Here is a 243,793-nt window from a genome sequence, read left to right as displayed (position 1 = left end):
CTGATGATAACCACTTGCTAAATCAAGTGTAGTGAAGTAGAGGCTCTTACCAAGTTTGTCCAGTAAGTCAGTAATATTAGGAAGTGGATAACGGTCGTCAACAGTCACGTCATTAAGCCTTCGATAATCAACTACCATACGCCATTTAACTAATCCGGAAGCATCGCGCTTCTTCGGAACTAAATGAACTGGAGCATTCCACGGGGAATGTGATTCTCGTATTACATTGTCTTGAAGTAATTTTTCGACTTGTCTATTAATTTCATCTGCTTGCGCAGGAGCCTGTCTATACGGTCTAACAAAAATCGGGTCTTCGTTTTTGGTATTAATTTTATGTTTAACTTCGTTTGTAAAACTTAATGGGATTTGTTCGCAATAAAATATGTCCCTATATTCGTGACATAGGGCGAATATCTTATTACGCTCTATTTCGCTAGTGTGGTCAAGTCTCAGCTTTGATAAATTATTTTTGAGTAATTCGTCATCTTCGTTGTCGTTGTGTTTGTCGTTATGTACAAAGTTACAATCGGAAGGGTCTGATGTTTGAAGAGGTTCGTTAATTTTCAGAGTCATGGGTGATTCTACGCTATTCTGGATTATTGTTGTCGCATAGCCATTATTACAGTTAACTAGTGCTGAGGGCATTCTTACTCCGGGTTTAAATTCTTTAAAGTCGATTACTGCAACACCTGAGTGAAGGTCGGTAGGAATTTTTACCTTCTGTTCACATCGGGGTGGCAAGTGGATAATATAATCTAAGTTATTATTAATGATGGGGATGTCTGTGTTCCTGGTTCTCAGTAGCAAATGTTTCAGGTCAATTATTGCGTCTATTTTTTTTAGTAGGTCATTACCAATAAGTCCGTCATAGCGTTCGTCTACGTCATACAAATGAAATTTGTGGTCGTCAGGGGTATTTAACGTTGGAAAAAGCGGAATTTCTATAACTTCGTCATGTTGACTGGATGCATGGGTGCTTATAACTTTAAAGGGTTCATATTTTATAAAATTCGGAAAATATTGATAGGCAATTCGGGGGCTGATGAATGATCGCGTGCTCCCAGTATCAATCATAAATTTGGAATTAATTTCAGGAATATAAATGTGTGGCAATTTCAGATTTGGATCGCAATTTAATTCTATGATTTCTCCTTTGTAGAGGCTTCCGTTTGAAAATTTTCTTCATCAGACGGAGGCACATTAATGTCTTCAGTATCGTCAGTGGGTATATAAATATCATTCTCATCGTATTCGTAATTCGTATAGTCGTAAGGATTATAGTCATAGTAATAATTGTCATATAGTAAATTGTCATTATGTATGTCAGTTTCATTCAGTCTAAAACCTTGCTGAGTTATTTGCGGTCGAGGGGGTGCCGTCCTCATGGAAACGTCAGTAGACTCAAAGCGGTTATTTTGAGGAGGTCCTTGACCGAAATGCTGTGGCTTCATACCAAAAGTTTGAGGGGGCCTATAACCAAGTTGTGGGTTTTGATTAAATGTAGGCCTATAACCAAATTGTGGATTTTGATTTAATGTTGGTCTATAACCAAATTGTGGATTTTGATTTAATGTTGGTCTATAACCAAATTGTGGATTTTGATGGAATGAAGGCCTATACCCGAACTGTGGGTTTTTATTAAACGGTGGCTTATAACCAAATTGTGGATTTTTATTAAACGGTTGTTGGGGTGTGAATTTAAAACCAAATTTTTGAGGTACATTTGGTGTCCCAAAATTAAATCTTTGTTGAGGATTTTGTAAAAATTGGGGCACCGTTGTATTATTATGGGTACGATTGCGCGACTGATATTGTTCGTGAAAATTAACTTCTTCTAACACAACTTCTAGAGCCTGTTCTAATGTATTAGGCGATTTTAGTCTAACAATTCGCACCATGTTTTCGGGCAAATTATACAAGAAAACGTTCAGGGCTGTATGATTATAAATCGCAATTTTCGCGCGTTTAATTATGTAAAACGTAAATATTCTGCTCTTCATGCCCTCTAAATTTATTAATTATATATTCACATTTTCGAAAGAATAAATTCAAAATTCTTTTGTCTCCACCAAAAAGAGGAATAAGCTTTAACATATCACTCGGAATTGTTATTACGTTTACGCTTTCCATGTTAAATAAGTACAGAGTAATTAAAGTTCTGAAGTCTTTAACCAATTACAATAATTTCGAATTATAAAAATCACACACACAAAAATCAATTAAAAACACGATATAATAAAAAGTCTTAAAATATAGCACAATAAAAAAAATATATAAGTTATTAATTACTATAAAAATTAAAACTTGAAATAAGGTATAAAATCACATATAAAATATAAAAATCATTAATTGAATTACGATCGATTTTGAGATCAATTAAATCAATTAATATTAATATTTCTTTATGCAAAAATCATTTAATTTTCTAATTTAAAACTTTTAATTAAGTTACACTCTATAGTTAATTAGTCTGTGCAGAGTTTTATGCAAGACAATTCTTAGAATTAAATACGATATTTCTTACGTATAACTAACTAATTACTGATTTAATAGAATTTCATATTAAAACCAGATCCGTTATAATGCGAGACGTTCAATCCCAAAATAACAGTTAAAAATAGTTAAAAGTCAAAATTACACTCTCGTGAAAAGGATATAGGAATATATCAGAAAGGATGGCAAAAAGTTTTACTCACCAACCGATCGTCGATCCCATGTCCTCGTCGTGGTCGTTTAACAAATTTATTATTCGGTTCTTTCAGGATAGCACGGCCTTTATAGCAATGTTCTAGGGCTAATTTTGAAGACCTCTAGACATGCAGACCTTATATGGCTATCCTACCGGCTGCGCCAGTTAAACTTTGCGGGAGCGATTTGACTTTTTTAAAAAAATAAAATAAAATTAAAATTAAACTTATTTAATTATTACTTAACTATAACAAGTGGACGATTTGGAGTCACAAATGTTAATGCCAGAATTACATGCAATGATACAATCGATACCTTATTGCGAAATAAATGTTTTTCAATAACTGCAACGCTTATGCTAAATTGCAAGAACTCTCCGGTGGTCTTGCTGAGGCCAGCGGAAGGCTATTGCTCAACCTAATACAGAGGGTTGGGGTGGATGCGTAACTAGGTCGATTTGTGTAATAATGTCCTATAATATTTATTTATTTATTTATTTACAATCTGCACGCGAGCAATGTCGCAGGCATAAATTAGTAGGTAAGTATCTATATAAAATTCTCGTGGTACAGTGTTAGTTACACTCAGAAACGCCTGGACCGATTTTTATGAAATTTTATGTGGATATTCTATAGATCTGAGATAAATGACTGCAAGACCTGTTGAATCAGCTAGAGCATCTATAAAATAGCAGTATAAGTTCTTTCAAGGTTACCTGGATGATATTGCTTTTAGCAATTAGCCTTTACACTCACCATATTTCTTCATTTATTCTATATGTTCTTCAAACGGGTTTGTCGAGTGTTTTATATAAAATATATAGGAAATTCAATAAAACATCAAAAAAACTTTACATTGTTTTTATTTTAATATATGGAATAATCATTAACCCCATGTATATGACGTCCTATCACCAAATCGCGTTGTTTCCTACACACTATCTGTCTCGTTCTAGCTAGAGCACTGGCGTATCTCTCTCTCGCTCGCACACTATTACAATCCATCATTTTTATCACGATTTACAATCTAATTGAATTTGTTAGTTTGTATCTAAATATGGCAATAATTTTAAACTAAACACTATTTACGTATTATATTATATTATTTTTCTTACATAAAGCTGCACATTTATTAAATGACGAACAAAATTCGATCCAATTTTGTTTTGATTAAACAAAAATATACATAAAGTATAGACAAAAATATTATATATACCTACATATTAATTATTATGTCACCAAAGTCTAGCTAAACCAAGAGACAGACATTCAAACATTGAGCGTTTACCAACCAGCACTAATATTATTAACATTCCACCAAGATTTACTGTTTTACAACTAAAAGTTGTTTCTAAGCGAAATAATTTAAGCACTCATACGGTTTGAGACGAACGTCGTTTCAGAACCGACTATCTATAAGTTTCTAAACGATATTTTACATTTGGATCACAATTCACAATACATAATAATTAACCTTTGCTAGCTCTGACATTAAAAAAAAAAACTCAATTTGGCAGTATATCATCTTAATAGCCTTTAATATTTGTTATCTGTTACACTTTTCAAAATGGCGCCAAACGACGTCCGTCCAAAAACGTCAACACACACGCGTAATACATTCTACGGCGAAATACGAAAAAAAAATAAACAAAATTTTGCATATTTATATTATATTTGGATTTAACTTTAACTAAATTCTATATACACAATAATCGAATATTGAAAACATAATAAATACAAAAGCATCGAACGCAAAACGTTTTTACAAGCGCAACTATTAAATAAGGAAGGAGGATTTTCAAAATTTACATATAATTATATACTTACAAGCGAGAAAACAATATTGTTCACAAACTCGCTTCCGTTCAGGAATCAAAATGTTATTAATCTAGCACATTGCCCTACGCAAAAATTATTTATACCGAGCCATGTTTAAATTGACCGACATTTGTATTACATTGTAAATGTCGCAGGCATATTGTGTAATTACGCCGTTTATAAACGGACCGCGCCGTTTATAAACTGCGTCGTCCATTTGAACACACTGGAAATTTTATAGTATGACGAGAATTCGTAATTATAATTTTTCGTAGTTAGGTTAGATTAGTTTTATTTTAAAACTACTAATAATGTGTCGGCTCGAAATTGGCTTATTGGCACTTATAGTAGAGCCAATTTAATAGGCAACATTTGACGTCTATCAATTTTATCTTCATAGGGTGGTAACCTGCTTAAAAACATCGATTAAAGTGAATTAATCGATACGGACTTGAAACATTTGTCAATCGAACTTGAAACACATGTCAATAATTTATGATAATTTTTATTCCCAAGTAATCAATGCATTCGATTCTAGATGTCAGATTTCGATTTTTAGAGTAACGTCTCTGGTATTTAAAAAGAAAAAAGGTTTATTGACACAAAATTGTAGCGACGTCAGTTCTTTAAATCAGAAATTGTTCATTATGTTTAGAATGGTTTATCAGTAAAATCAAGTCCTAAAATTACTTCTATCGGTCATTATTATTATAAATATGTAATCGTAATTGAAAAAAGTTAAACAAATGTGCAGTTCTAACAAAACGAAATATCATGTTATTCTATGTCGTGGTTACTAGGTTACGTTGTTGAATTTTGTTGAACTGTCAAATGTTGCCTATTAAAATGGCTCTACAATAGTACATTTGGAATAAGTGAATTCTCTACGAAATGTTAAGTGTGTTTAAACGAACCATGTCGTTTATAAACGTTATTATAATCGTAAAGACGTCGTTCATAAGCGTAATTGTATAATTTGCCTACGACATATTTAGCGAGTGACATGAGTTTAAACTATCGATGATCGATATAGGACGAATCTTATTACACAAGATTATAACTTTTAAATACATAAATTAAACTCTCTCAATATTGATCATCGAATATTTAAACATTTAACCCACTCTCAGCTTTAGCTTACGGTCACAACGATCGACCAAATTAAAAATAAAAATTACGCGTAAGCCAAGCTTATTTAAAAATGCATGTAATACAATATGTGTCAATAGATACAAGGCTCTATCACATGGCTCTACGTACAACGAAATAACACCAGCCATAATACGCGTAGAACTTATAATTACATAACACTGGACATCGGAATCGTTTTCTCAATATCGATTGGACCATTCATAAATCGATTCTCTACATTACTGGCAGCATCAGATTTGAGTGCGTAATCGATAAAATCGATACCAAAAATCGATTCTATTCGAATAAACTGTGTTCGAACGAGAAAGCTAAGATGCGACTGACTTAACTTAAGGAAAGAATGCTATTCAACATTTTGTATAAACTTAGGCATTACTTAACAATATAACTTATAGTATGTATATTGCGTGGGTATTTTACATAGTCAATAATTAGAAATTAAAACTAATTTTAGGTCTTTAGTTAAGGTCGTGAACATTTATATCCGTGTAAATTAGTCATTTTAATAGCCAGCTGCGATTCACTGGAAAATTGTCATTAAAACACGATTTTCTGATTATATTTTCTTCTAGATATGATTGTATGAGTATTTACTTCTTCAAGTATTTGTCACATGACGTCACCCAGTAGATCGCAGCTTTACAAAACGTCTTAAACAAAAACTATACGAAAAAAAATGTGTGCGTGTACTAGTGTACACACGTAAGAAGTGAAACTTCTTTATGACCTTATTTTACAAAAAATAATTTACTATATGCAACTTTACAAAAATACGTCGAATAACGCGTGGTAGGGATAAGAAAAAGATGGCGCGTAACGGAAAAATGTCACGCGTAACGAAAAAATGTTGCACTTAATTTTTTTCCAACTCCGATAAAGAAGTTTCACTTCAAATACCTTTTTTCATGTTCTTTAGATTATATTTAAAGTAGTTTCAGCACAGCTTGTGTAAACACCTGTATTATATTGCACATGTTTTCAAAAAGCTTCACAGCGTGTAAAATTCAAGTTATTTTTATTCATTACAATTTGCCAAAGTTTCAAGTGCGTCACAAAAACATAATTAATTAGTGAAAATAACAGTCTGTTAATTAACAATTATAATAAGAATGGGATAATTTATTATAGGGTTAATTATAAAAGGAAGCATTTGAAATAGGGAAGTATATTTTAGTCTTCGTATTACGTCACCCAACATGAGTTTTCACGTTGAGGTGACATGAGTTGTATAACTCATGTGCCATGAGCCAAGCTCATAATATTAACTCATACGCACCGACGTTTTAGGTTACACTATTTTTGGAAGCTTGTTAATAATAAAATGACTTGTAAATAATTTGATATATTAAGTATATAATTTTTTTTATATGGCGTTTACGTAATTTACGGATTCAACGATTACATTAATTAATATTATTTATACTTTTAAATACGTTTAGAATTAATCTCTTGGTACGGGTTACAACTATTTAAAGATATTCAGTTGGTGTTATAGTTAATCATAGAAAACAATAGAAAACGACGGGGCAGTCGACTAGTTTAATTTTAGTCTTTCAAATAATTATCCATCAAAATAAACTTCGTCACAATCACGAAAACATCATCAATTAGAAAATATTCTAAATCGCAATTTGCAAAATATTCAATTCGCTAATCTCTATAATATTCAACAATTGCTAATTATCAAAAATTTGTCTTAAAGAGATAATTTTTTTAATTGTGTTTATAACTTTGAGCGTTCAGTTTTCGAATGGCAAATTAATTTTTAAAAATTGAAACGTTCTAATCGCGATGATATTATCAAAAGAATTGTCTATAATTCATTCTCTATGATTCGTTCACTCTACGATTTCTAGCGTTTAAAAAACTTTCACTAACTTTTTAATTTATTAGTACCTAGAAGCTATTTTCGACAAAATAGCAAGCCTAGTGAGACGCCAACATTTCAAAATGGCGTCATTATTTACTGAAGGCAATTTTCAAACCAACGTACTATACTTATTCGTACTCGTACGAAAAATTCACCAATTTCAACGATATTTTGTATGTATCTATAGTTTTATTTAAACTAAGTACAATAAATAATATTTTCAAATAAATAAGGATTCTTATGGAGTAAGGAGGTTTTAAAAATACCCACAATTTACTTAATCTCTGGTTAACTTAAGCTGATAAACAAATGCAGATTTACTACAAAAATGGTCCTGTTGTTTAGGAAAAGAAATAAATTGGAAGCACAGTGTCGTCAATAATCAATTGATTTTAAATAGATAATTAATTTGTGTTAGCTTACAAGTGATGGAATTTTATTAACTAGTAGTTCTTAATTATATTGTAAGCGGTGTCATTATATTTGGCAAATCAGCCTTACAACACAACCATCTCTAAACAAAATGGCTGACCAAACATTTTTGTAGTAAACCTGTTACAATTTAAATATGGCCAACGACGGTATTGAAGTTCGACTGTATTTCGAAGTGAAACTTCTTTAGGCGCGTTGAGAGTAAAATTTCAAGGTCGCGTTATGGAAATACGGTCACGTCATGGAGTAAGGCGACGATTTTATTATCTTTGAATCTTGCCAAAGAAGTTTCACTTCTGACACGTTTGCTCGTCACACACGCTCTTTTTTTACATAGCAACATTACATTTTAAAAAAACAACAAGCAACGTTCGCTCAATGTATGTATATGGCAGTACTGAAACGTTTTGACGTTTCTCACGTCAATGTCAACGTCAAACCATCGCCGCCATGTTGGAATCAATTTGACATACAGAACTGTCACTTATACCACTTATACATTAAATTTCAATGAATAAATATTGTATTGAGCTGTTAGAGTAACACAAAACGAAACCATTCGGGCACAACGTTACAATTACAATTATTCAACGAAACGGCTATAGCACGGGAAGAGAATCGTCAACGAAATTGACGTCAAAACATTATTATTGCCATAAAACATTCGCAGCGATGTGGAACGTCGAGTTCGAGGCGCGCGTGACTTTGACTCCGGCGATCGTAAGCGTATATCATTAATTAGGGAATCCGATCGAATATCGCAAAAATCGTTCTACCGTCGATCCTTTTAGCGATAACAAGAACCGTACAGTCTCTGAACCAACCGACCGACACACGTGACAGTGTAACAAACGAAAAAACAAGTGACGTACGAATCGACATCGAAACAAGCGACGCACGAATCGACATCGAAACAAGCGACGACCGAATCGACTTCGAAACGCGCGACGCACGAAACGAACCGACAAACATTTGTACTGTCAACACTCTCACCTATCCACCGTGACGTCACGCGGTCGGTCCCGCGGCGGTATATAAGCGGCGGCGTGGTGGGGCGCGGCTCAGTCTTGCGGCAGCAGGCGCGCGAGGCGGTCGAGCCGCGCCAGCCGCGCGAGCCGCCACAGCGCGGCGCACACGCGCGCCCACACCGCGCGGAGCGCGCGCGAGCGACGGAACAGGAAGCGCCACGCGAGCAGCGCCAGCGTCACCTGCACCAGCGTGTGCACTATGTGCAGCCTGGAAGGAGTTCATCAGTATATATGAAAAGCAAGACGAAATAGAGCAGAAAGAAAAGAAAAAAAAATGTGTGCGTGTACTAGTGAACACACGTAAGAAGAGAAACTTCTTTATGACCTTATTTTTCAAAAAATAATTTACTTTGTGCAACTTTACAGAAATACGTCGAATCACGCGTGGTAGGGATAAGAAAAAGATGGCGCGTAACGGAAAAATGTCACGCGTAACGAAAAAATTGTTACACTAAATTTTTTTCCAACCCCGATAAAGAAGTTTCACTTCAATAATGTTACGTTTTGTATAAATAAAGTAATTATGTAACTACCCATTTTATTAACATAATTTTGCAAACAAATTGAAGAATCGATTAAATAAATAAAAAAGAATATTCGTATTTTAATTAACTACCCACACACATTTTCACACTACTAGTTACTACGCACATATTATATCTCTCTCCATTCACACGCACTCTCACACATAGCTACTTCCAAACACACACACCTCTCCAATACGCACACACGTACACTATACTACCCACTCCCCCCTCCCCATACTTACCTTCTCAAAACACGCCTACTCTTCGGCAACGTCTCGGGACTTTCTTTAAACAAGAAGCACCGTATTCCCAGAACGTAGGACTCGATATACTTGTCCCAATCTATGGCACTGACATCGAAGTCGAACGCACTCACACACCCCTCCCTTATACACACACGAATACGCTCACCCAAACACACTTCCCCCCCTTTCTCCCCTATTTCCCCGCCTTTTTTCCCATACCTACCTTCTCAAAACACGCCTACTCTTCGGCAACGTCTCGGGACTTTCTTTAAACAAGAAGCACCGTATCCCGAGCACGTAGGACTCGATATACTTGTCCCAATCTATGGCGCTGACATCGAAGTCGAACGATTCTCGATCGCGCGGTGCGAGCGAAGCGCATAACTCCCGCACGTTGCCGTCCGCGAACGCCCATTGGCGGGTCGTGAAGTATTCGAGACAGGCTGAGGCTTTTTCCAGCTTGTTTTGCACGCGAATCATGCTGAAATTGGGGAATTAATCATAAGATAGATGACAAGAATGTGTACAGATTCAACGCACACAGAAATATTTCAATTTGATTACAAATTATTACAATATACAATTTTTTATTCTATTATTATTGTGTCATTAAGGAAGGTGGACCCCAAAATACAGGCTGTCCTTGTTTGGGGTCCAAATGTTTGTACCTAACCCACAAATTGTTCAATTAATGATTTTTATTATTTTATTACATATTTATTTATTCATGTAGAAGTATAAGGCTACTAAAACAATTTGTACATGCCAAGTTACTGGGCAACCTGTATTTAGGAGAAACAGCTTGCCTCTAAGATAAATTTACAATATGCCTCGTAACTAGTACTTAATTATAAATTAAAATTGGTTACATGGTAAAAATAATGTGTATAAATACAGGGTGACTGGTAATTCGACGTGATCCTTCAAAGGGGTTATACAACTCAATAACCATCCATTTTTGACCCCTGATTAACCGGACTTAATTTGTTGCAAATGACCTCTAGTATAAGTTATAACCCCTTTGAAGGATCACGTCGAATTACCAGTCATCCTGTATATATATGTGCAGTGTATTTGTATGTGTTGTGTACATATATGTCTGTGTGTCTGTGTCTGTGTATCTGTGTCTGTGTCTGTGTCTGTGTATCTGTGTCAGTGCGCACACTCACGTGGGCTTCCTGCCGGCGGCGGTGGCGAGCGCGTCGAGCGCGGCGGCGGGCGCGCGGTGCTGCAGCAGCGACAGTACCGAGTGCTTCAGCCGGTTGTGTGTCTGTGTGTCTGTGTCTGTGTATCTGTGTCAGTGCGCACACTCACGTGGGCTTCCTGCCGGCGGCGGTGGCGAGCGCGTCGAGCGCGGCGGCGGGCGCGCGGTGCTGCAGCAGCGACAGTACCGAGTGCTTCAGCCGGTTGTGTGTCTGTGTGTCTGTGTCTGTGTATCTGTGTCAGTGCGCACACTCACGTGGGCTTCCTGCCGGCGGCGGTGGCGAGCGCGTCGAGCGCGGCGGCGGGCGCGCGGTGCTGCAGCAGCGACAGTACCGAGTGCTTCAGCCGGTTGTGTGTCTGTGTGTCTGTGTCTGTGTATCTGTGTCAGTGCGCACACTCACGTGGGCTTCCTGCCGGCGGCGGTGGCGAGCGCGTCGAGCGCGGCGGCGGGCGCGCGGTGCTGCAGCAGCGACAGTACCGAGTGCTTCAGCCGGTTGTGTGTCTGTGTGTCTGTGTCTGTGTATCTGTGTCAGTGCGCACACTCACGTGGGCTTCCTGCCGGCGGCGGTGGCGAGCGCGTCGAGCGCGGCGGCGGGCGCGCGGTGCTGCAGCAGCGACAGTACCGAGTGCTTCAGCCGGTTGTGTGTCTGTGTGTCTGTGTCTGTGTATCTGTGTCAGTGCGCACACTCACGTGGGCTTCCTGCCGGCGGCGGTGGCGAGCGCGTCGAGCGCGGCGGCGGGCGCGCGGTGCTGCAGCAGCGACAGTACCGAGTGCTTCAGCCGGTTGTGTGTCTGTGTGTCTGTGTCTGTGTATCTGTGTCAGTGCGCACACTCACGTGGGCTTCCTGCCGGCGGCGGTGGCGAGCGCGTCGAGCGCGGCGGCGGGCGCGCGGTGCTGCAGCAGCGACAGTACCGAGTGCTTCAGCCGGTTGTGTGTCTGTGTGTCTGTGTCTGTGTATCTGTGTCAGTGCGCACACTCACGTGGGCTTCCTGCCGGCGGCGGTGGCGAGCGCGTCGAGCGCGGCGGCGGGCGCGCGGTGCTGCAGCAGCGACAGTACCGAGTGCTTCAGCCGGTTGTGTGTCTGTGTGTCTGTGTCTGTGTATCTGTGTCAGTGCGCACACTCACGTGGGCTTCCTGCCGGCGGCGGTGGCGAGCGCGTCGAGCGCGGCGGCGGGCGCGCGGTGCTGCAGCAGCGACAGTACCGAGTGCTTCAGCTGGTTGTGTGTCTGTGTGTCTGTGTCTGTGTATCTGTGTCAGTGCGCACACTCACGTGGGCTTCCTGCCGGCGGCGGTGGCGAGCGCGTCGAGCGCGGCGGCGGGCGCGCGGTGCTGCAGCAGCGACAGTACCGAGTGCTTCAGCCGGTTGTGTGTCTGTGTGTCTGTGTCTGTGTATCTGTGTCAGTGCGCACACTCACGTGGGCTTCCTGCCGGCGGCGGTGGCGAGCGCGTCGAGCGCGGCGGCGGGCGCGCGGTGCTGCAGCAGCGACAGTACCGAGTGCTTCAGCTGGTTGTGTGTCTGTGTGTCTGTGTCTGTGTATCTGTGTCAGTGCGCACACTCACGTGGGCTTCCTGCCGGCGGCGGTGGCGAGCGCGTCGAGCGCGGCGGCGGGCGCGCGGTGCTGCAGCAGCGACAGTACCGAGTGCTTCAGCCGGTTGTGTGTCTGTGTGTCTGTGTCTGTGTATCTGTGTCAGTGCGCACACTCACGTGGGCTTCCTGCCGGCGGCGGTGGCGAGCGCGTCGAGCGCGGCGGCGGGCGCGCGGTGCTGCAGCAGCGACAGTACCGAGTGCTTCAGCCGGTTGTGTGTCTGTGTGTCTGTGTCTGTGTATCTGTGTCAGTGCGCACACTCACGTGGGCTTCCTGCCGGCGGCGGTGGCGAGCGCGTCGAGCGCGGCGGCGGGCGCGCGGTGCTGCAGCAGCGACAGTACCGAGTGCTTCAGCCGGTTGTGTGTCTGTGTGTCTGTGTCTGTGTATCTGTGTCAGTGCGCACACTCACGTGGGCTTCCTGCCGGCGGCGGTGGCGAGCGCGTCGAGCGCGGCGGCGGGCGCGCGGTGCTGCAGCAGCGACAGTACCGAGTGCTTCAGCCGGTTGTGTGTCTGTGTGTCTGTGTCTGTGTATCTGTGTCAGTGCGCACACTCACGTGGGCTTCCTGCCGGCGGCGGTGGCGAGCGCGTCGAGCGCGGCGGCGGGCGCGCGGTGCTGCAGCAGCGACAGTACCGAGTGCTTCAGCCGGTTGTGTGTCTGTGTGTCTGTGTCTGTGTATCTGTGTCAGTGCGCACACTCACGTGGGCTTCCTGCCGGCGGCGGTGGCGAGCGCGTCGAGCGCGGCGGCGGGCGCGCGGTGCTGCAGCAGCGACAGTACCGAGTGCTTCAGCCGGTTGTGTGTCTGTGTGTCTGTGTCTGTGTATCTGTGTCAGTGCGCACACTCACGTGGGCTTCCTGCCGGCGGCGGTGGCGAGCGCGTCGAGCGCGGCGGCGGGCGCGCGGTGCTGCAGCAGCGACAGTACCGAGTGCTTCAGCCGGTTGTGTGTCTGTGTGTCTGTGTCTGTGTATCTGTGTCAGTGCGCACACTCACGTGGGCTTCCTGCCGGCGGCGGTGGCGAGCGCGTCGAGCGCGGCGGCGGGCGCGCGGTGCTGCAGCAGCGACAGTACCGAGTGCTTCAGCCGGTTGTGTGTCTGTGTGTCTGTGTCTGTGTATCTGTGTCAGTGCGCACACTCACGTGGGCTTCCTGCCGGCGGCGGTGGCGAGCGCGTCGAGCGCGGCGGCGGGCGCGCGGTGCTGCAGCAGCGACAGTACCGAGTGCTTCAGCTGGTTGTGTGTCTGTGTGTCTGTGTCTGTGTATCTGTGTCAGTGCGCACACTCACGTGGGCTTCCTGCCGGCGGCGGTGGCGAGCGCGTCGAGCGCGGCGGCGGGCGCGCGGTGCTGCAGCAGCGATAGTACTGAGTGCTTCAGCCGGTTGCTTGTTATGTCGCCGTCCGGGTACCAGAATAGGTCGCCTACACGTTAAATAATAAATAAATATTATAGGACATTATTACACAAATCGACCTAGTCCCACAGTAAGCTCAATTAAGGCTTGTGTTGTGGGTACTAGGCGACGATAAATATAACATTTAATAAATACGTATATAGATAATAACACCCAGACCCAAGAACAAATAATTGAGTTCATCACACAAATACAGGGTGTCCAGTGGCAGATTTCAATGTTTGAGGGCTTGTAAAAAAAGAAGTATTATTTCTAAACAAAATATTTTTATTAAAGTCAAAAGAAGACGAGTGCGCATTTTATCTCCTGAAAATTACATTTTCCAAATGCCGCCCTTCTACTCTCACACACTCCTCAATCTATTCCGCATGTTGAGAAAAACTTGTTTGCAAAGGGAACTGGGAATGCTGTTTATTTCAGCCCGGATATTTTCCTTCAGTTGTCTTATGGTTGTTGGATTTGATTGGTAAACCACAGTTTTTAGATAGCCCTACAAGAAAAAGTCACATGGACTTAGGTCTGGTGACCTGGGTGGCCACGGGATGGTGCCGTTTCGGGATATATGCTTTTCAGGAAATAACTGCCGCACTGAATTCATTGACACATTAGCAGTATGAGCCGTAGCAAATCTTGAATAATCTGAATTTAGTATGGATGGAGCTTAACCTTTTTTCACATAATGACCTGAAAAACGATTTAGGAATTCCCAATATCGACGAACATGTGCGAAGTGATAAACGAGGATTTTCAATTACAGAATTCATAACAAGTTTAATGTTTTCTATCGTGGATACTGATGGTGCTGGTCCCGACCTAGGGTTATTAATGACTGAACCTGTAGCCCTAAACCTTGCTAGCCACGACTGTATCAAATTTATCGAAGGTCCATCTCTTAAACGATGAATTTGATAATGGTTATTAAACCGATGGCGTGTTTTTGCCAGTGAAATCACCCGAAAAGTATGCCTCAATAGCATAAGCGCGATGCTCTCCGCTCCACTGCTCCATGGCGACTAAAAAATCCGCAGAACTCACGCGCTGAATGACACCCCCCGCGTCCCCCTCGCACGTCGCGTTTTAAAACTAGAAGCGTTCAAACATTGAAATCTGCTGCTGGACACCCTGTATTTGCCCTGAACGGAGATCGAACCCGGGACCGTCGGCTCAGTAGGCATTTCATTTACCACTGCGCCAACCACGTCGTCTAAATGATGTCATTGTAGAATTAATCCATTGAAAATTGAAATGTTACATTTTTTAGGCCTAACCTTGCGTTTTTTAGAGTAATTGTCAGTTGTAGACAATTTAATTTGCAACAAATAATGTTAACAATATTTTTTTATCAAATATATAGTTTGAGATATATCGTAAAAACCATATCAAACGCTATTTTCAAGAAATATATAGTTTGAGATATATCGTAAAAACCATATCAAACGCTATTTTCAAGATGGCGGCTGTGGGACAAGGGTGGCGACCCCACAAACTTGGTGATAGCTTCACACTAATACACATCAAAAAATAAAATTGCGTCCTATAAAAAATGCAACCCCAAATGTAACTTTTCAATGGACTAAATGGAATTTAGCTATTCAAACATAGACTTTGATTTTAACTTTCACTTCAATTTAACTTTTACCAGAAATGGTAGCGTGGTGGTTAAAAACACGTTGCAATCTTTAATTTTTACCCAGATTTAACTTTTACATCATCAGCGGGTCCCGTGTCATCCGGGTACCAGATGAAGAGATCGCCTATCGGTTAAACAAATCATTGTAGGATGGTGTTCAACTTTAACTTTGATTTTGGCTTTAATTTTGACTTTAACTTTTACCAGAAATGGTAGCGTGGCGGTTAAAAACACTTTATATCAACTTTAAATTTGATTTATACCCAGATTTTTACTTTTACATCATCTGCTAGTCCCTTGCCCGTCAGGGTACCAGAAATGGTAGCTTGGCCGTTAAAACGAGTCATAGATGGGTTGCATTCGACAATATCGGCTTCGACTTGAACTTTGACTTTAATTTAAACTTTCACTTTGACTTTGGCTTAAACATAAAATCAAACTTTGACTTCATCTTTTCGTTATATTACTACCATGGCTACGAACATGCATAAAAGGATGCAATTTTTTGCGTGGTCAAAAGAAAATAAAATTTTTGCACGTAATTGATAGGTTTTTTAAGATCAAACTGAGTTTTTTAAATGATTTGTATTTCCAGGTTCACGTATCACTTATCAGTTATCAGATTAAGACTTTTAGCGTTATATGTTATAAATTATTATTTATAAATCGATGGAATTACTTTTATTAAAAATATTTTACCATTAAAAAACTAAAACCGTAACAGAAGCTAGGTTTTTGCTCAACCCAGGCAAACTACTGCAATAAAACAAAAAAAAAACAAAAATCACTCACTGAAGGGATGTTTTCTCATATATTTGAAGCAGGTCCGTACAAAATGACTCCACGTGATCGGATTCTGTTGGCCCGTGCAACAGTTGTAAACTACTACGCCTTCACCGCTGGAAAATACATGAAAATAAATATAGGTTATTTTTATGACCAAAATACTGTTTGAAATGATATATTATTTCAAAAATAATATGTACAATAAAGCTACATGTCAAAAATCAAAACGAGGCCGGGTTGAATAAGTAATATATTGACCACAATAAGAATATACTTTGATTCTACATCACAAAGGCTTAAATAAAGTGAGGGTACTTGAGTCGAACACTAAATGAATCGTCTGAACATATTTTTTACACTTGAATGGGCTAAGAAAGTTTTCAGCGTGCTCACAGTCCAAATAAATGGATAATTTGATAGACACATGCTATTGAACCCATATCCCCCCCCTACCCCCACTCACCGCTTCAAATGCGTCCGCCACGCGCACACAATCATCAGATTGATCACAGTGTCCACCGGCACGAGGTCCGCGACACGCGACCCCGAGCCGAGCATGGTGCGGAACAGCCCTTTGCCCACGGCGGCGATGATGCCGTTGGGGCCGTTCCAGTTGTCCACCCAGCCCTTGACGGGCTCCTTGAGGGAGGATAGCACTGGAAACAATGTTTAGAATACTGTTAATAATATAACAAATAAAAAGACGTGTGTCACTCGGGGACTGCCGCGGTAAAGCTATTGCATGCTATGCCTTTAAGCCACACCTCCGCGCCCGTCCCCGTGGGGAGCGTGAGGTTTTTTCGTTACGGAATTTCTCGATTCGGTCCCCGCGCTCAAGGCCCGCGATAGAAGCTATGCAATAGCTTAATTAATAATTTATTCATTTATTCAAGCAATCAGGACTCATTTTTTGTAAGTAAAAATTATAAATAAATTAAAAATTATTTTAGTAAAAATAATACAATATGACTACAGCTAGGAATCCACTCCATGACTACAATACTATCAATGAAGCAGACAGTTTACATTAATTGTGTATAAATATATATATTTATATTTTAACGGAGTTTAAACGCGATTTATTCATTACTAGCAGTGCTTCGCGGATTCATCCGCGTGGCTTCGCTGCTGTTGGTCTTAGCGTAATAATATATAGCCTATAGCCTTCCTCGATAAATGGGCTATCTAACACCGAAAATTTTTTTCAAATCGGACCAGTAGTTCTCGAGATTAGCGCGTTCAAACAAACAAACAAACTTTGTAGTGATTTAGTAGTGTTATTTGGGTTAAAATAGTGTTTATTTATGCATTTTTACATGACTTATCCGTTAATAAAGTATTTGTAGTCAATATGTACCGTTGTTTAATTTAATTTCCCGACAAAAACAAAATGTTACAGACTTTTAAGTTTTGACTTTATATGTATTTACGCAAACTAATAAATGTACATACAATGTAAATTTAATCAAAGACTACTAAAATACATATTATTATATTTAACTACCAAGATTATCATTTTATTTGGTTTTGATGATATTCTAAACTTTAAGTTTACTTTAACTTGACTTTAACTTTACATTTTAATTTTTACTCTTACTCTTAATATATCTTTCACTTTACACTTTAACCTCACAACTTATCCCTCCACTTACACTTTACACTTACACTTACACTTTACACTTACTACTCACCAATAGACGGCCTCACGATCGCCACAGGCAGGTTACCGCACTCGCGTATCAACATGTCTTCCGCTAACGCTTTCGTGAACGTGTATGTGTTCGGTCTGTCACCTGGAAGTGTAGAAGAAAATTGTTTTATTTTTATTGCATATTTTTTTTTTATTTCATTTTTTCCTTGCGTCATGCAGGTATAAGTCTTTTAATGAAATTAATTTAGATTGAATGTTGAAGGAGCATGCGCATGCCCCTTCAACGGTAATTTCTTTTTCGTACAATTAATCCATACTAATATTATAAATGCGAAACTAACTCTGTCTGTCTGTCTGTTACTCAATCACGCCTTAACTACTGAACCAATTTGCATGAAATTTGGTATAGAGATATTTTGATACCCGAGAAAGGACATAGGCCACTTTTTATTGCGAAATATGTGCCATGGGCGAAGCCGGGGCGGACCGCTAGTATAAATAATACGTATTTATTTATTTATTTATTTAAGTAACACCACATCATACATTATATAAAGTTTTATAAAAATACATATTGAACATATTATCTATAATATATGACAATTACGGTGTACATAAATTGAGCTATGACAAAACTTTTACACTAACATCTAAAACATGGTTTAAAAAAAAGTCACATGAAACATGATGCGTTGTTTTAAAATATTGAAGCAGATTAAAAATAATAGTAAGATAAAAAAAAAGATAAAATAAGACACTATTTCTTAATACTGTGGGTAGATACGTAAATAATTGAAAACAATTCTTTTAAATTGGGATAGCTGGCTACCGAATACATCAAGGCCCGTGATGGTACTGTTAAGTTTGTTGTATTCCTTAAGAATTCGAATGAGAGGAGCCTGTGCACCCAAATTAGTTTTGACAAGAGGAATATGGAAGATTCTGTTTATTCGTGTCCTTGGAAATGAATGAGGTACTTGAATATCTTCGATTATGTAAAGATATCATGTTGAATTTGTTAAGACGCTGTTCGTATGGCTGTCTATGAGAGAAACCACTACTTATAAACGCTAGGTGCCTTGTAAAGGTTCTTTGAATACTCTCAATGCGTTGTGAGTGAACTGTATAAAATGGATTCCATATAAGGCTACCATATTCGAGATGACTGCGCACTAAGGCGTTATACAAAATTGTTTTAGTTTTTACACCAAAGCAACCCGTGTTTCGCTTGAGAAATCCTAACATCTGGGCAGCTTTAGTGACTGATTTGTTTATTTGAGAAATAAATGTTAACTTTTTATCGATGGTCAAACCGAGATCGCGAATTTCGCTAACTTCTTTTAAAGGTGCGCCGTCAAGCTCGTACATGGCAGCAAGTGGTTTTTTCTTCCTGGTATACCTTATATGAAAACACTTAGATGCATTGAGAGACATTTACAAGACACCACTCTTTAATTTTATTGAGATCGTTTTGAACAAGAATGGTGTCAGAAGGTGAGTTTACAGTTCGTCGTCGTCGTCAGTATCGTTCACGAATATGAGAAAAAGCAGGGGTCCTAGGTGAGAGCCCTGAGAGACACCGGTTTGCGCAACGTATGATGATACAAAATTTGTATATGTATACAAAATTTCAGCTCAATTAACCGATTGAAGTGAATCAAAGTTACTTGCTACATTTCAATTTAGTCATCGAGTACAGACAAAAATGCTCATAAAATAAAAACTACTGGGCCTATCCGCAAAAAAATTAAAAATTTTATGGGACCAATTCGACACCATCCCGCATCGAACAAAAAAAGAATCACGTAAATCGGTTCAGAAACCTCGGAGTAATCGGTGTACATACATTAAAAAAAATATATATACCGGCCGAATTGATAACCTCCTCCTTTTTTTGAAGTCGGTTAAAAACTCTAATCGCACGGTGAGCTTAATTTTCATAAAAAGCTCTAATCGCACGGAAAGCTTAATTTTCACAAAAAGCTCTAATCGCACGGAAAGCTTAATATTCACAAAAAGCTCTATTCGCACGGAGAGCTTAATTTTCACAAAAAGCTCTAATCACACGGAAAGCTTAATTTTCACAAGAAGCTCTAATCACACAGAGCTTAATTTTCACAAGAAGCTCTAATCACACGGAGAGCTTAATTTTCATTAAAAGCTCTAATCGCACGGAGAACTTAATTTTCACAAAAAAGCTCTAATCGCACGGAAAGCTTAATATTCACAAAAAGCTCTAATCGCAAGGAGAGCTTAATTTTCGCAAAAAGCTCTAATCGCACGGAGAGCTTAATTTTCATAAAAAGATCTATTCGCACGGAAAGATTAATTTTCACAAAAAGCTCTAATCGCACGGAGAGCTTAATTTTCACAAAAAGCTCTAATCGCAAGGAGAGCTTAATTTTCATTAAAGGCTCTAATGGCACGGAGAGCTTAATTTTCATTAAAGGCTCTAATCGCACGGAGAGCTTAATTTTCATTAAAGGCTCTAATGGCACGGAGAGCTTAATTTTCATTAAAGGCTCTAATCGCACGGAGAGCTTAATTTTCACAAAAAAGCTCTAATCGCACGGAAAGCTTAATATTCACAAAAAGCTCTAATCGCACGGAGAGCTTAATTTTCGCAAAAAGCTCTAATCGCACGGAGAGCTTAATTTTCATAAAAAGATCTATTCGCACGGAAAGCTTAATTTTCACAAAAAGCTCTAATCGCACGGAGAGCTTAATTTTCACAAAAAGCTCTAATCGCATGGAGAGCTTAATTTTCACAAAAAGCTCAATTCGCACGGAAAGCTAAATTTTCACAAAAAAGCTCTAATCGCACGGAGAGCTTAATTTTCACAAAAAACTAATCGCACGGAAAGCTTAATTTTCACAAAAAGCTCTAATTGCACGGAGAGCTTAATTTTCACAAAAAGCTCTAATCGCATGGAGAGCTTAATTTTCACTAAAAGCTCAATTCGCACGGAGAGCTTAATTTTCACAAAAAGCTCTCATCGCACGGAGAGCTTAATTTTCACAAAAAGCTCTAATCGCATGGAGAGCTTAATTTTCACAAGAAGCTCTAATCACACAGAGCTTAATTTTCACAAGAAGCTCTAATCGCACGGAGAGCTTAATTTTCACATAAAGCTCTAATCGCACGGAGAGCTTAATTTTCACAAAAAGCTCTAATCGCACGGAGAGCTTAATTTTAACAAAAATCTCTAATCGCACGGAGAGCTTAATTTTCATTAAAGGCTCTAATCGCACGGAGAGCTTAATTTTCATAAAAAGCTCTAATCGCACGGAAAGCTTAATATTCACTAATAAAAATAACTGCGTTAAAAACAACCGACTTCAAAAACGGAAAAGTAAGAAATAAAAAAGATTTGACATTATTATTTACTACATATTATTTATATGTGCTATTTATTAAAAAGGTTTGATGTCGGTGCACGGGCTTAATACTAAGTGCTTAATGTTCGGCACCAACTTTATTTAATAAATAGCACATCCATACTAATATGTATTATAAATGCGAAAGTAACTCTGTCTGTCTGTCTGTTACTCAATCACGCCTTAACTACTGAACCAATTTGCATGAAATTTGGTATAGAGATATTTTGATACCTGAGAAAGGACATAAGCCACTTTTTATTGCGAAATATGTACCACAGGCGAAGCCGGGGCGGACCGCTAGTTTTAATATAAGTAATCGGTGGTAAGGATAAAAAAATAAGTAATGACGATTCGAAAGTGCTTCTAAAAGAAGCCCAATTGAGTAAATAAATGTTTGAGTTTGAGTTTCTGTAGCTGTTTCTATAGGTATCTGTATTAGTTTCTATACCTGTATCAGTCAATATCTGTGTCTATTTGCGTCTCATACTGTTTATTGTGTTTCTCTGTAACATCTGTGTGTGTATGTGTGTGTGTGTGTATGTGTGTATGTATGTCTGTGACTCACCAACAAGATCCGGCGTGATCCTATCAACAAGCTCATCGGGTAACGTCTGTACCAACGTGACCACGTGTTCCGGGTGAGCGGGGGGAGGGTACACCATCTCCTCGACGGACTCCTTTTCGCAGTTGCAGTATGCTGTCGATACGTGGACTAACGCCTGTGGGGAGGAATGAGAGGGTATACATTTTTTTTTTTTTTTTTTTTTTTTTTATGTCAGAGCAAGCAAAGGGGCAGGTGGGCCACCTGATGGTAAGTGATCACCACCGCCCATAAACACTTGCAACACTAAGTGTTGCAGGTGCTTTGCCGGCCTTTTAAGGACAAATAAGCTCTTTTCTTGAAGGCCCCAATGTCGTAGTTGTTCGGAAACACCGCAGGTGGCAAATTGTTCCACAGTTTCACCGTACGCGGAAGGAAGTTGCGGGTGAAGCGGACAGTGGTGGAGCGCCAACCATCCAGATGGTGCGGATGGAACAGATTTTTACGGCGTGTGGTCCGGTGGTGGAACTGTGCGGCTGGTAGTAGATGGAACAATTCCTCAGAGCACTCCCCATAGTAGATTCTGTACAGTATACAGAGAGACGCAACGTCTCTTCGCACTGACAGAGGATCGAGCCTATCGGAAAGCCTACGGTCATCGACAATTCGAGCTGCTCGACGTTGGATGCGGTCAAGAGGAAGGAGTTGGTACTGTGGAGCTCCGGCCCAGAGATGAGAACAGTACTCCATATGCGGTCGCACCTGAGCCTTGTACAGCTGAAGTCGGTGGGCCGGCTTGAAGTACTGTCTCGATCTACTGAGCACACCAAGCTTTTTCGAGGCTAATTTAGCCTTCGCTTCCAAATGACTGCGGAATTGAACGTCACTCGAGATTTCAACTCCGAGGATTCCGATTTTCGGCGATATACTAAGGGGAGTACTCTTAAACCGAGGTTCTACGACAAATGGGGTCTTTTTAGCGGTGAACGCGCAAACCTGTGTCTTTTGGGGATTGAACTCGACAAGATTAAGTTCGCCCCAATCCGAGACTTCTTGAAGAGAAGACTCGACTTCAGACACAAGTTTGTTTCGGCTCTCATTAAGGCTTTCCTTTGAAGTGTTTGCACGGCCGGGATAAAGAGCATCCCCCGTACTGTCGTCCGCATAGCAATGAATGTTGCTGATTTGTAACAAATCATTGATATGCAGAAGAAACAGTGTAGGAGATAGCACGCAGCCTTGTGGGACACCAGCATTCACATGAAGAGGCTTAGAGCAAGAACCGTCGATAACGACCTTAATGCTCCTCTCTTCCAGGAAGCTGGCAACCCAATCGCATAACTTCGCAGGAAGTCCGAAAGATGGTAATTTCGCTAGAAGTGCCCTGTGCCAGACCCGATCGAAGGCTTTCGCTACATCCAAACTTACAGCCAATGCCTCCCCTTTACTCTCAACCGCCTCCGCCCATCTGTGAGTGAGGTACACCAAAAGATCACCAGTCGAGCGACCACTACGGAAACCGTATTGCCGGTCGCTTAACAGCTGGTTCTCCTCCAGGTACCTCATGAGCTGGCAGTTAATAATGGATTCCATTATTTTGGAGAGTAAAGAAGTGATGGCGATCGGTCTGTAGTTAGACGGATTTGAGCGATCGCCTTTTTTAGGGATTGGGTGGACAAGAGCAGTCTTCCACGAATTCGGAACAATGCCTTTGGCGTAAGAGAGCCGAAAAAGACGCGTTACAACCGGTGCCAACTCAGGAGCACATGTCCTAAGCACAATAGGGGAGACTCCATCCGGCCCTGTCGACTTATGGATGTCAAGGGAAAAGAGAGCATTTCGAACGGCACGTTGTGTGAAACGTATATCCGCCATTGAATGGTTGCACCGCGGGATGGTCGGCGGTGTCTTTCCCCTGTCATCAAGAGTCGAGTTCCTAGCAAAGAGAGCGCCCAAGAGTTCGGCTTTCTCTTTAGCGGAATGGGCCAGAGAGTCTTCGTCCTTGTGCAAAGGTGGAAAGGATGAACGACAGAAGTTACCTTGGATGGCCTTGGCGAGGGACCAAAACGCCCGTGTTCCCGAAGGAAGTCGCGTTAGTCTATCGCCAAGTGCACCAATGCACATAAATAAATAAATAAATATTATAGGTCATTATTACACAAATCGACCTAGTCCCACAGTAAGCTCAATTAAGGCTTGTGTTATGGGTACTAGGCGACGATAAATATAATATTTAATAAATACATATTGTATAGATAATAACACCCAGACCCAAGAACAAATAATTGAGTTCATCACACAAATAATTTGCCCTGACCGGGGATCGAACCCGGGACCGTCGGCTCAGTAGGCAGTTACTTTACCTGTTACTACTGCGCCAACCGCGTCGTCGAATAAAGAAACGAACGTCAAAATAACGAGATCCTTGATAACAACGGTAAATTAAAATCTTATAATAATCCCTACTAATATACTAATATTATAAATGCGAAAGTAACTCTGTCTGTCTGTCTGTCTGTTACGCTTTCCCGGTTAAACCTCTCAACCGATTTTGATGAAATTTGGCATAGACAATCTTTAGACCCTGAGAAAGAACATAGGCTACCTTTTATCAAAACACCACGCGGGCGAAGCCGCAGGCGGAAGCTAGTTAAACATATATGTAACATATGTTAAGCTCAAAGACCGATAGTTTTTTTCTCTATGAGTCTAAGGGCCGGAGCAGATATGAGGAGCGCAGCGCATTCAAAATCAAATATGGAACAACAATTTATTCCCGAGGAGCATCGAAGTATCACATGAAATAGGTAGCACGCTGCGCTTTTGAATATTATTTTAATGAGGACAATGTCTATAATAATTTGACAATGAAAAATGCGCTCCGCCATATCTTCGCCGGCCCTTAGACTCGATTTTGACCCACTTTAAACGGATAGATTTAATTCAAACTTTGTACACTTATCAAGGATCGGTGACTATACAATAATTTTAGGAGGTTTAAGCGTATTTTTTAAACAGTTAAACTATTAATTAATATTTAGTTTTTATATAGCATTCAAATGATTTATGACAAATGAGAAAATTTTCCCTGACATGACAAAAGACTCAATTTCAGATCCTGCCCCATTATATAAATATTTTTAAGCTATTGCATAGCTTCTATCGCGGGCCTTGAGCGCGGGGACCGAATCCAGAAATTCCGTAACGAAAAACCTCACGCTCCCCACGGGGACGGGCGCGGAAGTGTGGCTTGAAGGCATAGCATGCAATAGCTTTACCGCGGCAGTCTCCGAGTGACACACGTCCTTTTGACGTGACAACGTCTTATAATTCGATAGAGCCGGCTGCACGCACGAAAAAACATGACTCATGCGGCGTTACCTCGCTCTGAGGCGTTCCATGTAAGGCTTGAAGTGCAAGCGAGAGCGCGGAACGAGCGACAAAGAAGCACAATCGGACGTTGTCACGTTCAACTATCGTCAGTAAACCGACTTTACAGACAACCAATTTTTTTTGTTTGTTTGTTCGTTTGTTTCCCCGACTCACCTCCAGCGCCAGCATGCGGTGGCACAGCTGCACGAGCTGCTGCGTGCCGAGCATGTTGATGGTGACCGACAGTTTTAGCTTCTCGTCGAACTTCACTGTGGCTGCCGAGTGGAATACTACGGACACCTGCAAATTATGAATCACACAGTTTTTTTTTTATTTTTTATTTTATTTATTAGACACACCAATAATGACTCAATTAATACAATTTACAGAAGTACATTAATAATTATTTCATAAACTGAATTGGCCATAAAGCAGGCGTATATGTTATAGGCAAACTCCGAAGCTCCGGCGCTCCTAGGTTGGACTGGTCAATCCTCAGGTCAGACTGAATGACTTAGTCAAAGCCCAAACAAATGTAAATTTTCGGCCTTTGACTAAACAATTTTCGTCAAATCTGGGAGAGACTAATTTGGTCAGGCAAACGTCAAAACACAATTTTATTAAATCGGGGTTTGACGAGTCAAACTCCGATATAGGTATGAAGTGTCTTGTCTTCGTATATTTGGAAGCATTTTATCATTTAAGCAGCTTTCAAGTCTTAAGAACCGCTTAACTCTGCCAGTTCTGACACCTGATTGGTCAGCTTACGTGATTTTCACTTTTATATTTGAGATGCTTTGAGAGAATGCCGTGTGGCATTAGGCCCGCCTTTTGTACGATGTGCAATAAATAAATAAATGCTTTGGAATATACGGAGGTTAGTTTTTATAAGATTAAGTATAAAAAAATAACATTTTTAAAATTTTGATGTTTATTGTTTTAATAATTTCTTAAGTAATTGAACGACATTTAACGGTCTAGTCTCGTTGATGAAAAATGCGTCGACGACCCATTCCTAGTCGGAACACCGCGGTCCGCGAGAGACATTATGAACCTGTTTAAACATGTTCAGATCAACGTTTGACCGAGAATTGTAGTCGCTTCTAGGATTGACTAGGCCAAAACCGAAACAGAATAATTTACTTTCGACGTTTGACTGAAAAGTTAGGAGCTCCTGGGTTTGACTAATAATACTTTAGGCAAAGGGCGAAATTGAAATGTATTTCGGGGATTGCCTGATGGCTTTGGCCAAACCTAGGATAAACCAGTCCTTCCGCGAAGAGACTGTGTATCGGACTTTGACTATAACATATACAACAATTATAAAAAAAGGTCTTAAAATTTTACACAGTTTCTAAATTTGATTTTAATTTTAGTTTCTAAATTTGATTTTAATTTCAAGTAACCCGTACTTAGGTTGCTTGGTATAAATCGCTTTAAGGTCGCGGTGATAAGGCCGCTTTTTTGGCTCAATTAATTGTTTATTTTCGATTTTTATGTAACTTTTTGCATGATGTTAAAAAAAAGTGTAGCTATTAATTATTATTGTTCACATTCAAAATAATTATTTGCGATATCCAGTAATATTTTAAGAATAAATAAAAAAAAACTGAACTTTCTGTCATGGGAAAATAGATTTTTTAACTGTAACGAACGACCAAAACCACTTTTGTGTAATTTTAACAGTCAAAAGTGCTCTCGACCGATTAGGGTCCGTTCACACAGACCGGCTCGGAGAGGAGAGCAGATTCTTATCACGATTAAAACAGAGTTTTTAGTATTTGTAGTAAGGTTTTTTTTTTGCGTGTGCACTGCTTTTGGCATTAAAAATAATTGAACGCGCTTGGTGTAAAATAATAAGAGGAGCTGACCGGCTCCGATCGCGTACTTTTTCTCGTTCGCGGAGCCGTTCGGCTCTGATTGCATGCGCATCCGCTTTCAGATAGCTTCCTGTCGGTCTATGTGAAATAGTATTAATAATAGTTAATATAATTAATAATAGTTGGCGGCTCCGCTCTGACCAATTCCAAGCGTATACGATCCGGTATGTGTCTGTGTGAAAAGAAAAATGCGCGCCGATGCTCTCCGAGCCGGTCTGTGTGAACGGACCCTTAGGAGTTTTGGCTGTAACATATATTGAACTAGCTTCCGCCCACGACTTTGTACGTGCATCCCCGTTTTTCCCCGTTCCCGCAATTTCGGGAAATCCTTTCTTAGCGGATGCCTACGTCCTAACATCTACCTGCATGCCAAATTTCAGCCCGATACGTCCAGTGGTTTGGGCTGTGCGTTGATAGATCACTATATCAGGCACCTTTGAGTTTAATATATACAGGGTGTCCCTCTATTGGTATACTAAGCGCGAAGGATCTTGTAGTTTTGCATACACTGATCACGTAAAAAATACTTTAACAACAAAATTACGTCAAAAATTTTTTGCTTAACTTTTCCTGAAAATCCATGTTTTCTTCTCTAGCTTCGCGCAGCCGGCATATACCGCTTCTCTAATGTGAGCATTTTGTCTATGAAACATAATCTTAAACGATAGCTCACGTGCTGGTGGCAAAGTTGGGCGGGTTGCTTGTTATGGGTTTACACATAGAGTTTTAAGGTTTCATCTATTTGAAAAAAAATGCATCTGGAATTTTATAAGTATTTTTTACGTACTCAGAGTATGCAAAACTATAACCTCCTTTGAGCTTAGTATACCAACAGTGGGACACCCTGTATAGATGTTGTTTACAAATATTTTTAAGTTACATACCTCCCGACACAACATATCCTGGTCAGCATTACTGATTCCTAGTTGTGGCTCAGTGATATCACCAACGATTGGCACTATTTTGTTCAGCTCGTGCGGTCGGTCTCTTCTTAACGTTTCGAATAACTGTAACATAAATACGATTGTTTTATTGAAGTGAAACTTCTTTATCGGGGTTGGACAAAAATTTAGTGTAACATTTTTGCGTTACGCCGTACCTACGCGTGACATTTATGCGTTACGCCGTACGCGTGACATTTTTGCGTTACGCCGTACGCGTGACATTTATGCGTTACGCCGTACGCGTGACATTTTTGCGTTACGCCATACTCGTGACATTTTTAAGGTCATAAAGAAGTTTCACTTCTTACGTGTGTACTCTAGTACACGCATACATTTTTTTTGTAGTTTTATAGCAAATGATTTATAAATCAAAAGAACAATGATTAATATGTGTCTAGCCTCTTCACCCGGGATATAAATGTCATATTATAATCCGTAAAGATGTTGTTCTTAAATGGCAGAAAATCATTGAGGTACATATTATTACTAGAGAGGGCACCACGAACAAAATCTGTGCGACAAGCGCGGCGGCGCGGGAAGGCTTGTGAGTCATACACTTTGTAGATATATTCTGCCTCTTATTACTTATAAATTAAAACCAATCAATGTAACAAATAAATATTGTTTATCTTATTAAAAAAATATGAATAAACTTATCAATTAAAACCAATCAATGTAACAAAAAAAATTGAGTTTGAGACGATTGACTCTAACTCGTGATAAAAAAGTGTAGTAGCGATATCCCCTCTAGTACGTAGTACATATAACTCAATGCAGAAAATATAAAAAAAACTATTAAGTTGTTTTCAAGTTACATTGTAACAAACAAACACAAAATATTTCTCTTTTTAATATACTGATATTATAGAGAAGATATATCAGTATATTATAAAGAGAAATATTTTTTTGTATAGATTTCGACAGAGAAGTGACATTCTAGAGCTAATTTTGAACGACTTGCCTAGGCAAATAATTAACAATTGTGCCACAACTTACCGGTGACTGTGTGAGTTCGCTGAGCCGTGACGTAACATCTTGCCCCTTCTTCGGCCGCATCAGTAGGTATATGTTTTTGATTTTTGGACAACTTCGTAGTAATTTTTCTACTAATACCTGAAAAATGTTAAAACAACCATTAAATAACACATAAGTATGTATTTGTTCCTTAAACTTATCTTTCTACGATAGATTGTAAGGACGCATTCAAATATCTGTCAAAAATAAGTATTTTTTTCGATTAGTGTTACGAGAAAACGATACAAGATAATTTAGTAGCTCGATATTGAATCGTCATAAGTAATATGTATTAATAATTATTATAGAAATAAAAAGCCACTGGGCACTGACTCAGAAAGCAGTAGCTGTGGCAGTAGCCTGCATCTTGTGTAATTTATTAGTAAATAAACAAAAACGGCGCGGCAACGTTAAGTCAGCCGCTTGTCGTGCGGCGTGGCAATGTCGCGTCAACCGCTAGTTATGCGTTCATCGTTCGGAGCGGCACCTTCGCATCATGCGTAGCGGCAATGCCGCGTCATGCGTTTATCGTGCAAAACGATAACGCGGCGTCAGACGCTCGTCGTGGGGCCTAGCACCGTCGCGTATTATGCAAACAATAGGCCTTAGAATTTATAACAAAAACTCACTTTTCCCATAAACCCCGTGCCGCCAGTAACAAAAATCGATTTCTCCGCGTAAAAATCGGCAACCGGAACGTAGTCTCGCTGGAAGTGTAGACATGACGCCATCTTATGTATCTTCTCGTGTACGTATCAGTCGACGCTGGGTGGCATGTACGGTGCGTGTGCGTTCGGCGTACGTGTTGAATGCGTTGCGTCAATTTATTTCATGGTTAGGATCTCCCATCTGTAACAAGGGAAATAATAATTGAATAAGTTTCTTATGTACAATTGGAATGTTTCTTATATAAAAATAACCGCTTTTAACTAAATTATTTATTACTAGCGGTCCGCCCCGGCTTCGCCCGTGGTACATATTTCGCAATAAAAGGTAGCCTATGTTCTTTCTGAGGGTCTAAAGATTATCGGTGCCAAATTTCATCAAAATCGGTCCAGTAGTTTATGAGCCTATTCATTACAATCAATCAAACAAACAAACAAAGTTTTCCTCTTTATAATATTAGTGTAGATATGGATACACATACCAAAATAATAATTTTTTACAATTTTTGTCTGTCTTTCTGATGTTCCACCTAATCTCTGGAACGGCTGAACCGAATTTGATGGGACGTAATAGAAGCCGGATATTGAATCATCAAAATACATGATTAAAAGGTAGGTACCATCGCGACCGGTTCAAGCTGATTCTACTCTAATTATTATTGTTTTGTCCGATCCTTGAAAAGTGTACAAAGTAAAATCGAATTTAAAGGAATCTGTGAAGATAATATAGGCGTGTTCAAATTTAATCAGAATTTGTTTATCATTTAGATGACATCACTGCACTTAAAAAACATGATATACAATACAATAATCGATAAAAATATTAATCATCATACTTCAATGTTGCATTACGACAATATAAATAACTAGCGGTCCGCCCCGGCTTCGCCCGTGGTACATATTTCGCAATAAAAGGTAGCCTATGTTCTTTCTCAGGGTCTAAAGATAATCTGGAAATATTTTTTCAAATCGGACCCAATCGTTCCTGAGAATAGCGCGTTCAAGCAAACAAACTGCTTCAATATTAGTATAGAGAAATTCTATCAACTAAGATTTCAATTTAGATTTTAATTTTCTATGACTAATTTATGAGTCAAACGGATATCAATGTATTGATTAATTTTAATTTTAAATAATTTAGATAATATTTTACAATATTATCTATGTAAGTATGATTATGCAGATATTTGGGAAAACATAAAAAATTCAACGAATCGTAATAATTGTATTGTTTATCTAGTTACGTGAAACTTCTTTATCGGGGTTGGAAAAAAATTTAGTGTAACATTTTTTCGTTACGCGTTACATTTTTCCGTTACGCGACATCTTTTTCTTATCCCTACCACGCGTGATTCCACGTATTTCTGTAAAGCTGCATATAGTAAATTATTGTTTTAAAAATAAGGTCATAAAGAAGTTTCACTTCTTACGTGTGTACACTAGTACAAGCACACATTTTTTGTTTAACAATGTTTGTTTTTCTTAAACACCTATACGGCTAGACAGGTTTGAATGAATTGCAATAAATTACAAAGATAATTAAATTAAATTAATAACACGCTTCACATTATGAAAGAATTGTATTCTCACTGTAATAAGACGGTAAGTAATTATTATTACACACTAGCGGTCCGCCCCGGCTTCGCCCGTGGTACCTACATGTTTAAACTATCCTATCTCTCAAGTTGGATCGAACTGCACATGGTGTGCCAATTTTGTTTTAGGAATCCATTGAGGACAAACATTGTGACACGAGATTTATATATTATATGTATACTAGCGGTCCGCCCCGGCTTCGCCCGTGGTACATATGAAAAATAGATGTTGGCCGATTCTCAGACTTACCCGATATGCACAGAAAATTTCATGAGAATCGGTCCACCCGTTTCGGAGGAGTATGCGGATTGCGGACTAACAATGTGACACGAGAATTTTATATATAAGATTAAGATTTACATAAGTTTCTTTCTTTCTTTCTTTCTTTCTATACTAGCTGCTCCGCGCGGTTTCACCCCCGTGGCTCCACTCCTGATGGTCGTAGCGTGATGATATATAGCCTATAACCTTCCTCGATAAATGGGCTATCTAACACCGAAAGAATTTTTCAAATCGAATCAGTAGTTCCCGAGATTAGCGCGTTCAAACAAACAAACTCTTCAGCTTTATAATATTAGTATAGATTAAGTATTTTCGCCAAAAACCGATAAAATAATCGTGGGTTTTTAAACGTTTATCGATATTTTATAATACTTTATCGATTGATGCGATATCTTGGCCTAATTATGAACGTATGCAATATAACAATGTATTAGTCAGTTCTTTAAAGAAACGAATCTTCAATGGCGGCGCTTATCATTCCCTCTCGCTCACACACGGCCGTACGGTATGCAAAAAAAAATGGAAAAATAAAATCACTAAAATGTATTTGATTTTCCCTATAATAGTTTTTATCATAAATTTACAATGACAATTATTCATTTGCGAAAGTAAATAATATTTTCTTGGAATTTGACAAAATATGTTCTTTGGGAAAAGTTGTTCAGTTTTATGGGCTTATTACAAGTATTATGGGGATTTTATTACATTCTGTATACGTAAATATGATAATTCATATAAATACACAAATACAATAACAAAAAAGTTTGTCAACAAACAATTTGAAATAATTAATAAAATAATTATCAATTTACGTTATTTTTATTTTCTTTTTTGCTGATCCTACCATCTGTCAAAGTCAGCTTTGGCCGCCATTGAAGATTCGTTTCTTTATTGAACTAGCTAATATATCAAAATTCAATTTATTAAACTGATAGGTAATAAACCGTATTATAATAAACTAAACTTTCACGTTGTCTAAATTTAAAATTATATACAGTGAAACCTGGTTAAGTGAGACATCAAGGGACCTGCAATTTCGTTTCACTTATAGAGGTATTCCACTTACCCAGTGTCTCAGATATACAGGTATAAATAAATATCTGTCTCATTTACAGAGGGTTCCATTATTAGAGGTGAGAATACAGGTTATTTCAGTTATACAGGTGCGATCATTAAATAAAATAATTTGTGGGTGAAATAAGAATGAGTAAACAAACAATGTTATCTCTATGGTTATCTCAGTTACAGAGGTTTATGCATATAAAATTTACTCTCTGACTCAGTTATAGAGGTAACTATGATGATAAATCGAAAGAACAAATCCCAGATATAGAGGTTTACCTCGTCCCACTAACAGAGGTAATTCAGTGTCAAAGTGTTGGGACCTCAGCATGAGTTCCAGTTATGGAGGTTTCTCACTTATCCAGGTCCCACTTAACCAAGTTTCACTGTACTAACCCCTTTGTTCCCGCTTTAGGCATGGGAACTGGAATTTCTTTAGGGAAACTCAATATTACTTGTATAAAGATTTTATTTTCAACACCAACGCCCCATTTGTACAAAGGTTTCTTTGTGAGTAAAAAAATACATTCTACCCGGCCAATAAATAATAAATAAAAATGACAATCAATGTCGGTGCGCGCGCGATTGCTATTATAAATTAACAGGCGTAGACATAATCCTCCCCCCGGTGAAAAGCGTAGATTTTCAAGCTTGAAGGTATTCAGAAGTGGGTAGAGGACACAGTCGAACCAAAGGTCTTCGAACGCAGTCTCTTGTAGTTTCGACGTCCGCAACTCGACCAACGCCGTCTGTTCCATAGAATAATCGAACGATACGCCCCATGCGCCAACAAAGTGGTGGAGAATTATCCTCTTGAAGAAGTACGAGGTCTCCGACGTTTATTTTTGATTTGTCAATCTTCCATTTGGTTCGTAGTTGCATTTCTGAGATATACTCTTTCTGCCATCTCTTCCAGAAGTGTTGGCGAATTTGTTCAAGTCTGCCATATCTATCCAGGGAGCTCTCTTTAGCGTTATCCAACGAAGGAGCCGGCAGTGCATTCAATGGTCTTCCGATTAAGAAGTGCCCTGGGGACAAGGAAAGGAAGTCATTGGGGGAAGATGACATGGGACACAGAGGACGGCTATTGAGAATGGCCTCCACTTGAGCAAACAATGTCGAAAGTTCCTCAAATGTGAGATGAGTATTGCCCATGACTCGCTTTATATGAAATTTAGCGGACTTAACCCCGGCCTCCCATATTCCACCAAAGTGAGGAGCGTAAGCGGGGATAAAAGAAAATTGTATTCCCTCCTGAGCAGCAAACTCAGAGAGAGGTTCCTGATTAGCCTTTAGAAAACTATTCAATTCTTTCACGGCAGCTACAAAATTTTTACCGTTGTCGGAAAACATTTCGGTTGGCTTCCCACGGCGTGCCACAAATCTGCGAAGTGTCATAATATAAGCATCTTTTGTCAAATCAGACACGACCTCTAAGTGAATGCATTTGAAACGCAGACACACAAACAAACATAAGTAGCACTTAATTACTCTAGCACCGCGTCCTTTACGATTTAGAATGAAGAAAGGGCCCGCATAGTCCACTCCAACAGACTTGAAGGGAAAGTCAACGTTGACGCGATTTGAAGGTAAGTCAGCCATTTTTGGATTATAGGTCTGACCACGAAGACGAGTGCAGGTAACGCAGTTTTTGAAAAGAATAATTTAATTATTCAATTAATAAAATGCCGGTAAGTTTATTATTTTTATTTTGTTTTTAGAGTTGGGTAAAATCGTAGAATGTAAGTGAAAGTTATTTGAAGTTTTGTAAATTTAGAATATTTTTTAAAATCAAAATTAATTTCAGATTCGACGGCTGTATGGACCTTGACTTCAGGTAAGTCTTCTTCGTGTTTTTTGTTAAGTTGAGCCCATAAGCGCATCGAGATGCATCGCTAAACGAATGCAATTCGATGATTTTTGGTGAATCACAAAGAACTCTGCGAGAAATATCGAATTTTGAAAGAAATTTTAGATTATCTACACTGTCCAACCAGTCATTTTTGATATCCTGCGACACAGGTTCATCCCACTCAACACCCTTGAGCCACAATTTTTGGAGCAACATCTTTGGATGAATAATCACGGGCTCAAAAGACCCAAAGGATCGAAGATTCGAAATGAACTTGAGAGGATATGTCTCTTTGTGATTTTGTCACTATGAAGTGGAATTTCGATTGGAAAATTGAAGGCATCCTTCGATGGATCCCAACAAAGTCCGAGAGTGCTCGACGACTCACTGATTGTCAAATGTTCTGTAATTACTTTCGTGTAAATTTTGAAATAAGTTTTTTGAATTAGTTTTGTACTTTCGTAGAGGAAAACAAGCTGAATTTAGAGCGTTTGAAACTGAATTTTGAATGTATTTAAGTTGATCTTCATCATCACAGCCGGTGATTAGATCATCGACATAAAAGTCGTGCTGAATAATATTTTGATCATTTCGACCCCACATTCCTCTCCAACCTGCCAAAGACATCTCGTGCTCAAGTAACTGGCACTTGCGGTACCGTAAGTGACAGTACTCAGTCGCAGAGTTTTCAGAGGCTGAGACTCATCTTCTCTCCATAATATGAGCTGCAAATTTTGATCTGAACTCTCAACTTGGACCTGACGGTACATTTTGGCAATGTCACCGGTCAAAAGGAATTTGTGGTGCCGAGCTCTCACTAAAATGGAGAAAAGAGAGTCTTGAATATTTGGGCCCACCATGAGGATGTCATTAACAGAGAAGCCTGAGGTTGTGGGGGCTGAGCCATCGAACACTACTCGGAGTTTGGTAGATTCACTATTTTCCTTTATGACAGCATGATGACACAAAAAATATGATGGATTTGGAATAGGAGTAGGTGATTCAGATAGATGGCCCATATCAGCGTATTCACGAATGAATTCAATGTATTTTGATTTTAGTTCTTTTTTTCGTCTAAATCTTTTCTCAAGATTTAGGAATCGTTTTTTAGCTTGAGAATATGAATCGCCGAGGCAGTCAGGTGAGTCCTTTAGGGGTAACTTCACACAGAATCTGCCGCTTTCTAAGCGAGTGGTGGTATTTAGAAAGTGTTTTTCGCATGTTATGTCATTTTGACTTCGAACAGTTTTTTGGGGTAGCTCTTCAAGCTCCCAGAATTTTGTGAGCATTTTGTGAATTTCTTTAGAAGTAGGGTTTGTATTTATGGCATGATTGCAATGAATTTCGTTACTACGAGAATAATTATTGATTGGGCCAGCTATTATCCAGCCGAATTTAGAATTTTGCAATTTAGGATTATTAGGACCTAAAGAAAGCTGTTCGCTTTCTAGAATGTCCCAGAAGATATCTGCTCCAATTAAAACTTCAATCGGAGCTGGCTTGTAGAACTCAGGGTCCGCCAAAGTTAAAGAATTAGGTATTTTGAGACTTTGAATATTAACTGGCGTCTTAGGTAAGCGGCCCGTCAATTCGTTGAGAACAAGACATGAAAGAGTAACGCTATAGTTGCTACTTAGAGATTTTAATTGAGTGAGACAGCTTTCGTGCACTGTATTAGAAGAATTATTGCCAATGCCAATGACATTCATTGCCTGCAATGGGCAAGTTCTTAATGACATTCTTCGTTGCAGGGATTTAGTGACAAATGAAGACTGGCTGCCACAATCCAAGAGAGCACGAACCTTTTCTACTTGCTTATTAATAGGGTTAAAAACTTCTATCAATGCTGTAGATAGGAGAACATGTTTGGACATTTGTCTAGAAAATGCTGCTACAGATTCGCTTGGTTCAACTTGCTCGTCTGTGCTGAAGTTGGCAGTGACGTCATCATTAGAATTATGGAGAAGAGTGTTGTGTTTTTGCTGGCATTGTCGACATGAACCCATGCGGCAGTCACTGACAGGATGCCCTTGTCTGAGGCAATTTCGACATAATTTATATTTATTTACATACGACAGCCTATCTTGAATGTTTTTAGACTTAAATGTAGGACAGTCATAAATTCTGTGATTTTCGTTACAAATTATGCAAAGATAAACGTTTAATTTATTATGATTAGATGTAGAAAATGAATTAGTATTTCTATTTGTATTAAATTTATTATTTTTTTGTGAATTTAGTTGTGAGGGACGTGACGTGAATTGTGATTTAGAATTATTTTGGGATTCATTATTAGTGCCAATCTTATTGCGATTTAAAGATTCTAGCACATCTGCACGGTTGATTAAAAATCGTTGAAATTGTTGCAAAGTTGGAATGTCATCAATAGTATTTCGATACTCTTCCCATTTAACTAGAGTACATTTGTCCAATTTAGAAGTCAAATTAAATATAATAAGTACATCCCAATAGTCAGTAGGCTGACCCAGGCTAGACAAGGCGCGAAGATTTTTTGTAACATGATCGACTAAAAAACGTAGTGACTTGTCTGACTCACGAGTTAAAGATTGAATATTAAGTAAAGAATCTAAGTGATGATCAACAAGAAGCCTTTTGTTATTATATCTGTCGCAAAGTAGCGTCCAGGCTGCCTGGTAGTTTGCTGTTGACACTTCGAGATTAGAGACAATCCGTGCCGCATCACCCTCAAGGTAAGAAATTAAATAATGAAATTTATGTATATCAGTAATATTTTTGTTTTTATGAACTAAATTTGAAAATGTGTCGCGGAACTCTAGCCAACGGAAGTATGAACCATCAAACTTTGAGATTTCGATTCGTGGTAATTTAACATTTGAGTCTTGATGGAAAGAGTCTTCATTGCCCATCGATTTCCTACGATTTTCGTTGTCATTAAATAAATTATCATATTGTTTAATCATTATTTTAGCAGAAGCAATACCTTGGACGAAATCGTTCTCAATGTCGTCTCTTTCATCAATCTCAGAATCTATATTTTCAGAATTAAGAACCTCAATCTCAGTCTGCAACACATCAAACTTTGTTGACAATGCTTCAAATTTGCTAAGTTTCAATTTAAATTCAGCCATTAATAGTTCGTCCATTGAAGTGGACTCACTAATTCTGTCCAAATAATTTTTAAATTTTGTAATTTGGCCCTTAATAGCAGACCTTTTTGAATATAAATCTCTTAATAACTTTAGATTAGGTTCCGTAGACATTTTGTAAAATAGTTTAATTGAATATTGTTATGAAATTAAAATTTAATTGTATGTAATTATTTTGAAATTATGTAATTATTTTTCGATTAATTAATTATTTAAATGCACGTCAACAAGCTTGATAAGATTATGGAAGAAATAAAATGCTTATCTCACGCTCCTCGCCTGGTGGAACCTGCCGCTGGTAGCCGGGCTGCTGCTCAGACGCAGCTGCTTCGCAGAAGATCGTGCAAGCGATATTTAGTCGCCTGAGAAGACGGCTCCTGAAATTATTCGGCGAAGTCGTGTTTATAAGCGAGAAGGGGCTATAATATTATATTCGAGATTGTTGTTAACAAAAAATGAATTTAATTTGGAACAAATGACGACGATTACGATTTACATGCCAATCCCGCAAGGGAATCTGGCGTGAAGAAATGATGATAGGTATTGATAAACCAATATTACTATAATTTGAATTGTTTAACACAAATGGAAGCGAAATTATAGGTAATTTTTGGATAATTATGAACGTGAATTTTATGTTATAAGGTTAGGTATAGGAATGTGTTAAGGATTTGCACTTAACTTGGTACTATGAGCTGCACTCCGGCACGACACTTTAGCTGTATCGTTGTTCAGACAAGCAGGTTATCCTTTTCGACAGGAATCAGTCCCAAATTGAAGTCGTCAATTCCAGAAACAATGTTGCGTAGATGTGTAGATATTTTGTAATAAACTCGTATTTTGCGGTGAAATCCGTTTTGGTCCTGTCACGGTCGCCAAATTGTTCCCGCTTTAGGCATGGGAACTGGAATTTCTTTAGGGAAACTCAATATTACTTGTATAAAGATTTTATTTTCAACACCAACGCCCCATTTGTACAAAGGTTTCTTTGTGAGTAAAAAAATACATTCTACCCGGCCAATAAATAATAAATAAAAATGACAATCAATGTCGGTGCGCGCGCGATTGCTATTATAAATTAACAGGCGTAGACACCCTTCCTCATTAAATCACTCTATCTATTAAAAAAACCGCATCAAAATCCGTTGCATAGTTTTAAAGATTTAAGCATACAAAGGGACATAGGGACAGAGAAAGCGACTTTGTTTTATACTATGTAGTGAAGCTGAAGAGTTTGTTTGAACGCATTAATCTCAGGAACTTTTGGACCGATTTCAAAAATTCCTTCACCGTTGGGTATGTCCGTGATCCCTGGGTGCTATAAGCTAGATATGTACCACGAGCGAAGCCGTTCGGACCGCAAGTATATAATACAACGTCTTGTATTGAGCTTATAGCTCTTTCAACCAAATGTACTAATTTTTAATGTCTGGAAGTACGAAATGATTTAGTAGGTACCTAAACCTATTAAAATTTATAATAATATATAATATTTTCGTGTAAAATTTTAATATTTTATGAGCATTTAATTTAATTTATATTTTCCTCCTGTAAGGGTACAAGAATTAATAAGGTTACAAATTACAATATGATAATATTAAGTAATAATATGTGGTACTATTATGTATAACTAAACTTTTTGTTTGCATGTTTGTCCTTTCATTAACCTCTACTCTCCTTATTTTCAGTTAAAAAAGTAACCTACAAATATGAATCTTATATATATGTCGGAGTATTGATTTATTCAGTTGGTATTAACGCCATCTATTGGTAAAGTTGTGAGTATTTTTAATATTGACGCAGTAAGACTTGAAGTTTTAACGAATGAATTTATGACAATGACAAGTGACAATGACATTTTCCTTGAGTCAGTAGTTTGGTAGGTTGGGGGGTGTCAGTTCGACCGACACTTGCCGCCCGACAGCCAACCGCGCCAGTTGTGCGCACTGATTCTTTTTATTATTTACGATCATGGCGGACGTTGAAATTAATCGCGAGGAATCTCCGAAAGCAGCGGTGGGATCTGACCATCATTCCTCCAGTGTACTTAACCGACACCCTGCTACTACGAGCGAGACATATTTCCGAGAATCGGCGAACCAATCCGCCGAATCAAACTGCGACGAACAACCTACGCCACGAGGTACCGAAAACCGTAACGTGCCTAATAATAGTGCTTTTCCTAATGTGCCTCCTGAGATGTGGGCTTCGTTTTTCCGTGGAATGGCGGAGACTTTTCACAATGACGAAAACCAAACTTCAAACTCCAAACCACCTGTGAAGAAGATGAAACCCACTGAAGTGTACATTCCGTCGTTCGATCCTGACGATTGCGAGTTTACGGCGGCGCAATGGTGTGCCGAAATCGACCACCACCGGACACAGAACTCATGGACGGATTATGAAACGAGAAATGCTGCTTTTACGCATCTACGCGGCCGAGCACGCAAGTGGGCGTCCAAATCATATCCTTTGTGCAATACGTGGGATGAAGCGAAGGAGCGGTTAGCAAGACAATTTGCCTCCATCAAGCGTTTCCACGACCTTTTCCGGGACATGGTGCAATACACGAGTGACCGCGCCGCTAGCTACGTGGAATACTCCACCAACAAGCTGGCGATGATCGATCGACTGGAGACAGCGTGGAGCGAGGCGAACAAGATCGAAGTCGTCATAGCAGGTATCTCTGACAATCAGGTACGATCAGATTTATTAAAAAATACCCCCACGGACTTTGTAACATTAGATAGACACCTTGCTACCTACCCTCAAATTAATAAAAATAATAAACGACCTTCAACTTCAAGCTCTTTTTGTAGTGACTTTAAGCGGCGTAAACTTGAAACAAATAACCATGTTATGTGCCACAATTGCGGTAAAATGGGGCACTATAAGCGAAATTGTAAATTCCGTCCGCATACTAAGGTTTCACATTCACTGGCGGAAACGTCTCAATTAAAACGTTCCCCGTCTGCCGATAAAAATGTTCAGTGTACTTATTGTCGCAAATTGGGGCACACAGAGCAGGTGTGTTTCTCTAAACAACGGGATGAAAAATTTAAAAAAAGTAATGATACAAAGTCCGTTAATGTGTGTGCGCAGTCAGAATCGCCGCTTGTTAAAATTATTGTTGGCGGATTTCAATTACAAGCCCTCGTAGATAGTGGATCTGACTGCTCGCTCATTCGTAAACCTATCGCTGACGTTATGACCGGTGTACGAGATTTTGTATTTACGCGTTTAACTGGTATTGGCTCCACTTCCACTCATTCTTTTTCCCGTATTACTTTGCCTATAGAAATTGATGATGTTCACTTAGAGGTCGATTTTGTGGTGGTAGACTCTCAGGCTTTACCTCATGACGTCATTGTAGGGCGGGATGTTTTTACGCGACCCGGGGTAAACTTAATTATTAATAATCGTGGCGTTCATGTTTCTCGCGATGTTCGTGCGGATGTTTGTGCTTTGCAAAGTGCCGATATAGAAGCGATCGATACCGACCTTACAGACATCCAAGATATTGCTCGTTTACGTTCTATTATTGAAAATTTTAATGAGAACTTCGTAAAGGGGAACTCTCAGACGGTCGTTACGACAGGTGAGATGGAGATTAGATTAAAAGATCCGAACAAAATAGTGCAGCGTCATCCTTATCGCCTGGCCCCCGCGGAACGCAAGGCCATGAAAGACATAATAGTTGATCTCCTATCTAAAAACATTATCCGCGAAAGTACGTCACCATTTTCGAGCCCGGCGATCCTCGTGAAGAAGAAGGATGGCTCTGACAGGTTGTGTATTGATTTTCGTGAGTTGAATTCGAATACCGTACGCGATAATTACCCGTTGCCGTTGATTTCAGAACAGCTTGATACCTTAGGACAGTCTTCTTTATTCACCACCCTGGACATGGCATCTGGCTTCTACCAGATCCCGATTTCTGAGAGGTCCAATTCCATCGAGAAAACAGCGTTTGTGACACCCGATGGCTCTTACGAGTTCCTGAAGATGCCGTTTGGGTTGTGTAACGCCCCCGCCGTCTACCAAAGAGCAATCAATAAAGCCCTGGGTAAGTTAAGAGACGTCATAGCCACGGTCTACATGGATGACGTCCTCATATTTTCAAAAAATAAAGAGGACGCTTTTGAACACCTCCAACAGGTATTACGCGAACTAGCTGGTGCGGGGTTCTCGTTCAACTGGAACAAATGCAAATTCCTTAAGACCGCTGTAGAGTACCTAGGTTACGTTATCTCCAATGGGACAGTTAGGCCAAACCCCAAAAAGGTTCAAGCTCTTGCCTACACTCCTTTACCTAATAACGTGAAGGAGTTGCGACAATTTAACGGACTCGCAGGGTATTTTAGGAAATTCGTTCCAAATTTTTCATCGGTTATGGCGCCCCTTTACCGTCTCACACAGAAGGACGCTAAATGGGAATGGCAAGATGAACACACCAGAGCTCGCGAAGTAGTTATGAAACATCTGACATCGGCCCCACTGTTAACAATTTTTGATCCCAATCGTGAAATTGAGCTCCATACGGATGCCAGTTCGCTCGGCTATGGCGCAGTACTCATGCAGAAGCACGACTCTCATCTTAAGGTTGTTGAGTACTATAGCCAGAGAACAACAGAAGTGGAGAGCCGCTACCATAGCTACGAGTTGGAGACTTTAGCGGTTTTCAAAGCTTTGAAACACTTTAGACACTACCTCTTAGGTAGGCGATTTAAGGTGGTTACGGACTGTAATAGCTTAAAAGCGTCCCGTCAAAAAAAAGACTTGACGCCCCGAGTACACAGGTGGTGGGCGTTCATGCAGGGGTTCGATTTTGAGGTAGAATATAGGAAGGGTGAAAGGATACCTCACGCAGACTTCCTCAGTAGGAACCCTGTCACACCAAGTACTGTCACCACGTGTACGTCTCAAGTCAATGTAGTGCAGGTTCGAAACGATTGGCTGCAAGCAGAGCAGCGGTTAGACCCGGATATTAATAAAATTATTCAGGCGATTGAAGGTGACACCCTAGAATCTAGTTTGAGATCATCGTACGTATTTAAAAATAATTTGTTGTATAAAAAATTTCAAGTAGATAAGAAAACTATAACCCGCGCTATTGTTCCAAAAAATTACCGATGGCAGGTAATTCAGCGTTTTCACGATGATCTCAAACATCTAGGATGGGAAAAGACCCTTACCAAAATTCGAGAACATTTTTGGTTTCCGAATATGGCGACTTGCGTTAGGACTTATGTCGACAGGTGTCTCCCCTGCAAGGTAAACAAAAAACCATCAGGGGCTAGGCAATCAACCCTACACCCCATTGATAAAATTCCAGAGCCGATACATACGTTACATATCGACACCAGTGGGAAGCTAACCGGCACGCGGAACGCTAAAGAATATGTGGTCGTGATCGTTGACGCATTTACAAAATATTGTCATCTCACCCCCGTGAGAGACTTGACTTCCAAATCGGCGTGTAACGCCCTCCGCTCCTTCGTATCGCTGTTTGGGACTCCGCGAAGGATAATTGCGGACCAAGGTACTTCGTTCACCGGGAAGGAATTCCAGGATCTATGCCAAGAGTGGTCAATTGAATTCCACGAGATTGCGAGTGGTCTCAGTCGCGCCAACGGGCAGGTCGAAAGATTCATGTCCGTTCTCACGAACTGTTTCACAATAGCCGAAAATCACGAACATAGATCGTGGAAGTCCGCCCTAGGTGAGATCCAATTAGCCCTAAACTGTACAGTATCCAAAAGTACGGGTAAAAGTCCACTACAAATGCTAATGGGTTGTAACAAAAGTCCACCGAGAATCAACGCGCTAGTTAATGAGTATGAACAGCTGGACCTGTTCGAAATCAGACGTGACGCCAAGGCCAGGATGGACGAGAAGGCTCTTGACGACAAAGCTCGTTACGACAAAGGTAAGGCCAGAGTATATCCATTTGCTATGGGTGACATCGTCATTGTGGAGAAAAACCCGAGAGTAATTACGAAGCTAAGCGAAAAGTTTTCTAGTCCCTGTAAGGTTATTGAGATTTGCGATAATCATAGGTATAGAGTGGAGCCAATATCTGGGGGACGTGCGCAATATGTGTGTCATGAAAAGCTGAGGAAATATCCTATGAGTTTACCAGAAATGTCTAATCAACTTGATAATTTGTAATAAGAGTGAGTTTTATTTTTCTAATCAGCTTTAAAAATTATAATTAAATATTGAGTTATGTTAAAATGATTATACGCCAAAGTAAACGGCATTTTGTTGAAATATACGCATTGCATTAATTATGCCGACGGTTGAGATATGATGATGTTTCCTTTATTTATGTTGTTGATGTTTTGGTTAATAGAAATGTTTACAGTTTATTTTGTTTATCGATGCTAATAAATGATTGTATCTCTAGACGCTTGTTTCTTTTTCCTTTCCTAAAAGGAGTCGATGGCGTAAATTTAGCATTGGAAGCTCCGCGCTTCATGCGAAGGTTTAGCGTTGGAAGCTCCGCGCTTCACGCGTAAGTTAAACATTGGAAGCTCCGCGCTTCATGTGTTATCTCTACATTGGAAGCTCCGCGCTTCATGTGTTGGCTCTACATTGGAAGCTCCGCGCTTCATGTGTTATCTCTACATTGGAAGCTTCGCGCTTCGTGTGTTGGTTCTATCTACATTGGAAGCTCCGCGCTTCGTGTGTTTGCTCTATCTACATTGGAAGCTTCGCGCTTCATGTGTTGGCTCTATCTACATTGGAAGCTTCGCGCTTCATGTGTTGGCTCTATCTACATTGGAAGCTTCGCGCTTCATGTGTTGGCTCTATCTACATTGGAAGCTTCGCGCTTCATGTGTTGGCTCTATCTACATTGGAAGCTTCGCGCTTCATGTGTTGGCTCTATGTACATTGGAAGCTTCGTGCTTCGTGTGTTGACTTTACATTGGAAGCTTCGTGCTTCATGTGTTTGCTCTAACTACATTGGAAGCTTCGCGCTTCATGTGTTTGCTCTAACTACATTGGAAGCTTCGCGCTTCATGTGTTTGCTCTATCTACATTGGAAGCTTTGCGCTTCATGTGTTGACTCTACATGGGAAGCTCCGCGCTTCATGTGTTGAATCTACATGGGAAGCTTCGCGCTTTGTGTAGGTTCTACGTTACTAACTTTGACGCAAAGTTGTGATCAGAGCTAAATAGGCTTAGAAATCGCGCGAGAACGCGCTTATTGTCAGAATGGCCGTGTCGGAGTATTGATTTATTCAGTTGGTATTAACGCCATCTATTGGTAAAGTTGTGAGTATTTTTAATATTGACGCAGTAAGACTTGAAGTTTTAACGAATGAATTTATGACAATGACAAGTGACAATGACATTTTCCTTGAGTCAGTAGTTTGGTAGGTTGGGGGGTGTCAGTTCGACCGACACTTGCCGCCCGACAGCCAACCGCGCCAGTTGTGCGCACTGATTCTTTTTATTATTTACGATCATGGCGGACGTTGAAATTAATCGCGAGGAATCTCCGAAATATATATAAATGAATCGCAAAATGTGTTGGTAAGCGCATAACTCGAGAACGGCTGAACCGATTTCAATAATTCTTTTTTTATTATATTGCTTGAAGTACGAGGATGGTTTTTATGTAGAGAAAACGTAAATATGTACCACGGGCGAAGCCGGGGCGGACCGCTAGTTATCCTATAAAAATTGTTAAGTACAGTAATTATTGATATTTTCCACGTCGTTTTTTGTATAACAAAAATATACTAACTGAAAAAATATCTTTTGTCACACAGGCGGAATCATGATGATTACTATAACTGGTGAACTGTGTACTGAATTTAATTTTTAACCAAGATATTCAACACAATAAACTTCGAAACAATAAAATATTTTTTATTATATAAATACTAGAGGTCCGCCCCGGCTTCGCCCGTGGTACATATTTCGCAATAAAAGGTAGCCTATGTCCTTTCTCGGGTATCAAAATATCTCCACACCAAATTTCATGCAAATTGGTTCAGTAGTTTAGGCGTGATTGAGTAACAGACAGACAGACAGAGTTACTTTCGCATTTATAATATTAGTATGGATAATTGAAGCTACATAAATATACTAAATTTTAAATTAATGATTAATATTTACTAAGCTATATCATACGAGTTACGACCGCCTCCTTGGTACAGTGGTTGACGCGTGAGCGTAACACCGAGCGGTCCTGGGTTCGATTCCCGGTGGAGACGAAGAAAAAAATGTCTCGGTCTGGCAGGACACAGAAGGCTGATCATCTACTTGTCCCTAAAGAAAATCGATCAGTGAAACAGATGCATATGCCCCTTACCCCACTAGGGGACATGGGACTTCACTTTCACTTTTAAGTTACAAATAGCATGAGAAGTTGTTGAACGATACATGCTATGTTGTTTTACAATATACTTGTAAAACACCAGCAACCTCGCAGGACAAGATAGCTAACATCATAAGTAACGGCATTTGTTCTACGACTTTTGATAATTTGTTAGATTTTATTTTTATACAAAAATAAATATTCATTTAATTTTCCGTTTGAATATAATAAACTCTACGCGCATCCCAAAAATTACGTAAACAAGAAGTGAACGAGAGGGGGAAGGGGGCGTCGCGTCGTCCATCCGATAATGAATAGAACCACAGTATTACAATAATAGAACATAGACTTATAAATATGTTAGGAGAGTACAATAAGAGCTTAAAAAATCATTTAAAAATAATTTATTGCCTTATGCCAATAGTTGTAGAACAAATGTCGTTACTTATGATGTTAGCTATCTTGTCCTGCGAGGTTGCTGGTGTTTTACAAGTAACCCTGTATAAAAAATTCGTACTCACGAGTAATTTAGGTAATATCCAAAATAATTATTATTTAATATTGATATAGTTCCCTCAATATTGTCAACTACACTTCAAAGAAAGGCACATCGAACTATTTTATGGACATTTTGATATCTTTCGATAAAAATTGATTAGGCGTTGATATTGGTTGACATTTGCTTACATAACCTATATCTGGGTTAATTTGTTTTTTATTTGGAAGAAGTTTGAGGTGGTATGGTTTTGGCATTTATTTCTTGAAAATTGGGATGTATGAAATGTAAATTTTTTTAGTTATAAAACTTAAAAGATTTCTAGCAATATTTTTTGTTTTAAGATTTTAAATGGAGATAAATAATAATGAAGTGTTTTGTTATGTTTAAATTAAGTATTTTTATTGTGCTTTGAATTATATTATTTGTGGATATTGTTTATTTATTTATGGTTATTGCTACCGTGCGTTGTTTGCGAATATAATATAAAAAATGAAATAATACAGTATCAACAAAAATATCTATGCGCTAAGCCTAAACTTGAAATCTTATTAAAAATTCTCTCTTAAAATCTTATTATGTTTCTGTGTTTTATGTTTTGGTTAACCGGGAACCCATCCAAAAGACGACCGCGCGCAAAGCTGCTTAACCTCAGAATCTCTGAAATTGGATAGTACCTATTAAAATAACGCAATCCCATCCCACATGTGCTATAATCCCATATTGTCATATTACTTATATTAGGATATGACATTGTTTCATCCCACTTTATATTAGACTGTGTCTACTGTTTTAACCGACTTCCAAAATAATAAAGTGTAAATATAATTATTTTGCCAAAAAGCTAAACCACTCCCAAATGATTACAACTGGACAAAATTGAAACGGGACTATTGAAAGACACTAGCTTTCAATTTTGAAGTATCATCAAAATCGATTTACTCAACTATAAGCTTCTTGCACTCAACCGAAAGTTTTGAGTTAACCCGAAAAAAGTAGGTACAGGCGAATTGAAAACCTCCTTCCTTTTTTTTTGAAGTTGATTGAACTGAAAAGTCGCAATATCATTAGATCTCATAAAATTATCGTATTGTCACCGATCCTTGATAAGTGTACAAAGTTTGTATTAAATTGCCGTAAATCGAGTCCAAGGGAGCTGGTTACTTTACATACAAACATACAGGTGAAGCTAATAGATGCAAAGATTACTTAAAAGTTACCTGTTAATAGTGCTATTTTTATTATATAAAACTAGCTGTGCCCCGCGCGGCGGTTTTAACCGCGTTGCTCCGCTCCTGTTGGTCAGGACTCAGGCCTTAGCGTGATGATATATAGCCTATATATAGCCTTCCTCGATAAATGGGCTATCTAACAGTGAAATAGGTAATTTTTCAATTCGGACCTGAGATTAGCTCAAACAAACAAACAAACTCTACAGCTTTATAATATTAAAATTTAAAAGTAATAGATTTATAAAAAGCGTGTTAATAAAAAGAGATTTCATTTCGTCATGTACCTAAGCGTGTAATTATAATGTACTGTTTTTGTGAGTATAAATAAACATGCATCCTTACAAAATTTTTGTTATGTTACAGTAGGAAAAAATTGGAAGAAAGCTGAATATTTACCGAGCTAAATTATATATATATATATGTTACGGCTAAAGGTAGGTGAGAACATAAACTTAAGATTAGCCGGCTAAACTTAAGTGTAACCGCAGGCCCGTGGCTAAAAATGTCAGGGTGGGTAGATTTGGTTACTATAATACATGTAAGGAACAGGGCGAGTGTTTTCTGGCACTTCGCCGGCTGCTGCCGCAGCACGCTCGCTGCGCTCGCTCGGCTCGTGCGGGTCTTAAGAGTTCTAACCTAACCTAACCTAGCCACCAGCTTTCTGCCCTGAGTCGGGGTGGGTAGATTTGGTTACTATAATACATGTAAGGAACAGGGCGAGTGTTTTCTGGCACTGTGCGGGCCCCTCAAGCCCTCCACCGGCCCGGCGCTAACCAAATCTACCCACCCGGACATTTTTAGCCACGGGCCTGCGGTTACACTTAAGTTTAGCCGGCTAAAGATAGAACAAACTAACATTAACACCTCGTTGAAAATAAACCTAAGTTTAGCCGGCTAATCTTAAGTTTATGTTCTCACCTACCTTTAGCCGTGACATATATAGTATAAAACAAAGTCGCTTTTCTGTCCCTATGTCTATATGTATGCTTAAGTCTTTAAAACTACGCAACGGTTTTTGATGCAGCGGTTTTTTGTAATAAATAGAGTGATTCAAGAAGAAGGTTTTAGTATATAATTTATTAGGTTTTAGACAAAGCGGGCGAAGCCGCGGGCGGTAAGCTAGTCTTTAATAATAATAATATCTAGTAGGTAACGCTTAAAAGTGTTTATTTGAACGTGCTAATCTCAGGAACTACAGCCTACAGGAGCCGTATTATGACCTCTTATTTCCTGACAGTAAACAGTTTAGGCCGTGAATTGAACTGACTGGCAAATTTATATTTGTTTATATAAATTTATCTGTAAAATTTATTTCTTTTAAGAGCAATTGTCAAGGTTAAAATTTTTAACTAATCGCGAGCGAAACCGCAGCCTCTAATTTATTAATTTTACAAATTATGTGAATGCGTAGGTATAACAAAAAGAAACGACTAAAAAATCGTTGTTTTATATGAAAAACAGCTATAAATTTGTTTTTTACCACCAATCATAATGTTACATATATAATCATATTACATATATTCTCTTTTTTATTGTTTTTTTTTCTTTGTTTCGCATTTAAACGAATAAAAAAAACAATTAGTATCACTTTGTCTATTATTAATAGTTACATCGTTTTATTTTTATTTCTTTTTTGTCAGTTTTTAATTTGTAGATCTATTAATAAATTGTCTGTTTAAATTTTTTAGTGTTCCGTGGGTAAATAAAAAAATTCATACATTATAAACACAATAATGTTCCTTTTTTTATCTAATACTAGCATACCGCCCGCGGCTTCGCCCGTTTTGTCTAAAACCTTATAAATTATTACTAAAACCTTCCTCTTGAATCACTCTATCTATTAAAAAAACCGCATCAAAATCAGTTGCGTAGTTTTAAAGATTTAAGCATACATAGGGACAGAGAAAGCGACTTTGTTTTATATGTACCATATGTAGCGACTAGCGAAGGATTCTTATGATCATTAGATTAAAAATAGCTATTTTTTTAGATATTATATCTATTTTTTACCTTATTCAGTACAAGAAATGTAATTTATTACCTATTGTAATGCATCACCGCCTTATGTTTTTGGTTTAATTTTTTCTTCCGGGTTGTTAACTTGTCTGTGATTATATGGTTCCTACGTCATGAATTAATTAACTCTGTTTGTCTGTTTGTATTATATTTGTCGGGAACACATATGTGTTTCAGCCGAAATAGAAATGAAGTTACATAGCTAAAAATAAGCAAATAATAAAAATAAATTGCAAATTAATGTAACTAAGTACAATTATTAAAAAATCGTAATTAATAATGTTATTAATTTTTATCATGTCGCATAATTAGTAACTATTACCTACTTATATTTTATCGTCTCAAAAAAAACAAGCAATTTTCATGTACGATTTAATATTTTTTATTATAGGTTTAGAAATTAATTTCTTCCGGGACTTTTTATCAAAACTTATGATATTTGACTGTCCAAAAATTCATAGTGCAGAATTAAATCTTTTCATTTATTTAATAATAGCCGAAATCAAATATGGAGTCCCTCAGGGCTCTGTCTTAGGACCGTTGCTTTTTTTGGTGTATATCAATGATATCAGTAGCGCTGGATTGTCTGGGAACATATCACTGTATGCTGATGACACTTGTCTCTTCTACTTCGGGGATTCAGCAGTCAACTTAACTAAAGTTGCTCAAAATGATCTTAATCTATTAAATAGCTGGTTTAAATTAAATTTATTGACAATTAATGTAAAAAAGACCTCTTATGTCATCTATGCAGCCAAAAATAAAAAAATATCTTATTTTCCACCTCTTACAATAGACTCGCAACCTTTAAACAGATCTAATGAAGAAAAATATCTTGGCCTAATCTTGGATAATAAATTAACATTTAAATCACACATAAACCATGTGAGATCTAAATTAATACCACTTACAGGAGCTTTAAGAAATGCGGCTAAATATATACCATTTAAATTACGTTATAGTATCTATAACACGCTTGTTAAACCACATCTAGATTATCTTATCCCAGTTTGGGGGCAATCGGCGCCTACTAATTTAAAAAAACTACAAATTACGCAAAACAAACTAATAAAAATCCTTTTTAACTTTAATTTTTTAACGCCAACTAAGGATCTATACTTCCGTACCAAATTGTTTGATTTAAATAAATTATATTATAAATATCACACATGCATACTGATTAAAAATATTCTATCTAATAATATAAAAACACAAATAACACTAAACAAAAAATCCCACAAATACCACACGCGAAAGAGTGATAACCTTGAATTACCATTTATAAGAACTCTATACGGTAAGAGAAACTTAAGATTTGAGGGAGCACAATTGTACAATAGCTTACCTAAAGCAATTAAAGAATCCTCGTCAATTACTATTTTTAAAAATAAATTAAAGACATACTTAACTAATTTCGATAGCTGATTGTGTTATACTAACTGCAAAATTGTTATTTCTCATATTTGTAAAAGATCATGTTGTATTGTTCTTGTTTATGAGATTAATAAAGTTCTTTAAACCGAATAACTAGCTTTCCGCCCGTGGCTTCGCCCGCTTTATCTATAACCTAATAAATTATATATTATGCTAAAACCTTCCTCGAGAATCACTCTATCTATAAAATAAACCGCATCAAAATCTGTTGCGTAGTTTTAAAGATTTAAGCATACAAAGGGATATAGGGACAGAGAAAGATACTTTGTGTACTATGTAGTGATTTATTAATTCTTTACTTTTGTTCAAGCATGGAAAGTAGAAAGATAAATCTAATATCTAATATATATTATAAAGGCGAAAGTTTGTACGGATGTATGGATGTAATGATGTATGGATGTTTGTTACTCTTTCACGTAAAAACTACTGAACCGATTACAATGAAATTTAGCACACATATAGAGGGTAACTTGGATTAACACATAGGATAGGTTTTATCCCGGAAATCCCACGAGAACGGGAACTATGCGGGTTTTCCTTTGAAAACGCGGGCGAAGCCGCGGGCGGAAATCTAGTATTAAATATATAAATGAATAAATCGAGGTAAAAATAACGTATACTATTTATAACTAGCCGAATTTCCCGGCTGCACTCGGGTGAAGAAAAAATAATATAGCCTATTTTACTGTGTAAAATAACGTTTTCAATGGCAAAAGAATTGAAAAAATTGGTTCTGCAGTTTACTCAAATATTTTGTGTTTATAATATATGCCAATGCTTAAATATTTAGAGTATTTTTATCTGTTTCTTCACTACATCACTACATAGTATAAAACAAAGTCGCTTTTTCTGTCCCTATGTCCCTTTGTATGCTTTAATCTTTAAAACTACGCAACGGATTTTGATGCGGTTTTTCTTAAAAGATAAAGTGATTCAAGAGGAGGGTTTTAGTATAATAATTAATATAATTTATTAGGTTTTAGACAAAGCGGGCGGAGCCGCGGGCGGAAAGCCTGTACTATATAATTTATATACCTAACTTAGTTTTTGCTTGCTTGGTTTAATTATAATTTTATAAATATATTAAAAAAAAACGACAAACACTACTTAAAGCAATGTAATTCACGTAACAATACGCAAAAATAACAAAAAAAAATAAATCACAAATATTTATACAACAAAAAATGTGCATAAAATTTAAAATATATTCATAAAACTTACCAAAAAATTTGAAAAAATGGGGATAAAAAACGTAAATGTAACACAAAAAAAAACGGTTTCAAATAATATTCAATGCAATAACAAATAATTCTTTGTTACAACCATAGATAAAACTAAGGTTTTTCGTTAATGTTCTCTCTACTATAAATCAAAAACTACTGCGCTTGTAACAGCGTAGTAGTCTATTTATTATTACTGAAGGAATACATTTTTAGGGTACCGTAGAAACAAGTTTACGCTACAGAGCCAAGAAACAGCGACTACTATACATATAACAATTTATCAAAAAAAATTAGTAAACCTAGAGCAACAAAAAAAATTGCCATTATTTAAGTACTAGCTGCGTCCTGCGGTTTTACCCGCATTGCTCAGCTCCTGCTGGTCTTAGCGTGATGATAGCCCATACCTGTAGCCTTCCTCGATAAATGGGCTATCTAGCACCGAAAGAATTTTTCAAATCGGACCAGTAGTTCCTGAGATTAGCTTATTAGCTATACATTAACATACATTGTTCTTAATACAATGATATTTAATGATAGATTATGTCATTAATCACCATTAATAGATAATTGAGTCCATTATTTATACAAATTTCCTTTGTTTTATGCAACTTTGTATTATTTTATGTAATAATCATAATTAACCGACATCAAAATAATAGGAAGATCTTTGTTCCTGTATAGTATACCTACAGGGTGTCCCACTATTGGTATACTAAGCGCGAAGGGACTTGTAGTTATGCATACACTGATCACGTTAAAAATACTTAAAGAACAAAATTACATTAGAAATAGAAATAGAAATAGAAAGTGTTTTATTTGCCACCATGTAACTCTTAGTAATTAATACACAAAACAGAAAAAAAAAGATAGTAATAATATAATAGATAGTAAAGTAGACATTAAAAATTGTTTGCTTAATTTTTCCTGAAAATTAATTTTTTTAAATTTTGCGTAGGTACTCAGCGTATGCAAAACTATAACCTCCTTTGAGCTTAGTGTACCAACGGTGGGACACCCTGTATAAGGACATTTTAATTATCGATTGGCGGGCGGGCTAAACTTAAAAAGTACTGAAGGCTGCAAGGATTTACTTCAAATTTTGCATGAATATTACGAACAGATCGGTTTAACATACAGGCTATCTGGCTATGCGGGTAATACCGCGGGGCACAGCTAGCACAATAGGTAATTATAATCCTTTTAATTAGTTTTCTCCTCTCTAGCATGTACTATTATTATCCTAAAATTACTTCAGTCATATTGTCGTCAAGAAAGTTTTAAGAAAACATATACAACAGTTTTATGTTACGTGATATTAATATTATTTAGCATATAACGTAATGCCTAGTAACAGATAAACCCAAGCAATGCGATTACCAGGTCACCTACTAGGTATTCAGGAACGACCTAGACTTTTATATGTCGCAGTAATATTGTTAAAACTGGCAGATTAGATATAATAAGTCGAGATATTGCAAAGTATGAAAAACTGCAATTTGTAACATCACTACATAGTATAAATCAATGTCGCATTCCGTTGTCTTTGTGTTCACTTTAAAATTATGCAGCAGATTTTTAGCGTGTTATTCAAATTAAGGTTAGCACCACGCCGGCGAAACCGCGGGCGGAAATCTAGTAACAATATAAAACTAAATATGCGTATCTGCGTGTCTATCTATCGCTTAATAGCTCTGAAACGCATTATCCGTTTAAGTTGTAGCTTTTTGAAGTGGGAAGTCGATTTGTCGATTGATTTTTAATTAAAACAAAGCCTCTAGAATATTCAACTATATAATCAGTTGCAGGCTCTCAGTAACTATTTATATTGATTTTATTTTTAACGTAAAATGTTGTGTGGTTTTATGAAACCACGGTAAAAGTGAAACTTTCCGAACACTGCTTTATACCTACTCGGCAGCCGACCGTCACGCGACATGCGCTACACAGACCAAAAAGTTTGAGACGATGTAATAAAAGTTTCACTTTAATAAATAACATTTACCGATTCTGCTCATTAGATGCAACATTACGGAATAGAGCTTAAAATAACTATTTATTATCTAAAAATTTTCAGGAATAAAATAAGAAACGAAAATATAATATGTAGAAGGCACTAACCTTTTGTTGGTTGCTGACTTTTAATCGGTAAGTTTTTAAGTAAATTCTTAACACATATTTAACTTAAATTTATGTTTCCTCTGAAATATTATGAATGTTGAATACATAATATTACAGTGTGTTATAAAAAGGGTCAAGTAATATAATAATTTATTTGATTTATATATACAGGGTTACAGGTTAAGTCGACCTATTCCTGTTAAGAGCGTGTAGTAGGGGTCAAAACAAACTGATTTGATCATATAATACCATATCCAAAAGTTAGCCGTTGAAGAGTTATTGCAATTTTAATTTTTTTCTTGAAAATGCCACTTTATCTTCGCATTTAGCGTTTAATTTTTTATTTTACTTATTTGGTCTGGGTTTTTTTTTGAGTTTTTATGTAAAGGTTGAGTTAAACAATAATTCTCAGCAATAAAAATCCATATCGCTGCAAACAATACAAAGAAATGGCTTTTAAACTAAAAATAATAACATTAAAGTAATTAAGTTAACTCGTTTTAAACAAAAATATTGAAAAAAATCTCTATGAAAATGTGTCTGCAGATGTTTTTAAAAACATGTGCATATTCTAAGCTATGTAAAAAGGTATGATAATCTCAGGTTGCATTCGTAGATTCCAAGAAATCGGGGATAAACATGGGACAGTGTTCGTAAAGTACAACATCAGAATAAATTTTGTCATAATTTATTTTTCTTAAAAACTTTACAGTTCCTGCTCAACATGTCTTCCTCTATTGCGAACACATATTCGAAACCTTTTCCGCAGAGAACTCTTGACTACCCCAGTTGTTAATTGGTTCCTCATCTTATTGGCTGCATCGATAATTTTTTGTCGTAAAATATCAACAGATGGAATCGGGTTCGGCTCATTGTACACCAGACTCTTCATATGCCCCCATACGTAAAAGTCCATGGGGGTTAGGTCTGGACTTCTAGCCGGCCATGGTATGGACTATGGGCCCACCTCTTCCGATCCATCTGTTTGGATGATGTCTAACCATTCTCTAACACTTCTGTAATGTGCAGGGCAGCCATCATGTTGGAACCACATGTCTCTTAACAAAGTCAGGGGTATGTCTTCAAGTAGGTAAGGATTTATACCTCGTTTTTGTAGTTTAAAAAATATGGGTATATTAAATAATTTTTACTTATTAACTTTTAACTTACTGTGCTCCGCGGTTTCACCCGCATTTACCTATATATATAGAAAAAAGATATTTGTAGGAAAGTATACGAACGTAACGTATTTTCTATTAGAACTTGAGTGTAGGTATTTTTCCATATCTATGTAATTCAATGATCCCTGCTACCACCTGCTACCTTGTACAAAAACTTTTTTGTATGTTCTTGGTTTCAATGACGTCAGTATTTAATCATATAAGAAATTTAATAACAAAAACTTTTAGAATATTCCACCTATAACTTACGCACATGGCATTATCTATTTTTTTTTCACGAAAATCTTCACATATTTATTGTTTTTTGTAGTTCGGATTAGCATAATGAATATTATAAGTTGATGACGTTTTTGATATTTTAATAATTCTAAGCGTGAATTGTTAATTTTTCATTTTAAGACCAGGCACTCTAAAATAATTTCTGGCACTGAGAGACCGGTTAGACCGCTACGGTGCTAGACTCTTACACAGCCGTAATAAAGTTGAATATCGCGTGCGCTCTCGAAACTAAATCTCGTAAGTCTCAATTCTTATTTCGTTTATAACTAAAGTAATAATTGATCTAGAGAAAAAATATCTTGGGATTGGATAGTAAACTATATTTTCTTACTGTTAACATTTATTTTAGACATAAAGTCCCAAGTAAATCTTAAAAAAAATGTAATTATCCTTAAAAAAGGCATAATTTTTGAATAAAAAATGAATCGAGCGAAAACGTTACAATTATGTAACTGTCTTGTACATGGAAAGAAAAAGACCCAATAAATCATATACTAAAGTTCCATTTTGATTGTATGTGTGACTGTTTCAGAATATTAATGCAAATTCACATAAAATTTAGGGAGCGTCCTCCTCCTCCTCCGGGCTGACAGCCTACACAAAATTATTTTTAATGGAATGCCGGTACGGTTTAATACTTACCAATCTACATATAATTTTTGGTCTGTATTCTGTAAGTAGGTACTTCATTTTAATGTTATAAAGTACTTATTATATTCTATTAACTATATTCGATTATAGAAAGATCGAGATACATATTTTGTATGTTTATAACGAATAACCTCAAAAATACTTTTTTGAAAGTTCTTTTACTGAATTTTATATTTTTGGTTTAATGGCATTCAAATGCTTTATAAATATAAATTTATAAAGAATAGAATAAATTCGATCGCTCTGGCGGGTCACGAGTGGCTGAATTGGTCAGGCATCCGCCCCGGTTTGGCGCGAAAGGAAGCGGGTTCGAGTCCCGCCTCGTGATCGAATTTTTTCTATTCTTTATAAAATAGTTCTTTTACTTGTAAACCTGAATTATTTCCGAATAATATAGGCTACCTATATTTTTAGGTCTATAGACATTTTATGATTTAAATGATTCCTAATCGGTGAAAGTCACTTGCAAATATACATTACGTACTGTATATAAACATACAAACATATTAGTGAAGAGAAGCGTTTTAAAATGAACTTTATCTATTTAAAAATAAGGTTTATTTCGGTTTGAAGTGAACTGTGAAAGCAGAAAAGTTTAGGTAAATAATTCTTATAATATAAAATTTGATTGTTTGTCTGTTTGCTATAGATTTATTATAACTTTTTCAAACAACATAATAAGCTAAATTATCATAAAGTGAAACAAACTACACTATGAATTAAAAGCCTCTGACATAGAATATAAAATTTCATAAAAATTGGTCAATCCGTTTCCGGGGTGTATTGAAACTAACACATGTGAAACAAGAATTTTATATGTAAGAAAGATTATGTAATAGCCATAGAAAACATACGTAAGTCATTAAGAAAATACCTCTAAAATTGCTGTGTCTATTACAATAAGACAGTTACGTAAAGTGTAGGTCAATGCAACCACAGATACATTATTATTACAGATACTAGATGTGACTAGCTTTTATTTTTCAACTAGCTTTCCAAACTAACTAACAAACAACTAACAACTAAAACATAATAAATTATATACTAAAACCTCTTGAATCACTGTTAAAAAAAACCGCATCAAAATCCGTTGCGTAGTTTTAAAGATTTAAGCATACATAGGGACCATCGAGATAATAAGGGACGGACATAGGGACAGAGAAAGCGATTTTGTTTTATACTATGTAGTGATATTAAAGTTAAAATAAATACGCATCTATCTATCCTATGTAAAATACAGTTCAAAATACATGCCACCAATAATGTGCAAAGTAATGAATCGATTTTTACACAGTTATATTAGCTTCACCTGTATGTTTGTATGTAACACAGTAACCGTCTCCATTATGACTCGAATTTGACCCACTTTAAAGGGACAGATTTATTTCAAACTTATCAAGAATCGTTGATAATACAATAATTTTATGTAAGCGTGCTTTTTAGTTTTTTAATTATTATCAAGTCTCGTCTAAAAACTTAAAAAGTCGTTGTAACCAAAGTTATTTAACTTTTATAAACAACAACATTACATTTTAGAATTTAGACTATTAGAGGAATCAAAACAATCATTATAATACCGATTATATTACGGACTAGCGGTCCGCCCCGGCTTCGCCCGTGGTACATATTTCACAATAAAAGGTAGCCTATGTTCTTTCTCAGGGTCTAAAGATTATCTGTGCCAAATTTCATCAAAATCGGTCCAGTAGTTTATGCGTGAAAACCATACATACATACAAACCTCTTTATAATATTAGTATAGATAGTATAGATTATATTATGTTATCTATTTGTGGGTAGGTTTGAATTAGAAGTTTCAAAACATCATCATCAGATTTTTTTTATCTAAAATTTGTAGGTAGGTTTAAAAAATATGTTACCTAAATGTAAAATAGCAAGTGGAACTAGTGGAGTGCGTGTTTATTTTGAAATATTAAAGTTTACAATGCAGTTCTATCAAAAAAAGTATCATTATTATAAGCTGGCTTCAAAAACATGTCTGCAAGTCGAATTGTGTTCCGTAAGTTTCATTAAATGTAAACATAGTTAAATATTTGTAAAAAAAGAATGCATAATAATTATTACAAAAAGTACTTTTGAAATAAAATGTTTTTACTTTTAAAATCGTAAAAGTTCAAGGATATAAATTGGCTCCAGAAATCCGCTTACCGCAATATTTATTTCCTTTTTTCATATAGGTATGTTAAGTACGTAACATTTTACGTAAATAAGTTATTTAAAAAGACAACAAAATTAATATGTTTTCAATTCGTTTAGTTCGCTGTTTATTTTATAAACGTTTTAATTGAAATAAGCCCTTTTCCCTAAAGTCTAAACCATATAGGCACGGTATAGTATAGGACATCTAGCTATCTATGGTCAGTGACCTATGAGTCAGTGAGCAAAACAGTGTCAGAGAAAGTGCTAACAATTTCACTGAATATCGAAACTTTTCTTACGGTAAGAACTAGGGATGTAACGATACCGATACCGATACCGATATATCGGCCGATATATCGGCAAGCCGATATATCGGTATCGCCGATAATAAATCAACCGATACCGATATTTTTTTATTAAATTCTTTCTTTTATGTTTTTGCATTGTATTCATTCATATTGTTTTATTCATGCATTTTATTTGCTTACTAGGAGTGTTCCAATCACAAATTTGTTTATGTAAAGGAAAGAAATAAATAATTTTGAATTTTTTTAATTTTTAACGTGATAACGTTTTTAAAATCGTTTTAGTCGGGTGACATGTTCATAAACTTGTGTCACACCAAAACCTCACGAGCGCGATCGCAGGTATAACGAGAGAGAGACGGACCGATCTCCCGTTTCATCTCGAGCGCTGCCACTGCATTATGTTATCACGTAAACATCTCGATCGTAAACCTACTTTACAAACAACCAATTTTTTTGATATCAAATAATTCAAAAATCCGCGCCCAATGAACGATGCGGGAGGCCGCCCGCGCGTGCGCACTTTGTTTTCTGAAAAAACTCTACCAATTATAGTAAACTTTTATTAGGTACTGATTGTATGTGTATTACTTAAAGTTTAACTGACTTCGTAAAATAATAATACTAAAATAAATGGTTTTGTTGTTTATTGATTTGGCATTTTTATTTAAAAGAATACGATTAACAGTTGTCTCTGTTAAATGTTGGTAACTTTTTATGCATAATTCACTATTTATTTTTCTACCAAGCCATCGATATCGGTATCGGTATCGGTATCGCCGATACATTACTACAAATATCGGTATCGGTATCGTATCGGCAAAATCATGTATCGTTACATCCCTAGTAAGAACCTTACTGTGTTATTAGATTCGCTCACAGACATACATGATACATGTCCGTGACTCTTGATACATGTCCGTGGATTCGCTTCATACTATGCGTTGATTCATGCTATCCTATCCTATTCCTACTTCCTATTATCTTATCCTTCCTATATTAATACTAGTGGTCCGCCCCGGCTTCGCCCGTGGTACCTACATGTTTAAACTATCCTATCTCTCAAGTTGGATCGAAATGCACATGGTGTGCGAATTTTTATTATAATCGGTTAAGTGGTTTATGAGTTCATTGAGGACAAACATTGTGACACGAGATTTAAATATATTAAGATTATAAATGCGAAAGTTTGTGAGGATGGATGTGTATGTGTAGGTGTGTATGTTTGTTACTCTTTCACGCAAAAACTACTGAACCGATTACAATGAATTTTAGCACACTTATAGAGGGTAACTTGGATTAACACATAGGATAGGTTTTATCCCGGAAATCCCACGGGAACGGGAAGTATGCGGGTTTATCTTTGAAAATGCGGGCGAAGCCGCGGGCGGAAAGCTAGTATTATAATATTTTCTATGTCAGTAGTTCCTGAGATTAGCGAGTTAAAAACAAACTCTTCAGCTTTATATAGATTATTTTATTTTAATTTAATTATCGTTGGAAGATTATTTGTGTCTAGTTAGTTACTGATATAACCTTAGATATAACTACTATAAAAAATGTGTGCGTGTACTAGTGTACACACGTAAGAAGTGAAACTTCTTTATGACCTTATTTTTCAAAAAATAATTCAATATAATCAAAATATCTCCATACCAAATTTCATGCAAATTGGTTCAGTAGTTAAGGCGTGATTGAGTAACAGACAGACAGACAGAGTTACTTTCGCATTTATAATATTAGTATGGATTAAACATAATAATTATACTGTATAGTCTATTTGTCAGATTTGTCAGGATGGATGGATGCTTGTTAACTCTTTCACGCAAATACTACTGAACCAATTACAATGCAATTTGGTATGTAGGTAGCTGAAGACCCAGAATAAGACATTAGGCTAGTTTTTATCCCGGAAATATCACAGGAACGGGAACTTAGCGGGTTTTCTTAGAAAACGCAGGCGAAGCCGCGGGCGCGAATCTAGTAGAAGCTTAGCGTAGAAGCTATTGAGCGCGGCGACCGAGTGTAAAAATTCCGTAACGAAAAAACCTAACACCCCCCACTCCAACCGGCACAGCGATGCGATGGATGCGATAGTCCTCGAGTGCCACGCGTATTTTTTTCAAAGGTTTTTTGCTTAGTTCTTATAAGTGGGATATTCTTTCTTTTTTATAGGTTATCTAGACAATTAAACGAACCGAACATAGGTATGTTTTGCTTTCATGACGTCAATAGATAATTGTTACACATAATTTTTTATGTAAAAGATGTTCTTTTTTCTTAAATTATTACAAAAAGTGCTAACAAATTATACGTTTTTTCTCATCTCATATATTATGGAAACTAGCGGTCCGCCCCGGCTTCGCCCGTGGTACCTACATGTTTAAACTATCCTATCTCTCAAGTTGGATCGAACTGCACATGGTGTGCGAATTTAATTATAATCGGTTAAGTGGTTTAGGAGTCCATTGAGGACAAACATTGTGACACGAGATTTACATATATTAAGATTAAGAAGATAACCGTTCCGGAGAATTGCAGACATATTATAATTCAATTTTAAACTCTGTAGTTGTTAAAAATAATGTATTTTAAACTATTTATGTTAGTCATTTTTTTTTGTTAATTTTTCGCTAAGGTTTGATGACCTTTCACATTCGACAATGTTGGGCGATCCTTCATCCATACTAATATTATAAATGCGAAAGTAGCTCTGTCTGTCTGTCTGTTACTCAATCACGCCTAAACTACTGAACCAATTTGCATGAAATTTGGTATGGAGATATTTTGATACCCGAGAAAGAACATATTCTACCTTTTATTGCGAAATATGTACTATGGGCGAAGCCGGGGCGGACAGCTAGTAAATTATAAGTGTACTAATTTTGAATTAAATCTGTCCATTCATGGGTGCTGTGTTTTCCACCAATAATGTGCGAGGATGTGTAGCGAGGAATGTTTGTAAAGCACCAATCATATCGCTTCATTTAGTTTGAAGTTCAGTATTTAGTGTTTGAAGCGATACTATTGGTTATTTACAAACATATACGCTACACATCGCACATTATTGGTGCAAAAGCACCTTAAAGTGTCAAATTCGAGTCATAAAGGAATTCGTTACATACAAACATACAGGTTTTTGGACCCCAAAATACAGGCTGTCCTAGTTTGGGGTCCAAATGTTACATGTTTGTACCTAACCCACATATTGATCAATAAATGATTTTTATTTATTTATTTATTTAAACATACAGGTGAAGCCAATAAAAGCGTGTTATGTAGTTATATCCATATTAATACTGAAAAATACATACAAGGATTGTATCATCACTACATAGTATAAAACAAAGTCGCTTTCTCTGTCCCTATGTATGCTTAAATCTTTAAAACTACGCAACGGATTTTGATGCGGTTTTTTTTAATAGATACCTAGAGTGATTCAAGAGGAAGGTTTTAGTATATAATTTATTAGGTTTTAGACAAAGCGGGCGAAGCCGCGGGCGGTAAGCTAGTTTAAATAAAATACTTCTTGATCAAGTTCTTAAACACCTTTAATTCCAATTTTAATTCTATAGACATCTGACATACCTTAATAATAATAACCTTAGAAATCTTAATTTTTTTGTTGCAAAAAAAATATTTTTGTAATAACAAGTTTGATGGGTGTCATTGTTTCTATATTTATTTTATTATGGTTAAATTGTATAATTTAATAGCCCATTGTTTAATTTGAAATATTATGTAATTTATTTTAATACCTATTACTTATTAGTTTAAAAAATACACCAAATAACTATACAATATTGTAATACATATTATTTTGTGTTCAAAATAAAATGAATTAATTACTTAATATTAGATTATTAATAGCCAGATACACAAATTTCAGGAATATTTGTTTTTAATAATTAATTTTAAGTTTATAAACTTTTTTACTTACCATCTAGGATCAAACTAATAGACTACGTGCCCATGTTGAATAAATTATGGGTCATTTGGCCAGGTGACCTATCTAGAACGATATAAGAACATTAAATAATAAGATTGGAAACAGGGCGCAACCCCGGGCCAGATGAAAAACGGCAATCGTGGTTTTTTTAGAATCTTTATGTAATTTGCCGTGATGTAGACTATAATAGTCCAGGATCCTTCGCCCATTTTTGCACGTGATTACTATCAAGCTAATTTTCCGTGAGTAGCTTTATTTTGATGAGACGCCCAATAATTTCATGTACGAAACTCTCAATTGCGGTAGCTAACAGAGCAGTGCCGTCTTTAAGGCAGGGCCCGCAGGGCCCTGGCCCGAGGCCCCGAGGTAGGCAGGGGCCCCACAATTCTGAAAATTTTCGATATACAACAACAAATTTTATAACATAATAAGAAAAATATCAAATCACACACTTGGTAAAATAGAAACAAGATTTAGAAAATTTGTTTAAAAATTTATTTTTGCACTAAAATAACAGTAATTATATACAGCTTAAAAAACTTTTTTTCTCGATTTCTTCGCAGCAAAATTAGATATGAGTTCATCAAAATCAATCGATTTTAATAAGTCCGATTCTATACTCATTAAACTTAGGTGATTCAATCGTGACTGTGACATTGTGCTTCGATGATCGGATTTTATCAACTTTAATCTAGAAAATGATCGTTCACCAAAACAATTGGTGATCATTAGGGTAAGGAATATTCGGAGACTTATGTAATTGAGAAAACGTTTACATTATATAAACAACATGGCATTATAAACATTACATTTAATCGTTTGTTTAAAGAAATTAAAATATACGAAAATTGTAAATTGTAAGAAATTAAATGTATGCATGGCTAAAATTACGGGTATTTAAAACAAAGCAAATAAGTTAATTGTAAAGTAAAAATGAATTAAGAAATAAGTTGAAATGCCAAGTGTTCGTTTGAGAAGCCATTGAGAACTGAGGTCGATCCGGAACGACGAAATATTGTAGTCCGATCTAATACAGCGGGGACAGTTTACGGCACTTCCTCGAAGAAAAACCGATAGCCCTTGTTTATTAAACAAGATTCGGCGCAGCATCGCGCTGTAGTTATAGACTTGGTATGCAGTGGCTCGCTAACCAATGCTGTTATAGGCTATGATGTCACGGATGACGTCACTTTCATATATTTGTATATGAATAAATATAAGTATTGTTCTTTGTATAGATTATAATATATGGTTTTCATTCAATTTTATTTAAATTAGAATTGGTGGGGTATTAGTTTTTTAGATTCAAAAAATTTATTTATTGAACTGTCATAATATGTGGGGTGTTAAGAGACGGGGTTACGATTTTGCCTATTGCGTTATTGTAAACTGAAAAATGATAAAGTTAAAATTTAAGGATTTTCCATCCCTTACATAGGCCCCAGCCAGTACCTTGGCCCATAGCCTCGTTGATCCTAAAGACGGCACTGTAACAGAGGTAACAAGGATACAATTTTTTGATTTGATGGTTCTCAAATATTTATTACGCAATGTTTCGAATATGATAAAGTTATCATATTCGAAACTTTAATATACATTTTTTTAGATATATACAGGGTGTCCCACTATTGGTATACTAAGCGCGAAGGGACTTGTAGTTTTGCATACCCTGATGACGTAAAAAATACTTAAAACAACAAAATTACGTCAAAAATGTTTTGCTAAATTTTTCCTGAAAATCCATGTTTTCTTCTCTAACTTCGCGCAGCCGGCATATACCGCTTCTCTAATGTGAGCATTTTGTCTATGAAAACATAATCTTAAACGATATCTCACGTGCTGGTGGCAAAGTTGGGCGGGTTGCTTGTTATGTGTGTACACATAGAGATTTAAGAATTCATCTATTTGAAAAAAAAATGCGTCTGGAATTTTATAAGTATTTTTTACGTACTCAGCGTATGCAAAACTATAACCTCCTTTGAGCTTAGTATACCAACAGTGGGACACCCTGTATACATTAAGAATCTAAGAAGAAAAACGGTTTAATCTTCGGTATTAAAAGGGAATTCTACCCGATTCAGGCCTTAAGCGTGTTTTCTTTAAAACTATCATGTACCTACCTATGTTGCTAAAATCGGTCACAAGTGCGTGGTCTTAACCGGCACGTGCCGGCACTGTGTTATAACTTTTGACCTTTAAAATTACGCAACAGATTTTGACGGGTTTTTTTTAATAGGCAGAGTAATTCATCAAGATTTGGTATATAATTTATTATGTTTTAGGGAAAGCGGGCGAAGCCACATGTAGAAAACTAGCTATAAAAAGGTGATGATCGCACAATTTTTTGCTTATTCATATACGCACCGTACGGCGTACCTATATACATACACACATACATGTTTCAAAATTATTTTGTACAATTAGAAAGCTACATTTTTACTGAGTTACATCCTTACTAATATTATAATCGCGAAAGTATGTTTGTTTGTCTTTCTCTTACGTCGCGTCTCAACGGGGCGATTTTATGGTATTACTATTTACTAGCAAACCCGGCGAACTCCGTTTCGCCACCAGATGGCTACGTTTTATATAACAATTCATTTTTCCCGCTTTTCTGGTGACATTTTTCCCGAATTTTCTTTGCTATAAACCTCACGGAGCCCGAGACCTTTCCAACGAATGCAAAACCGTGGAAATCGGTTCGTGCGTTCTGTTGTTATAGCATCAGGAAAGAAAACCCAACTTATTTTTATTTAATAGAAGATTTTAGTGTCTGGTCACTGGTGATAGTAAGGAGTGAAACATAATATGTATTTATATTATATTTTTATGTCCCGGTACAATCCCAAGTACATTTATTTGAAACTAGCTATGCCCCGCGGTTTTACCCGCATTGCTACGCTCCTGTTGGTCTTAGCGTGATGATCACAGACATACATGTCTGTGGTGATGATAATATAAGCCTAATGAAGCCTCCCTCGATAAATGTGTTATCTAACACCGAAATAATTTTTCAGCAGTTCCTGAGATTAGCTCGTCCAAACAAAGAAACTTTTCAGCTTTATAATATTAGTATGACTAGCAGTCCACCCCGGATTCGCTCGTGGTACATAATATAATATACATATGTATATATAAATATAGCCTATCTATATCACTCAAGGATCACGTCCATATCCAACAGTGAGGTATTGAAATCGGTCCAGTAGTTCATGACATTAGGGCGTTAAAACAAAAACTTCTGCTTTATATTTTTAACTATAGGTACCTATAGCGGTCCGCCCCGGCTTCGCCCGTGGTACCTACATGTTTACGTTTTTTTTATAAGAACCATCCTCGTACTTCAAGGAATAGATTCCGCACCGCACGCGATGACAAAATATTTTTTACACCTTGGGTTATATTATTGCATTTTTGGTAAGGATGTCTATTTTTTTTGAAAATGCAATATAGCCTATGTTGCTCAGTGAAGATGCAGCTTTCTAATGGTGAAAGAATTTTTGAAATCGGTCCAGTAGTTTATGCGTGAAAACCATACATACATACATACATAATTACAAACCTTTCCTCTTTATAATATTAGTATAGAAATATTTAAAACCTTATATTTTAAATACTTAGTACAAATACTAGGTGTGGCATATATATATATTTTTATCAAAATTCGTAATGACCCAAAAATGTTTATCAGTCAGACACCGGTTATCTCACAGTTTACTGTATCAATCATGATAATATTTTCAATTTTGATAAAAAAGTAAGTATGCAATAATTGTATGGTAATAGATATTAAAACTCTTTGAAGTATGAAAACTAACTGTATTTACATAATATCTCACAAAAAAATACCACCTACTTAATAATAATATAGTACATTAACAATTTTATAAAATATGTAAAATTAAAAACGTAATGTTAATAAAAAGTTTAATCATTATCACTACAAAAGTCGCTATCGCTGTCTGTCCGTCTCTATGTATCTTTAAAAATACGCAACAGTTTTTGATGCGGTTTTTAATTTTTTATTTGCTATCTCTACATGTTGATGCAGTTGTATTATTATTTTTCTTGAAGTGAAACTTCTTTAGGCGCGTTGAGAGTAAGTTTTCAAGGAAGCGTCATGGCAATACCATCACGTCATGGAGTAAGGCGACGATTTTGGTATCTTTGAATCTTGCGAAAGAAGTTTCACTTCTTACACGTGTGCTCGGCACACACGATCTTTTTTTATAAAAAGGTAAGATTTTATTTTTACGTCTGCAGGGACACTAAAAAAAAAGTCATGAACAATTGAAAAGGCAAACTAATCAACGTTGTTACAATAACTTTCTTTTTTTGGGAAGTCGGTTAAAAAACGGTAAAATCCATTCAAGCGCACGGTGCATCGAATTTTGTAGAAACTGACACAATTGTGTCTCTTTCCTTTACACAGCTATTCATATGTTTGTCCTTTTCTGCTATTTGACATTTCTTATAGGCCTATCGTTCTTTTACTTTTTCGATATATTTTCTTTTTATTAGAAACTAGCTTACCGCCCGCGGCTTCGCCCGCTTTGTCTAAAACATAATAAATTATATACTAAAACCTTCCTCTTGAATCACTCTATCTAAAAAAAACCGCATCAAAATCCGTTGCGTAGTTTTAAAGATTTAAGCATACATAGGGACAGAGAAAGCGACTTTGTTTTATAATATACGTAGTGATGAATCCCCATTTCCCCTGGTCACGACTCACGCGTGAACGGGTGGACCGATTTCGATAATTCTATGTACTGATACTTTAGTGAATATAAAATAATAATAATTTTCCACTGTTTTTCTGAAATAAAATTTAACACTTGCTCTTAATTTATTATTATATTATGTTTTATAGTACTTAATCATAATTATTTCGTGAGAATTCTATTGAAATTTTAATCTTTTATGAGAATTAATTAATGGTATTTTTTAAAACAAGGTTTGATGTTGATTTGCTTGCGTCATCACATAATCACGATCCCTTATTACACGTTCAATTTATTTGCTCAAGTAATTTATCTCTATGTTGAATTTCATCAAAATTAGTTGAGCCGTTTTGGTGTGACAACGTAACATAAAAACGTACTTACACGTACAACGTACAAAAAACATACTTATAGCACAGACTAATAATAATATACTACGTATACAATAATTATAGTAAGTAATAAAATAATAGAGATTCATATAACTGAGCTTTTAATCACTAAAGGCGAACCCAGACGAAGCCAGGGAAAATAACTAGTATTTACTATAAATCACCGGTACCCGGATAAAAACTATGCTCATCCAGACATCTATCTCTGTACCAAATCTCATGCAAATCCGATCAGCTGTTCTTACGAAAGAGCGACAGACAAATATTGATTCTCAAAAACTTTCGCGTTTACATAATACATTAAATACAAAAAATATCGTAATGTATCGATAATCTTTTTTATACAGATAAAAAAAACGGACAAAAAACTCTTCATACATTTTTTATATAATAGAAATTAAATTATTCATAAACTTACACAAAAAGTTGTTAAACCCATAAATCAAAAACTAATTAACACATAATAAAAAATACGCAAATCGTTTTGTACAATATATTTATTACACTTTCACAAGAACTACTCAACAAATTTAAATGAAATTTCCTTCACAGATAGATTGTACAACAACTTTTACTTTAAAACCTAACAATGTAAAACTTACCTCAAAAACATTAAAATAATCAAAACAAATTTACTTACAAGTACGAGAAACTATTTATTATCACTTCACACAACTAACCGACTTACAACGAAGCAAATATAGTACTGACTTTCATTTGAGCAGAGAATAACTTAGGGCTGTGTCACGTCGCTTTTTAGGGTTCCGCATCGAATTTCTATACTAACACTAGCGGTCCGTCCCGTGGTACATGTCTACGTTTTCTCTGCATAAGAACCATCCTCGTACTTCAAGGAATATAATAAAAAAAGAATTAACGAAATCGATTCAGCTGTTCTCGATGTGCTTAGCAACAAATTTAGCGATACGCGCTAATCACAGAAACCACGGGTCCGATTTGAACAATTTTTTTACCGTTACATAGCCCATTTATCGAAGAAGGCTATATGCTATATATCATCACGTTATGACCGATTACAGTGGAGTTATGCGAGTAAATCCGCCGGACTACGCTGGTAATAAAATATAATTATAAAAATAAAAAAATAAATAAAAATTGTTTATTTCTTTTAAACAAGTTTTCATCTTGGGTTGGAGGTAATTATAGTTTACAGACAATAAAAAGCACGTTTTAATAATATTACACTCACGATATAACCGATCCTTGATAGTATACAATTCCTATTCAATTAATTCCTTGATTGTCTTTCCGTTAATATCCAGGGTCAAAATTATTTTAAACTAGCGGTCCGCCCCAGCTTCGCCCGTGGTACATATTTACGTTTTCTCTACATAAAAACCATCCTCGTACTTCAAGGAATATAATAAAAAAAGAATTATCGAAATCGGTTCAGCTGTTCTCGAGTTATGCGCTTACCAACACATTTTGCGATTCATTTTTATATATAAGATGTAAATTGTTGGAATATTGATATTATTTAAAAAGAGCAACTGCAGAGTTTCTTGCCGGCTGTCCTCTGTAGAAACTTTTCGAACAGGTGGTAAATATAATTATGTATTAAGACTATTTAAAAGCACATATTTAAGTTTATTTGAATAATCTATAGATGATTGAATTTGATTATGAAAGAAAATATGTACTAGGTAATGCCAATAACCTTTCGGGATATTGTAAACAAAAAATATATACATAGCTCATTTTATTCGGTAAAGGTTTTCTAACGGTAAAATTATTAATTATCATTAATGACAATTATTGAGCAATAACGTAAATGAGGTCAAGCTGCCTCAGCATTATTATCGTGCGACGGCCGAGCCGGCCGGAAAGCGCAGTTCTTCCATAGCAGCGCCCGAGTGCTAATCTATCCGCTCGAATCCGCGTGAATTATATATAATTATTAGCGATAATTAAAGTGTTCCCAGTTGTCCCATAATATCATAGCATTATTAGCAGCATATAACGCGACCTAAATACAGTCCACATTCGATGTAATACGTAAACCGTACAATAATTAAATAATTGTTCGTGCACGAGCTTTTGACTTAATATTAGTAGTTAGTTAGTTACCTATAGAATAAATTAATCATAACGTTTTTGCATGGTAATACAGAACCCTTTCTATGTAAAGCCAGCTCTCTCTTGACGTTTATTTATTATTATGACTGTTTTGTCTTTTTGTAAATAAAATAAACATTTCACATTTCTTTTGTATGCATCATGTCAATAAATTTTTTATGTTATTATGCTAATCACGCAGAAATTACTGCACCGAATTGAATGAAATTTGTAAGCTGATATGTTTAATATTTCTACACTAATATTATAAAGTTGATAAGGATTTTTGATTGTTGGTTTGATCGCGTCAACCTACGTAACAAATAGTTCGATTTTTGCCTCTTTTAATTCTAAGGTAATTCAATTTCTAACGCTAGATTCAAGCTTCGACCATTAGGAGCAGAGTATCAATGAAAAATATTGCAAAAATGGGAAAAATATTTCTTTTAACAGGAGGCATTTTTGTGAGATAGAGCTTTAGTTTGGTTTTAAGTATCTATACAAATATTATAAAGAGGAAAGGTTTGATTTTTTGTTTGTTTGTTTGTTTGTATGAATTGAATAGGCTCCGAAACTACTTGGCAGATTTGAAAAATTCTTTCACTGTTGGAAAGCTACATCATTTCTGAGTGACATAGGCTAGGTTTTATCCCGGAAATCCCACGGGAACGGGAACTATGCGGGTTTTTTTTGAAAACGCGGGCGAAGCCGCAGGCGGAAAGCTAGTATAAAATATTAAATTGGTTTGTGAAAACTTTCAAAACGCAAAAGCTTAGCTTCGGTTGAGCTAAAATTTTGACACGATAAAACCGAGTGAACCCAGTTTTTTGTGAAAATTCTACTGATCATTGCGTATATCGAAGTTATAAATATAAAATGGTAGCTTTTTTTCCAAATATATATAAGTATTATTAATTTATTAGTATAGAACTAATAAATTAATAATACTTATTGCAGGAACTACTCGATCTACTTCAAAAAATTATTTCTCACAGTGATCCTCAAAGGCTAACCGTACTATCTACGTGGTTCATAATTTTAGGTTTCAGACAAAGCGGGCGAAGCCGCGGGCGGTAAGCTAGTTGTTTATAAACAAATAATATATTCGATATAGGTAATTTTAAACTACTAATATTATAAATGCGAAAGATTGTGAGGATGTGTGTGTGTTTGTTACTCTTTCACGCAAATACTACTGAACCAATTATGTACAATGAAATTAAGCACCCATATAGAGGGTAACTTGGATAGTTGGATTAACACATAGGGTAGGTTTTATCCCGGAAATCCCACGGGAACGGGAACTGCGGGTTTTTCTTTGAAAACGTGGGCGAAGCGCGGGCGGAAAGCTAGTATAAGTATATCTATATAAATCTTTGATATAAATAATTTATGTTGAAAAGGAAATGTCCATGAACTTAAGATTGAGCAACTTTTCAATTACAATGCTTTTTTATTGTATAAAAATTATTTTTTAATTCGTTTCCTTGTCTGAATTCACGCAACTATGTGTAAATAAATACGGTAGATCTGAGAATATATTTGTTAACCATTTTTCTTATCTTTTTATTGAAGTGAAACTTCTTTATCGGGGTTGGAAAAAAATTTAGTGTAACATTTTTCGTTACGCGTGACATTTGTCCGTTACGCGCCATCTTTTTCTTGTCCCTATCACGCGTGATTCGACGTATTTCTGTAAAGTTGCATATAGTAAATTATTTTTTGAAAAATAAGGTCATAAAGAAGTTTCACTTCTTACGTGTGTACCTACACTAGTAAGTACCTACACGCACACATTTATTTCAATAAATAATAAGTCATAGCAAGTAAGTTCTTTAATTACTTTTATTTATTTATTATACTTATTTAACTACTCCTCAACACAAACTTTAAATGCCTCAAAATTGGTATGAAGGTTGTACACTTTTGAACACCTGCTTATTTTTAAATATCATGAAGCTATTTTTAGTTAATATGGCTTTTAGTATATGTATATTACGTGTTATTTTTAACACGTTTTTATAAGCTTCACCTGTATGTTTATATGTACTCATATGCAACCGACTCCTTAAGACTCGATTTTGACCTTAGATTTTGACCTACTTTAAACGGACAGATTTAATTCAAACTTTGTACACTTGTCATGGATCGGTGATAAATCTTCTTAATATAAAAATGAATCGCAAAATGTGTTGGTAAGCGCATAACTCGAGAACGGCTGAACCGATTTCGATAATTCTTTTTTTATTATATTCCTTGAAGTACGAGGATGGTTTTTACGTAGAGAAAACGTAAATATGTACCACGGGCGAAGCCGGGGCGGACCGCTAGTTGATAATACAATTATGTGTATTTTAAATTATTTTTATTTATTAATAGACAAGGCTAATTTATTCATATACCTCTATATATGTAAAATAATTGGACAATTGAGGATATCCGTAATAATATAGGGCGGTTAGGTATAAGTTGGTATAGGGCTGTCACTAACGAAAAAATATTGAAATATTTTTTTAAATACTCCTTCCATCTTCTTTCTTTCAAAATATCTACTGAATATATTATTTACTTTAATTATTTACGGTACGTTTAAAATTATTTTATAATATTTATTACACAATTAAGATTATAATAATTAATCATCATGCATCAGTTTATATACAGGTGATCTCCATTTTTTGTAAGTTTGTATTAAATATTAATCTCTCGCACAGTGAATGCCAAATTTAACACATTAGGCTTTTTCGTTAAAAGAATATAGTAACACAAATCACTACACACTATGCAACAAAGTCGCTTTCTCTGTCCCTATGTATGCTTAAATCTTTAAAACTACGCAACGGATTTTGATGCGGTTTTTTTAATAGAACGAGTGATTCAAGAGGAAGGTTTTAGTATATAATTTATTAGGTTTTAGACAAAGCGGGCGAAGCCGCGGGCGGAGGCGAAGCAAATCTCCTCTTACTTCGTAGAGCAAGAAGATTTAGAGGCGATCAAAGAAAATAATTAATAATAAAAACTAATGATTGGCAGCCCTATTTCTATTATTAGATCAACACTGAGTGTTGACCCTAGAGTTAGTAACCCATATCTAGTGCAAACACGTGAATGCTAGATCATATTTAGATCTTAGCCTGTTCCTTGGAATTCCAAGATTTTAAACTACTACTATAGCTATTTACCCGCGGCTTCACCTGCATGACCCGCGTAGTTAAAGTAAAACCAGCATAGTTTTCCCGTAGGATTTATTTATTTATTTTATTTATTCATACTTTATTGCTCTGACAAAACTTAACTAGGAACTTAATCTAATTATAAATTAAAACAAATGGCGGTCTTATCGCTAAATAGCGATTTCTTCCAGACAACCAGACGTACGAAAGGAAGTTAGCTTGAGGAGATTCCCGTAGGATTCCCGTAGTTATCTTCTACTAGTTGTGCCCCGCGGTTTTACGCACATTGCTCCTCTCCTGTTGGTCTTAGCGTGATGATATATAGCCTATAGCCTTCCTCGATAAATGGACTGGGTATCTAACAGTCATTAGCGCGTTCAAACAAACAAACACTTAAGCTTTATAATATGTATTACTAGCTTTCCGCCCCCGACTTCGCCCGCTTTGTCTAAAACCTAATAAATTATATACTAAAACCTTCCTCTTGAATCACTTTATCTATTAAAAAACCGCATCAAAATCCGTTGCGTAGTTTGAAAGATTTAAGCATACAAAGGGACATAGATAGGGACAGAGAAAGCGACTTTGTTTTATACTATGTTATATGTAGTTATAATATTAAGTATAGATAGTAAATTAAATTATTTGTCGAACTGTCTCTACAAGCTCTACTCTTACTGCATTCATTTTTAACCAGTAAAATACCGGTTAAATCCACAATGTGCATAAACACATAGGTATTCGTTAATTCAATTACTTACTTCAATATGACTATCTTCCTAATATAATCATACTAATATTATGTTTGTTTGTTTGAACAAGCTTATCTCAGGAACTACTGGTTTAAGTTATAATTTACGGTACCTATTTTAACAGTATGTATGAAACTATCATTCAGAATGACTTCAAGAAATCAAAGTTTTAGACACAGGAAGTAGGAACCAAAGCTGCCGGCGGAATACGGCTACGTAAACATAAATTACGAATACGTAAATCTTAATATATATAAATCTCGTGTCACAATGTTTGTCCTCAATGGACTCCTAAACCACTTAACCGATTATAATAAAATTCGCACACCATGTGTAGTTCGATCCAACTTGAGAGATAGGATAGTTTAAACATGTAGGTACCACGGGCGAAGCCGGGGCGGACCACTAGTATAAATTAAAAATCGACAGTTCATTTGCATTACATCATTCAAACATAATTGGATGTTTACAAACAAATTATTCTATACAATAATTACAATTAACATGTTTACAAACATATAATTGATGATTTACGAAGGAAGAGTTTATAAACAAAATATTTATAAATTTTAAACACGACTTAATATAGGTAGTCTATTGAAATTTTACTGTGAACTAGCGGTCCGCCCCGGCTTCGCCCGTGGTACCTACATATGAAAAATAGATGTTGGCCGATTCTCAGACTTACCCGATATGCACAGAAAATTTCATGAGAATCGGTCCACCCGTTTCGGAGGAGTATGCAGACTAACATTGTGACACGAGAATCTATACTAATATTATAAAGCTGAAGAGTTTGTTTGTTTGTTTGATTGTTTGTTTGTTTGTTTGAACGCGCTAATCTCGGGAACTACTGGTCTGATTTAAAAAATTCTTTCGGTGTTAGAAAGCTCATTTATCGAGGAAGGTTATAGGCTATATATCATCACGCTACGACCAACAGGAGCGGAGCCACGGGGGTGAAACCGCGGGGAGCAGCTAGTTTTATATATAAGATAAATCATAGAAATCTAAATAACAAGACACTTGTTATTTGTCTTGTTATAAATTAGATTTCTATGGAATAAATCTATCTCTCTTAAAAAAGTCAGTGTGAGTTGCAATACTCCTTGGAAACGGCTTGACCAATTTTTATTAAACTTTTTGAACATTTGTTTTGCTTTGTTTTATTCTGTGTCTTTCATACTTCTACATCTCTAGAACGGATTTATCTTCAAAAAGGCGTACGCGAAGCAAAGTTAGCAACTAATATACTAAAGATATTTTATTTTGTGTTAAACAAAATATCAAAGCTTTAAAATCCTAATATTATAAATGCGAAACGAAAGTTTGTGAGTATGGATGTATGGATGTTTGTTACTCTTTCACGCAAATACTACTGAACCAATTACAATCAAATTTGGTATGGAGGTAGCTGAAGACCCAGAATAAGACGTAGGCTACTTTGTATTTCGGGTATCGCACAGGAACGGGAACTATGCGGGTTTTTCTTTGAAAATGCGGGCGAAGCCGCGGGCGGAAATCTAGTTTTAAATAAGAATAAAATATATATTTTTTAATTAATTATAGCAGTGGCCATATTACGGTTACCCTTTGTGTGAAAAATATTAATTTTTAACGGGAAAACATTAATTTAGGTCAACATTACTTGCGATCAAAGATATAAAGAAGAGTTTGTTTGAACGAGCTAATAACAGGAACTACTGGATCGAATTGATTTTTTCTTTTATAGCATTCTTTTAATCCTAATCACTACATAGTCTCTGTCCCTATTAAATCTTTAAAACTACGCAACTGATATTGATGCGGTTTTTTAAATAGATAGAGTGATTCTCGAGGTAGGTTTTAGAATATTATTTCAAAGCGGGCGAAACCGCGGGCGTGTCGTTAGTAATACCACAGACTAATAATAATATACAACGTGGTAATACATATTATAATTAATGCGAAAGTTTGTATCTTGTTTAGTTTGTTTGTTTGAACGCGCTAATCTCAGGAACTACTGGTCCGATTTGAAACATTATTTCGGTGTTAGATAGCCCATTCATTGAGGAAGCCTATATAGGCTGTATAATTAGGAAATAATATTGTAATACTGTGGTATAATATCATCACGCTAAGACCAACAGGAGCGGAGCCATGCGGATGAAAACTGAAACCGCGCGGCACATGTTAAGGCGCTACCCGGCAATTTCGACTATGTTCAACCTCTATAAAGTCTGGTACAACATAAAGCACAATACCGAAAAAAATATATAAAATAGGATGGTCTTTGATCTTTAATTGCTTGCGAGGATTTTTTTCCAAAGTTAATAGATTTCTAGAAAAAAAATGTGCCGTGGTCATCGATTTTTCCGCAAATACTCTATAAACTTCGTAACCTGCTGACTTAGAGCTCTGAAAATTTTATGTTTAATAAATTATCAGTTACACAACAGTCCCTGACGAGGATATTTTATTTCACTGATTAGTATCTTTTTAAATACAAAATGCGAGGAAAAAAGAAGGTGCAGCGGGAGAGGTTTGAGATCCGTCAAGTATGGTCAAGGTTATTAGCGCATGTATAAGCCTTAATAACTATTGTAGAGCCATTTTAATAGGCAACATTTGACAGTTCAACAAAATTCAACAACGTAACCTAGTAACCACGACATAGAATAACATGATATTTCGTTTTGTTAGAACTGCACATTTGTTTAACTTTTTTCAATTACGATTACATATTTATAATAATAATGACCGATAGAAGTAATTTTAGGACTTGATTTTACTGATAAACCATTCTAAACATAATGAACAATTTCTGATTTAAAGAACTGACGTCGCTACAATTTTGTGTCAATAAACCTTTTTTCTTTTTAAATACCAGAGACGTTACTCTAAAAATCGAAATCTGACATCTAGAATCGAATGCATTGATTACTTGGGAATAAAAATTATCATAAATTATTGACATGTGTTTCAAGTTCGATTGACAAATGTTTCAAGTCCGTATCGATTAATTCACTTTAATCGATGTTTTTAAGCAGGTTACCACCCTATGAAGATAAAATTGATAGACGTCAAATGTTGCCTATTAAATTGGCTCTACTATAAATATAAAATAAGGTATTTAACTAAAGCTTTATAAACGGAATAAAAACATGTACTTCACTATCACTACATGACCTAGTATAAAACAAAGTCGCTTTCTCTGTCCCTATTTCCCTATGTCCCTTTGTATGCTTAAATCTTTAAAACTACGCAACGGATTATGATGCGGTTTTTTTAATAGATAGAGTGATTCAAGAGGAAGGTTTCATGGTTTTAGTATATAATTTATTAGGTTTAAGACAAAGCGGGCGAAGCCGCGGGCGGTAAGCTAGTAATCCATAAAGTATTGGTATGTGAAACTTGTAATGGGTATTTTTAAATAACAAGAATATTATATTTTTAACATTACAAAAGTTATGCAAAAATCTCAGATAAAAAAACTTAAAAAAATAATAGAGAGCTATTATATTTAACAAAATTATTTCTAGTCATGCTATTATAAACACACTAGACCTGCAATCTATTAAAACCCATATAATCATAATATCATAATTATTATTACTAATTCACGAAAGCATAGGTATTTAAAATTAACACAGACTAGACCATATTATAATAAATTAATAATGCCATATCAAAAAAAATACTTGAAGATGTGAACAAGATGTGAACGCAGTCCAAGAACATTGCCTTGCAACTTGACACAGTAATTTTTCTAATAAAAATTAAGGCACGCCTCCGGTCTATTAAAAATTATCTCATCACTTGACATGCGCACCGTTGTTGCTTATCACCTCATTCAGGAGATTTAGACAAGGACACGCGTATACACTAAAAAGAGAAAAATCCAAAAAACCTAAATACAAGAAAAAGATCACTCAAATTATTATGTCACCTATTGCCTCACTTTTCACTTAAAAAAAAGAAAAATGTCACATTTAAAAATGGAACATTACAAGATTTATACGGCTACACTAACTGCATTATGCCTGTTTTTTAGGTCATACAAATTGTCACAGATTATACAACATTACGTGGGCTCTAACTATAATTTCCCACTAACACTGGATTACTTAATACATTACATACTCACCTATTTTCGAAAAGGGATTGATGGAACACATTAGAAAACTTCACTAGCACATACTAAATAGGTTATATATTATGTCAATTTATTTTTAACAAACGCGCGTCCGCCCGTGGTTATATTAATAAAAATTCGTTTGTGTTTTATATGTTTGAAACGCGGCCGGTGTGAGATCGTATGGAATAAAAAAATCAATCGGGAGACAGCGCTAAACGGGAGCCATATTGAATGTAGCTAACTGGAAACGCGCATGCGTACTAAACAAGATAATGTAGACTAAATTAGGATTAGAATCGCGCCTTGCTAGTTCACAAATCCGCCCATAATAATCAAAAAACAAAAACGTAATATAATAACACTTCGGACTTCCCTATTTTTTAATTGACTGACAGATTTCAAATCTAACGAACTGTGTGCAAATGAAAATTCCCGCGTTTTTTCTCTAGTGTTGCTAGTGACATTTTCATTGTGAAATATTTATTTTTACGCTTGCAACAATTTAAGATACTGTAACAATTGCAATGGTCCAAATTACTTTTTATTAGCTCTTCTAAGGCTCTTCGTATAATGCTAGAAGATATTAATATTAAAATCTGTTCGTAGGTAGAAGCTATATTTTTTAAACTTTATTTTTTGAGTTTTTGTTTTAAATGTAGAATAGCATCTAAAAATAATAAGTGCTACAAGAATGAACGGCAGAAAAAAACAACAACGGTATTTCTTAAAAGTAGAAATAAAACAAAAAATTGAGAGCTTACTGTGAAAATAATTATAGAATAACAAAAATATGACATCAAAAAAATTAATACTTCTCCATATTATGATTTTTGTAAACAAAAAATTTAAAAATGAAAAATAAATAAGACACAAAACTATATTGTATTAGCTGTTTAGCTTAGAACAAATAAATTACTTTTTTTTCTTTGTCTAAATCACAAATTTTAAGAGTAGTTACTTAAACTGTAAACCAGAAAGAAAAGGCTTTTTTATTTCTATTTATATTTTAATAAGTTTTGAACAAGTGACTTGTTCAAAAATAACTTTACACTTGCATCTTTCCTCGCTATACTTTTCTTTTCATTAATTAATTTTGTACGACAAATGAATAACTTTCTGTGAGAATTTCTTCATTAACTTACTTTTATATCTTTAGTTCATCATTAATATTATAAAATTATCAAGAGATAAAAAATACTTTAGTAAACTAGTAAAATAGGAACAACATGGGAACAACCTATTTTCATTTGCCACTAGATGGCGATATAACAAAGGAAAAATAAAAAACTCTTAATTAAAACATTTATTTCATTATCTGATTACCTAAAACAAATTACTGACTGCCTTAATGCATGTAATCGTAATTTAGATTATTTATTATACTTTTATTAACAACTAGCTGTTCCTCGCGGTTTCACCCGCATTGCTTCGCTCCTGTTGGTCTTAGCGTGATGATATAGCCTTCACACCACCGAAAGAATTTTTCAAATCAGATCAGAAGTTCCCGAGATTAGCGCGTTCAAACAAACTCTTCAGCTTTATAATATAAGTATAGAATAAATAAATAGAAACAGAACAAACTGATTACAGTTGTTTCAAAATCCTGAACATTTATTGAAATTTTGTCTAGTCTTATTAAAAATATAGATGATTTATCCAACTTTTAACTACATTCAATATATGAACAGAACAGAACAGGATTGAACAAAACATTTTAACTTCATTTGTCACTAGATGGCGCTGTCTCAAAAATCAATTAATTCATAGTTCATACATTTACAACTACCCTCAAAAAAGGAAAAATAAAAGAAACATTGCAATTTAAATAATTTATTTCATATCCTCATCACGCAACTCAATTTTATCGCTATGTTTTATTATTTCGTCTATTTTGTGTAGATCCTTCAGCGACACTTCCCCGCTACCTCTTTGCATGGGCTGTGGTTGGGTTGGGTCTGGTTTCCAACCCACGAAGTTCAGGATTTGAAACGTTGCGGGTACACCACGTGCGTTTTGGTCTGGTACTTCCTGAAAGATTTTTTTTTATTGGTAAGTGGAAATGTGTGGAAAAACGTATGTCTGATGTAAAACAAATGCTATATAATAGATATGGATACTAAAATAAAGGGAATTTTTAAAATTGGCCTTCTGACCGTGGCTTCGTTAATGTAATATTGTGTAACATTATCACGTGACTGCTATTAAAGAAGTTAAGAACATTTAAAAGCTTATCAATTTTTAGATTTATTAGTGAATGAGTTATAAACGAATCAATGAACGAATATATAGGCTTAGTTCTTCAAACAAGTAAACGAATGATTAGATCATGAAAAACATGCGTCAGTGAATGAAGTATAAGCAAACGAACGATACAACATAATATTATGTAGTATATGATTGAAGAAAAGATATAAGATGCCTTAGTGAATGAACGAACGAGCAAAACAATGAATAGGTGCATAAAAAAATGAATGATCGATTTATGACTACATGCTTAAATGAGCGAACAAACGAAATGCTCAATTCTAGTAACGAATGAACATTTTTATTTCCAGCTAGTCAATACATTTATTAATGAAATGCGCCAAAGAATGAATGAACGAACGACCGAACCAACACCAATAAATACATGCATGAATGAACTAAATACAAACGAACGACCAATCATATTAAGTTTTTGTAACCCACCTTCCCATACATTTCATCGTACAACGCGGCCGCTGCAAACTGGCATTCCCTTTGCAAACACAGCGGGCGGTTCAACGCCGCGTTCGCTTCGCCCAGCGCGCGCACGTCCTGCATCACGTGCCACGCGGACGGGTACCACACGGTTAGCGCGTCTACGTCCACCGTCTGTAGGGTGAAACCCGCCCTAGTGGAATAGCAATAAGAGCTACAGTCCCGTAGCAGTGTGTGTGTGTATGATTGACTTAAACAATCAATGTTATAATCTATAAAACAAATTTAATCTTGCTAAAATAAACTTCTATTGCAATTTTTTCCTGATTTCGTTATAGTTCTATCGAGTTTCTTGCCGATTTCTCTCGTTAATGAAGCAAAATTACAATTTTATAAGGCTTGTAAAGTTTACATGAACATTTTTTTTTTTTGTAAAAAAAAATCTTAATTTGAATTTGATATCTTTGGTTTTATGGCATTCAAAATGCTTCATAAATATAAATTTATAAAGTATAGAAAAAATTCACTCGAACTCGACTCGAACCCGCATCCTATCACGCCAATCCGGGGCGGAAGCCTACTCAGCCACGCCAGAGCGATCGAATTTATTCTATTCTTTCAGTTTTATGTGAAGGAAATCTTAATTTCCTTCCCTGTGTCCTTTAGACATTCATACTCACGCATTCAATAACCCGCCTATATCCCTAGGCCGTGTGAACGGTGACACGTGCGCACTGACACCACCGAGCCTTTCCGATTCAGCTAATTGTAACGATTGACGTAACTCCACTAGCGTGTCGCCGCCGAACATGCAGCCTATGAATACCTGGAAATTAATAAAAAAAATTGTAAAAAAATAAACAAAAATTGTTATGAATTACTATCAAACATGCAGCTGCATATAGTAATAACGATTAATTAGTAGTGTTGAAAATTTAAAGGGATCGAAAAATACTTGTAAGTATTAAAAAAACCATTATAAAAAATATGCACAAAAAATATTGATATTTTTGAATTGAAAAAAATGCAGTTATTAGTTAATTTAAAATAACATTTATTAAAGAAAAATTCGAACATCAAAAATTTCATATACTCTCAAATAAAAAATAAAAAATGTATGCGTGTACTAGAGTACACACGTAAGAAGTGAAACTTCTTTATGACCTTAAAAATGACACGAGTATGGCGTAACGCAAAAATGTCACGCGTACGGCGTAACTCAAAAATGTCACGCGTACGGCGTAACGCAAAAATGTTACACTAAATTTTTGTCCAACCCCGATAAAGAAGTTTCACTTCAAAAAAAATTTCATTTCTTTTTTGTCTACATTCTTTTATACTCAGAAATACAATACTGACATATTAAAAAAACATCATTTAATTTTAACATTAAAGTTACCTTACCCCATCTGGTTTTAAACAGTTCATGATTTTATCGAAGCATCCCGGTAAATCGTTCACCCAATGTAAAGCTAGCGATGAAACAAATAAGTCCACACTGTTTTCTGGAAACTAGAAAAAATAAATTATAACATTTTAAATAAAAAAACCTTTTTGAAGTGAAACTTCTTTATCGGGGTTGGACAAAAATTTAATGTAACATTTTTGCGTTACGCCGTACGCGTGACATTTTTGCGTTACGCCGTACGCGTGACATTTTTGCGTTACGCCATACTCGTGACATTTTAAGGTCATAAAGAAGTTTCACTTCTTACGTGTGTACATGCATACGCCATACTCGTGACATTTTTAAGGTCATAAAGAAGTTTCACTTCTTACGTGTGTACATGCATACATTTTTTATTTTAATAAAATTAACACACCAAGAACGTTATAAAACAGTAGGTCAGAATCAGGCTCCTTTAATATTTGTCAAAATACGACAATTCAATTAACACTAGTCTTCAATTCACAATTTTAACTTTTCATCTATACTATACAGCTGAAGAGTTTGTTTGTTTGAACGCGCTACTCTCAGGAACTACTGGTCCGATTTGAAAAATTATTTTAGTGTTATACACCTAGCCCATTTATCGAGCAAGGCTATCCATACTAATATTATAAATGCGAAAGTAACTCTGTCTGTCTGTCTGTTACTCAATCACGCCTAAACTACTGATCCAATTTGCATGAAATTTGGTATGGAGATATTTTGATACCCGAGAAAGGACATAGGCTACCTTTTATTGCGAAATATGTACCACGGGCGAAGCCGGGGCGGACCACTAGTATGCTATATATCATCACGCTAAGACCAACAGTAGCGGAGCAATGCAGGTAACACCGCACGCCATAGCTAGTTATAAAAAAAAGACGGATTGCACTCCGGGAGTGCCGGCAGAGGTGAAAACTTGATTATTAACGTTGAGCATGTTTGATATTTTGGAATGGTATCCGTCTTACGCTTTTTCAATCAGGTCACGTGTCCTGACGCGAGTTTAAGATTTTATACCCATTACAGAAAAAGTGCTCAACGCCGCTAAAGAAGTTTTCACTTCAAAAAACACTTACATCAATATTCTCCTCATCCATCACAATCTTTTCAAACTTCACTCCGTCACCAACCAACGCCTTATCAAGGTGCGTCTGTGATGTGTCACATAATATAACTTTCTCTACACTGTCGGGAAGGAAATGACGCGAAACGTAACCTCTGGACGCTCCTGTAAAACATAATATCAAAGTAAAGTTAAAACTAAACAGAAATACATAAAAATGAATTGCCAAATGTATGCTTTATTCATGTTATTTTTAAACATTGTTAAGGGTCAAGCAATTTTCTTTACTATTAAATAATTGTGTTGGCTTCTAGATCTTAAAATAAATAATGTGTTCAAGATTATTGAAATACTTCAAGCATTATTCCTAAATTTTGCTATTCATAAAAATATTTCCAATTTCCAATTTATTCATAAAATACGATAAGTCATAACTTAAACAAATGCATTAATTAATTAAATACTATTGCAATAATTACCCAGCTCTACAGCATTTTTAAAGACTCTTTTCACATCAAAGACACGATCAGCTGTTCGCCAACCTATTTCTTCTTTTATATATTCATATAAATGATAATCTTCCCTTTGTGCTGACCTTTCTTTTTGCAAAATCTTCGCTTTCCGATCAAATACATTCATGCTACGATACACTGAACTAGCAGTTTTCTTTTTAGGTACATTGGTACTATGATTTCGACTTAAAAATTCAGAATTACGTAAAATAATACTACATTGTTTTGATTGAAGTATCCTATTGAAAACTACAGCTTGTGCCATATTTACTCATAAGGTCCTAAACGTTAATTACAATAAGTTATTATGAAATTAAATAGCTATTATACATAAATATTTATTTCTTTCGAATATGTTTCGAATATATTTTTGGAGGTTATAAATTTATTGACAACTTCAACGATGACATAAAAATATAAGTTCAAAAATCTTCCTAAATATAGCCCGTAAGTGGAGAATACACGTTTTAAGTTTAACGATAAATTCCTATCTATAATAAATTGTGCTAGTTCGCATTCAATTATTTTATTCATCGTCATCAGGTTCAATAACAATTTGTTATCAATGAATAAACTAAAGCAAGCAATATTTTGATTTTACCACCAATGTCATTTATCAATGTCAATCATATTTTACTGTCAAGTGTCAAGAGGATAATTCGAAGATTTTACAAAAGTAAATAGACAAATAAATATTTCTATCTTATTTAAAAATATAGTTTGTCAATTAGTAAAAAACACCTACCCATAATATAAATGCAATAATAAATCAATACCGAATACAACAGAATTTCCGATCAAATATAGATAAGGCGTAGAAATGTACGATAATTTTTGAAAAATATTATATAAACAAATTGTTATAATATATTAATTTGTTCATAATTATTTCCTTTACAGATGTGGCCGCTTATATTCCGCTTTTTAAGAACAAATGCGCCGTATATAACGCTCCCGGTAGCGGCGGTAGTTGGTCTTATAGGTTATAATTTGGAAAGCCTATTATCTGATAGATATACTCCATATTCAAGTAAGTATTTCATGATTAGAGAGTTATTATTGATTTAGTAATTGATTAAAAAACGCGTGAAATTATGTGTAGTTAAATATTGCACACTATTGCATGAATTGAACTACAAAATAAATATACTACTTAATATTATAAAGCTGAAGAGTTGGTTTGTTTGAATGCGCTAATCTCAGGAACTACTGGTCCGATTTGAAAAATTCTTTCGATGTTAGATAGCCCATTTATCATTATGCTTAGATCAACAGGAGCGGAGCTACATGGGTAAATCCGCGAAGCGCAGCTAGTCTATATAACAATATTACCTCTTTTCTAATATTTAAAATTACTAAATTATGCTCCAATTTTCATCAAAGTAATATGTTCAGTGGTTGTAAACATAAAAGCATAACAGAAAGACAAACTTATAATTTTAGTAGGGATTTAAAAACTTATTTACATTGTAAAAAAATGTTAATGTGTAAAATTGTAAAAATATTGAATGCCTAAAGCGCGTCACACGCGGTGAAGATACTATAATATTTTATCTTATGATACTGTAATATTTTACATTAAAGTATCTTAAGGTAATCAATGACAAAAAGAAAACCGGCCAAGTGCGAGTCGGGCTCGCGCACAAAGGGTTCCCTAGCAGCAAATATAATAAATTACAGTTAAATCAACCTATCTCAAAAACTATAAGAGATACTTTGATCAAACCAAAAATCGTTGAAAGAGTTAATTAGCATGCATCACCTCTATTTTTTTTAGAATTTTATACCCCGTAGTTATAAAAATAGAGGGGGGGGGACATACTTTTTACGACTTTGAGAGCTGATATCTCAAAAACCGTTCACTTTAAGAAAAATGTTTTTTAGAAAACTTTATATCATTTTAAAAGACCTTTCCATTGATACCCCACACGGGTATGTACATCGAAAAAAAAAATTTCATCCCTCAGTTACATGTATGGGGGGCCCCACCCCCAATTCTTTTTTTTACTATTTAGTGTCATATTTTTGTAGCGGTTCATACAACACATATTCCCATCAAATTTCATCACTGTAGTACTTATAGTTTCCGAGTAAATCGGCTGTGACAGACGGACAGACGGACAGACGGACATGACGAAACTATAAGGGTTCCGTTTTTGCCATTTTGGCTACGGAACCCTAAAAATGATGGTCAGAACGCTGATACCTTACGATACTGTAATGTAAAATATTACAGTATCTTAAGATAAATTATTATAGTATCTTCACCGTGTGTGACGCGCTTTAAATTATTCAAGAAATATGTAATAATAAAAGATTGTGTAAACAAAAGTGAAACAGGAATCAGACTTTTTTCAATTTTTTCTTACAAATATTGCAATTTTGTTTTTCAGAACCTGTTCAAGACCAAAGAATGGAAAGAATAGATGAAGAATTATTAAAGGATCCAACGAATGTACAGAAATTAAAGTATAAAGAGAATGTGTTTGACAAAAATGTGCCACCGTCGCTACAGAAGAACTAGTCTGAAATTTATTGTTATTAAATAAATATTTATGTTAGTTTGTGTGTTTATTTTACCTTATTTGTGATAAAAATATGTCTTATAATGTAGAACTGAGGAATTTGTTTGTTTGAACATGTTTGTCTCAGGAAAAAAATGGACTGCTTTCAAAAATTGTTTTGTTGGACAATATCTATACATATAATAAAATCGTAGGAAAGGAAATCAAAATTGTTTGAATATTTTTTTAAAGACAACAAATTTTACAAATTAAAATTATATAAAATTGTCTTTATTTAAAAAAAGCACCAGAAAGGAAAAATAAGTAGGGAATGTGTGGTGAATTTCTTTGAAAAAGAGAAGTGATTCATAAAAACATTATCTTTAATATATCATAAATATTCGGTCATTTTCGACAAAAAATTCCACTGATGGGGTGCTAAATTAGTACATATTTTCAACAACTGAAATAATGCATCGCCATCTCGCGTCAAATATTAAAAATCAAAAAAATCTTGGAAACTCAAAATATAGTAAATAATTGACAGACCAAATTATTTAATGAATCTGGGCATTTTCACAAAAATGTACCCCCTCCTTGAAAAATATATTTTTTTTTATAGTATTATATTTTAAACTTTTTTTGGTCTCTTTAAAACGGAAATTCAATATACTTCAAGAAAAAATATACTATGATGGGTTTAAAATGAGAAAACTGTAAAAATAATAGGACACAATGGAAAGTCTCGCAATTTTATATCAGTTGTGTGACTATATTCAGTAGCTGGAAAAACAGTGCAAAATATAAGAATTTTTAGATATTGTTTATTTATTAACTTAAAATCGTTATTTTGTATATTTTAAACACTCACTATTCCCTACTTTTGGATCTAAGCTAATTAAAAAAAACAATAGTACATTCAGTATTGTGACTCTGGTACTTTAACAGCTGTCATTATTATCTTTACATTTAAAATGTTAGATACTTTTTTAGAGAAAAGGCAACAAATATAACACTTATGTATTATTCTCCATTAAAGGGACTGATTTGAAGGGCATTAAATGTAAAATCTACTCAAATATTTAAAAAATTCAGCTCCGTAATATAGGGACAGTCACACAACCGAATACCTAAAAAGGGAAAGGGTGCGTTTACATGGCGAAAAAAAAGTACGCAGGCACACATAATAAATATAATTATAAACTTAACTTAACTTCAAACTAAATTATCACAATCAGTTCGGGCTTAAGCCATCACATTATTATTATTTATCTAAAGGGTTAATTACTATCAAGATTCAAGAATAAGAAGTCTTTTTTATGTTTTATATTGGCACTAATCAAATTAATCAGTCGATAATCAGTCTTCGTGATTCGTTTATTATTAACCTTAAATAATCTCAATCACCATATTGGATAAAAAAATCTTGTTTCAGTGGACGCTGCAAACACGAAGGTTAATCTGTAAATAAAAAAAAACCAATTAAAAATATCGTGAAAAAAATTAATTTTTGTTTCATTATTATCTTTCGTAGTTATACAAGGCACATTGTCTAGATTCTTAGTTCTGCTGGCTTATTTTGTTTCTTTTTCTGCATAATGCTTCTTTTTTTTTTTCCTCAAAAAAAAATTTTACTTCCTCATGCAAAATGATCAATCAGCTGTTGCGATTTGTATGGGGAAATAATTTTTATTTTTGAAATCTACTTTTTGCCGTAGTTTCCTAATCAGTCAAAAATGTCTTAGAAAAATATTTTTATAGCTCAAGAAAATCGCCATGTAAACATTGCTTTATGTGTTCAGGCATGTTGTGACTTTTCGTTCAGCGTATATGTGACCGCTCAAATAGTCACACAGCGGAAGTCACATTTGATAATCCTCTAGTAATAAAAACGGTTTAAAATATAACCACAACACTTATATTCATCAAAACTTTTGATCAACTTACATATAAAAACATTTAAAACAAAATTAACTAAATACTACAAGATAAATAGATAGAAATAAGCCAAAATATGGTCACATACCTGAATGAAGAATTTGGTCCCTGCGGCTTGCAAACACGCGTGCACTCCTTCTAAGCAGTTTTTTGACCCTGACGGCTTCTAACCTGATAAGTTGCATAGCAGTAGCTATGGTGTTGACAGTAATGCAAAACTATTTGAACCACAGTAATTTTCTTTTTAGAAAATCGGTGACACAACTGAATGTTCCGGGAAGGACAATTTTTTTGATTTTCTTTTTTATTCTATTTCCACTCGATGTCACTGATATATAATAAATGATATAGAATATGAATGTAGATGGCGCTACAAGTTTTAATTGTATAAATAAGTAAAGCTTTTTCGCTAAAGCAACATTATAATAAACATAAAAAATGAACAGTACATTTTTTATTTAATGTAACTGATTTTTTCCATCTATATTGTGATGTTTACATTTAATTCCGTAAATTCAGTAATTATTAAATTGAAAACAACGCCATCTATTAGAAACTGGCAGTAATTCGTGTGCAAATAGTCATTCCTAGTCAACGCTAGATGTCACAGATATAAAATATAATTAATCTGATATTGAAGTAGATGGCGCTAGTAGTTTGTAGTTTAATGTAATAATATAAGTTTCCAGCTACAGCTATATTTAAATAACTATCAAAACATTTATCTATACATTTTTACTTAGTGCGTTATAGTATTAGCATTATATTCCATGAATCGTATAATATTGAAAATGAATACAACGCCATCTATTAGGAAGAGGCTGTAGTTATTATTAATTACGATTCTTCTATTCACCACTAGATGTCTCTGATACAAAATATATTTAAAGTAATATTTATGTAGACCGTAATAACTATTAAATAATCCATTAATTATTATATTATTATGTCGCTACAGTGTTGCTACAGTGCGATAGGTCTCCGTAGTTTCTATAAGTTCTTACCATTTTTTTGTTAGGTCCCGTTTAGTTAGAAGTTTTTTAGGAGTAAACTGTAGCAACTCATACACTCATATTAAAATTGGCGATTTTAATCGAAATCGTATTCTTTATCGTCAGATCCGTATAGATTTATTCGTTAAATTATTGACTTTATATTCTAAATTTTAAAAATAATTGATTAACTACATAATCATCGTAGACAGAGAAACCAATTATGGATTTTCTGTCTAGCAAATCATACATAAACAGCGCGGAATTTAAACTGTATTTTCATTTATTTAATCAATAATAATAATTGTTCTGAGAATGCTTATTTATTAAAAACCTATTTTTCAATCCAGAATTAAATTACCGTATTAGTAGGTATCAATCTATGCATAATAAAGACATAATAATATAATAATTAATGTATACAGTGATGATACAGTGTGGGAATTTTCGATGGGCCCTTGTGGGAAAGTTCTTACAATTGCAAAATTTTAATAGCAATGCAAATTTTGCTGAAATAAAACATCCTTTTATTTTTAAAAAAGAAATAAAGTTGCGAGCACCCTAAAAAAATGAAAAAATCTTATTCGATTTGGGGCAAATTTGGGGTTTGGGTAAAGGTCGTGATAAACTTTCGCCAGTGTTGAAACTTGGATATTTTATAAGATCAACAATATATTATTGTGAGCAAAAGTTATTATGGACATAAATCTCGAAACCTATTAGGAACAGAGACATTTGGTTTATTATTTGTTTAAGAATTCTAATCAAAACAATATGAACGCTTTTATACGCAATTTATTGCTCTTTTAAAATATCCAATTTTCATCACTGGCCGAGAAAGAGGCCCATACAAAAGTACCCAAACCCCTTTGGCGTTAAAATCTTTTAAAATCCGCTTTTTTTTAGTATTTTATATTTTTTTAACGTCCGATTATCGGCTACGTTCATCGGTTCATATTTACATGCTAAGGCAATGTGGTTGTTTTATATGTCGGTAATAAAAATAGCTGTAACCGAAATATGAAACGATATATCATAATTTTCTTGGATTTATTTGAATTTAATTGTTACAAATTCTTTATTCTATAAATAATTAACCATATTTTTTTTGTTCTGGCAACAATAAATTGTCAAACAAAAAGATATCGCTGTCATTAGCTGCTTGAAAAAAAAAGCAACGCGCTTCGCTTCTCTTTTGGAATTTATGGTATAGTAACAAGGCTCCCTTTTGTGTCTCACATCGGAAATGTATTAATATTTTGGATACAATCATGTCAACAATACGTTAATTACTCGCGTTACGCGACTTGTTTGCAATTTAAACATAATTTGTGAAGACAACTCTCTAATTACGGATCAATAGCGGACGCAAAAATGCTGCCTTAGCGTCATTGCAAATGGGGACAAAGTCGGGTGTAGGAATAACAGACCATTGGATGAAGAGTATTATGGAGCCGGCCGGCAGCGACAAACAAGTACAGAACGAGAATCTACAAGCTGTGAAGCGTGAAAAGATGGCAGAGGCATACAACGGACAGGACACGGTGACATTCGACATGAAGCAGAACCATGTTCGCTACTGCTGTGATGTGTGTGATCTAACTTTCGAGTGTTTGGAATATTTAATCCTGCATAAAAAGTTTCACGGCAACGACAAGGACACACCGCAAATGGAGCCCGAGCCTCAAGTAGTGAAGGAAGGTCCGAAAAAGCGGCGTAAATTCAAATGCGACCAGTGCGACGTTAAGGTAAACTCTCAGTATCATTTAGACATCCACCGCAGTAAACACGAAGGTAATGCAGCTAAAAAGTACCTATGTCAAGTGTGCGACCGCAGTTTTGTTGCCGCGCAATTCTTAAAAAGCCATATGCAGTCCCACTCGTCGACGAGCACGATAAACTGCGAGATTTGTAACAAAAGCTTTACGGGGCAGGCGTATCTCAAGCTACACATGCAGCTACACAACGATATAAAGAAATTCAAATGCTCCAAGTGCGACGAGATGTTCCCCACGAAGAACTGCCTGAAGATACACATGAAGAAGCACACGAAAATTAAAAATTTCAAGTGCGACTGCTGCCAGAAGTTGTTTGTGTCGAAAATAACGATGGAGAAACACAGACAGTCGCACGAGGGGCAGCCGATGGACTGTCTCGTTAAGTGCAACCAGTGCGATCGTACGATGCATTCATCGTTGCTCCGAACTCATATAGCGAGAGCTCATCCGTCAACAATTGATGATGATGTAAAGCGTCCACACAAATGCTCGACTTGCGGGAAGAGCTTTATCGTTAAAATCAACTTGAATCTTCACATCAGGGTCTGTCACCCGGACCTGGTAGACCCTGAGGATGAGGAGGATGACGTCATGACAGATAATTCATAGCTTAAGTTATATAACCAATAGTGATATTGTCTCATATACGTTTTTATCACATTTATTTTATCGCATATGTGATCATTTTTACACAATAAATTGTAAGCTTTATAATGCATTTTTTTTTTATTTGTGTATCCTGAATGTTTCATACAATAGGTGGCCTCTTACACCCTTTTAGTCCTGGTATGATGGTACACAAAGTAACTAGTCTATTAAAATAACACATTTTACCATATAAAAACAGGCCTTTTAAATTATAATAGCAGAGACACTAAATAAATTAATTTATTATACATAATATTTAATATAGGCCAGTGGAAATTAACGTTAAATTCGCAAAGCACGATGTAGTTCTGCATTTTTGGTATGTTGTTTAGATCAGTTAGGGTGATGTAAATCCCAATTTGCAACTTCGAAATATGTAGTTGTGCTCGCTGCGCACCACGTGATAAACTGCGAAAATTTTGGACTTTTTTCACTTTTTGCTCTAAAAGTCATAGTCATTTTTATTTTTATTTACTGGTAGAATGAAAAAAACTTATTTTTTAATAATTTATTAACTACAAAATCTTAAATCTAAACAATAAATTGATTAATTAATTGATTAATTAATATTTTCCCATTAGTTCGAAGCTTCTTTCTCTTCAACCTCTTCAACAACTTCGGCTTTTGGTTTTTCAACGACCTCTTCTGTTTGGGCTTTCTGTAAACATAAAAAAATTAAATTAAAATAGTTGTTAAATCTTAGTATGCGTTATTCATCCAATTTTTGTTCTGAGAGCAGAAATATTCGATTAATTAATAAAAAATAGTTATCGCTACGGAAAGCGAATGACGCGGGTTCAAATCCCATCAAAAGATATTTTAGGTAAGTACTGTTTTCAATTCTTGTCAATTTTAAGTTTTACACAATGATAATTATTTGTATACAGGGTGTAATCGTTAAGTGTGCACAAGCGATTATTCCGTAACTATTGCAGATATCAAAAAACTTTAAACTGATATCGAAAGTACTTAACCTAATGAGTAAAATGGCCATAATAAATTTTTAAAAATAAAACGAGAAATAACCAAAAATGTTACATTAAACGCTCCCATACAATTTATTTCCCATACATTTTGTATTCATAGTAGATTTTCGAAGTGACGTCCTTATTGTGCAATACAATGAGGAGGTCTATTTACAGTTTCTAAATGAACTTCCCTCCAAATTTGCGAAGTAATTAAAGCAGAAAACCAAAAAAACAAAAAAAAAGCTAAAATCTTTCATATTAAATGTACAAACAAACAAAAATACTTTATTGTGCACCAGGACATAAAAATTACAAAATCAAATGTATAAAAGAAAGAGACACAGTTGAGCACAACAGGCGGTCTTATCGCTAAGACAGCGATCTCTTCCAGACAACCTGGTGGTCAAGGAGAAACAGTGGAAGTAAAAGTTAATGGGCAAGAGGTGCGTTTATAGTTTAGAGCACATAAATAAAATACACATATATCCATATTACATATATACATACAAATACATACACATACAAACATATACATATATACATACACATACAAACATAAACATACATACATACACATAAATATACATATACATACATACACATAACTATACATATACGTACATACACATACATATACATACATACAGAAAGAAATGAGCTATTTACTAGTCGAAAAGCAGACACATACGGAGACAGCATCAATACAAAGATATTTAACACTAAACAGGTAGATCTAAATTCATTACTTGGACAGGTAAAATCGCTTCAGCAGTGTTTTGAATGTGAGTAGAGATTGAGCTTCTCTTATGTCTAATGGTAGATCGTTCCATAGTCTGATGGCACGCACAGTAAAGGAAGAATTATATATATGATTTACATGACCTGGTACGACCAGACGAGACTTGTTTGATGATCGAATCGGGTGGATATTAGACACAAGGAACTCAAATCTCTCTTTTAAATATTGCGGTGTTTTCGGATCAAACAGAACACAGTACAGGAGGTGAAGGATATGAGTATTTCGGCGAAGACGAATGGGAAGCCATTTGAGCTTAGTACGAAATTCGGAGACATGATCGTATTTGCGCAAGCCAAACACAAATCTTATGCAAAAATTTTGAAGGCGCTCAAGGCAGTCAAGGTGGTATTCATAGAGGTCAGGATAGCACGCGTCGGCATAATCTATTATAGGTAAAAGGAGTGTTTGAACGAGCGCAATTTTAGTTGGTATCGGCAGAAAGTTGCGTAGCCGGCGAATGGAACTAGCAGCAGCGAAAACCTTTTTACGCACTTCCTTTATTTGATAACTCCAAGTTAGGCATGAATCTATCCAAATTCCTAAGCACTTAATTTCGTTGCTATATGGTATTGCAACGCCATCAACTACTACTTTCGGCAGTGAAGTCCAATCTATCCTGGATACGAAATATTTCGTACCACAAACTATAATTTGTGTCTTATTAGGATTCACGTTTAAGCCATGATTAAAACTCCATCTAACAATAGTGGAAATGTCATTGTTCATTGTTGTCACAGCATTCGGCAAATCATTGATCTCTGCGTGGCAATAAATTTGAAAGTCGTCTGCATACATATGATAGAGAGAAGTGATGTTTAGGGATATAGAATTTATAAATATACTAAAAAGAAGAGGGGAAAGCACACCACCTTGTGGAACACCAGCAGTAACATTAGCCCAAGAAGAAAGAGAATTATCGACTTGGATGCGTTGCTGACGTCCCTGTAGATAACTAAATGGAATGTATAGGTTGATCCAAAAGTAATGATAATTGGGTATTTCCTGTGCACATAAAAATATAAAATAAATGTTTTATGCTTGCTCATGTAATCACTAAGTTATCACAAAAAAATTATATCTACAGGCCACGTTTCCAAGTATAAACATTAATTTTAATGTGAACAGTGCGAGCCAGAATGTTTCCCGACGAAAAGAAGAAACAACGATTCGACATTTAGAGGGTGAATTTCTAAATTTTTAATGAGATCAGGATAATTTTTTGTCACGATTTGTGACCATGGGCGTTACCTGGGTTCACCATGTTTATGCTGAAACCAAGAAACAATCAATGGCCTGGATGCGAGCTTCCAAATTGACGGTGAAGATTTTCAAAGTGAAAATTAGTGGGATAGATTAAAGCCGTAGTTTTTTGGGACGCTGAAGAAATGTGGAATATTTTAAGAAGGTAGCCACTACTACACAGGGCTCTTACTACACAGACCAAATTAAAAGATTGCGGGTAGGTTAGTAAGAAAAAGAGACATGGCAAACTTCGGTCTTGAATGTTGGTTCACCAAGACAACGCACCAGATCACAAAGCGTCAGTTGCGATGGCTGCCAATCAAAAATCGGCATTGAAAATGCTTGAACACCCACCCTGTTTGTAAGATCTAGCTCCTAGTTAATTCTATCTCTTACCTCGGCACAAGAAACACCGTCGATACAAGAAATTTTAAGACGACAGCGAAGTGATGGCCGATTTTGAGGGGTTTTTGTAGATGAAGTCAAAGTTTTTTTTTTCTAAGTTAAGGAAAAAAAATATCGAAGTATATTATCTAGTTAGAAGACTATCTAGAGAAATACATAATTATTTTAAATGTAATGACCTTGTTTAATATTGATTATCATTACTTTTGGATCAACCCATGTACATGGGATATTCATATCTCATACTAAATGTATGGGAGGGTTTAAAGTTAATTTTTTAGATATTTCTCGTATTATTTTTAAAAATTTATTATGGCCATTTTACTCATTAGGTTAAGTACTTTCGATATCAGTTTAAAGTTTTTTGATATCTGTAATAGTTACGGAATAATCGCCTGTGCACACTTAACGATTACACCCTGTATAGAAACAAGAGGTAGATACGCCACCAACGTTCCTAAACGGATTCCGTACATTGGTTTTATAATCTCAATTCTACATTGGAACAACCTAGTGATTCACGAGTCAAGATGTCATAACTCATAATATATTCTTAATACTCACGTTAGCAGCAGCAATGTCTTCATCCTTCTTCTCTTGCAAGTACTTGCTGATATCCCTGATGAGTACCAGTTCATCAATCTGCTTCTTGGTCAGGGGATCGAAGACACGAACTGGTGGAACGTCCTTATCAAGTTTCTCGAGGAAGTCCGCGTAACGAGAAATTATTGTGTTGTAGCGTTCGCGAGTTACACCGAGCGACATATTCTGTGAAAAGTAGAAAATAAATTGTTATAGATTTTTAGATGATATACCTAATATAACTATGTATAGATTAGGTATACAGGATGTCCCACTATATGTATAGGTACTAAGCGCGGAGGAACTATTTTTTACGAACTCAGCTTATGCAAAACTATAACCCCCATTGGGCTTATAATACCGACGCGACGGTGGGACAGCCTATATAAAATTATACTGCCTAAATATGAACTATAGCTACAGAAAAGTGTTAGCCTCTACACATAAGAACGTGAACGGCTGAACGTATTTGAATAATGTTTGGTTCGATTGATTCGTCCGTTTGAATATTGGAACGTTAATTTTGAAAAACTTATATATATTATCACCTCAGAATAATAATTAATAGTTTACAAAAAAAGAATTAAACCCTATGTTTCATATAGTGATTAGTGTTGGTTCGTGTTCGGTGTTTCATTGAAGAAAAAAATGTATACTTAGGTACATATATTAAATTAATAAAAATTTATTGATTTTTAACTAGTGCACTTACCAAAAATACTAGTTGCCTTCTTGAAAAGAAAAATAGTAATGGATAGTTGAAAACTTTTTATTTAGGTATTTTTAATCACCTTCAAACTTCCGTTACGTAGATCAGAGGTTGTAAACATTTGAATTACAATTTATTTTTATCAAAATAAAAATGAGTTGATATCCTCATATCTTATTAGAATATTATAGATATTATTTAGAATCCAAAAATATAATCACTAAATAGTATATAACAAAGTCGTTTTCTCTGTCCCTTTGTATGCTTAAAACTTTAAAACTACGCAACGGATTTTGATGCGGTTTTTTTCTAATAGATAGAGGAATGTTTTAGTATATAATTTATTAGGTTTTAGACAAAGCGGGCGAAGCCGCGGGCGGTAATCTAGTAAGAGTATATTTTGAAGATAATATAATATTTGTAACGCAGAAACTTCAAATATACTTACTGCTTTTGAAAAATAATTGCTAGAGCTGCACTGTATAGTTATAAGTTATATAATACTTATAACAGATCAACATAGGCTATATTTTAATTTTGTTTAAATTAACCCAAGTTACTCGAGATGAGCAGCTAGTTTTTAAATAAAGTCTAGATTTTAATCATATTTAAAAATGGTTGCAGCTATGATGTTTGGGTTAAAATAACAGAAATGTAACAAAAAGTATAATGTTGACAAGCACTGAGGTCAAAAAGTCAATCAAATTAATAAAACATAGAAAAAATTTGCATAAAAACAATACGTATGGATTTAAACGCATTTATATACAGTTAATTTATCAATGTCAACGTAATACAGGGTGTCCCACAGGGTGTTTTGCATACGCTGAGTACGTAAAAAATACTTATAAAATTCCAGACGCATTTTTTTTCAAATAGATGAATTCTTAAAACTCTATGTGTACACCCCTGAAGAAATCCGCCCAACTTTGCCTCCCGCACTTAAGCTATCGTTGAAGATTAAGCTTTCACAAAATGCTCACATTAGCGACGGGTTATATGATATGCCTGCTGCGCGAAGCTAGAGAAGAAAACATGGATTTTAAGGAAAAATTTAATAAAAGTTTTTAACGTGATAACGTTTTTAAAATCGTTTTAGTCGGGTGACATGTTGTCACACCAAAACCTCACGAGCGCGATCGCAGGTATAACGAGAGAGAGACGGACCGATCTCCCGTCTCATCTCGAGCGCTGCCACTGCATTATGTTATCACGTAAACATCTCGATCGTAAACCTACTTTACAAACAACCATTTTTTTTTGACGTAATTTTGTTGTTTAGGTATTTTTTACGTGATCAGTGTATGCAAAACTACAAGTCCCTTCGCGCTTAGTATACTGATAGTGGGACACCCTGTACTATGCTACAAGCAGCGCCCGCGCATGCGTACATTAAAATTCAATAAAATTCTTCAAAATAAATTATTTCCTAATTCCTACTACTATAAAGCTGAAGAGTTTGTTTGTTTGAAGTTTGAACGCACCAATCTCAAGAACTACTAGTCCGATTTGAAAAATTATTTCGGTGTTAGATAACCCATTTTTCGAGGAAGGCTATATATTATAACTAGCGACCCGCCCCGGCTTCGCACGGGTGCAATGCTGATACTAAATACACTACAGAAAAACTGTGAACGTTGTATATAAAAACATAGCGGCCCGCTCCGGCTTCGCACGGTTATCTATACTAATATGTATTATAAATATACCATAGTGAGACTCTCCCACGAGTATAATAAGCTCACGAGTATCTCGGGAGACATAGACATCTTCGGTCAATCATTAACGAAATTTAAATCGTTAATCCTCAAAATCTGTTATTGAATGACTGTAAAAATGTTATTGAATTCCGACAATTATTTTTGACAATATTGTTTTCACATTGCTCTACATCTAACATTTTTTTTCTGTGTATAATTATTTAGATTAAATATTAAATTCAATCCAATTCTTAAGTAATGCTGTATGTACCTATAATTAGTAGCCAATTTAGATTAAGACTTTATGTACGATTATTTATATAATGTTACAAATTGAGTTACTGTTGGTGCATCATAAATAAATAAATAAATAAATAAATAAATAAATAAAGCTGAAGAGTTTGTTTCTTTGTTTGAACGCACTAATCGCAAGAACTACTAGTCCGATTTGAAAAATTATTTCGGTGTTAGATAGCCCTTTTTTCGAGGAAGGCTATATATTATAATATCATAGAGCTAAGACCAACAGGAGTGGAGCATTGCGAGTAAAACCGCGGAGCACAGCTATAATATACCTATGCCGAAGTATATAGATAGACCGTAACCGTATGTTGCCGAAGACTGTAATAACAAAAAAAAAATTCATCAAAATTCGTCTATCAGTTTTTGCGCGAAACCCTGTCTGCGCGACAGTCTTCTACAATTATTTTATGTGTAGATAGAATATATTGTTATGTTATAAATTTATAAATTTATAAAGAATAGAAAAAATTCGATTTTCGATTCGGGCGGATGCCTGACCAACTCAGCTCAGCTGAGTTGGTCAGGCATCCGCCCCGGAATGGCGCGAAAGGATGCGGGTTCGAGTCCCGCCTCGTGATCGAATTTTTTCTATTCTTTATAAATTTATATTTATAAAGCATTTGAATGCCATAAAACCAAAAATATAAATATTATTATGTTATTAACTACTAGCTGACTGGCTGCGACTGCGCCTACGATGAATAAAATATGATTGGCTTGCCGCTTGGTAGGTAGTGGCCCTGCCTTCCAAGCCAGAGGTCGTGGGTTCGATTTCCACCCGGGGCAAATATTTGTGTGATGAACATAGATGTTTGCTCTGTGTCTGGCTGTTAATTATCTATATAAGTATTTATTTAAAATAATATATGTATGTTTATCAGCCATCTTGTTTCCATGACACAAGCGAAAGCTTAGTATGGGATCAGATCGTGCTGTGTGTGAAAATTGTCCTGAAATATTTATTAAGTATATTAAAGGACAACCTTATTTTTCTGTAACAGTCTATAAAAAACCTTTGTTCAGTTGTTTAGCAAGAAGCAAGAAGAGTCTCAAAATCGACCCAGCAAACATTACCCTTACGTATTTTTGGTCTTCATGTCACTTGTCAGCAACTTTATTCTATTCGCTTACAATATGTATCATCACTACATAGTATAAAACAAAGTCGCTTTCTCTGTCCCTATGTCCCTATGTGTGCTTAAATCTTTAAAACTACGCAACGGATTTTGATGCGGTTTTTTTTAATAGAACGAGTGATTCAAGAGGAAGGTTTTAGTGTATAATTTATTAGGTTTTAGACAAAGAGGGCGAAGCCGCGGCCGGGACAAATCGAAAGTAAGTAACTAGTTAATATCAGTATTGAAAAATATATAATCTGTATTAAAACTATCTGCATAACAGTTTCAGCCAGATCGGTTCAGGAGTTTTTTTTGTTACAAAGGAAAGGAAAATTTTACTACCTATTATATTATATTAATTCTTCCTTCGATTTCGCTTATTTCTGTCAAAAATTGGATCACACTTCACAGGGGTCAGTGACCTTCAATTCAATTCATATGAACTTTGACAGTACCTAATATTATAATTATAATTCAAGTAAGTATGTATTATAATTATAATTTAAAAATCTTACATATAAATGTTAAAGCGTGGTTGTATTACGTAATTAAATACTGATATAATACTTTTTAGACATCTTGACTCGACCAAAGTCGGTACAAGAATCACTCGCAACTGCAGACGACTGTTATTTATAGGACGACTATTCGAGTGGCGTGACTGTGTGAGTCAGCGCAGGTGTTATTTGTGTTGTTTTGATCGTTATTTTGAATATGACATGTAATATTATTATTATTTGATAAATTAATACTTTTATCCATTTGATTATTATTAAAACAATTAATAAAGTACATCAATTGATTTACTTTTAAAATATAATTTTATCTTTAAATTAAACGCGCTAACACGGCCATTCTGAAAAAAGCTCGTGCTCTGAGCGGTAATTCAAAACTCAAAATATCAATGATATAATTAATTTCAGCTGATGACATTCAGACTTGTTTTAAGTACATAATATTCAAATTATTTGTTTCTTTGTCCGGTTGTCAGACTAAACCACTGTCTGGATCCATACTGACAAGTGACAATCAGGTTATTATTTCCCGCCCAGTTGTAAGACTAAGTCACAGAAAACCCGTACAGACAAGTGGCATTCGATTCTATTATTATCTGCCCAGTTGCCAGCCTAAGTCACAGAAAACCCGTACAGACAAGTGGCATTCGATTGTATTATTATCTGCCCAGTTGTCAGACTAAGTCACAGAAGACCCGTACAGACAAGTGGCAGTCGATTATCATAATTAGTTTCCATTACCGCTAACACGGTCATCTAAATTTGGCTTTGGTAGGTGCTATTCTTACACGTACATAGGACATAATAGTAGTCTAGCAATTGCTTTTACTTTTCGCTTCATAGCAATCATTGTCGAGTATTATTGTGATTTACATAGGATTCGATAGCTCAACGAGTTTTTCCAGCTGCGAACAGCGGCTTCTGTATCTCATCTGTATCTCAACTCTCAAGTGATAAGTCCTGGAACATAATTAAAAGTTAAAACACAAATTATATCCGGCTTGGCCATAGTAAAACAATAACACAATAACGTCCTCGTACGTTCATTTGAAATGAGTACGGTAATTTATCTCGTGATGTCAAAACACAATGATATTTTTTGATATAACACAAACATAACCGCTCGGCCAAACTGACCTTATAGAACACCATCACATCCATACGATGAACTCAAACTCAAATATTGATTTATTCAACTGGACTTCGCTTAGAAGCGTTTTTCAATCGTCAAAATACAGAAAAATAATAATTTACCACCACAATAGCTTACACTGGGCGCCATCGAAGGCACCACATTGGATCCAAATTCCATGGGATCAAAACCTTATTATTTGTGACGTACGTCGTTCGCTTACCACAATTATTAAAGGCTCAAATATCCTGGACAACCGCCCGGATTGCACATCACATTATAATATTGATGAACTACATTACCGTTACAATATTCCACACCACAAATATTTACTTCACACAACGCACAATAAAACACACATTGTGCAAGTTCCTTCATCCTTGTTTACTTGAAGTCAATTCAATCCAACTTTTTCGAAGGTTGAAGTCCACAGTCGTATACTGTCATGATGGTGACAGTGACAGTTGCACAGTGTCACGTAGTATGATGGAAGAATTTGTGCCAGCCTGCCAGGATTCCGAGGAAGGGCTGGTTCATCTTCTACTTCTGATGTTAAAGCGTGGTTGTATTACGTAATTAAATACTGATATAATACTTTTTAGACATCTTGACTCGACCAAAGTCGGTACAAGAATCACTCGCAACTGCAGACGACTGTTATTTATAGGACGACTATTCGAGTGGCGTGACTGTGTGAGTCAGCGCAGGTGTTATTTGTGTTGTTTTGATCGTTATTTTGAATATGACATGTAATATTATTATTATTTGATAAATTAATACTTTTATCCATTTGATTATTATTAAAACAATTAATAAAGTACATCAATTGATTTACTTTTAAAATATAATTTTATCTTTAAATTAAACGCGCTAACATAAATAAATTAGGTACAAACAAATTTATTTATTACCTACTAGTGCTATTATAAAAGAATAATACATGAAAAAAATTGTTAACTAAAATGCATGATATTATGATATAAAAACAATACCGTGAAATGGAACGCAAAGCCACCCCTGTGCGTGACTCAACCCCTACACGAAATATCCCGACGAGAGCCGACGGCGATCTGCCCCGCTAGCTAGTAGCTACACCACCAAAAACAAATTTTACACCCATACAATTATGTAACAATGCAAGAAAAAATATTTTTTACAATTTTACCAAGCCGTAGATAGTCGCCAAATTATAATCAACCAAGTGTTTTTATTATGTGAAGTTAAAATTTTGTGTCCATTACTCGTGAAGGTATTGATTTTCTGTGACTTACGGTGAATGCGGAATCTCTATTATGTGTTGTGTTTTAGTGTTTTAGAAGGTAATGTATCTATTATTGATTATAAATGATGTACAGTGTGAACTAGCTTTATAAAATGTAGAGCCCCCGTGCCACAGTCCGAATAAAAAAAAAATCAATTTTGAATTTCGATCTAAAAATAGTTGTTGGGAAAATGGAATTCGTTCAAAAAATTGGGCGAGAGGTTTCTAAAAACAAAGAAATTAATGTAATTCAATGTTAATTTATTAATTAAAAGTAATTTATTAATACGCGTCGAATTATTTGACGTCACTGGGAAATATAATCGCGCATGAATTTAACATGAATTTGGCACTTGATTCAATCATTTATTCGATTAATTTGATAAATAATTGCAATTATTTAACAGTATTTCCCAAAAAGCTTCATCTGCAAACATCTATTTCCATGCATTTCGACCCAACCCATATCAAAACAAATTTTAGCTCCTTCTAAAAATATCTTAGCAATCACTCGTAAAAGCGTTCATTAGGTTTGATTCTATGTTAAACGTAGGCGTTGGTGAATCTTTGCTAAAGAGCTTTTTAAAAATACACACTAATGAGTAATGATTTATTAGTATTCTTTTTAATTTAATACAAATTTCATTTCTAATTATATTCAAAGTAATATATAGATAGATTTGATCGTGACGTAAATAATCAATAAAAAAAAATAATATGCTCCAAAATTTTTTTATGAACATCCAGAGGATCCTGAACAAAACTTGAAGATGAAAATTGGAAACTTGAAATCGGTTCAGTAGTTCCTGAGTTAAATCGTAACAAAAATGTATGTTCGGTTCATATGTACATTTTTTCTACTTATAAATTATTAAAATATATATTCGCACGTGAATAGGTACGTTCGCTTCATATTTAATAAACAAATGTCAATTATAATTTTATAGGCTTTAAAAACCTATGTGCAGTTGAAATATAATTATGTCGGTAGCCCGTAGCCATATATACATGCTTAAAAATTGCGTTTTCCAAAAAATAATTAATAAAAATTACGCATCTATCTACATTAAACAACTTTTTAGCATTTATTAAAATAATTGTTGTTGACAACCTGAAGAAATTACGATCAAATCTCTATATGTATCAAATTTTTGTTAAACTAAGCACCTAAAAACAGCTTGACCAATTTTTGAAAAACGTGTATTCTTATAGGTCCGAGAATAAGTCGTAGATAAACTATTAATTATGCTCCTAAGTAATAAGGTATCCTTTATTTGGCATAACAATGTTTGCTCGTTGCTGGGTCAGCTAGTAACAGCTAAATAATTAGTTAAGTCTGCAGTAGGTATTTTAAATTATTCAGGCCAAACTGTTTTACGACATTCTGAACTATCAAAAAGCCAAAGAAATAAGCTAATTATATAACTGCGATTTGTTTAGGCGTTTGGAAATTATTTAGGTCCACCTAAACTCATGAAAAATTAAAAATTGTTATGTTTTTTGATCACGCGTGTTAAAATGCTTTTCGAATATATCGCTTTCCTGTGAAAATTTACTCATAATTGACTCATAATTTGATACATTTACAGCATTTAGGAATATATGGAACGCGGATTTGTCCAAGTGTTAGTACTTAGGTATTTTATTTTCATAAAATATTGTAATTCGACTTAACTATTCAGCTCTCATTGTAACTTTTGTTAGGATCCCAGATAGGGTTACCATATCTCAGGATTTGTCCTGAGATTTCAGGATTTTTCGACTCTTCTCAGGATTCCGGCCGGATTTAGCAAATCTAGTGATAGCTCAGGATTTTCAATAAAACACAGGTTACATTTTAAAGATCTCTCTTATTAAACTACTAAAAATAATATTCTTTTAGTAACAATTGCAGTTAAAATCAGTACTTATTTATCAAAGTGAAATAAACTAAAAATAATCTTCATTTAGTAACAATTATTGCAGTTAAAATCAATACTTATTTATCAAAGTGAAATAAACTAAAAATAATCTTCTTTTAGTAAAAATTGCAGTTAAAATCAATACTTATTTATCAAAGTGAAACAAACTAAAAATAATATTCTTTTGGTAACAATTGCAGGTAAAATCAATTCTTATTTATCTAAGTGAAACAAACTAAAAATAATATTCTTTTGGTAACAATTGCAGGTAAAATCAATACTTATTTATCTAAGTGAAACAAACTAAAAATAATATTCTTTTGGTAACAATTGCAGGTAAAATCAATACTTATTTATCTAAGTGAAACAAACTAAAAATAATATTCTTTTGGTAACAATTGCAGGTAAAATCAATACTTATTTATCTAAGTGAAACAAACTAAAAATAATATTCTTTTGGTAACAATTGCAGGTAAAATCAATACTTATTTATCTAAGTGAAACAAACTAAAAATAATATTCTTTTGGTAACAATTGCAGGTAAAATCAAATCTATGTGAAACAAACTAAAAATAATATTCTTTTGGTAACAATTGCAGGTAAAATCAATACTTATTTATCTAAGTGAAACAAACTAAAAATAATATTCTTTTGGTAACAATTGCAGGTAAAATCAATACTTATTTATCTAAGTGAAACAAACTAAAAATAATATTCTTTTGGTAGCAATTGTAGGTAAAATCAATACTTATTTATCCAAATAGACACTTAATTAGTTTTGTCGTATTTAATATTTGAGGAAACTTTTTTAAGTAAGTTCTTTTCTTTTATAATTGATTTATAAAATGCCTCACAAGTTAAACTCTTCAAGTTATATTGAATTAAAAGTAGAGCTCGAACTGAAGACACGTTTAGTCGGTTTCTTTCTTTCGACCATTGAGCTCCCATGATAGAAAAAACTCTTTCTACGTTTGCATTCTGAGCTGTTATTGCAAATATATATTGACAGATACGCAGTATCTCTGGCAATCGTGAAATACCTATTGTCTTGAAAATGTTTGCCCACAACTCATGAAGCATTATGTCAAAAAATGTTTCTTCCTGTTTTGTCAAAAAACTATTCAGACATGCAATTTCATCGAATAACTTCACATCATCGATGTGTATTCCTTTTCCATTTAGATAATGAAATGATAAAGCAATCTGATCAAAGTCGATCATTTGGCCCTTTTTCAGCATCAACCAATTAAAGACTTTGAAATCATCTAAAGGCGTCATCCACTTGATCAGATATTCTAAGCAAATCTTATACATATTTTTAAGGTCGTGCTTGAAAACTTCTCGGTTTTCCGCAGTGCACTTAGCCAGCAACTCTCGCACTTTAAGTGGCATGAAGTTTGCGTCCGCGCGTGCAACTAAAATTTCATGTGTGGATTCGAGGATTCTTTTTATATCTAAAACTGAATTCTTTTCTTTTTCAATGTCTTCAATTTTCGTCTGAAATATTGACATTAATGAGTGAGCAATAAATAAATAAACTTCGCTGAGTTGATTTTCAAAAAAGTTCTTCAAAGTAACTGGTACACCAGGAGTGAATAAAAAGTACTGCTTCAACGGCTCATACATCTTTAAAATCCTTTCGATGGCTGGAAACAGACTAAGCCATCGGGTCTTGCTATGAAACAAAAGTTTCTGATAATTGACGTCTATATATTCGCTGATATCCTTCAACGCCTCCGTGCGTACGGTGTATACGGAAAAATAATTAAACAGCTTCATTACTACAGATTCTATATCAATATGCAGATTATCAGTGCCATGTTGAATACAATTGTGTAGTATGTGCGCTGGGCACCCAACTCCTACGATATCTTTGTCCAGAAAGTTTTTTAAATTAGTCCAAACATTTTGTCCCGGTTGCCGATTAACTCCGCCAAAATTAACATTAGCGTTGTCTGCTGTAAATGATACACATTTCATCAACAAGTCATACTTTTGCAAGCTTGTTTTAATTATCTCTGTTATAGTGTCAGCAGTTTCATTGGGTGTGCTCAGCACGTCCAGCAGTTTTGTTTTAATGCCTTCTTGCCAGTCGAAGAATTGTATCATAATAGGAAATATTTTTTCAGCACCGTGATTACTTGCATCTGTGGAAACGCCCAAGTAGTTGACATTTTGTAATGAGACTTGTACCTGTTCAATTACCCACGGAGATATCACGCCCGTTACAATGGCCTCAGTCTTCGATCGTGCACAAGAAATACTCTTCGCAGTGTTGGAATCGGCAAATATAGCCTTAACCAGTTGGCTGGTGCAATCCATAGATTTAAATGACTGGTGATGTTTCACTGTGTGAAACGCTAAAGTGGCTTCAGCGGCGGATTTTTTGTCTGTCAGTCCAGAACTTTGTGGTTGAAATAAAGAGTCGATTTTGGTGTTACTTGAAACAGTCAAACTATTTTTTTTATGTTTTCCCGTTAGGATATGTTTTTCAATATCAGCACCTCCCTTGAACTTAATTGAAAAATGATTGTTACATATTGTACAAAACACTTCGGTAGGTTCTCTACCATCTTGCATAAACGGAAATCTTTGTTTTAAAGTATCTGTGAATGTACACACGTATCGTGGTCGTTTGGTACTTGAAGACATTTTAACTCGTATCCGTCCAACAGCTCCGATTCTCGCTCGCTCGCCCGTCCCGTGGTGACACTCAATGAAGCGTAGTCCAACCTTCGTAATGGCGCAAGACGAACTGACTGAGTGAGCGATCGAGCGGCAACCACGCTGCGGGGCGACGGGCGCCCCCTCCTCCCTCCACCCCGCTGTTTTGAGTGCGATCTTCATACAAGCTTGCAACGCGTCGCGTAAAACGCGTGCGCAAGATAATAATACGTTTTTGAGAGAATATTCTCAAGCTGTAGAAAATCTCAGGACTTTTCCATGGAAATCAGGCCTTTTCTCCGGACTTTTGATTTTTTCATCTGGTAACCCTAATCCCAGACAGTATTGTAGATGAGAATTATATATTTTGATTTAATTAAAGTGAATCAAATCGCAAATACTTAAAGTAGGTACCTACTTGTAGTTGTTTTTTCTACATCAATTGATATGATTCGATTGTTTCTTCGAAAATAATCGATCGTTAAGCTATAGGTACCTACTTACTACTTAGTTAGTGTATTATGGTAATGTGACACTTCTTTTTGACTTTTGAGTCGCATTGCCTTATTGGTCTTTAGCGTGATGCTTACAGCCTAGCCTTAATCCTCGATAAATTCTTCTTTGTCGATTCACTCTTAATGGCAGAGCGGTCGTGGTCACGTTGAGACGTCCACATCGGTGGTAGAGGCGGACACAGCTTTCTGCACGATCTCCCGCCATCTCTCCCTGTTACTAGATTGTCTGCCGCAGTCAGATATGCGAATTCCTACAGCAGATTTCACTTGGTCGGTCCAGCGCATTGGTGACCTGCCGCGCGATCTGATTCCTCGAAAAATTGACTAATATAAACGTAAAATAATTTTTCAAATCATTCCTAAGATTACTGCGTTCAAGCAAACAATCAAACGCTTTATAATAAGTATCTATAGATAAATGTGTTCTATCCTTTTTTTCGAAAATTGCTCATTTTCGTAAAAAAGGAAAGTTTTCGTTATACCATGTTATACCTAAGATAAAATTTTGGTGCATAATTGGTACAAACACAATGTTAGCTCATGTTTTATTTAATGTTTATTAATATTGGCAATATGCCAATAGTTGACCTCTCTTTTGTAGAAACAACCGCATTGGTCAATAGATAAAGTAAATTATTGTATTTGCAGAAGAAACTGAGGTTATATTTTAGTATGATTTTGATTAGTGGTGTAGTAGTTGCTGATTATTGTGCCAAAGTATGTGGGTTCGCTTTCCAATATGGAAAATACCGGTGTAAAAAATATTTTTTTTGTTTTCATTGTAAGTTACAACGTACAAGATTAAATATTATAGGTTAGTATTATGCGATCCAACAAAGAATATTTATGTATAAATTAATGTCAAAAAATCCGATTTACTTGTGTGCAGTTTTTTCTTTTGAAAATAAAGGACAATTATTTTGTATTCCATGTCCCCCTGCATTCCATGATGTGTTATAGCAGTATTATTTCCAGTGTGGGAAAGTGATGGTGCTAGACAACCTATAATAGTGCTGTCACTTTTCCACACTCGAAATAAAACTGCTTTATAAAAACAACGTAAGGGGGCTGGTCGCATTACTAAATGTTACCATGTACATCACTACATAGTATAAAACAAAGTCGCTTTTTCTGTCCCTATGTATGCTTAAATGACTTAAATCTTTAAAACTACGCAACGGATTTTGATGCGGTTTTTTGTAATAGATAGAGTGATTCAAGAGGAACGTTTTAGTATATAATTTATTAGGTTTTAGACAAAGCGGGCGAAGCCGCGGGCGGAAAGCTAGTATAGCAAAAACAATAGCTTTAATAAAATCTGTATTTCCAGATAAAATGGCCGTCCAACACGTGATCTCCTTCAGCAACACATGACTAACAAAATGGAGGGGGGAGGCGCGTCGGCCCCAGAGGCGTACCAATATGTCGGGCCGTTTCGGCTTGAAAAGACCCTGGGCAAGGGACAGACTGGTGAGTTGGAGCACAGATAATGTAAATTTGTATTGCTAACTGAAATGACAGTGACAGCAGTTGTCACTTATCATCGAGCGAACTGTCAAACACGTTAAGTGTCAAAAGTCCATATTTTTTTGTCTTTCTTGGTACAAAATTTCTTCAAAAGTTAAAAAATTTTGATTACTATCATGGAGGCGGGGACATCAGACATGAAAAAGATTGATAAACACTGGTATAGATTGAAATAAATGTTATTTGTGTTGTAAATTGTGTGTTTACAGTTTTTATTCACTGCGTTAAGTTTTACGTTAACGTTGTGTAGGTATAATAATATACATTTAAAAAAATAATGCCATTGGTAACTAAGTAATAGATATCTAAGAATTTGCAAAATTAACGGAAATATTTCAATACAAATCTTGTCTAGGGTCTCCATCTAAAAAGTTAAAATACTCTTTTTCAATAAATAATCAATTTATTTCATAATCATAATCAATGCCGGCTCTACCTATATTTTATTCTATGTCCCTGTATCGCTGTACTCTTCTTTTGCTGTCTGACTCTTCTAGCACGATTTGGAAGAGCGAATTCGTTAATAAAGGATCTGAAAAGGGAAATTTTATAGTTACGAAAGTATGAAATCTTAGTTTTCTATTTACTATGAGTGAAAAAAAAATTCAAGATCGAGTGTTTCACTTACAATAAAATGTTATAAACTAGAAAATATGTTTCCATTTTCTAATAATATGGCTATAGATTAAACATTTATATAATAACTAGCTGTGCTGTGCGGTTTCACCCGCATTGTTTCGCTCTTGTTGGTCTTAGCGTGATGATATTATAATATAGCCTATAGCCTTAGAATATATATTACAGTCCTATAGCCTTCCTCGATAAATGGGCTATCTAACACCGAAAGAATTTTTCAAATCAAACCAATAGTTCCTGAGATAAGCGCGTTCAAACAAACAAACAAGCAAACTCTTCAGCTTTTTAACATTAGTATAGATTAATTAACTTTATATTGGCGAAAAATACTTCAAAGAAAACTGAACAAACATGTTACAGCTAACATCATTCATATTATTAAATTCATCACGCAAAAAACACAATTACTTACTATTACTAATAGCGTTAGCTTCAGCAGCACGTCTGTCCGCGAGGGCCGACACCGTAACACTGGGAGGCATTGCTTCAATCGCGCCGAGATATTCCATCGTTGGTTTCGCAACTACCCGCATTGTTAACACTAGAATACTAAAATATATCAATTAATAAATATAAAAAGAGATGTGTAGTAGATATCACAGATGGTATTATATTAGCATCGAGCTTAAAATAACTGTCTTCTTCTTCATCTAATTCCGATTTCGATTCGCGACGTTTTTGAAAGACTTAGTAAATATCATCAGCTTATGATCTTGATAAAAGGTAGCTTTTTTGAAGTGAAACTTCTTTAGGGGCGTTGTGAGTAAATTTTCTCGCGTCATAGCAATGTCGTCACGTCATGGAGTAAAGCGACGATTTTGGGATTTTGAATCTTGCCAAAGAATTTGTATTAGGAGTTTCAGGAAAGTCATACTAGGAAGATAGAATATAATATAAGCTACGGTAGATACCTAGGTAGGGAATTTATTAGAATATACACAGTTTATAATTAGGATTAAAATTAATAATTTTTATCATGTTTCACAAAGTAGGTAATGAGCAAGTCCGAGCAAGCTAATTATGAATTATGTACGTGTATGAAAATTAATGGTTAGTCGAGACTCGAGTGCATATAAGTTTTCTTTATAATAATAATTGTGACTTTATTTCATTATGTATAACATTGTATGTAACATTATATATATTACTAGCTTTCAGTAGTTAAGGCGTGATTGAGTAACAGACAACCAGACAGAGTTATTTTCGCATAATTATAATATTAATAAAGTTAGTATGGATTTTACTTCGTTTTATTCAAAAACTAAGTGTGCCCCGTGGCAACAACTATTATTCTTAATTTTTACATTTATAGGAATAATTTTTAAGGATTGATTTTTAAAGTTGTTTGAGTGGTATAGTCGTGAAAGTATAATTATAGAAAATGAAAGTCTGTATGAAAGTTCATTGTTGTCAAACCGATTTTGATGAAATTTGGTATGAAAAGGAGCTGAACTTAGGAAAGGAAGAAATGGTAGAAGGTACTGAAAAAATTACCTACCATGTCGCGCGATATTACCGAATACCACACGGGTGAAGCCGCGGGAAAAGGCTAGTTTATAATTAATTAATTATTACTATGTAAATATAGTATTGTTAGTTTATATATTTTGAGTATCAAATTAAAAATTATTTAGACATTTAATTAGAGAATACAGAAAATGTTTACTTATACTGTAAGTTGAAAATTAATTGCTTCTTATATCAATTACGGCAAGCAAAATAAATCCTCTTAAGATACTGTCTCCTCGGAATATTGTTAGGTTTACGATTTTGCAATATTTTCTTTAGACTGTGAAGTTTATAAAAAATATCTAGCATGGCTGGGTACTACCCAGCCATGCTAGATATTGCTTGATATGATATACCCAGTGGGTAGGTGATTTGTGAAAATTAAGCTCCGTGCGATTAGAGCCTTTAATGAAAATTAAGCTCTCCATGCGATTAGTTTTTAGTGAATATTAAGCTTTCCGTGCGATTAGAGCTTTTTATGAAAATTAAGCTCTCCGTGTGATTAGAGCTTCTTGTGAAAATTAAGCTCTCTGTGTGATTAGAGCTTCTTGTGAAAATTAAGCTTTCCGTGTGATTAGAGCTTTTGTGAAAATTAAGCTCTCCATGCGATTAATACTTTTTTGTGAAAATTAAGCTTTCCGTGCGAATAGAGCTTTTTGTGAATATAAAGCATTCCGTGCGATTAGAGCTTTTTATGAAAATTAAGCTCTCCATGCGATTAGAGCTTTTTTGTGAAAATTAAGCTCTCCGTGCGTTTAGGGCTTTTTGCGAAAATTAAGCTCTCCGTGCGATTAGAGCTTTTTGTGAAAATTAAGCTCTCCATGCGATTAGAGCTTTTTGTGAAAATTAAGCTCTCCGTGCTATTAGAGCTTTTTGTGAAAATTAAGCTTTCCGTGCGAAAAGAGCTTTTTGTGAAAATTAAGCTCTCCATGCGATTAGAGCTTTTTGTGAAAATTAAGCTTTCCGTGCGAAAAGAGCTTTTTGTGAAAATTAAGCTCTCCATGGGATTAGAGCTCTTTGTGAAAATTAAGCTCTCCGTGCGATTAGAGCTTTATGTGAAAATTAAGCTTTCCGTGCGATATGAGCTTTTTGTGAAAATTAAGCTCTCATGCGATTAGAGCTTTTTGTGGAAATTAAGCTCTCCGTGCGATTAGAGCTTTTTGTGAAAATTAAGCTCCGTGCGATTAGAGCCTTTAATGAAAATTAAGCTCTCCATGCGATTAGTTTTTAGTGAATATTAAGCTTTCCGTGCGATTAGAGCTTCTTGTGAAAATTAAGCTCTCTGTGTGATTGGAGCTTCTTGTGAAAATTAAGATTTCTGTGTGATTAGAGCTTTTTGTGAAAATTAAGCTCTCCATGTGATTAGAGCTTTTTTGTGAAAATTAAGCTTTCCGTGCGAATAGAGCTTTTTGTGTATATAAAGCTTTCCGTGCGATTAGAGCTTTTTATGAAAATTAAGCTCTCCATGCGATTAGAGCTTTTTTGTGAAAATTAAGCTCTCCGTGCGATTAGAGCTTTTTGCGAAAATTAAGCTCTCCGTGCGATTAAAGCTTTTTGTGAAAATTAAGCTCTCCGTGCGATGAGAGTTTTTTGTGAAAATTAAGCTCTCCGTGCGATTAGAGCTTTTTTGTGAAAATTTAGCTTTCCGTACGATTAGAGCCTTTAATGAAAATTAAGCTCTCCATGCGATTTTATGCGGTTATCAATTCGGCCGGTGTATTTTTTTTTTAAGTATGTACACCGAGTACTCCGAGGTTTCTGAACCGATTTACGTGATTCTTTTTTGTTCGATGCGGAATGGTGTCGAATTGGTCCCATAAATTTTTTTTTTCGGATAGGCCCAGTAGTTTTTATTTTATGAGCATTTTTGTCTGTACTCGATGACTAAGTTGATATGTAGCAAGTAACTTTGATTCACCTCCCGGTAACCGATTGAGCTGAAATTTTGTATACGTATGTAAATTTGATAGCGATGAAACATTATCATGACATGAAGCTGATTTGATGATGGAATCGGAAGGTGACCATAGGAACTCGGTAATATATTGACTCAACTTTATCGAGTTGGGCTCGTTTGATTCGTGTTGAAAAATACACTAAAAAGTATTAAATAAAAATAACTGCGTTAAAACAACCGACTTCAAAAACGGAAAAGTAAGAAATAAAAAAGATTTGATATTATTAACTACTACATAATATTATTGTACATATTTCGCAATAAAAAGTGGCCTATGTCCTTTCTCGGGTATCAAAATATCTCTATACCAAATTTCATGCAAATTGGTTCAGTAGTTAAGGCGTGATTGAGTAACAGACAGACAGACAGAGTTACTTTCGCATTTATAATATTAGTATGGAAGTATGGATTGCGCAGCAAATACCTAATGAGTAAATATTTAATTACATTGAAACTTTCACCGTACTTGATGTGACTTTGATAGAAAAAAATCGTAGGCAGAAGCTTGTTTTCCATAAAACACCTAAATTACAATAATATAGGTATTTGAGGAACAATAATTGAAGTTGGTAACACAAATACTGAAATAACTGAAATATCTCAGAATTTGGGAAAAAGAAACTTAATTAAAGCCATCATTTTCGTAGTCGGTTAAAAATGAACCCAACTTACCATAACAAGGTCTTCATGCTGAATAAAGTCGGTTTCGAGCGAATGCTTTGACATTTAATGTAATTATATAGAGCTGTTAACTGGTGAAGTATTTTCCTGTTGGAGATAGAAATGTGCGGAGACCGGAGTTATTTGTTTGAGGTAATTTTGGTATATATGAGAGTTTTCTGCGTGTACATTTTTGAACAAAATTTAACGGATACCTACACCTGGAAATTAATAAACAGTACCTAAATTATTTAAATGGAAAAACGTAATGGGAATACGTAACTACTCTCTTATTAGAATTTATCACATTATATTTTTACAGTAATGAGTACAATGTGATAGTTAGGAATGTAGGATCACTATGACTAACATCGTATTTTAGAAGTATATTTTGTAATCAATTAATTTCCTGTACCTACATAACTTCAAATTTATCTAATATACGATGTTACGGAATTTGATGTATTTTATTTAAAATTTTAACTAAAAAGTAAATTGATCTGATGAATTGAGTGTGTTTTTATTTTGAAAACTTAATACCTTAAAATGATATAGATAATTAACAGAAAGTACAATATGTACCTGTAAAATCTTTTACAATTGGAATCAATAAACTACCCACCTAGCCTTTAAAGAATTTACCTTATGGTCCGGGAGCCAGCAGCAGATTTTATGACCAAGTTCCTCTCAAGCGGTAATTAGTAAAATGCATCAAAGTATAGTATTATGAAGCCTCGTGAACGTCAGCTGGAGCTCGGTTGGGGGGAAGAGCGGTTGCAGCCTCCCGTATCAGCTGACGGTTTTTCCACCAAGATACAGCCAGCTGACATATATATTTATCCACAGTTACATATAAGCTATCATCAGGTAAATTTTTGTTTGAGAGGAAATAACGGAAAATAAATTTTTCTTTAAATTTAACTTTCATGTTCGAGACACCAGCTGACGTATAATACACCATGTTGTAACCAGCTGACTATTTTTTTTCGTTGAGATATTGGGTTAGCTACAATTTGACAAATTTTTAGCTGAGAGGAAATGAATGAATGAATGTATTTTTTTTTCCTATGTGCGTGGGAGGCTACAACCGCTCACCCCCCCAACCGAGCGCCAGCTGACGTTCACGAGGCTTTATAATACTATACTCTCATGCGACTGACGAATTATCTCTTGAGAGGAAATAGTTAACCAAATTTGCACCTGGCTCCCTAACTTGTTGAAAAACTTAACTATAAAACTCGGATTCCAGTTGCAAATACATTGTTGGACTACAAACCAATTGAATTATACAATATTTATTTAGATTTTATAACACTATGTAATAGTGTCACGGACGGTGTGTACCCACTGCCCATGTAGGCAATCCAATTAAACTAGAGTGCGTCTAATTTTATTTTAGCGTAAACCTTTCAAGTGCTAGACAAATTTAGTATTTACATACCTACTAGTTGGATAGTATAAGATGATTTATTAGATGTGATACTTACAACTTATTCAAATTTAGTTTTTTAGCATTCAAATGCTTCATAAATGATAATTTTTTAAAGAATAGAATGAAGGGATCAGGCTGCAGCAAGGCGAAAAGTCGATCCCGCCTCGTGATCGTTGTTTTTCTCCTGGTGTTTTATAAACTGTTTTTCATTTAGTTTAGTATTGCTCACGCAATAAACACTACTATTTAATCGGATTAATACCTACTTAACTCTTATGTTCTTTAATCTCAATTAGTATCGCTCACGAAGTAAATGATCTAATTAGAACGTTATGATATAATATATTTTTCATGTATTCGAATACATATCTACAGAAATATAGATTGTTGATGAATGACAGTCGAGGATGTAGCCCGACTCCTCATGATTGGCTTATAAATAAAAATCACTAAATTGTACAATGTAATGAGTAATAACAATTTACAGTAAGCTGTAAGACAAATTTAATACAAATGTACAATTTGGCTGCCTTTATTTAATAATTACTACGTAGACACCGGACTATACAGCAATATAAAATTATATGGTATTAACAGCTCTATATAATTCCAAGGCTTTTCACAGTACTATGATATTTAAGACGTATATTCCGCTAGCCGCTCAACAATGATTTGTAAACATTTCTTTGAACCAATTGTAAAGTGAGGTATATGCATTCAAAATGATATTTTCTTCAATTTAGAGTAGGTACCTTCCCAGAAAGTAAGTTTGTAGGTTATGTACTACTTAATAATAGTATCTACATTTATTTATTTATCTATTTATTCGTAATCATACAGCATTTCAGTATATAATAAATAATCATTGACAGGCTGTAGATAAACGTATCTACAGCTTACGTCAATCTCATACATTCGTAGTCTATTCTATTGAACGCTACGCTAACAGAAAGCCACTTGACTAATGACTAGGGGGGCAGTTACCTATATGTACCACGGGTGAACCGCTAGTCTACGATATTTTAAAACGACGTTCCCGAAAACTAATGTTGTAAAATCTTTTTTCTTTTTTTCAGGCCTGGTAAAGCTGGGCGTCCACTGCGTGACAGGGAAGAAAGTGGCCATCAAAATTATAAATAGGGAGAAACTTAGCGAATCTGTGCTTATGAAGGTAGGTACATAATTTTTATTCATAAGTACATAATTGATTTTGTTAACTGGCAAGTAGTTAGGTATCAAATTCAACCGAATCTTTCAACGAATTTTAGTTAGTTACATTGGGAATCAAACCCAATATGCCAAGTTGTATAATTATTAGTTATAACATAGGCTTACTTATATTATTCTAACCGCCTATTTGCAACGTAAAAAATTGAAATACCTACTAAACCAAAATTGACTAACTATATTTTTCGACTATCCACGAATACCACGAATAGAATGGAAAACTTTTGTTTGCAATTACGTATAGGTATAAAATTGCTTTAAAAAGGAAATTAAACTACAAATTTTTTTTTTCAGGTGGAACGTGAAATAGCCATAATGAAACTTATAGAGCATCCACACGTTCTTGGCTTGTCTGATGTGTATGAAAATAAGAAATATTTGTAAGTATACATATTGTAATTTAATAATGGCATACGCAAGGTAGGGAAAAATATTTTATATTATCCTAATACAATATGTATAAAACACATTAAAATGCTCATATAAACAAGACGTGTTGCCACTGCAACGGTCAGACATCAACTAGACACTTGTTCGAAACACATTCATTTGCATTCACTATAGACAGATGTGGAACACCCGCGTATTTATATGCGGGTATTCTAGTGTTATTTTTTTTAAGTGTGTATTTTTAATTGCCTTTATTCCTATTTCCAGATACTTAGTATTGGAGCATGTTAGCGGTGGTGAACTTTTTGATTATTTAGTAAAAAAGGGCAGGCTCACACCGAAGGAAGCGAGAAGGTTCTTTAGACAGATTATATCTGCGTTGGACTTCTGTCATAGCCATTCCATTTGGTGAGTTGGATAAAGTAGCTAAGGAAATGCAGCCTAGATGAAAATGCATGATGATTGATGCTTAGTTCTAAGAGAAGTTTGTTAAAAATAATTTAAATTATATGGTGAGGCAGACATATGCAAAATACTGAATAGATAAACACAAAAACTTAACTTAAGACATGCTTAAGACTTGGTCTTTTAACATTTATATGATTTTGGTGAAACATACACTTTCTGTATTTGAATATTTATGTACCTATTTGTATTTGAATTTCATACATTCGTTATATTTTTTACAATGAAAGAAAAGGCTTTAAAAACAAAGCGAAAGTAACTCTGTCCATGGGCGTAGCTAGCCATGGGCACAGGGTGGGGCAAAAAAAACCGGCCAAGTGCGAGTCGGGGTCGCGCACCGAGGGCTCCGAACGAACCCACTTTTTATTATTTTGTAACTCTAAAATGTATGTTTTAGCAATTTTTCCTTTATCTGTGCTTTTAACCAAATTTCAAGACTCTGTGTTCACGGGAAGTACAATGTAGGTTTTGATTCCCTTGCAAATGTCGAAATTTGCGATAATTTGCAGCATAAAATGGCTGTATCTTTTGATTGCGTTGGCTTATAAGTTTGAGTTTTTAACAGCTTTAAGAGACCGTAGACATAAATTTCAGCTCGATAACTCTACGCGTTCCTGAGAAAAAGTGTGTTGACACCGACGTCCGACAGGCAGGCTTTGTTGTGCGTCTGGCTGTCTGTCTAAAAATACGGTCTACTTTTTTTTCAAGAACCCGTGGCGGTATCAAGCTGAAATAATAATGAATAAATCAAAACAAACAAAAGATACCTACAGCCGTTTATGTTGCAAATTTCATCCCTATATTATATAGTTTATCTGTCCAATACAATAATACGATTCCTTTTTACCATAAAATATAGGTCTACTAGCGGTCCGCCCCGGCTTCGCCCGTGGTACCTACATGTTTAAACTATCCTATCTCTCAAGTTGGATCGAACTGCACATGGTGTGCGAATTTTATTATAATCGGTTAAGTGGTTTAGGAGTCCATTGTGGACAAACATTGTGACACGAGATTTATATATATTAAGATGTAAATAGAAAAATAAACCATTTTAAATAACTCAGTAAATAAAGCAAAACCTTGCACTTCCGATTTCATGTTTGTTTTAGGTTAATGGTCACTTATTGACCATAAAAACACAAAATGCAGACAGATCCAGGTGGAGCTTTGCTCGCAATCTTATAGTTTTTGACCGATATCTCGAAAACTATCCACTTTAGGGCAAAAGTTGCTTAGACTTTATTGTAGAAAGTAAAATTTCGCATATTTTATACCCAGTAAAATTTTTTGTAAAACTTACTATTTACGGTTTATGGCCTATTTGATGAACCGGTTGATCGTTAAAATATTGGATTAATGAATAAAATGCATGTATGTACAATGTACATAGTTTTTAGGTGACTTTATTCTATACAAGTTTTGTTTGAAATTTTTTTTCTAGTGCCCATATTTTTTGAGTTGTTCCACGTATAATGTAGAAATGCCACCGCTCGGCGGGTGACGTGGCAGGCCAAAAGTTTTTTTACGGATGTAATAAAAACGAAGAAGAAATTTCCAATGCAAGTGGATTTTCACCGTTTCCGAAACGGCAAAATTTTTGATTTTTTTTTTTTACTTATAGAAAATTTTTAATACATTTTTTAAAATATTTTCCTTAATTTTATTCTTGCATCCGAATATAAAATAACTACTCAATATTATTTAGTTGTACGAAATATATACGAAACATACATAGGTAACTTGAAATTTACTATTTATCGCCAAACGTTAAATAACTCAAAAAGCATTAGAAAAAAAAGTTTCAAATAAAGTAATCTTAATAAATGGATAATGCATAATATGTATAATATATTAACGCCTATGCATTTCATTGATTAATCCAATATTTAAAGAGTTACTTGCCAAAGATGATTAACCGGCTCATTAAATAGGCCATAAATCGTAAACGGAAAGTTTTACAAAAAGTTTACAAAGTATAAAAGATGTAAAATTTTACTACCTAAAAAAAATTCCCAATATTTTTTGCCTTAAAATGGATAGTTTCCGAGATATCGGCCAAAAACTTTTATGTAAGATTGCGAGCGCGTAGCTCCACCTGGATCTGTCAGCATTTTGTGCTTTTATGGTCAGTAACTTATCCTAAAACAAAAGTGAAATTGGATGGGAAATTTAGTGCGAATTTGGCTAAATAAAAACAGCTTTGAATGGGGTAACAGTACTAAACTACTTTTTCTGGCACCAAAAGTGGTTTAAATCATGTAACATAGAAGCGCAAGCTTTTTGTTTAGATCGCATTTTTTTTGTGTCGCCTGACAACTTTCGAGTGAGAATTTTTTAACGGATATTAAGTTTTGTAGTCAGTACCTAGATAATTACGTTTTTTAGATTTGGTTAGGTACCTTCCAGGTCAGAGCCAGGGTGGGGCAAGTGCCCCACCCTGCCCCACCGTGGCTACGCCCATGACTCTGTCTGTTACGCTTTCCCGCTTAAACCTCTCAACCGATTTTGATGAAATTTGGCACAGACAATCTTTAGACCCTGAGAAAGAACATAGGCTACCTTTTATCAAAACACCACGCGGGCGAAAGCTAGTACGTAATAAAAATATTGGTCTTACCTGTTCCAGCCACCGAGATTTAAAACCGGAAAATCTGCTGCTAGACGAAAGGAACAATATTAAAATAGCTGACTTCGGTATGGCGTCCCTGCAACCAGCTGGCTCCTTACTGGAGACATCATGTGGAAGTCCACATTACGCTTGCCCGGAAGTTATAAGGGTATGTATTTTGTAGTTATTGGATTTGTGTTACCGATTGAATAAATTTTTTGTCTAACGATACGACAGAGTATTTTCTAGTGTTTGGTTTTACGCGAGTATTATAAATTTAGAAATTAAAGACTTTTTAACGGATTTTAAACGCGATTTATTCATAATATTATTTTCCCGACGTTTCAAACACTTTACAGCGAGCGTGGTCAATAATATAATGAATAAATCGCGTTTAAAATCCGTTTAAAAATCTTTAATTTCTAGATACGACAGATTTATACAATGGACTATATTTATTTTAAACCACATTGATTATTATTTTTTCGTTCAATAAAGTTTAAAATATTTTTTGTTTTGTTTTTTTATTTTCTTTACCTATTTATTTTTATTTTTATTTTAAAACACACTCGAAATAATTATTTAAAATACCTACTACATACATCACATACATCTTTTACATTGAATAAATTTCGATGTTCTATCCTTATTTATGAAGCATTAGGCAAAAAAGGAAACAACATACTTTACACATATGTATTTAATACAAAATATAACAAAGGTAACATTAAAAAAGAATGTTAGTATATTTGTACATAATTAACTGAAAACTACCCTCATTTGAAAACAATTAACCTAGAAATGAAGCTTAAATAAACAGAATCTTAAAAACAATTCGCTTGTTTTTGCAGACATTTATACTTAGCTCTGTCTCTTTCTATCACCTATAAACATATTATGTAGGAGCGAGATTACTACGTTAATTAAACATAGTATCTTACTATGTTAAATTAACGTAGGATCCAATAATATTCGTTGTAGAACATTTTCTTCTATTCTAAAACTATTAATCGGGAAAATTAAGCATCTCTCTCACTCAAATAGTAATTTATAGGCGATAGAAAGAGACAAATCTATAAACAAATCGATACACAGATGATTTAGAAAACTAGGTATCCTTTAAACGTGTCCTTAAGTTGGTGCTATGCACAAACATGTTTTTATTTATACTGTCCTAGTACATACATGTACTTAGATGAAGTCACGTTATTAAAAAGATTACGTTACTTAAACTAAAAAAAACATTTCATACCACCTTAACCATCAAAATCAAAACTATTTGTACATTACACAATTTTTCTATATACCCTCTTAAACTAAAAGTAGCAAGTAATGCAAACATCACGAAAAATGATATTGTAAGTAAAAGGGTATAGATACGTTACCAACACAACATTTAATCTTAAAAAACGTTACAATAACGCACACACGATTAGACATCAAAGTGAGATGGCATGATTCTATCGTAAGCGAAAAAGAGACAACTGAAGTAAATTCCGGCTAATTAGCCACATTTCAACGTGCCAGAACGATAACCTATCTACATATTTATTTTTAACAGCATTGAAAATACCCTTTTATTAATGGTATCCAACCACCTAAACTTTTGTACCAGTTATCACATAGAAAACTAATAATAATAGATACAGAAAATTAGTAAATGAAAACTATAATAACAATATAACTTAGGAAAACTAATACTAATTAAGTACTAAATAATACAATAGTATTAATGAGAAAGCCAGTTAGTTCTGACATATTTTACGATTGAAAATGTATTTTGAAGCTTTCACGAAAAATATATTTTCTTAATATAACAATCAACCTTGTTTAAAATTCGTTGATGTTTATGATTATTGCATTATAATATCTATTTTAGTAATATACTGAACTAGGAGAAAAACATTGTTTTTAATCTACCCTCAAGTAATATTATTGTGAATATCTTGCTCATAATTTTAATACTTATATGTTATAATGAAATTAAATATAATGAAGTAAATATACATATAAATGTTTTCTTAGAATAAACAAAACTGAGAACTTATAATTTGTTTTTTTTTTTGTAAAGTTTGAAAGATTATTTTTTATTTTATAAATTGTGATGATAAAGAATACAGTTTGAATACTACACACTTAAATATACTAAGTTTTAAAGAAGCTGTTTTGAACTAAATAAATACATATATCACAGAAAAAAAATCTTGTACTATTATAATAATATAAAAATTAAAGAGGAACTGAATTACTTGTTGAGCAATTTTAGAATTAAGTAAAAAATCTAAAAATATGATTTATATGTAAGTTAAATATGATTTCTAACCAAATTATTATAGTATTATGTATATATTATTATACTTATGTAACATATCCTTCAAAGTGTTTTTATGTATATTTTAAATACTGGTACATATTGTACATATTTTCTTTTAGTAGTTTATTTTAAATTGGTTTTTTTATTGGACATTTTCATTACAATTTTCTTACTTGTGTTGCAGAAATTTATACCATACTAAAGTTTTGGTTACAACCAAGGGGATATTTATTTTGGTATTAAAATGTATGTACATAGTTGGTACAATCAGAAGGCTTTAATTATACATGATAACGGATATTATATCTTTCGTTTATAGTCCAATATGAATTTCTAATAAGAAAAAAAAACCTATCAGAATAATAACAAAAAGTACAGTGGTATATCTTGTTTAAGGTAGATACTTAAGTTTTTAAAGAAATTAATTTATTTCTACATGAACCTAGAAAATTATGTTCTATGAAAGGTAGATAAATATATCCTAAGTTTTAGTTTTTATCCTAGTTATTTATAAATAAAAGCAATAATGTGCAAAACATGAGAATTCCTCTGAGGTAATTTAAGTGATTATTTTTAATAATATCAGCAAAAATACTAAGTACATGATCACACATATATACATACATAGTTGTGAAACTTTCTGAGTGAATTATTTTAATGGATCTTAGGTCTGATTTTTCAATCCTTGGTTAAAACTTATTCATCGAATAATATATTAAACTACCATTTCAAAAATATATTATAATTGTCCGTATTTGACATTTTATTATGTTCGTGCAATACTATAATGGACGGATAAATTTTAACCAAGGATTGAAAAATCGGCACTTGAATAATTTTATTTTTAACAAAATAAGTTTTTTGTGGAACAAAATATGAGGTAAAATAGTATCAATCAAGCTAATAAAGTTAATTAACTAGTGATTTTATATATTGCATAACAACAGAAAATGTTTAATTCTTTTACTTTTACATTGTGAACAAAAAATGTTTATAGAGAGCTCGCACACAGTACTAGTAAATTACCAGATACTACTACATAGATAACTGAAGAAAGAGCTTGTTTCTTAAGATTTATATGAATCAAATTATATAACACAATTATTATAGTAAAAAAACATAAAATAAACCACCAGAAAGTTCCAACCAAGAAAAGAAAGTGAATACCTCAATCATCATCCACCCTTTGTTTTTTACTCGTATTCGACGGCGTCTGCGGCGGCGAGCACCCCGTATCCCGCCGCTTCCCGGAATGTCTTGCACACCCAGACCTATTTGTTAACGACTCGCGTTCCCTTTCTTTGGTCGGAGAGAACTGCTTCAGCATCTCTACATCATTGAATATAACTTGAGCACCCCCACCGCATGTTGGCACTATATCTCCCTTGTATAACTTCGTTTCTAATTCGCCGTCTGTATCTTGTTCTTGCGATATGAGGCAGTATTTCGACGTTTTTGAGTTTGCTATGTCTTTCACGTGTGTTAGTTTGTTCACTAGTTTACTATTGCCAATGCTAGGTTTCATAACCGTTCCCATGGGGACGAGTTTGTTTGGCGCGTGTTCCACCCAGCCTCTGCCGTCTTCTGATAGCGATCTTCTGTGTCTAGGATTCGCTATGGCAACACCTCGTCTTGATGTTGGTGTGTCACGTGTTTCTTTTGTATGACCAGAGCTAAATGGTGTTAGTAAATGGGCTGGTAGCGCTCTCGGTGTAGATCCTGGTGTGAAATCTCTTCCGCTAGTTTGCGCTCCCATTTCTATAGTAGATCTAGGCGCTGCGTCGTCCCCACGGTCGTTTAAAGCGCAGGCAATAATACGCAATCTATTCTCTTTTTCTTCAATTGCGTTGCGGAGACGTTCCTTTTCTGTGTTTATTTCTTTCGCCTTTTCGTGTTCGGCAGCGATCTTGTGCTGGTATTTTCTTTCGAGAACCTTCTTCTGTTTCTCTTTATCGAGCTTATTTTGGCTGAGGAGGAGCTCCTTTTCTTGTAAGTCACGTTTCAGGCCAGATGTGTATTCTGTCATTTCGGCTAGTTTCTTTTGATGGTTTAATGCTGCGTTCTCTGTAGCAGTTAGGCGGTCTTCTAATGCTTTCACTCGTCGTTCAGCGGTGGATAGTTGATTGCGTAGAGACGTGTTTTGGATCCTCACTTCAATAGACTCGTTTACTAATTCTAACAGCGCAGACCGTAATCTTTCGTCTTTTATGTCCTTGCTTTGTTTTAACGTCTGTATGCGACTTATACGCATTTCCAAATGCGCAATTAGTTCCTTTATGATGTGAGATTCTTGTGGACTATTCATTTTAATACTTGGGAAGTCTGGTCCTAGGCTGTACACTAGTCCTAAATCTAGTTCTAAATCTTTTGCTTCCGGTTTCATTATCTTATCTCGAGCTGCATTGAACAATCGGTTTGCTTTACGTCGACCAGACATCAGACCTATAGTAGCTGCGACATCTGTCACTTGAGACTTAGCGACTTCTACTTCTGACGCTACTTCCGCGAACCTCATAACTTGTAGCGTCTCATCATAATCTTCAGCTCTAGGATTGGCACAGACAACCATTCTAACTTGACCTTCACCTTCAAAGAAATTTTTGAATAGATGAGTGAGCTTTGATTCGCGATATGGTACCATATTGTTAGCAGAATTAGTTTGATTTTCCCTTAACACCTCAAGGCAAGTACGGAGCGTCATTAATGACTTATTTATATTACCAGCTTCACGGAGGCGCTGTCCTGTGTTCTTTGTCCTATTGGTTCGTTCACTACCAGCCAAATCGACAAGGCTCAATTGACTTATCGAGAGGAACTTCTTGTTTTGAATAACAGCCTCTCCCATTTCATCGACAGGTGCCTGCACAAGTCTGATTGTGAAGATGGAGTGGCTCCTACTGGATTCTGTATTAAGAGTCGTATGAGCCATTCTCTTCCGCTTTAAACCTAGATAGAAAGCTTCAAATGCTTCCTCTGCAGATTTAATTTCAATCTCTGTTACGCCATGTACATACATGTTATGTGCTGCGTCTTCTCTTATCATTTTAACTGGTAAATTCTTACTTAACGGCCCGTCTTCAAGTAAATCAAATACACTGTTATTGTATACTTCTACATAAGTTACAAATACACCATATTGATTGTCTTCATTGATTCCCTCTATTTTTGTTAAATCATTGTTAGACATTGCCAAATCTGGGTTGGAATTATTTTTGCGGCCACTTTTGAATTTGTGTAATTCCTGCTGCCTTTCCAACATGGCTTCAGCTTCGCTTTGTATGTCGAACATGTTCATTTTATCAGGTTTGAATATATATTTGTGTGCTTGTAGTTCATTTATAGTTTTAAATATGACATTGAGACATCTGGGTAAAATACCACAATTGTTCGGTTCGCCGGTCATGGTGAAGGTTTTACCGCTACCAGTTACTCCATAAGTGAATAATAAGCCATTTTTACCTTTGAGCAAGCCTTCGCAGAGCGGCAAAGCGACTTTGTCGAACACGTCTTGTTGATTGGTTTCAGGCGGGAACACTTCTTTGAAAGTATATTTCATTGTTTTGTTGTTTTCGTTCCTGTAACTGATGGCTGTGGATGGCGGCGTCATAAGGATCGTTGTTGGAGACAGTATTTTGATACATGAAGTATCATTTTCACGCTGCATAGGCCGCAAACGGCAATATACTTGTACAGGATCCCTTTCTCCCTGGCATAAGTTTTGTTTGCTCCTAGCTGGCGTTCGCATTTCGTTCAGCTTCGGTTTCGATCTCGCGGACTTCATTTTCACTAATTTCACTAACTAGTACACTGTTTTCGATATTTGCACAAAAATTAGTTCTAACGGCTTGAAAAAATCAAAGCAACGGTCGTTCGTTTAGAAAACTTTAACCGGATAAATTTGATTGTAACGTCAAAGTGCGGAACGTATTTATCTATCTCGTTCACACTTATGTATTTGACATAACTATCGAAATTGCTCTCTCGCTTTTGCTAAGTAAACGGCTGGAAAAGATAGTCTATGCATTTTGGTCGGATTATATGTCTGTCATAGTTGTCATCAAAGTTTGATGTTGCTATATTTAAATAGCAGAAACCAAATTATTTAAAATCAAAATTTAAGATAAAATTAATGAAACTTGTATAAAATGATATTTATTTGATTTTTGTGTCCATTAAATGTGAGTTTTAATAATCTTTATAGATCGTATTTTGATTAAAGTATTATGGTATTCATAATCTGTACTTTCTAAAAATTTAGAACTTCAATGTCATCTGTTTCATTGTTTACAAACAATGCTGAGCAAATTTTTAAATTATTTTTCAATAAGTTTAAATTAAAACTTTACAGGGCGAAAAATACGATGGCAGAAGGGCTGATGTTTGGTCATGTGGTGTTATTTTATATGCTTTACTGGTGGGCGCCTTACCGTTTGACGATGATAATTTAAGACAACTACTCGAAAAGGTTTGTGCTTCATAATTATAAAAAAAAAAAAACTTTTATTTCGTTATTTAAATCTGTGATTTAAATATGAAAATACTTGTTTGACTACAATAAAGTATAAATTTTACTAAATTAAACTACCTACATTAATAGTTACTGTGTAAAACTCAAGTTTCTTTTTAGTTGTGCATAATAAATATTACTTATAAAACTTATTTGAAAAAAATGAAGGTTTGTTTTTATAGGCTACTATGCATGTTAAGGTAAAAATGTAGAACAATTCCTACCCAACCTTCACAATAGAGTAATAAATAACTTTATTAAATGGTCATTTACATATTATCTGTTTTGTCATTATAAAATTAAATGTTTTCAGGTGAAAAGGGGTGTGTTTCATGTACCCCATTTCGTGCCGCCCGATTGCCAACAATTATTAAGAGGGATGATTGAAGTTAACCCTGAGAAGAGGATGACGGTGTGTATTTCGTTTGTCTGTTTGTGTAGGGAACTGCTGTGTTAATATTGAAAATTAGTTTGTAGTTTTTATAGATGCCTAACCAATACATATTATATATTGAATACAAATAGGTGTTTCAGTTAATTTTTAACTATGTTAAAAACATGAGGAGTAATTATTCATTTCAATTGTAATTTTTTAAAGTGAAACTTTTATTACATCGTCTCAAACTTTTTGGTCTGTGTAGCGCATGTCGCGTGTATCGCGGCTGCCGAGTAGGTATACCTATTCGGCAGCCGACCGACACGCGACATGCGCTACACAAAGCAGTGTTCGGAACCGTTCGAACAGTTTCACTTTTACCGTGGTTTCATAAAACCACACAACATTTTTTTTAATTTGGCAATTATTATTCTTTAATTTCAATAGATTAGTTAAGATTGTATAGAAATTTGAATAAACTATGAAGTAAATTTAAATTTATAGATTTGCTACATCTGCACATTCTCTTTACTCATACTATAGTATACACGTCGCCTGCAAATTATTAAGTCAATGATATATCATTGACTTAATAATTTGCAGGCGACGTGTATCGCTTAACAGCAGGCGACATGTCTGCTCTGCTATCTGATAACATAACATAAAAAATACCTCTATTTAAATACTCATTTTGTGAACTGTCTGATTTTAAGTATGTGTTTTTGTAACAATACATTTTTGAAGTGATACTTAGCTTTATCGGGGTTGGAAAAAAATTTAGTGTAACATTTTTTCGTTACGCGTGACATTTTTCCGTTACGCGCCATCTTGTCCCTACCACGCGTGATTCGACGTATTTCTGTAAAGTTGCATATAGTAAATTATTTTTTGAAAAATAAGGTCATAAAGAAGTTTCACTTCTTACGTGTGTACACTAGTACATGCACACATTTTTTTTTAATTCAAATTCATTTATTTACAAGAATGTAGTTACAAAAAAGGTGTTATTACAATGTTAAGACGCTAATACATTCTACCCACTTTCTGGGTGTGCAAATATTTAATATACATAATCACACATTCCAGCTAGCAGAAATAACCCGTCACCCCTGGGTAACCGCGGGGGGTAGGGGCGAATTAGAACAAGAACTACCAATGATGGAGGTAGTACAAACAAGGGTTCTACCGACAGCAGACGCGATCGATCCAGATGTGTTGCAGGCGATATGCAGCTTGGGGTGTTTTAAACATAGGGATAAACTGATACAAGATTTGTTGAGTCCACAGTGAGTTTAAATTTACTGTTACTTTAAAAAAAAACTCCTACAAACCTTGTAACAATAATTAACATATTTATTGTTTGCTGGTTGTGGCAATAAAATAGCGAGACATGGTCTCTATAATATTCTTATCTCTATAATAATAAGTTATTTTATATAAATTACAATCTTAATTTTTACATAAAACAAACAATCATAAATATAGCAGGGAATAAGTGGATGTAACACTTTAAAGACAGAGACAAATGGCACAAATTGGAGGAGGCCTATACCCAGACATGGGTTCCTATTCAAGAAAAATGAATAATTCTCTCAGCTTAGTTTTCTTTATACATCATAATGTATAATATTATAGGGCTGAAGAGTTTGTTTGTTTATTTGAATGCGCTAATCTCAGGAACTACTGGTCCGATTTGAAAAATAATTTCGGTGTTAGATAGCCCATTTATCGAGGAAGGCTATTATTTATCATCATGTTAAGACCAACAGGAGCGGAGCAATGTTTGTGAAACCGCGCAGCACAGCTAGTAGTATATAAGTATAAATATGTCATTATAATACATGTTATAAAAGTGAAGTCCCGTGTCCACAAGTGGGGTAAGGAGCAGATGCATTGTACATCTATTTCACTGATCGATTTTCTTTAGGGACAAGTAGGTGATCAGCCTTCTGTGTCCTACCAGACCGAGACATTTTTTTTTCTTCGTCTCTACCGGGAATCGAACCCAGGACCCCTCGGCTTTACGCTCACGCATCAACCACTATACCAAGGAGGTGGTCACTTGTTATATGATGGGAAATAAAAGGCAATACATTACATAGCTTACAAAGGCAAATAATTATTAATTATTAATTTAATAATAACTTTCAGCCACAACACAGAGAAAGTGATATACTTTCTCTTGCTCGAACGCAAACGACGTCGGCCCGCACGTGACGATGAGCCACGCCCACCCGCACTGGCTGCTCCCACTGACCCGCCACGGAAACGACTTGATACTTGCCGGGTGAGATACACACAGTCACACACATACACCACTACCACAGTATTACAATATATTTCCTACAGTACGGCGACGAATGTACTTATGCAGAGAAACGGAGGGGTACTGGCGGGGGGTCGGGAGATGCGGGCCTCGTACCGCAAACACGCTTAGTTTGCAGTACTTAGCGCGAAAGGACGACGCAGTCGTATTTTTTGTGTAATAATTTTATTATACTTACATATTCTATAATGGCACGCACAAACTGTTCTGTGTATGGATGTAAATCTACACAGAAATCCCAGAAGGAAACAATATTTTTTAGATGGATTGTATTTGTAATTTGTATCTGTAGAATTATTTAAATCAAAGCTATGATGTATATGTTGTCCTCATTCTTTTCTTATCAGATTGTTCGTCCGAATGGGAATATATTACTTAGTTAAATTTTATAATAGACTATTAAGATCATCCAAAAATAAAGTGTCATGTTAATATTTAGCAGTGCAATATATATAATAAATATTTATGAACAAATAATTACATCAGTTATAATAATCGCAATTATTTTGAATGTACATAATAGTTATAATCACAATTGTTTTATTTCCCATTTGTTGCAACCCTAGCATATTTTAATGTGGCAGCGTAAGTACCTACGCTGGCGGCGGCATCACGTGACATCAAAGGCGTTGCCTTACTGTAGAAAATATATATTGTAATATAAGAACCAACACACATAGACAGAGAAATATACAAAATTATGTACGGACACAGATTTTATAAACGTGTACATAGAGAGACGGAAAGAGAACTATACAAATATAACTACAAAAACAAAGTGTCAAACTGAAGGCGTTCACCGCTTTAATAATAATCAAATCAAATATTTTTAACTAATAAAACACTAAAATGATTTCAGGTTAACGGCCAGTCAGCTCATTTCGGACAGATAAGCGAAGGGTCACCGATCACACCCAGGCGGTCACAGTTCAGGTGAATATTCATTCATTTGTTCATTCAACACTAAAAATTATTTATTCAAAGGCTCTTAAGATTCCTTTAAACGTGAAATTTTACGGATTTTTTAGTCTCTGATAAATATAAGTCCACTGTTTTCAAGTTAATAATTAAATAAAAAAGCCTGCATTATAAATTTATAAGTGCTAGCAATATATTGGTGAAAATTGTATTGAATTTCATGCTATTTTTCTGTAGTGTCTAAATAAACAAACTGACAAACAGATTGACATTGTTTAAATAGTTGTGCAGCTAACATGGAATTTATAGATGTATACTAGCGGTCCGCCCCGGCTTCGCCCGTGGTACATATGAAAAATAGATGTTGGCCGATTCTCAGACTTACCCGATATGCACAGAAAATTTCATGAGAATCGGTCCACCCGTTTCGGAGGAGTATGCAGACTAACATTGTGACACGAGAATTTTATATATAAGATTTATTTGACTTCCAAACATCTTAGTTTGACACTCTCACTTAAAAGCGTTTGACACTCTCACTACTATAGATATAGCAGTAAAATAATACGATGTTGCAGTAACCATTATTTATTTCATGCACTTTCATGAATAACATACAATTTTAACTGTATATATATGAGTTATTCGAATTGTTTACAATTTTTTATAGTCAAGTAAAAAATTACGTTATACTGGTGTTCTTCAAGGAACTGTCTTTGGACCTCTATTCTTCTTTCTCTATTTTAAGTTAAGCTTTTTAAACTCTTTATTTTATTCCTACAAATATAGAGCCTTTTTACAACAACAATCTATTAATTGATTTTCATAATTTTGCACATGTTTATACTTGTATAGTTTAACATTTCCATTTTTTTGTTATGTATTTTACGCATATAATATGTAAAGACAGTTTAGTCAATCAGTTGAAACTCAAACATTTATTTTGTCAACTAGACTTCGTTTAAAAGCGCTTTTGAATTGCCAAGATGAAAATCCATGGAAGATTGTCGCGTAAGAACCACAGGACAGTTCTTTGGCCACATTATTATGATTATGTAAATATTATGTAGAATAACATGATTTTAAAAGAGCAACTACGGATTTTCTAGCCGTTTCTTCTCCTTAGAAACTGCTTTCCGAATCGGTGGTAAATGATTAAACTATGTAATGACTAATGACGATTCAAAAGTGCTTCTAGAAGAAGTCTAATTGAATAAATATTTGAGTTTAAAATAAAGAAAATAATTTTTCTAAAAGGGTTGTTGTTGTTGTAAAAAAAGATATTTTTGACGTGATAACGTCTTATAATTCGATATAGCCGGCTGCACTCACGAAAAAACATGACTTATGCGGCGTTACCTCGCTCTGAGGCGTTCCATGTAAGGCTAAAAAGCACAATCGGCCTTAAGACGTTGTCTCGTTTACCTATCGTCAGTAAACCGACTTTACAGACAACCAATTTTTTTATTTTGTATAATTTGCGGGTAGTTCACGATTAACATTAGAATTGAGGGCAGGTTTGGTCGTAGCAGGTCCTCCAGCCGACGGACTGAGGGACGCAGCTCGCCGCAGCTGTCTGCCAGCCCGCCTGGTGAGTTTGGTGTTTATTTAATACTAGCTTTCCGCCCGCGGCTTCGCCCGCGTTTTCAAAAAAACCCCGCATAGTTCCCGTTCCCGTGGGATTTCCGGGGTAAAACCTATCCTATGTGTTAATCCAAGTTCCAAGGGTTCTATGTGTGTGCTAAATTTTATTGTAATCGGTTCGGTATTTGCGTGAAAGAGTAAGAAACACACACACAAACTTTCGCATTTATAATATTAATTAAATAAAATTAATTAATTAGTAGGATAGGATGATATACATAATATAATATTAATTAGTAGGATTTTTTGTTGTTTTTTGAAGGTTAAAAAAAATATTTTTTTTCGTTTTGTAGCGTTTTGATGTCATTGAGTAGGAATATTTTTTGCGCGTATGAAATATTAAATTTAAATGAAATAATTAATATATGTTAATAATATTTTCAGGTCACACACCGCATCGTGTTTCTTCACTAGGCGGCACCCCGGCGACGCCTGGATCGCCTTTGGGTATATTTTTCATTTTATTATACTAATAATATTACTTATTATCATCTATTTATTTATTGATTGTGTAATGTTGGATCCTTACTTATTCCTCACTCAGTTCTTTAATATTTTGTTATCTAGCATTCAAATGCTTTATAAATGAGAAATTTTCAAAGAATAGAAAAAAATCGATCACTCAGCGGGTTGTGATCGCGCGTTGTTTAAGGTGTGTTTTTTTTGTGTTTTTTGTGTCTGGAGATACTTAGAGAGTGATACATTATAATGTGTATTTCAGTCTGAAATTTATGAATTACAATAGATGGCGCTATTTTAAAAACGTAACGTGTACGACAACTGTTAATTAATTAATTAAATCTCAAAAAGAGACGAAATTACATTAAATGTATGTCATTCTTACTGTTACCACTATATCTCGTCACCAGCTGGACCGATTTTGATAGAACTTTGATTTCAGCGTCACCTTCCGTCCGCGAACATCATCACCAGAGGGCTAACTCTACTGGACCCACGATAAGTCTGAATATAAGTGAGTAGTACTTATATTATATCAGTCTATACTAATATTATAAAGCTGAAGAGTTTGTTTGTTTGAACGCGCTAATCTCAGGACTGGTCCGATTTGAAAAATTATTTCGGTGTGGGATAGCCCATTTATCGAGGAAGGCTATAGGCTATATATCATCAGGCTAAGACCAACAGGAGCGGAGCAATGCGGGTAAAACAGTAGGGCACAGCTAGTAACTGATAAAAATATAGATTTAAATTTATTCTTACATATAATATACGCATTTAAGCAAATTGGGTCAGCAATTCCGTCTGATTAGTGTTTTAATTTGAATAATTTTTGATTTCAAATAATTTCATCGTATTCTATCTGGAAAACATAATTGAAAAATTTGATTTGAAATTCTATTTGATTTTCTAAGATTATTTGTATTCATTCGATTCTAGGAACTTATAAAACTACTAGCTTTCCGCCCGCGGCTTCGCCCGCGTTTTCAAAGAAAAACCCGTTCCCGTGGGATTTCCGGGATAAAAGCTATCCTGTAACAGACAGACAGACAGAGTTACTTTCGCATTTATAATATTAGTATGAATTTGATTTTACCTCACTTGATATTATAATCTAATCAATTTATTTAAACAATTTCAGGCGGCGAACCAGGCGAAGCTGTTATAATAATAAACGAATCGCCAATGGTCGGGTCTTCCGTCTCTGTCCGACCGCACAGTCCGTCTCACTCGCACAGAGGTAGATTATATTATAAAACCTAGTATAATATAGAAAACTTAAACACACGTGTCAGAAGTGAAACTTCTTTGGCAAGATTCAAAGATACAAAAATCGTCGCCTTACTTCATGACGTGACGGTATTGCCATGACGCGCGACTCTGAAGTTTTATTCTCATCGCGCCTAAAGAAGTTTCACTTCAAAAGTACTAAAAAATATATGTACATCGATTCCATAGAACGTGACTCGATAGAACGTGCTCCATGTATTATCGACTCGATAGAACGTACTGCATGTATTATCGACTCGATAGAACGTGCTCCATGTATTATCGACTCGATAGAACGTACTGCATGTATTATCGACTCGATAGATCGTGCTGTGCGTATTATCGACTCGATAGAACGTACTGCATGTATTATCGACTCGATAGAACGTGCTCCATGTATTATCGACTCGATAGAACGTACTGCATGTATTATCGACTCGATAGAACGTGCTCCATGTATTATCGACTCGATAGATCGTGCTGTGCGTATTATCGACTCGATAGAACGTACTGCATGTATTATCGACTCGATAGAACGTACTGCATGTATTATCGACTCGATAGAGCGTGCTCCATGTATTATCGACTCGATAGAACGTACTGCATGTATTATCGACTCGATAGAACGTGCTCCATGTATTATCGACTCGATAGAACGTACTGCATGTATTATCGACTCGATAGAGCGTGCTGTGCGTATTATCGACTCGATAGAACGTGCTCCATGTATTATCGACTCGATAGAACGTACTGCATGTATTATCGACTCGATAGAGCGTGCTGCATGTATTATCGACTCGATAGAGCGTGCTCCATGTATTATCGACTCGATAGAACGTACTGCATGTATTATCGACTCGATAGATCGTGCTGTGCGTATTATCGACTCGATAGAACGTACTGCATGTATTATCGACTCGATAGAACGTGCTCCATGTATTATCGACTCGATAGAACGTACTGCATGTATTATCGACTTGATAGAGCGTGCTGTGCGTATTATCGACTCGATAGAACGTACTGCATGTATTATCGACTCGATAGAACGTGCTCCATGTATTATCGACTCGATAGAACGTACTGCATGTATTATCGACTCGATAGAACGTGCTGCATGTATTATCGACTCGATAGAGCGTGCTGCATGTATTATCGACTCGATAGATCGTGCTGCATGTATTATCGACTCGATAGAGCGTGCTGCATGTATTATCGACTCGATAGAGCGTGCTGCATGTATTATCGACTCGATAGAGCGTGCTGCATGTATTATCGACTCGATAGAGCGTGCTGCATGTATTATCGACTCGATAGAGCGTGCTGCATGTATTATCGACTGGATAGAGCGTGCTGCATGTATTATCGACTCGATAGAGCGTGCTGCATGTATTATCGACTCGATAGATCGTGCTGTTTGTGCTATCGACTCGATAGAGCGTGCTGCATGTATTATCGACTCGATAGATCGTGCTGTTCGTGCTATCGACTCGATAGAGCGTGCTGCATGTATTATCGACTCGATAGAGCGCGCTGCATGTATTATCGACTCGATAGATCGTGCTGTATGTGTTATCGACTCGATAGAACGTGCTGCATGTATTATCGACTCGATAGAACGTACTGCATGTATTATCGACTCGATAGAACGTGCTCCATGTATTATCGACTCGATAGAACGTACTGCATGTATTATCGACTCGATAGAGCGTGCTGTGCGTATTATCGACTCGATAGAACGTACTGCATGTATTATCGACTCGATAGAACGTGCTCCATGTATTATCGACTCGATAGAACGTACTGCATGTATTATCGACTCGATAGAACGTGCTGCATGTATTATCGACTCGATAGAGCGTGCTGCATGTATTATCGACTCGATAGATCGTGCTGCATGTATTATCGACTCGATAGAGCGTGCTGCATGTATTATCGACTCGATAGAGCGTGCTGCATGTATTATCGACTCGATAGAGCGTGCTGCATGTATTATCGACTCGATAGAGCGTGCTGCATGTATTATCGACTCGATAGAGCGTGCTGCATGTATTATCGACTCGATAGAGCGTGCTGCATGTATTATCGACTCGATAGATCGTGCTGTTCGTGCTATCGACTCGATAGAGCGTGCTGCATGTATTATCGACTCGATAGATCGTGCTGTTCGTGCTATCGACTCGATAGAGCGTGCTGCATGTATTATCGACTCGATAGAGCGTGCTGCATGTATTATCGACTCGATAGATCGTGCTGTTCGTGCTATCGACTCGATAGAGCGTGCTGCATGTATTATCGACTCGATAGAACGTGCTGCATGTATTATCGACTCGATAGAGCGTGCTGCATGTATTATCGACTCGATAGAGCGTGCTGCATGTATTATCGACTCGATAGATCGTGCTGTTCGTGCTATGGACTCAATAGAGCGTGCTGCATGTATTATCGACTCGATAGAGCGTGCTGCATGTATTATCGACTCGATAGAGCGCGCTGCATGTATTATCGACTCGATAGATCGTGCTGTATGTGTTATCGACTCGATAGAACGTGCTGCATGTATTATCGACTCGATAGATCGTGCTGTGCGTATTATCGACTCGATAGAACGTACTGCATGTATTATCGACTCGATAGAACGTGCTCCATGTATTATCGACTCGATAGAACGTACTGCATGTATTATCGACTCGATAGAGCGTGCTGTGCGTATTATCGACTCGATAGAACGTACTGCATGTATTATCGACTCGATAGAACGTGCTCCATGTATTATCGACTCGATAGAACGTGCTGCATGTATTATCGACTCGATAGAGCGTGCTGCATGTATTATCGACTCGATAGAGCGTGCTGCATGTATTATCGACTCGATAGAGCGTGCTGCATGTATTATCGACTCGATAGAGCGTGCTGCATGTATTATCGACTCGATAGAGCGTGCTGTTCGTGTTATCGACTCGATAGATCGTGCTGCATGTATTATGGAGTCGATAGAACGTGCTGTTCGTGCTATCGACTCGATAGATTTTGCTGCATGTATTATCGACTCGATAGAACGTGTTGCATGTATTATCGACTCGATAGAGCGTGCTGCATGTATTATCGACTCGATAGAGCGTGCTGCATGTATTATCGACTCGATAGAGCGTGCTGCATGTATTATCGACTCGATAGAGCGTGCTGCATGTATTATCGACTCGATAGAGCGTGCTGCATGTATTATCGACTCGATAGAGCGTGCTGCATGTATTATCGACTCAATAGAGCGTGCTGTTCGTGTTATCGACTCGATAGATCGTGCTGCATGTATTATGGAGTCGATAGAACGTGCTGTTTGTGCTATCGACTCGATAGATTTTGCTGCATGTATTATCGACTCGATAGAACGTGTTGCATGTATTATCGACTCGATAGAACGTGCTGCATGTATTATCGATTCGATAGAGCGTGCTGCATGTATTATCGACACGATAGATCGTGCGGTATGTGTTATCGACTCGATAGACCGTGCTGCATGTATTATCGACTCGATAGAACGTGCTGCATGTATTATCGACTCGATAGCACGTGCTGCATGTATTATCGACTCGATAGATCGTGCTGTATGTGTTATCGACTCGATAGAACGTGCTGTTCGTGTTATCGACTCGATAGATCGTGCTGCATGTATTATGGAGTCGATAGAACGTGCTGTTCGTGCTATCGACTCGATAGAATTTGCTGCATGTATTATCGACTCGATAGAACGTGCTGCATGTATTATCGACTCGATAGACCGTGCTGCATGTATTATCGACTCGATAGAACGTGCTGCATGTATTATCGACACGATAGAACGTGCTGCATGTATTATCGACTCGATAGCACGTGCTGCATGTATTATCGACTCGATAGAACGTGCTGCATGTATTATCGACTCGATAGAACGTGCTGTTCGTGTTATCGACTCGATAGATCGTGCTGCATGTATTATGGAGTCGATAGAACGTGCTGTTCGTGCTATCGACTCGATAGAATTTGCTACATGTATTATCGACTCGATAGAACGTGCTGCATGTATTATCGACTCGATAGAGCGTGCTGCATGTATTATCGACTCGATAGAACGTGCTGCATGTATTATCGACTCGATAGAGCGTGCTGCATGTATTATCGACTCGATAGAACGTGCTGCATGTATTATCCCCTTTTTTTTATGATGTATTAGCTTTTTGTATAATTATTAATGAAAATTGATTTAGTATTTTTTGAGTTTATCGCAAACAGATAGACAGACGTGCAACGGATGACCTTGTTTTATAATATGTAGTGATTACATTTTAAATTTTAATTTAATAATGAAATTTTCAGTGCGAGAAAGGTCATCACTTCCGGGACCGACTGCGCAGTCGCCGGCGCAAACATCACTGTTCCCGAATTTGGGGACTATTGCGGGTATTTATCATTTATTTATTTAAAACTAGCGGTCCGCCCCGGCTTCGCCCATGGTACATATTTAGTATCCTATGTCCTTCTCCTGGCTCTAAACTACCTCCCTGCCAATTTTCAGCTAAATCGGTTCAGCCGTTCTTGAGTTATAAGTGGAGTAACTAACACGACTTTCTTTTATATATATAGATTTGAAATGTAATTTATTTATCTTTTGGTTGCACTTTTTATAATGCTTCGCTATGCTTCTTCTACTATCCAATTGTTTTTTTTTCTTCAAACTTTTCCTATATCCTAAGGTTGCCTGGAAGATATCGCTTCTTAGCGATAAGGCCTCCGATTTGTACCGCTTCGTATTAGCTTGTTTGTATTATTTATGTTTGATTTTGTTTTATGTGTGTGCAATAAAGTGTTTTTTATTTATTTATTTTATTGTAAATGTTTTAGCAAAATTACAAAACGTATGATTCGAGAAGTAACACGTTTTGTCTTATAAAATATTGCACAGTTTATTTATTTATTTATTTATTTATTTGGAGATCTTACAGAAACAATTAAAGGCGTATACATAAATTAATGACATAATCAATAATAACATTAACAATTGTTTCCTCTACGTCTCACAGTGAACATAATAGAAAAAGTAAAAGAAAAAAAAAAACACAATACAATTAATTCTCTGTTGCAAGGTAGCCAAATATTTAAAACTAATACAGACTTCTGAAATATTAAACCGGGAGAAAAAGCATTAATTTAAGCATGTAGATACTTATTCAAAGTTAAAAGGTTTATACATATAATTGGTTTATTGAACATTTGAAACTATATCGGGAGCATGAAAACAGATCTATTTCATTTAGTTTGTCATTGTGTAAGACACACATTCTGTGAAGTGGCGCGCGTTGTCCTGCGTTGGTTCTGGTATGTTGTATGTGGAAAAGACATTTGGAACGAGTTGGTCGCGAAGGCACACGAAAGGACAAGTCGGCTAGTAAGTTCGGAGAATCAATTTCACCCACACAAATGCTTCTTAAAGTGACAGCATCAGTTACTGAACGTCTGTTGGACAAGGACATCATGTTATATTTTTCTAAGAGTTGATTGTATGAGCATCTGGGAGAGCATAAGCGATAGTTAAGTGTGCGCAGAAACTTCTTCTGTATCATTTCCAATTTATTTATATAGCAATTATAAAATGGATTCCATATAGGAGATACATAATCGAGGTGTGATCTAACTAATGATTGGTAGAGGCAAATAAATGTATCCTTTCGTCTGAAATTCTTAGTAATTCGGGTGATGAAACCCAACATACGGTAAGCTTTATTCAATATGTAGTCAATATGTACGTCCATTGTGAGTTTAGCATCAAGGTAGACGCCTAAATCACGAATAGAAGAGTCGGTATCAAGAATGTGTTCTCCTAGTTTAAATTTTGATGGAATAATATTTATATTTTTAGTAAAACGGACATGTTTGCATTTATTGTAAGATAGGTATAGCTTGTTGTTTTTGCAGTATTCGCCTAACCTATCAAGGTCTTCTTGTATAAGACGAATGTCATTTTTATTTGAAATGGAAGAATATATTTTTAAGTCGTCGGCATATAAAAGAAATTTTGAGTGAATAAAGCAACTGGATATATCATTAATAAATATAGTGAAGAGCAAAGGGCCGAGAATAGATCCTTGAGGAATACCAGATGTTACAACTACTGGAGAAGATGTAAAACCGTTCATTACTACTACCTGGACACGATTTTGTAAATATGAAGAAAACCAACGGAAAAGATTGCCTTTTATGCCATTGTAGGACAATTTTTTTAAAAGCAACAAGTGATCCACTTTGTCAAATGCTTTTTTAAAATCAGTGTAGATGGTTTCTATTTGACACTTCTTATCCAAACCTGTAAAAACATAGTTAGTGAATTCAAGCAGATTTGACAAAGTGGACCTGCCTCTTACAAAGCCATGTTGTTCTGCAATAATAAAATGTTTAAGACTAGAGGATATTCGACCGTGAACCAATCTTTCAAATACTTTTGGAATTGCTGACAGTATAGATATTGGACGATAATTTGCAATATCATTTTTGGACCCAGATTTAAAAATAGGGGTTATAAAAACTTTCTTCCACTTATTCGGAAAAAATCCTGTTTTTAAACAATTATTAAATATTATTTGTAATGGCAAAGATATACTTCCACTTACATTTCTTAAAAATATGGGACTAATATTATCAGGTCCTGAGCCTTTATTAGGATCGATATCCTTTAATGCTTTGTATATTTCAGTCTTATTTAAGTTTATATGATGCAAATTTAGTATACTATTATTGTCTAAGAGTTCAATGGTATTGTATGCTCCAGGGGTAACAGGTTCAAATACAGATTGAAAGTAGTTGGAGAACATTTCGCAAATTACGCTGGGATTACAAGATGAAGTGGTAGCTAATTTCATGGTTTTAGGATAACCTGAGTTGGTTTCTTTTAAGTCAGATGTGTATTTCCAGAAATATTTGATGTTATCCTTAAGTGATGATTCAACGTTAGCTATATACTTGGCGTAACAATTCCTAATAAGTAATTTTACTCGCTTTCTAAGCAGATTGAATTCCTGATAGTCTCTTAGTGATTTATAGATTTTCCAACGCGTCCAAACTTTAACTTTCTTTCTTAAAGTAGAAATTAAACCTTTAGAAAACCACACTGGATAACGTTTAGATTTAGTTTTTACTAGGGGTACATGTTCCTCAATAATTTTATATATATAATCATAGAATTGATCAACCGCATCATCAGGAGTGAGACTACTAAGTTCCGATATCCAGTCTATATTCGAGAGATCCTGGTTAATCAAATCATAGTTAGCTTTAAAAAAGTTTCGTTTTGTTTTGGGAGCGCTACACATAAGCTCGAGTTGAGTATCTATTTGCACTATGGTATCTAGGGGTGGATGGTGTGGAACTACGTTAAGCAACGGGTCATCTGCAACACAAACAGAAGTTCCTACAATATTACTTAGAATAAGGTCGAGTATTTTATTATTCTCATTTGAAATAGTGTTATATTGCTTTAAGTTAAGGTAGGACATAGTGTATGATAATAACTTAGCCGTATCCGTGTCACATGATAGTGGGTCCGACGAGGGGCAGTCCGATGACCATTTGAGATAGGATAGATTAAAATCACCTATTATAAGAAAATTACTGAATGTACAATTTGTATAGATGTCATGCAGTTTGTAAAAAAATCTATCGTAAATATTATTTCTAGAAACTGGCGGAATATAACAAGCACATAAAAGCAAATCTGAGTATGATGGAAAATGTAAATATAATTCTTCTAGGTTATCGGTCTCCAAATCAAACCTCCTCAAGACATTAATTGAACTTTTAACCATTATTAAAACACCCCCACCGCCTTTTTTATTAAATATACTAAGATTTCGATCTCGGCGAAACATAGAATAATTATTAACGAGTATTTCCGAATCAAGTATACTATTGGAAAGCCATGTCTCCACCAATATTACAACATCGTAATCAGCCGCAAGTAAGTTTAATTTTAATTCATTAAGTTTTGTTTTTAAGCCACCACAGTTTTGGTAAAATATGGACAATTTACTTGTTTGCATTATTAAAACAAAAATAATACAATATGTCAGAAATATTTGCAATACTTTTTTTGAATTTTGTTTTCATGCTTCCGGTTAGTAAGACGTACATAATATAATAATTTGAATAACGATATTCTATAAGAGTGTGACTTAATCTCAACAATAATAGTCACTTTATTTTATCTAGATCACAAATATCTTTTATATGTATAGCACGAGATTCATCGGTTTTCCGTATAAGAATACAAGCATTTTTTACCCACACGTATTTATAGGACATATTTTGCGCATGTTGTCTAACGGATCTAAATAACATTTTGTTCTTGAGTGTTAAATGTTCATTTATATAGAAACGCGCACTTTGAGAGACTGCGGTGGCGGCAGATGTTGGAGTACCGAGCAGCGCCGCGACCGTGAGTGTGCGGCGCGCCCGCGCCGCCGCTATTATATTGTCACGTAGTCTTCGGGAGGAAAGTTGCAGAATAATATTTTTTGGACGATTGCTAGTAGAACCGGGAGCCACACGATGCACGGATCTTATATCAGTCTCAGTAATTTTCACGCCGATTAATTTACCCATCTCAATGGAGAGGTGAATGAGATTTTCAGTCTTTTTCTCGGGCACATTTTGAATTTCCACGTTACAGTTGCGGGAAGCTTGATCGAGATCATCGAGCTTGGACTGAAGATGTTTCAGGTCAGCGCGAAGTTGGGTATTCTCCTGAGACAAGTCGGGCTGATTAAAAGATTTAGATGTACTTATTACTTGCTCCAGTTCCGTAATACGTTGCTCCGACTCCAGTAACCGCGTCTCTAGCCTTTCTATATCACTTTTAAATGATGAGGATACTTCCCGAATTGCTGCATGGAGGTCGTCCCGCCACTTTTGTTGCCAACTTTCGAATTTTTCGTCGAAATACTGCATAAGCATTTGCGAGTTCATATTGAGAATTTGTGTCGGTGCACTGTTTTCTTTGGGGGAAGAAGACCCACTAAGCAATCCCTGTTTTTTAGACTTACATAATAGACATTTCCATTTAATTTTATTCATTGGAAGTATTTTTTTAAATTCAGTTTCTGATAAATTAGCACACTGATAATGTAAAAACATATCACATGAATTGCATTTTATCATATCTTTATCATTTATATTCTTCTTACACTTCCCGCAATCCATTGTTAATTTATATCAGGTAGAAATTAATTTTCCACAAAATTGGGCAAAATTTCTTAGTATGGCAACACTACGTCTCCCTAGTCCGTTCTCTTTGCACAAATATCATTCAGATATGACATATGCCAAATGCGAGTGACAGAAGGTGAAGGTGAAGGTCGTTCCAATTATAAATTATTATTCACCTACCTCCAATAAGATTAATAACGGCCAAAGCGTGAAATAAATCTTCTAGTTTTTAGCCACAATACGGAGTCTAATCACTGATTATAGTTGTTCACTGTGTTCTTCAAAAGTACTACAAGTGATGTAACGGCAGTTATAATGATATAATCAAATTTGTGATTTTAAAAACGCTTCGACAATAGCAACAGGTGTGTACCGTAAGAGTTTTGACAGATAATTGAGTTGAGTTTGGCATTTCTCTCCTTAATTTTGGCTACCTTTAATCTAAATTCCTTATAAATAAATAAATGTATTTACCAAAATTCTAGTTTTATAGCATTCAAATGCTTAATAAATGTACTGTATCGAAATTGATGCGACTCTGCTCCCATGATAGTTCCCGCAGCGCCCGGCACAGGACCGGCAGCTCCGTGGCGAGCACGCTTGGCCACTATCAAAAATTCATTCCTCGGTTCTCCACGGTTTCATAGGAGGAAAATGCAAAGTAAGTGTATTTGAGGGTATAAGTAAAAATCTGAAAAAAATATTAAGAAAGGTCTATTTTGACGCACTTTATACGGACATATTTTATTAAAACTTTGTAGACTTATCTCCGCTTGATTTAAATGCATTTATGTGCCAAAACTACATCATTTTATCTATATAACTTACCCACTATTTGATTTGATTTGGTTTACTAATCACGATTTATTTCACCATTTGATTTGATTTACCAATCAGAATTTGTTTCACCATTTGATTTGATTTGATTCCAGCATCCTCAGAAGAAGTACACTTAACTCCAGAAAGTTCTCCCGAACTAACCAAACGTTCCTGGTTCGGTTCGTTATTACTATCAGCTGATAAGGAAGAAACATTCACCGCACTTGTCAAGGGGAAACCGCTAGCCACGGTTAAGGCTGACTTGATACACGCGTTTTTGAGTGTGAGTATGAAAAATGCATTGAGGTATTATTACTACGTATAGAGAGGACACTACGAACAAAATCTGTGCGAGGCGCCTAGTGAGTTATACACTTTGTAGATATTCTGCCTCTTATTACTTATCAATTAAAACCATTGTAACAAAAAAAAAAAATTGGTTGAGACGATTGACTCTAACTCGTGTTACAAATAGTGTAGTAGCGATGTCCTCTCTAGTACGTAGTACATTGTAACTCAATGGAAAAATGTTATAAATATACAGTGTAAAATGTGTTTCTACAGATTTTGGGGGTTTTGGGCATATTTCGGGAAATTTTATGACTGTATCGGACGTATTTCTTTTATGGATTATTGTATTAGGGCCGATTTTTCAATGCTCGGATAAAACTTATCCGTCCAATAAAGTATTACACGATAATATTAAAATGTCACGTAAACTGTCAAATACGGGCAATTAGAATACGTTTTTAAAATGGTAGTTCTATACATTATTCGACGAATAAGTTTTAACCAAGGATTGAAAAATCAGCCCTAAAAGAAAAAAGAGTGTCATTAGGGCTTTTTGAACATATACAGTGTGGAAATTTTCGATGGGCCCTGGAGGGAAAGTACTTGAAATACTGTAGATAGCAAATTTTGCTGAAAGGAAACATTCCTTTATTTTTGAAAAGAAATAGAACTGCTTTATTCTGATGTTGGTGTTTATTCAAAAAGTTCCTATTTTTTAAATGAAAATTTATGCTATTGGTGTTATTTTAGTCTGACATATTTGTATATTATGTCAGAAATGTATAAAAGAATGTTTGTGATGTTTCTGACGCATTTCTTATGATGTTATGTTTTGATATTTATATACAATTTAATAAAGTTGTCAATAAAATGTGTGCGTGTACTAGTGTACACACGTAAGAAGTGAAACTTCTTTATGAGCTTATTTTTCAAAAAATAATTTACTATGTGCAACTTTACAGAAATACGTCGAATCACGCGTGGTAGGTATAAGAAAAAGATGGCGCGTAACGGAAAAATGTCACGCGTAACGAAAAAATGTTACACTAAATTTTTTCCTAACCCCAATAAAGAAGTTTCACTTCAATAAACGCAAAATTAATAAGTTTTTTGTCATTTATTTGCAGATAGCGGAATTATCACACAGTGTATTAAGCCCGATGTCGTTTCGCGTGGAATACAAGAGAGGGTCCAACGCGCCGGCCATGTTCCAGAGACATGTTAGATTTCAGGTGAGAAATATAGATAGATAAATATATAGGAAAGAAAGAAAGGAAACAATTGATTGATTGATTGATTGATTGATTGATTGATTGATTGATTGATGATCTATTTATTTATATAGTGGTAGCTCCAATTAAAAAAAAGCCGGGTTGCACTGGGGGAGTGCCGGCAGAAGTGAAAACTTGATTATTAACGTTGAGCATGTTTGATATTTTGGAATGGTATCCGTCTTACGCTTTTTCGATCAGGTCACGTGTCCTGACGCGAGTTTAAGATTTTATACCCAACGCCGCTAAAGAATTTTTCACTTCAAAAAGGTTGTAAATTTGTTTTTTTTTTGACGAAAGAAAGATAGAAAAAACATGCATTGACTACTTATGTGATTTTGAATAACGAAATTTAAAAAACAACGAATTTGAAATGCGATTTATGCATTGTTTTATTGGAACATGCTCATACATATAGATATGATTTGACTTGCCATTTGAACGTTATAAAAAGTCGCTGTATTGGTACTACAAGGTTTATTTCAGTAATAAATATTTTTAATTTTGAAATATTTTTTCTAGGTTGACATTTCTACAATAACAAAAGCGCCCGGTGAAAACGGAAAGGAGTATTTATATGCTATCACGTTCACTTTATTATCTGGTAAGTTTCGTTATGCAATCGCCAAGAAAAATACAATATTAATGAATATAAATGCAGCCAGATATTGATTGATATTGATATACATTGATATGTGACAGTGTCTTCATTTGTCCGCAAATTACCTACACATTTTGTTTTATTATCACTTTTATATGTGTTATAATGAATCGGTTCAAGTATAGAACCTTGAGGGACCCCAATGAGAAAAAAATATTTAATATTTAATTTATTTGACTAAAAGAGTTTGTTTATTTGGCGAATTAAAAACTCGTAGTAACTTGAATTTATTCAAACGCATAACACATTCAACCCGTAACTAACAATTAGATACATCTTAACCCCAGAACTCTGCCTCAAAACCGGGTTTAAGTAATATATTACATTTTATAGGCAATTATTTATGTATTTAAATAAATAAATACCAGATGACATTAAGATGAGTCAAATTGTTTTTCTGGCTAATATACATTTTAATGCAATTGGTTATTGTTTAATCTTCTATTATTTCATTTCTATTGAATTGCCATTTTTATGTATTATTAAATAATTTTTTAACTCAACTCCATTCTTAAAATAATAACCAAAATATAGAACACATTCATATTTAATTAATTACATTAGGTAGGTAGTTATTATATAAGAGGACTAATAATGGCCCAAATATGCTAACCTGTGGTACTCCATTAAGAATATAATTATAATTTCACCAGTAAATCTGTGTACTTTCACCTGATTTGGATAGATTTTCCTTTTTTATGTTCCTTTAAATAGGTTTCATAGAATGCAAGACTTTGTATGCCATAAATATTGCCTTTATACAGAAGAATGTCACGGTTAACAAAATCGAATTCTTGGGTCAAATCAAAAACTTCTGTTTCAATGGATTAAATTAAAAAAAATGCAGTGTGTATGGATAAATCGATCTTCCAATTCGAAAGGACAGACTTAACACACTAACCATTCTCCTCTAGACAACATATACCGTTTCCGCCGTTTTCGGTGTAGAAGATAGCATTTGATTGCGTTTGCCTGTCTTACAAAGGGATAATTAAATCTTCCAATTGGAAACGACTGACTTTACACTCAATCTCTTCTCTGTCAGGCAACATACGCTGCCTCACGCGTGCACGAGGTAGTACTTGTCCACGCGGTGACAGCCGCGGAAAAGTACATGGTAGATTGTGTTATAATGGAATAATTACAAAAATGAAGTTACTTTATTATCCCAATTGAATAGCACAGACTTAACACACAAACCACTCTCCACCTAGCAACATACGTCATTTTCGTTACGTGTGCGAGCTAGTATTGCAAAGAACAGACTTAACCCCCAAACCATTCTCTACCAAGCAACATACACCGTTTCCGCCGTTTCCGTTGTAGAAGATAGCATTTGTTTGTGGTTGTCTGTCTTACAAAGGGATAATTAAATATTCTAAATAGAAACGACAGACTTAACCCACAATCCCGTCTCTACCTAGCAACATACGTCATTTTCGTTGCGTGTGCCCTTCGCAATACTAGCTGTATTACAAAGCACAGACTTAACCCCCAAACCCGTCTCTACCAGGCAACATACGGCGCTTCCGCCGCGTGTGCGAAGTAGTGCAGGCGGCGGTGTGTCGCGCACCAGGAGCGTCCCGCGCGGTGCACCACCCGCCCTCGCCGCGCGCCGCGAGACGCAACCTGCAGCCGCTCAGTGAGTAGCGACTGACTGACTGACTGACTGACTGATAGCTACTGAATACATACGACGATAACGAGGGAGCTACTGAATAACAACTCACAGTGACTATAGCAACAGTTAAACGACTTATAGCAACGGTACAGCGACTAGCTGTGACTATAGCGGCCGTAAAACAACTTACAGTGACTATAGCGACAGTACATACCACTAACAGTGACTATAGCGACATAATACGACTAACAGTGACTATAGCTACAGTAAAATGACTAATATCGACTATAGCTGCAGTAAAACAGCTAACAGTGACTATAGCGACATAATACGACTAACAGTGACTATAGCGACAATAAAACGACTAACAGTGACTATAGCGACAGTAGAACGAGTAACAGTGACTAAAGCGGCAGTACATACCACTAACAGAGACTATAGCGACGGTACATACCTCTAACAGTGACTATAGCGACATAATACGACTAACAGTGACTATAGCTACAGTAAAATGACTAATATCGACTTTAGCTGCAGTTAAGAATATTTTAAAAAGAAAGGAGAAGTAAATTCGCATATTATGTTAACGAGGTATCAAAATAAACTGCACTTTCCAACATGTAGAATAAATCAAGCAAAAAATAGTGTGATATTTATGACTATTACAATATATAATAAAATACCGGATAACTTTAAGGATCTCCCAGTAAATATATTTAAGAAGAAACTGACGAAATGGTTAATGGAGAAACAATTTTATGATATTCAAGAACTTATTACATCGCGGAATCTGTGACAAGGAAGAATTAGTGACGTTTAACAATAGTGATTAGTTACGCGAAGAATTTGTGTAGTGTTGGTGTAGTGTAATTTAACTTATTTCCATTTAAATATTTGCACACCCAGAAAGTGGGTAGAATGTATTAGCGCGTTAACATTGTAATAACACCTTTTTTGTAACTACATTCTTGTAAATAAATGAAATTTGAATTTGAATTTAAACAGCTAACAGTGACTATATTGACATAATACGACTAACAGTGACTATAGCGACATAATACGACTAACAGCGACTATAGCGACATTACAAACCACTAACGGTGACTAAAGTGACAGTACAACGACAATACAACGAGTTACAGTGACTATAGCGATATTACAACGATGACTACAGATTTAATCTCTTAAAGAATTGTATGTCCTGAAAAAAAAGTTTATAACATATATTTTTTTTATTTTACCTTTTCATGCGATTTTCACAGTCGCTATATTTAGCCATAAAAACACTATTCCCATAATAATGCAGTTTATACATAATATTACAGACGCGAACGAAATACCTGACAGTCCGGAAACGCCACAACATCAAGAGCACGACAGTGATTGTTCAGTTTTCGAACCGAACACGCCCGGCAGCCATACTTCTATTGAGCGGTTGGATCAGGTAAGAGTGAGAGAGTTGGAAATTAAAAGAAAGTGAGTTGGAAATTCAATAGAGAGTGAGTTGAAAATACAAGAGAGTGAGTTGGAAATTCAAGAGAGAGAGAGTGTTGGAAATTAAAGAGAGAGTGAGTTGGAAATTATAGAGAGAGAGTGAGTGTGTTAGATATTCAAGAGAGAGAGTGAGTTGGAAATTCAAGAGAGAGTGAGTTGGAAATTCAAGAGAGAGAGTGAGTTGGAAGTTCCAGAGAGAGAGAGTGAGTTGGAAATTCAAGAGAGTGAGAGTTGAAAATCCAATAGAGAGAGAGTGAGTTGGAAATTCAATATAGAGTGAGTTGGAAATTCAAGAGAGTGAGTTGGAAGTTCAAGAGAGAGAGTGAGTTGGAAATTCAATAGAGAGAGAGTTGGAAATTTAAGAGAGAGAGTTGGAAATTCAAGAGAGAGAGAGTGAGTTGGAAATTCAATAGAGAGAGAGTGAGTTGGAAATTCAATAGAGAGTGAGTTGGAAATTCAAGAGAGTGAGTTGGAAGTTCAAGAGAAAGAGAGAGTTGGAAATTCAAGAGAGTGAGTGTGTTAGATATTCAAGAGAGAGAGTGAGTTGGAAGTTCATGAGAGAGAGAGTGAGTTGGAATTCAAGAGAGAGAGTGAGTTGGAAGTTCAAGAGAGAGAGAGTTGGAAATTTAAGAGAGAGAGTTGGAAATTCAAGAGAGAGTGAGTTGGAAATTCAAGAGAGAGAGTGAGTTGGAAATTCAAGAGAGTGAGTGTGTTAGATATTCAAGAGAGAGAGTGAGTTGGAAATTCAAGAGAGAGTCAGTTGGAAGTTCAAGAGAGAGAGAGTGAGTTGGAATTCAAGAGAGAGAGTGAGTTGGAAGTTCAAGAGAGAGAGAGTGAGTTGGAAATTCAAGAGAGAGAGTGAGTTGGAAATTCAATAGAGATAGAGTGTTGGAAATTCAAGAGAAAGAGAGTGAGTTGGAAATTCAAGATAGAGAGTTGGAAATTCAAGAGAGAGAGTGAGTTGGAAATTCAAGAGAGAGTTAGTTTAAATTTAAAAGAGACTGAGTTAGACATTCAAGAGAGAGTGAGTGAGTTGGAAATTCAAGAGAGAGTGAGTGAGTTGGAAATTCAAGAGAGAGAGTGAGTTGGAAATTCAAGAGAGAGAGTGAGTTAGACATTCAAGAGAGAGTGAGTGAGTTGGAAATTCAAGAGAGAGAGTGAGTTGGAAATTCAAGATAGAGAGAGAGTGAGTTGGAAATTCAATAGAGAGAGAGAGTTGGAAATTCGAGAGTGAGTTGGAAATTCAAGAGAGAGAGAGTTGGAAATTCAATAGAGAGAGTGTGTTAGATATTCAATAGAGAGAGTGTGTTAGATATTCAAGAGAGAGAGTGTGTTGGAAATTCAAGAGAGAGAGTGTGTTGGATATTCAAGAGAGAGAGATATATTGAAGAAAATAAGTGTTAGAGATAGAGATAATGTGTAAATTTGTGAATGTGGGATTGAAGGAGAACGAATAACTGTTAAAAATGGAAATATTTTATGCTAATTGGTACACCCGGTAATCATTTATGTCTATAGAGCGGTTGAATCAGGTGTGTGGCAGTTTAATTAACTGCCTGATTTCAATCCCGCCAGCACTTACTCGTTTAATTTAACTCACGTACAGATAAATACAATTGCACGCCTCATAAGCGACGCGTTGAGGTGGGTACTACTGTCACTTCGCGCAAAACATCTGATTTTTCAAACTTAAAATGTCTTTATGTATCATACATTGCACTTGTAAGATAATACATACACACACATATTAAGAAAAAACACTATTTTTAACGTTCATGATATTTTTGATGTCATTTTTGTTATTTAAACTAGTTAAAAAACAGTTTAAAAAAGTTCTGTCTTGGACGTCCGTGTGTCTGTATGTGCGGATCCTTTTTCTTGTTAACACGATAGCGACCGAAATACTTTACTAATCGAGTCTTTTTTTTTCTCTTACGCTTGAGTATGCTCAGGAATAGAACCCTTTCATTTTTCAGGGTCTGATTCGATGTGGTTTAATTGTTATTAAATAAACATAAATAATAATTAATAAATATTTATTAAAAAAAAATTATGAGGCGTGCACTTTTGGATTTTCCAAATTATTTATAATCATGGTGCCTCTCTTAAATAAATAACAAAATATAATTAATATTTGGGGTGTAATGGCTGTCTACCATCTCTCAGCCAAAGCCAACCTCACCTGCCCGTGGTGCACCCTGCCGAACAACAGACGAGGCTCTGGCGTTTATACTTTACAGTGGTAGAGCTACAGCTACATACAATTTATTTTGTGTGTAGCACGACTGGGCTGTAGCTTGTCCGGGGAAGTACCACTGTCTCACGTAATACCGGCGTTAAGCATCTTCTTGCGTTTCGCATGCGTTAGTGAGATTGCCGGATGCCCAACCCCATCGCCCTTCAACAAACATGGCAGCGGTACTCAATAGAAGATTACCCCAGGAGGGTACTAGTATCTGCGATCCTAGAGAATCCCTCCCTGAGCTCTCCCGCTCAGGCTGCCCCACGTATTCTGGGGGGGGGGCAAGTTTCCGCGCTTCTATTCCACTAGGGGTAAAAAAACTAACCACCTTTCGGCCAACTGTTCCACACTACTATCAGTGGACTTTTGTAATATCAGGGGATTAAATTCAAACCTCGAGGCTGTACACCACCATCTCGAGACAGCCAAGCCGGCCCTCCTCTTTTTAACGGAGACTCAAATATCTTCTCCGGCTGACACATCTTATTTGAATTACCCGGGCTATGTTCTGGAACATACGTTTGTTCCGCGCGCCGGAGTTTGTGTATACGCTAGAGAAGATATTTGCTGTCGTCGCTTGGGTAACCTGGAAGGTATTGACCTATCCTTATTGTGGCTACGAGTAGACTGCGATAACCAACCCCGCGTCTATGCGTGCCTGTATAGGTCACACAGCGGAAACACCGAAACTGACAGACTCATCGAGAAAATTCAAACTTCGATCGATATTCTGCTCCAAAAGATTCCAACGATCGAGATAGTGGTTTTGGGTGACTTTAACGCTCATCACGCTGAATGGTTGTGCTCACGCAATACTGACCATGCAGGACGTTCTTTCCGTGACTTCGCCTTGGCCTACGATCTAACACAACTGGTCCCCTCGCCTACAAGGATACCTGATGTTGAGGACCACACTCCATCTCTGCTAGATCTATTTCTAACTTCCTCTCCAGACAACTACAAAGTGAGCGTCGCAGCCCCTCTTGGATCTTCCGATCATTGTCTTATACAGAGTACAGTGCCTCTCACATATCAATCTCGGTCTCGCCCAGCTACTACCCGACGTGTCTGGCACTTTAGGTCGGCGGACTGGGATGGGATGCGCACGTTCTTTTCCTCCTACCCATGGAGACAGGTCTGCTTCGCAGATGAAGATCCCGATGCTTGTGCTGACTGTGTCGCTGATGTTGTGCTACAGGGCATGGAGCTTTTCATCCCGAACTCTGTGGTACCTGTCGGCGGCAAGTCACAGCCCTGGTTTGGGCAATCTTGCAGAGAAGCATCTCGAACGAAGCAAGATCGCTATCGAAACTGGGCAGAAGCTCTTGCTGCGGAAGATCCTGAAGCTAAGCATCTCAAGAAATTGTACAACTCTGCCTCCAGATCACTAAAGAGGAAAATCGCTGAAGCAAAGTCAAGCTTCATCAACAGAATTGGTAAAAAGCTGACACATTACCCTTCAGGCACACGAGCTTTTTGGTCTCTTGCTAAGGCCATCCTGGGTAACTTCTGCCGATCGTCATTTCCACCACTACGCAGGGCCGACGACTCTTTAGCTCACTCAGCTAAAGAAAAAGCTGATACTTTGGCGACTCTTTTCGCATTAAATTCGTCGCTGGATGATGAGGGAAAAACACCACCGTCCATCTCAAACTGCAATAGCACGATGCCCGAAGTGAAATTCACGCAATCTGCAGTGCGTAAAGCCCTTCGATCTCTCATCATTCATAAGTCAAATGGGCCTGACGGCATCCCTGCTGTAGTTTTAAAGACCTGCGCTCCCGAGCTGGCTCCGGTCTTAACACATCTCTTTCGATACTCGTATGCCACTGGTATTGTCCCTAGATCCTGGAAGACCTCCTTGATACATCCGATCCCTAAGAAAGGCACACGCTCCGATCCATCTAACTATAGGCCAATCGCAGTTACCTCCTTATTCTCTAAAGTGATGGAGTCCATCATTAATAGTCAGCTCTTGCGATATCTTGAGGACAACCAACTGTTAAGTGACCATCAATACGGCTTTCGTCATGGTCGCTCTGCAGGTGACCTCTTAGCATTTCTGACTCACCGATGGGCAAAAACAGTGGAGAATAAGGGGGAAGCGCTGGCTGTAAGTTTAGATGTAGCGAAGGCCTTTGATCGGGTGTGGCACAGGGGGCTCCTTTCCAAACTTCCATCGTATGGACTACCGGAGAGGTTATGCAATTGGGTAGCTAGCTTTCTCCAGGCACGTAGCATCCAAGTCGTCGTCGACGGAGCATGCTCTGAATCTATGCCTATTAGCGCTGGTGTCCCACAAGGCTGTGTGTTGTCGCCTACGTTGTTCCTTCTGCATTTCAATGATATGTTGCGAATACGTAGCATTCATTGTTATGCGGATGACAGCACCTGTGACACGCACTATGCCGGCCAAGCAAAAACCTCTTTGGAACTAACAAACCAGCATCGAAACGAGCTTGTATCGAACATTGAGCATACTCTCGAGGAAATTTCTGCGTGGGGCCAATCCAACCTTGTCGACTTCAACCCAGCGAAGACACAGGTCTGCGCATTTACAACCAAGAAAAGTCCCTTTGTCGTACCACTTACCTTCCAGAACAGTCCCCTGAATATCAATCCAAGCATCAGCATTCTCGGCGTCGAGATTACGTCTGACGTGCAGTTCCGTGGATTTTTGGAGGACAAAGCCAAGATTGCTTCGAAGAAGTTAGGGGTGCTCGCCAGGGCGAGACGGTACTTCACACCCGCTCACCTATTGCAACTTTATAAGGCTCAAGTCCGGCCCCATATGGAGTACTGCTCGCACCTCTGGGCCGGAGCACCCCAATACCAGCTCCTACCACTAGACCGCGTACAGCGTCGGGCAATCCGCATCATTGACGACGCCGAGATTGCCAAATCGCTTGATCCTCTGACACTGCGGAGAGACGTCTCCTCTCTCTGTGTTTTTTACAAAATTTATAATGGGGAATGTTCTGAGGAACTCTTCGACCTGATTCCAGCCGCCGATTTCCACAACCGCACTTCGCGTCACAAACTTAAGTATCATCCTCACCATCTGGATGCATGGCGATCTACTACAGTGCGATTCTCCCGGAATTTTTTGCCAAGAACAACATCGTTGTGGAATGAATTACCATCTGAGGTGTTTCCAAACGTCTTTGACAAGGAGACCTTCAAAAAAAGGGCATATAAATTTCTTAAAGGCCGGCAACACATTCGCGGTGCCCCTGACAACGCGAATGCTTATGGGCGGCGGGCATCACTTTCCATCAGGTGACCCGCCTGCTCGTTTGCCCGCTTAACTATAAAAAAAAAAAAAAAAAAAAAAAAAAATAGTGAGGGTAGTTTCATTAATGGAAAAATTAACATATATTAATCCGTTTCATTAAGCGCCTAGGCTATCAATTAAACGGCTAATTTAAACAGTTGGCTGCGACGTGTGCATCTAGTTATATGTCTTTTTTTATATTTGCAGTATTGATATATTATTTTTTAATATTTTAGAATGGTACACACACACTGGGCTCAAATTCGTCTGTCGCGAGCGGATCTAGTGGATATAAAGTGAGTTATTTCATACAAATTTTACCCCTTGTTTCCAATATTTTGAAGTGAAACTTCTTTATCGGGGTTGGAAAAAAATTTAGTATAGCATTTTTTCGTTACGCGTGACATTTTTCCGTTACGCGCCATATTTTTCTTATCCCTACCACGCGTGATTAGACGTATTTCTGTAAAGTTGCATATAGTAAATTATTTTTTGAAAAATAAGGTCATAAAGAAGTTTCACTTCTAACGTGTGTACACTAGTACACGCACACATTTTAAATTTCAAAATTTTTGTAGTTTTAGTAGTTTCTGCTGTATGTTGGTAATGTTGATATGTTAGTTTTCAGATATTATGTTCGGTGTTTATTTGGTTTTCGCATAGTTTACGTTCTTTTGGGATTTCCGGGATGAAATTAACCTTTGTCTTTTTAACCAAATCGGTTTAGTGGTTGAGGCGTGAAGAAGTGACAGACGGACAGAGTTATTAGTTGGAATTTCTTATCTATCCGTTCTACCGTTATTCGATCTTTTACAATTTTTCTTTATTTTGACTAGAAATGGATTTAAATAATATTTTTCTATCTATTTTTTTTTATTTATACTTTATTGTACATATATACCAGACAGAGAATAACAAGAAACAATAATTAAAAAAAATAAACCAACACGAAGGAACATTTGAAAAGGCGGCCTTATTGCTTTAAAGCAATCTCTTCCAGGCAACCCTGTTGGCTCGGAATATTGAACGTGAACGCGAAGGCACAAAATAAATAACGAGAATATAAATAATACATAGGTACTTAATTATATAAAGGGTACTATACATATATCTATCTATCTTTTATTCCCAAAAACAGCAAGGCGTAAGATGCAGACGCGCAGTAGAACCGGCGTCCGCGTCTCTCGATCATGAGATTATGAGTTGTGGAAGAGATTTACCTGGTAAGTGAGCATTTTTTGTGATTTTTTTGTATTTTTTTTGTGATTTTTTGTAATTTTTGTGATTTTGTATGTATGTGTAAGGTAAGTATGTGTTTGTGTGGCAACAAAATCTAAAAAAATCGTGTTTTTTTGTGTTCCTATTGTTTTTTTATACTATTTGTTGTGTTTGTGTTAAAATTAAATTATTTCCTAACTTTTTAGAAAAAAATGATTTTTTGTGGGTAATTAAATATTGTACAAACATCTTTGTACATTCTGCAAATAAAGCAATTTGAATTTGAATTTGAATTTGTACATTTTGGGATGGGTTTTTTTTACGAAAGGGTGGGATTAAAAATTGTAATGAAAAATTTTTCATTATCTTATAGGTAAAACAATATTTTCATAACAATATTCTATGCTTATTAAGCTATTGCATAGCTTCTATCGCGGGCCTTGAGCGCGGGGACCGAATCGAGAAATTCCGTAACGCAAAAACCTCACGCTCCCCACGGGGAATGGCGCGGAGGTGTGGCTTGAAGGCATAGCATGCAATAGCTTTACCGCGGCAGTCCCCGAGTGACACACGTCTTTTTTTTACACGCTTTATATTAGCTTCACCTGTATGTTTGTAACCGACTTCTTTGGGCGCGATTTTGACCCACTTTAAACGGCCAGATTTCGTTCAAAGTTTGTAGTTTTATTGAGGACCGACGATAATACACTAATTTGATAAAATTTTCTATTTTTGAGTTCGGTATTCTATAAAAAGCGTGTTTTTTAGTTTTTTTAAACTATTATTATTTTATATATTTATTTAATTTTACAGGTACCCACACAAAAAGATCGTCTTCAGAATGTAGAGAATCCACATCGTCACCGCGACGTGGTTTAGAATCCAGAGATTCGTCGATAAAAGACGAATTGCGTCGTAATAATTCTTTACGGGAAAACAGACAGCATAGGGGCGATGTGACGCCTACATCTATCGCGTAATCGCATCGTTTTCAGTGCAGCCGTTCGAAGTGTTCGCCGCTGTTTTGTGAATACTAAAATTTTTTGAAAAAAAAATGTTTCTTTGTTTGTTTTTATGGGCCGGGAGTCAGGATGTTTTGGGCTGAATTTTTTTTTTTGCGGGGATTTTTTGGTATTAACAGCGGTGAAAAAGTCGACAAAATAAGTCAATATATTGGAAAAGTTTTTGAATTTACATAAAATATCTGTGCAGAATTATTGTAATCTTATAATATTAATCTATTGTTGAGAAACTTGGAAAAAATCCAAAAGCACTTACTTTTAAGTGAGTTTCTACCGGGTTAAATGCTAAATGGAATAACGTATAACCCGTGTCAGTAATGGATCGATTCGGGAAATTCAAATCGATTTATTATTGCCACAGATTATGTCAGTGTTAAGCTAAGTGGCCACTATATGACTTTTTGCTGCGTATTTTGAAAATAATTTTTTGGGCTAAGAAGTAAAAAGAATACATGACTATTCTTAAAAAAGTAAATTATGAAAATTTGTTATAAAAATGTTTTTTGTTCAAATCTCAACCATTTTTTTTTCTCGATGTGACATGATTACTCTTTAATAATTGAAACGAATTAAGATTGTGTAAGTGGATCCTTTTGAGTTATAAAGAAAAACATAGCCCGACTTGAGACACAGTTTGAAATCATAAATATCTCATATCATAAATATATATCATAAAGCTGAAGAGTTTGTTTGTTTGAACGCGCTAATCGCAGGAACTACTAGACCGATTTAAAAAAATCTTTCGGTGTTAGATAGCCGATTTATCGAGGAAGGCTATGACCAACGCCAATATATCATCACCAACAGGAGCGGAGCCACGCGAGTGAAACCGCGGAGCGCAGCTAGTCCAATATAAAATTGGCTTTCCAAAATAACATTGGCTTTCCATAAATTAAAAAACAGTATATTATGATAAAATTTCAAAATTATCTTTTTTTTTGGTAGTTATTGATACGTAGTAAAAAATTGCGTCTCTCATTGACCACTTAGCTTAACCGACGCCACAAAAAGGTATTTATAAATAGCTGTAATTAGAAGCTTTATGTGTTAAATTGAAACCGGCCACTACGCTATTCTGTACTGATTATTTACCTAAGGCCTCATAATTGTATTTTTGCAACCCTTTACTGCCTGATAGTATGTACTATATATTGCACATAGATTGTCCAATATTGTTATTTGTAAGTACAAGAGATCGGTGTTTTCTTTGGTAGTATAGGTGTTTGGGTTTAGTGGGGGCTATTAAAAATTAAAAAACCCTTTAAAATGCTTGGTTTTGTATGAAAAATATTTTTTTTTATAACCCTCAATAGGGCAACGACTCACTTGGTGGAAGTTGGTTTTTCAGGAAGGTGTAGGCTCTTTGCTTGAAGGTTCCCAGTTCCCATATTAAATTCCTCCCCGTCTAGTTTTTTTAGACTTACTTTTCCCCCTCTTTAAACAAATTGTTTTAAAAGGAGAGATTTATGGAAAAATTATGTTATGACCCACCCCTCCCCCTTTTCAACTTAATGTTTATCTGATTATTCCTATAAATTATTTCCACCCCCACTTTTATTTTCCCGTAAAATAAAAGTCAAAATAAAATTCTAGGCAGGCACGATATTTCTACTTTGGCAGAATATAAATACATAGATGTATCCATCTAATTATGTATTTTATACCAGTATACCTTGCTCTTTTTCCTTCCTTTTTCTTTTATTACTATTTATTATGTAACTAGCTTACCGCCCGCGGCTTCGCCCGCTTGGTCTAAAACCTAATAAATTATATACTAAAACCTTCCTCTTAAATCACTCTTATATCTATTTAAGAAAACCGCATCAAAATCCGTTGCGTAGTTTTAAAGATTTAAGCATACAAAGGGACATAGGGACAGAGAAAGCTACTTTGTTTTATACTATGCAGTGATGGTAAAGAGGATAATAAGCCTTCCACTAAATCCACACACAAAAACATGTAGACAATGATAACCAATCCAGTAGTTGCATACGTGTGCACTTGCAAACATGTAAAATGTATATATTATTTAATAATGGCTGAATGCGCACAGTGAATCCTGTTATAGAGTTAGTGAATATTCATTACAGTGAATGAATATTATTCATTCATTTCTTAGGAAAATATCGAGATGGGAGTTACATGTGCTTTAGGTGCTGATGGAAATTTTGGAGGTAAAACAGCGTGTGTGCCGACTACACGTGTCAGAAGTGAAACTTCTTCGGCAAGATTCGAACCAAAATCGTCGCCTTACTCCATGACGTGACGGTATTGCCACGATGCGACCTTGAAATTTTACTCTCAACGCGCCTAAAGAAGTTTCACTTCGAAAGTGTTTTGATGTAAGAACAGTCTGTAATTGTTTATTTATTGTATAATTTTTGTTCGAAGATGTTTTTGATGAAATTTATTATAATGCAAGTAAATAATCAAATGTTGGAGGTAGTTAAATAAACAGAAATGTTTGAGAGATGAAAGAAACAGTATAATTGTTTATTTAATGTATATTTTTTTTTGTTGAAGATGTTTTTGGTGAAATTGATGATAATGCAAGTAAATAAAACATTAAAAATAATACCAAAGTGTTGTATTCGTAGTAATTTGACTGATTGTATGTTGTGTATGTAATAGTATTTCAATACAATGTAAATAATTTAAAACAATCTCATTCCATTTCTCCCTTAGTAACTAGCTGAACCAAATCTCAATCTCGTTTTTAAGCAAGCCTTTGATTAAGTGGCTCTGTTAAAAAAGTACTAGAATTACTCCATTAATATATTTTTAGATGGAATTTAATTTTAAGTATTGTTAGTTTTTATTATTTAATGTACTTTATGTAAATTACTTATTGTTCGTGTTTGTATGTTTGTTTCGATGCGAGGGGTTCCACAGGGATATGAACTAGGTCCTCCATTTGTGCTCAGCTTTATAAATGTAAATAATGTTTCGTATATTATGGAGTTAGGTTTATTTAGGTATTGGTTACTTTAAATATTAATAAATGCACATGTAACTTCTATAGCTTCGAATTAACGGGCTTGTTTGGAAAATATTTGAGAAAATAAAGAAAAATTTGATATCGTAAAAAGTCTTTGGATATTTCATGTGAGATCATACTAAAAAGCTTTCGTTCTATATAAAAATTGTAATAAAATTAAAAAAAAAAATGCATTCATTAAAATACTTCAATATATTTTCCGAACAGCCCATATAGATAGATAATTATTTAATTTCGCTATAAAAACCGTGTGTAATTAGAAAATATATAAATATTTCGGGTATATATCGAAATTTCATAGTCATGGCGACTTTGTATATAAATCATTTTGCTTTGTCGTATTTTGGAAATAATGTCAAATAATGTTTTTGTGTCTATTAACTTAAAAATAATATAAAACTTTAGTCATTATTTTCAAGTTTACGTTATTTTGTTTTTTGTATGTTGAAATAAAATGTATTTATTGCAGAATACGACAGATTAGAATGATTATTATTTATAATCGTTTTGGCTTCGTTTATCATAATGTTTTGTTGTTTTTTTTTTGTTTCATGATGCGGGAATGGGGAATGTGTTTTTTAAACAACTGTTATTTAGTTTATCGTGTTCGATTTCTTAGTTAAATGCTATTATGTATATCTTAATATTGACGGTTAAAGATTTACTGAATTCTTTAAACGTGTGTTACTTAAAAATAATATTTAAATTATGCATTTTTCTGATTTGGTTTATTTCAAAAAAGTAAATAAGTATTTCATTTCTTTTCCTCGCGAATCTACATGTCAAAACAAACATACCAATCAATCAAAATTAAAATATAAAAGCATATTTCCCGTTTCTTCTCATTATAGCGAAATAAATATAAAAATAAGAGCAACGTGTAACCTGCCGCCACATATCATGGAAATCATATATTTGAATATAGCGCTTTATCATTTATGTAATGACTAAAAATGTTAACAAAGTGACAAAAATTGTATATTTTCGTTATTTTTTTTTGTTCAAACGGAGTTAAAAAATCATGTCAAAATATTCTTTCATTCGTAAGTGAAAAAAATTTTTTTTAGTCCACATTTGTTTACAATTTTAGTCACACTACTAAATAAGTTGAAAAAAATATGGCAACATTATGTGGTTTAATTTTATTCCTTTACAGAGCTGTATTTTTTGTATATCTAGTCATTTTTAATTTATCTATGTCACAATGTAACCATAACAAAAAAAATATCAGTATTGTAGAAAATGTACACGCACCTTATTTCAATCGTCTAGTCATTTGAATAGTAAATAATTTATATTATGTAAATAATTATAGTTTATTTTACAATAATTAGTTTATCGGAATGCATGGGGGCTTGTTGAATTGTCGAAAACCTATTATTACCATAGCGTGGATATTTAAAAATGATATTATGCGTATTAATATAATTTGTAAAAATGCCTTTATCACTAATACATATATTATCGTAAATTGAAACGTATATTTTGCATTGAAGAGTGTAATTTTGTACTCGGTTATTGTTAAGAAATTGCGCGGGATGTGTTTTCCTCTAGTCTATGGCGTGTTTATGCTCTGTGGTTACCGGTTTGGGTGTCTATGGACGATTATTTGTCTGTGGAATTTTGACGTTTCATTCTTTTTGATGTATACGATTGTTGTATTTAAATTATTATTTGTTGATCTCTTGTTGATCAATGTTTTGCATTAACTAGTTTGAAGATTCACAAAAATGATTATATTGTCCTTTTAAGTTACATACTCATTATTTAATTATTTTTTTGTAATTCAGTTGAAAAAAATCAAATATTATCATATTCCCGCCAAAAAGTGACAGATGTCATTTCGTAAATTTATTTTTTTGAAGTATGCAATGCCAGGTTTGTCAAATGAGTATTTATAGTAAAAAAAAGTAGGGTATAAACACGCTCTGTCAAATAACTAATATATAACTGTGTTCGTGATATTATTTGTAACATATTGCTAAACTTCCAAGTCGGTTTGTTTTCAAGCTGTAAATTGTATCAACTACGCTACGCTCTCTGTAACTGTATCGCTTAAGGGTCATTGGTTAATATTGAAAAATAAAATTGAAAAATTTATGTTTGTTTTACTTTACCTCCCTCGATATAATTTTTACACAGTACACCACTTTCAATCTATACACCTACATATACACACAAAGAATAAAATTACGAATATTTACATGTAATATTAATAAGGGATACACGGTTGTATATACAACTATATGTACTAATAATTAAATAAACACATCTATATGTACCTATATTTTAGTAGATCATATATTTTTCCATAAATGTAATTAAGGAAGTCAACACGACGGGCCAATTTTATTCAGCCCAAAAAACTGGCTGACTTGCAGTATTCACTTCAAAAATTGTGAACTAAATTACTACGACAAAAACCCCGTATTCAAAATAAACATTTGTTGAGAAATATTTGATTAACAATGTTGCAGAAAACTGTTCAAATCTCGCTACATGTGCGTGAACAATTCAACATGCGTAAGGGCCGGCGCAGGTATGGCGGAGCGCAGAGCAGAGCATTTTTCATTGTCAAATTATTATCGATATCTTCCGAATTATAATAATATTCGAAATCAAATAACGACAATTTACTGCCGAGGAGCATCGAAACCTACATATTTTTTTAGCAGTTATCAGTCTCAAGTCAAAACACATCTCATTTTGTATTTGACGCCTCTGACAGTTTTTAACGTTAACCGGTGAATTACGAGCGGTTATGGTTAGGGTTAAAATTATGACGACCCCTATAAAATTGTCAAATGGTTGGTTGGTATTGTCAAACTCATAATATTTTCCCTAACCGCTTTAACATGTTTGTAATTGCTCAAGTAACGTGGTGCAACTTAGCCTTAGTAATAAAATATTTACAAACAATCTTTAAAAGTGTGACATAATATTTAAAATGAATTTATTCACTGTCTGCTGTGCTGTCTAATCATTTAATTTCTATAATAATTATTATCTTAATACTATTATAAAGGCGAAAGTTTGTAAGTAAGGATGTATGGATGTATGGATGTTTGTTACTCTTTCACGTAAAAACTACTGAACCGATTACAATGAAATTTAGCACACATATAGAGGGTAACTTGGATTAACACATAGGATAGGTTTTATCCCGGAAATCCCACGGGAACTATGCGGGTTTTCCTTTGAAAACGCGGGCGAAGCCGCGGGCGGAAATCTAGTGTCAAATAAGTGTGGGTAGAATTTAATCTGATACTTAACTTTCTTATTTTTTATTCCTAGTTTGAATTCAGATTTTTTTAGAATATTGACGTATTAATTAAGGTTCTTAAATAAAACACGAAAAAAATATTTTGTGACTTTATTTTAACAATTATAATTATTACAAAAAGGGTGCTACGACATAGACCACAGTCATATAAAACACATTGAGACATTTTCTAAACACTTACTGAACTTTACGATTAAAGTACCGAATAGATATCTAAATAAAATAAAACGTAACAAATCGAGTTTTAAAAGTTTATTTTACAAACATTACAATAAAGTGAGTGAGAGATTTTAGAGATAAGTGCATTTTAAATGTTTCTAAATCTCACTTTCAATCCGTAATGACGCCTGTCATCGGCACCTCTTCCTTCTTTGTTGCTGAATCTTCGTATTTATATTCTTCATATCTGAAAGAATAATTATTCATATTAGGTAACTTGCGTAACAGAATTCTACTTCCTACTATCCTAAGTATCCTACTAATATTATAAATGCGAAAGTTTGTGAGGATGGATATAAATAAATAAATAAATAATAAAAAACACTTTATTGCACACACAAAACAAAACAAAATCAAACAAAAATAATACACAAACAATGAAGCGGTACAAATAGGCGGATATGTGATGATGATAGGTATATGTTTGAGTGATGATGATGTATGTTTGTTACTCTTTCACGCAAATACTACTGAACCGATTACAATGAAATTTATCACACATATAGAGGGTAACTTGGATTAACACATAAGTGAAGTCCCATGTCCCCAAGTGGGGTAAGGGGCAGATGCATTAATATTATACATCTGTTTCACTGATCGATTTTCTTTAGGGACAAGTAGGTGATCAGCCTTCTGTGTCCTGCCAGACCAAGACATTTTATTTTTCTTCGTCTCCACCGGGAATCGAACCCAGGACCCCTCGGTGCTACGCTCACGCGTCAACCACTGTACCAAGGAGGCGGTCTATTTTTTATAACTTTTCCATTCATTTCCATTCATTCAAGGTCGCGTCATGGCAATACCGTCACATCAAGTAGACGACGGCTTGGTATCTTTGAATCTTGCCAAAGAAATTTCACTTCTGCTACGAACACACATACGCTCTTTTTTCATACTTTACGATTTTTTCCAAACTACTTACTTCTCTAGCGGTGGGCACATGAAATGCCTTATATTCCTCGGCATCACAACATCACCTTGGACTTTGGAAACTTCAAGGATATAATTCTCAAAGTCCTCAATTATATCTGGATCGACTGGTGGTCCTATACCAGGCACTGCGTATACCACTGTTATCTGTATTGTAATAAAATATATTATAATAAATGAAAAATTGAGTACCTTGTGTTTGATTTTACCCGAGTATTATACATTTAGAAATTAAAGATTTTAACGGATTTTGATATTATTATGTCGCTGCAAAGTGTGCGAAGCACGGGATTATAAATTAATAAATTAATAAATTAATAAAATAATATAATGAATAAAAATCCGTTAAAATACTTAATTTCAAAAAGAAAACCTTAGATCATTAAGTAAATCATAACACTCATAAAACAAACAATTCTATCTACACTACTATAATAAAGAGGAATGATTTCACTGTTTGTTTGAATTGAATAGGCTCCGAAACTACTGGACCGATTTAAAAAAAAATATTTTACCATTATAATCTTACATTATCCCTGATGAACAAAATAGCCTATATTTTATAATGTTTTTACCCTGGACCAACTGTATAAAGCTGAGTTTGTTTGAACGCGTTAATATCAGGAACTACTGGTCCGATTTGAAAAATTCTTTCTGTCTATAATAGCCCATTTATCGAGGAAGTCTATAGGCTATATTATATAATCACGCTAAGACCAACAGGAGCGTAGCCACGCGGGTGAAACCGCGAAGCGCAGCTAGTAAATAATAAATATAACCTCAGGTATAGGCTGTTCTTCAGCCTCCGCCTCTTCTACCTCTGGAGCTATCACGTCCATGTTTTCGTCGAGGAAAGTTTCTAAGATGTCACGAATCATGACCACTTCTTCTGGTTTCGCCTGATAATATAGTTTGCAGAAAAGTTACTTGCTTTAAGAGCAAATAAATTAAATGAAATAAAAATAAAATTTGAATTGTAGGTATCAAGTATTCATATTATTATAGCATTCATTCAATTATGTACCATAAAATAAATGTAATTGTAATACTGTGTTTCAAACAAGGACCGTATTATGACCTCTTATTCCCAGTCAGTTTACGCCGTGAATTGAACTGACTGGCAAATTCATATTATGATCGCAATAACCAGCCATGGTTAATTATGGTATTATATGAATTTGCCAGTCAGTTCAATTCACGACGTAAACTGACTGGAAGGGGTCATAATACGGGCCCTGATGGCAAAAATAATTTCTAGCCAAATTACGACCGATTCAAAATATCTTCATAGATTAATCAAAGTAAAATCCTACAAATATTATACACGTGAAAGTTTAATATGAACTTTTACGCAAAAGCAATCTTATACTTAATGATAAAGAAATAGGATATATCTAATATTCTAATATACATATATTATAAAGGCGAAAGTTTGTAAGGATGTATGGATGTATGAATGTTTGTTACTCTTTCACGTAAAAACTACTGAACCGATTACAATGAAATTTAGCACACATATAGAGGTTAACTTGGATTAACACATAGGATAGTTTTTATCCCGGAAATCCCACGGGAACGGGAACTATGCGGGTTTTCCTTTGCAAACGCGGGCGAAGCCGCGGGCGGAAATCTAGTAATCCATAAATACTTTTTATCCAGGTATCACGCGCATCACACGAGTAAATCCGCGTATCCAGCTAAATTTATATGTTAAAGTTTTAATATAGTTTCCACTGCAAAAACGACTCTATTATCATTAACTTATAATACCTTTTTCTTCTTCAAGTCCGGATCTGGTAGTATAGCAATTTGTTCATTTATATAGTCCATGATATCTTTCTCAATGTGTTGTACGATAAATTCTCCGCTTGTTGTCGACATTTGACGGCCAGCCACCATGCCTGCGACCAATTTATTATTTTAATGTAATTATAGTTTTTGATTGCATTGCTGAGCTTTTTTTGGTGTGAAAAAAAACAATGCTATATGAAATTCAGTTTGCTTCGCCTTTTTGTTATTAGCTGAAAATTAGCGTGTTATTAGATCGAGTGGTAAATGAAAATTGTACATAATTATCATTAGATTCATCAACATCTATGAATATATAAAATTATCACAATGAATATAATCAATCAATTCCTTTCCTCAATTTCTCTCATCTTACTACTATTAGATATAAAGGCGAAAGTTTGTATGGATGTATGGATGTTTGTTACTCTTTCACGTAAAAACTACTGAATGGATTTGAATGAAACTTTACCACAATATAGCTTATACATCAGAATAACACATAGGATAGGTTGTATGATTGTATCCCGAAAATCCCACGTGAACGGGAACTATGCGGGTTTTCCTTAGAAAACGCGGGCGAAGCCGCGGGCGGAAATCTAGTATAATAATATACGAACCTTTTCTTTAAATACCATACGATAAAAATAATACCTTCTGCAATTCACAATTCACAATAATATCAAGCCAACGTACTTTTTCTACATAACATTGTACATATTATAAAACAAAGTAACTTTCTCTGTCTCTACGTCCCTTTATCTCTAAAACCACGCAACGGATTTCGATGCGTTTTTTTAATAGATAGAGTGATTCACGAGGAAGGTTTTAGTATATGTATAATGTATTAGGTTTTAGACAAAGCGGGAAAACCCGCGGGTGGTAAGCTAGTTTTTACATAAAACATAAACCTATTTAGATATATATAACATAATCTAAAATATCTAGCTATTAAGCCATCTCACCCAGATCATAATTAGCCGATTTAAATCTATCCACAATATCGGCTATTTCTTCAAAAGTCCTTGCTAAATCCTCACGACGCTCTTCCCGATCTTGGTAACACTAGGAAAGGAAAGGATTAGGAATAAAGGATATATGGAATAGGCTTTAGTACTAACATTCTTCTAGGTACTAGGAAACAATATTTTCGCAGAAAAGAAATATCTAGCCAAAAACAAACGTAAAAGTGATTCATGATTCAAAATCATTAATGAATGTGATGAAAATAAAGAACATTAGGTATGTCTGTTTGACATTAATTTTATAGAATTTAGTATTCTACACTACAATTCTGAAAATGTTTATTTTACCTTTTACAACCTACATTCCTAGGAATTGCCATAGAATAAACAGCTAGACTCACACTCTCAAATATATTCTAACTGAACTCTGCCTATGCATGTACTTATTTGATAAATTTTTGTAATAAGCATATATGATAGACTCAACATTACTACAACGAAATAAGATGTTAATTTCAATGAATAATATTATGTATACAATACTGTTCAGACATTTCTTGATGACTTTGATTGTGAGTGTACTTGTTTATAGTATAAAATATATTGTGAGTTGAGTCTTGTAGTTTATCCGTTTAAGGGCCGATTTTTCAATCCCGAGATAAACAGTCTAATAACTACCCCTCGAATAGATTTATTCAATTATTTATCTAACTCATAACGGCTCGCCTATTTTTCAATCGTGATTTATTTGATGAATAACTATCTGACCAAATATTTCCATATTGGCAGCTCTGCTCTCGGAGTGGCGAAACAAACATATTAAATTAGTCAGGTTAGAGCGGGATAGAGTCAACTCTTGCAATTTGTCAACAACCGTCATTATGACTCACGTCAGGAGTGCATTTGATTTTAAGTTTGTCTTGTATTGCTCTTGTCTTCTATGATTGTTGATTGTTGTTTTGATTCGAGTAAAGAGTTTGGTTAAATTTGTGTTTCAATTTATATATTTTACGATGGAAACGACATACTTAAAGGCAGCGTTCGGCAAATTTTCAATGGCACGGTCATCAGTACTATCAAAAACATCAATTTCAATATGATTTTAATTGATAATAATTATATAGAAAGAGGTTTTATTGTTAATAATTCTACGCTCTATGTTATGACATACGAAAATATCCCAAATTTGACGCGTCAGTTGTCAACTCAAACGCCTAACCGTCGAATAGCGCGCTATCTGGCCGTTGGAGCGGCAAATAGATTTATTCCTCAAATAACGTAGTTATTCGATAGATAAGTCCTATTCGTCTATTGAAAAATTGAATATTTTGTTAACTGAAGAATAAAGTCTATCTAGCTGTTTATCTGGGCATTGAAAAATCGGCCCTAAGTACGTCAATGTTCCTAGGTAAATTAACTAGATTTCTACGCTGTAAAAATGATGATGACCAGGTTTTGTTACACTATTTTAACTGCTAGTAAATACTCAGTATTTTTCAACTATTTCTTTAAAATATAATGGAGGTAGGAAATGGGAGTTAGACGGATATTTGTAACATTTTAACACAAAAACTACTGAACGAACATGTATGAAATTAGGCACAGATATAGATTATAGTCTAGATTAGTATATAGGTTACTTTTTAACTGCATATCACGCGAGAGAAACCGATGGCTAAAGGTAATATAACATCATTTCTTATTTAAAAGTATCAATAATTTGATTTACTTCATTGACATAAGCTGCTATTTCAATCTTCTCATCTATCGAATCTTCTTTCGTTTCTTCTTCTTCCAAATTACTTTCAATTAGTCCAATTTCTTCTGTTTTTGGTTCTCCTATATTAATTACATACATTGAAATACATATTATGTTAGTTACCTACAAATTTTAAGATGATAATTTTGTTGTTTGTTACAATTCAGAATGCAAAAGTAGATAAGTATAAAGTACTTATTTAAATAAGATGGATTTTTGGTATATCTACAGAGCAATAAAAACAATTTAAAAATTAACGTAAATATTTGAGAAAAATAAAGAATAAATTTATCTTAAATAACTTTACGTCATCGTAAGAATTCAAGTGCAAATTCTTCAATTTTTTCAAATATTTACGTTGCTTTTAATTCTACCAAGTGTAATCTTATCAAAAAAATAAATTGAAAATCTGAAATATGTTCTCAATCTTAACTATTACAGATTCTCAAAGAGAACTTAGTTCAAAATGGCGAACTACTGAAATAAAACAATAAATATAACCGTATATTTCGTATGGTATTGGTACGTAATTCTCATCCGTCACAATAATGTCGACTCCTTCTTTCTTTTTTTCAATCTCTTCTTTTTTATCTATGTCAGACAGACTTATTATTTTATCTGTTCAATTATTAAAAAAAGAGCGTGTGTGCCGAGCACATGCGTCAGAAGTGAAACTTTTTTGGCAAGATTCAAAGATACCAAAATCGTCGCCCTGCTCGATGGCGTGACGGTTTGCCATGGCCCATGACGCGACCTTAAATTTTACTGTCAACGCGCCTAAAGAAGTTTCACTTGATAGCTGTCTGTATAATATGGAAAACTTATGAAAAATAATCATTATTGGGAATTTTTCTGAACATAGAACAATGATCATTTTATCAGCTTTTTTAATTGTTTGTGGGTTTTTTGTCATTAATCTTCCAAACAGATTTCTAGATTTTGGTGCGTTTCATTCTGATTAAATTGACAAAATTGTAATTTAGATACGTAAGTACTAATGTTTATTTTAAGTTAATTTTGAATTGTTTGAACAAAACATTACGTATGTATCTAGTTGGTAAGCCTTTTTTAAATAAATGAAATGAGGAAAAGATTAAAAATTACAAATTTTTTATACTTACCATCCTTTTTTGATTCTTGGAGGCCAATTTTCGAACCGCTCATTTCACGAAGTTTTTTCTAGAAAAAAAAAACTTTATGGTGACAAGAGAGACATAATTCTCACAAATCTTACTGCTGCTTTGCGTTAGAGTATATTATTTTCTATGCTGCTACTCTATATAACCATTTTTTATGAAACTTTAGAATGAACTTTTACGATACACGTACTAAAATTACAATAACTTTTCTAAATATTACAACGCCATCTATTAATTGCTCTAACAATTTTCAATGAATACTTAAAATAACGTAAAATAAATAAAACTAACTTCAACATCTTCGCTTGGTTCAGCTCTTCCTGAAATATGAAGTCGAATTGAAAAACTTGATAATTCAAACAAAAATTAAAACATTCTCTTATATCTATATTAATATGTAATCTATACTAATATTTAAAGCTGAAGATTTTGTTTGGTACAACGCGCTAATCTCAAGAACTACGTGTCCGATTTGAAAAATTCTTTCGGTGTTACATAGCCCATTTATTGAAGAAGGCTATAGGTTGTATCATGTATGTCATCATGCCAAGACCAAAAGTAGCGAAGCCAAGCGGAAAACTGCGGGACACAGTGTAGTAATATAAGAGTTTGTTTGTTTGAACGCGCAAATCTCAAAACCTACAGCACCAATTTTTAAGTTGGGTATTAACATGATCTCTGAGTACCATACTGGCTATATACCACGTAACCGCTAGTTATAATTAATAAATAAATATTTCAGGACAATTTTCACACACGGCACGATCTGATCCCATACTAAGCTTTCACTTGCGTTATGGAAACCAGATGGCTGATAAACATACATATATAAATAGAAAAGTTACAACACTCTCATATATAACCTTTCCTCTCTCTCATATAGTTTTCCCGCTCTATCTGTCCCGCTCTCTCAATGGACGGAGATCGTTTAATCTTGCCAATAACAGGCATATTCATTTTCTCACTTAACCTCGACGATCGAGGCAAATGATCGTCTATTAGGTTTAGTTTCTGCAGGTTGCTGCTGTCTTGCCAGAAATCGTCAGATCGTATCTGCATATTTATTTAATCTATGACATTTTCTTTAATATCAAGAGTATCCACAATACTGCCTATCTATGTAAAATCTTCTATACATAATAAAAATGAATTGCTAAATGTGCCCAGAACTCGAGAACGGCTGAACCGATTTCGTTTAAGTTCTTTTAAATTAAAGCCACATTTTAAATAACTTTACTTAAACATACATAGTTATTTTTTACATAAATAGGTATTTTAATAATATTTATACAAACGGACAAACCTCATCCTGAGCTGCGTTATCATCTTCAGTTATTTCTTCCTCTTCTTCTATACTCTGTTCTTGTTTTGATGAATCACCTGTTAAATAAATTAATTGTTGAAATAAAAAGTATTGAACTGTTTAATTAATAATTATTACCTTTATATAGTTTATACCATATATTTATTTCAACTTACAACAATTCGTAATGGATAGAACTTAGATGGTTTAATGCTCTAAGTGATAGAACGATCAGATGTCCATGTACCTATCTCTCATTTCATCAGAACCGAGCTTTTGCAAAAAATTACAATAAAAAAAATAATTTTAAATTCTTTAAATTTTTATGTTCTTTTTATTCGAGAATGACTACGTTAGGAAAGACACTTTATTGTACAATGCACGAAATAACAATTTACAGAAATACAAATGTATAACTAATGTACAAATTGTCGGTCTTATCACTTAGAAGAAAATTCTACCAGGAAACCTTGAGATGTTGAAAAAATAAATTACTGAAAAGTTGGAAAGTGCATAACATAAGATTTTTTATGCCAATATTTAGGATAGCTTGATAATAATATATTATACCAGTTCTCAATTTCCTTACCTTCGCGATACCCATCCATATATTTAACATCCTTAGACGCATCCATTTCAGCCAAAAACCTGTACATCATCAGGAAATCCTGCACTGGTATCGCTGCTGATCCACCATCAGGCTCTTTGGTTAGCGTTTCGCAGAGTAGTATCATTGTGTGTGTTAGAGACTGTATAAAAACATTATCAGTACATTAAGGGACAGTGCAGATATGGCGAAGCGCAGCGCAGAACATTTTTCATTGTCAAACTATTATCGACCTTCTTCTCATTAATGGGAACACGCATTTGTTAACAATGCACTGAATATTCCTTGAGTTTCGCGTATTCACATTAAGAAACGAATGTAGGAATACTGGATGAAAAATGAATGTGTTCACGAGGACACTCGTACTATACAAATATCTCGTCGAAAATTCGACAATTGATGAGGCGAGTGACAACCACGAATAAATAATAAGGTATGTGTTAACTTTGATTTACTATTAACAGGTACCTAAGTGCCACAATATTTGACCGCCTCCTCGGTACAGTGGTTGACGCGTGAGCGTAGAACCGAGGGGTCCTGGGTTCGATTCCCGGTGGAGACGAAAAAAAAAATGTCTCGGTCTGGCAGGACACAGAAGGCTGATCACCTACTTGTCCCTAAAGAAAAATCGATCAGTGAAACAGATGTATGAATAATGCATCTGCCCCCTACCCCACTACGGGGACACGGGACTTCACTTAAGTGCTACAATATGGCAATAAAGCGATTAGCGATCCTGTTCTTATTATTACTATGCGATTCAATCAATCGCATAGTACATACTACACAACTATTTGTTGTGAGTCGGATTGTGAGGCAATCACCCATGGACCTAAGTGCCACAATATGGCAATAAAGCGATTAGCGATCCTGTCCTTATTATTCCTATGCGATTCAATCAATCGCATAGTACATACTACACAAGTATTTGTTGTGAGTCGGATTGTGAGGCAATCACCCATGGACTCACAATCATAAAAAATGTGAAAACGCTCTATACGAAACCATTATTGAAAATGACACAATTTCGTGGCAATAATGTTTAGTCTCAAATTGTAATATCGTATTGGTTCCGACAATTTTTATCGTGATTGTGAGTTTAAATATTATCTTCTCAACCTTTATTCGACTCTTGTTGGATATAGGTCTCTAGTGTCTACTATGGCACGCTTTTCAAACCGATTTATTTATTGACCGATAGTTTATAATGGTACCAAACTAAGAATGGTTACAAACAAGAAAGTAAAGAAATGACTGATATAAAATCAAAGACTGCCTATAAAAGAAAATTAATTCAGTTTGGCTCTATTATTATTAACCCATACAAAATAAAGACATAAAATCATTTCTTATTTTTTGTCTTTCTCAAAGTTAAACTCAAACTCAAACATTTATTAATTCAATTAGACTTCTTCTAGAAGCACTATTGACTCGTCATTACATATTTTTAACATTTACTTCAACCTAACACCTAAAGAATCTATAATCACAGTATTACAATATATTAAGGGCCGATTTTTCAATGCTTGGATAAAACTTATCCGGCCAATAAAGTATTACACGATAATATTAAAATGTCACGTAAACTGTCAAATGCGGGCAATTAGAATACGTTTTTAAAATGGTAATTTTATACATTATTCGACGAATAAGTTTTAACCAAGGATTGAAAAATCAGCCCATAAACAAATATATTGTAATACTGTGCTACCATACCTTAGTCAAAAGCCCGCCAGCCACCGCTATAAAATGCAAGAACGGGACCACCTCCTCCCTCATGTAGACCTCACAGAGGCAGAATATCCTCTTCAGCTCGATCTGGTCAAGGCAGAAACCTCGCCATGCGCGTTTTACTTGCTTTAGAGGAAGGGTTGTGGAAGGGCTTAGCTGAAAGAGAATATCTTCAAAGAAACAGCTAAAACTTAACTAATTTTATTTTCCTATATCCCAAGGTTGCGTGTAAGAAATCGCTCCAAAGCGATAAGGTCGCCAATTTGTACAGTGAAGATTCTTTTGTTTGTAAAATTGTATTTTGTGTCCGTGCATTGTGCAATAAAATGTTTTTTTTAAACGTTTTGTATTCAATTTTTTGTGGTGAGACAGGATTTGAACCTTCTCATATACTGTAGCAATCGAATTTCTTATATTCTTTCGATTTTAAGTTAGGTAGTTTAGTTTCAAAATAACATAAAGATATGATTATTTAAAAAATATTCAAAAATTATAGATTATTCTATTTCATACCAATCAAAACTGCATCTTTTTTTGTAAATTTGTTATCATAAAAGAATATTATTAAATAGTAAAGAAACACACAATTCACAATTCGAAACCGGTTGTAGTTTATTGTACCTAATACAAATCTAGCAGAAGAGTTTGTTTGTTTGTTTGAACGCGCTAATCTCAGGAACTACTGGTCCGATTTGAAAAATTCTTTCGGTGTTAGATAGCCCATTCATCGAGGAAAGCTATAGGCTATATTATATCATCACGCTAAGACCAACAGGAGCGGAGCCAAGTGGGTGAAACCGCGGAGCGCCGCTAGTTTACTATAAAATGAGGTAACAATACAAAGTATAAATTATAATATTATCAAAAATCACTGTGCTCGTCACGGTCATGGTAACACATACCTGACAGGCGAGGACCTTCAAACACCCCCTACTCAACCCCCCCTCAGTGCTATACACAGGGTATTCCAACCTCAACTTTACGGGCGGCGGTCGCTTCTCAGCCAATGCTGTGAAATACTCGAAAGACCAGCGCAAGAGATCGTACGGTTGCGTTTTTATGGCCGCTGAAATAAAAGTATTATTGAAAGAAGAAAATAACAATCGATAATGCAACTGACAAAAAAAGGAACGATTTTATATAAATAAATCGTTTATTTGCATTTAAACATAAAGAGGTGTTACAACTTGCAATATAATATTACATCATGTTTAGCAGTTTTTAAACAGCATGCAAATTATTTTATAACATAGCTATATATCACTTCCTGGACGACGTTCCAGTTGATATATCACGACCACTAGCGTTGCTCCTAAGCAGCCGGCATTTTAAGTATGGACTAAAGTAATCGGAAATGGTGTTTTGCTTCTCCGATTTTGCACGTTACACTTAACTACACTGGTAGTTCAGGACCGAGGGCGGTTCAAGGGGGTACTGAGCCGCCTATAACATCTTTCCGGTCCTGTGACTGTCCTGCCCACTTTGGGTAATCGATAATGAGGCAGGGAAGCCACATAGTCTGGCATATAGCTGCGGGAACTCTGGTGCGTTCTACAAGAGATCCCCGCTACCATGCTTTGGGTTTGGCCGTCGAGGAGGTTTTAGTGGGTAAGAATCCCACATGCTCTCTTTTTCCCCCAAAAGAGAGTATCTTTTGAAGATTTCCTCCCCGTACCAAAAAAAAAAAAGCTATATATCACTTAATCTAATAATCAAAGTAAGTAGGTATATGAAATTGAAAAGTGAATCAAACCACTGTGCACAGTGCAAATAATATAATATCTCGAATCACTGTTACTTTGTTATGTTAAATAACGAAATGTCATTCGCCAAATCAGTCTCTTCGCGAAGAACTCAAAAAATACTGCACTGATTTTAATTATGATTCAGTTTTCACCAATAGAGCGTGGTGCTTGAAGTACCTACGTTTGAGTACTTTATTAAGTTTAAAACACGCGGGAGAAGCCGCAGGCGCAAAGCTAGCTATAAATATTAAATATAAATGCATGATTTACACCGTAGGAAGCAGGAACAAGGATCTTTTCCAAAATGCGCCCATTTTTCGCATATTCTTGTATTCTGTTTACTAAGTTTTTAACTAGATGGCGCTAGTGCGATCAATCCAAACCACCCAAACTTACCTTTACAATACCTTTTTAAAATGTATGGAAATTTCGGCGGAATCACAATCTGCTGAGAGCAATACATTTGTTCTATTAACTCTGGCATTTTGAAGTACTTTTTTTTAATCTGTAACAGAATATAAAATTTATAGAGCCAAAATTAAATTTAAATTTAAAACACAGATGGACAAAAATAAAATAATTATACTTAATAATATTTTATCATATTATAATAGTCCAATAAAATACTTATAATGATCTAAGATAAAATACGTAAATAAATAGGTATAAGTAAGTGGAGTTTATGAAATTAAACATTCAGTTATTACTTATTATATTATTATATCATGATAACATGAAAAATAAGGAAAAGCGTTAGAAACGTGGACGTTTACAAAAATCACATTCACACTAATCTGAATATTGTAATAATGCTCCGAATTTATAGGATACGAATTTAATTTAATGTTAAACATAAAATTTAAAAGAAATAAGAAAAACCTAGAAAAACTTACACGTTCACTGCAAAGAAAAGTTGTTGTTTTGCCGCGCTGTTACCATGGCAACGATATGAAATGACCACAGAGTAATAAAACATTTATGTATCATCATTAATTAATAACGACGATCGATTTTTGCTGCTAATCGAATTATTATATTATATAAAATTTCTTGTTTTTATTTATTTATCTTATTGATTGTATCCAAAACAATTGAACAGATTTGAAAAATTAATTCACCAGTAGATTACTACATTATTCCCAAAATTATTATTCCTCAGTTATATAGGGCTATATTGATATCACAAGCGCAGACAGGACCCAAAAGTTAGTGATAAAAGTGAATGCGTATAAAATAAAATGCTTATCTACACATAGTTTCTCTGCCTAGTATTTTTTTTTTTCTTTATATATGTAGATACGTAAGGCCCTTCGCTCATGGAGCTACTCAAAAAGAACTAGTCACAAACTCAAATTACTCACGAGTTGCCTGAGCGTCACAGCCCATACCGTACATGTTCTATGGAGATTCGCACACGACGCGACTAGTTACTAACTGGTGAGTAACGCGTTAGCAACAAATCACGCGCGACGCGTCGTGCCGGTCTCCACGCTACTGGTTTCCCGAGTTTCTTTGTTTTTTATGATAAAAATGAACGAGCAAATAACAGAAGTGACTGAAACCTTATAACTTGAGTAGCGTTGTATGCGAGATACAATTTGTAACAGGTTTGTAATCGTAATTACTGATTAGTTCAGTCATTTTTGAGTAGCTCCATGAGCGAAGGGCCTAAGAGCACATTCATACTTATTTTAAGCTAAGATTATAAGTATCAGTCAATCGTGGTCACTTATCTTAATAAGTATATATAAAAATGAATCGCAAAATGTGTTGGTAAGCGCATAACTTGAGAACGGCTGAACCGATTTCGATAATTCTTTTTTTATTATATTCCTTGAAGTACGAGGATGGTTCTTATGGAGAGAAAACGTAAACATGTACCACGGGCGAAGCCGGGGCGGACCGCTAGTATAAATTAAATTAAAAAATTGTTATAAAATCTTAATCAATAAAATACCTAACTATTTCATTTGTATTTATAAGTTCTTCCGTTTGTATTTGCATTTTTGAATTTGAATTCATCGTTATGCTCTAGGGGGCGCCATGTTCAAAGAAGTGCAAAAAATAAATATATAGGTACCTAATTCTTATATATAAAAATGAATCGCAAAATGTGTTGGTAAGCGCATAACTCGAGAACGGCTGAACCGATTTCGATAATTCTTTTTTTATTATATTCCTTGAAGTACGAGGATGGTTTTTATGTAGAGAAAACGTAAACATGTACCACGGGCGAAGCCGGGGCGGACCGCTAGTAATAATAAAAATGAATGGCCAAATGTGTTGCTAAGCGCTAAACTCGAAAACGGCTGAACGAAATTCGTTAATTCTTTTTTTATAATATTCCTTGAAGTACGAGGGTGGTTTTTATGGAGAGTAAACGTAAACACGTACCACGGGTGAAGCCGGGGCGGACCTCTAGTAGTAGTAGTAGTATAATACAATACCTATAAGAATTACATAGTAAATTTGACATAAAGATCAAAATACAATTTCAAGTTATAATGAAGGTACAAATTTTATACCAATAAGCTTATTACGTCAATAAGAAACAAATAAAAAATAGTGATGTAATGACATTTTTTTTATTTAAGTATATCGATAAAATAAATGAATGATCATGAAAACATTACAAAAATGTTTTTACATAATTTCACTTACATAATAATATGAAATTTTATCAATAGCAAGAGCATGAAATATTTCATTCCTTCAGCATTTGGTATTGTAATTAAACTTTTTATGCTTAGTTTCTCGTGAAATTTAATCAAACGTGGTTTATGTGTACGATTGTACTAACGTTTTTAAGATCCGCTCCATCTAGCGGCAGACGTGCGAACTACAACAGCGGAATCGATCACGTGGTCTATCTAAACTTCTGGGAAAAAAAAACAAAACCTGTTTGCCTGGATGACGTTCGCCTGTGTTTTTGTCGTGTGAACTTTTATACGGAGAATATTTTGTGATAACGCAATTTTAAAAACATAAAAAAATAAAGCAGTGCGCGAAATTTTGTGCATAGTTTAATGTAAAAACTTGGTTAATAGTGGTGTATTGTTACATTTGTCACCAGATAAAGTTGGAAGGATAGGTGTTTGATAGTGATTGTATCATATCATATTAATTATTAATATAATACGTAAAATGTGTGCTTACAATGAGTGTTAGTGATGTGAAAAAAGTGAAAAGAAATGGGTGTCAGATGGAAACATCCGTTCAAAGAGAAATATTATAGTTGCCCACCAAAATGGATATGATTTCGGATCTATCGCCCTTGAGTAAGTATTAGAATCCTTTCGAACTTGTCTTTTGAAAAATAGTCATAGGCTAGTGATGTGGTCTAGCTGGTGAAATATCGATAGAATCCTTTCGAACGTAGCTGGTCTTTTGAAAAATAGTCAATAGCTAGTGATGTGTACCTAGCTGGTGATATATCGATAGTTTTGTAAGGTGAGCTTTTTATCGTGGGTTACTTGGTGCCGGAAGGTGGACGTCCCACTTTCTAGTTCTAACAAGTTATTATTCATTCTAATATGTACTCTTTGAGGTCTAGTTGACAACATGGTCAATTTATTTATTTCATCATGTTTTAGCTCACGAGTTTTATGTACCTACTAAGCTAATAACGAAAAAAAATGTAAATTTATGCATAATTTTTAATACTTATTTAAATCGTAGATAGGTATTTTTTTTCAAAATTAAAAAGGTATCTAGTTACTTAAATACATATTATGTACTACGATGTTTTTTATAAAAAGCTTGCCTACTTACCTACCTATTCATATTTTTTTCATCATGCAAGCAACTTGTATTTTTTACACACTTACAAGCATTACCTATCTTTAAAAAAAAGCTGTGTCAAACATCTTCTAAAATTGCTATTATTTTTTCTCTCATCTATCTCTTTTTGCTCTCTCAAGTCTATTGATCAAATGTTACGTAGGCACAGAATAATACACCCAATATAGTATATACAGATACAACCAGTAGGGAAACTTCATACAACACGTTCGAAATGGCTCACGCAAACAAGCACGTATGTTTAAGGAATAAGGATGTTCTTATATCTGTCAATTGTCTTAAACACCCTTACGATTCTCGCAAACACGCTTGCTTGTGTTCGTGAGCCATTACGAAAATGTTGTATGAAGTTTCCCTACTGGTTGTATTTGTATCTTATCTTATCTTATATATAAAATTCTCGTGTCACAATGTTAGTCTGCATACTCCTCCGAAACGGGTGGACCGATTCTCATGAAATTTTCTGTGCATATCGGGTAAGTCTGAGAATCGGCCAACATCTATTTTTCATATATGTACCTCGGGCGAAGCCGGGGCGGACCGCTAGTCTTATATATAAAATTCTCGTGTCACAATGTTAGTCTGCATACTCCTCCGAAACGGGTGGACCGATTCTCATGAAATTTTCTGTGCATATCGGGTAAGTCTGAGAATCGGCCAACATCTATTTTTCATATGTACCACGGGCGAAGCCGGGGCGGGCCGCTAGTATTATTATAATAACTAGTAACTAGCTAAGAATATTAAAGGTAGATACCTAGGTACCTATACCTGTTAGTCCACCTGTGCGTCACTATTTCTTAGTATTTAGCACTATTGTTTAAACCTTTGCCTAGAAGTTAGAAGATAATAATATTATTAATTATTATATTATACATAAAAATACATTTTCGAGGATATACGAAAAAAATGTTTGTTATTCTTTCACAGTACATAATTTGGCGCCAAAACTCCGCCATCTTTTATTTCTACTAGGTATTTTTATATTCCCGTTGTAAAAATAAACAGGTGAGGCTTTATCGACACCTTTAAACTGAAATCCATAAAGCCATTTTCGCTAGAGCGAAACTAATATTATACAAATACCTAAAGGCTAAATAATTAACAAAAGCCTCATTATGTTTAAAATAATCAAAATTTTCAAGGTCACAGAGACACCAGTTAAAAGTTAAACAAACAGTTAGTCAGTTTACAAAACAGCCTAATGTTATTTGAGATCGCTTTTTGTTTTAACTTGAAACTAGTAATGACACGCGACTGCGAACGTTTATGTACGTGTAGACCACGATCTCGTAGTTCTGTGGTGTAGACCGTAATGAATAAATCGCGATTAAAGGCAGCTGAAAGGTACCTAGGGATATTACAGATTACTTCTGTCGCAGAAGAATTCCAACCAATACCCGCGGCCCCATCATTAAAGCGGCTCGACGGAACACAGTGGGGTTTTAGTCGGTAAGAATCCGACATAACCCACGGCTCCTTCCCAGGGGGCCGTGGCCTGGGTATCTTTGGAAGATACCCACACTATAAAAAAGGTATATACCTAACTTCTAACCGTGTTATGACCTCCTATTCCCAATCAGTTTACGCCGTGAATTGAACTGACTGCCAAATTCATATAATACCATAATTAACCATGTCTGGTTATTGCGATCATAAATCAAAATATATGAATTTGCCAGTCAATTATGTAATCTGTCTGCAAATAAGAGGTCATAATACGGCCCCAGGCCTATTTTATCCATTTAGAAGTTATATATACGGCCCCTGTGAGCTTTTGAATTCTGTTAAAAAGAACTAAGTGCTACTGGTCCTATGGCCCATACCCCACAATGGGACAAAGCATTATAACATCGCGTTTCAAAGCAATTGTCGACAATAAAGACGTCGGCAAGTCCCGTACCGGAAAGAATTATCTTGTATCTATCTAAACGAATTACGGATAGGGCTGTCACTTGGGATATTTTATTTATTTTTTGTCGAATTTTTGAGTTACGGAGATTGTGTTATAAATAGACGGAATGTAAAATAAAATACAATTTAACGTGTACTTGAATAATGAATACAAATAATTTATATGTTTTTGGGATTTTCAAAAATATTTATCTTTTTTTAACACCCCAGGAATATCTTAAAAATTTAGATTTCAGATCAATCGCTTGATCAAAAATTTCGTGTTGGTTGTATTAAACACTTTTTTATTGCATTATATTAGTCACATTTTGCCATATCACAAAATAAACAAAATATTTATAAATCAAACGACCTACACTGTGTTAGTATAAATAAATTCTCTTTTCTTCATATATATCGATTTTTAATTTGCAATGCAAGAAAATAATTTTAAAACTCACAGTTGACAGCCCTATCGCAGACATTACAGAATTAGGTATAATGATACTTCCCTTGACACATTTCTCACTAGACTTTGGCCCTAAGTCCTTAAGGAATAGGGTCCTTATATTTGGCCCTTTGTTAGATAAACGGCTAATAAAATACTTATACTATAGTAAAAACTATATCATACGCCACCTAGTGTTGAACTAAGGAAAACTTGTACTGTAAGCAACTAAGAAACATATAAACACTCTTTTATAAGCTTCACCTGTATCCTCTATACTCGATTTCGAGCCACATGAAATAGACTGAATAATGTAGTTACCTACTTAAATAAATGCTTGTTTTTTAGTTTTTCGAAATTTTTCGAACAACTAAAATGAAAAAATATAGCTACACCAGGGTTGACACTTGACACCACTAAAAAATATGGCCTATGTTATTCTGCAAAAATATAGCTTTTGGAAGAGAAAAAATCCTACTGTTTGTTATTCTTTCACGTAAAAACTACCGAACCGATTACAATTTGGTATGTGTAGACCCAGAATAAGACAGGCTACTTTTAATCCCGGAAATCCCATAGGAACTGGGACTGTGCGGATTTTTCTTTGAAAACTCTGGTAACTATAGCCGCGGGCGGAATACTAATAAATTATTATAGGACAAGTAGTATTTTAACTTTTTAAGTTATAAGTTATAACTTATAACTATCATAATAAACTATACTATTGTAGATTGTAGATAAATCATATATCCTGCAAACAATGGATGCCAATCAAATGTCAAAATAAAACTAATAAACGATTAGAATAATAATTAACGACGTTACAATGCATAGTCCATGCATTTACAGTTACGTATACATACTAATAAATATTAAATATATAGAAATAGTAATCTCTGTTTGTTTGTAATTTGACATGATTTTAAAATTGAGCAACTACCTATACCTATAAAGAGTTCCTTGCCGGTTCTTCTCCATACATACTGCTTTCCGAATCGGTCGCGGTGGTAAATGTTAAAATATGTTATGACTTATGACGATTCCAAAGTGTTTCTAGAAGAAGTATTATTGAATAAATAAATGTTTGAGTTTTAAAATACAAAAATAATCAAAATTTATAAAAGAAATTCGTGTTGGTTACACCTTTTTTTAACTCGAGAAAGGCACATTGAATCGTAGTCCGTACCTAATGTTATTTTTCCTTTTTTTGCTTCGTATCACTACTTTTCAAAACGGACTTTACATACATTTAGAAAATCCAAGGGTCCCAACAGACAAATAGATAAATACCTCTATAAATTCACAATCATAAAAATAAATCACAGGTATTTATTAAAAATAAATAAATTACAGGTTCTAGTAAAAAGCGAGAGAGAGACAGTGCTATATGTGCGAAAGGGACACACACCCTACTTAATTTTTCCCACGATTAAGAAATAAAACAATGAAAATTGCTCATTGCATTCAACTGTGTACAGGTATTTCTTTATAACCTAAATATTATGTATAATGTCAACTGGAAAAAAAAATTATACGTTCATTCGCGCCCTTTCTAAAAAAAAATAAACGCAATTTTTTTTTAATCTATGTCATTATGGTATATCTGCTGAAATTGTGCAATAGATTTTAATTTGTTCAATAGGTTTTGCACGATAGAGTAAGTACAAAAAAAAACTACTGAAGAAGTACTATAAACAAAAATTGTATAGAACCTATCGATTATTAATTTTTACTTACTGAAATGTCTATATCTACTAAAATTGAAACATTTTTAAATTTTCAAAACATAACCCTCTATAATAATTATTCGTAATCGGTTAACCACCTGGGCGAAACAACAATAGCATTTGATTCACAATACAAACACATAAACTTGCGACTTTGTTTAACCGACGGAACAAGGTGAGGTTATGCTGTTTTCCTATTTAATTTTTTATGGAGTCGAGGTTTTATAAAAAATGTATTGGATCGTGATTAAAAAAATAGGCCTTGTATTTTTTTCAGGACAAATGTTTACGTGTTTATTGTTCCAAAAAGGTTGAACAGTTTTCGATGATATTTTCGTTAATATTTACGCTAAGTTCGCGCCATGTTTCAATTATTTAGTAGTTACTACGCACATTTATTTGGGTAGTAAATAGATAGGTGGAATAGGACTAGGAGGAATAAAAGAACGAACAACTTTAAGTAATTACTAATTATTACATGCCATTCTACTTACAGAGTTAATTGTTGGAAATGTCGACGTACATAGGTGGCCATTATTTCCTTTTTGCAGGTAGGTTTTGTTGCCTTTCAGACAGTAATAAACAATCTTTTCTACAAGAACTTGACTGTACAGGTAGGTAATATCAAATAAGGTTGAATATTTTTTTTACAAGACCTGCAATAAATTGATTATTCATTATACAAATATGTATGTAGCTTTTCATCATCATTTGCATTTATCTGCCTACTGCTGTATCCGAATATTGGCTAAATCGTAGTAGGTATACGCCGCTAATAAACTAAAAAAAACTATTTGAAAATGAGTACAAAAATCCGGAACTAATACAGCAAACAAATAAATTACCATACAAATACACAGAAATCTAAACTAAATTTAATAAAAAAAACCACCTTGGCACAAAATAATATAATTATGTATTAATATTGTCGCTCTGCTAGGTTCACAGTTTTCGTGGTCGGATTTAATTGAAGGCTAAGAGCGGGGGCACACGATGCGTTGCGGTGGCGGTGCGGCGCCGGAGCGGTGTCGCTGCGTCGTCTTACATAGAAATATCTGTGGCATGTCACACGATGCGCTCCGGCGCCGCACCGGACTTGTAACCACCAAGACGAGGCGGGGAGGGGTGAATGCGGTGCGACGTCGGAGCGGCACCGCTCAGTTGTTTTGCATCACAAGGAAGGACACGCTGTGCAACCCTGCTACGACGCCGCTGCGACATAACAACGTTACGGCGCCGCACCACTCGTGTGCCCACTGACACGGTGAAATCTTTGCGGTGCGGCGCCGCAACGCATCGTGTGCCCTCGCCCTAACAGTAGCTTCATGGAAGGTGGAATATTTACCTGTTTATAGTTTTCATGTTTTTGTGTCGTTTAATATACAATAGATGGCATCTATTAGATGCTAATATTATAAAGATGATGAGTTTGTTTGCTCGAGTTTGAAAACAACTGAAATGATTTTGAATTATTTTTCCAGTAAAAAGCTCATAGAGCTGCATTATTCAACTGTAGCAAAGACAAGAAGAAGTAACGGTTTAAAATCGTCATAGATAATTAATCCAATTTTTTGACGTGACAACATCTTATAATTCAATAGCCGGCTGCACGCACGAAAAAACATGACTAATGCGGCGTTACCTCCGCTCTGAGGCGTTCCGTAAGGCTTGAAGTGCAATCGAGAGCGCGGAACGAGCGACAAAGAAACACAATCAGTCACGTTCAACTATCGTCAGTAAACCGACTTTACAGACAACCAATTTTTTTGTCTGTTGTAAGGTTATGTGCAAGAAGCTTATATCTAATACAATGCAGGCGTCATTAACAGTCATATTTTCTTGTTACTAGTTAATGTTCATAGTGCAATCTCCAGTGTATTAGATATAAGCTTCTTGGTTATGTGATATGTCACAGATTAGATACTAGGTTATGTGTGTACCAAATTCAGCCACATGTGTTCAGTAGTTTTTATGTGAAAAGACAATTAATAATTAAGATATCTTGCCGAAATGTTAATTAATATCTGTGTCACATTTCTTCCTCACCTATATATTTTTTTAATCTATACTATTTATTAATTTAAAATTATTTAGCTGGCGCTAATCTCGGGAACTACTGATCTAATTTGAAAAATTCTTTTGTGTTAGATAGCCCATTTATCGAGGAAGGCTATTATAGGTTTTATACTGTGGTTTTATACCTATTACGCTATCTCAATGACCAACAGGAGCGGAACAATGCGGGTAAAACCGCGGGGCACAGCTAGTAAACGGATAAAAATAAAATCCCTATGTGAAAATGAGCACACTACGTATTCGCGTCTAAAAAACGATGTTTATTTTAACTTATGTACCTAATATTTCACAGTCATACATATTTGTTTTTTCTCTCAATAATGATTGTTTATTTAATATTCTTGTATTTATTATATCAGTTGACATATTTAAAAGTTTTGGCTATAGCCTATAATATACATCTAACTGCGTATTCGTGTCAAATTTCGTTGTTTTGGGTCGGTCATGCTATGCTTTGTTTTGGACTATACAAGGTGTTATTTTTAATTTTTACCAACGTAAAGTAAAAAAAAAAATTTAATTCCCGTGTCAACTTCTGGGGTACCTATAAGTGAAGTCCCATGTCCCCTAGTGGGGTAATGGGCAGATGCATTATACATCTGTTTCACTGATCGATTTTCTTTAGGGACAAGTAGGTGATCAGCCTTCTATGTCCTACCAGGCCGAGACATTTTTACCTAGGTACCTAATTATTTAATACATTTTTCATGAATTTTTAACTTTCTTATGTAAGTACTAGCGGTCCGCCCCGGCTTCGCCCGTGGTACATATTATGAAAAATAGATGTTGGCCGATTCTCAGACTTACCCGATATGCACAGAAAATTTCATGAGAATCGGTCCACCCGTTTCGGAGGAGTATGCAGACTAACATTGTGACACGAGAATTTTATATATAAGATTGTATTGTGTAGATGGAAATCTTATGTGTAGAAAAGAAAAAAATATACGTAATCACTAATAAGCTCATGAACACATCCTTACATTTATTTAAATCAAATTAAAATCGAATAGAATTGTGGTAATACAAAAGTTCACATCATTGAAAAAAATAGTCCAAACATTTCGCCAAACAATTGGCATAAAAATTAAACACCCTGTATACCAACTTAAGTTCCAATAAGTCAATCTGAACATTAAGCCACGTCAAGTCAAGCTCGCTCCTGATTGGTGGAAATAAAACGTTAAGGGTGGGTTGACCCGCCCCTCGATACTATTAGTTTGATCAATAATTTTCAATAGCCTTGAAATACGTGATTTACTTATAATATTGAATCGCTTTTTTCGGGTTCACATTGGTAAATTATACTAATATTATTATACTAATATTATAAAGCTGAAGAGTTTGTTTGTTTGAACGCGCTAATCTCAGGAACTACTGGTCCAATTTGAAAAATTCTTTCGGTGTTAGATAGCCCATTTATCGGGGAAGGCTATAGGTTATTTATCATCACGCTAAGACTAACAGGATCGGAGCAATGTGGGTGAAACCGTGGGGCATAGCTATAACTAGTACATACATCTTTACTATGATCGTTCATTATGCATCTTCAAGATGCTTTCTAATGGTACAAAGATTTAGTTGTGAATGAAATCGCAAATAATACTTCTAATATTATAATTATGCGATAGTTTGTATGTTTGTTTATTACTCCTACACGCAAAAACTGAACCGATTTTCATGAAATTTGGCACACGTATAGAGGGTAACTTGGATTACCACTTATGATAGTATTTTGAAAATGTATCTACGTTATCAAAAATACTAGGTTCATCTTCAGAAAGCAACAAAAATGGTCGTTTTTTTTTAAAAAGTATTCTTTATTAAATCAAGAAACACGATAATCTTTTGTCACTTTGTCCATAATATAATGAAAATAACATTTATTGACCGAGAATGGTATGAATGGGTATTGAGTTAACAATGCCATAGTAACGGGATGAGATGTGACGTCATAAAACGACAAAGAAGCGTAGTTTCTAAATTAAAAAAATCCTTTGCTAGGCACTTCTTATAGAAATACAAACTACAATATAGTAGGTATTCTTACCTACTTATACACTTATATATGATTTAAGGAAAAGAAAATTACCAAAAATTCGAAAATTTACTTCCAACTTTTTAAGTCTCTGTGTATTAAGTACATATGTAGTACCTACTAGCTGTGCTGTGCGGTTTTACCAGCATTGCTCCGCTCCTGTTGGTCTTAGCGTGATGGTATATAGCTTATAGCCTTCCTCGATAAATGGGCTATGAGCTATCTAAAACCGAAAGAATTTTTCAAATCTGACCAGTAGGTCCTGAGATTAGCGCGTTCAAACAAACAAACTCTTCAGCTTTATAATGTAAAAAAATACCTATTGTTTTTTTGTAAAAGTTACTTGAACCGATATTCTTAAATATTATATCGTAACAAGTAGGTACGAGTTACAAAAGCCAGACAACATTAGTTTTATTTAAAGCGTAATTCTATACTCTGATAACAGCTTGACGCATGTTTGTAGATATAATATGAATCAATTTTCGGTTTTTATCCTACTAATATTATAAATGCGAAAGTTTGTGAGGATGTGTGTGTGTGTGCGTGTGTGTTACTCTTTCACGCAAATACTACTGAACTGATTACAATGAAATTTAGCACACATATAGAGGGTAACTTGGATTAAAACATAGGATAGGTTTTATCTCGGAAATCTCACGGGAACGGGAACTACGCGGGTTTTTCTTTGAATACGCGGGCGAAGCCGCGGGCGGAAAGCTAGTATGTTTATAAAAGCCGGCTACTCACGTACCTGCATCAGGGGCAATATTTTAATTGCACCCTTAATTGTGATGTGTATAGGCACTGGGGCAATTTAGAGAACAACTGAAATTGCTCCGACCGCCGTGCAACCGAGATTGTTTCAATATTGCCCCTGCGGCAGGTTCGTGAGCATGCTTGTATAAGTATGTTTGTAACCATAGAAATCTAAATAACAAGACACATAGAAGTGCTAAAATGTCATAATTCGTATGAAAACCGCTGTCGCCAAAATCAACACATTCAAACCGAAAGCTAAACAGTACACACAAGTAAACTATGCCTTTTATTGGACAGCTTGATTTTAGTGAAAACTAACTTATCTATTAAATTAAGCTTTTGAATATGTATCCTAACGCACGAATTTACGGTTTATTTTAGAATAACATCCCTAAGTATATGAGACTTTTTGCTCCAATACGAACAAACGTGATAATAAGAATGGTCGACTGTGTCATTCATTGTTATTTCGATTACTATGGTGACGCTCGTAATACTTGTAAATATTCTATAATTTTAAGGAAAAACGGCATTATTTCTAAAAAAAAATATTTTCCGATGAAATATTATTCCTTTATAAGTATAATTACAACTTGTGGAAGAATTTCCGCAATGGGAATTGCTGAAACACACCATGTATACACTCATACGTCTCCAGAGCAACTGAACAGTGACGAATGCACTGGTGTTGTGCAAATCACCTGAGTGGCGACAAGGTCACGCACGCTTACGACTTCTAGTGTCTTGTTATTTAGATTTCTATGTTTGTAACCGACTCCTTAAGACTCGATTTTGACCGACTTTATAGGGACAGATGTGATTCAAACTTTGTACTCATTAATTTAATTGTACATTACCCATTCCAAGGTAGGTTTGGTAGAGCAAATATTTTTACAATATATTATCAGTTATGTTATATTATGTAATAATTATCTTTAACATTATTTGTACAGATGTGAAGAATGAAATTAGGTACTGGTTTAAATCCATACTAATATTATAAATGCGAAAGTAACTCTGTCTGTCTGTCTGTTACTCAATCACGCCTTAACTACTGAACCAATTTGCATGAAATTCAGTATAGAGATACTTTGATACCCGAGAAAGGACATAGGCTACTTCTTACCCCGGGAAATAGGATAGGTTTCATCCCGGAAATCCCACGGGAACGGGAACTATGCGGGTTTTTCTTTGACTGCGCGGGCGAAGCTGCGTGTGGAAAGCTAGTTTAAAATAAAAAAGTACGTAATTATCGAAAATCTATACGTATGCAGTTCTACCTACATATTTCTTTTTAGAATAAGGGAAATGGGAATGTTTCTTGTCTGCACTATCTCTAGTATTTCAAGTACTTTCCTCCAGGGGGCAGGGCCTATAGGAAATTGTAAAGGTATTGACCAATTGACCTATTATGATGATTCTAAAGCGAAATAAAGAAATGATTAAGTTTCATAGACTTCACTTAATGTTAACTAGCTGAGCTCCGCGGTTTTACCCGCATTGCTTCGCTCCTGTCTTAGCGTGATGATATATAGCCTAAGCCTTTCTCGATAAATGGACTATCTAACACTGACCAATTTTTCAAATCGGAACTGTAGTTCGTAAGATTTATGCGTTCAAACAAACAAACTCTTCAGCTTTACAATATTAGTAGGTAGGTATAGATGACGCCAAATTTTTCGTTATTTAATTAATAATCGAAAGTAAATCACCAGCTGTTGGTCACAGCCGATCAGCTCCACCTGACGACTACATTTCACGCGTGATCGCACCCGGAACGGTACAGCAGTTTTGGTGGTAGTCGTGCGGAAAGTGTATGTTTATGATGTAACCTATTTCACCTATTTGTGTTAATTTCTTGTAAACAATGTTTTTATAGAAATGTAAGATAAGGAAAATACGACAACAATCGGCATTATAGGATTAACCTATTACATATTATACACTAGCTTTCCGCCCGCGGCTTTGCCCGCTTTGTCTAAAACCTAATATCTAAATTATATACCTACTAAAACCTTCCTGTTGAATCACTCTAACTTATTAAAAAAACGCATCAAAATTTATTGCGTAGTTTTAAAGATTTTAGCATAACTAAATAGGAACATAAAAGTGACTTGATTTAGGTATGTATATATGTGTAGGTACCTACCTACTACCTATCTAGGTATACCAATTTATTAATATGCACCCTGAGCATTAACATTAAAATCAAAAATACACCGCTAAAGAGGCGGTCTGTAATCTGTATACATAATAATTGGTCTGATTTCATTTACGTGTTTGCGCTTTCTAAATAAATCCAACCCCTTTTAAACCTTCTTCATACCTATACATATTAAATAATTCAACCAATCTTCATTTGTATGCCTATGAATATAAAGGTCAAAATAGAATGCACGAATTTCTAAAATTTTCTCCATCGGCCCACTGTATTCCTGTCACGAACCCCATTGGTCAATATTTTCCTCAAAACCGCAAACCTCATGTTGAAAACCAAACCGTAAATATACCCGTCTCCCTCCCACCCACGGTGTACCCAACTAGCTATCCCTCTCCCTCAAGGGTTGATTTCTTTAGCGCCAGTGCGTTTCATGTTAAAGTTGTTGTTAGACGCTTATTGAACAAATAGATTTCGTGGCGTCACGTTTTTATTTCCAAAACGTGAATAGATATTTTATTTATAATAGATTAATTAAAAAAAAAAACAATTGACAGCATTGCACTGGTTGATTAGAAAAAAAAATTGCGTTCGATTTTCGTTCTAAATTTGAATAGTGGCGGTCTTTTCATTTTGTGTTTTTTTATGCAATGTGTGACTGTGTTAGTTTGTTGGATGTGACGTAAAATGGACAAAAAATGATTTTAATGTGCAATTAAAATGGAATATACTTGGCATATGGAGGACACAGGGACGCGGGATTTGAACAGGCCCCGATTATCGGGTAGAAATCAAGGTAAAGAATAATTATTATACTTACGTATTTCTTTGAGAAAATATTTTGATTAATTAAAATCAAATTGAATGGCGTTTTAAACAACTGAAAACAAAATGATAATTAAAATGAAGCAGTTAATAATTACTTGTCCTAAATGCATTTAATGTTTTTATTGTTTATTTATTGTTTGAAATAAATATAATCATTGTATAGTATATAAAATATTATGTATTTATAAAGATGTACATTTTAACACGGGAGATAAGAATTTAGAATTAAATTATTAAAATAATAAAAATGTGTTGGTAATTTAAATAAAATTATCGGTACTTATTTATCAAGTAAAATATATATATATATAACAATATTTTCGTAACGAAGTAACATAGTTCTACATGATATTCATACGAAAGGTAATGCTCCAGTAATTATTGCTAATGAAGCGAGAAAACCGGTTTTAAATCAAGTTTTTTATTCATATTTACATTAATTTAAACCGATGAATTGATAACATAAGAATATATTGCAATAAAATTCTAATTATAGGTTTTTAAAAATTAGATTAGTCTATCGATATAATCGAACATAGATTAATCTTATATATAAAAATGAATCGCAAAATGTGTTGGTAAGCGCATAACTCGAGAACAGCTGAACCGATTTCGATAATTCTTTTTTTATTATATTCCTTGAAGTACGAGGATGGTTTTTATGTAGAGAAAACGTAAATATGTACCACGGGCGAAGCCGGGGCGGACCGCTAGTCTTATATATAAAAATGAATCGCAAAATGTGTTGGTAAGCGCATAACTCGAGAACGGCTGAACCGATTTCGATAATTCTTTTTTTATTATATTCCTTGAAGTACGAGGATGGTTTTTATGTAGAGAAAACGTAAATATGTACCACGGGCGAAGCCGGGGCGGACCGCTAGTACTTAATAGTTATAGTTTACTAACTTTCCGCCCGCGGCTCGCCCGCTTTGTCTAAAACATAATAAATTATAGAATTGATCCTATCCTCTTTTTTGAAGTCGGTTGATAAATAAACGACCTACGGAAATACGTAAGGAAATACGTCACCGAATGATAAATCCCAGTTTTTTGTTACGCATGAAGAATTATATCAGCAATGATAAAACTAATTTTGATGACGTTCAAACTTCAAACCTATGCGGGATTTCCGTTGCAAAATTATTTAGTTCGGAACAGCTTGCTTTACGCAACTTACTTTTAATATAAATAAATAAATAATAATAATAATTGAACATTTAAAACAAACAAATACCGTGTACCTACGTAGGAAGTAGTTAGGAATATTATAAAGAGGTAAAGGTTCTAACTTTGTATTATTGCACGCCTCATAAGCGAAGCGTTGAGGTGGGTACTACTGTCACTTCGCGCAAAACATCTGATTTTTCAAACTTAAAATGTCTTTATGTATCATACATTGCACTTGTAAGATAATACATACACACACATATTAAGAAAAAACAGTATTTTTAACATTCATGATATTTTTGATGTCATTTTTGTTATTTAAACTAGTTAAAAAACAGTTTAAAAAAGTTCTGTCTTGGACGTCCGTGTGTCTGTATGTGCGGAGGATTTTCTTGTTAACACGATAGCGACCGAAATACTTTACTAATCGAGTCTTTTTTTTTCTCTTACGCTTGAGTATGCTCAGGAATAGAACCCTTTCATTTTTCAGGGTCTGATTCGATGTGGTTTAATTGTTATTAAATAAACAAAAATAATAATTAATAAATAATTATTAAAAAAAAATTACGAGGCGTGCACTTTTGGATTTTCCAAATTATTGGGTAAGTACAGGTAGGTATTGATCTGATCATGAAAATTAGATACTACAGAAGTGACAATACCTACTAACCTAGGCACTTAGGTAATTTTTGGGAAAAAAAAAGAAACAAATTGTGCGCGAAGAATTTTTTTTATCAACCTCAATATCAAAGATTTATTTATTCAATAAGGGCCGATTTTTCAATGTTTGTATAAAACTTATTCGTCGAATAATGTATGAAACTACCATTTTAAGAACGTATTCTATAAATTGCTCTATTTGACAGTTTACGTGACATTCGTGTAATACCTACTTTATTGGACGGATAAGTTTTATCAAGCTTCTTGGTTTTATCCAAGCATTGAAAAATCGGCCCTAAGACTACTAAGGGCCGATTTTTCAGTCGTTGGTTAAAATTTATCCGTCCAATAAAGTATTACACGAACATTTTAAAATGTCACTTATATACTGTCAAATTCCACGTCGCGTACAGTCTTTTTTTACGTAACTTACTTTTTACTTGCAAGTTTATAATTATCCCACATAGACTCAGTTATCACTCATCACAACCGTGAAAGTGCTACAACAATCCTCAAAATCAGTGCAGTATAACTAAAGTAATATCAGATAAGTGCAGTTAAACGTTATTATTTAAACGCGTTGCTAAGCCGATCACTCGCTGAGTCGCTCCGCTTATGACTCACCGCTCCGCTTGTGCGCATGACCTCACCGCGTGACTGTGCTTACACACTGTGCGGCATACTGACTGTACTGAACGTGCAAAACAAATTAATAAGTGATTTATATAAAATAACTAGACTATAATATAATAACCGATTAATAAATAAACCATCCATTTATACGTGATCAAATAGTGTATAATTAATAAAACTGAATAATGTCTTCTCAAAAAAACTGCTCAGCCTGCCTCCTCGCAATCAGAGATAAAAACTATTTAACCTGCGCTTCAGAGAATTGTGATAAATTATTTCATCTCCTCTGCGTCAGCCCTACGGCTTTGACAACAGAACAAAAGACGCGTTTTATATGTCCTAATTGTCAAGCTACATTAAAAAAAGGCGGGGATAACTCAACAACTCCGGTGCGCACTTCTGCAGTGGAGGACAATATAACCAAACGTAAGAAAATCAGCAAATTTAGTAGCCCGCAGTCTGGTTCTATGGCTGCCATTCAACCAGCTGGGTCTCATGACATGCAAACTCTTGCCGAAGAAATGAGACTGCTCCGTCAGTCTATGTCTAGTTTTAAAGTTGACTTGGAAAGGGTTGTTACAACACTGAACAATTACCAGGCCCAACTAGAAGGAATTTCTGCAAAAATTGAGAGCCAAGACGTGAAAATTAAACTTATTGAAGAAAAGTGTCGTGAAAACGAAGATCTCCAAATAACTATATCCCAACTAAAACAACAACTCGATAATAAATCACAATCCATGCTTACAAAATCTATAGAAGTGATTGGAATTGAAGAAATGCCTAACGAAAATCCCGTGCATATTGCTCTAACCTTAGCCAATAAAATTGGTCTAAACATGTCAGAGGCGGACCTTGACAATGTTTCTAGATCCGGAACACGCAGACGGCTAGAGAAGACCGATAGCAATATCCAGGATCCTACTGCTCCTCGACCGCTTACGATCCACTTTACAAGAAAATTAAAGCGTGACGAGTTTTTAAAATCCGGTAAATCAAGGAGAAATCTCGTGAGCAAGGATATAATTGGTCAAGGCCAAGAAAGAAGGGTATACATTAACGAAAAGCTCACAAGGGATAGAAGACTGTTGTTTCGTGAAGCGCGTAAATCAGCCATTACCCACTCATTCAAATATTGCTGGATCAAAAACGGAACTATTTATTTTCGAAAATACACTGGGAGCCCTGCAATTCCAATTCAATCCTATGATGACCTCCATCGGATCTGCCCCCCCAAGTCAGACTAAAAATATAAACTTAAATAATAAGATAACTCTAAGGAAACCATTCCATGCGTACATTCCTGTTTTTATTTTAAATTTGATATTCTTCTTTTTTGTTTATTTTATTAATAATTCAATGGTATATTCTAAACTACTACAGATTATTCTTAAAAGTAAACATTTATTATTTACAGTTTTACTAGATCTAAATTTTTATTGTTTTTTATTGTATAGATACTTTTGTCTCAATTTTTATAATGCCGATGAAGATATAAATCGGAGCTTGTTTACTGTACTAATCTTTTGTTGGTTGATTATTGAATCTGTTCTAAGCTTAAAAGTTGACACTTTATTTACACTTCCTTGGTTATGTGAATATGCTATATTTGTTGTTGTTATTTGTACACTGTTGCTTGTCAAGCCCTGTATTAGTTTTAATTGTTTCGTGGTGTTTATGGGTTTTAAATGGTTGGTGGTCTTGAATGTGTCTCTGTTTGCATCACACTTTGGAACTATCTCATTCTTAGTTATTTATTATCTCTCTATGGTTTGCTGGAACTTTATTCTCTTTTCAAATTCATCTTAATATAAAAAACATAATAATGATTGACTTACAAGTTATACAGGACATAGATAGTTCCAATAATAAAATATGTCAAATTAAAGATTCACCAGAATTCTGCACAGATATTCTTTCTCATTCTGACCTCAATGTTATTGCAACCAACATAAGAAGTCTTAATAAGAATTTTGACAGCTTTTTAATAACTATGGCTCGTACCAAAATTGAATTTGACGTTATAATTCTAACTGAGTGCTGGCTGACTCCTCATTCTACCATCAACCAAATGTATAACTACAACTCGTTCCACACGTCAAAGCATAGTAATAGAGCTAGCGGAATAGTGATCTACGTAAAAAATAATTTAACAGCAATAGCAAAGGAACTCGAAATTACCGATTGTGTAAACCTATACATTGAAATAGCTGATTTCTTTTCAATCCTTGCGGTTTACAGATCACCCTCTTTAAATCCAAACCTTTTCCTTCAATCTTTATCTCAAACCTTACGTTGTCAAAAAAACTTTCCTTGCCACATCTTCACCGGAGACATAAATATAGATATACTCCCCACATCACAAACACAAGATACTTCTTCTGAATATCTTTGTATCATGGCTGAACTAGGTTATGAAAGTGATATCAACGTCCCTACTCACAATAAAACATGTCTCGACCATATTCACTAAAACTCAACTCGATAAAATTCCAATAGTTTGTAAATCAGATGTTACCGACCACGATCTTGTTATGCTGGGGATCAGTAACAGTAAACATAAAATCTCGAACTCGAAACGCATTCATAAAAAAATAAATATAGACGCCGTGAAGCAAGATCTTCTTCAGGTGGATTGGAGTCAGGTCCTTAATTGCAATTCAGCATCAGTTGCAGCCGAAACTTTCATGACGAATATTACCGACATCATAGGAAAACACTCTAGTATGAACATAATCAGCCGTTCTAAAAACACTTTAAAGCCTTGGATGACTCCAGGTTTAATCCGATGTGGTAGGCACAAAGACAAATTACATTCCGAATTGCGAAAGGACCCTGAAAACCCGATAAAAAAGCGAATTTTCTCACGCTACAGAAACTTTTACATCTCTCTCTTGCGACGTCTCAAAGATGAATTCGACAGCAAAACACTTTCTGAAAATAAAAATAACCCCCGACCTTACTGGGAAGCCATAAAACGCATAGCACATTTAAATAGCTCAAAAACTTGTTCCTCTGGCCTTTTAAATATCAAGACCGATCCTCTTGAATCGGTAAACATTTGCAACAATTATTTCTCAAATATCGGTCAAAATCTTGCTACGTCAAAGTTAAATCAATTGAATACCACAGAAGAATCTCTTGCTTCAAACTTCATTCCATCGAATTCTCCGGTTGACTCGTTCTTTTTGAATCCTACGGACGAAAAAGAAGTCCTGGACATCATTAATGGTCTTTGTAGAAATAGCGCACCAGGATACGACAATATAAATAATGATTTTATAAAAAAGATAGCGAGCTGCATATTGTTACCCTTGACATCAATCATTAATCTCAGCATGTCATCAGGTGTTTTTCCGGAGGTATGGAAATCTTCAATTATTACCCCGATACATAAATCTGGTCCCGCTTCTGAACCTAGTAATTTTAGACCAATCTCTCTACTTCCCAGTTTTTCCAAAATTTTGGAAAGATGCGTGAACAAAAGATTGGTCTCTTTTCTGGAATCACATAACCTCCTAGCTGGGCATCAGTATGGCTTCCGGAAAGGAAAGTCTACTGAAAATGCCGTCTCTGAGTTAGTGAACACAATAAGCTCTTCCCTAGACAGCGGGCGGGTATGTGTCGGAGTATTTCTTGATCTGAGTAAGGCCTTCGACACCGTCTCAGTTCCAATCTTGATTAGGAAATTGGAAGGTGTCGGTATAAGAGGATGTGCACTGGATTGGTTCAGAAGCTACCTTCAGGGAAGAACGCAGCGTGTGAGAATTAACTCGTACGTTAGTTCGCCAGATCGCGTCACGTTTGGTGTTCCCCAAGGAAGCATTCTCGGACCGATCCTCTTTCTAATATATTTAAACGATCTCATTTCTCTCCCTCCTACCGATGCAAATATTATATGTTATGCAGATGATACTGCGATTTTATTTCATGGCCCGAGCTGGGCTGAAGTTTTTCATAAAAGCCAAAAAGGTATGTCCCAAATTATGTTGTGGCTTAATAATAATCTCCTCTCCCTCAATGCTACCAAGACGAAATTTCTATGCTTTCATAAAACCAGGGCAACAGTTCCTAAATCTCTCCCAAAGTTTTTCATTCACATGTGCGGTAAATCTACTCACCACGATAGCATTGGCAGCGGCTGTAATTGTGATCAAATTACCAGCTCAGATTCTATAAAATACCTTGGTGTTATTCTGGACGAAAAACTCACCTTTAATGAGCATATTAACGCTATGTCAACTCGAACAAGACGCCTGATATATGTAATGAAAACTCTCAGAACCAAAGTTGATAAGCACCAACTTATGACCATATATGTATAAGGTATTATGTCAATCATTAATAACCTACTGCATTTCTGTATGGGGAGCCGCCTCAGCCTCGGTTATTATCAAACTAGAGAGAGCTCACCGTTCCATTTTAAAAGTTATGCTGCGAAAGCCCCCATTCTATCCCACAGTGTCTCTCTACAGGGATGCTAATGTTTTAAATGTTAGAGGACTTTATATTTTACATGCAATCATCTCAATGCACAAAAAACTCTTAAAATCTAATTTTTACACAAATAACTCGAAACGGCTATTAAGAGCACCAACCCCATTGACCAAATGTTTCTTTTCCAAACGTTTTCAAAAGTTTATGTTCCCATTCTTGTATAACAAATTCAGTAAACTTGTTAACTTCCGGCAATTCACATTACTCAATATTAAATCTAAATTGATAAGCATTCTAGTGTCCAAAGACTATAAGCAGACAGAACAGATCCTAAGAATACTTTAACTGTACAATTGTATAAATAAGCATATAACTTTTATTATTATTACTATTACTTTAAGTGACCATACCGTACTGATGTTCAAAGTTGCATTGTATTATACGTGTTGGACCCTATGTGAACCTCCATTTTTATTGTATAATCGTTTTATGGCCCCGCGAGACAGGCTGTGCCTAGTGCGGGGTCCGCTGTCATAATCTGTATACATTTTAATAACCTTCTTTTGGCAAATAAATATAATTTTATTTTATTTTTTTTAAATACGGACAAATATAATATAATTTTGAAATGGTAGTTTAATACGTTATTCGATGAATAAGTTTTAACCAAGGATTGAAAAATCAGCTCTAAAATGAGCTATTTTGAATCGTCATAGTTTTACCAAAGATAATATAATACTAGGTATATTAGTATTACCATTTACCACCGATTCGGAACGTATTTTCAAAAGAGAAGAACCGGCAAGATACTGTAGATGCTCTTTTAAAATATAACAATTTTACATTTTTCAATTCAGCTTTGATGCAGTTGAGTTCAATAAAATTAATTGAAATCTATAAATTCCACATATAAGTAGAGTTAATTATTACATTACTTTTAACTGGTATTTTCCAGACCATATAAAAATAAAAAATACCTATTTAATTGCAATGAGTTAAATGGAAGTATTTGTTATAATTATATTAATCATAGTTATGTTATATACCTACACTTATGTACCTAGTACCTACTCGTATAAAGTATGAAACTTAAACACAAAATTATCAAGGAAATAATAAATAGAACAGGAAGTATTATTATTTTTAAAACAAAAAAAACCGCCAGTTAATTTAAGTAGCCTATTACACTACCATAATTCTGATGATTACGACAAGATTACGATACATAATAAATCAAAATCCGTCCAGCAGTTTGGGCGTGCCAAAGAAATATTTTAACATACATACATGCACTCGAAAAACATAACCCTCCTTCTTTCGTCTGCTAAAAAACAAGCCATAACCGTGCCAAATAACTACCTAAAATGTAAACACATTCATAATAAATTATTAATAATTACAAGCCATAGCCCGCGGCTTCTCTTGCGCGGTCAAAGAAATATATTTCACAGCAGTAAAAAAGTGGCCCATGTCATTCTCTAGCCTCCTATCTTCAGACACAAAAATCAAAATAAAATAGCTCCAGTATGACGTGAAAGAAAGACAAACATACACACTTTCGCATTTATAATATTACTAAAGATCCATATCTCTAAACAAAACAAAAATTTACCCCATTTTAAACATTGCAATTAACCATATCACCTGTATTAACAAAATTATAAGGGTGGGTGCACACGCGCAGTAATAGTCGCTAATTCGTTACACCCGTGAGAACCACCCCTAACTGGTCATGCGGTAAACAGGTGATATTAAATAGGGACGTAATATTGTCCCATTCCCCCGTGTGGGGTAAATTGGTCAGGCTTTTGATCGGAATTATAATGAAAATTTGTTGATTGTATGACATACTAGCTATGGCGCGCGGTTTCAACCCCGATAAGTAGATACGTACATAATAAACGAAGGTCATACATATTTAGATTGTAATTACATTCAGCAAATAAAGCATTTGAATATGATATTGAATTTATATAGCTTACGTGTTATCCTGGTACATTTTTACGTGAAAGAAAAAACAGACATCCTTATTCTTACAAGCTTTCGCGTTTAGAATATTATCAACTTGCCCGCCCGTGGCTTCGCCCGCTTTGTCTAAAACATAATAAATTATATACTTCCTCTTGAATCACACTATCTATTTAAAATCCGTTGCGTAGTTTTAAAGATTTTAGCATACATAGGGACAGAGAAAGCGAATTGTTTTATAATATGCAGTGATTATATTTAGTAGGATAGCACAATATAAGCTATAGGAATAGGAATAACTTCCTTTTATCCTCGGATGGAAACTATTACCGATTTGATAAGGTCGGGGGTTGTGAGATACAATATTGTCCCATGCCCGTGCCTATGGGACAATACATTAACTGTACTAATTGGCGTGACGATGTTATAAGCGTAATTTGATTGTAAATCAGTATTGCACGCCTCATAAGCGAAGCGTTGAGGTGGGTACTACTGTCACTTCGCGCAAAACATCTGATTTTTCAAACTTAAAATGTCTTTATGTATCATACATTGCACTTGTAAGATAATACATACACACACATATTAAGAAAAAACACTATTTTTAACGTTCATGATATTTTTGATGTCATTTTTGTTATTTAAACTAGTTAAAAAACAGTTTAAAAAAGTTCTGTCTTGGACGTCCGTGTGTCTGTATGTGCGGATCCTTTTTCTTGTTAACACGATAGCGACCGAAATATGTACTTTACTAATCGAGTCTTTTTTTTTCTCTTACGCTTGAGTATGCTCAGGAATAGAACCCTTTCATTTTTCAGGGTCTGATTCGATGTGGTTTAATTGTTATTAAATAAACAAAAATAATAATTAATAAATATTTATTAAAAAAAAATTATGAGGCATGCACTTTTGGATTTTCCAAATTATTTTCTTGTTTAATTTTACGCGAATATTACATTTAGAAATTTAACTGCCTTACCACAAAAAACTTTAGACATGGTTTAACTTTAAGCGCTGGTTCTCTTTAATCTGGTTTTGTCGTATTTCACAACTATTAGATTATATATATATAGATTATATAGATCCCTGGTTTAAAGTTAGACTGTGTTTAAATTGTTTTGTGGTAATCATCGAGATATATGTACTACGTACTAGAGAGGTTATTCCAAACAAAAACATTGCGCGCGGCCGATGTGGTGGGGTACGTGTGGAACGAGCGAGGCGTGGCTTCAAGTTCAAAGATTAAGCAATGCGTGCAGATATGCGACACATTGTGCAATCTGTTTACTCGGTACTATCTGGTGGTACTGATACTAGGGAATTAATAAAAAGAGGATTTTATATTAAACTAGCGGTCCGCCCCGGCTTCGCCCGTGGTACATAATATTTACGTTTTCTCTACATAAGAACCATCCTCGTACTTCAAGGAATATAATAAAAAAAGAATTATCGAAATCGGTTCATCCGTTCTCGAGTTATGCGCTTACTAACACATTTTGCGATTGATTTTTATACAGGGTGTCCCAAAAAGTAGTGATATACTGAAGCTGGGAGGTAGAGGACTTAGAGGGCTATCCGAATCACCCCCATGTGTGTTATGCGATTTTTCGTATTTTCGGAGTTATTACATTTTTTTCAATTTTTCATCTATCGCTGAGTACGATGAGATTTTTATTTATGGTGACGTGAATTATTGCGCTAGATGCTTGTTTTTTTTTTGTGTGCTAAGCTGAAAGATAGGCCAATTCAGTATGGTAACATTTACTATCGTTAGATCTTCGAATGGAATAAAAAAAAGAATTAAATGCCAAGAAAGAAAAAATTATTCAGTATGTTCATAACTTCAAAGGCCCATAAAAAAATGAAATCACATAAAAAAGGTTTTCCATTTTGCTTTTAAAAACTTGCTCTATCAATCAGGTAGCTACCCTAAAAATTTCATTTTATTATTCTGAAGGCTTCAATCGAAAAATTGAAATCTAAATGTGGTAAGTGGAAAATTTTTATTAACATGATGATCATTAAAACCAATAAATAGGTGTTAAATTACCAGAATTTTTCTAAAATAGCCCCGCTGTTGCTCAATGCAAGTGCGACATCACAGTAAAAAGTTGTCTTATTAATGTCTGAATGCTCTTTTATCATTTTTAATGGTTTCTTCTGCTACTATGAATTTCCGGGTTATTTCGTCCAAATTGTGGCAGTCTCTCGTCTTTGTAGTATCCCCACGGAAAAAATTCAATAGGGTTTATGTCCGAAGACCATGGAGGCCAGGCTAAAGGGCAAAAATACCCTGAAAGATGGATTGGTCGTTGCAGCCTGCGCATGCGCCGGTGATGCCTGCTTTAAAGCCTGGCCTCCACGGTCCATCGACCTAAACCCCATTGATTTGTTTTAATGGGGATACTAAAAAGACCTCGGCTTCTTGAGAGAATGCCACAATTTGGACGAAATAACCCGGAAATTCATAGTAGCAGAAGAAACCATTAAAAATGATAAAAAAGCATTCAGACATTTAAAAGACAACTTTTTACGGTGATGTCGCACTTGCATTGAGCAACAGCGGGGCTATTTAAAAAAAATTCTGGTATTAAACACCTATTTATTGGTTTTAATGATCATCATGTTAATAAAAATTTTGCACTTACCACATTTAGATTTCAATTTTTCGATTGAAGCCTTCAGAATAATAAAATGAAATTTTTAGAGTAGCTACCTGATCGATAGAGCAAGTTTTTAAAAGCCAAATGGAAAACCTTTTTCATGTGATTTCATTTTTTTATGGGCCCTTGAAGTTATGAACATACTGGGTAATTTTATCTTTCTTGGCATTTAATTCTTTTTTTTATTCCATTCGAAGATCTAACGATAGTAAATGTTACCATACTGAATTGGCCTATCTTTCAGCTTAGCACACAAAAAAAATCAAGCATCTAGCGCAATAATTCACGTCACAATAAATAAAAATCTCATCGTACTCAGCGATAGATGAAAAATTGAAAAAAATGTAATAACTCCGAAAATACGAAAAATCGCATAACACACATGGGGGTGATTCGGATAGCCCTCTTGGTCCTCTACCTCCCAGCTTTCGTTCATCACTACTTTTTGGGACACCCTGTATATAAGACTATGTATTTTAATTTCCTTTAAATAATATCAATTAAGTAAGCTTTTGTCGTTTTGTGTAGTAATCAATAGTTTTATCAGTTTTTGCTTCATGATGTAATCGAATTTTGGAGTATTGGTTTATAATAGCCCTAATTAAATGGATACGATGATTCAATGTTGATGGCGTTTACATATAAGAAACTCACATTTTGAAAAATCTCACGTGAGATTCGAGGATGGGGGAGGGGGTTGAATAAAATCTCACGACATCTCACCAGGGGGGGAGGGAGGGGCAGAAAATTAAAAAAAACACCTCACGTAATTTATGGACGCCCCCTTACTCGATCACAATTTTTGTAACGAATGTGAAAGACGAAACAATAAATACGCAAAGCGGCTTTTACTATAAACGGAACTACATTTAAAAATATACTTTATTTATTGAGTTATAAGGTTGCTTCCATTCTGTTTATTTACATTCTCAAAAACATCAATCGCCGCAGAGGCGGCTTGCGACAAAGGCGGCTTGTGTCAAAGGCCTCGGCGATATCATTTAAGAACATAATATTATGTACTTTAGGCAAACTTGTAATAAGATCTATTTTACTTTCTTATTAGTCCATTTGACAAGGATATTGGGTAAGATACCTATTGGAATAATTTTATTATTATGTATATTGTATGTACTTATTAAATCCGCGAATAAAAAAAATTTTTAGTCGCGAATATAGAAATTGGGTCGCATTTTTTTAATCCGCGAATAGTGAAAACGCGACTAAAGGAAGCGCGATTAAGGAACTTTTACTGTATTAGTTTCTGTGAATGTTGTGTTTATTTGTAATTGTTGTGCATAATAATTTATAAATCCTATTGGAACAACAGCTGTTGATGAACCTTTTCTTAATAAATAAAAATAGGTAAATAAATAAATATTACTTAATATAACCTACCGTTTTACTTTACGTAGTCGGGTAAAAGTATAAATATTTAGGTACTACACCACGGTAATCTTTCCTAGAATATATTCATAGTTAAAAAATCCAGTTACATTTTTTAACAGACTCATCGATAGTGTCACGTCTGTGCTGTTAGTCTATGAAAAATGGCGCGAAACGCAGAACGCGTGGTGATTTTTCGCAAAATGATAACAATATTAGTAAAATGCATGACTTACTCATAATAAGGAAACTTACTGGTGAAAAGTCACTCCTTGGGCTTTGTTTGTATTATGGGAACTGTTAAAACAATATCTTAGCACACACGAAGGCATTTTGAACAGAACAATAACACGTGTTGACGCGGCAAGCGGGGGGCACAGTCCGGCACAGACTAAAGAGACTTGTGATTCTTGCCTCTAGCTCGTGTTAAAGAGAGTGTAGTAGCGATCGCCTCTCTAGTACGTAGTACATACTATCTCGATGGTGGTAATAGATTTTCACGAATTTTAAACGCGATTTATCCCCGTGACCATTAAGTACATTATACCTAATAAATAAATCGCGTTTAAAATTCGTAGGTATAAATCTTTTATTTCTGAATGTTAATTATGTAATTAAATAAACTTTTCATCAGCTTTATAAACTATAGGACTACTATTTTAAAATATTTAATAAGTAGGTACTTACGTACCAGTGTAGATGAAAAATATTACGTGGTACAATAGATAATATGACGTGAAAACCGCACTCTAATTGATTTAGCCGTTTATAAGATTAGCGTAAACAATCGCGAAAAAACATGTGGTAATGTGGAAAATATGAATATAAATTAAAAAACAAAATTTTAACCGACGTTCCCGAAAACGAAGGTTTTTAATTAATTCGACTGTATTTTTTTTAATTTTTGCTTTTATTTTGTTGCTTGATTAGGTACTTCGTGTTATAAGTACGTACGGTAATTCTTCTTGTGTTTGATAGAAAATTGTTGTAATTTTGATCTATTAAATAATCTAAAATGGTGTTCATGATTATTATTTGCACGCTCGTCTTTGAACCCACAACTTTTTATTGAACTGAGTTCACCACTGAGCCACTACAGAATCCTAATCAATAAGAGCAATGTGATATCATCATCGCAAGTGATGATATTTCTGCCATTCACCCCAAACGGTTTCACTTGAATTCCTTATTGTGTCGCGGATCAAGTGTGAAATTTTGGCGGAACGTGAAATGTCTGGTGTATTTTTGTTAAGGGAGTTATTTTTGTTGAAATTGTAATGTGATTATGCTAGATTTGTGAAGTTTATATTTAAACTCGAACATTTATTCATTCAACTATACATATTTATCTTGAACACGTTAACAGTTTTAATAAAGAAAATCACTTCTGCGAATTATATGTAATTTGGTACACTTATAATATGTAATAGTAAATATTTAAAATGCATGAAAACTTTAATAAATCAATAAGAACATTTTACACACGACAACGCATTTGACACACACACATGCTTTATACATTTTACATACAGTTGTATGGTTTCAATTCTACAGCAAAACTCAAACTCAAACATTTAACTCAAACGTGTGGATGGCCTATTAAGAATTAATATGTATGATTAAATTAAAATTAAAATAATTGTTGATACCAATGTATGTTCAAATTAAACATCCTTAATGTCCAAGGTAAAAAAATTGAGGAAAATTTAATACAAGGTGTCTCATCATTGTGTATTTTCCTGTTCTAATATGTGTCTTTAAGAAATTGTTTATTTTATTGCATGTAATAAACTTAACAGAAAACAAGTGTTTTGTTGTGCTTTTTGTTAATATTTTATGATTTATCCGTTTATACATTCCAAATAAACGCCGTACCGTAATTAGATGACCGTGAATCGTGATGATATGATGATGATGATGATCAAGCAATTATAGGCATATTTGTTTATAAAAAATATTTAATAAAAAATACGTCTCATCTGGTTATCAGATCGGTGAAGGACGATCTCCCACGGGCTCTTAGTCCAATATAATTTAAAAATATGTAAAAAATACATTTGAATAAGAATACACATGAATTGTAAACTCTTACTAATAAAATTCACAAAATCTAAATCGAGTTCGCTGTCAAAGCAAAACTACTGATAATATTATACTATAACTAGCGGTCCGCCCCGGCTTCGCCCGTGGTACATATGAAAAATAGATGTTGGCCGATTCTCAGACTTACCCGATATGCACAGAAAATTTCATGAGAATCGGTCCACCCGTTTCGGAGGAGTATGCAGACTAACATTGTGACACGAGAATTTTATATATAAGAGATATAAAGATAAAACCGATCAAGTTTAGTTTAGACAATTTAAATTGGTTGGTTTTGTCGTATTTCACAACTATTAGATTATATATATATAGATTATATAGATCCCTGGTTTAAAGTTAGACTGTGTTTAAATTGTTTTGTGGTAATCATCGAGATATATGTACTACGTACTAGAGAGGTTATTCCAAACAAAAACATTGCGCGCGGCCGATGTGGTGGGGTACGTGTGGAACGAGCGAGGCGTGGCTTCAAGTTCAAAGATTAAGCAATGCGTGCAGATATGCGACACATTGTGCAATCTGTTTACTCGGTACTATCTGGTGGTACTGATACTAGGGAATTAATAAAAAGAGGATTTTATATTAAACTAGCGGTCCGCCCCGGCTTCGCCCGTGGTACATAATATTTACGTTTTCTCTACATAAGAACCATCCTCGTACTTCAAGGAATATAATAAAAAAAGAATTATCGAAATCGGTTCATCCGTTCTCGAGTTATGCGCTTACTAACACATTTTGCGATTGATTTTTATACAGGGTGTCCCAAAAAGTAGTGATATACTGAAGCTGGGAGGTAGAGGACTTAGAGGGCTATCCGAATCACCCCCATGTGTGTTATGCGATTTTTCGTATTTTCGGAGTTATTACATTTTTTTCAATTTTTCATCTATCGCTGAGTACGATGAGATTTTTATTTATGGTGACGTGAATTATTGCGCTAGATGCTTGTTTTTTTTTTGTGTGCTAAGCTGAAAGATAGGCCAATTCAGTATGGTAACATTTACTATCGTTAGATCTTCGAATGGAATAAAAAAAAGAATTAAATGCCAAGAAAGAAAAAATTATTCAGTATGTTCATAACTTCAAAGGCCCATAAAAAAATGAAATCACATAAAAAAGGTTTTCCATTTTGCTTTTAAAAACTTGCTCTATCAATCAGGTAGCTACCCTAAAAATTTCATTTTATTATTCTGAAGGCTTCAATCGAAAAATTGAAATCTAAATGTGGTAAGTGGAAAATTTTTATTAACATGATGATCATTAAAACCAATAAATAGGTGTTAAATTACCAGAATTTTTCTAAAATAGCCCCGCTGTTGCTCAATGCAAGTGCGACATCACAGTAAAAAGTTGTCTTATTAATGTCTGAATGCTCTTTTATCATTTTTAATGGTTTCTTCTGCTACTATGAATTTCCGGGTTATTTCGTCCAAATTGTGGCAGTCTCTCGTCTTTGTAGTATCCCCACGGAAAAAATTCAATAGGGTTTATGTCCGAAGACCATGGAGGCCAGGCTAAAGGGCAAAAATACCCTGAAAGATGGATTGGTCGTTGCAGCCTGCGCATGCGCCGGTGATGCCTGCTTTAAAGCCTGGCCTCCACGGTCCATCGACCTAAACCTCTCGATGGTGGTAATAGATTTTCACGAATTTTAAACGCGATTTATCCCCGTGACCATTAAGTACATTATACCTAATAAATAAATCGCGTTTAAAATTCGTAGGTATAAATCTTTTATTTCTGAATGTTAATTATGTAATTAAATAAACTTTTCATCAGCTTTATAAACTATAGGACTACTATTTTAAAATATTTAATAAGTAGGTACTTACGTACCAGTGTAGATGAAAAATATTACGTGGTACAATAGATAATATGACGTGAAAACCGCACTCTAATTGATTTAGCCGTTTATAAGATTAGCGTAAACAATCGCGAAAAAACATGTGGTAATGTGGAAAATATGAATATAAATTAAAAAACAAAATTTTAACCGACGTTCCCGAAAACGAAGGTTTTTAATTAATTCGACTGTATTTTTTTTAATTTTTGCTTTTATTTTGTTGCTTGATTAGGTACTTCGTGTTATAAGTACGTACGGTAATTCTTCTTGTGTTTGATAGAAAATTGTTGTAATTTTGATCTATTAAATAATTTAAAATGGTGTTCATGATTATTATTTGCACGCTCGTCTTTGAACCCACAACTTTTTATTGAACTGAGTTCACCACTGAGCCACTACAGAATCCTAATCAATAAGAGCAATGTGATATCATCATCGCAAGTGATGATATTTCTGCCATTCACCCCAAACGGTTTCACTTGAATTCCTTATTGTGTCGCGGATCAAGTGTGAAATTTTGGCGGAACGTGAAATGTCCGGTGTATTTTTTGTTAAGGGAGTTTTTCGTGTTGAAATTTTTATGTGATTATGCTTTATTTGTGATTTTTTATATAATATTTAAACTCGAAAATTTATTCATTCAACTATATTACACCCACACACTTAAAGTAGCTTTAGCTACTATTCAGTATTCTGTGCTTATATTATGTAGAATAGCTAATATTTAAAATGCATGAAAACTTTAATCTATACATATAATAAATCTGTAGAAGGGTCAATTCTGTACATTGAAAATATTGAAAAAATAAATAGCAGGGGGTGTTACTGGATCGATACCAAACCCAAATATGTGATTAAAAAAATTTTTGTCTGTCTGTCTGTCTGTCTGTCTGTCTGTCTGTATGTGAAGGCATCACGTAAAAACTAACGGTTCGATTTCGATGAAACTTGGTATAATTATACCTTATTATCCTGGGCATAAAATAGGATACTTTTTATCCCGGAAAAATACGTAGAAATAAATAAATCTTAATTTTTCCGCGCGGACGGAGTCGTGGGCGGAAGCTAGTAAATCAATAAAAACATTAAATACACACACACATGCATTATACATTTTACATACTATTGTATGGTTTGAATTAGGTAGGTTCATAAAAACAGCATATGTAGACTGTCTTGTATTCTAATCTTGTTAAGAATTAAATAAATGCTAAATTAAAATTAGGTATACTGATTGTTGATACCAATGTATGTTCAAATTAAACATCCTTAATGTCCAAGGTAAAAAATTGGGGAAAATTTAAAACAAGGTGTCTCATCGATGTATATTTTCCTGTTCAAATGTGTGTCTATAAGAAATTGTTTATTTTATTGCCTCTAATAAAATAACAGAACAAATTGTTGTGCTTTTATTAATATAGTAATAATTTATACTTCCTATTTCCGCTAAAAACTTCGTCTAACGAAAAACGCATCCGTAGCGTCAGAACCATTAGATGATTTTATCGCAAAAAAAACCTCCAAATTCCAATACATATATTTTTAAATTTTCATTCATTTCATTGTTAAATTTCAGTTTTCATAAATTCACATTTATGTCAAAATTAACAATTTGACAATTTAGATACAAATTAAATAGTTTATTGATAGGATGTTTGATATATTTTTATATCCTACTAGCGGTCCGCCCCGGCTTCGCCCGTGGTACCTACATGTTTACGTTTTCTCTACATAAAAACCATCCTCGTACTTCAAGGAATATAATAAAAAAAGAATTATCGAAATCGGTTCAGCCGTTCTCGAGTTATGCGCTTACCAACACATTTTGCGATTTATTTTTATATATAAGAAAGATGATAAGGACATGCCCTTCAATTTATTTATTTCTTTATTTAGGTAGGTACTTACTGGGATTTTTATCCGGGGATTGAAAAATCCGCCCTAAATGAGTCAATGCTAAACTCTAGTGATTAATAATAACAAAAAACATCTCTCTTTATTATAATATTATGATAGATAGAAGTAAAAACCGACTTTATTAAATTGTCGGAATTTGCACTAAACCGCATCATTTTCTTCACAGTCCGTTGGGCATGACGCAATTAGTGTATGTAACACAGTGTGTATGTAACTAGTGACAAACGGACGTAATGCACATTTTTGGATATATATTTTTATATATCGAGTGATAGTAGCAAAATTGATGCAGGATTTTGATAACCAAGTGATTTTGACGGGGTTTTGGGTAAATATTATTTTGTATTTTTATATCTACTAGTTACTCGCCCTGGATCTGATTGACTTAAACTGGTTTGAATGGAGATAAAAATAATTCACGAAGTTAAAAATCGAAATAATACCGGTTGTAGGAAAAAATGCTAATTTTTGCTTTATCTGTGCTTTTTACCAAATTTCTTATAGACTGTGCTCTGTGTTCAATTAGTAGTAGGTACGAGGGCGATTCAATAAATACTTAGCCTACAAAAAGTATACGAAAATTTTGGAAAAGTGGCAATTTATTTTTCAACATAGTCTCCTTTTAGTTCTATACACTTAGCTCAGCGATGCTCAAACTTTTTTAACCCGTCTGAAAAATAGGTTTTCTCAAACTCTTCAAAATAGGCCTCCGTGGCAGCGATAACCTCCTCATTTGATCCATATCTATTCCCGGCGAGGGATTTTTTCAGATTAGGAAACAGAAAGAAGTCACCAGGGGCCAAATCTGGAGAATACGGGGGATGAGGCAGCAATTCGTAGCGTAATTCGACCAATTTGGCCATGGCAACGGCAGACGTGTGAACCGGTGCGTTGTCGTGGTGAAGCAGCACCTTTTTATCACCCAGATGGGGTCGTTTTTTCTTTAATTCGGCGTCGAATCAGGCTAATAAATCGGCATAGTAAAGCCCCGTAATTGGTTTACCCTTCTCGAGGTAATCGATGTAGACAACTCCTTGTGAATCCCAGAAAACGGTGGCCATAACTTTTCCGGCCGTTTTTACAGTTTTCGCCTTCTTTGGAGCACGTTCCCCAGTCTGGATCCATTGTTTTGATTGCTCCTTGGTCTCTGGTGTGTACCAGTGAATCCAAGTTTCATCGACGGTCACAAAACGACTAATAACTCCCCTGGATTCCGCTTAAACAGCGCCAAACACGTCTTCGATGTGGACTCACGGTTGCGCTTGTTTTCCGGTGTGAGTAAATGCGGCACACATCGCGCCGACAGCTTTCTCATGCCGAGTTCCTCGTGAAGAATATGATGCACTGTTCCTTCTGAAATGCCTACAGTCTCAGCTAGCTCCCGAACCTTCAATCGGTGATCTGTCAATACGAGATCATGGATTTTTTTAATGATTTCCTCCGTAACAGCTGTTTTTGGTGCACCTGGACGTGGTTCATCAAAAACCGACGTAGGGCCACGTGCAAACTCGTTGAACCAATTCTTGAAGGTGGTTATCGATGGAGAAGAGTCACCGTACACAGCATCCAAGCGGTCTTTGATTTCGATGCGCTCTTTCCCGTCCAAAAATAGGAATCGAATCACCGAACGATATTGCTCTTTTTCCATTTTTGTTAAACCGATCGACACGTTCGCTTCCATAGGTTGTCAAATTAAAACAAATGAAGGGATTTGAATGAAAATTAAAAAAAATAATTAAAAAAGAATGAGCTACACTGTGGTAAACCTAGTTTGAAACAATAGCGCCCTCTGGCGATGAGGCTAGTTACTTATTGAATGCACCAGGTACTTATAAGTACCCTGTAAGGTTTTGATTTCCTTGCGAATGTCGAAATTTGCGGCTCTATTTTGCTAACCCGCACACTACAAGATTGCGTTGGCGAGTTTGATTTTTTCACAGCTTCGAGGGACCGTAGACATGATTATTAAATTTTTGAAAGAATTTTTCAAATCGGACCAGTAGTTGCTGAGATTTGCGCGTCCATACAAACAAACTCTTCAGCTTTATAGATAAGTTTCAGCTTGATACCCTTCCTGCGAATAAGGGTCTTGACAGACAGACAGACAGACGTGCAACAAAGTGATCCTATAGGGCTCCGTTTTTTCCTTTTGCGGTTCGGAACCCTAATAAATACGTGTTAATCTATTTCTGTACAAAATTTCTTTTTCTTTTTTTTTCCATCGTTCGTCGAGGCGCACAGATTCTAGGCATCGCCATATGGTTGACGTTCCATGTACCCGGGTCCCGGACAAAGCGGTTCGGATCGTCATTCTTTATTCGAACCGCTAGGGACTGGAACATGCTTCCTGAATCTGTGTTCCCCGATGAGTACAATTTGGAGGTCTTCAAGAGGAGAGCGAACAGGTACATTCTAGGGAAGCGCGCTCCATCTTAGGCCACATCTCAGCTTACCATCAGGCGAGATTGTGGCCAAGCGCTCCCCTATTGTACCTACAATAAAAAAAAAATCGTACAGATCCGATCAGCTGTTTTTACATCACACTAATAAACAATCCTCACAAACTTTCACACACAATATTAGTGGGACTTGAAAGCAAATGTTTTCCTTATAAAAGACAATTTAATCGTTAATACGTAATGAAAGTGATTTATATTAATCCAATGAGCGTAATTGTAACACGACAATTCATGAAAGTAAATTTTTTAAAACAATTTCTGACGCTAACACGCAAATTATATGTTGAAATATTTCAATTGTCTCTAACTAGCTTTCCGCCGCGGCTTCGCCCGCTTTGTCTAAATCCTAATAAATTATTTATTCCTCTTGAATCGCTCTATCCGTTGCGTGGTTAGATATAAATAATGATTTAAGCATACTGAATATAGACATAGGGACAGAGAAAGCGACTTTTTAGTGAATTTACTGAAATTGAAATTATTTAAGGCATTTATTTTTCGAGCAACAGAACCAATACAATGTAGTTAAATTGTTAAGATGTTTTGGAAAAAATATCTCAGAGTATTTATCGTGAAAACGTTACGACAATCGGTGCAGCATTTTTGAGTTTATCGCGAACAGACAGCAGAGGACTTTGTTTTATAATTTGGAAAGATTTACAAGTTTTCTATCATCATTGTTCAAATTGAAGACACAGGCTCCTGAAATACAGATTTTATTATCTTACGAGATTGAAGTCACTTTTGTTAAATTTTAGTGTACTAGCTGTGCTCCGCGGTTTTAGCCGCATTGCTCCGCTCCTATTGGTCTTAGCGTGATGATATACCAGCCTTATAGCCTTCCTCGATAAACGGATCATCTAACAGTGAAATAATTTTTCAAATCGAACCAGTGATTGCTGAGATTGGTGCGTTTAAGCAATCAAACAAACAAACTTTATACATAATATTTGGATAGATAAATAAATAATTTATGATTATAATTGTACTTATGAATTTATAATTTAATTTAACCGAATTAATGAATACAATTTCTTATCGCAGTATAAACGTTTAAATGATAACGCACTAAAGCGTGGCAAAACGCAAACTAGTAATTGTGTATAAACCTAGTTAGATCTATGTTTTAAATAATAATTTAGGTTTAGATTCATTTTCATAAATAATCATTTTTAAATCATTTTTAAGCCTACCTATGATTGGTTGACCTGCACATTTATTTATTTACTAGCGGTCCGCCCCGGCTTCGCCCGTGGTACATATTTACGCTTTCTCTACATAAGAATTATATGAATTATAAGAGCATTTATAATATTAGTATGGATGTAATACATTTTCATGATAAATGTTTTTCCAACCTTGATTTCTGTATTTTTATTAAATCTTTATTTCCAGGTCCGGGTTTGATAGACGAGTTGGAGGCCTTCATGGCGCCTGTCAGCGAAGGCTGCTACCCGCCGCAGCCGCTCGATGCCCGGCGGGTTGGGTTAGTAGTTTTATGTGTTAACTAGCTGCTCCCCGCGGTTTCACCCCCGTAGCTCCACTCCTGTTGGCCGTAGCTTGATGATATTACCTTCCGGCTTCCTCGATACATGGGCTATCTAACATCGAAAGAATTTTTCAAATCGGACCAGTAGTTTCCGAGATTAGCGCGTTCAAACAAACAAACTCTTCAGCTTTATAATATTAGTATAGATGTACATTTAGAAATTAACTGGCTTACCACAAAAAACTTTAAACTGGGTTTAACTTTAAGCGCGGGTTCTCTTTCATCTGGTTTTGTCGTATTTCACATAGACAACTAGGTACATATTAAAATTAAAGTGACAGATCCCTGGTTTAAAGTTAGACTGTGTTTAAATTGTTTTGTGGTAAGAATAAAGATTTTTACCGGATTTTAAACGCGATTTATTCATTATGTTATTATCCCGACGTTTCGCACACTTCGCAGCGAGCGTGGTCACGTCGTATTTGTATTCTCTTTGGTGGTCACGGGGAAACTATAAGATGTTATACGTCTTGACGGTCATACAAAAATTGTTTTTTGTGAACTACTTCCACATATTTCTCTGCAGTTGGTATGTGGAGTATTTTTACGTTAAAATCTTTAATTTTAAAGTGAAACTTTTATTACATCGTCTCAAACTTTTTGGTCTGTGTAGCGCATGTCGCGTGTATCGCGGCTGCCGAGTAGGTATACCTACTCGGCAGCCGACCGTCACGCGACATGCGCTACACAAAGCAGTGTTCGGAACCGTTCAAACAGTTTCACTTTTACCGTGGTTTCATAAAACCACACAACATTTTTTAATTGTATAATAGTCGCGTAAAATCAAACACTACCCACATATATTGCATTTTTGCTTAATTTACTTGAAAGCTATGATAGCTCAGAGACTTCTGAATGCATGCTTAATTTTTTTTTGTTACAATGTAACAATAACAATTTGTATGAGTTTCAATTTTATTCAATTAACGCCATCTATTATAAATATGCGAAGAGAATGTTTGGTTGTTTTATAAGAAAAGATTAAATAATATATTCATGAAAAGATAAAATCCTCTAAAAAAACCATTCAACTTAGTAGAAAATAATAAGTAGGTATTTGGTTAAAATATCCTCATCGTATATCTGATTTTAATCAGCAATACAAAACAACATTTTTGCTGATTGCATTACTTTGGCCTTTTTACTCACTTATATATATATATATATATATATATATACATATATATATTTTTAATTGCATTCCAGCGGCCACCAGCTACCAGAGAGTCCACCAGACTCCGGTTCAGAAAACCCTTACAGCCCAGACACTCAAGTATCGCACACCATATCTGTGTCCCAGACCATTTTAGGGCCAGACTACATGCTCGTCCCGGAACATCTCAACATCCACGAAGTACTCCAAAACGGGGAATATATCTACGAAGAGCTAAAAGACAATCTAGACGATGTAGTCGTCATGCCAGATAGTGATCTAGGCTTGAGAGTGCGTGAAATGTTGCCAGAACCGTACCAGAATCGGTACAGCCAAATGAGGGTAGATATGGATATGGAACAAGGGATCATGGCTCCAATTGTGTTAAGTCATGAAGCACCCGTGTACACGAATTTGCAAGAACCGACTGGGAAAAAGAGGAAATTGTCGCAAGATGTGAATTCGCAAGTAAAATGTGAGCCAGGTAAGTTTAACGTCGAAAGATGGTTAGACATTTTTATTATTCACTGTTTTATTTTAATAATCACGCTGTCATAATTCATAATTATTTATTTACTTTAAACAGGGTATAAAGTTCATTTGTTTTACTTATAGTAGGTACAGCATGATTAGTTATTGAAAAACGGCATACAAATTTATTACAATGAATAAGAATGTTTGTCAATTAATTAGTAAGATAGTTATAAGTAAATTTTCTTCTCAATGATAAACTGAGTCTATCGTTTATCACACACATTTTCATGACGAAGAACATTCAATATGTGCTGTTTAAAAACATGCTTTTGATGTATTGTTTATTTAACAAAACAAAACAATATGTTATTTTATGCACGTCGTTACAAGGTTACGTTACAAAATTTTTTGAACTGTCAAAAGTTGCCTATTAAAATAACTTTACTATACTTGTCAAATCTAAATCAATTTCCATATTAGTAAAAGTTAAATTTAAACTTAAACTAAGTGCATCTATTAAATTATTTGTAGCGGCTCTATCACCAGAGACCCTAGTCCGACCCCCGCCTTCAGTAGACGGATCTGAAGCGGGAGACGATGCCCCCCAGCAGAGCATACGCTTTGCTACCTTCCAGCAAACCGCTTGGCACGCTCTGTTCGACGGGAATTTGAAGCCCATGTAAGTACCTATATGAAGAAAAAAAACTCAAACTCAAACATTTATTTATTCAATTAGACTTCTTCTAGAAGCACTTTTGAAACGTCATTAAGTACATATTTTTAACAAAAAAATTGGTTGCCTGTAAAGTCGGTATACGGGCGAAAGTTTTACGTGACAATGACTTTTTATGTCTGTCTCTCTCGCTCTTAGGCGGGCTAACCATGCCCGCGTGGAAGGGACGCGTGCCTCTCACTCGCTCTCATTGTGAGCGCATAACGTGAGCGGAGCGTAACGCAGTTTCTTGAAGTGTCACCCGGCAAACCAATTTATAAGACGTTGTCACGTCAAAAGACGTGTGGCACTCGGGGACTGCCGCGGTAAAGCTATTGCATGCTATGCCTTTAAGCCACACCTCCGTGCCCGTCCCCGTGGAGAGCGTGAGGTTTTTTCGTTACGGAATTTCTGGATTCGGTCCCCGCGCTCAAGGCCCGCGATAGAAGCTATGCAATAGCTTAAAAAGAGCGTGTATAATGAAGAAAAAAAGAGCGTGTATGCCGAGCACACGTGTCAGAAGTGAAACTTCCTTGGGAAGATTCAAAGATACGTGACAGTATTGCGATGCAGAAACATACTACCAGCCTTTTTATAGGGTGTTTTTTGAAGTGAAACTTCTTTATCGAGGTTGGAAAAAAATGTAGTGTAATATTTTTTCGTTACGCGTGACATTTTTCCGTTACGCGCTATTTCTTTTCTTATCCCTACCACGCGTGATTCGACGTATTTCTGTAAAGTTGCATAATATAGTAATTTTTTTTGAAAAAATAAGGTCATAAAGAAGTTTCACTTCTTACGCGTGTACACTAGTACACGCACACATTTTTTTTTACTAGAATATTACAAGCCAGGTTCAAATCCTAAATTTCCTTACAGCGCAACCCCCTCGTACATAGTAGGCGCAGACAAAGGTTTCAACTTCTCGCAAATAGACGAAGCGTTCGTTTGTCAGAAGAAAAATCATTTCCAAGTGACTTGCCAAATGCAGGTCCAAGGAGAACCACAATATGTCAAAACGGTAGACGGATTTAAGAAGATTAACAACTTCTGCCTGCATTTTTATGGGGTTAAGGTAAGTTATAAAGAAAAAAATTGCAAAAAAGAAACATTTTACGAAGCAAAGAATACCATCACACACATTATTTAGCAAAGAAAACACGAAATATTTAAGAGGTAAAAGTGGGATAACTACCCCACTTTCTAACTAGAAATTTAATAAAAAATAAGTAATAATAGTACCTATCAAAATATCTTAAGTAATAATGAAACCAGAACCTCAATTAGTCAAAAATTTGATTTTTTTTTATTCACTTTAGGCAGAAGACCCAAGCCAAGAAGTAAGGATCGAGCAGAGTCAGTCGGATAGGACTAAAAAGCCTTTTCATCCTGTACCGTAAGTTTTATTTAAAATACTTTAAAAATCTACTTTTAATACACCTATAGCAAAGACAAAAACTTCTTTCAGTACTTAGTTATTTGAATTTTTAAACTTTGTTAAAAATACATATTTGTTAATACTTCTTATTTTGTTCAATTTTCTGTCTATAAATGCTATTAAAATTATTGAAGATATTAGATTTTATTTTCAAGTAAGCTATAAAGCTTAATTTATGTATATGTATAACCAAATCCAAAGCTTATTTTTTTAAAATTTAACTTCTATAAGTAAAATTTCATGGTCCGGTCATGGCAATACCGTCACATTATGGGGTAAGGCGACTATTTTTATCTTTGAATCTTTCCAGAGCAGTTTCACTTCTGACACCTGTGCCCAGTACAAACGCTCTTTTTTAATTTAACTAATTAGAAAACTATTTTACAATTTCAGTGTGGAATTACGTCGTGAAGGCGCCAAGATAACAGTCGGCAGATTACACTTCGCCGAAACAACAAACAATAATATGAGGAAAAAGGGCCGACCCAACCCTGACCAGCGACATTTCCAACTTGTGGTAGCCCTGAAAGCTCACACTGGGACAGCTGCTTATATTGTAGCTGCTCAAGCTAGTGACAGGATTATAGTACGGGTAAGTCGTGCCATGTTCTATTATTTATTATTGTTTCATGTATGTTATTTATAATTTACTAGAGGTCCGCCCCGGCTTCGCCCGTGGTACATATTTCGCAATAACAGGTAGTCTATGTCCTTTCTCGGGTATCAAAATATCTCCATACCATATCATGCAAATTGGTTCAGTAGTTTAGGCGTGATTGAGTAACAGACAGACAGACAGAGTTACTTTCGCATTTATAATATTAGTATGGATTATTAAAGTGAAACTTTTATTACATCGTCTCAAACTGTTTGGTCTGTGTAGCGCATGTCGCGTGTATCGCGGCTGCCGAGTAGGTATACCTACTCGGCAGCCGACCGTCACGCGACATGCGCTACACAAAGCAGTGTTCGGAACCGTTCGAACAGTTTCACTTTTACCGTGGTTTCATAAAACCACACAACATTTTTTATTATTTTGATTACACGCTAAATCGTCTTATGTTGTGTCGTGTCATATAACATTTTGCCATCTTATTCGTGCCATGTTCTATTATGACACGCTAAATCGTCTTATGTTGTGTCGTGCCATGTTGATCAATAACATGTTGTGTCGTGTCATATAACATCGTGGCATCTTGTTCGTGCCATGTTCTGTTATGACACGCTATTTCGTGTTATGTTGTGTCGTGCCATATTCTGTTATGGCACGTTTACTCGTTTTATGTCGTATCGTGCTATGTACAGCGACATATTGTTTCGTACCATGGTGTACAATAACATTTTGTTTTATGTAATGTTTCTGTCGTGTCGTATAACATCGTGTTATGTCTTATCACAAGCCTGACAAGCGAAATTTCCAACTGGTGGTTGCTCTGTAAGCAATATACAAGAAAAGTTGATCGTGCCATGATGTACAATTAAATGTTGCATCGTGCCATGTTTACAATAAATTTTATGTCGTGTCATGTTGCTTCGTGCCACGCGCAAATAAACATATTTGATTTGATTTGTTATATAACATTACATTTACAATTAATATGAAATTTTGTAAAAAAAATTGTGAAAAATAAATAAATTTTTGAATTTGAATTTGAACTCGATTTTTAATTTGAAATCGTGCCATGTTGCATTATATGTATACCATATTGTTATATCATATTATGTGTCACATTTCACCGTGTTATACGATCTATACATATAATATACATAACACATCTAAAAGTATTTATTGATCTCAATTATTTCCAGGCATCGAACCCGGGACAGTTCGAATCGGACTGTTCAGAGAACTGGTGGCAACGAGGCGTGTCTGAAAACAGTGTGCATTATAACGGTCGGGTTGGTATCAATACGGACAGACCGGATGAGACTTGTGTTATTAATGGTGAGTTTGACGGGTTTAAAACCGGTTTTTAATTTGTTAACCGGTTTATTTAAATGGGAATACCGATGTACGATATTGCAAAACTATAAGTCTCTTCGAGCTTTGTACACCTACGGTAGGACACCTGTATAACCTATAGCACTCAAACAAAAAAAACAATTGAATTTGATATCTTTAGTTTTATGGCATTGAAATGCTGTATAAATATAAATTTATGAAGAATAGAAAATAAATCGATCACGAGTCGGGATTCGAACCCGCATCGATATCATAGAATAAATTCGATTGGTCAGGCATTGGCGTGAAAAGATGCGGGTTCGAATCCCGCCTCGTGATTGAATTTTTTCTACTCTTTAAAAATTTATATAAAACAACCAATTGTTTAATATTTATCTCTAATTTACAGGTAATCTAAAAGTAATGGGCCACATAGTGCACCCATCGGACGCAAGAGCAAAACATGATATACAAGAACTAGACACGGCGCAACAGTTGAAAAACGTACAGAGCATACGTGTTGTCAAGTTAGTATTATTAATTGTATTATTTAACTAGATTTCCGCCTGTGGCTTCAAAGAAAAACCCGCATAGTTCCCGTTCCCGTGGGATTTCCGGGATAAAACCTATCCTATGTGTTAATCCAAGTTACGCTCTATATGATTGCTTAATTACATTTTAATCGGTTCAGTAGTATTTGCCTGAAAGAGTAACAAACACAAACTCAAACATTTATTTATTCAATTAGACTTCTTCCAGAAGCACTTTTGAATCGTCATTACATTCTTTAAATTTACCACCGATTCGGAAAGCAGTATCTATGGAGAAGAACCGGCAAGAAACTCCATAGTTGCTCTTTTAAAGTCATGTCCATATACAATATAATTTTACATTACATGTTACTTACATCTAACTACATAATATTATATATTATCATAATATGCCAAAGAACTGTCCTGTTATTCTTACGCGACAACCCTCCATGGATTTTCATCTTCCATATATTCCTTAATGCTGTAGTAGGCTCTCTGAACTAATACATTTTTTAAATAAGTTTTAAATTTAACACTACTAAACTCTTTAATACTATGAGGAATTCTATTGTAAAAACGTAAACCTTGGCCCATAAATGAATTTTTAACTTTAGCTAACCTATAAAATGGCATTTCAATTTTATTTCTATTCCTTGTGCCATAACAGTGTCTATCTCCTACTTTTGTGTGTAAGTCCGCGTTTTTGTGTACATGTAAAACATTATTAAATATATACTGTGATGGTACAGTGAGGATACCAATATTCTTAAAGAGATCTCTTAGTGAGTCCCGAGCACGTAAATTATATATAGAGCGTATGGCTCTTTTCTGTAATATAAATATAGTTTCTATATCTGTAGCCCTGCCCCACAGTAGAATTCCATAGGACATAATGCTATGAAAGTAACTAAAATAAACCAATCTAGCCGTATCTTCATCGGTGAGATGCCTTATTCTTCGAACTGCATATGCAGCTGAGCTGAGCTTAGCAGCGGTGGTGGCAACATGGGTCCCCCATTGTAGCTTCTCATCTAGTGTCAAACCAAGAAAAACAGTAGACTCGACAGGGTATAATACCTCCCCGTTTAAAATGATATCCCTTTTGACCTTTTTTACATTTGGAAGGATAAACTCTACACAATTTGTTTTTTTTGCATTCAATAATAAATTATTAGCATTAAACCAATTAGATATGCGTAAAAGAGCAGAGTTTACTTCGTCAACATTTGTGTCATATCTATCCACATTAAATATTAATGAGGTATCATCTGCAAACAGTACTATTTCACACATATCCTGCAAATAATAAGGTAGGTCATTAATATACACTAAGAACAAAAACGGTCCTAAGATAGATCCCTGCGGAACACCAATGTTAATCGGCGCACCGCAAGATTTCTCTCCATTAACAACAACGGTCTGTACCCTGTTCTGAAGATATGAAGCTATGAGGTCCTGAGATAAACCTTTGATACCATAAAAATTTAGTTTCCGTAATAGAGTGGAATGTTCTACACAGTCGAAAGCCTTAGAAAGGTCGCAGAATATCCCCAAAGCATTCTTTGAATTTTCCCATGCTTTATATATATGTGACAAAAGAGCTATTCCAGCATCAGTGGTAGAGCGCCCCCTTGTAAAACCAAACTGTTTGGCGTGCAGTAAACCATTTGAAACAAAATGACTACATAATTGGTTTAAAATCAATTTCTCGAAGACTTTGCTCAAAGTTGGTAAAATAGAAATAGGCCTATAGTTATTACAGTCTTCTTGGTCACCGCTTTTGAATAAAGGAATAACTTTACTAAACTTTAATAAATCAGGGAATATACCACAGTCACAACATTGATTAAATATAAACGCTAAATGGTTGGCAATGTTTTCTATAATATTATTTACTAAATTCACAGACATTCCCCAGAGATCACATGTTTTTTTTAAGTTTAATGTTTTAAAAGTTTTAACAATTTCATCTGCAGTCACATGTCGCAATTCAAATAATACATTACACTCCGCAACATGGTCCCTCAAATAGGACTCCGCAAGCACTGATGATGAATTTAATTTTTTAGTAATACTAACAGGGACACTACTAAAGAAATCTTCAAAAGCAAGCGCAACATCAGCACTTTTGTCAATTACCCTGCCAGCATTTACAAGTTTTATGGTACTATTTGTCCGGCTTTTGCCCATTTCACCATTAATAATTGTCCAAACTGTTTTAACTTTGTTATCAGAGTTGCGTATTTTATCTCTGACATATAGACACTTGGCAGTGAAACAAACTTTTTTAAAAGTTTTTGAATAATTTCTAACATAATTATGGAATGACAAGTCTTTGTTATATTGCTTCATGCCATATAACTCATATAGAATGTTCCTGCATCTGTGTATACTAGGTGTTGCCCATTGACTAAATGGTAAATCCTTGGTGATACTTAAAGATTTAACTTTAAATATTTCTTTAAACTCATTATGAACTAAATTAAAAAGATTTGTAAACATTTCACAAGGATTATTATAAAAGGATTGATCATTCAGGTTAGGCAGTTTATTATTAATATTATCTCTAAATTTATCAATGCCTTTTTTAGTTATAGGCCTAACATTAATTCTTTTAAACTTAGGTATGCAATCCCATTCCAAGAATTAACGAAATCGATTCAGTTGTTCTCGAGTTTTGCGCTTATCAATTTGGCGATTCATTTTTATTATGTAAAGAAGATTTATAAGGGGTAAAGTAATCGGGTAGAATTGGAAAATTAAAATAGGGTAAAATAAAAACACATACACAGCAGTCAAGTTTTTTATTTCTTGATAATTAAATATAGAAATTTGAATGAATTTATAATTGAGTTTGTGGCAATAGCTACATATCGTCAGTATGTAGTGGTGCTAATCGTTCTGTATATTTTAAACTTACATTTAAAATGTTTATATATGTATAACCAAATTAAGGAAAACTAAAAATAACGCTGGACCTAAATATGAACCTTGTGGTACCCCTGAAAGAAAAGTTATGCATTGGGGCTTTTAAGCTTCGAATTATTATTAATAGAGAACGGCTACAAGGATAATACACGCCACTATAATATGTAACCAGCAAATACCAGTATAACAAAGTTTTTAAATTAAAAGAGCGTGGTGGACAAAATCAAAAGCCTAGGAAAAATTTGTGTATATTAAATACACAAATTTTTCCTTTCCTATATTAAATACAATTTTTATGAACATTCTTATATTGCCAAGTCACAAGTAGTTCTGTATGATTAATAATTGGATTTCCAAGTGAGGATAAATAATAATTATATTAGTGGCTTATGATATATTTTTTGTAGAAGGTTCTATTTTAAATGGCAGTGTTCAATTAATGGTAATTCAATGATATCAGTATAGTTTCCATAACACACGCGAAAGCTAACGTAAACACAAAGAACAACACGGCACGATCTGATCCCATACTAGATCAGATCGTGCCGTGTGAAAATTGTCTTGAAATATTTATTTATTTACTAGCGGTCCGGCTTCGCCCGTGGTACCTACATGTTTAAACTATCCTATCTCTCAAGTTGGATCGAACTGCACATGGTGTGCGAATTTTATTATAATCGGTTCAGTGGTTTAGGAGTCCATTGAGGACAAACATGAGACACGAGATTTATATATTTATTTATTTATTATCTTTAGATTCAACTACGACCCCTCCTTCGCGGCCCATTCGGGTCTAGTAGGTTGGGACCCCGTACGGGGCGCGGGTGATACCGGTGTGTTAGCACAAGAACTACGCACAGTGTTGCCTGATGCGGTTAAAGAGGCCGGTGACGTCACATTGCCTGATGGTGATACTATACACGGGTTCCTCGTGGTTGATAAGGTGCGTGGCAACACACATACACACACAAACAGATAGACAGACACACAAACACGTGTGAACGGCGTCTTAAGCAGTGCCGTTACACATGCTAAAACAACAAGAGCGGTTGCCATATAATGCATTAAAAATATCGAAAATATGACGTCTAACAATAATAATTGAAAGTGTTCTTCAACAAACTTCCTTTTCACACATTTCGATTTTGAATTTTTGTAGCTTACGTTTTTTATTACCACTTAATAAAGATAATTTGATCACAACACATTTCCGTTTCATAGGAACAAATAAATTAAAATCACCAAAAAATATAACTTACGACGACAACCAACGATTTTTCTTCCAAATTAACAGATTCTTAACTATCATTTAAACCTTTCATTTTAATTACACCAAAATTTTTTCGAAACTACCCTATTAATTTTCAAAAAGTATCCAAAGAAATACATTATAATATGTATACATAAATACATTCCACAATTTTTAAATTTCTCAAAACTTTTTTGTATTTTTTAACACTCTTAACTTATTATTAGGTTCACCTGTATGTTTGTATGTAAACGACCCCTATAGACTCGATTTTGATACACTTTAAGCGGACAGATCTAATGCAAACTTTGTACACTTATCAAGGATCGGTGACAATACAATAATTTCATGAGTTTATCATACTAAACTGTTTTTAAAGTGAAACTTCTTTAGGCGCGTTGAGAGTAGTTTTAGTATCTTTGAATCTTGCTAAAGAAGTTTCACTTCTGACACCTGTGCGCTGCACACACGCTCATTTTAACTATATTTATTATTTTATTCCAGGATCGTATATTCATGGAAAATCTCGGTGCAGTGAAAGAACTTTGCAAAGTGACGGGCAATTTGGAATCCCGGATAGATCATTTGGAGAAGATCAACCGGAGGCTGTGCAAGATCAGCGCGTTGCAGAGAAGAGATAGCTCGAGATCTAGCGGGAGTAATGGTGAGATATTTTGTAAAAAAAATAACAAAAAATCATGATTTTGTGATTTTTTGTTATAAATAGATAGACGGATAGATCACTTGGATAAAATCAATCGGAAGCCCTGGTGGTAGCTGTGAATTAAATTCTTTTAAATTACTAGTATTTAATTAAATGCCTACATACTTACCTACTTCCTAACCGTTTTGCTTACTTTTAAAATATCTAATTTTTATGTATTTATTTACAGACTCCCGATTCTCAGGCATTTCCGCAACTTCAAAATCATTTTACAGCGATGGCAACATTTCCATTGAACAAATACGCGACATCGCCCGCAGTATCCGTCGTCACGAGTGTTGCCATAAACTCAGTCACAACTCCCCGAAATTTACCCGAAAACAGTGCAAAAATTGCCATGTCTCCTCCAAATACGGGAAATATTACAACTACAATAAAAATTGCGTGCGATACCACTCAAATAAATCGGAAAAATGGGAAAAATCGGAGAAATCGGAAAATAATGATATACCCACGTATGTTAGTACGTTCGATTCGAAGTTGCCAGATGACAATTTTAGTACGTTTTCAAAGAAGAAAGATTCGTGTCTATGGTTGAAGGAAGATGACAGTTTTGGATATGGCAACATTTGTTGTAGGAAAGTGAATGATGGCAATGAATTGATTTCGAACAAGTTTCTACAGATTGTTATTACTATACTGATTTTTATTATGGCTGTATGGTGAGTATTATTTCTTAGAATAAGATTTTTTTTCTTTAAATTTACTTTTTGTTATTTTAAAATTTGTTACTGAGGTTAAACAATAGTTGTTACAATTTATTGGTTGAGTTTCTGGTTAATAAATTACTGATAAAAATTTGAAATAAATTGTATAGTTAGTGTAAACTATGCTTCATTAGAAAAAAGTTTTTTTTATCATATTATCACCTCTAATTAGACACATTGTTAGCAACAAATTAGTTATTTAAGTTTAAATATTAAAATGTCTAATATATCAATATTTTCACTACCCTTTTCTTATGAGTGCTTAAGTTTCTTACTTTTCAACCATATTTTCATTATTTAAATATAAAAATAATCCTTTATTTCAGTCTGGTAGTAATGTCAGCGCTATACTTCCGCGAACACCAAGAGCTACTCTCCATGAAGGAAATACGAATGCACGAGAAATTCTCCAACTACCCGCATTATGGGAAATTTAATGTTAACGGTGTGCCGCATAGAGCAACACCGCCAGATCTGAATCAGATACATGTGAGTATAAATAGGATCTTTTTATAAAACCTTAAAAAAATAACAAATATCTGAATAATTTAATGTAAGAAAAGGTTAAGTTAAAATATGGCGTTGGCCCTTGCCTAAAAAAGTGTAATTATTTTTTATATTTGTTACAGAATTCAAAACCGCAACATATAGCAACAAAGAAAGCTACAAAAGGTAATTATATTTATTTTTCAAAAGAAAATTTATATTGTTCTTTTTTAGGCATTATTTTGATTGTATGATTTTTTCAATTAAAACAAATTAATTTTCTAAACTGAAGCTGAATATTTTTTTTTAAATGCAACAAAATTTAGTAAAAAAGTTCGTAGTGGGTACAAATAGAATAAGTCCCTAGGGTACATTGACTTATTTTTGTTACTTTTACAAGTTTTTTTACAGAAAAATGCCAACACTAATTTACTGGTATTTTTTTTAATATTTTTACAGAAAAAACTCCGCACAAAAGTCCAGAATATACTTCTATAGATCCGCCGCCTCCCACTCCGACTACAATACATGCATCAAGGAATTACGTTAAAAATGTGCTGCGTAAGTATTTTTAAATAAAAATTGTAGTAATTTAAAAGTCAAGTAAATTTAGTATTAAAAAATAACCTTTTTTCAAAATTCGCCTTCTTTCTAAAATAAAAAAAAATAACTTTTCACCCTAGACATAGAACAAGGCGCTGCACCTAGACGTGGCAACACAATATTAAATCGAGTTGCTGACGTCATCGGCGGTGGTTGTGCGTACACTGGCAACACTGATAATGAGCTGTTGGCGGATTGCCAGGTAAGAAAAAAAATTGAAGGTTGAATTGAAGGAAAAAAGGAAAAATATCGAATAATAAATGTGGTTACAAAGTTAAAGTTATATATATTGAGTAAAATAGAGCATGTGTATATATATATTGAGTAAAATAGAGCATGTGTGCCGAGCACACGTGTCAGAAGTGAAACTTCTTTGTCAAGATTCAAAAATACCAAAATCGTCGCCTTACTTCATGACGTGACGGTATTGTCATGACGTGACCTTGAAATTTTACTCTCAACGCATCTAAAGAAGTTTCACTTCAAAAGGTATTGGATGATATTGAAAAAGGGGAAAAATGCAACAAATTTCTGGACCAGAAGTAAAATAACTCAAATAAAAATATAAAAAAAATGTTTATTTATTTAAATTTATTTTTCACGCTGCTATAAAGGATTTGAATTGCTTATCACACCGGATAGCAAGCATTCTGGTAAGAATTTATGAAAATAACATACAAAAATTATAAAAAAAAATATGTTTCTAAGAATTCCAAATTGAGAAAAGAAATGATTTATATTTTTATAGTAGTATCGAAGGCTTTTGTTACTTACTCATACGGAGTAGTAAAAAAATGTGAAAAATACATATATGTAACATAATATTAATTTGTCTTTTTATTTCAAATCCCATTTTAATCTACCAAACTACCATTATTGTCCAGAGTTTACCAGCAGTTTAGTATATAAAAAAATACCAAATTTCAAATATACAGGGTGGAAGGTTAAGATGGGGCATGAAGGGCAGGTACCTTAACCGTTGTAGCTACATGAAAACGTTCTTAGGAGACTATCCTTAAATTCTTGAGAAATTTTAATCTGCATTCACAGATTTTTAAAAAAATGTACGGTCAGCAAGGAAATCGGCGACTGGATCCAGTTTCTCATGGGGATTAAAACACTCTAAAAGACCAACTGAGGTATGAGTACTAGAAAAGTCAGAAATCGCGAAAAACTATTTCCACACATTCACTAAGAAAATAAGTGATTCAACAAAAGATGCGCTAATAGAAAACTCATAAAATCATTATCTCTACTAAATTTGCCCCGTTACCATCTGCAAAATGCAACTCTGCGTGCATAGTCCCCAGATTGCAATGCTTGGACTAATCGCCCATGGCGGTAGCATTTGTAGCCGTATTTCTTCCATGTTTTTAAAACTATCCAGTGCGAACAACCAACTTCAACGGCAACTTGTTTTGAAGAAATTTCGGGATATGCTTCCACAATTAGTGCCAAAATTGCTATCACCGTATTCTCATTCAATACGCGTGAACGACGCGGACGTGTCAAGCTTTTCTTAAATGAGCCACTATCTGCTAGATTTTTTACAAGATTCGCAATTACCTTTCGCGTCGGTACATGTCGCATTGGGTATTTATTCCTGTACCATTCCAATGCAACTGTTGGGTTTTTATTATTTAAAAAGTAAGCCTCTAACAGATCTAAACGTTCTAAATTATTTAAGGACATTTTTAGTGAAGACAGAGTGACTTCTGGTAACTTTTGTTTTCTATGTGTTATTGTTTACATAAGCCATAAAAATGTGACGTGTTCGTTCGATTTCATCTCGTGCACGAGCTGCCAGCCACCGCCCGCTCACGCCCCCGCGTCGCTGGCATGTTATGTTGCTGTGCCTTCGTCTTTTTACTTGTTCATGAATGAAAATAGTTTTTCGCGATTTCTGACTTTTCTAGTACTCATACCTCAGTTGGTCTTTTAGAGTGTTTTGATCCCCATGAGAAACTGGATCGATTGGCATCAAAAAAATTTTTTTTGAAAACTGCCGATTTACTTGCTGACCGTACATTTTTTCAAAAATCTGTGAATGCAGATTAAAATTTCTCAAGAACTTCCTAAGAACGTTTTCATGTAGCTACAACGGTTAAGGTACCTGCCCTTCATGCCCCATCTTAACATTCCACCCTGTATACTAATTTTTCACAGTCCTCCTGCGGCCTAGACTCACAGACATACGAAAACCAAGAACCATTAGAACGAATAAAACCAGACAAAGTTCTAAACGATACATATCTAGAACCTATCAAAGAGAAAGTCATCACTCCAGTGATAGCGAAAAACAATTCGGAAATAAAAGACTTGAAATATAAAGAGGAAATTATAGCTGAGTCTAATTTTTTGGACGCGAAAAATATAAGCGAAGTCAGGTTGAAAAGGGAGGTCGGTGTTGAGGGTCTGATGAAGACGAGTTCAGAGGAAATGGTGCTTGGACAGTCCGATGAGAGTGGCACAGGTATTTAAACTATTTTATATTATAATATAGCTATTTAAAATATCTGTATAATATTATTATTTGGATTGGATTATTCTTGTAGTGAGTTGCCGATTTATGAGTTTGAATTTACGTAAAAATAAATGCAACTGTGTCCTAATTAACCGTACCCTAAGCAGCTGTGTCCTACGTATTCTTAATCTATATTTAATTTCCTATTTTGTTGTATCCTAAAAAAACTGAACGCACATACAGACTGTGACAATAATAATATGCAACCTTTTCAACTATTTCGCTAAAGCAACTTTGCTCGAGCCTTGTTTAAATGTTTTAACAGTGTCCTGTTTAGCTTTACCCTAAACAACTGTACCCTATTCTTCCTACGTATAAGTACCCTATTTAACAGTGTCCTATTTAGCTTTACCCTAAATAACTGTACCCTATTCTTCCTACGTATAAGTACCCTATTTAACAGTGTCCTGTTTAGCTTTACCCTAAAACAAATGTACCCTATTCTTCCTACGTATAAGTACCCTATTTAACAGTGTCCTATTTAGCTTTACGCTAAATAACTGTACCCTATTCTTCCTACGTATAAGTACCCTATTTAACAGTGTCCTGTTTAGCTTTACCCTAAAACAAATGTACCCTATTCAAGTGTGTCCTACCTGCTTGTACCCTATTTTACAGTGTTTAGCTTAACCCTTGATATCTGTACCCTAAGCAACTGTATTCTATTCAGCCGTATCCTAAAAAACTATAGCATATTCCTACGTGACTGTACCTTATTTTACAGTGTTTAGCTTTCTAAACAACTGTAACCTATTTTACAGTGCTTTGCTCTAAACATCTGTACCCTATTCCTAGTGTGTCCTACGTGCTTGTACCCTATTTTAAACATCTGTACTCTATTACAGATTGCGACACAATATCAATAAGCGTGTCAAACCCGTCCATACAAAACACAACACTTTTGACCGAGACAATTTGTGGCGCTGCTAACGTGAGCCTCACTGTGCCGCTGTCGCATTGTTTGCAGCATAAACACTTGGATATTATGTTTCGGTAAGTAGATGGACATACACACACATAATTCACAAACACACACACACACACACAAATATACTATTTATATATTTTATATGATTAAGGGCCGATTTTTCAGTCGTTGGTTAAATATCCGACCAATAAATTATTACACGAACATTTTAAAATGTCACCTGTATACTGTCAAATACGGATAAATATAATATATTTTTGAAATGGTAGTTTAATACGTTATTCGATGAATAAGTTTTAACCAAGGATTGAAAAATCAGCCCCAATGCAAACTTGTGAAAAAAGTTAAAATTATTTCTCACGAATTAATCAATTTCAGATTTATTATTTTTGTATGTGTCTATAAGTCTTGGATATAATATTTTGGAGAACAAATTCAAATTCAAATTAATTTATTTGTCAAAAAACATGGTATACATAGATGTTAACAATTGAGTTCCAGCATGTTCAGCCGTTATGTCAGCCGTTATGTTCAGCATGCAAATTATGTCACTTAATTATAAATCAAAATTTCATTTATTATTTTCATTATCATTACATTTCACATTCTACAATCATTATTAACAAAGTCAATCAATCAAAGTCAAAATTTATATTTGAAGTATTCTGCCATTGTGTAAAAGGAACTCTCTGCGATTTTAATTTATTAAGTGGCAGTGATCTTAACTCTTTAGGAAGATGGTTAAAAATTTTGATAGCCATTGCATAGCTATTCCTGTTAAGGAGCGCAGTTCTACACAAAGGCATACGCAAAAAAACAAATGGGATATAAACAATTATGGTGTAACCATTTAATTATATGGACATTTAAAATAATTGATATTATTGAATCTGATGTAATGAAGAATGTTACTAGGTATGCCAAATCCCTTGAAATTGTGTCTCAGTAAAGCCTGTATGTATACAAATACACTAGTTTTTGTCGTAGTCAAAAATATCAAGTAGTTTTGATTTTATACGCATTCAAAGTTTCGAAAAATATCGAGTCCCGCTAATAGTCACGTGACCGCTTGTGACGTCACGTCACAACGCGCCGCGCGGCCGCGCGTATCAAGTCGGCAGCGCTGTAGTAGGTGTTATAGCTTGCGCAGTATTTTGATGGGTTTTCGTCCGCGAATTTCGTTAATAGTCCAATAATAGTAATTATTATTCGTTTAATAAAATAACAGTCATGCCAAAGTTTCATCTTTATTTAATAGTTTCTCAAAATATTCTATACGATTGCGTTTTTGCACTGCTGATCTCTGAGGTTTATCTTCATTTTCCTCTTGACATTTGAATTTGTGTGGAACTATACCCTGTTTTTGTTTAATTCTTCCCCCGACCAACTTATATTTTAGTATAGTTCTCCATATCATTCTCAACTTAAAACAAGAAAAAATCTTACTAGCCATCAACCTATACTTAGCCCATACGAGCAGAGCAGAAGCACAGTCTAGTATAGATTAAAACTTGTATAGAAAACAAAGGAAAACGCAAAACAGCTGCAATGTTCTCAAAATATTATAATATGTAGTACATACTATGTAAGAACACGGAAAATTCTGACACCAAAGGTTTTGACCTCTGACCATTTTTTGTTTACGTCCTTTGCAACTATAAAAAACAACTTATCCGGCGAATTGGTAGTTGTATTTTTACATTTAGGAACAACACATGATTTTCTGGTACATAATATTTGGATTGGACATTTTTAAAAGTATCATCACTACATAGTATAAAACAAAGTCGCTTTCTCTGTCCCTATGTCCCTTTGTACGCTTAAATCTTTGAAACTACGCAACGGATTTTGATGCGGTTTTTTTTAATAGATAGAGTGATTCAAGAGGAAGGTTTATATGTATAATAACATCCATTAAATAGTGGAGAAGTACTGTTATTTTTGAGGTTTCTAATGTGATGTCGTAAATAATTACACTTTTTCCAGGCAGGCTGGAAAGGCCCTACGAGTTTTATCAAAATAATGTACTAAGTATTGTACACATTGAAAAGGCCTACAGAAAAGTCCGCGATGGTATATGTCTATCTCTTATGGATAACCCACAATAACTTTTTTTTGTCATTTACTTTTTACGACAAATAATGGCTAATTTTCGAAGCGATTTTAACCAATACAGCATTAATCCTTGACCAATTAAATACCTTGAATACATTGTTCATTTAATATAGATCTATATGGCCCTTTACACCGTATGATTTAAGTGAATATTTTCGAAGATATTACAGATTTAAAAATTGCGGGACGTAGCGTTTGCGGCGGTACCGGCCGGCCGCCCGGCTATATATTTTATACCCGTGCGAAGCCGGAGCGGGCCGCTATGTTTTTACTTTTTATATACAATGTTCACAGTTTTTCTGTAGTGTATTTAGTATCAACATTGCACCCGTGCGAAGCCGGGGCGGGTCGCTAGTTTAATTATAATTTCGACGGCACGGGCGCGCGATCGCTAGCGGACTGACACCTTGGCCACGGACACCGGCGGCGCGACCGACGGCGCGACGGGCGGCGCGGCAATTCGCGCGGCGCGGTAAGCACGCCACGGGCAGTTGCGTTCGCCGCCGCGACCAGTGTAGACGAGGAGACGAGATGGCTTTATCAAAGTTAGCTCGACGTTGTTTGGAGAGTAGCAGCTTTTTTGCTCAAGATTTAATGTTTGGAAGATATAGTGGAGTACACGAATTAAATAGAAATCGTGTTACAGACGGAGAATTCCACCAAAAATATGAAAAATATAGGCATGATGGAAAATTATGTTGCGGGTGGCTAGACTTCCAAATAGCTGGTCTAGCTAGAATTTCTGCAATAAAAGCTTCCGTCTCCATTTTCGCGAAAAAAAAAACAAACTATTTTAAATTAAGTTCGCTCCGGGAGTAGTCGCCGCGTCTGCCGCTCGACTCCGTGGCCTGCGCCGTAATAACTCATACATTTGTTTCGATCGCTAGTCGTGCCGCGCGATTCGCTCGGGGAAATTCGCCGGTCGTCTCGCTGGTCGCCGCTGCGCGTGGCATGCCCAGTACATTTCCATACATTTGATTCATTCGCAAGACGCGCCGCCAGTCGCGCCGCGCGAATTTTCGCTATAGCGAATTGTCCGTGGCCAGCACGTGAGTGAGCCAGATTGAGCGTGTTGTGGTGTGACGTCACACCATCACCGGGCGTTTACAACTTGTTTTACTTCTAAATCGGAAACTATTTGACGTATCGAAGTAATTTTTTCACTAGTATTTTTTATTTTTGACAGAGAATATGGAGTGCTAATAATCAAAATTAGTGAACATTCTCCATTATTTGATTTTCAGATACAAATACAATCTATCTAAAATATCGTTTCCTTCTGGGATGTAGATTTATATCTAGACATATTTAAGTTATGTGTATGGATATTTATCCATACACATAACAGTTTGTGCACTCTATTATAGAATATTTAAGTACATATCTATACTTTAAAGTTTAAACTAATATTATAAAGAGGAAAGGTTTGTAATTATGTATGTATTTATGTATGTTACGCTTTCCCACTTAAACCTCTCAACCGATTTTGATGAAATTTGGCACAGACAATCTTTCACAGAACAGTAAAGTAGATAGAAGTGTGATGTGAGCGTGGCCCACGTGTCACTGGTAAGGTAAGATACCATAACTTGCTCTCAGTTATGCGCAGAAAAATATTCGAGTCGGTTGTCAGCTGTCAAACCTTTTTTCCATATTTATTCATTAATTAGGACGTGTTGTTCGGTATTAGAGTTCAAAAATGATAGCAGACGAAATAATATCAGCAATGGAGGCATTTCATACCATCGGTAAGTCTTATTTTTATTTATTTTTATTATATTTTATGTTATAACTTCGCTTGTCGTAATTTGTCAAAATTATATACAAATATCTAGTCAAAATGAACCTTAATTCGTAAGAAATTAGTACTATTATAGATTGAACAGCAAACAAGACTTTCTGGAATATTATTGCAATAAACAAACGAATGTCGCTTTAGTGATGCTTGTGGCGCATATCGACAGTATCGATATTTTAGAAAAGACAAACATTATAAATATTAAATTTTATTTTATTTTTCCTTAGCTTTCATTTGTCCAATTTATTTATAGATTTCCCAAAGAGGCTTATTTAAAAGAGAAATGGATAAATGCAACGTGACGAGTTAACTGGATGCCGAACAGCACTAAGCAGTCTAACAAAGGCCACCGATACAGCAAACCTACGGCAGTTCCAAGATTAAAATAATGCATATTTTCTGTTTGTATTTTGTAAATATAGATTAATACTATTCTATTCCGTTTTTTACTTAATAATAATAATATAAAAAGACGTACTTAGTAGTAATAAACATACTCCAAAATGTCACACATTATACTACACTCATATAAAAGAAAGAAAAAAAATACACAAAAAAAAAATAAAAAAAGTGTGTGCGTGTAACCTTTACGCGCGATTGAAGTAAAACGCACATGTCAATATAACCTTGTTATTGAATATTATACTTAATAAAATGTCGCAATTGTCAGAAAATTTATTTTTAATTTACTTATTTTAAAAGTAATAAATAAACAAGTATATTTAGAGATTTTCAAAAAATTTTGCAATTTAAAATAATGTTTTTAAAACTGTTGAATTTTTCATTCACTTTGCTATTCACAATTGATCCGTTTGAAAATTTGAAAATAAATAATCCTAATTGATTATGATATTTGCCACTACAGACCGTTCACAGTTATTTTACCTCTGACAGATGACGTTTTATCATTTCTATGTTAGTTCTCAAGTTGTTTTTTTTATATATTAACTAGTATTATACTTCTTCCACTACTCTGAATCCTTTTCGGCATGATTGCAGAGGAGATAATCACACACAATATAAAAAAAACCAACAGAGAAATGATAAAACGTCATCTGTCAGAGGTAAAATAACTGTGAACGGTCTGTAGCTGGCGTATAAGTCAAGAAGCGTGTAGTATATGACATATACTTACAACCAAGAAGCTTATATCTTATACACTGGAGATTTCGGTATGAACATTTGACGTGTAACAAGAAAATTGTTGTGTTCTATCACTTTCACACCTAACTTGGTATTGCCACTGTTAATACGAAGTTTTCCCAAGGCTACTATGTATGCTGTAATATTCTGTGCAAAAGGTTAGTTTTTGTACATGAGTTTATTGATAAATTGCCAACAACGTCATTCAGAAGCATTGTTGGATGAGACAATTATTATTTATGCTAAATAAAATAAGTATCTGAACCAATTATTAAAAAGCGATACTCCCCGTTTATGGGTAGTTACCATAATAAAATTGTAGCAACTCTCACTTTGACAATATGGCATAAGTGTCAAAAAAATTGCGTCGCTTCGAATATTTAAGTTAATATTGTTGCGTATTTAATAAATATTTTCCGAATATAAATAATGTTTCGCATTGTGAAAAATTGCAGAAGTTTTTGGACACCAAATTCTGGCATAAAATTTCACAGGCAAGTGTATATTTACGCTATTTACAATATTCCTCAATACTCATGCATTTACCTGTTTAGAATCATTTTCATGGCAAAAATCGTCAATTTTATCATCATTTTAGTAATCAATTATGCTTAATATCTTCTATCTATCTTCTTTTCCTAATAATTTCATCATTTTTCAATAAACTAATTTAACAAGTAAGGTAACCATGATGACGAGTTTTTACGGATAGCGAAGAGAAAATATTGTAATAGTTAACAAAATTATGATGAACATTTAGAACACCATTTCAAAGATTTCCTTTTTTTTATTTATTATATTATATATTTATTTATTTATTTATACTAGTAATGAAACAACGCACGACATCGATATTGCACTCACATGTGGTTTTATGTTTGTTCTTCTTTAACATAGAAATTAATAGTTCTTTTAACTTACCAAATTTTTTTGTTTTACTGATTTCAGCTTTCCAAAAATGAAATAAAAAGAAATAAATGGCTGTCCATAGTGCCTATCAAGGGTAAAATTTATCAACATGCCAGAATATGCAGTTTGCATTTTAAGCCTGAGGATTACGGTCCAGAAAAAAAATACCTTTTGAAAAGTGCTATACCTTTTTATTTACCACATTCTTGTTACTGCGTCTCAACTGTGGATAAAGTAATTTTAATTATATTATAATTAACCACCATGAAACCATTAGTAACCGTAAGTACAGCTCCTGAAAGACATACGAATTTCTGAGAACTGTAATATCGTTACTACACATCAACACTAGCGATGCAACTCTTCCTTTGGAATATTGAAAAGTTTTGGACTGAAGCTTGAGTAACCAAAACGATGTTTTAATGTATGTAGCACTCATTTTAATTAAAAAATCGTAGTATGAGATCAAAAGTTATCAAGCGTTATTTAAAACTATCATTCTCTACCAATTAAAATGGTATGTACCTATAAAGATGATAATTATTCATGTAAGTTGACCAGTAATATTGTAATATAAATACTGTTAAAAATATATGTCGTTATTATTTATAGACCATGATTTTAGTTTTATTATTTCGAAAAATCCTGAATATACAAACCAGTGTGGTCTCCCACAGAAAGAGACAAAAAACAACACTGACGTCATTCAAGGTTATATTTTCTTGTGACAAGTTAATGGTCATAGTGCAATCTCCAGTGTATTAGATATAAGCTTCTTGCTTACAACCAATCAGAATTATTATTTTTAAATGGCGGAAACTACACAGCGTTACTTCCGTCAGAAAAAAAATCTGAGTTACTCCCTAGTCGCGCCTAAAGAAGTTTTACTTCAAAATATTTATTTGTGAATTATCGATAACAAGGCTGACATCCCTCAGGGCATAGCATCAGATAAATATCAAGTTAATGTCATTAATGTTGAGTGACACAAATTTCAACCTTATCTCTATGTATTGCGTTTCAAATTTATATCTATCGAAAACTAACGCCCTCTGTTGTGGAGTAGCTGAATGTTTTCGAATTTGGAATTTCTGTGCAATGAGAAACAAAACAGCTAATATACCTAGGGATGTTATACTAAAATAAACCGTAACATGGTGCGTTAGGGTACAAATTGAAATGCTGAATTTATAATATACTTTAGTCAGTTTTTACTCAAATTAAGCTGTCCAATCAAAGGCATAGTTTACTTGTAGTGTACTGTATAACTATCGGTTTAAATGTGTGGGTTTGGCGACACTGGTTTCATACTAATTATGACATTATAGCACTTTTATGTTTTTACTGTACTGTGCAATCTTTAGACCCTGAGAAAGAACATAGGCTACCTTTTATTGCGAAATATGTACTATGGGCGATGCCGGGGCGGACCGCTAGTGTATAATAAAATAATTATATGTACAAAAAATACGACTGCGTCATCCTTCCGCGTTCGGTACCGCAAACTAAGCGTGTTTGCAGTACGCGGCCCGCATCGCTCAACCCCCCTCCGTTTCTCTACGCAAGTACATTCGTCGCACTACTGTATAGATATTTCAATACTGTGCCATAACCATGGAGTAAGGCGACGATTTTGGTATCTTGCCAAAGAAGTTTCACTTGTTTCACTCATGTTATATTATTCCTTCACAACACAGCACGCGGCTAGCGCTCCGTCTGTGCGGGCTCCGCTGCACAGCTCCCGCCAAGCTGTGCCAGCTCCACCGCTCGCTGGCCGCGCCCGTACACGCGACACACGGCTGGCTGGCCCGCCTGGCGCTGGACTGTGGGGACAGTGACGTGCGGCTGCGAGCTGGGAACGCGCTGCTAGAGGTTGGTATACTTGTGTCTATAGGGACTGTAGCTATACGAGGTGCCAAGCTGTGCCAAGCTGTGCCAAGCTGTGCCAGCTCCACAGCTCGCTAGCCGCGCCGCTCGAGGTTGGTGCACTAGGATACTTATTTCCGCGTGGCTCCGCTCCTGCTGGTCTTAGGCCCTATTCAGTGCGACGGACTAGGTTTTACGTCCATCATGGATGAATTTGTCGTTCAATGCGATGCGGATCGTAATCGAAAGTGGTACAATGTTAAGCGCGTCACACACGGTGAAGATACTATAATATTTTATCTTAAGATACTGTAATATTTTATATTACAGTATCCTATACCTATACCGATACCGATATAATATTTTATATTACAGTATCTTAAGGTATCCGGTATCAGCGTTCTGACCATCATTTTTCTTTTTGTCATTACGTACTAAGACTAGGGTTGCCAACCGTACTATAATATATAGTATTGTACTATATTTCGGGTCTGCGTACTATATACTGTTGAAAACATATATAGTACGCAAAAATACTATATTTTCAACACCGACAAATGTTATAAACAAATCCTTCATTAAAAAAAATAAGAAAGCGCCTATTATAGTCTGTCCACTATAAGAATTGCTTTTTGACAGCTCGACGGGTGATACCAGAAGTGATGTTCAAAAGATTATCGATTGTGATACCATTTCAATTATAAATTCAAAATATTATCATAAATCGAATCAGGTACGTAAATAATAGTTACAACGTTAACGTAATAATAACATATGTAATAATAAGACCACATATCTATGCATGTTATGTTAAAACTAAAATAAACTAATATTTTATTATTTATTGGTTTCTAATTTCTATCTTACAATTTGGTTGCCTTTACGTTTAAATTACATAACATAATAGAAGAATTTTTCTATATCGGATATATTTTAAAGAGTATTAATTATATCGATTATTATAATCTATCGACCCATCATTGAATAATTCTGTGTAGACATCACTAAGTGGGCGGTGCCTGTCCATGAAATAATATAATTATTTGTATGACATTTTAACATAAACAATACAATCCTTCATAGGCGTGAAGCTGTCAAAAAGCAAATAATATAATGGACAGAGTATAATTGTTAAGATGGCTAACGCCTTTAGTACACCTACGCATTCGTATGCGGCAGCGAAACAACGAAAAATCTGTAAGTATAGTGTGGCAGATTTTCGCATATGATATGTCTCACTCTAGCACATAGATAGATGAAATAGTTGCGTCCTTGTCACTATTGTTTCGCACGGACCTGCGAAATGGCCGTTACACAGACGCATACGTTTCGCTAGTGATGTTTCGCATCGCAATGCGTCAGCTCGCGATCTGTCGGTGAGGACAGATTTTCGCACCATGGATGCCGAAAATACTGAATTATTTTTGCATTCTATTTGAGATTATCCCGTATTATACGCAATTGGACACGCAGATTATAAAAATACGTACAAAAATTACGTCTGCACCTGCAGTCGTCGAAAATTACAACGGCATATCATTGCGAAAAAGTTGCGAAAACATTGCTGTGTACTAACGTTCTGCAGATATTTCGCTACGCAGTAGTTCCGCAGAGACTCGCTGCCGCATACGAATGCATAGGTGTACTAATGGCGTAAGAGCGTATACGCACTATGCGGGTAGCCGCATTGCGGGTAGCCGTCCGGCTGACCGCAAGCACAATTATGTACGTAATATTCATTTCTATGCGCACTGCGATGCGGCTACCGCAGACCGCACAGTGCGCATAGAAATGAATATTCCGTACATAATTGTGCTTGCGGTCAGCCGGACGGCTACCCGCATAGTGCGTATACGCTCTAAGTCATATAACCTATTGCGTATATACCAGTGGCGAGAAGAAAGAAACAGAAGTAGTGTATCATTAATAAAAAATGAGCTTTTGATTTATATTAATTTAAAAATTGAATGTGACAAAGCTTGACACCTTTATTTTAAACAAAAAGCTGTTACACAGTGCAAGAAGTGCAAAAAAATATAGTTTTTATGAAAATAAATATATATTTGTGTATTTTTTTTGTTTTTCCCATAAAATACTATATTTTTTTAAATGTACTATATTTTTTACACCTTATTTTGGAAAATACTATATTTTGATGATGAAGTGTTGGCAACCCTAACTAAGACCCCTGTAGAACCGCCATCCTGTTACAAATGACCCGAAATTTTGTGACGCACTTTAAACTTTGTATTTGGTGATTGCGGTCTATAGCGCTCCGCGTGACTGTCCGCCGAGCACTGAACAAATACATTAGAATTTAGAACCAAGAACCGTCCGTCGCGCACGTCTGCGTAGGTCTTCTGCATCTCACTGAATAAAACCATAGCGTGATGATATATAGCCTTCCTCGATAAATGGGCTATCCAACACCGAAATAATTTTACAAATCGGACCAGCAGTTCCTGAGATTAGCGCGTTCAAACAAACAAACTCTTCAGCATTATAATATTACTGATTTATTTTTTTATTTTATTTCAGCAGTTTTAATATTAAAAACTAAACTATAATACATTTGTTTCCAGGATTTGTGCTACATGAAGCCGGACAAGATTGACTTCATCGAATTCAACATTCACATTTACAGAGATTGCCATAACTAAATATATATAAGTGCAATAAAATCACCGTGTCCGTCCTGAACATAATATTGTTATTTTTTTTAATTATCTATATAAGTATTTATTTAAAATTATATGTGTCGCAGGAAAATTGTAGAATTTCGTCGTTTACAAACGGCGTCCGTCACTTTACAAACGGTCGGCATTTTGTAATATGCCGAAAATTCGTTATCAGAAATTTTTGGTTTGGATAAGGGGGTGGGTTAGGTTAGGTTCTTGTTTTTAAAACTACACAGAAATAGGTAGTTTTAAAAACTTTGTAAACGGCGAAATATTACAATTTGCATGTTTATCAGCCATCTGGTTTCCATAACACAAGCGAAAGCTTAGTATGGGATCAGATCGTGCCGTGAAAAATTTTCCTAAAATATTTATTTATTTATTTGGATATGCGTGTTTGAATTTTTTTTTTGCAATGCATTTTCATACTAAATCCAAAGAACGGTATTTTTTACATATACTTACACACACACATAATATCAAAGCATACCTAATTAATTTCGTAATATTAATGTATTTATTTATTGAATGAAATAGAATACAAAAAGTGCAATTAAATTAAATGAATGGCATCATAATATTATATGCACATTGGTTCGTTTGTTGTTATATTTTTATTATTCTCTATTGGTCTTGCCACAAAACAATTTAAACACAGTCTAACTTTAAACCAGGGATCTGTCACTTTAATAGCTGTTGTCTATGTGAAATACGACAAAACCAGATTAAAGAGAACCCGCGCGCAAAGTTAAACCTTGTCTAAAGTTTTTTGTGATAAGACAGTATATGTATAAGTTCACATATTATATACTAGATTTCCTCCCGCGGCTTCGCCCGCGTTTTCAAAGAAAAACCCGCATAGTTCCCGTTCCCGTGGGATTTCCGGGATAAAACCTATCCTATGTGTTAATCCAGGTTACCCTCTATATGTGTGCTAAAGTTCATTGTAATCGGTTCAGTAGTTTTTACGTGAAAGAGTAACAAACATCCATACATCCATACATCCATACAAACTTTCGCTTTTATAATACATATAATATATAATATATATTAGATATTAGATTTCAATTAACCTTAAAATATTTAATCCACATACTTTTTATAATTATTCTGTAGTCTGTGTTTACATTAATAGCTCTTAAAAGCTTATTTCCATTGAACATTTATTATATTTTATGAATTCTAATTTATCTGAAAATATATTTTTACATATAATTTGATGTGGAATATTAATATATACTTACAAATAAGATGTCGCTTTAAAATTGGTGGTAGCTACATTAGTTGCTTTATGATTGTTTTTGAAGTGAAACTTCTTTAGAAGCGTTGAGAGTAAAAATTCTCGGCATCATGGCAATACCGTCACGTCATGGAGTAAGGCGGCGATTTTGGTATTGTATCTTGCCAAAGAAGTTTCACTTCTGACACGTGTGCTCGGAATACACACTCTTTTTTGTTATTATTATTTACTATATTACAAATAACTCGTTAAGCTTTATTTTATTGAGATTGAGATGAATGGATGTCAGTTTTGTGTGCATTTTAGTTCCTCATGAAATAAAAAAATTACTGAGAAAATTTTATTTTTTGAGATTTCCTACAATATTCAGTGTTGGTTTTGATTGGTTTTTAGTAGTTAACTAGTAATATTCATAAGTTAAAAATATAGAAGAGGAACTTTCAATAAGATAACAAATAAGTTTATGAAACAATTGCAATTCTCTCATATAAATTAATGATATTTTAATTCATACTGGAAATGGATTTCTCTCAAAGTATTATTTTTATTTCCAATCATTCCTTAAATGTACTTAATTAATTTAGAATTTTTATTTACATTTTGTTGAGTTTTCATCACAATTTAGGTAATATAATAAGTTATTCCTTTAAAACCATACTTTTAAAACATTCATACTTAATTCAAACAAAGGTATCAAGTCTGACCGCCTCTTTGGTACAGTGGTTGACGCATGAGCGTAGAACCTAGGGGTCCTGGGTTCGATTCCCGGTGGAGACGAAGAAAAAAAAATGTCTCGGTCTGGCAGGACACAGAAGGCTGGTCACCTACTTGTCCCTAAAGAAAATCGATCAGTGAAACAGATGTATGGATAATATGTCTGCCCCTTACCCCACTACAAGGGACTTCATTTCATCAAGTATGGGAAAAAATCAACTTACAAATTATATTAAGTAGTAAATAAAAACTCCTAAATAGATAATCACCTTTATAGATAAATTGTAGGTATTCAGTAAAAGTATTTTTATAATATCTATTAGAATCTCATAATAACAGTAAAAGTAATTTTAGTATCTTATAGTATCTAGTTTCTCACAGATATAGCTTAACGCCATTTTTTGCATTTCTAAAAAATAGGCAATTAAATAATGCTCTATAATAATTTATCGAAATACATATCTTAAAAATTTCCTAATGAATACAGCAATTTTCATACTAAAAACATAATAAAGAAGACTTTTGATTTAAATATTTATTCAATTCATTTTCAAAAATCTTTACCTATAACCTTGTCATTGCCATCTATAAGAAATGCAAAAAATTATAGACTAAAATAGTTTCTTGCCATATACAAATTAAAATTGTAGTTTAGTAAATGCATGATTATTATTTTTTGTCGACACTATTTTTATTTTACAGTGTTTTTCGGTGCTTTATGTTTTATATTATTTGTACAATACAACATGTTTTGAATAGTATTGTACAATAGTTGAATTATCGAATTTTTTATTTACATTCCATAAGTATAAGGAATTCTGTAGAATTGTAGAAAAGTTTTTAATCAAATTTGTATTTATTATT

At 35.0% G+C, this 243,793-nt stretch overlaps 11 protein-coding genes and 2 long non-coding RNA genes across 15 annotated transcripts; 4 read left to right on the top strand and 9 right to left on the bottom strand.

Moving 5' to 3' along the window:
• Positions 1 to 3,534: 3,534 nt before the first annotated feature.
• LOC149475536 (uncharacterized) lies at positions 3,535 to 9,070 on the bottom strand. The gene is made up of 2 exons (XR_016318079.1): positions 5,362 to 9,070; positions 3,535 to 4,846 (listed from the first exon to the last, which is right to left on the bottom strand). It is a non-coding gene; the product is annotated as an uncharacterized LOC149475536 (long non-coding RNA).
• Position 9,071: 1 nt separating this feature from the next.
• On the bottom strand, positions 9,072 to 68,925 carry LOC149475533 (putative fatty acyl-CoA reductase CG5065; the record flags this gene model as incomplete). Its single annotated transcript, XM_089713225.1, has 12 exons — positions 68,871 to 68,925; positions 29,783 to 30,002; positions 29,136 to 29,252; positions 28,080 to 28,202; positions 25,490 to 25,615; positions 21,968 to 22,121; positions 18,062 to 18,163; positions 16,834 to 17,026; positions 16,377 to 16,483; positions 13,829 to 13,961; positions 9,983 to 10,240; positions 9,072 to 9,195 (listed from the first exon to the last, which is right to left on the bottom strand). Coding segments are annotated over exons 2-12 (1,539 nt in total), but the record flags the coding sequence as incomplete, so codon positions are not given.
• Positions 33,166 to 34,079, bottom strand: LOC149475535 (uncharacterized). Its single transcript, XM_089713227.1, has one exon. The coding sequence runs from the start codon at positions 33,911 to 33,913 to the stop codon at positions 33,404 to 33,406; it is 510 nt and encodes a 169-aa protein (XP_089569353.1). The 5' UTR covers positions 33,914 to 34,079; the 3' UTR covers positions 33,166 to 33,403.
• LOC149475534 (uncharacterized) lies at positions 35,156 to 37,720 on the bottom strand. Its single transcript, XM_089713223.1, has 2 exons — positions 37,573 to 37,720; positions 35,156 to 36,693 (listed from the first exon to the last, which is right to left on the bottom strand). Exons 1-2 carry the CDS (start codon positions 37,718 to 37,720, stop codon positions 35,156 to 35,158), a joined length of 1,686 nt encoding a protein of 561 aa, XP_089569349.1.
• Positions 68,926 to 80,075: 11,150 nt separating the features above from the next.
• Positions 80,076 to 84,410, bottom strand: LOC149475532 (arginine-hydroxylase NDUFAF5, mitochondrial). The gene is made up of 6 exons (XM_089713465.1): positions 84,005 to 84,410; positions 83,539 to 83,690; positions 82,432 to 82,539; positions 81,708 to 81,853; positions 81,037 to 81,220; positions 80,076 to 80,376 (listed from the first exon to the last, which is right to left on the bottom strand). The coding sequence occupies exons 1-6, from the start codon at positions 84,300 to 84,302 to the stop codon at positions 80,179 to 80,181; spliced, it is 1,086 nt and encodes a 361-aa protein (XP_089569591.1). The 5' UTR covers positions 84,303 to 84,410; the 3' UTR covers positions 80,076 to 80,178.
• A 251-nt stretch (positions 84,411 to 84,661) lies between these two features.
• Positions 84,662 to 86,601, top strand: LOC149475531 (small integral membrane protein 12). The gene is made up of 3 exons (XM_089713511.1): positions 84,662 to 84,859; positions 84,938 to 85,067; positions 86,431 to 86,601. The coding sequence occupies exons 2-3, from the start codon at positions 84,938 to 84,940 to the stop codon at positions 86,559 to 86,561; spliced, it is 261 nt and encodes an 86-aa protein (XP_089569637.1). The 5' UTR covers positions 84,662 to 84,859; the 3' UTR covers positions 86,562 to 86,601.
• A 4,027-nt stretch (positions 86,602 to 90,628) lies between these two features.
• LOC149475530 (uncharacterized) lies at positions 90,629 to 91,963 on the top strand. The gene has a single exon (XM_089713256.1). It carries the CDS (start codon positions 90,869 to 90,871, stop codon positions 91,856 to 91,858), a length of 990 nt encoding a protein of 329 aa, XP_089569382.1. The 5' UTR covers positions 90,629 to 90,868; the 3' UTR covers positions 91,859 to 91,963.
• Positions 91,964 to 92,390: 427 nt separating this feature from the next.
• On the bottom strand, positions 92,391 to 96,653 carry LOC149475529 (uncharacterized). The gene is made up of 3 exons (XM_089713263.1): positions 96,606 to 96,653; positions 95,876 to 96,079; positions 92,391 to 92,555 (listed from the first exon to the last, which is right to left on the bottom strand). The coding sequence occupies exons 2-3, from the start codon at positions 96,074 to 96,076 to the stop codon at positions 92,475 to 92,477; spliced, it is 282 nt and encodes a 93-aa protein (XP_089569389.1). The 5' UTR covers positions 96,077 to 96,079; positions 96,606 to 96,653; the 3' UTR covers positions 92,391 to 92,474.
• Positions 96,654 to 109,621: 12,968 nt separating this feature from the next.
• On the bottom strand, positions 109,622 to 110,418 carry LOC149475528 (uncharacterized). Its single transcript, XR_016318040.1, has 2 exons — positions 110,287 to 110,418; positions 109,622 to 109,770 (listed from the first exon to the last, which is right to left on the bottom strand). It is a non-coding gene; the product is annotated as an uncharacterized LOC149475528 (long non-coding RNA).
• Positions 110,419 to 116,099: 5,681 nt separating this feature from the next.
• sff (BRSK family serine/threonine-protein kinase sugar-free frosting) lies at positions 116,100 to 157,725 on the top strand. Its single transcript, XM_089713222.1, has 24 exons — positions 116,100 to 116,106; positions 116,509 to 116,603; positions 116,954 to 117,039; positions 117,317 to 117,457; positions 120,144 to 120,294; positions 126,788 to 126,904; positions 127,260 to 127,358; positions 128,409 to 128,608; positions 129,474 to 129,609; positions 130,508 to 130,581; positions 132,096 to 132,157; positions 132,595 to 132,657; positions 133,112 to 133,183; positions 133,811 to 133,909; positions 138,289 to 138,372; positions 143,720 to 143,827; positions 144,099 to 144,268; positions 145,404 to 145,508; positions 146,070 to 146,151; positions 147,722 to 147,850; positions 149,155 to 149,273; positions 155,076 to 155,135; positions 155,978 to 156,062; positions 156,871 to 157,725. The coding sequence occupies exons 1-24, from the start codon at positions 116,100 to 116,102 to the stop codon at positions 157,035 to 157,037; spliced, it is 2,511 nt and encodes an 836-aa protein (XP_089569348.1). The 3' UTR covers positions 157,038 to 157,725.
• Positions 123,512 to 126,309, bottom strand: pav (kinesin family member pavarotti). The gene has a single exon (XM_089713260.1). The coding sequence runs from the start codon at positions 126,218 to 126,220 to the stop codon at positions 123,608 to 123,610; it is 2,613 nt and encodes an 870-aa protein (XP_089569386.1). The 5' UTR covers positions 126,221 to 126,309; the 3' UTR covers positions 123,512 to 123,607.
• Positions 157,726 to 163,436: 5,711 nt separating the features above from the next.
• LOC149475525 (uncharacterized) lies at positions 163,437 to 176,066 on the bottom strand. Its single transcript, XM_089713221.1, has 15 exons — positions 175,943 to 176,066; positions 174,704 to 174,867; positions 173,787 to 173,957; positions 172,053 to 172,212; positions 171,464 to 171,540; positions 171,024 to 171,213; positions 170,452 to 170,480; positions 170,143 to 170,200; positions 169,523 to 169,612; positions 168,992 to 169,101; positions 167,263 to 167,362; positions 166,280 to 166,410; positions 165,289 to 165,408; positions 164,502 to 164,656; positions 163,437 to 163,766 (listed from the first exon to the last, which is right to left on the bottom strand). The coding sequence occupies exons 1-15, from the start codon at positions 176,028 to 176,030 to the stop codon at positions 163,691 to 163,693; spliced, it is 1,719 nt and encodes a 572-aa protein (XP_089569347.1). The 5' UTR covers positions 176,031 to 176,066; the 3' UTR covers positions 163,437 to 163,690.
• A 2,371-nt stretch (positions 176,067 to 178,437) lies between these two features.
• LOC149475524 (uncharacterized) lies at positions 178,438 to 241,380 on the top strand. Of its 3 annotated transcripts, none has more exons than XM_089713338.1 (20): positions 178,438 to 178,824; positions 213,912 to 214,002; positions 215,272 to 215,702; positions 216,224 to 216,371; positions 217,284 to 217,479; positions 217,724 to 217,800; positions 218,236 to 218,434; positions 219,652 to 219,787; positions 220,194 to 220,311; positions 224,002 to 224,188; positions 224,999 to 225,158; positions 225,388 to 225,880; positions 226,252 to 226,414; positions 226,555 to 226,597; positions 226,871 to 226,972; positions 227,095 to 227,216; positions 229,181 to 229,487; positions 230,384 to 230,531; positions 238,129 to 238,303; positions 240,880 to 241,380. In XM_089713338.1, the coding sequence occupies exons 1-20, from the start codon at positions 178,794 to 178,796 to the stop codon at positions 240,955 to 240,957; spliced, it is 3,405 nt and encodes a 1,134-aa protein (XP_089569464.1). In that variant the 5' UTR covers positions 178,438 to 178,793; the 3' UTR covers positions 240,958 to 241,380. The 3 variants fall into 3 exon arrangements, with proteins under 3 accessions (XP_089569464.1, XP_089569463.1, XP_089569465.1); XM_089713337.1 differs by lacking the exon at positions 178,438 to 178,824 and adding an exon at positions 190,868 to 191,245; XM_089713339.1 differs by lacking the exon at positions 178,438 to 178,824 and adding an exon at positions 210,241 to 210,385.
• Positions 241,381 to 243,793: the final 2,413 nt, after the last annotated feature.

This window comes from Colias philodice, chromosome 30 (assembly GCF_061535455.1).
Source record: "Colias philodice isolate Cphi_HAF_F1 chromosome 30, ilColPhil1 Martin Lab GWU primary, whole genome shotgun sequence".
NCBI lineage: Eukaryota > Metazoa > Arthropoda > Insecta > Lepidoptera > Pieridae > Colias > Colias philodice.
Note: the sequence above shows the minus strand (reverse complement) of the source record. Positions and strands in the feature narration are given on the sequence as shown.

What these genes read in the sequence shown, in the direction of transcription:
- LOC149475535 (XM_089713227.1), bottom strand. Translation starts at nt 33,913, where the DNA reads ATGGGCAATACTCATCTCACATTTGAGGAACTTTCGACATTGTTTGCT.
- LOC149475534 (XM_089713223.1), bottom strand. Translation starts at nt 37,720, where the DNA reads ATGGCTGAATTTAAATTGAAACTTAGCAAATTTGAAGCATTGTCAACA. An exon ending in TGAGAACGATTTCGTCCAAG is followed by an intron (nt 36,694 to 37,572) that starts GTATTGCTTCTG and finishes AAAACATTCAAG; the next exon opens with ATAGGCTGTCGTATGTAAAT.
- LOC149475532 (XM_089713465.1), bottom strand. Translation starts at nt 84,302, where the DNA reads ATGGCACAAGCTGTAGTTTTCAATAGGATACTTCAATCAAAACAATGT. An exon ending in ACTGTTTAAAACCAGATGGG is followed by an intron (nt 81,854 to 82,431) that starts GTAAGGTAACTT and finishes ATTAATTTCCAG; the next exon opens with GTATTCATAGGCTGCATGTT. An exon ending in ATAGGCGGGTTATTGAATGC is followed by an intron (nt 81,221 to 81,707) that starts GTGAGTATGAAT and finishes CTATTCCACTAG; the next exon opens with GGCGGGTTTCACCCTACAGA.
- LOC149475531 (XM_089713511.1), top strand. Translation starts at nt 84,938, where the DNA reads ATGTGGCCGCTTATATTCCGCTTTTTAAGAACAAATGCGCCGTATATA. An exon ending in TAGATATACTCCATATTCAA is followed by an intron (nt 85,068 to 86,430) that starts GTAAGTATTTCA and finishes TTTGTTTTTCAG; the next exon opens with AACCTGTTCAAGACCAAAGA.
- LOC149475530 (XM_089713256.1), top strand. Translation starts at nt 90,869, where the DNA reads ATGGGGACAAAGTCGGGTGTAGGAATAACAGACCATTGGATGAAGAGT.
- LOC149475529 (XM_089713263.1), bottom strand. Translation starts at nt 96,076, where the DNA reads ATGTCGCTCGGTGTAACTCGCGAACGCTACAACACAATAATTTCTCGT. An exon ending in AAGACATTGCTGCTGCTAAC is followed by an intron (nt 92,556 to 95,875) that starts GTGAGTATTAAG and finishes TTATGTTTACAG; the next exon opens with AAAGCCCAAACAGAAGAGGT.
- sff (XM_089713222.1), top strand. An exon ending in CTTGCCCGGAAGTTATAAGG is followed by an intron (nt 120,295 to 126,787) that starts GTATGTATTTTG and finishes AAAACTTTACAG; the next exon opens with GGCGAAAAATACGATGGCAG. An exon ending in CTATTGAGCGGTTGGATCAG is followed by an intron (nt 149,274 to 155,075) that starts GTAAGAGTGAGA and finishes TTAATATTTTAG; the next exon opens with AATGGTACACACACACTGGG.
- pav (XM_089713260.1), bottom strand. Translation starts at nt 126,220, where the DNA reads ATGAAGTCCGCGAGATCGAAACCGAAGCTGAACGAAATGCGAACGCCA.
- LOC149475525 (XM_089713221.1), bottom strand. Translation starts at nt 176,030, where the DNA reads ATGCCAGAGTTAATAGAACAAATGTATTGCTCTCAGCAGATTGTGATT. An exon ending in TTTAAAAAGGTATTGTAAAG is followed by an intron (nt 174,868 to 175,942) that starts GTAAGTTTGGGT and finishes CTTTTATTTCAG; the next exon opens with CGGCCATAAAAACGCAACCG. An exon ending in ATCGGCTAATTATGATCTGG is followed by an intron (nt 166,411 to 167,262) that starts GTGAGATGGCTT and finishes AATTGGTCGCAG; the next exon opens with GCATGGTGGCTGGCCGTCAA.
- LOC149475524 (XM_089713337.1), top strand. Translation starts at nt 191,170, where the DNA reads ATGGAATATACTTGGCATATGGAGGACACAGGGACGCGGGATTTGAAC. An exon ending in GACGGGAATTTGAAGCCCAT is followed by an intron (nt 216,372 to 217,283) that starts GTAAGTACCTAT and finishes ATTTCCTTACAG; the next exon opens with CGCAACCCCCTCGTACATAG. An exon ending in TGAGACTTGTGTTATTAATG is followed by an intron (nt 219,788 to 220,193) that starts GTGAGTTTGACG and finishes TCTAATTTACAG; the next exon opens with GTAATCTAAAAGTAATGGGC.